Here is a 288358-nt window from a genome sequence, read left to right on the forward strand (position 1 = left end):
CGATTGTTAAGTCGTGTTAAGCCAAATGTTTGGGTTTCTGTTCTCTGTAAGTAATCAAAAAGTAATTAGGAATTAACATGAATGCCTTCAAATGATCACTTTTGGGAGAACTTTAGACTTGGAGTGCAAGTAATATATATTATACAGCTATTTCGGTTTTCGCGATACTCCCCTTTAAGGCATACTAAATCTCTAGAATGCTCCTTTAAGGTGTAATTGATCAGGACGTCGACTCCACCTCAGTGCTGCCAGGACTTAATGTTAATCCAATATATTATCTTAAGTTATTATACCCTGAACAAAACATGTTATTCTAACTTCATACAAATGAAACAGCATCCTTAGATCAAACTGGCAACCCTTGCAAATTTGTAATTATAATGCATTGTAAGCATGTCTTTTGAGACCATAAATGTTGTATGTTTTCCTGTTGGGTTTATTGGTATATATATATATATATATATATATTTCACCACTTTGATTTTAAATCGTAAATACACAATACAAAATTCTTCTTAGATGTTGGTCTCATCTCAAGCTGTTTTATATCTCTTAGCAATTATAATATTATTATTATAAAATGGTTCGACAAAAATTCGACAAAAGTGGTGTATAAAAGCTCGGCAATGTGTTTATTTGTCTAAAGTCGAAGATTTTCCTATCATACAGCTGAATTATTTTCATAGGTAGCACATATCGCTTGTATTTCATGGGCTACAGGATAGGACGGAAGTAAAAAAAATATGTCACTATAATGTTTCTCAACTTGAACAACTTCGTATGAATCTATTGGATATTAGTATCAAGCTGTTACTTAAAGGTATCCGTAGCTTGAGAATAGCATCGTATTCCCTTCTAAGCTAGAAGAAATTTTCCATAATTTCCCCTTTTTTGTCATTGTAACAGAGTGTTTATGTCAATAAACACATAATTTAAAGGCTGATGTGGGAAATTCGAACCAAATTATACAAAGTTTTAACATATAAGTTTACGTATATAAGGTATGTTAGGTTTTTTTGTATTTGGAACGTAACTTCGTAACATTAGGTTCGGATTGTGCATCTTGGAGCGAGAAAAGCATCAAAAGGACCATCATCATAGCGACTACGCTGCCTCGAACGTCATACCGTTTCTACGGATGCCTAGAGCATACATCCTCGTTCCACCCCACTCACACCACACACCAGTGTCAAATACTGGTTATATTGTCAGGTTCACTGAGTATGTTATAATAGGTACTTGCAATGTATATTAATAAGTAGCGCGACCTACACAATATTGTAATATAGGTATAGTTCACAACAAAATTCATACATGGAGACTATATATCGCACCTGATGACAACGATACGCTTTGCAGCATTTGAAGGTCACTAGCGCCATCTTAATATTCACGCAGAACGATGATTCGCGTAAATGGTGCATACGTTATAGTAACGAGGTTTCGACGAAACCTGATCTTATCGTAAAAATATTCACATATAAAAACACTTGATGCACTAGATTAGCTCGAACTTTTGTGTTAAAAGATTCATTAATTGAAATGAATTACAAGTTCACTCAGGTATTTAGCTGCTGCTTAAAAACTGTTCTAACTTTTTGACACAAAAAATCACAGCATGTTCGCAAATTTTGTAAAATGAAATGATCTTACGTTAGGCCCTTAACTAGATATATATGGCACAAATAGGCCAACAGCGGTATATATCGTTCACCATGCTAATAACATTGATTAGACCGAAACGGAAATGGCGCTACAGAAATGTTCAGCCCTGGGGAGCAGGTACTCCGAGTGAGAGGGGCACCGACAATTTAGAGACTCAGGGGCGCCAATAATTAAAGGAGGGGTCCAATACTCATGTACTGTTACTTGTGAAGCATTTGTTCACATGATGGTGGGATGATTAGGGGGTGGTGTGGGAGAACACTATAGTGTCGGAAAGTGGATGGGCATGTCCCTGGGCCAAGTCTGACGAAAATGATGTGATATTTTGTTGAAGAAAATGTTTTACCTAACATGGTCAAGTCGACTTGCAGTGTATATCAGTTTTCATCATTCACTGAACATTTGTCAGGTTGAGGTAAAACATTTTCTTCAACATTTTTATGGCAACAAAAGCTGAAAATCAGTGAAAGATCTTCGAAAAATTGCTGCAGTTTTTAATTTAAAGGTACCTCACAGTAATGAAACAACCATGGCGCCATTATTTCTGTGTATAAGTTGATGATGCAGGTGCTTGAAAACCAGTTTTGATAGAACTTCCCAAAATGCATCTCTCTGCATACTTTCTGACTATTTTCAATTGACGTATCAGATAGTCAAAGTTGTGATATATTAGTTATTATCTAATCGACCATCCATTATTACCAATGTGATATATTAGCTATTATCTAATCGACCATTATTACTCACTGTATAATATCACCTGTCATATGCCTGCAACCTACATACCAATAGGGTCAGCTTGTGACCCTACTGGACTCCTGCTGAGTCTGCCTTGTTTATATTATTATATAATATAAGATATGGATGAGAACAGTTGCTATATGGGTACTGACCAAGGAAGACACGGAATAAATGGTTCATGTATACATTCGTTTCTTGTGTACTTATTTATTCAGGTTAATTACATGCATTCATTCTACTTCTTACAATATACGCGTGCGACATAACATTTGGCGACGAGGATGGGATTTTATTCCTGTTCTGCCTTGGATTACTTTACTGTCTGTGGTTATTTCTTTTCATTTGAGTGTGTCTACCAAGTTGTTTACTTTCTACTGTACACTGCTGTTAACTTTACTTTGTCCTTACTAGTGCTACTGGGATATTTTACGTATTATTACAGTACTGTTATACTTCAAGTTCAAGATGCAGGCTATTCCTCCTCCAATTCAATTTTTACCTACACCCGGTACACCATCCACGCCATGGGCGCAGTGGAAGCAACTGTTTATGAATTATTTACTGGCGTCGGATTTATTAACGGCTACACCTGAACGGAAGCAGGCTCTACTTTTGCATTCTTTGGGCGCAGAGGGTCAGAGAATTTTTTACACGTTACCACAGCCTGTTCCTCCACCTACCACTACCCCTGCTACCCCTACTTCATCTGCTCCCGATACAGCCGATATTTTCGAACAAACCCTACAAATTCTACAAAGCCATTTCCAGCCAATGGTGAACGTTGTCGCAGAACGTTTTCGATTCAGAAAAAGAGCACAACTGCCAGGGGAGTCGGTCGATAATTATATTGCTTCGTTACGCCAGCTGACCAAATACTGTGAATTTAACGTCTTCACGGATGAGATGATCCGTGATCAGCTGGTGGAAAAGACGACGTCTAGTCGCATACAGGAAAGGTTATTACTAGAAAAAGACCTGACCCTGGGGAAAGCGATCGACATTGCCCGCCACGTCGAGAGAGCTGTACGTGAGGCCAGAGAGCTCAACACTACAACGCACCAGGCAGCCGCTGTTCGCGCTGATTTCCGTCGAGCCAACCCCATTCGTGATTCGCAACCTAGGACTCCCCCGCGCCAACCGCCGTCCGCCCAACCAGGACTGTCCAATACCACAAGGACTACACGACATTGCTACCGATGCGGTTCTACGAGCCATATTGCTAATTTTTCTTCATGTCCTGCTGTTGGGAAATCCTGCAAGAAATGCGGTAAAACGGGACATTTTGCCAAGGTATGTCGACAAAGGCAAAATGTTAGTGAAATTCAAACCTACGACAACGAGTACGAGGAGTCGTCACATACTAGTACTATTGCTGATCGAGACACGCCCTCTACAACTACTACTACCTATGCTGAGATTCAAGTCCTGTCCACCGAGGGGACTACACAGACGACACCAAACACGGTAAAACCGAACATATTTTGCGAAGTTTCCGTTAACAACGTACCTGTCACATTACAAGTTGACACGGCTAGTGACATTACAATTTTTAATGCTGCATTATTTGATAAATACTTTGTACGTGATGCATTAACACCCAGTACAATTAAAGTACTTGCATACAATCAGTCTGAAATCAAGGTTTTGGGTTGTTTCAAAGCAAAATTCACTACTAAAGATGCTAAATGTGTTACAGATGTGTATGTTGTCCAAGCAGGTAAATGTTTACTTGGAAAAGACCTTATCCAAGGTTTAGGCCTGATAATTGATGGTGCAAAGCTATCATGTTACTCTACTGAGAACACGCCTTCTGCTACTTCGACTTCTACTACTAACACTCCTACTAACATCCCTAATCCAATTATTGGTAATCCAATTGCATCTAAATTTCAGGATTTGTTTACAGATGATCTTGGGGTTATTAAGGGTTTCCAACATAAGATTAAGCTTAGCGCTGATGCGAAACCAGTGCAGCAATCTTTGCGCCGCATTCCATTTGCCGTTCGTGACATGGTCACTCAGGAGTTAGCAAATTTAGAAGCGCAAGGGGTCATCGAGAAAGTTCATGGCGCCACGGATTGGGTGTCCCCTATCGTGGTTGCGTGGAAGAAAAACGGCAAAATTCGAATTTGCGTAGATCTGCGAAAACTTAATGAGAATATGGTATTGGAAAAACACCCATTACCACATATTGAGGAATTACTTACTGAATTACAAGGAGCTAGCTACTTTTCAAAGCTCGATCTTAAATCAGCATACCATCAGTTACAATTACACGAGGAAAGTCGAGACCTCACTACATTTATTACGCATGCAGGTATTTACAGGTACAAGCGTGTTTGTTTTGGCCTTGCTTCGGCACCATCATGTTTTCAAAAGGTCATGCATTCAATTCTTACTGGCTTACAAGGTGTTCAGTGCTATTTAGATGATGTTGTTGTTTACGGCAAGACGCAAGCCGAGCATGATCAAAATTTGCAACGCGTTCTCACTAAAATACGAGATTCAGGCATGAAACTAAATTCAAAGTGTGAATTTAATGCCACTACAATCCAATTACTGGGACATGTTGTTTCAAAGGAAGGCATTCGCCCTGCGCCTGACCTTGTGAAAGCAATCACAGATGCGCCAGCGCCGCAGTCCGTTGACGAAATTCGGTCATTTTTGGGCTTAGCGGGCTACTATGCTAAGTTCGTCCCTAACTTTGCAATGAAAGTGCAGCCCATTCGGGATATACAGATTTCAAAGAAGCCTTTCGTATGGACGAAAGAGGCAAATGATGCGTTTGAACAAATCAAAGCGTCAATTACTACTGACGGGGACGCACTTGCATTATTTGACCCAACTAGAGAAGTATTTATTACCACGGATGCTTCGAATCGGGGCATTGCCGCAATCATGACTCAGCTTCACACTGGTGAAGAGCGCCTAGTCATGTGCGCGTCACGCAAATTAACAGAGTGTGAACAAAAGTATTCGACCGGGGAAAAAGAGGCTCTTGCATGCCTATGGGCCGTTGAAAAGTGGCACACGTATCTGTGGGGCCGTCGTTTCACACTCCGTACGGACCACAAAGCACTTACTACTTTATTGTGTACATCTGGTACAGGTCATAAACCTCTGCGTATTTCTAGATGGGCAACTAGACTTATGAATTATAATTACTCCGTTGAATACAAACCGGGTAGATTAAACATTGTTGCAGACGCCCTTTCCCGATTGCCCCTCCCTACAACTTCAGATGTTTATCCTAATTACGAAGAGGATACTGAGTCTATCTGCCAACTTACTGTTGCTTGTCAGAGTGTTAGCGAAGTCAAGTTACGTAATGCTATAATGCATGATGATGTTTATACTAAAGTGTCTAAGTATGTTGTGCATGGATGGCCACATGACAAGAGCAAAATTTCGAAAGATTTACTGCCTTACTTTCAAATTCAAACTGAGCTATCTCTACATGGAGATTTCCTATTCAGAGGGGAACGGATGGTTGTACCATCATCCCTTACAAGTGTGTTAATCGACAATGCACACGAGGGCCACCAAGGTGTGGTCCGCACCAAACAAAGAACTAGGCAGCTCTACTGGTGGCCACTGATGGACAAGCAAATTGAAATCATGATTAAGAACTGCACTGTTTGCCAATTACATGATAAGACTGCTCAGGTCAGATCCAGCCCTATGCAGCCTGTACAATTTCCGGCTAAACCCTGGTCAAAGCTGGCAATGGACATTGTTGGACCAAATTACACTATGCCCCAAAACGCCAGATTTGCCATTACCCTTATTGATTACCACAGTAAATGGCCAGAGGTTGGCTTTACTTCCAATGTTACTTCAGCTAGTGTTATTGATTTTCTTAAAACTATTTTCAGCAGAGAAGGGTTTCCTGAGGAAATTGTGACAGACAATGGATCACAATTTGTATCACATGAGTTTAAACAATTTTTGTGTGAACGTAACATAAAGCAAACTAATTCTGCATTATACCACCCTCAGGGAAACGGGGAGATTGAAAGATTTAACAAAGTATTAAATGATTTTGTAATGACTGCTTCACTTCAAGCTACCCCAATACTGAAAGCAATCAGGGAATTCCTGGGAGTTTACAGATCTACTCCACACGCTACTACCGGTGTGGAACCATCCCTTTTACTCCATAATAGACACCTTAAAACAAAATTGGACATCCAGGGAATTACTAAAGGTCCTCTGCCTGTGAAATCAGATTCCATTCGAGATCATGTGCGTGACCAACAAATGAAGAGTAAAGTTCATACAGACCATAGCCGCCATGCTGTCACTCGTACTTTTAAAGTGGGTGACTTTGTCCGTATTCGGAAGCCAGGTCATGTATTAAAGGGCCAAAGTAAATATACACCCCCAATTAAAATAACTAAGGTTGTCGGTCCTAGTACTTATGTAACTTCAGATGGTAGGACATGGAATGTAGATCGTATGACACCTTTTTCAGGGAATGTACCTAGTACTACTGATGACGAAGTGTCTGATCTGTTACATGATGTACAAAGTCCTGCTAGACTAGGTCTACCCTTTAACCAGCCACATGCTCCTCAGTCTGTCATTCCTGAGAGACCTTCCCGGGTTAGACAACCACCTGTGTGGGCAAGGGATTATATGTTTTACAAATAGATATTTTCCTGTCATACTTGTTAATACTTTTCATATACTTTTCATTTTAAAACCAGGGGGAAAATGTGATATATTAGTTATTATCTAATCGACCATCCATTATTACCAATGTGATATATTAGCTATTATCTAATCGACCATTATTACTCACTGTATAATATCACCTGTCATATGCCTGCAACCTACATACCAATAGGGTCAGCTTGTGACCCTACTGGACTCCTGCTGAGTCTGCCTTGTTTATATTATTATATAATATAAGATATGGATGAGAACAGTTGCTATATGGGTACTGACCAAGGAAGACACAGAATAAATGGTTCATGTATACATTCGTTTCTTGTGTACTTATTTATTCAGGTTAATTACATGCATTCATTCTACTTCTTACAATATACGCGTGCGACATAACAAAAGTGGAAACTGATAAAGTATATACATACATGCAAAATTAAGTCAAAATGGAAGAAGAAATGGATAACCTCTCAAAAAATATATAATTTCCCCTACCCCCCCCCCCCCAACCCCAGTAACGATGGAACATGGCACCATCATAGATGTAGGCCTGTAAACGTGTATTGCAGCGTTTTTAGCGATCTGCCACAGTACATCGTTGTCTACTTACAAATAGGCTCTTTCTTCTGTAATGTTATATTTGTTTTCAATTGTAAATATCTCCATATTGTAACTGTCCGATGCCCTTCGGTGATGCATGGTGACTCACATGTGCATACTTTAAGTTGCAATTTCTTGGAAACTTGAAAACGTCGTTATAAACGTGCAGTATATATATGATTCCGTACTGCTACATCTCAGCAGTACATATCGAGCAGTAAGAAACCGGTTGGTGGAACCAATTTGTGTTTAATAGAAACATGATCAAGATTCCGTTGCGTTGTTTTCTATTCTGCACACAGCACACGTATACTCTTGTCTTAGAAGGGACTCACAATTTGTGTATATTTTATTTGCTTTTTATTTTAAGAATTTCTTACAATCTGAGAAATTAATTGGCACTTTATTGCCTAACGTTAAGACTCTACGTAAAATAGCAGTGTATTTTGGCGATATTGGGTGAGCTATTGATTTCAATTTGCTGCAAACGACAAGCCGGAAGTGGCTTCTATGTATAAATTTCTGTAGCATAGTTGCAATCAATGTCTATTCGTAAGTAGCGCCACTAATTTCATTTTTCAATCCTCTGTAAAGGTACAACTCAGTATATTCCGAAAATAGAATTCATACATGGGCTGAAACCACCAATTTGTTATAGGGAGGGAGGCTTAAATGTTATGTTTTCTTAGGGAAGGGATATGAAGGGGAAAACTTTGGTCAAATGGAGGGTGCTTAATCCCTATAGATGCAAAATGATGCTATATTTTGCAATTTTTGAAACAATGTTATCATATATGGTTGTACTGTAAATATATACATGTTTATATATATATATACTAGGATTGTTTTGTAATTATTTATCTGCTAGTAAGGGGGGGGGGGAGAGAGCCTGGCCCCATTGATGCTATTCTTGAGGATTGAACCCCCCTCCCCCACTAGACGTTTTCGTGGTTTCGATATTCTATCATACATGCAACAGGTTGCCCCTTACCAAAGGAAGGTGGCGCGAGACAATACCATAGGTATCTCAGGCTTACTCCTGAGATCGTCGGAGCCAACTCTGGTGAAGGGGACCTTCTATAAATGAAATGGTTCATTCTGAACGGGAGCTATGAAATAGGTCTTTCACTAGGTCTATTTCGGCCTGCAATGTTAATCTAATAACTATTGTTAATGCGTATATAGAGGACTTAAAGATGAGAGTGGCTGGAGGTTGGGTGCGGGGGTGGGGGTGGGGGGGGGGGGGTGGGGTAATCGCCCATGTGTGATACTGTCGTGGATTATACTCGAAACTGAAACTGCTTTTCATTTTCTTTAAGAAAGAACCAATTTTGGTAACCTTGGAAAAGACCAAATCTCCGCAGTATCTAGAAAATTGGAAAACCCATGACGATTGTAAAAAAAAAAGGTTTCAACAGTGTCATAGAAACATCCCACTTGAATATAATTGATGAAATTGAAACTGTGTATAAGTTGTCTTGAAGCTAAACGGCAGACTGTGAAGATTGTGTAATATTTATTTGTATCTTAAATGGATATTATCGTTGCCAAGCAATGTAAAACTTACTTTGGTGATAAAAATTATTTAACGCTGTTCATTCGAAAACTTCGTCTCAATATATTTGTCCATAAATTGAGATGTATAGTTAATTGAATCTAACGTAGTTGCACTGGCTACACTTTGCCTTAGTTCAGAAAGTGGACCACAGTGGGTAGTCATGGATATCATCGTGATTGGTGTACTTGAAAAGCTTTACTGAAGGGATATGATCAAACTAGAAATATGATCAGAGGTGTATCATTGACGCAAAGATGCAGGACGCTACTTCTGCTGGGGAAGGTGGGGGCAACCAGTTATTGACTGGGGTACAGGGAGCCGCCAAGGGACAGAGTCCTGGTGGGAAGAGATCAACCTCAAAATTACATGTCAGAATGAAGTTACACTCACAAAGTTACATGTTAGAAAGGGGAAAGTAGTAGGGAGGGCCCCAGATCGCACCCGTGCAATCCCAAAATTTTTGATGTACCCAGATTCACGTATTAGATGTACCCACTATGATTGCACCCGTGCAATCCTAACTTGTGATATACCCCAATAAGATGTAGCCACTATGATGGCACCCGTGCAATCCCAATTTTTGATGTACCCAGGTTCCCATATTAGATGTACCCACTATGATTGCACCCGTGCAATCCTAACTTGTGATATACCCCCAATATGATGTAGCAACTATAGATCGCACACAGTACAATCCCAATTTGTTATCGACTGAGATTCCATGTAACTTATATGTACACTCCAAAGATCTCACCCGTGGAATCCTACTTTGTAACGGACCCTTATTCCCTATAACAGAGATGTAGCCACCAAAGATCGCACACAGTCCTAGGTCATTCCTGACCATAATTGGATTAATGATTATATATATTTATATATGTATATATGTATTGATCGCCCACCAGTACGGTACCTATATGAGATCGCATTATAGTACAAGCAGGCTTATTTGAAATCATATTCTTGAAAGTTTTCAGCAATGAAACAGGGAAGAAACTCGTAATTCGAGAGGTAAATTAGTATATAGGCCCACAGTTTTGGTATTTTAATAGAATATTATATTTGGATATCCGAATCGCTTAAGACTTTTTCAATATACTATAATATAGCTACTGATATATAAATTTATATATATATATATATATATATATATATATATTCATTTGCCTTTGTCGTTTACCTCCATTACATTAACATAAAGTCTGTTCAAAGTATCTCTTTCGAGATCCGGCTTTAGGAATCACAAATGATTTCGAGTTGGTTAGCATCATGTTTGATCTCTAGAGTAGGGCAAAATATGTCACCAAAAAAAAAAAAAACGTGAAAAAACACCAAAACGTGAAAAAAAAATCAAATCAAAAACAGAACTGGTATTATTCGATACAGGTGACAAACGCCTACAGTGTTATTACGACCTTCCTAACCGGTTTCGAACCTATGGACATACAATCAGTGTCCATAGCCTAGTGGTTAGGGTGTCCGCGTGCGGAGCGGAACACCCGGGTTCGAATCTCGGTGGAGGCTGGAAGTTTTTTTCACTGTTCTTGATTTTCCAACTCATTACGATTTTCATTTATATATATATATATATATATTTATATATGTGAAAACGTAATATATATATATATATATATATATATATATATATATATATATATCCTATAACTCAGTCAACGTGTGGGGTTTTTAACGTTTCATTTCCCCATTATATTCCATTAACCAGCATATTATTTGAATTTTTTTAGTGATATTCCGGTAAGATTAATTGAGGGGAGGAAGAAGGTCTTAATGTTTAAACCGATTGAACGCAATTTGCCATCCTGTTGAACAAAGCCTGCGTGAAATTTCTACGTACAGAATGGTCACTTGAATACCGGTAACGAATAAAGGGGAAAAAAACCCACCTGCATGTTTCCTCTTTAATCCTAGTTACTTTAGTGATAATCTTAGCGCAGGCATTAAAACGACCAGCATACTTATTTTAGGTCGCTGAATTTGTATCTGCATTTGTAATGGTACTCGATAACATGAAAGAGAGAGAGAGAGGGGGGGGGGGGCGTGGGGTAAAGATTTGCGGTATCGCAAACACTTGAGTTATGTGGTGACTATGATGTCTGGTTTCACTCAATTCAATCAAGCATTCTCTGAGGAGAATGTGGCGTTATACTACCCCACAACTAAATTTATCAGCAGTTATGACCGCAAACTTACGTTTGATACCTTATTATCGAAAACAATAGCCTAAATATGCCTACGAATACACCATTTTTTCAAACTACTGTAAGTGTCATGATAGGCCTGACGATCACGTATCGCGTGGTTGGAATTAGGATATGCTAGTTGAAAATGTTTTTCTATGCACATTAAGGAAGCTGGGAAATTGGCAACAGTAGTAGATGTTACTAAACAACAACCATTAAGTCATGGGTCCAGAAATTACACCTGTATATAGGGATCGCCACCATATACATGCTTAAACGGCTTGATTGCATTTGGTATACAGGCCTTGGACTTATCCTCCTGGCAGGATCGAGTCCAGACCTGATCGAGGTAACTGGTTCAACGTCGCGTTCTAACCTATAATATAGTCCTTGTTCTTTTCAAACGTGTTAACAATTTGTTTCCAGTTACTATTCTTTCGTTGTTGATTTACTGAAATTTCATGTTGAAATGCTAATTGATGAACATGGCAAACGCTAATTTGCCAAACCTGTCAAAACTAATGGTTGCAAACGCTATATTCTCGTCAGGTGGAAAGAAAAATGGCACATGCATTTATGTATATCACTTATTATAATTAGACTTATCACTGATAATTATTTACAATGCTGGGCGACCTTCTGAACTTTTCAAACCTGACAAATAGTCCGCTTGGCAGAGAATAGTTTGATGACCTACAAAACTAATTGGTATACCGAGGTGAACAAACTTTTCATTGTGTTCCATGTCAACAAACTTTTCGTTGTGTACTTGGTGACGTCATGATCAGCTGCGACGAAGCTCTCAACCCATTCACTGATTCATCACAAAGATATTGCCTTGTCAGCTTCAGATTCAGCATAGAATGCCTACCAGCTGCAGTACGTACGAACCACAGTCACATCTCAAGTCACCACCAACAACAGCAGACGTCGTGAAGAATCAACGAGAAGTTTCACCAAGAAATATATTTTACTACGTTCAAACAAAGTACGTTGAAGGACTACGGTATTAGGTTTGTTGAGAACAGTTACTTTAAGATAGTAAACTTGGCTTAACTTTAGAAGAAGATGGTCGTGAACAGGGCCCTTCAGACGTTGTCTTATTACGCTAATACTAGGGCTTAGGCCAGGGCATGTGTTAAGGCTAGGCTAAACGCAGGCGCTGCCAACAAATGTGAATTCGTATTAGCCTACTGTAGGCCTAACCATTTCGTTGGGAGCGTACTAAACTAGTACTACTAAGTACTATGACTGAGCGCAGGTAGCCTAAACAGGCGTAGGCTTAAATTATGTTGTGGTTTCTATAAGGGTTGGAGATAAAGCAAAGGTTTGTCTTTGATGACATATACTGTTTTCATTGAAAACTTTTTGATGTACTCAGAAAGTCCTTCAAAATCATTGCATTCCATGTTTAAATTGTTCTGTCTTTGTTTGGTCTAACTCTAACTAACGTCCAGTCCATGCTAGTATAAATACGAACGTTAGTACTTACATCTCCTGTTGTTATATATGGCATGCATGTGATAGCATAGGTACTGTAATAACAGCCTACAACAGAAGTAGACTTCAAACTAACTACTTAGGACTAGTATTTTACTACTTGTAGTACCGTACTAGTAGTAGTAGAAGGCAAGGCTAAGTAGCCAAATTTGACCTGTATAAGATAGTTTGAATAGATTCTAACTTTATTTGAAATTGGGAAAGTGTCACATTTGTTTTCCCAAAACAATACAGCATCCACTTTTTATGACATAACTACTGACTACTAGAACTGGTAATTTTGGATGATCCCAAAATGTAAGCCTTTGTTATATGCTGTTACACTGAAACTGAAAGACCAGGTAATTGCTGTGTTTATCATCATTTTAAATGGAAAGTTTAATCTAGATAAAGTAAGCATTAATGAGAACAACTAAATTTGATACAGGTCTTAGAGAAACAAGGAAATAATATCTGTTTATTGTGTATCACTTTCAATAATATTATTTCATCCATTGACAGGAATTATGCTGTAATATTTTATAAATGCGTGAATGTTGGCTCCATGCTATTGATATTGCTTCAGGCACATGTATATATTCTCTCATACTTGTGGAATGTGATCAAACAGGTTAAATCACAAAGTGATTAATAACAATATATAATGTTAATTCACTAAATTAAAATACTGTAGGTGAGGTTTTTGCATTTTCGTTCTAAAGATAATTTGAGAACGACAAAACAAGGACTGTTTTAGATTGTACTGAAAAAAAACACCCTATTTAATAGTGGAATATTCCCACATTGCGGTAACTTGCAAATATGCCTAAAACACCATGATCATATTTTCTGTGCTTCCTACAAACCGAGCTTATCTGTTATATTTGCAAGGGAGTCGAAAAAAGGTTTTAGGTATCCCATGAGCTGACATGAGTGATACAGGGGTACTCTGTAGTGAACATTCGTATGCATTACATACTATTTCACAATGTACTATGTTTGGGTTTGATCCTGTACTGTTTTGTCAGTGATTGGGTCATACAGTAGACCTAAAGCAGACAGACAAGTTATCCTGATGAATGAACTGAAATTGTTCGTGGAGGTGACAGTCAGGCCTTTGTCTGTCCATATTGTTTAGAAAGGGCCAACCCTTTTGCAGAACTAGGCCCGCTAATCAGCTGTTGTTAACAAAAATTAGAAGATGCACAGTTTCTTTCCCTCCCCCCCCCCAAAAAAAAAATGGGGGAAAAGGGGCAGGATTGGTTAAAAATATAGTGATTAAAAATAGTATAGAAACAATTAGTTTTTAACAGAACCTGATGTTAACATCAGAGAACATAAATTCTACCAGAACTTTGGAAATAAAGTAATGCTCCCAAATGAAAATTGTTGTGTGATTCCTGACATTAGCACTGCAGAACATAATGGTATTCACATTTTATACAACTACAGTTCTTCCTGATAAACAGTGTTCCTTAACCTTAGTACGAACCATATGTTATAATCACAATTTAAAAAAAAAAAACCAAAATCAACATTTGCCAGGACCCCGTAAACGGGAGAGTATGAGATTACTTATAACATACATATTATTTATTTGTTTATTGCACAGGGGTGGAAGGGGGGGTGGGGAAGGGTTGATTCTATGAGTTCTTGATCATCACTGCTTTCATTGATTGTATTTGTAAGAATGAAATGCTCATTTAAACTAGGTTTGCAAACCGGTTTTGAAAGGAAGAAAACAGACATATAATATCACATGAACAGTGAATGAGTTTCCTTGTGTGTATACCAGCATGTCGAAATGAGAAACCAAATTGCTACATCAGGCACGGAACAATTATGTAGATATCCAATATTATAGCCATAACCTCAAACCTGCCATACTGTATATATAACACACAATATTGTGAACTCTAAATTTCAATATTCCCTGACTACTGTACATGACAGTATACAATATACTTCCTTATGAGGTGCATTCAAGATTAATATGTTCGGTTGTTCATATGTGCACATACCTTGTATTTATTTACATAAGACTGATGACGTTCCATCATGTAAAAGTATCAGCAGAAACATCTGTGATATTTTAAGGAAATTCAATTTCAAGGAGCAGCGAGGGAATTTGTTGGATTTTCCAACTTCTAAGTTGTACTTCTGTGTTTATACTGTAGTGTACTTGGCATAAGAAGTGTCTATTTTTGGTTTGTTTTTTTGCAGTTTCTGCTTAGAATGCCACATTTTTAGCTTATTTGTTTCATGAAGACAAAATCAGTTTGATTTAAGTATTGTTCAAAGATGACTAAAAGCCTTTAAAGGAGCAATTCCGAAATTTCAAATGACATTTTAACTTTGAATATCTGGAAAAATTGAAAATAGTTGTAGAAACAATAATCATACCTCAAATTGTCCCCTTTTGGTTAGATTATAAATGACATGTATGAAAGGTTGCCTTACAGTATGACATCCGTTCACCGTAGATGTGTGCTAACTGAGCAGGTTTGAAATCCTTCGCTCATTTTCTGCAAAAATATTGAAGTGTTTTTGTCATTGGACATGGCTACCCTTTCATTGCCTGCAATTAAAGAAAACCCTAGAAAGTAAAAAAATGAACTAAAAATGCATGTAATAAATGCAGGTGTTGCCACTGGCCTATCTGGTTAGTAGTAGCTTATATTGTGCACCTACAGTATGGCATGACATCAAAAATGTGAGGCAAATAAATGGATTATATCAGCAGCTGTATTTTGCCAGAATATCTTAAGAATTGATAGCCATTGATAGCCCAGAGGCTTGTAGTTAACAATCACTTTGTTTCCAACTGTATTTAACCTTCTATCATCTTACCTTCCTGTACGCACATTACGTTCGACAAGCAAATCATATCTCTGTGTACCTAAAACTGGTGTGAAGGCTTACCGATTCGAAAATTTTACTTACTCTGCTGCAAGTCTTTGGAATCAGTTACCAGACCATCTTCAAACTTTTTCTTATCTTTCAACTTGTTGGAGTTTACTGAAGACTCATTTTTTTTACGTTCTGCATTTCATTGTTGATGATTTCCACTTTGTGAAGGGCCATGTGCAATTACTCGCATAGGCGTAGGAGCCCAATTTAATTTGGGGGGGGGGGGCTGTAACGACTTGCCCGAAAAATATAACCAAAATTTTGCACGCGTGCGTTCAATATGTTAATCAGTTATTACATCTCAAGCCAATAAGTTAACATACAATAATTCGCCATGTTATTACCCTTCCATATTGGTTAGAATTATTGGGGAAGTTGTTACAATAATAGTGATAATAATAATAATATCAGGTTAACCATTGAAAAACAAATTGCAAATTATTTTTCTTTTAGTAGGTACGTGAAATATTCTCAGCATATTGCCCGAATTTTCACATAAATATTGGCTTGGGGGGGGGGCTGCAGTCCCCCCGCCTCCTATGGTTACTCTTTTCATGGAGTGGCGCTGTATGAATCCACATTATTATTATTAACCAGTGTATTACCAGCTGGATATGGATTTTGAATTCCATATTGAAATGATACGGCCAAGTTCTAAACAATACCTGCTGTACGTGTACTAGATATTCTTAACGGTGGAGTTGAGGGGTTTTATGTATGATTTGGAAAAATAAGAAAACTAATGAATGAAAGCAAGGAACTCATCCGAAAATGGCGCATAAACATGCTACACTGTAGGCACAGTACAGTTTGTATGCGCAAGATACAGAATCCTTTTACCTCAGCAAAGTTCTTCTTCTTTTGTTGTTTAAATTTAGAGATATCTGCAAAATAATTATTGGTTAATAGCAAACAAGTAAATCATTATATACCTAGAGTACCTACTCAAGCTTTTATTTTGTTTGTCAGGCTTCGTGTGACCTAAGATAATGGTTAGACAAAAATTAACTTGGAAAGAGTTAAAATATTAACTCTGTTGCTAACCACAAAGTTGCCAATTAGGGAAGTTCAGGATCATTCTAGCTCTAACAGGACTTAGCAAGCAGTGGTGGTTGTGACTTGTGTGACTTTAATAAATTAATTACAGATACAGTATGCGGTGCACAGTACATGTACATAGCAGTGAATACAGAAAAACACAGTGATGCAGAAGTTCAAGGCCACTTTATAGTGGAGGTGTTTCGAAGAATGGCAGCATTCGTTGTGACAGTAATGTTTACCAAGGGTGAAAATATAGGGAAGGAAGAGGGTATAGATGCCCCCCCCCCCCCCTCCCGCCCGCACACATGACTTGTCCATTAGCCTTCCTTAGATCTGAGACTAATCTGCTAAGGAAAGTACAATATACAGTACCAGTCATCGTTGAACACATCAGTAAGTGTCCAGCATGCTTGCAGTGTGTCTGTTCTTGTACTCGTTGCACATCTGACATTGATAAGTCCTCTTCTCCTGCAAGATTAAGTACTCCTATTCCTGCTTAGATTCTTGTACTCCTTGGAGTACTACTAGTATACCAAGGAGACTTCAAGCTGTTGTACATGTAATATTACACTTTATGCATTGTCTGGAAATGGCTTAATAACAAGATAAAAAACCTCCAGGAAAGTGACCTGTTAACATTTGGGGTCCTTGCATACTGATGACCTTTGAACTACATGTCGAGCTGATATTCTTTCTCCTACAGTATGTCCGAGGATTCAGCGTGGATATTTTTTACCGTTTGTTTTCGTTACACACAGGTAAATTAGTCTGCTGCCTTTTTGTTATGACTTACAGTGTAACTGACAGCTAATCATTACAGCTCTTCAACTTGTTAATTCATGAAGTGAAAGTTTCCGTTTTGCTCCCCTTCGCAGTATATCTGTCAATAGAAATAAAAGAATCGCTGAGTACTTGCGCGTTATCTTTAGCGAAACAGGAAATCTATGAGCGTGTCGTAGTTTGATCGCTTTTGCGATCTTTCTTTTTCTACCAAAAGTTTGTCTTCTTTTATTAAATTTGCCAATGCAATGAGCTGCTCTTAAACTATATATTAAATATCAGACAATTACTAAATGCAAGCAAGTGAAAACGTATTTACTTCCCTCCTCGCTTACCTGTCTCCCCACAACCTTAGCACCTTGTTCTACCTAGAAAGAACTGGTAACCTTTTGGCACTGGGCGCCCTCTATGACCGGTTCCTCCGGTCAGTGCCCTTTCTTCTCATTCTACCATCCAAAGTGCCAGCATCTTGCATTTTTCTTCTGGTTTCCTGTTTTTTTTCTCTGGTTTTTCCCTGTTTTTCCATGCCCTCCTCCCCTCCCCTCCCACCCCCCACCCCCACCCCCCCCCCCCCATTTAACCAACTCCCACGGTGCCAGCATTCTTCTCCATTTGAATCTGTGGTTCAAAAGTTGCCAAGTACTGTATAGTACGTCTCTATATTTACAGATATTATTACAGTTCATCTGAGAACATTCACCTGATTTCCAGTTGGTGATTTTTTTTGACAGTAGATTCAGTTTCATTTTTACCAAGATTTTCTTGCACGATTCAGAATCATTGCATATTTATTCACTTTTTAAATTTGACTTTGCTGGCTTTGAATTTAAATTGGCTTTACTTACATAGTCATTTCTTTTGTTGATGTTTGCTACACATTCTGTCCTTTAAGAAGATTATAATACAGTATTTGCTCTGTCCAAGATGGATGATTTGCACAGCAATGTCTTTATATCAGAGTGTAGTCTTTGCTTTTGTAATTTGGTGCGGTTTGAAGGGGAGGGGGGGGGGGGGGTGTTCAGCAATGCTTAGCATAGGTTAGGGTGTTTGAATGCAAATATAATTTCCCATTGTACATTTACCTTGCCATACCCTTAGTCATACTGTAGGCAGACTTTAAGTATAAGAGTAAAGTAGGGAAAATCAACAATGTACAGGACTTCTAATTAATTATCTTTAACTTAACTTCTTCAAAAAGAAAGTATATAGTCTTTAAATTTTCTGAAATAAATTTAATAGTTAAAATACTAAACTACTTAATGTGTTAGAAACTACAGTACTTTGAGATATTTTTGTGTGTTAGTTTTGAACCTAATATTCAGCAATTTGAAATTACTATGTAAAGTAAGTACTGTACAGTATACATACTAAGAACTGTATGAATAAAAAGTACAGTACAGAAGCATATTGAGGGTTGGGCTCAGGAGGTATTTTTTACGGTTGCTAGGAACCCATGACATATCTGGTCAACATTTCAGATAACTACTAGAAAATGTTGAAATCATTTGTTGTGTTTATTGTGTACTTCCCAACCCACACCCACACCCACAGACAAAAGTAAGACCTTTAACTTTATATCACACATGTACAGTATGCTTAGTTTTGTATCTGTTTGCGTGAGTCACTCATCCTTATTACCATGTCCCTCTCAAGGCCTCCAATATCAATAGTTGTGGTGTAGGTGTACACAATGCAGTCTATATTTTAACAGTTACCGTGGATACCAAAACCAAAAATTGTGAGTTGTCCTTCCCTATAGGGTTACAGCATATTTAGATATAGTTATCAATTAATTGGACTGAGGTGCAAAAAACAATTCCAAAATGGAAATTTGGCAGTATCTCCAGTACGTTGTGGTCTTGTAAACAGGCATTGAGCCGTATAGTAAGTACAGTGGTGAAATCTATATGTATACCACACAGAAAGCATTGAAATCATTGCAATGTAGGCCATACAGTAAGATATGATGTACAGTACCCTCAAGTTTTCTTACGCACATTAAACCTGACTCGTACTGTACAATAGTTTGAAAACAGTATTTTTGCATTTTCAACAGTTACCATGGACACCAAAACTAAATTGTGAGTTGCCCTTCCTTACATATATCCAGTATTTACTATTTAGATGTAGTTATAAATTAGTTGAACTTTTTGAAAGTGTATGTTAGAAAATAAAGGCCAAAATATAGCGGGTCATTTTGGATGGATCTGTCTTTTTTGATAACCGTGCGTGTACAGTAAGAGTACAGTTTTTAGTTGGCCTAGACTATACCATTGAATTAATGACATTGACAGTCTCGTATTAAGTGCTTTGAACCATAGATGGAATGTTGAGGAAAATCCTGGTAGTAGTTAGGATACCGATATTCATGTTGCAACACTACCGGTTGTGTGAAATTTGCACTACCGCACAACGCTAATTGTTGCATCCTGCATATACAGTATACTGTATGTATTTCCTTCGCTCCTCCTCACTCGTACTTCTCTCCTCACAACAACAACTGCACACCCTTGACCCACCGTGTCTAGAGTGGCCCGGTATTAACTTTGACACTGACCTCTAAGTACTGTTGACCGGTCACCTAGGGTCAACCTACCTTCTCATTCTACCATCCGAAAGTGTCTCCTTGTGTACTCTATAGAGCTGTCAAACTTAGATCTTTGTCTATCTTGGCCATCTGTAACCAGAACTTCCTTATTTTGCGGCTTTAGAAGTCTGCTGTTGTATCGCATGTTATGGAGTAGATTAGAAAGTTACCTCCAAGCGATAAGTATAATTAAATTTCATGTGTTACAGTGTTGGCACCATGCCATTTGGATGATTAAGTCGCAAAACAGATTATAATGCTTGGAAGTCTAGGCTGCTTGCTGTGCAAGTTCCATGTTTCTGAGACCTTAATTCGTAATATCATAATCAGTTAAAATGTACATGTAGTCCAGGGACCAAGTTATCCACAGATCTTGCAACCTGTCAAAATAGGGAGATTAAAACCTTTCCATCACCACGACAGAGAGAATTAGGAAAAACATACAGTATGGCAAATTAGGCAAAATGCAAACCATTTTATCGTTAAAAAGTAAATTACAATATGTTTGTTTGTGGGCAGCAGTAGGATATGTTACCAGCAGGATATTACTGTTATTAATTTTAATTAATTAATTTGTGGGGTGGTATGGTGTGGTATGAACTATACTTTTACAACAATGTTCAGTAACACTCAATCTCTATAATAATTGATATATGTAAGAGCTACATTATAATAATTGTAGCAGTCACTTAAAGTTAGCGTTGAAAACTGCAATGGCGTATTAAAGGGACTTTTAGACCTATACTATACTTACTTACTTCTTATTTCCTGAAAAACTAATTTCTTATTTCCTTAAAACATTTCCTTAAAAACTTATTTCCTGCAAAAAGGAAGGAGGTTTTTGCCACATATTAATACAGGTATAGTAGAATCTGTGCAAGTAGTGTAACCTATTTCTAATGTTCATTTTGAGAAAAAATAAGTAAAAATAGAAATCAAATTTTGCTGGGAAAGTTAACACATAAACTTAGGAGAGAACCTAGGAAACTCTCTGTAAAATCATTGTACCTTGTACCTTTCAAAATGGAGATATGTCCTCAGTTGATTGTACTATTTACAGAAGAAATTTGGCCAATTTGATAAACAAACACATTTGCCAAGGATGTATCTGGCAGGTTGAAACCAGAAGCTTAAAATAGTTTTAGTTTCAACTCTGTAATCCTAAATTAGAAATAAACACTACCTGATTGCCAAATCTTGTACAACCATTAACCATCAGTAATATTGAAAGGTTTGATAAAGTTTTTATTTTGCTCTGAATCTACTGTACTGCATCCTTTGTTTTAACAAAACAGCCCCAATGTTTAAAGTCGGACTTCATAGATCTGTAAATGTCTATGGAGTACACTAAACACAATAGCAAGCAGTGAGAGAGTGTGAAAAGTGATCAGTTCTCAATTGACAGCATACTTGTAAATAAAGCAGTCTAATTTTTAAATGCTTGTGTACAAATTGATGAAAGTAAACCTCAGTCATATGCTCGTAAATACAGAATTATAAGTTATTTTGTCTACACACAGTAAAGGTAAATTTATCGGACAGTGTGCCCAACCACCTCCCAGACCCAACTCCATCTTGACATCAGTTCCAGCCAGTGTTCCTACAGCAAACTGTAATTTTTCTGTCTTTCTTAGACCTAACATCTATAGTTTTGGGTTTTGAACAACAATATAGTCTTTACTTCATACATATTGTACTCGACTTTGCCTTTGAGCAGTACATTGGGCGGCATTTTACATCAACACAGTAACATAGTTACCATAAATGCACTAGCCTGTTATTTTAAGTCCAACAAAAATTGCACCAGAAATTGCTATGTGAGGTGTGACAATGGTGCCCTTCAATGTTTCACAAACAATACTTAATATTAAAACATTAATTCAAAGCAAAGCATTAGTACACTAAATTTTTAGAACACAATTTTGCTGTGTTTGACAACATTGTGGACTGTGCACACAGTTAATAACTCATACATTAGGAGTACAGTGTAGTAGCTTGCCAACCAGTACTGTACAGTATATACTGTAATAACAACATTGATCTCCTAAGTTTTTTTTCTTCTTTTCCATCATTTATTCGTGAGTATTATATATATATGGTACAAATTATATATAAAGTTCTGATATCAACATTGATAAGACATTGTTAAATACAATTATCTTAAGGTCACAAAGGAATTATGATTTTTTGTTTTTTTCTCCTAGTTACTGCACAATGAGGCATATATCCATACTTATTTTTGCCAGAATGATGATTCAAAATTTGGAGCAAACTGACAGCAATTTTGCTTCAATATTGCGTCATCAAACACATTCTACGAATATGATACAGTCAGCTGAAAGAGCCTCACCCCTTATCTTAGAAATCAATATAAAAGAATGACTCATTAATAATATCTGACTGTGTGTGTGTGTTAAACACCCATTACAGTACATACAGGATACTGTGAAGGTCACAAACTTATGTATCATGGATAATATATTTAAATATCGTAGGAGCTACGGTCCTATCTCCCCAAACTGTTTGTTTGTTCGGTTAATGTACATATTAATATTGAATCTCAGTTTAATGTATATGAGTATACTGCAAACAAAGGCCGATTTAGGAGTTTGATTTGTGTTAATACGCCTAGAAGTTCATTTTCAGGATAGTTTATTAAAATTGCTTCATAATTTACATTTGTTTATTGCTGGAATTAATTATAGTCTCGGGTGTCCTCCTTGTATGGATGTGAAATTCCATTTTTCGTTACATCATCCAAATGATTGGCTTTCTGCGATCTGCTTGAAATAGAGTTTTGCTTGGAGTGATCATTCTTCTCATTTACTGTACCAACCTGCCCCTACACTGTAGATCTATCGATGCTAACCAGCCTTTTCGGGCACATATAATATCGCAGTCTGTCATGTTCGGACAGACAGCAATACTTACAGTAGTTTCACACATACCCACACACCCACACCCATGATTCACAGTAAGCACTTGTACAAAATAAGTGTTCTTGGAAAATGTGACATCGTTGTGTACTTTAAGTTAGGTAGATGTATAACAATTGTAAATGGTGAACAACCCTCACCCTGAGATGAACTTGTGAAGGTGATTGCTTTATTTGGTGTGCATTCAATTAAAAATGGACACAGTTCAGTAGATATGCAAGTATATCTTATAGTGAGAAAACAAGTAAATATTGTGGCTTGTAAGTTAAAGGGTACAGTAAACCTGTTGTAAAGAAATGGGCTCTCAGAGAAGAAACTCCTGAGCGATTTAATAGAGAGACATTAACATAGAGACTTGTCAGTTTGCCCCTGGTATGTAAAGTGTATTAATTCACCATTTTTTTTCACTCCTCAAATAAAGTAAGCTGGGGCATATAAGAAACTGATAGGCCATTGTTGGGCTTTGTGATTCTGTAGGGTTACCATAACTTCCTACAGAGATTTGAGAGGCATCTCGTTGATACTGCGTAACACCTTGGGTACTACAATAAAACACAATTACCTTAGTTACCTAGAACAGTGCTTTTGGGCATCGTTACAACTAGCCGAAGAAGTTTATTTGTCAAGTTAAGTCTTAAGTGAAAAAACAAACTTCAAGTAACATAGAAACAAAAGAATGAATTACTTTATTGACAAATAGAAGAACCAAAAAAAAGCATTTAACAGGTGTTTACGAGACCACTGTTGCACAATAGCAGGATGTGGTTAATACATAGAACTAACTGGATGAGGTGGATGAAAAGTACCACTGAGTGCAAATTTGTCACAACCAAATGTTTAGAGAATTCATAACTGATGTACTAAGTTCAATCCATTTTCCATTCAGTAGCTGCCATCAATTGATTGAATTTCTCCATTTTGTGACAAAAATGTACCTTCCAGTACTACAAACTTTAGAAAACGAAACGAAAGTATTAAACGAATAACTTTATTCTTTGTGTTTTCCGATTTCCATTACTTTATTCCGATTCGAACAATGCTCAGCTCAGTCTGTTGTATTGATACAAGAAAGTTTGTCAACCCCTTAGGCTTAGCCAACAGTGATGATGGTTTCAAATTGGTTAAAAGTGTGTTGCACCTTTGCGGGTATTTAAAAAAGATAAGACTATTTGTAGACAACGGAGCACAGTTTAAGAATCCCATTTGTTCAGCACTTAAGATCTGATCGGCCGATAAGACCTCTTTGAAGACACCAGTTTTCCAAATTCCGAATGAGGTGTGTAACGGATCTAATAATAACTAAATTACATTGATTAACCATTAAGGTGCATCTTGATAAGTTTCACCACTCACGTACTACACCACATCTAGAACGGTAGGACGGATGTTGCAACTACGACCGTTGTAATACTAATATCGTGAATAAACCTTTGGAATCTTTTCAATTGGGTGTGGAATTTCAATACTCCAACTGTGTGATTTGTCGGTTAAAGAAATTTATTGAATAAACCCTGCCTCCCCTCCCCCCAAAAAAGAGGCTTAACTATAATCATTTTGAAACAGTATTATTTGTGACACAAATTTCCTCTGAAATGTGATTCAAATTGTGGAACTTTTCATTTCTTTGGCAGCAGATTTCTCTTGGATATACAGTCGAGACACTTTACAGAATCAAATCTACTCTGAGCTAATCGGTAAGGGTTTCATTTTGTTTTTTTCATTTTAATTTTAATTCTTTTGTTGAATTCTTGTTACATTTTATGCCACACTGTTTAATAATTCAATTGTTCATGTTCAGACATATTGTGAAGTCATATCAAGTTAATCATTTCAGATGTAGTCTTTAAAAGCAAACTAAAAAATTTTCACAACTGAGAGGATTCAGTTTCTATGAATTTTCTCTAAATTTTATTGTCTCTCTACGGGGGGGGGGTATGACTTAAGTCCCAAAAGGTTTTCAATGTCGGAGATTGATCCTCTGTCCTCGTGACACAGAGTAAAAACAATTCGTAAGGCGGTGTGGTTTTTCTTGTGATTGAACCACTTGACCAAAACTAAAAATCTTTGGTGTCGGTACCAGTTGTTAACAAAGTTCATCACATGATTCACATCAAATGAAAAAAGATTAATTAGTTATTAGAACCCTTATTAGGCTGTTTTTCTGAAGGTGTGTAATGAAAATCTTGAGTGTTTCAAAATCTGGCGATGAGGCCAACTGCAGGAAGTCACGTCGACCAAGCTATCGTAAGAGTTGGCTGAATCAGTTCTTGAAGGGTCCATTGATCATGTGTTGGTGGGTACTGTACCCTGGTATAGTCTTACCGACCCGCAGAAAGTTCCTACGACCACTTGAACAGTCTCATGTGACAGCCCAAATCACTGGTAATAGTCTTATCAAGTTAAAGATCATTATACACTGAGATGGTGCAATCCTGTCTGAAGGTACTGGTACCCATACTACTGTATAGAGTGGTTATAATATTGTGTGGTTGATGACTAGCTACAGACTTCAAGTATATAGTATATAATAACTCTTCAGTTATCTTGATAGTCACAAGGTTATATGACATGTAGGATTAAAAATATCGATGACGTGCATGTACATACTTACGTATAAGCTTTCCTATTCTTATGTAAGCCATTGAATATGTCTCGTGCAGTTGACTTGAAATCTTTCGCTTTACAAGTGATGGTGCCAGGAGCCCTGTATACTTACTGATTTACATCCCAGTTGAAGATTAGAAATCGGCAGGTCCTGCTTTTAAGCTCTGAACAGATAAATTTAAATGTAGAAAAAGCTGATCAAGTAAAGCAACAATTTTTGGCTAGAATGGGATGTGAAGCAGTGATCAGTGTTCTGTGAATTGTACTTACTGAAAAACTAAAAAAAAAAAAAAAATAACTGTTTATTGCAGACGATATTGTTTGATTCAATTGGAACATTACTGAAGTTGACCTTGTCAATGAAACAATGTTGTCAATGGAACCATACCAAGGACAAAACTAATGAGATCCTTAAATTATATTCATAGTTCATGTTTGGACATTGTTGTGCCTTGCCCTTCCCAACTGTCCCATGTAAACTGCTGTGCTCCCTTCCCCCTCCCCCCCCCCAATGTCTAAGCCATCATAGTGAGTACACTTTTCAGGTTACAGGTCTGACCAGTACTTTGTCAAGACTCTTTAAGTTGTTGGTGCACCCTTCTTAAATTGTTGGTGTCCCTCCAACTTTTATCATGCTTATAATTTGGGCCTGATGATATTTTAGCCTAAAGTTGTCAATGCAGACTGTATGAAGGATATCCATACTGGGACATATTTCAAGAATGATTTCAAATGCACAAAACTTTTCATGTCTCTGCAATTGTCTCTCAGTACTAGATGATGAGTAGATGGTATATTATACAGTACAGTAACAATGAATGCTATTTTTAAAAATGATTGATAGACGGACTATCATTTTGGAAACATTAAACAATTACAGTAAGATGGAAAAAATGGCAACTTTTGAAGATTTTGGCAACTGTCATTATTGTTATTGAACGTAAACATTTGTAAAATTATGTCTTAAAATCAATTTTGATTTTGATTTTCATTATAACTGAGATGTGACTTTCTCTGAATATCTCAAGCACTACTTGAAATAATGTATGAACACTCTGTTAAAAGCATAACAAAAAAAGTGCATCACTGAAGATTGTACACAGTCTTGTGGGAAATTTCAAACATGTTTCAACCCAAAAGATTGCTAACCATGGCCACATATGTACAGTGCAACTACTGTATACAGTATATATTCACTTATGCAAATTATTTCCCTACATCTATGTATACATGTTTCAGAAATTTAGAGAAAGTCATAGCATATATGCTATGACTTTCTCTAAATTTCTGAAACGTATCTACTTAAATTGTTTCGGTGCAGTCGCAAACCATATGTTCTGAACATAGTACAAGTACAGTATGCTTGTAGAGTTTTCAGAAATGTAAAAAATTGTTTCGAACCAAAAAGATCGGTTAAAACCATGGCAACAAATGTACCCTTTACAGTGCTATGCAAATTCTACATACATTCTTAGACGTTTGCTAACGTCTCTCAAACAAACTTGAAATACTATGCAATTTACCAAGTACAGTAGATTGCCCAGACTAGTAATGGGTCTGTAACTGCGGTGTACAAGATATTGTATTGAGCAGTACTAGCACTGTATAGTAGTTGTGCAGAAATGTTAAGGCTTCAAGGACAGGTTACCATGGATACCACAAAATGTACCCTGGTTTGCAATCATTACTTCAACGCTACCTACGTCTTACTTCATCTGTCAAGGTCTCTAACATTATATACTTGAAAAGAAATTTCATCTGTAATTTATACATTTATGCAAATTATAAGTGCAAGTCAGTAGCAATTTATAGATTTTTGCCCATGGATACGCATTGTGTACTGTACATAGAGAAAACTACTGTATGTGCGTATTGTTGCACATCGATGTTAGTTCAACAGAAGGCTTGAAACTAGTTGTTGCCAATTCCATTAACCGGAAGGTACGTAGAATTCAACTTGTAACACTTTTTATTTTATCCCATAGATGCTGTTAACCAGTAGGACATTTTCCTGTGATGCTGTAATTACTTAATTAGTTAATTGTATATATATCCCCTTTTGTTTATGAAACATCATTAACTGGGAGACAAAGCTTAAAGCATTTTAACATGTTTGACATGTATGCTGTACTGCACTCTATTACTACTGTACTGAACTGTCTTACAGTACAGAGTGAAAATGCCTTCTTGAAATCAGAGGTTTTTGAAATACGGCCATCAGATGTAAAGTCTGGATAAAGAACTCTGTGTTACACTGAGAGTGTACAGTACATGGTGGCCAATTGGCTAAGGCATCAGATTTGTGATCCAAGGATTGCTGGTTAGATTCCTGCCTAGTAGTGCCATTACGTTGTGTCCTTGGGCAAGTTGCTTTGTCTCCATTGCCTCTCTCCATGCACCCAGGGGTTAAATGGGTACAGTACCTGTGAGGTACAGTAACTTGTCATTGGGCGTAGTATGTTACTGCAGCCGCCTGGAGGGATTGTCTCTGGGACAGGTTATCATTGACCAGGGGTAATATAAAGTCTGTTAAGGGCTTTGAAACCTTGGTATAAGCCCTACAGTATATATAAATCGAACATTATGATTGTTATTATTGCATGAACATACAGTAAAGAATGTTACAGAGTTGGACCCTTTCTTTTACCTGTATTACTAATGGAATAGCCCATAAATATATATTTAGAAGACATAAAATGTGCTAAGATACTGTACGGTAGATCAGTACTAAGAGAAATGGTCATGTACCTGAACGAACAGGGTCTGGATTTTATAGCTCGGCAAGAAATCAGAATCTCTGAATCCAACCATACCTTACAATCGAAATAAATTAAAACATCGCTAGTCCTTCTCTCAACTCGCAAATTTATTTATTCTCTAGCCCCAAAATAATTGTTGAAATGAGATACAATAATTGGTTTGATTGAAGTGTACATTGTAAAGCACAAAACATTAGTTCAGGGTGTGCTATAGGAGATAAAATGTCTCAAATAACACTTGTAAGTTAAATTCTTCACTGTAGTAACTTGGCATACATAAAGCCTCAAATCACAATATTGGAACTGTAAACCCTTCCATTCCAACATTTACTTTAACCTGCAGCTGTACTGATCATATACCAAGCGTGAAGTAAGTTGAGCCATGCAGGGTTTTGTATGTTTCAGTTTAGTCGCATACTTCTACTTCATACTGTTGTTTTGCAGGGAAATAGAAGCTTCCTTGTCGTTATTCTCGGACTAAGTTCAGTAATTCCTACACTACCTTTTCCTTTATTGGACAGGGTTGCCATGGGTTACTGTGGTAATACATGTATAGTACTCAGAATTTAGTTAATATGTTGTTGATCAAACCTCAGAAAGTTGCTTTAGTATCACAACGACCTCAGACATGTCGCCTTTGTACACTTTTCCTTTCTTATCGACTAAACAAACTCGCTAAACAGTGAAATACTAATAAGGAATGCAGAACTTTAGGGTCTGCATTATCCATTCGACAAGTGATCGACTGAAAATAATCGCTTTTGCAGTTTTTGCTCCAAAAATGAAATCAAGGGGAATGGTTCATCCGTCGGCCTTCATTTGTTGCAACAGCGGGTTGATTGCTGTGTGAAGCTGGTGTTGATAAGTTACTCATCTGGCTATACATGCAGGGTGGCGCCGATACGGTGATCCATATTCTGCTTTCCATAAAATAGTCCGATACGATACCGTACATTCAAAATTGATATCTAGAACGAATATGTTAGTACTGTATATAGCCGAGAACTCGGAAGGGTAATATTACTGCACTATGTCATAGACCTGTGATTGGATGAGAGAAGAGATATACAGATTATGCTAAACTGGTTCCTGGGGATTTCTTTATGCTGTTTATGGCATTGCCAAATTCTGTGCCAAATTCACAGGAAAATTTGCTATACAAGTGCAAATACTGTATGTGTACATACACATGCAGGTATGTGTGTACATATGTGACACCATATAATGTTTTAAGAGAGATACTGTACTTGAGAGCTTGCTATAAAGTCTGATAAGCCGCTAAGTTTGCCGAATTTGAACAAATAATTTATTCCCTGTTTACCACATTCTGTAGTAGAAGTAGTACTATAAAACCTGATATGCAGTATGCTGCATTGTATGGGGACATTGACATTGAAATACAGTCTGCAGCTGTATGTTATTTGACCTTTTCCAACAATACAATTAAAGATGAAGTTAGGTAATACATACATGTATGAACTGAAAAGGCAACTCCTTATGACCCCTGACCCCTCAATAATAGACTGAGATCACATGACTAGCCAGACTACACCCCCTGCCCCCCACCCCCCCCCCCACCCACAAAGCAGTCTATAAAATTGCAGGAAGCATTTTCAGTTCAGACATATACAGGTCGTCTAGAATTGGTGGAATAGATATGTGCTGTGACCAAAAACAGGATAAGGAGGAAATGCTGGAAATCCTTTGAAGTGAAAGCTTCCCTCAAGCATCGATTGGATTAATCTGGTATTAACTGGTACCAAAGACCTTCAGTCCATTGTTTAACAATTCTTCATTGTTATCCTATATAGTTGCAGTGAAGGTGTCCTTGAAGTTTCACGGAAGTGATTCAAGATAATTTCACCAAAGTGCTATTCAGGGAAAATAAAATCCTGTGATCAACCCACTCTGTCCTAAGTTTGTACACTCCCCTAATTAAAAAAATTACTTAATTGATCTCTCATCCTATGCTACAGTACTGTACAGTGAGGAGCTCTTGTTTAATTTACTGCGGCCCATTACACTTGGAAACTGTGGAGGACCTGATCTGACAATATTTGGAATATACTCCCACCCTCCTCCCCATCCCTCCTCCCCATCCCTTGCATTTCAAGAAATCTTGGATCCACCACTGAGTATTTAATCATCTTATTATTTAAAATGCAGTATCTTTGCTCTCAGTGCAAGTTCATCAAGCATACAGTATACATGTCAGGCATATGTTCAGTATATTTACTTCGTTCCCCACTTACCTGTCTCCCCACAACCTATGCACCGCATTCTACCGTGTCTAGAGTGCCCTGGTAATCTTTTAACACTGTACACCCTCACTGGCCCTAATGGCCTTCCTTCATTTTTCTACCCACAAAGTGTCTCACTGTGTTTTTCGGAGTTAGGAAAATTTTCGCGAAATTCGCCCGGAATACCTTGGATTTATACTCTAGAAGTAATTACTTTACTTACATCTTACATACCAAATTGTGTTTTGTGTAGACAGGTCTATCACTGTAAGTCTGTGGATTTCAATTTTAGTCGGCCCAATCAAAATCATCATTCCAATACTCTATTGAAGAACCTTGAAAGTTACTGAACCCTTCGATAGACCACAATGTGCTCGGTGTCAATGCAAGGCTTATACAGGTATTATGCCAAGCTTGCAAAATAACCATAGAATAGAAAACAAAAGGGAAAAGAGCTTAAAAAAACTCTTTCTCTAAAAATTTATCCTCAAACATGTTCAATGTGCTCAACAGATAAGCCTTTAGGATATATATACAGGATTATATAGAGCTTAAAGCAAATGTTGTTTGCTTGCTATTTATTCTCCTTGAAATGCCTGCTATGCATGGCAGGCTGCTCTTTGAACAGTTAAATTGGTATTCATCTGGCAAATGCACAGTATTCTCTGCTTTTACTTTTACTTTTTTTTTTTTTTTTTTTTTTTTTTTTTTTGAACGTCCATGTCAGTACTTTACAGAGTGCAGACCGCATTGAATTTGTAGAAACGTGTCAGTACAGTAAATTCCATCAGGAAGTGAATTATATCCTGCTCGGCTTGTATTTTTATTGGACAGCCCGTATCACTGAACCAACAAATCCGGGATCTGCTACAGTAAACGAGACTCCTTGACTGGCAATTTCATTGTCTCCTTTCACTAGAGTAACTGTACCTACTGTATGTTGTATTGACTGTGCTTCTTCAGTACAGGCATTTGGCATTTATACAATTATTGTGCCTTCCAACAACATTGCCAACATAGTGTCATATAATTAGAATCAAAACGAGGCCAGTGAACTTTTTTTTGGGAGGGAGCCAGATTCCAAAACATATATATATATGTCTTAATATTTGAGTGTTTCTACTATATAAAGACATACTCTATATGGACACAAATTTGTTTGGTATTTCTTCCCTCTCTTTTCAGTTTTATTTTGTTTTTGTTTTGTGCATAGCCAGTGAATTAACAAGCAGACCATACTGTGCAATGATTGCCAATGGATTTACCTACTCGACAATGTTGTATTATGTGTTAAGTATTGTCCTGGGGTTCATTGCTGTGGTCTCTTACATTGGAAGACACACATGGAGCTTACTCTTTGCACACAGTAAGTACATTATATATATATAGGAAGAACTATAAGGGGAATGCTACTTTATAGGTATCCCAATGGTTGTTTTCTTTACATTTTTGTTGTTGTGATTTCTTTGGATGCATGCATGGAAAGAAATGCTGGCCCATATATGTAGGCGTCAGTATTTTTTGGTTGCTTTTGGCCCATAAGTTTTGCGATTGCCATACACTGTTCAGTACTGTGTAAATGACTTGCAAGTACATCAAAAGTACTTTACTGTACATCAGACTACAGAGAATTAAGTGTCCAAATTTGTCGTAAATCTGCATAAATGTTTGCTCAGTCGAAGAAAAAGAAAGTGGCATGGATGTGGTTCGGTATGGATGAAATGCATTTGCATGGTTATCAAGGCATGCCTGCATGCAGACCTATACTGTACTGTATATATGTGTGTGTGTGTTTACTAAGAATCAAGTAAACTGCATGATCAGTACAAAATCCAAAATGCAGTACAAACAAACAGGCCGTGTTTCGATCCTGTAAATAGGGTGGGGATTTTGACCGAAATATCACCTAGATTTAATTTACCAACTGCCACTGCTAGCCTTCTGTACATAGCAGCATAATTTAGACCGTACAGTACAAACATGTTTTCAAATTTCTGTAGCCCGACAAAATTTGCGGTACTAGTGCAAGCAAGACAGTACTGTGTGAACTGTGAAGTGTGCAGTCTGAAACTTGCGGGCGTTCTAACAACTCATGCATGTCCAAAGTTGTGGCTAACAGTTTGCACTGTCACCCAAAAGTTAACTTTTGTATTGTTTTCTGGTATCGTTATTGTTCAATAAATTCCTCTTTGTCTCCAGAAGAATAAAGACCCTGGATTTCTAACCCCTTTTTGTTACCGGATAAAGCTCCTCACCGCGAGCATGTATCGCAATTGCTGTTTCAAACCAAGTATGTACCTCTCTTTTGGAACGAATTTCGTTCTTGTTCGACAGTTCAATAGTTCAATGCTGAACTCGTTCCTGTTTGCCTCACCGTGCCGGCACCGTCTTTCATCCTGTTGAATTTTGTCTTGCTCCCGTTCTGCTTTGCATCCAATCACAGAAGACTACATTTTAATCAAGGAAGACTATATTTCAATCAGTAAAATTGTCATCATTCATTTTTGTCCAATGTGTTCATTTTCTCATGAATTGCTCCTGGAATTAATGGTTACTCTACCTCAGGTGGGTTGAGATAGTGTAGCTTTAGTGCATTTCTTTGTACAGCCAGGTTAAACCTAGTTTCATTTTCAACCGTCCAAGTAACTGCGAAAGATATCGATGATGCTCAACACACAGTTGTATAGATGTATTTCCATGTCATGCCATATAAACCACAGCATCAATAATCATCACATTATCATTAGCTGCTCTATGTCATTACATTTATGGTTGCGCTGCAGAAGCGAGAGTAGTTTATAGGAGCTAGGGGGATGGGAAGAGAGGGAAGTTAAGGATTGAGAGGATAAGGTTCAGAGGGGCTGGGATTTACATATTTACTGTTTATATTTACAATGTACATCTTTACTTCTCTCTTACCTGTCGGCTGTTTTTTTTTTCTGTCGTGGTTGGTTTAATGAATGTTCTTACAAACTCTGAGGGGACTAAATTTTAGGGTCAGACAACCCAGGGTAACCTTGAGGGATGTACCTGTTGGGTATATCAGTTTTGGTCCCAGTCATATGTTCTACATTTGTTACTTAACCAACCAATTCACCAAGTATCAGAGAATAATTTATCGGATATCGCATCGCAAAATGGTATGCAATATGGTGAAATTGCTATGCAAAATAGTCATATTGCTATGAAAATGGTCAAGTTGCTTTGCAAGCGCAAAGATACATAGCGATTCTGTACACCGAAGGCATACATGTAGTATTTTATAGTCCTGAGACAAAGTTAGAACCTTCAAAACCTACTGTAGCTGCAAAATGTGAAAACTAAATTATTCCTTGAGTATATATAGCACACCACTATACTGAATAAGCACTAATACTGTAGGAGGTAAAAGGGGGGGGGGGAGTGGGAAGAAGGCAGAAGGGAAGCTAATAATCTCTAAATCATGAGTGGAAATTGTCTTAAGCATAGACCTGCTGTAAAACTTAAATATCGTCCAAATCTTTCATCGATTTAGTCACTTTTGGTGTTTTTTTTTAAAATACTTTCTGGACTGATGCGATGCCTTAAGTTTCAATACTGCACTGTTGTCCCTGTTCCTATTTATTAATACATACAGTACAGTACATGTGATTGAGACATCTACAAGGAAGAACTTCCTCAAACAGCAGATCGTGGGAAACATTAATCCATTCTGGGAGATATCATCATAGGCGCAGGAGGTGCGGAAGCATTAAACCATTTCCTCAGAAATATTGTCAGTTTCAATACATGGAATTTAACTCAATTAGCAGCAATGACTGGAGGCTGATTTTCAACATCCTTACAGTACCTGTCTTGTTTATATGTTGCGCTTTCATTGCGACATGTATACTTGTTTTTTTGCATTTTGATGTTTCTAATTAGCCAAGCCTTTGTGCGAAAGTTAACTTCCTCCATTTCATATTATGCTGGTCAATAGTTTGTTAAATGTAATTGTACAATGCCTTCATTCGTGAGAAGCATTATCTCTTTAATACCACTTCGCATCAGTATTTTGTTGGTCCTTCATCGATGGTCGTTAACATCACCCTGCAACTTCCATTTCCTGGCATCAAATTACTTTGTCACATTTGTGTTTGCACAAGTACAGAACTGTACAGGGTACATGCATTTTGTACACTTGTATGCATGCAGCTCACAGTACTATAAATGAATGATAATCTGGTAAAAACTGAATGGCAGTGCTTATAGGCTTTTAAAGAACCTGGCTCTTCTGCTTCCTGAGGACTGTTAATCTGGTATTGAACCCCCCACCCCCCTCCCGACTCAAAGTGGGTACCCACCTTAATTTCTGTTAGTATTGCTTGTAAGTTTGTTATACCAGGGAGCTGCTACTCTAACGTTAGAGTAGCAGCTCCCTGGTTATACAGTATGGTCCTCTTTGTGTGAGCACTATTGAGACAGTAAATCAGATTAAGATTAGCAGTTGAAGATCTTGAAATCTGTCTGTTAAACTGTACAGATGAAAAGACCATACATGTGTACAAGTAAATTAGGTGCAAAAGATACTGAGTTTGTATGGACAATACACTGCATGTACAGTACAGTGCAGTACTACCAGTGTGTCTGGCATAGCAAACCAACACCCAGTATAAAATGAAAGGAAATGAAATTATATAAGTAACCTCAGTACAAAAGGTAAACTTTCAATCATATCTGTGTAGACTGTGTTCATCGCAATTCCCGAGCGGATTGAGTTCCATTCTCAGGGGAGGGGGAGCAGTCGTTGTGAGGACGTCAACAGTCAAAAAGTTGAGAAAGTTTACATGCAATTCTGATTCTACAGCAACAATTTGAGTTATTAGACTCTGGATTTGACAGTACGGTACAGAAAATTGTAAAGTATAGTTCTTTTATATTAGTTATATAAATGTTAAAACCTATTAATTTACTTCGTTAGAATGAACTGGTAACCTTTTAACACTGCGTGCCCTGTATGACCGGCTCCTCAGGTCAATAACCTTCCTTATTCTACCATCCCAAGTGTCAACATCGTGTGTTTTATACTGTAGTCCGGTTCTTACTCCTTAAAATACATACAAAAATCCCGGTGACAATTTAATTATGTACTGTAGTTCTAAGACAAAACAATCACAATGTTCTCAAAATCGTCTTTCACGTTGGCACAAAGATTTTCTCTTTTAAAAGGAAGTAGACAGAGTTATGCAGATTATTTTCAGAGTTTATACAGTATGAAGTAACAAATGTTGGTCTAGATGTACAGTATTCATCTGATTGTCATGGAAGTCTGCATTTGATGACATCTTGTTGTGAAATTGTGACTGAAGATAAGCTGTTACAGCCTGGGGGAGGGGATTTTAAGTTAAGGGATTCTCCTTTTCTGGCCAAAAAATATAAAAAGGATTTTAATGGGTATACGTACAGTAGAGTATATACCTGTACATGAAAATGGTTGCAGCACAGTCTGAAGGTACAGTAAAATTAGAACTGTTGTCCGGCTGTTACTAATGGCAACAGTTTTCCTTTCATGTTCTCAAAAATTGCAGTCAAGTAGAACTAGTTAACAGTAGATGGCCAAATCATTGTCAGGAAAGGTCTTCTATATTTATTCATGATAACTTTGTCGAAACTACCTTAAAAATCTGGATATTTTGTCACAATTTTGCAAATCAACATGGACGCTCACGTAAGATAGAAAGAAAAAGGACATGTCCGGGGAAATCCACTGAGACAATTGGTAACCCTACTCTGTACCAGTGTAGTATTCACCCATAAGTGGATATATATCCCTCACTGACCCTCAGTCTATTGACTACAGTAAGCGGACCATGTGTGTGGTTTCAGTCATTTGGCCGTTCGTAGGCCTTATACTTAGCTGTGGAGTCAGCGATTCAGCCTTAATCGGGCATTCCAAAGCATTCCAAAATGTGAATTTCTCGAAAAGCAGAATAGCTACAGTAAGAAACGTTACTGTCACTTAAATTTGTCTTCTTTCTTGAACTATAACATATATCAAGACTAAAATTGTGTCTGAAGCCATCCTGTCAGTATTTTACTTTACCCCTCCCCCACCTCCGACTAACTATACTGTACCTTATAGTGTTTTTCTGAAGTACTGTGAGTATGTCGTTCTTAAATATCAAATCCATCATCATCAAAGTCGTGGACTTTTCTGACAGTTAGCAATTCTTAGTTACTGTACAGTAGCAGACTGAATTTGGGTTATTAAATGTCGGCTGGGTTTTTGCAAATTTTCTTTTTGAGATTTTGTTGTCTTGTGTGTTTAAATGGACTCTCTGTTGGTTTATGCCTGCTTGCTTGTACCTATTTGCCACAGGAAAGCTATATTTTATATGGTACAGTATATACTGCTGCAGTGCAAATCTATACATCTTGTAATGCTGAATGTCTGTATGCATACACTGTACACTTACTGTACTACTTAGCCCTTCATATACATGTACCACTGCACTTTGACTTTCACCTACCTGTCTATTTTCATACCACATGCTGTCCGTGTAGCAATTTTTATGGTTCATATACTCACATATCCTCCTTCCCACCCCTCCCCCCCCCACTGCTTAACACACCCCTCCAAATCCTCATGTGCTATAAATATCATACACTTGTGATTTCACTGATCAGTTTTGTAATCATAAATATCCTGTTGACAATCAGAATTGAAGTGTTTTTATTGTTGTTTTTGTTGGAGCTTTTCTTTTAAATCAAACAAGTTTTTGAAAATATTGTACTTTTCATTTCCATTTTTTCTGATATAGAAGAGTACTGTACCTATTGAAGAATATACAGTCATGTTGAAATAAAACGGGGGGTAGCGTAAGGTGTAAAAATTCTCATATATATGCTAGAAGAACCCCAAAATGGTCACCTTCCACCTACAGATTTACAAATGTTATGCTGTTCGCAAGCTGCAGAGTAAATACAGAAATGTATTTCTCGAGCGTCTAAATGTCAACAGAGTGGAACGCAATCATGAGGAAATGACTGTTTCAAAAATTATCAATTTCCTCCTCAAATGTTGGGAGGCAACAGTTGATTTTTTCGAAGGAAAGAGATTAACAAGCTTTATAATCTGACCATTACAGTATCTGTAATAAACCAGTAAACCACTGTATTAAGGGTAGTGGGAATGATCTCTGGCTCGGTTAAATTATAGAGTCCAGTGTTTGATGACTAATGTACAGTAACTCTATATATACTCCGCATGGCACAAACATTTTTTGTGGCTTTCTTCGTATTAAGGCCTGACCGACTAATCACTTCACTGTATGTCTTAGAAATTATGTATAATTTGAAATATTAATATTTTTGGAAAGATCTATCTAATAAGGAAAAAAAAATTAACTTGCAATATTTGCAAGACATTTCAGATAATATTGATGGTTGATGAATATCTGTATTAAGGTCCAGTATACAGTTTATACTCATCAGTCGATGATTTGTTAGAATGGCAAAAGGTGAATAGAAAACCTAACCAGGGAATCTAAAAAAGTAACACAGGTCTGTCAGCTATACCATACAGGTAACAGGATAACAAAGCATGTACAACAGTCATTGAATCATATTGAATTCTTAAACATAATATTTATATATATCTTTATTTTTTGCAGTGCCTGATATGGATCCCTCAGAATCTTCCACCAAGCTTGCACCTCTTAACCAGAAGAGGGTCATGCTCTGGGCCCCGCCTCGTTCCTTGTCGACAGCTTTCGAACGGTGTCTCAGCACTCTGATGGAAGAGCACAACGTCACCATCTTTCACGAACCCTTCACGACGGCATACCATCTCGGTCCCGAAAGACAGATTGAGGTCCCTATACCACCGCTGAAATTTACCGTGGAGGAATCAAAGTATACTTATTCCTGGGTGAAGAAACAAATCGAACAAGAATTCCGAGACAGTCAGGTTGTGTTCGCTAAGGATCTAGCATATTCTGTCTCTAATAAAATGGAATACCTTCCCGAGGGTTTCCAGCACACCTTCTTAATCCGTCACCCGCAGAAAGTGTTTAAATCATTCCACACGCTCCTCCACAGACCGCTGTTGCGTCTGCTACGCATCAAGCTCTCAGATATCCTCCCCCAGGGTTGGGTCTTCCAAGAGATGTACGAACTCTACGAATACGTAACAGAGACCCTGGGCCAGAACGTCGTCATCATCGATGCCGACGACCTGGTCGAGCATCCCGAGGAGGTCCTGGAAATGTACTGCAAGCACACAGGTATCCCGTACAGTCCCAACATGACCGTCTGGGGCAAAGGGAAAGATGACCTGAAGAGGTGGCACCTTTCCAAGCGGATGCTGTTCGTCAACACGATGGTGGGCCAGTACGACCGAGCCCTGAGTACCAGAGGGCTGGGGAAACCCACACACCATCCTCCCCATCAGGAGGTGGAACTGAGCGGAGAATGTCAACTAGCCATCCAGCAGTCCGTCCCGTATTATCAGAAGCTCTACGAGAAGAGAATGGTTCCGCCGTCCATAAGTGGTAAGAAAGAGGAAGACGAATGCTCGGAGGCGGACGAGGCCGAAGAGAGAGAGCAACTCATAGTCAGCGGAGTTTAATTAGATAAACTCTTGTAACTAATTAATATAGTCAGTGATCCAGTGTGTCCAACTGGTAGCGTTATTACGGCACTGTCTTGGAGATGATGGCATTTATTTTTGAGACAGCTGTACCATTGTTTTTCCAGTTGTGTCACCATAGCCACCACAATGGGAATGTGGAAAAATTCCTTCAGCGAGGCTACGAACTTCCACGAAATGGAAGTACTGCGTCCGTATTCCAAAACTGTCGCGGATATGCTCAAAGTGTGTCGTTAAGTCGGAAAGCAATTCTGGCATGGCTATCAATCTTTGGGGGTCATTAGGTGACCTAGGAGGCTGGCGCTTGTGTACACTCTCTTTGAATAATCCACAACCTTTACTGCTTGCAGGCCTCCAAATTCAGGCTATTTGCTGGCAAAATGCCTGTGGGACTATCTGCCGTTTTGTCAGTAGTTCTTATGGTGGTCCTGGGTCATTGTGTCCCAAGGGTTTCAAACCAATAGTGTGTATAATTTGGGAGTACAGGATGAAGTCCACTACGACATATTCATTACACTCTATAACAGGACTGTTTTTATCGCCTCTCTCTATCTCATATACTGTATATATACAAACAAGTAGCAAAAATTGCGCCATTTCTAAAAAAAGGAATTATAGCAAAGAAAAGGAAAAAAATATATTTTGGAAAGGATAATGCATGGAAAGTGCATTATAACTGTCCAACTGCACCTTAAAAGGTAACACTTGCCTATAGTTAGGATCTGCTAGGTAAAGTTTAGATTCAGCTAGAATGGTTTGACCAATAATCCTCCTAATGCCTTTTTTTTGGGGGGGGGGGGAAGTCATTTGAGGATGAAGAAGCAACAATAGTGGCATTTTTATTTATGCTTTTCTCACAGAAAAAAAACAGGTATATTTAATCTTTTAGCTTGTAGTCTAATACTATAATAAGTGTGGTATTTCATACTTAGTTGAAGACATGAAGGCAGTGACACCTGTTAATGTAGGTTGAGCCTTCACTAAGACATACAATAGTTAGTTTTGGAAATATTAATTTATACTATTTTATGACACGAAAGAAAGGAAACTGTGCAAATATTTGAGGGGTATCGAAGCCTTGTTTATATCTTCTTTGTTACGTGGATAATCTAGGTCTCTCCTGATTTTTGGGGGAAGATAAGGAACGAATCTGCAGCCTTGACAAAAGTTGACTATTCAAGTTCAGATATGAATTCAGGCAGATCAATCGCCGAAAGCAAGCAACTCTGGACCGAATCCCTCATTTTCTGAATTTTCCAAAAATTTTCGGAAATTTTCCGAATCCATCATTTTCATTTGTGCTTGTCTAAGGTACCGTATTGTGCAGAGCGGACCACCTCATTGTGTCTGTGTCAGATGACCTGACCTGACCTGAGACTTCTACATGCATTTCCGACCAATTAGACTTCATTTGCTAGAAATTCTCAGCACTGGTTTATTTCAGAGAGGAATGTTTACTTTCTTTCAGCAGTGTTGTAGTAACTGGCTGACTGCTTCCATTAGGTTGTACAGTACAGGTAGCTCAATATAAACCTGTGCAACCTGGATAAACCTTATCATAGAACAAGATTTTATGCTATAAATGATCGTTTTGTTCTAATTGCTTCAGTTTTTTTAGGGCTTTTTTTATCCTCCTTTCCTGTGAGCTTATGTAACAAAAAAAGCAACAAAGTTTCCTTTTTTTGGGGTGTTTATTTATTGCTGATTTTATACACTGTTATTTACAATGGTAACTATGGCAACATCTCTTACAATTTGTGCTACTGCTATGTGTTCTGTATGACAAACTTGGGTAAAATGTTTCATCTTAGAACCAACTAGTCTTTTCTTTTGCATTTTTTTTTTTTTATTGGAGTGGAATGGGAGAGAGAATGGGGGAGGGGGGGGGGGGTTGGGTTGGGTTGGTTGATCAGGGACTTTTGGTTTATTTATTAGTTTTAGTGTCTTCATTTTTGGCAGTGTAGTGTAGTTGAATGATATTGCACAGAACACTGTATTCCCATATCTGTGCAGTTTATGAGAAACTGTAGTATCTGTACACAGACCATTCCAGTTCAAATGCGAAATTGAGTTATATTGTTTAGGATTTGTACAAAAAAAATATGAAAGTTTCTATGCGGATAGGGTTACATATGCCAAAGATCGATCGAACAGGTTTTTTTCTTATTCCGGTTATAAGGGTATTACTGCTATTTTCCAAAGCATGAACAATTGCTTTCGTGTTCCTTGTGACATTTCCATTATTTTTGCGTTCTTGAAATGATTATGGTGAAGGAAGCTTTAGTGATTTCAAGCAAGAGAGTGGTGGGGTGGGGGTGGGGTGGGGGTTACCTGGCCGGGTGAAAGCAAGTTCGCCGGAAAGGGAAGATGGATTAAACTCAGTATTGAATTGGAAAGCGATGTAGAATTTGTAAGCTAGTTATATGTGACATGTAAAATGCATCATTCCAGCTTCTTGAAATTGAGTTGGAGAGGTATGGATCGTATACAAGCGAGTACATATTTTGGGTATATAAATATTAGTTTACAAGAAATGAAATATTTCAATTCAGATGCGATCGTAAAGTTGCAGTTAATGAACAATCTTCAGGGACCAAGACGGAAAAAGACAAAACAAATATTGAGATGTTGATGATTACAGTAGTGACTTTAAGAAGTCATTCGTTTTCCTCATTTTGTCAGGTTTGTAAAAGTTTTTTTTTGTAAACCATCAGTCTTAACTGGACTCTTTATTTGGAAATCCAACCTGTGAATGCTACTTTAAGTCAATTTTTTTTTAGTCGGAATCATTTCCTTTTTCGTCCTTTTCACTTTGACACTGTCATAGATGTAGTTTAAGCCACCTTGATATTTACTCATTCAGTAAATAGTTTACTTTTGTTAACATCTTGTCTCTCTGGTGTTGGGGGGGGGGGGGAAGGGGGGTATGGTAGATCTTATGTGCATTGATCTATCTATAACATTGCTGACTGCACTATCTAGCTGATATTAGAGGCCTTGAGAGCTTGTGCAAGTATTCTATTTGAAGTTGGCATACTGTGATGAATGTTCATAGATAAGAAGAAAATTAAAGGTGTGTTTATAATTTTGGTTGGCAGTATTTTTGGTTGGTATTTTCATATTAAATGTCACTTTTTGTGGTACCTGTACCAACTACTGATATAACGTTGTATTTATTTATGTGTAGTCTGCAAAGCAAAGAACAAGGAAAGGGGGAGGGGAGGGGGGGGTTGATGCAAAATTCTAAACATTGAGCGATGCTTGTTCGTATTTTGAATGTGTGGTTTGAAATGGAATGAAGCAACAGAACATTCTACTTGGTTAGCCAGCACTATGACATCACGATGAAGCTATGCACTTCATTATTTTGAATTAAAACAATAATTTCATTCATAACATTTACCATTTTTCTACCTTTTTTTTTTCCTTTTTAATTCAGTCCATGTGTCTGTCTGGTAAAAAGTAACCAAGTCATGTTGGTTCAAGATTATTGAAAGAAATGTTTTGTTTCGGTGCTTTTTCTTCTTGATAAATCCTGAAAATTTTGCTTTGAGAAATATATATAACTGGTTCAAGGTAGTTTTGTTGAAAAAGGTGCAATGTTACAGCTTCATTGAATAACTTTGCAATGAGTATGGAAATTTTTCAAGTAAAATTTACAAATTGTTAAGGTTTTTTTGTCGGGTCAAAATGGGTTCTTGAGGTATCCAGCATTAAAATTTATTTTCTTCTTTGTATTTGGTGCTATATGTTCATTAGTTAATAGATTGAAAAGCCATTAGATGCCTATATGTTTTTCACTGCAACTTGTGTAAGATAGTGTTAAAGTTAGAGTTAAGTTAAAGTTAGAGTTAAAAGATAGATTAAATCTTAAACTTTTTTTATACCTAAACGGCGTTCCATAATAATACTAGTTGAATTCTGAAATAATACTACGTGATTACAATATGATGAATTTCATTGGGCATTAGAAAAGAGTTCAAACCGTATTTAGTCCCCATGGAATGATTCAAATAGTATCAAAGATCGTAATGACTTCCATGGAGACAAATGTTAAAAAAGTTTATAGAAATTGAGGAAAGGAAAACAAAAATTGAAAATTGAAATATGATGACGTCAAAACTGACTGATAAATAAATTTTGAGAGAGAAATTAACATGATCCATCTTTGGTTGTAATTTTTAGTATTTTCTCCATTTCTTGTTCTCTTCAACACTTTTTATGAAAAATTGTACAAGTGAATGATAATGCTTGCAAATACAAGCCGGTGCGATACGCGTCCTGTTAGCTGCTTTGGTACGGTAACAGTTAAAAATATACTACAGGGCCACGTCATGATAATGGCACAAATCCAAGTCTGATGTGAGGGGCAGGTAGTAGGGGGTACAGCCCAGGGGTCAATTCGTGGACCTACGGTTTCTGCACACCAGAGATATTCATACGCCCCAGTAATGTATCTTGACTTTATGAAGACTTAAAAACAACCAAAAGTTGGGGTGGGCGAGAGGGGAATTTGACTTTCCAGATATCTGCACCTTTTATTTTACCGAAAATGTTGATTCGTTTACAAATGTTCAGAAATGGTGAAAAAATTAATTTCCACGTGGGGAAATAGGGATTTGACGTTTCTCCATGTTATAGGCTACGTATCATTGCAATGAGAACTTAAACAAGGTCTCAAAAATAGTTTAATAGCGCCACCTAATATTCTAGTGTCTCTCTCTCTATTCATGCCTTCGTTTTTTTCTTATTTCCTGTAAATACTAAACTTACGATTTGAGCATAATCTGCATATATTAGAATGCTTCATTAATCAGTAATAACTGTCTGTTCGCTGTCAAATAACTACAGGAAACCATAGGGCACTTAATTGCTGAATATGATTTTGAATTGGGTCTCTGAATCTGCCAAACGGAGCTTAAGACCTCCTCAACTGTCTTAGACATCAAAATTATTTCGTTTCATGTAGGACTTTGTTATCAACATCCTGGGGGGTTTTATAACACGAATGATGATATATTGTAAGCCAGTGGCGTGCAGAGGATTTCCAAAGATGACCGATTAATTAAGGCAGGATCCTGAACTTTTGTGATAGGTCATAAAAGCTGACTCCTATGGAGGTGGGGGCGGGGGGGTGGAAGTTGGCACCTTTCCCTCCCCCTTTGCGCACGACACTGTCGTAAGCCACAGTGCGTCTAGCTTTATAAGTGACACAAGATAGAGCTTCCGCACCAAAACTAAGCTTAATCTCTACTCACGACAGCAAACCGCTTACATTAATTAAACAATAACCGTGTGATTCTGACGGTGTTACATCCAAAGAAGCTCAACGACTGTTTATTATTGCTGTATTAAGTCTCCTCCAAAACATGCCACAGGAGAAAAAAATCACCAAGAAATCGTTTCCCTGACTTATATTTTACATCAACTTAGCTGTGTAGTAATGAATGGCTTACGGTATAGCATACTCTCAACAATCTTTCCGGATTTTAATTTCTGATGTTCGTGTTCCGGAAACGAAATAGATGGCGCTATTTAAAAACAAACAGCAAAAAAAGAGTTTTATCTCAACTGAAAACATTTGATAGATAACCAACGTAAAGATGTAAAGAAGGGTGTTATTTAAAAACTAAAAAAAAAATCCTTAACCATATCAAAAGTACCTTGACAGCTAAAAGAAAAAGGCAACGTTTCCAAAAAGTAGAAACAGACGAGAGAAAAATATAAAACAATATGGACCGAAAACAGACTGCTGTGGTAAAATTGATAAGAAAATATTCAAAGGATGTTTATTGCTACACTAGTTTACTCATAGTCACCTATCAGTAAATAGGCTACTACTACTACTTCTACTACTACTGCTACTACTTCTACTACTACTACTACTACTACTACTACTACTACTACTACTACTACTACTACTACTACTAATATTACTACTACTGCTACTACTACTACTACCACAACCATATACACTGAAGTACCTTCCCTCTACAACCACGTAGTAAATTTGTAAAATAAACTTTGTTTTACTTCAGGTGAAAATGAACAACTATTACAACAAGCCTTTACATAAGTTTGGGAAGATTTCGGTAAGCGCATATATACTGTTTTGTCGATTTCTAAGATCTGTGGACGGTTTCTTTGATGTCTTGAATCGGTTACGTTACAAAATACTAGAACAGGCAGACAAATTACAATATCTAGTTCATGGAGCCAATTCTGACACCAAAAATGGCATTTTCGTTCAATTGGGAACGATTATGAATACAATTATGTCTGATATATAAAGAGAAGAGCGTTACAGCCCCATTAACATAATTTTGTGAGGAATAGAAAAAGTCGAGATTTTGACCACAATTTAAGAAATGGTTAGTGATATGAATGAAATGGAAAATGATAAAAAATGATAAGCCTTACAAAATTTTCAAGGTACAAATGAAACTTTTCAAATATCTTTTAGGATGCTCATTCTCGTATTCCAAAGCTCATGTATGGATAAACTTCAACATTAAAGAGGAGTTCCTCGGAATTTTGAGCTATATTTAGCGTTATTAATAATAGTAAAACAATCAATGAAATAAAAGAAAAAATGGTATTTTCTTTCAAATGGGAACGATTATGAACACAATTATGTCTGATATATGAAGAAAAGAGCGCCATACCTCATTTATATAATTTTGGGAAGAATAAATAAATTCGCGATTTTGGCCTAAAATTTGAAAAAAATTATAAGGTTATGTATAGCCTTACAAAATTATCAAATTTGAGCAGCATTTTCCTTGCTAAATTGGTAATGAATCGTAAACATTCCTAAGGCCATAAAAGTCCATTTTTACTTCAATGTTGCATCTAAGAAAATGGCCTATAATAGTCCGTATATTAGACCTCATAGTCCAGTCAACTGTATTGATGAGGCCCATATATTAAAGACACTTTTTACCATTGCAAACTATAACATAAAATAAACACAACCTGGACTGTGTTAAACGGTCTTTGGAACATAATAAAATTAATTTGTGTCTAACTTCATTACTTGGCGATACGGTACCGTATGCCACCACAGGAGACCATGTTTCAGCACGCAGTTTGCACAAAGCGCTTTATATTGACACTATATATATATATATATATATATATATATATATATATATATATATATATATATATAAATGAAAATCGTAACGAGTTGGAAAATCAAGAACAGTGAAAAAACTTTCAGCCTCCACCGGGATTCGAACCACGGGCCTTCCGCTCTGTACGCGAACACCCTAACCACTAGGCTATGGACGCTGATTATATATATATATATATATATATATATATATATATATATATATATATATATATATATATATATAAATATATATATATATGTATATATATATATATATATATATATATAAATATATATATATATATATATATATATATATATATATATATATATATATACAGGCAGTATGAATGTTGCGTTTCTATCAGATGAAAATGTAGGTACCGTTTGTACTGTCAGTACGAGTGCTTTGAATCATGAGATGGGAGGCCAGTATATAGTAGTATCAGCGTTAGAAAATTGTCCCAACTGGCTGCTTTCAAACATAAACTCTGACTCGGGCTTACACTTTCCTATAGATGACATTAGTTGGTTGTCTAAGTTAGTTCGGGGGAAAACGACCTTAACTTCAGTTCTTATCTATTAGCTGTTTGAAATTGTCATGCTATTATTGGTTTGTGAACAGTCAGTAGCGGCCCTATATCGGAATAACTGCATCCCTCGTTTTGCGGTCATTTTCTCTACAATCATCCATCAATATTGAAAATCCCAATGTAAGTTATAGTGAAGAGCGCCACCTGCAGGTATTCTAAGGCGCGCCATTTACGTTCCTTGATGTAAATTTCTTTCTTTGACAAAATTGTTATGTTATGCTAATATGTCATCAAAACAGAACTAGTATTGTTCGATACAGGCGACAAACGCCTACAGTGGAATTACGACCTTCCTTAACGGTTTCGAACCTCTGGACATACAATCAGCGTCCATAGCCTAGTGGTTAGGGTGTCCTCATATAAAGGGGGAGGGGTCGAATCCCGGTGGAGGTTGGAAGTTTTTTCACTGTTCTGGATTTCCCAACTTATTACGTTTTCAATTATATATATTCATTTGCCTTTGTTGTTTACTGCCATTTCATTATCATAAAGTCTGTTTAAATTATCTTTTTCGAGATCCGGCTTTAGGAATCACAAATGATTTCGAGTTAGTTAGCGTCATGTTTGATCTCTAGAGTAAGGGCAAATATGTCACCAAAACAGAATTAATATTGTTCGATACAGGTGACTAACACCTACAGTGGAATTACGACCTTCCTTACCGGTTTCGAACCTCTGGACATACAATCAGCGTCCATAGCCTATAGTGGTTAGGGTGTCCGCATATAAAGCGGGAGGCCCGGGTTCGAATCCCGGTGGAGGCTGGAAATTTGTTCACTGTTCTGTATATATATATATATATATATATATATATATATATATATATATATATATATATATATATATATATATATATATATATATATATATATATATATATTGTCTCAAAATTCGATAACGGATATATATTTTGTCAATTCAACATATTTTTAACAACATGGTGAATTTACACTCACGGTTGAAAAGTCATCATTTTGACTACTTTCCAGCACACTGAAAAATTTGATAACAAAGTTGATCTCGTCAATTCAGAAGTTTGCAACAAAACGATGGATCACGTTTTACATCATATAGTCATCATTTCAATATTTTGCAGCCAAAATACAAATTGCTGAAATACATTCTTAACATTCTGACGGCACCTTAACGTTTCCGTAGAAACGGGAAAGCTTTTAAGAACAGCTGCCATATAAAGACATCAAGACAACTTCCAAGAGATGGAAGGGTTGAGCCAGTAAACTAAATTGCGTTCAATGACCATATTAGGAGTAATGACCAGATATTATGATGGAGGTTCTCAAACTAACAATGTGGAGTATTTGTCTCTTTTGCTGACAATAAAAAATTCTTTTAATATTTTGTCAGCTTGTTATGTCAAAATCAAAACGTCCCATACTATCCAGGTGTGTCCTTATCAGAATGATTCACTTCTCAAGTTTCCTGAAATCTTAATCTTTCATAAATATAACAACCGTGTATACTTTACACATGATTGGTTTTTCAATTTAATCTGAGCGTCCAGATATATAGGTTATCTTGATTTCTACAAAGCCTTCAAACTTCCGTAGCATAAATAATGAAATATTATTTGTGACATCGACAATACCATCTTACTGCACTGAACCCGATGATATCACATGCTACCGATTTATCAGATTTGTCAGCACAATCCAGTTTTTAATGTGGTACAAAACTTTATAATTTAAAGTGTAATTACTGTAATCTTTATCAAATAAAACTGTTAGCAAACTGCTTATCCACTAGAGAGCCTGTGTAATAGAATGTGTAAAAGTAAGTTGGCCTGACGTTTCGATCCTAGAAGGATCTTCTTCAGAGGCTAAATGACGTCATTGCTCTCATGGGACCACCAGTATCACATGTTGTTTTCTAGCGCTCTGATTGGAAGAAATCGACATATGTAGAATTAATTTGATATATGTTGAATTACATTGACATATGTCGAATTCAATTGACAAACGTCGGTTTCTCGTGCTCTCATTGGACGACCAGTGTCACATGTTGTTTTCTAGCGCTCTGATTGGAAGAAATCGACTCATGTTGAATCAATTTGATATATGTTGAATTACATTGACATATGTCGAATTCAATTCACATATGTCGGTTTTCGTGCTCTCATTGGACGATCATTGTCACGTGTTATTTTCTTGTGCCCTGTTTGAAAGAATACTGTATCAATATGGACTGATGCAGCTGATTCACACAGACATTAAAGTAGCTACTGTAAATCTTAAAGTTTTGTGCCAGAGTAAATACTGGACTGTGCTGTCAAATCTGATAAATCGGTAGCATGAGCGATTGGGTTTACAGTAAGAACTGAGGATATGTGTAATTCCGAAAAATGCATCAAACTGGATTTGTTGGGATTACACATATCCTCAATTCTTACTGTAATCCTAATAGCACATGCTACCGGTTTATAGCACGATCCATGTTTTACTGTGGTACAAAACTTTAAGATTTACAGTAGTAACTGTGTTCTATGTGTGTATCGGGTACTGAAAAGGTGCACGGCTTACCCATGATTTTAGACATCTCACTCGGCCCTCATGCAACACTGACTTAACTAGTTCTTAGACCAGGGGTGGGCAACCTTTTTGAATGAATGGGCCAGATATAAGAAGTGAAATATTGACTGGGCCGCACCTAACCAACGACCTGCTGTGCATTTCAAACCTTTGATTCCGAGGACTCTCAAGCAATAGGTGTGTGTACTTAATCTGTATTCCCCAAAACATAATGTCAATACAGTACAGTTGATAATTAATGGGGATAATACAGGTGCGTATCCAGGGGGGGCGTTGGGGGCGCGCGCCCCCCGGGTAAGAAAAAGAGGAGAGAAAAAAAAGAGAAGAAAAAAGGAAAAAAGAGGGGAAAAAAGAGGAGGAGGAGAGGAAGGAAGGGAAAAGAAAAAGAAGAAAGAGAGAAAAAGGAGAAAAGGAGGGAGTAAAAGAAAAACGCGAAGACACCGGGGAGAGAAAGAGGAACAGTGACATCATTACAGCGCTGAAGGGTAACCAGTGACGGATCAATGATTTCGTAAAAGTGTGACTCACCCTACCCCTTACACCGACAACTCCATTTTTTGACGTTTCCATTTTCCTCTCTCACTAATGATCTATATATGTACTATATATGGTCTATCATAACGCGTGTGTAGAATTGTGCTATGAAACCAACTGTGGCTGGTCTCGAACTCGACCGTGTCGTCGGGGAACATGACGCATTTTGGGATGGGGGCGACCGCCCGCCCCCCCCCCCATTCAGCATTTTTTTAAATGATATCGCTAAGTAATTTCAAAATAGAAAGTGCTTAGAGGCAACTTACAAGGCCTGGGAAGTGTCATTTCCAGCGATCTGGGAGACATTTTCGGCCAAAATTTGCTTGTACGCTTCGCGCTAACAAATGGTCCTGGGTAGTGCCATTTCCAGCGATCTGGGAGGCATTTTCGGCCAAAATTTTCTTGTACGCTCCGCGCCAACCTATGGTGGCGCTACGCTTAGATGATTTGCCTACAGGCTTCGCCCCTCCCTTGGCAAATTCCTCGCTACGCGCCTGTTCGAATTTGTAACGCAAACAGCAGATATCACATCATATCAGTGAGCATGTAAATGGCGTTCCAGGATGAAAAGCCTCAAAACTGTCCGACTTGCCTGAAAAAATAACCAAAAATTTTCGCGCGCGAAGCGCGCGTTCAATATCATATAAGCAAGCATCGGTTATTACATCGCATGCCATCATGTACCGTACGGTCCGTTCAAATTGCGCAGTATTTCGCGGGATGCTAATGTAAACAACGACATGTCTCATGTAGATGTATAAAAAGCATGGAGGTCCAATTATGTCAAAACTCTCTTTTACATTAGTAATGGCGAATTAGGGGCTGCACCCCCGCCGCACAGTGGCGGAGCGTCCATACGGTCGGGGGGGGGGGGGTGGATGCCCCCCTGACGGACTCAAATGGACTGTTGGCGCCTTTTTCAGCTCTTTACCACTTTTTACTTATTCTAGATTATTAACTTTTTATTGCGCTCTCATCTACTTTTTCTCACATTTTGTTGGTGTAATTTGGCGATGACACCTTATTCTTCGTTTATCTGCAAATTAGCCAGGCCCGGAAAGGGTCATTTCCGGCGATCTAGGGAGTATCTTTATTCAAAAATTTTCTGTACGCTACGCGCCAACCAGTGGTGGCGCTCCGCTTAGATAGTGTCGAAAGCGCTCCTACAGACCATTCTCGCCACTCTTGACCAATACCCCTAGCTCCGCCACTGCCGCCGCGCCTCCTACGCCTATGTGTGTAGTGTTCGGTTTCGGAAATATCTGCTATTTTTCATTTCCTTCAACCAAGTTTTATAATAGCCGTTATAAGAGGTTTTAATGTTTGTACACCAATAAATTAACTGTGTCTGAATTTTCGAAAATTTCTGACCAACATTCTGCATCACACTTCCCTCTACTCGTGCAATTTTGACCGGTCTGTTAGGGGTTGAAGGAAGTTTTTCTATATTGGTTGTCCATAGATGAAATTTTGTACAACATTATGGGTATGTTTTGACGTGAGTTTATTCACGAGAAATGTGAATTTTCAAATTCTCAACAAATATGGGGCTTAAAACCTTGAAAAGTGGGGCTGACGGGTATTGTGGGCCGCGACGTAGAATCACCTACAAAAGCAAAGACCCACAGGAGATGCCATCAGGTCGAACATGATGTGTGCTGGGTTGACAAACTTCAAAAAGGTTATGGATGGAAAAAAAAACTATTAGGAAATACCTGGTTCTCAGGCAAAAAGTGTACATCTGGTTGGTCATTTCAAGCCCGAGAAGTGCCGTTTCCGGTGATCTGGGGGGTTTCAAAACAAGAAATTTTCTTGTACGCTGCGCGCCAACCGATGGTGGCGCTCCGCTTAGATAGTAATTCGCGCCCCCCGGGTTTGAAAATCCTGGATACGCGCCTGTAATAGGCCTACCTCACAGCATCATTAGTGTCGATCAATTCTAAGTAGCTAGCTCGTTTTTTTGTGATGATGTAAAATAGATTGATTTTTTGTTTTCTTGAGACATCTCACGGGCCGCAATAAAATCACTGGCGGGCGGCATGTAGCCAGCGGGCCGTAGGTAGCCCACCCAGTCTTAGACTAAACTTAAATCAAGCATGTTCGATGATAAGAGAAGTTTTACACAAGCAAAACACTGTGAGAACCGACACATGTCAGTACATTAAATGCAACATTTTGTTCTTGCAAAAACTAGGCAAAAAAAACTTTTTTTCTATAATTTTAAGCCAACAGTTTTCAGGTGAAATGAAGAAAGAGAGGTTTGTTAATTGATTACAAATGATACTTTTTTTACCAGTTACGCGTATAATGTAAATAACATAGTAAACGCTTTTACATTAAACCTCTCTCATAGGCCTAAAATACCATTTCGATATGTGTGTGTGGGGAGGGAGGGGGAGGGGAGGGGGATAAACGTCTACGTAATGTGTTACTTTAACATTACATGATAAAGACAGCGCGGATAATAATAGTCCTATAAACAGACATATAGTTTCTTAGCCTTGAACTTTTCACACAAAAAAACTATAATTTCCGTTCTTCTTTGTCTGAATTACAACAGGAACCAAAATGAAAACCCTTGTTTTTTCAATTTTGTCATCAAAGTACAGCTCTTATGTCTCCTGATATAGAACGCTTTTAATTGTTCGTCTGCTTATGTTCTTTTCCGGAAGAATTCAACTTGTTAGAATTTCCTGCAATTTCAAGTGCTCTGTTGTCATTGTTTATAGATTTGACCTCTAGCTCGGGGACCCCCACACGATCGTTTGAAGGAGGGTCTTTAAAAGATGTGCCCATAATAGTTTAACTGTCGGAGTTTAATCCAGCATAACGGGTTATTACTTCCGAGTAGTAATAGATTTGCAAGTTCCCATTGGAAACGTAATGTTTTTAAGCTGTAATCGTTATTTCAAATAATACCAATCTGCGGTCAGAATGATAGAATTGCCTCGGGTAATCCATATATAGAACCAAAGGATGATAAAACTAGTTAAGTAGGCTATAAAACTAGTTAACGAATATTATGTCACGCAGGTTGTGTGTATGTGTATAAGTACATCATAGCAAGCTGCCTTCAAAATGTTTACCTTTGAATAACCAGTTTTATATATTTATTTATTTAATTTATTTTAGTATTTAAAAGAAAGAAATTGTAGCTCGGTGAGGAAAAAATGTATTAAGAATTGTTGTGAAAACAGCTTGTTAAACTTTGAACACGTTATTTGACTGTCGAGCATATTGAGAAGCAACGCTGATAAATTTTCACAACAATACGGTTCCTTAATTCGTCTGTAAATGTAAGGTATAGTATTGTTTACTAGCTATCACATTTCAATGCCAAAGTTATACGCTGACTATATCGATTTTGTGTCGCGATTTTTATTTTACAAATTTAGAGATGATTGGTCGGTTTATATACAAGGTATAAACGAGTTGAACGCCTTTCATGTCTAAGTGCCCGTTTTCCTCCTAACATTTCAATGACAAATTTATTTGCCGATTATTATATGCAAATGCAGACTATATCGGTCCTATGTCCCGATATTTATATGCAAATTAGTTTAAAAACACTGCAAAGCATACCGCTAAATTAAGAAATCAATCAATTAACTCAATAACCGCGTTTAACCGTCCACGTTACATATGGTCTTACAAAGAGCCATTCAATGGAATTCGTTATCGTCAGAAAAGTTCTCCACTTACACAGGGTGAAGTGAAAGTGAATCTTTATGTTTCAACCGGAAGACTGAATTTTATGGAAATCAGGTCATTTTCATTTACCATGCAGTGATACTCGGTCACAAAAACAGTCATTTTTTATTTCTATTTTTTTTCTTCTTTTTTTCTAGAGACTGAGAGTATTTATTTAAACTGATCACGTAAGACAATCTCATTTAATTCAATTTCTTTCTTTTTTTGGTAAGATATTTGAATGTTTTGATAAGTTTTAAGCAGTCTGCCGATTTTTCAGTGAATGATGAAGATAATAAATTGTGCGATCAACAGAGAGATAGAGAGAGGTCCCCTGGGACAATTATACCACCGGGCCCCATTTTCCCATGTCACACCCCACGCCCTCCATATTTTATCGGGAACCCAAGTTAACCCTGGCCCCCGGAGGCGAGATTTTTTTCCCAACGCGGTAAAGGCCATCATTTGCATACCTCGCTTCTCATTGGCTGCAGTCTTGCACTGTTGATGCTGAATTGGGAAGTTCTTGCTTACGCTATGCGTGTGTGTGTATGTACATGAACATACACGTGCACACAGTGGATCGTGATTCGCATACACGTACTGTACGAACTGGCGACTGTCTTGAGACAACGTTGTTAAAAAATTTGTTAAAATGTTTTTCCTTTGCTTTTGCGCGGACTTGTTTGTGTACATTTACATCCATAAGTTCGTAAAACATGATACTACGACCATGGACTGTGAGTGTACACGTCTCATTGTAGATGACTATCCTTCTTTGAAGGTAATGATTACTTAGGTTGCAGGGGCGTATCCAGGGGGGCGCAACAGGCGCGCCCCCCCCATTGGCCGTCACCAAAAAAAAAAGAAGTTTAGCAAAAAAAAAAAAAAAAAAAAATTGATGACGACCTTTATGTGAGATGTCGGTGATCGCTCAACCCCCCCCCCTCCCGTATGCTTTATTTTTTGTTTGCCAAAAAAAGGTTCTGGCGAAGTTCGGCGGCATAATAGTTTTAGAAACATAGATGGTAATTGTGTTTGTATTATCACTATAAACACTAAGTGACATGCCAGCCATACTAAATTGTGCATTTTGTGTCCATATTTACTGGAAATGTTGCTTATTATTAAGGTCGAAGAATGGATCACATATGGCACCATTTTGCATTTCAGCCCTTCTTCGAAAGCAAAAATTGTCCACCCCTCCCCTTATACCCATCGCCCAGGACGGCGAACATTCATGCCTGACGCCCCCATAGTGGAAAATCCTGGATACGCCCCTGGGTTGATGATCCAAAACTGAAAAGCCAATATATCGAATTAAATTTGACGAGGGTGAAGCTTCGAAGTGATGGTGGAACTTGATGTACAGAGTACTGCGATGGCAATGTACGCAGATAAGTACCAGGCATTTGATTGCTTCAAAACTGTTTAAAAACATTGGACAGCTTGACCGTTTCTGGTTGACTATTAACTTGGGATGCTTTTGATCTTTAAACTGATAGACTCTTAATTCTGAGCATAGACATTGATTTGAATTTCAAATTCATGACCCTTTGAAACGGTTTATCATGACCCTTTGGCACGGTTTTCAGATAATATAATACGAAAATCTAGGCCTAGTATTTAGTCAACTCATGCATGTTAGTAGTACCACTGCCACTGTGGATTATAGTTATTGAACACAGAAATTGTCTTACGTTTATATTATATGGTGCTTTTTTTGTATCATTTTCGAACTGTTCCGGTTTTTAAATTTACAGCAACAGAGTTGTGCGATACATAACCACAGATCCTCTACACCCGTGGCATAAGCAGGGACGTAGCTAAGGCCTGATGATTGGGGGGGGGGGTGTAGTGGCTGAAATTCCAACTGGATGGGTTTTGGAGCCAGAAAATTCCGACTTCTGCCTTGTACCCCCCCCCCACCCCGCACTAATCGTCAACGATACGGTCAGTGTCAGTCAGACACCCAATCTTTCGCGACTGCACTTATGTTCCGAACTTTTTTCGATACATTTGTACCTTATGGGGCAAAGTTTTTGCCTATGTTGATGGCACTTTTAAGCTTCCATAGATTAGCATTGGTGTTTTAATTGTATACCATAGAGACAATGTATATCCCAACGACGTAGCCAGGAGTTTGAAAGAGGGGGCACCTTTTGCGATTGATGTGGGGGAGGGGTCTAAGGGTAGGGGGTGTCCCCCTCCCCTTTGAGATATTTTTGAACAATTGAAGGTCCTTAGATGCGATCTGGTGCAATTTGTTGCCAGTTTCATCATTATCATATGATATCATATTATCAGCAGATTTTGTTTTCCTGTTTGAATTCTTTTACATGTTCTTTTACATAATATATCAGAAATACATTTGACGAACTTAACTGATGGACAATATAAACTTTCATATTTTGTAAGACAGCCAGATGTGCAGTGGCCTAAAACAAATATCGTTATCGCCGTGTATTAGCAGTGTAATAACAACAGTTATACATTTTTTTCGACACTGAAAGGGGGAGCAGTCGCTCCCCTGCTCCCCTTAGCTACGTCCCTGTATATCCTGAACTTACTTGAAGCAAGCGAAAAGAAACGACCCACCCAATAGCAAAATTAATACATAAATTATCCGACTTGAAAGCTGGCGAACGTTGTATTTTTTTTAGAGTATTCAAAATCGTACGAAGTTTTGTATGGTGGGGTATAAGGATCGCGAGATACAATTTCTCAATGTGACGAGGAAAACGTGGTAAATATGACTGATTAAAGGTCAATTTTGATCGAAAATTTTATGTCACTCACAAATTACAAGTACATATGAAAATAAAAGTGCGACAGTCAGAAAAATTAGAGTGCGACAGTCGGAAATTCCGAATTGAAGCTGGCGACAGTCGGAAATTCCGACAGTCGGAAATTCCGACTGTCGCACTCAAATTTTCCAACTATCGTAATTTTTACCAAGATTGGGGGGTGAGACACCCCCCACACCCCCCCCCTCTAGCGACGTCCCTGGGCATAAGACACCGACAAATATATTTACTCTACTCAAACGCGTACCATTGTACATTCTGCTGCTAGACTGTGTTCTTTTTTGAGTATGCTAGGCAAAGTGGCCTTGTGAAATGTGGTATGTGATGAGCGATTCAGTGCATCAGCTGCTAGTTGATATTGTAATGAATCTTATGTATACGGACCCCAGCCAATGAGAAGCGAGGTATGCAAATGATGGCCTTTACCGCGCTGGGAAAAAAATCTCGCGCCCCGGAGATGAAGCCCGACCCTGCACCTTTGCCTGAGTATGGAACTTTTCTGAAAAGTGTCTGGGCGACGGAAAATTTCGAGAGAAGAGTCAAATTTAATATTCCTCACTCATTAACCTTCACTTCACTTAATGGTTACAAATCTGGCATAGGGTAGGTGGGGGGGGGGGGTGAGTGTCATAGTGTAATGTATTGCAAAGCGTTTTTTTTTTGGCTGAAATAAATAAAATAGGAAAATTGTTGAAAAGCCTCAAAAAACAACACACCTTATTTAATAAATTTAATATAAAACAATTATTTAAAAAAAAAACAGAATCTTTTTCTAGATAGATATTTATTCAGCCACTGATCTTAAAATTACAATGGAGAATGGGTAAAAACAAGAGCTCAAAAGTAAAAAAGATGTACAAAAATAAACACAGATTCAAAATATAAATGGATACCAGGATGAAAATGTTGCCAAGACATTAAACACATGCACAGTGTTAAAAATACGTCAGAAACCTTAAACTTGGTAAAACAGATAAATAAAATCAAGATGACGAAAGATTGCACAGGAAATGGCAAAAACAGCAAGCTAAGGATGTAGCGTATAACAATCAAAACGAGTATGGTGCGTGTTGTATGTCCTCACAGCGGAAGGATATTAAAGGATTGGTTCAGGTGTTTGACATGTCTATTTTGTATGAAAGAGCACCAAAAGACAAAAAGAACAGTGAAGAAACTACCATGCTCTGTTAGCTTGCTCTATTAAGGAGATATGACACTTTGATGATATCAAAATTTCTTTGAAAACGACTGGTGTAGAAAGACTTACTGTGAGGGTGTGATGTCACATCCTCACTTCCTTAACATTTGTGAATATATTTCTTTATAAATTATTTACAGTTTTTAACACATTTGAAAATAATATAATCAAAAATTCTTCAGCTGTTTAATCTCAAATACTTCCTTTGACAAATATGAGATCTCCTGACATATCTTTTGGTTGAGAGTCATGAAATCGCACAAAATATTTAGAGAAGAAAACAAAGACTTTTTCAGGAATGTGCGGATGTGACATCACAGCTAGTCAGATTTCAGCAGTTTCTACACAATCTGATAAAACTTTACACTTGAATATCTCTTTAACCGAAAAAGATATTTGAACAGTTTTTTCACCATTGTGTTTCTTTTATTGTCCTCTTCCATATAAGATAAACATGTATGACAACTGAACCAATCCTTTAACTACTAACTTAACTATCAATAAGTCTTTTGGAACCCTTGAATATGATCTGTTTACGTTGACCCTTTACACAGCCGGTTCATTGATATAAACGCGTTATAACAAGTACAGTAAACTCTAAGAGGGGAAATCTATACAAAAAATGCAGGTATCAACTAATTCGTGGTTTTCCAGATAAGATCATCGAAAAGTCACATCTGTTTTTCATTCTTCTTGCTCTCTCGATTGGTAATTTATAAGTCGGCTTCAGAATAAGTTCAAAGTACAATGAATATATAGAGTTAATGTAAAAGTCTGTATCAAAAGTGGAGTTATCAATGATCGGGGACACATCGTTATAATATACCATAAACTTGACGCCACCAACAGTTACCGTCCTATATATTCCAAGCCTATGTCTCAGCATAATTTATCATGCACTGTGTACATATTTAGATACTTTTGTCCTTCCGGACGACATATTCTTCAATAGGAATAAATGTAACGTATATACTTTAGTCGGACAGTTTGCTTCAGAGTTAGTAGATAGTCGCTGTCCCCGTTATAGACGTTCAGAATGAAAGGTCACTGAAGGTCAAATGTGGAACGACGCGAAAAATGACCTTTCTTTTGTGTGTGGCTGTGAATACAAGGACAACTGTTGAATAGGTTTGTAATCTTCGTAAGATAAGTATTATCAAATCACCTTCCCACTCACCTTCAAATCACCTTCAAATCATCTTCCCAATGGCGACTGGGAGCCAGTTGGTAAAAGGTCCAGTTGCTGGTATAGTTTGGATGGTTTCTCGGGAGGTTTTTGTATGGGATATGCAACCCACGTGAATTGCACTTTTGATTTTTGTCTCTACATACTTCATTTTACAATGAAGGAAAAACATATTAATCGATGATATAAAAATAAATTCTATAACTCTTATAAGCCTTAATATAGTACTTTCTACACAGCAAAGTTGATCAATCAACAATTCCAGCCTCAAGAATTCTGGTATTTCACGGGGATCCCTCCTGCAGCAAAAGATGACCAATTTGTGCGTCAAATTGTGTATTCTGAAGCATAATGATACCTTACCTACAGGTATGTAACCGTAGCTTTAAACCGCCAGGTTATGATATACTTTTTAAGAAAAAGTCGCCCAGGAGAGAACCCGGGCACGAAAACCAAACTACCGAACGACTGATCCGCTTTCAACCCCAGTCCCCTTGCATAGAGACTGTGACTGTGTGATCATCGTCGGGTGTGCATCAGCATTCCCCTCGAAAGGGAACAGATACTACACATGATCTTAGCCAAAAGGTATATAATCGTAGCTTTAAACCGCAAGGTTATGATATAAATACTCTTAGTTTGTGTGTGTGTATGTGAGTAGTTGTAAAGGTGATTACTTCCTCCCCGTCTGAACGAAATCAGTATCGCCGACTGAACCATTTTCTACTGACTGGCGATGTAAGGTGGGTGGGGGATGTCCCTATCCCCCGCCCCACCCAACAGTTTCTACATATAGGCCTTGAAAGTAACGTTCGACTTACGTAACGTTTATGATTATGGGACAACTCAAACCAACCTGGCTAGGCATATTGGCAATTTTATGTCGTCAAGTCCAGCAACGGTGGGGTAAAATTGGGTTCGTTAACACAACAACATGAAGAATACCAGTCAGTATACCAATTCACTGAAGGTGGCAAAACATCTCCTAAATTATTTCTGGTTAATTACAAGCAGAAGTCTAGTGCAATGAAGCCATCGAAAACCTCAATGCGTTCCGTTCTGGTTAATATATATATATATATATATATATATATATATATATATAATATATATATATATATATATATATATATATATATATATATATATATATATATATATATATATATATATATATATATGTATGTATGTATGTATGTATATGTGGCAAATCAAGGGAACAATGTTCCTTAAATGTCATAAAATCCCTAAAAATTGAAATTACTCTAAACGTTTACTGTATAATTATTATAAAGTTTATTCTTTCTTTAAGTTGCATGGTTCTATTGTTGACTCCTGTTATTCCATCCACATGGTTATATGAATCTATAGTTCTGGTTTTCTAATAGTTTTTCTTAATTAATTTCTCTTTAACAAGTTTCTTCTCTTCCGTACTTGCCCTAATATTATATTTTTAGTCTCCTCTATACTATATTTATTTTTGTTATGATATTATTACACAAATATTTTTATGTTTCAATACCTTTTTTTAGTCACTTTCTTATTCTGTATATAACTATTTGAATTAACCGTTTTTATTTTTGTATCTATAGGTGCAGGAGGAAGGCGAATTGAAGCAGAAGGGTAAGGGTGGGGGAAGGGGATATGGAACAATGGCTGGAGCAGAGTTGGGAACAATGGCAGAAGCTGGAGGAGGAACAATAGTTGAGATGGAATAACAACCGGAAGAGGATCGGAAAAATGGGTCTTATGTGGCCAAGCCGTTTATAACATTTACCTCTCCATTTGTCGAGAACAAACTTAAACACTATTTCTATAACCATGAACAATCTATATATCGCAACTTTCTACCTCTTTAACTATACCTTGTAAATATTGTTGTTATGGAGATGGAATTCTTGGGTGTGAGCCAGTGAAAGTCTGAAAGTTGGTGCTTATGGAGGTCAGGCAGGTTGAAGGAGAGATGCATGGGGGTCAAGATGGGTTAGAAATGTGTGTGTGTGTTTCTACAGTGTATGCTATGTAGACTACTTATGATATTTTGTGAGAAGAAGGGAGTTCACTGTTCACTTTGACTTGGACTTTGAAGGGTGTGGCTGAGTGAAGTGACTGTAAACTGATGGAGACCTGAGAGATTGAGTGAAGGAGTTGGGACTGGAGAAGTGAAGGAATAAAAGTCACAGAACATTATAGATATTCTCCATCTTATCTTTGGAGTTCCACGCTTCCGCAAGAAACTTTGCAGCTTTGTCGGGACTAAACCAATACATCGATCCTCTACTCGACACAATTTCTACTTAGTAGAATTAATTCCACTCACGTCAAATACAAATAGGCTTAAGTGAAATTAATTCCACTTTAAGTAAAATCGTATTTATACTGACGTAAAACTGTATCTTAGTTAAGTCAAGTACAAATTAGATTAAGTAAAATGTAATACTACCTAAGTCAAATCGTATTTCACATCATAAACGTCATATTTTACTTAAGTAAAATAAGTTTGCACTTAAGTTAAACGAAAATTTAGCTTACGTAATATACAGTTTAGCTTAAGTAAGATGTAATTTACTTGTAAAATGTAATGCATATAACCAACACTGAGCCGAAAATATTGTGTTTTATTTAAGCCAAAATGAATACTACTTAAGTGAAATTGAACTTCACTTAAGCTTTAAAGACATTATCGTTACTAGTTAGCTGAAAGTAGAATACAATTTTACTTGAGTAAAATGGAATTAAAGTTAAGTAGAAATGATTCCACTTCAATCAATTGCAATCGTACTTAAGTAAAATACAATTGCACTTAGGTGGAATCTAATTTCATTACACTTACGCTTAATCGCATTTTACTTTACTTTAGTTGTATTAATTCTAAACACTTAAAGGGAGTGAATACTCGCGCAGAAAGAAACGTCTGATGCAGGTAATCTGACCTAGTTTCGAATTTGGTGTAACAGAAGTGTTAGACACCACCATCGATCCCAGAAAATACACATACAGCTTGCTACCGTCGGTAATTAAACACTAGTGTACAGTCAATACATGCAGCTACGGTCATTACCCACAACACAGTGTACATAGGAGCGATGGACATCTCAGGTCCAGATAAAAGATAACAAGGTATCGCGTTTTATTACTGCCTGCATTTTGTAGCGACAAGATAAAGACTTCACTTGCAAGCAACGGAAAGTTAACTTTCTTCAGAGGGCGACACGCGGGTTGGGGCGAGTCTTCAATACCTTTAAGTATAGAACAGAGAGGTAAATGCTAAAACGGCTGCCATAGGGGCAGGCACTAGAGCAGGAACAATAGGTGGAGCAGAAGTTGAAACATGAACTATAAGCTCGGAAGCAGAAAGCGGAACTACATGGGGTGCGAGATCGGGGACTTGGACGGGAAAGGAGCTGGAATCAGGGACAGCGGGGTGGCGGAAGCGGGTCGTCACGGGGGTACTATATGACCCTAACTACATGGAGAGGATAGGCTCGTTGAACGCAATCTGACCTGTAACACAATATTGATATAGGCCCTTTTTGATCTGATGCATTGGTTACCCGCCCCCCCCCCCTCCCTAAAAGCCGCATTGGTTATTCTTAACAAATCCCATTTAATTCCCAAGAATTGCCTATAATAGGATGCTTTCATAATGTAACCTCAAAACCAACAGACACCGCTAGTCAAATATATATCTTTGACCGTGTACTTTCTGAACGACCGGAAAGATATAATAAAGATCATTACAGATATACAGCCTACGTCTATTACATCATTATTGGTTTATACCTGGATGTAACAATGAAAGCATCTGTGCAAATATTTACATGATATAGTCTATGACCATAGCCGTATGGGTCAACAATGTGCAGTGATTCATCATGTATTCAACGCGTGCGGAATAGTTCGCCTGAAACTGGTTGTACTTTTCGTAATTTATCCTTATATGGCAGAGGAATACCAACCATGAGTAGCGAATCATGTCACAAACAATGCAGCTCCTTCAAGAAATCAAAGATCAAAGAACTTTAGACCAACAAAGGTTGTTAGACACGCTCCAAAATCCAACGTCCAGCTCACCACAAGGGGTCATAGGTGGACAGTCAGTTCGGTCACCAATAATGGCCAAGCTCCCTAAAATCCAGTTGCCAACATTTGCGGGTGAAATTCTCAAATGGCCTAATTTTTGGGAGTCTTTTGAGATTAATGTAGACAGCCAACCACAGATGAGTAACAAAAAAAAGCTAGATTATCTCCTTCAACTCTTGACTGGTCCTGCCTACGATAAAATCAAAGGACTTGGCCTAGAAGGAAACAAATATGCAGATGCAGTTGCCATATTGAAGGAGCCGTAAGGTGATAACATGCACCAGAAAGTGCCCTCTGGAACAGCCTCCATTCGATGAAACAAGTGAGAGAGAATATGGGAAATCTAGAAAAGTTTGTTGATGAGACCAATGCTCTCATGCACAGTGGCCTTAAAGAGGCAGGGTGTACCAGATGATGCTCTCAATGCTTATGTACCAGAATTGACAGACAAACTGCCAAGGTCCTTGACCATTGAAATGAACAAGATGAGATTCCTCCAAAACAAACACAAAAAAGAACAGTCCATGCAAGAATTTTTGGACTTCCATTTGCTAACCATAACAACTGGGAATACCAGTAAAAAAAGAGAATCAAAAGAGGAATCTAGTGATCCGATCCAACAACCAACAAACAAACTACCTACTGCAAATTTTGCTCAAGATGCTTCCCAAGTTTACAGACGACCGTGTTTGTGTTGTGGTATTAAAGGCAACCACTGGAGTGATGAATGTCGGAAAGTGACCGACATAAGACAACGGCGTGAGATAGTCCAAAAGGAAGGTCGTTGTTTCAAATGCTTCAATAAAGGCCATCTATTCAAAGATTTCAAAAGAAAGAAGCCATGTTTTCACTGTAAAGATGTGAATCATAATTCAGCATTATGCTTAAAGAAAGAAGTTGAGCAGCCAGCACATCCTAATGTCCAAATTGAAGAAGAAAAAAAACAAAATGAAATCGAAAAGGTGCAGATTGATGGCTACCTAACCGCTAGTCGACAAGAACATGGCATTATCATGGCAGCTTTCAAATATCCAATCACCAATCCAGTGACCAAAGAGAGAAAACATATGCATGTGTTTTCTAGATACAGGGGCAAAAGTATAACCTGTATTAGTGCAGAGGCAGCTGAAAGATTGAATTTGAGATCACAGAAGAAGATAACATCGGAAACCTCAAGATTTAACACAGATCAGGCTGAAACAGTAGTGGCAGGAATGGTGGAATTAGAATTAAATGGTTCAGAGGTTTTAGGCTTGATATCGAGGCCTACAGTGTCCCTAAAATGGCTCCACCAATGGTTGTTGTGCTGGCTGTTGGGAAAATGAAGGGTGTGGCTCAGTGAAGTGACTGCAAACTGATGGAGACCCGAGAGATTGAGTGAAGGAGTTGGGACTGGAGAAGTGAAGGAATAAAAGTCACAGAACATTATAGATATTCTCCATCTATAATCTTTGGAGTTCCACGCTTCCGCAAGAAACTTTGCAGCTTTGTCGGGACTAAACCAATGCATCGATCCTCTACTCGACACCATTTCTACTTAGTAGAATTAATTCCACTCACGTCAAATACAAATAGGCTTAAGTGAAATTAATTCCACTTAAGTAAAATCGTATTTATACTTACGTTAAACTGTATCTTAGTTAAGTAAGGTACAAATTAGATTAAGTAAAATGTAATACTACTTAAGTCAAATTGTATTTCACAGCATAAACGTCATATTTTACTTAAGTAAAATAAGTTTGCACTTAAGTTAAACGAAAATTTAGCTTACGTAATATACAATTTAGCTTAAGTAAGATGTAATTTACTTGTAAAATGTAATGTATATAACAACACTGAGCCGAAAATATTGTGTTTTATTTAAGCCAAAATGAATACTACTTAAGTGAAATTGAACTTAATTCACTTAAGCTTTAAAGACATTATTGTTAGTTAGCTGAAAGTATAATACAATTTTACTTAAGTAAAATGCAATTAAACTGAAGTAGAAATGATTCCACTTCAATCAATTGCAATCGTACTTAAGTAAACTACAATTGCACTTAGGTGGAATCTAATTTCATTACACTTACGCTTAATTGCATTTTACTTTAGTTGTATTAATTCTAAACACTTATAGGGAGTAAATACTCGCGCAGAAAGAAACATCTCATGCCAATAATCTGAACTAGTTTCGAATGAGGTGTAACAGAAGTGTTAGACACCACCATCGATCCCAGAAAATACACACACAGCTTGCTACCGTTGGTAATTAAACACTAGTGTACAGTCGATACAATACCCACAACACAGTGTACATATAGCAGCGATGGACATCTCAGGTCCAGATAAAAGATAACAAGGTATCACGTTTTATTACTGCCTGCATTTTGTAGCTACAAGATAAAGACTTCACTTGCAAGCAACGGAAAGTTAACTTTCTTCAGAGGGCGGCACGCGGTTTGGGGCGAGTCTTCAATGCCTTTGTGAAGAACATAGAGATAAATACTAAAACGGCTTGCCATAGGGGCAGGCGCTAGAGCAGGAACAATAGGTGGAGCAGAAGTTGAAACAGGAACAATAAGCTGGCGCAAGATCGGAAGCAGAAAGCGGAACTGCATGGGTGCGAGATCGGGGACTTGGACAGGAAAGGAACTGGAATCAGGGACAGCGGAGCGGCGGAAGCGGGTCGTCGCGGGGGTACTATATGACCCTAACTACAGGGAGAGAATAGGCTCGTTCGGAATGCACACTGACCTGTTACACAATATTGATATAGGCCCTTTTTGATCTGATGCATTGGTTACCAAAAAAACAAAACATAGCCGCATTCTTAACAAATCCCATTGAATTCACAATAATTACCTATAATATAATGCTGTCATAATATAACCTCAATACCAACAGACACCGCTAGTGAAATATATCTTTGACCGTGTACTTTCAGAACGACCGGAAAGATATAATAAAGATCATTACAGGTCTACAGCCTAGGTCTATTATATCATTATTGGTTTATACCTGCATGTAACAATGAAAGCATCTGTGCAAATATTTACATGATATAGTCTATGACCATAGCCGTATGGGTCAACAATGTGCAGTGATTCATCATGTATTCAACGCGTGCGGAATAGTTCGCCTGAAACTGGTTGTACTTTTCGTAATTTATACTTATATGGCAGAGGAATACCACCATGAGTGGCGAATCATGTTTTAAACATTTATTAAAGTTATTTTAAATTAAAACAGCCATTGGTTGTGCGCCGAGCTTATTCTTTCATCAGCTTTATATCAGGGGTTGTACTGACCAATTTTAAACTTACAGTAAAGAATGACCTCATCATAGCCTTGATGGAAAGTTGCGCCCCTGCCTGAACGGGAGGCCCAATCCACAACCCCCCCCCCCGCCTTGACTATACTCATCCTCTATAACCCCGCACCAACAATTCAAGCTGCATGCAGTGATTCCATACGTATATAGTATTGTTTAATCAGCGACAACATATACATGCGTACACCGCGTGTGTGAGTTGACTGACAGTTTTAACCTTAATTACAAATTAACATTCTAATTAGACAGGAAACAATAGCTTACTTCAGCCTTCTAAAAAATAGGCTTATATCTGCTAATGCGTTCCTGGAACATTTCACCATACAAATATGTTCCATTAGTATAGGCCTTGCAAGTGGTAATAATGTACTTTTGCTTATGTACAGATGCACTTTCCGGCGCCTGTGCCTTCTACAAATTGAAATCCCAGGCTGACAGTTCATATCGTATTTTCAATGATACTGTTATATCATCTGTGGCCTTTGTCATCTAAAATCTTTCACATATCATGATTCCTTTAACAGACCTCAATATTGTTAGTATGTCGGTAAAAGTAGTATGGTTAAATTCAAGTTATACTTTATTGTTGCTTCGTATACTAGATTACTTATCATTATAGCCGAAATTGTAGTTTTCTTGTGCGTGCATAATTACTTCGTAACGTGCATCCCGCATGTGTGTCGATAGTCATGCCCGCGGTCCCTAGGCACAATTATATCACCGACCCTCATACTCATAGCCCCTAATTTCCCTGGGCCCCTTATTGACCCCCGAGGTTTGAGATCGTTGTCCACCTGACCCCCTCTTGTCAGGTCCGACATAGCACCGGACACCTGACTTAATTCTCAAATAAGGTAAAATTTGAAAGGTATAAAATGATATTTCTGTATACTTTTCCAATAAATTGGTCAATAACTCTTTTTTTTCTTCAATTTTCTGTTGTGGATTTATCCAAGGTTACATCCCCCCCCCCACCCATAATTCCTTTTCTTATTTTGAACAAAGTTTATACAACAATTAGTGGACTATAAAACAGTTTAAGAAACAAAAAGCGCAACTTTGTTTAGATTAATGTTTCATTCGTTCTACATTAAGATGAGCAAGTCTGGACTCTTAAAAGTCTTAATGTAATTTTTTTTCTGTTAACCTTCGAAAATGACTAAAAAAAAAAAAAAAAACATCAACAGCGAATAAACATGACAGAAGAAGAAGAAGAAGGAAAATAAAATCGGTATGACACACACAGGTATACACAGACACACAGAAACAACAGACACATACACACACAGACACGCAGACACACAGCAATGTACGTCAGTGGATATATAACATTGCATAAAACTTATGTATTCCATCAAAACAGGTTCAGCAAAAATTGCGGGTATCTCAAAATACATTTCAAACCATCAAGAAATTGACAATATATGTAACAGATAAATATAGATAAAGAACGTTCTGTAATCTATATGATAAATATGATTTGGATACTTTTGTATATGTCATTGAAATTGAGACATTTCAGTTCAAAATATTGGACAGGAAGTGTAATTTAAGAATATATACATATAGATATATTATATATGTATAAAAAATGAATGCCCGTCGAACGTTGAACACACGCAAACATATACGCAGGCACATCGCACTAGTTTATAACAACGTTCAGATGGAGGTCAAATGCTGTATGCGCCATTATGGCGTTCAGTTGTATTGTAGGAAAATAATACTGTTTATTAATTTGATCAGAAGATAAAGTTATTCGTCTTACTTGGATATAAATAAGAAAATTTCATCTGTTACAAGTTAGACAAAAGAAAAGGTAAGCATGATAATTATTTTTCTTACTATTTTCTTTTTAAGATGTGTAAAAGTGAGAGCTATATGGCCTTCTTTTTAAGATTTCATAATTAATTTCAAAATTATTGTCTCCCCAAAAGGTGGATTTAGTTTATCTATATGTAGCCTTCATTTTTAAGATAACGGGAATTCATTCTGTGAAAGTGTGAAAGGATAGTCACTCTTTTGTGGATGAGTGAAATCCACTCTGCAATATACAACAGTGAGGGAGAAATTCATACTTTGAAAGTGTGAAAGGATAATCACTCTTTTGAGAAGGAGTGAAAGCCACTCTGCAATATACAACAGTGAGGGAGAATTCATTCTGTGAAAGTGTGAAAGTATAGTCACTCTTATAAGGAGGAGTGAAATCCACTCTGCAATATACAACAGTGAGGGAGAAGTCATACTTTGAAAGTGTGAAAGTATAGTCACTCTTATAAGGAGGAGTGAAATCCACTCTGCAATCTACAACAGTGAACGGAGAATTCATGCTGTGGAAGTGTGAAGAATTAGTCACTCTTATGAGGAGTGTAAGCCACTCTGAAATATACAACAGTGAGGGAGAATGTATACTTTGAAAGTGTGAAGGATAGTCACTCTTTTGAGGAGTGAAAATTACTTTTATACACCAGTGTCGTCATGTCAGTTTGGCTATTAAAGGGAGCTGTTAGTACTTCTCTCTCTAGAAGAATTAAATTTGCAAGAATTCACTCTGGAGAGAAGACTAAAACCTTTCTTCAAAAGAGTGATTAATTTTTGGACACACTCTAAATGTCAATCTCTCACTGTTTGTATGTAAAGGATTCATTTATGCAAAAACTGAAAGATTCTACAGCTATTCATATTTTCACCTTTAAAATATGTGAATCGTTCAAATACCTCTTTAAGGCTTAATTGACGATGACTCCTGGGTTGCAGTGCAGAACAAGTCATATTTATGTCAAATGAAACACACATGTTCTTTTAACTTTATATAAACAACAGATCATATTTACGCATTGACTTTTGAGTTGTATCTAAAGGACTTTACCTTGTTGTGTGTGTGTGTGGTAGGCCTATAAATATATACTATATTGCCGAGACACTTTTAAATGATAAAAGCTGTTTCAAGTGTTTTTCTGCGACATCAATAGAGTTATATAGCAATACGACTACTAATATTACTAATGGCATTGTCCCTGAATGACCTTCAACATTATGTTACCCTGAACTCATACTTCCAATTGTGTAGTTAATATATTCCTTTTCGTGCAGTCTTTCCGGCTCGAATTCATATTACCAAGTATAGATAGACCTATGTGGTATTTCTAGTTTTCAAAAAGGATAGGCCGGGATTTCTACGAGGATCTCTATACGAGAGTCAAAGAGGATAGGCCGGGATTTCTACGAGGATCTCTATACGAGAGTCAAAGAAACTGGTCGAGGCAAAGAGTCAAAGATAATAAATAGCACACTATATAGCTGGATTGAACAACAATATGCACGACAGGCCGAGTAGGTCCAGCCATAACGGCCCGGAAATAGGATTGTGGGCAGCTTTTCCTTTGCGGACCCAACTGGAATCATCCGCGGGAGAGATTTATCAAGAGGGCAGGCTAGTGAAAATCCCTGGCGTGTATAGGCTATACGTGTTGGATATTTCTGGAGGTCTGTGCTTTAAGTGGTGAGAAATTTACATTTCTTTGGAGTATGCATGTATAATGGCGAGGGTTCGGGGTAGTGAGTGGAGAGGGAAAGGTAACAAATGATTGCTAACCGTTTGTGGGGTCGCTAAATGAATGAAGGGAGTTGGTGTTGAAGAGGGGAGGGGGAGGGGATTGCATGTGATGCAAACAGGATCACATTCATAAAGGTTACATACATGGACATATAACATCCCGCTGTAGGCGTAAATAGGTTAATTTGGGTTAACACGGTTATTTTTTGCACTTTTTCGTCGGGGGAAAAGACTCGAAATTGAAACCTAAGCATTTTAGAGTGTATAAACAACTCATAGAAAAATGGATGCCTTGAGAAGGTTATGAACCGGACATATACTGTCCTTCATGTAGAAACGTTGACCGTTATAAGAGCACTTTCTATTATTTACATTTAAATGATTGCTACTTCCGCTTTATCGGGACAGTATTAAAAGGTCAGATTTGAAATAGTGGGGGCAATTCGCAATGTCACGAATTTGACCATTGTCCATCACAATTATATGAAAAGGAAGCATGTTTGAAGCAATTCGTTAGAATCCAGCTACATATGAATTGGTATAATTTCCAAAAATTCACATGCTTACAGTATCATCTCTCATTGACTTTTCTAGCCTTAAAAATATGACATTCCGGGGTTTGTCTCGGGTTGGAGGGGGAGGAGGGGAAGGCGTATGTATGTGTGTGTGTGTGGGGGGGGGGGTGAGAGAACGAACTAACTACACTTAATGTACTTTCTTTCAAATCGAGAAAAAAATGTTATATTTGTGTGTTTGTGTGGTGTATGTGCGTGTGTGTGGAGGTGAGGTCGAGGTCAGGTTGTGGGGGGGGGGGGGAGTTTCCTGTTTATCAATGTAAAAATGGTAAAAATGTACACTCGATTAGATTAACAGAAAGCAAATTATTTTGTTTAGCTAATTCTATTTCCCCGGCTGGCTTTTATGTTAGGCTAATCATAATTATGTACGCGATGCCGACGGTGTTATGTGAACTTATGTGTAGTGTGTACCATATGCATACATATACATATACGATAAAGTACAACACCAATATATTGTGCTTCATAAAGGCTAGAATATTATACAGGTCCAATATAGGTAACTATAGAACCGTGCAAGAAGTGCACTGAACCGTAAAGTACCCTCTTTGCGGTGACGAAAAGATCTAAACTCTAAATTCATGGGAGGCTCTGAAACGTAGGAAAGAACAATGAGATTGTGACACATAAAATATAAACCAAAAGGCTGGTCCTTTGTTTCCTCGTCACGCAGGCGGGTCTCATATAGAGGCCGATTTGCACAGTTATAACGCAGATATATATATATATGAACCACTCTGTGTATATGCATAACTTATAACGCTGTTTTTTTGTTGCTTTGGGAAACGTTGATTTCAAAATCGGAAGATAACCTTTAGAAGCAGCAATGTTTACAGTTTGTGTGCAATAATGTGAGCAGATATAAAATATATCGTTAGCGAACTATTAGTGACTTATTTGCTATTGAATTTGATTGAAATAACTATAACCACTTCAATAAGAGGAAACAAAGTAAGTTCGTTTATTATTAACTTCATAGTAACTTACATATGTATGTATATATATATATATATATATATATATATATATATATATATATATATATATGTATATATATATGTATATATGTTTATATATATATATATATATATATATATATATATATATATATATATATACCTGTATATACCTGTACATATATTTATATCTATATATTTATATATATGTGTGTGTGTGCGTGTGTGTGTATATGTATGTATGTGTGTACGTACCGTGCTTTAGGCTCTTTTATAAACAAACATTTCAAAGAAAAATTATGCCATGGATAGTAACATATCCACAAACGGACAGTTTATATCAGTCTGGTTTGCAACTATATATGATAAATTGAGATTGCTAACTAGGCAAAAACAATTGGATAATAAGGGCCTATTTAAATAAAATGTAATATTAGGACAAACGTGAGTTGTGTAGGCGTATATATTTCCGTTTATCCTATACAGGCTGAGAGAATTTTTCACAGGGAATTAGAAGTATAGAGTAACAGTTATGTGATTAAGAGTAGAGACAAAACTCAACATACACAGAATCTTTCAACAGATGGATGCAGTGATGCCAAAACAAAATAGGAGAGTAAGTAGCAGATAAGATTGCCACTTCAGACGGGTTTAGTGGTGGGGAGGGAGGAGGGTTGCCATGTAAAGGCGTTTTAGATTGTTAGTACTCATGATTCTAAAAATGGTTAGATAAAAAAAAACCCAGTTTCGATTGAAGAGTGTTTATATTAATCTTCGATCCAGTTATAGCGCAACATTCTTTAAGAATAGTAATAATCGTTCGGAGAGAGTCAATTCTGGTGTTAATTAACTATTTTTTTACTTAAAGAAAAGACACCCAAGATAGAGCCTGGGCTCAGAACCAAACAACCTGATCTAATCTCAGTCGTAGTTGTCTCCCTTGCATTGTGAGTGTGACGTCACATGATATGATATGACGTCAATCCGTGACGATGATACGTCAATTGTGTATCACGAATTCCTTCGAAAGGGAATAGATATACTATACATGAAATATTGAATATGCAATGCAAATGCAGTGTGCACCGCTAAGTATAGGTGATTTTAATGCGCTCTAAGCTACATATATCACAACTATTACTGTACTTAGTATCTCATATAATATCTCTCATAGTAGCTCATCGAGTCTTTCAAACATTCAGAATGAAATTTGTTCCACTTACGGTCACTCCTTTTCGACGAACTTAATACGTAGAATACTACGCAAGTGTTGTTTGCCTAGAACTCAAGAAGACTTTATTCTGCGTTTTATAGAGCCACTTCAAATATTTGAGACTAATAGGAAACGTTATCACGCCCCCAATATGGCCACTCGCAACAGGTTAAACAAACATACACACAGCGAATAAAATTAGCAAACATATCGGTGCCAAGTAAGTAATTAAACATCTGGTTGCTACGTTACTATGCCTTCATTTCAAACGTCCATGATCACTCACTTCAGTTTTCCGGTTATAAAAGTATTCTTGGTTCCAAATTGTTATTTGTGAATTTGACCTATACGATCGTTCCCAAAACACGGCCGTATGTCGTGTCCTTGCGAGAGTGGATACATTCCTTGTCAATTTCATTGCGAACCGGTAAATACCAAGCAACTTGCCCGTGGATGTATCATTTTATTACAATAACGTGTAGTATTTGTTATTGTGAAGTCATTCTTGAAATGTGTCGGTTTTGAAAATATATATATTGAATATATATATATATATATATATATACATATATATATATATATATATATATATATATATATATATATATATATATATATTCAATATATATATTTTCAAAACCGACATATGTATAATATTTGCAATTTGAAGGAGTTTGAAATAGTTGAATTTACTACACGATATTAGATGTGAAAGCGCTTCGACCTATACCAGAGATAAAGGTTGTTTGTTAAAGCCATGTGATGGGAAGTTTACTGTTGTGTGTATAAATGCGCAAGACGTGGATTATAAGCCCACCCAATTTTAAAAGGTATTAATCGAGTATACGGTGGTTTGAATTTAGACTCAACATAAACTGCAATTTACACTGGATTTTACACCACGGACATCACTATATTTATATATATCATTTTATAATTCGTTTTGGAGGACGCGTAGATAGACTCTCACAAGATTGGTGGTAAGTTTGACTAAGTAAACGTTACTGTTAACAATACAGGATGGTGGGGAGGAGGAAGACTGGGAAAGGGGGGGGGGGAGTGGGCTGAAAGGAAAGGTACGCATAATTGAAGATGCTTAATTCCAATATGGCTCGCGAAGAACTTGACTATATTCTGAAGATATGAATTCTTTTAACTCAACCAAAATCATGTTCTTGTCACTACATATAGGCCTTAACAGAGTATATCACCCATTTGGAGTTAAACACCAAGTTAGCTTTTTTGCACACAATCTCCTCTGCTACCCTCTACTATAGCAGAAATTGTCTCTGACGTTTACATTGTTTCTATATGTTATATATACATGAAAACTGTTAGGTGAATGGAACTATGACACTATAACGTTTGGCAAATCCTGCTGCGCGTTGAACCCAAGAACTTTGGAACATCGATAACTCACAAACATAAAACGTGGGATGCAAAGACAGAATGACATAGTGTCATTTACTCAAACATTGTCCAAACTCCTCGCCCTCCTCCTCCCCTCCCCCAAAGAAATATGATCCAAATTTAGAGCCAATATGGAAGTTTCTAATTTGTTATATCAAAAGTACCCTTTATTCGGTTGTCCTTATACGATCCAGCCTATATATATTTCTATATATATATATATATATATATATATATATATAGTATATATAGTAAATGAATTCTATATATATATATATTTATTTATAAATATATATATAGAAATATTAATATAAATATAGGTATATGTATATATATAGAAATAGAATTATAAATATATATATATATATATATATATATATGTATATTAAGGCAGTACATATTTTTTGGGTTAGAACAAAATTTCCCATTACTGTGCTCATGAGTTTTTTATTGTAGCATATTCATGGTTTTACACAATTGATATCAGGAGATTTCCATGTAACAAAATGATAATTGTGCACATATTTATCTCGCTAATGTTTTATCATCAACTACAATTAAATTTACAATATTTGTATACTAATTATACAGTTTTTCTCCTTTTCCAGATCAGCGTGAACAGGAAGTGTTATTACCACCGTTTCCTCATTTCATCGTGAAGATTATACAACCAAGACCGTTTTTGAAACCAATATTTACCAAGGAGCCTGTATAAATACACATCTATATAAAGCCTATACTCTATACAGATACATATACTCTGTGCCCAACCTATACTGTTATAGTGATATACAAACGAAGAGACTTAGGGAACAAGTAACCTATTCGGAATTAACCAGTACAACAAACCTCTAACGTGGAAATCACATTCAAGATAGGTACAGTCAACAAGATCCATTCTAACGCCCATGAACAATATGATAAGACAGCGCAAAAAATGTAGGCGCACATCTTAGTGTACGGTACAGACATTTAATCCTCTGATTATATTTGCTGCATGACGAAACATTGTGAGTAAAGTTCACCAATTACCAAATATGATTAGACAACGCAAAAAAGTATAGGCTTATATGAGAAGCTTAGAAGTATACTGTGCAGACAATTAATCCTCTGATTATATTTGCTGAAGAAACATCGTGAGTAGTAAAGTTCACCATTTACCCCCCAAAAAAACTTGGAAGAGCCGAATCCGTTGTTTTACACTGATAGCTCTTTCGCCAAGTTGACGTGATCTGAAAAATGCATGATAACAGCTACTTGATACTCAGATGCATGGTTGTGCGGCCCTGGATCAATTACTTGCAGAACTTCTCGGTATCGCATTTTGCTTTTTCGGAAATGGATTTACTTGTGGTTTCACGAGGTAATTTGAATTTTGGATTTAGCCTAGAAAATGGATAACAACTATAAACAATTAATTAGAACATATCGAGGGTATTTTTTTTTTTTTTTGTCGTGCAGTTAAATTTGAACAATCGAGAAATAAAACAATGGAGATTGTGAACAGATTTGATTCTTAACAAGTTATAAATCATTTTCAGGTAAACTTGTTTTTAATTACAATCATTTGGAAATACAAAAACGAAAGCAGGACAAGTGAATAAATAGAACGGATAAGAAAGAGAACAGAAAACAGGGCAGATATCAAAATGGATATTCGACAGTTGTTGCGATTTTGTGTACGACGGTTACTGACCGAAAGGAGCGTGGCAGCTCTAGTGATTGTATCTATGGTTTTAGTGGTAACGAACCCTTTACAATGGGATAGTTACAATCGTGGAGAAAATTACCACAGAAATCAACTCAGTAGAACTATCGTGTCTCATACGAAAAGTGACAAACTAGTCGACAGCAGTTTGAATGGAAACAAATTTAACATATTATCGAGGTTTGGAGGAAATGTTTTCCAATGGCGAGGGACAGTTCGTCGATTCGCTTTATTTGAACGACAAATGAACATCACGAAAGAAGAACCCGAAGCGTCAGGTGATGTTTTCATCCCTGAGGATACCACCTCAAATTTGCCTTCGCGAAACGACCTGGTGGTAAAGGACCGCGGTATGCTGTTACCGCACGGGGATGATCCGGGCTGTTACTTCGTTGAGCGACTGGAACGATGGGGGTTGCCCCTCGTGCATTCCATTTTCGCGGATCAAGTCGACAGGAAAGTTATAATCACCGGTGTCAGACGACCGACGAAAGATTATTCTTGGCATTTAGAAAAATTTCGATGCGAATTCTATCCGCCGGGAATGGTCCCACAGGATGCAACCGAACTCACCGGTAACTTTTCTCGATTAATCACCGTTCCGACCGACCCTATGATCAAGGATGAACAAAAGATCGGCGTGCAACCACAGGGTGTATTCATTATTACATGTAGGTTACCTAGGCAACTATACGATGTAGATGTATTCAAATTCAACCTCAGGCGTCTGACGGACGATCAGCCCGATCAGCCAGACGATCAGCCCGATCAATCAGAACTTGCACACACGAACATCACCGTTTGTCGTTCGTTGCCGAAGAAATATTCCACTCATTTTTTATCCATTTGTACCATGCTCAAACACATGGATAAATACGTATCTCATTGGTTGGAATATCACAGACTGTTAGGAGTAGAACGAGCCTACATCTATGATAATGCACAGTATTCAACGTTAGTAACAGCTCCAGGTATCCAACAACATCTTCATAGTGGCTTTTTGACCATCATTCCATGGTCACATTCGTATTCCGAAGATAAAACTTATCTCGAGACCCAAATCGCCAGCGAAAACGATTGCCTTTGGAGGCATCGCCACGACGCTAAGTGGATGATTAAAACGGACGTCGATGAATTTATTCAACCGATGAACCCTGACATGCCTAACAGTTTGGTAGACTACTTAAAACAGCCGTTCTTAGAAGGACTTGCAGGGGTTAGACTTCAGAATTGGTTTTTCTGTCAATTCGATAAAAAAATGTCCAAAAAAGCCAGACGACGGGATGGTGGTAATGGGATGACTGTCTTTCATAGAAACCTGTACAGTGCGCGGGGACCAACGCCCATCAATAAAGGTAGAGATAAAAGTATTGTTCGCCCTGATAGAGTTCACTATTTTAAAATTCATGCAATAAAATGGGGTGGGGATGTTTTATCTTTCGACCCCCAAACAGAGCTGAGAATGGTTCATTACAGAGGTGATAACCCAAGACATCCCTCATTTTGTCCAAAGATTGTACATGAGGATACGAGTATGCTTGAACTGTGGCAAAAACTGACAAATACTTCACATGTACAATAAACGCAAATTTAGAGTTACAGCGTATGCGAGAGAAATCATTGTTTTGTGCTGTAAAGATTATCAGTGGATCAATGGATCACTAATGGCTTTCAATGCCTGTCCGCTCACCACCGGCTTTGTGTGGTAAAGCATCGTTAAGTTGCTGTGTATATATGTATAAGGTGTTAGCTGTTGTAGTTTCACGATGAAACTATAGCATAACACAAGTGTCTGGTCACGTTTAATATATATTTATATATATATATATATATATATATATATATATATATATATATATATATATATATATATATATATCTTCAGACAACTGAAGATCTTGTCTGAAGATCGCTATAACGCGTGAAACTCCGAGTTACAACTACTAGTGTTCCACTAGTCTCATCTAGTATCAACATATATTCCGCTCTGTCCAATGGACATAGAGCACTCTGCGCCAAGATAGACGCCAACCTACTCTATATATATATATATATATATATATATATATATATATATATATATATATATATATATAAAGAAGACCATTAGAGATCCATTGATCACTGACACTAGTTGGATACATAACCGTCTTAGTACTTCACATCAATATTAGAAGAACTTCAATAACAGTAAATGTCAGACGGTATCCACGCCCAACTGTATCTTTCATATAACTTCTATAACCTTCCCGACAGACACCAGATATACCTATAGTGGTCTAACAACTAACAGTTCCTATACTGATAACGAACCATGGGAGTTCTTATAAGTATTTTGCTATTTATTAGTGGAGTTCTGGTATTCAAAATTAGCTCAGAATGTTGTTGTGTGACGAATATTAATTTGGCCATCACGTATATGTACAGCTCGTCATTTGACCTTCTCGTGCCCGCTCGTGTTCGGTTCTCTTTTTGTAACGAGCTAAACTAATATTTTTCTGCAAGAGGTAATGGATCAGTGGTATTAACTACGCATGTAATTGCATTTCCCTATATTCCTGTCCACAAGAATATTAAGCCCCAAAATGGAGAGTTTTTAACTTCCGGACATCCACCTGTCCGGTGAAACTGAATCGACTCTGTCTGTTCCTAAAAGATAGTGCATTTATCCGAATGCGTCGGTCTTGAAAAAAGATATGATACAGGCTGGGTAATTTTTTTTCCTTTTTTGTTGTTGCTCAAATGAGGCTTGTTTTTGGTTAAGATAATCTCATTTGTCGTTATGAATTTGATATCGCGAAATGTCACAATAATTCGATAATCTGTGTTTATTGATAGATGGACAAGTATATAATTTATGGTTGAAAATGGGTTCTTTACTATAGAATTTCGCCCACACCCCATTCCACCCCCGAAAATCGACCCTAACCCTCCCTCCCCACCCCTTCCGAATATTATAGATCGAAGAAATTTTGTAATTATCTTTCCTACACAACTTAAAGTGGATTTTTCACAGGTAGAGACACGTACTGAACTAATAGTAAAATTTATCCCACTGTTTTCCCTCCGTATATACAACAATTTTGGGAGAGCCGTAAAAGACAATTGTTTTTAGCTATACCCTCGTGAGTATACCGATGACCTGCAACATAGACATTTTGTTATTCCGGTCTAGCCCTCCTCCCCCTCCTCCCCCTCCTCCCTGGATTAGTTCCGGGGATCATGATATCCCTGGACTACAGATTTGACCGGCAACCAAGATAAACAGCCCCGTTATACTTGATTCCATGTTTCCTTAACAACTTCCTAACTTCCTGAGTTTTGTTGTGCCTCATTTGCGGATGGAAATAACTGTGTATTTAATTCTATTTAAATATTACCGAAATATATTTGCAATACAGTTCATTTCAATAGTTGTAAATATAAAAGTTAATTTGATATAGCATTTTAATGAGATTTAGTGTCAATTCAATTATATGCATCATTTTTATTCGCGCAAAAGTGCACAAAAAGTGCCCGATTTTTTGGTTTTGCTTTTTACTATAGGTTTCTTAAGTTAATGTATCACAAATGTCTAATACAACGTCATCTATGTGTGTAAATGCCAGTGGTATGCTATCATATGTTACAATCATCGTTCTAAGCTTTATACGTACGAAATTTGGTCAAAACCTTACTGACGTCATCACCAACATTACGAATTTAAGAGACAGCTGCGCGGGTATTCCATTCTTTATTTAAGGTTACTTATTAAGATAACAAATTGAGATATAGATTTAAGCAAGCGCAGAAACTCACAGACAATGGTAAAATATTAACAGAAGATACTAAGAAGTAAATGTATGAAATGATGTGAAACATGTTTGTTTTTAAAGGGGACCGAACTGTCAGATAAAGGATTTTTCATTGTATCCAATTTTTAGTTTAGTAGAAAACTATTCCAGACTGGTGTTTTGTCCCCGGATATTACAAAATAATTGTGAGTTTTAGATTTATTGAAATGTCGATATGTGGTAACATCTTTAGTTTTTAATTCGTCTATATAGAAAGTTTAAAGGAGCAAAAGAAATTTATTATAAATTCATGTCAAATCTGTTTGTCAATTTTTCCACATTTTGTAAAATCTACATATGAAATTTAAATTTTATAGAAACTGCAAAAAAAAATATAATAATTAGTCAATCCCATAACTGTACCATTGGTAAATAACATACAAACACAATGATTAAGTATAGCAGATCGGAACCAGGCGATATTATGTCAGGATTTTACGTACCGTTTTCCGATAGGCTATACCTTAGTAAAGAATGCCTTTATGTCTGTTATATATCATTTTAAATACAGACGAGCAATTGCAAATATATAACTTCGGAATTGGAGGAAGTTTATACAAAGGGTGCGTTTTTGGTTTATTTAGTTGTTGGCGACATAGTTTACCTTAAGATCAATCAACATGGTGCAAACCAACTCGAAATCATTTGTGAACCCTAATACCGTATATATATATATATATATATACATTATGTATATAGTCTCAGGTTCAAAGTATATAATTCTTTCAAGATCCGGGTTTGGGGTTCACAAATGATTTCGAGTTGGTTAGCATCATGGTTAATCTCTAGAGTAAGACAAAATATCCAAACAGAACTAACATTGATCGATACAAAAGCCTATATTGTGTAGACGACCTTACTGGTTTCGAACTTCTGGACAGACAATCAGTGTCTATATGGCGTATACTTGATTAGTGTGTCCATATGTGTGCATATAAAGCAGGAGGCCCGGGTTCGTATCTCGGTGGAGGGTGGAAGTTTTTTCAGTGTTCTGGATTTTCCAACTAATTGTCATTTCATATAGGCATACATACATATATATATATATATATATATATATATATATATATATATATATATATATATTTATAGATATAGATATATATATATATATATATATATATATATATATATATATATATATATATATATATTAAATAGCAATGTTCGTATTGGGATTGTTTACAGTAAAAATTCGCTATTCCATTTGAAAAAGGAGAATCTTCTTTTTCTTTGAAATATTTTAAAGGTGATCTCTATCTTATTCAATTTGTGTATAATTTAGATTGAAATTTGTATATTTTGGAACAATTAAGACTGAAAAACGGAAGCTACTAAACCAATATTGTTTGTGCGTTTTATTTTGTTTAATTACTTATCACAAACAAATGTTTTCGGTTGGTATGGACATATTTAACGTTACCAACTCTTTCGAGTGATACACAGATTTTTGATAATAACAAAACAATTCAGTTCACAGTCAAAGTAATTATTTCAATATTGAATCACGCTTATATGATATTATCCCTCCCCGCCCGATACAGCCAATCTGCTTGGATCTATATATATCTGCTTGGATATATATATATATATATATATATATATATATATATATATATATATATATATATATATATATATATGTATATATATATATATAGGCTATATATATATGCTATATATATATATACATACATATACATACTTACATACATACATATATATATATATATATATATATACATACATATACATACATACATATATATATATATATACATACATATATATATACATACATACATATATATATATATACATACATATATATATATATATATATATATATATATATATATATACATATATATATACATACATATATATACATATATATACATATAAGCCTTCCTTGGAATGACGACCTTTCTTACTGATTTCGAACTCTGGAAAAACAATCAGTGTCCATGGCCTACTTGGTTAATGTATTGGCATATAAAGCAGGAGGCACGGGTTCGAATCCCGGTGGAGGCCGGAGGTTTCCCCACCCCCCCCCCCCCCACAAATTTAATATGTGATACAGCCAATGTGCATCGCAACTGTTATTCTCACTCCTCAACTCACTCCACCCCCACCCCTCCTCTCAAACCCATATTTCATAAGACCCCCTTCTCTACACTACTGACACACGCTGGGTAATTATTTGAAATGCAAACTAAGCTTAACTCGTTACTATCGAGACGTCACGTGGTGACTTTTTGAAAATGTTTACCACATTTCCAACGTCAGTCTTCTTTAATGGTAGCGTTATACCTTTCGAGGATTACAAAAATATTGCCAGCGAGTAATTCGAAACAAATCGGATCACCCAACGTCATGTGACTTTTGCCCCGTTAATTGGTAAAGGGAAACTACTTTTTATTCATCAAAAGTTAATGAAATAACGTTAAATATTAATTTAGTAAGGTCACACAGGGACAACATTTCAAGTTTGTACTTTGCCCACATTACATCTCATTAGTGCAATAACTAACCAGCCATGTTACAATCAATGTTTGCTTTGACTCCTAAGTTTGTTTCATGGTACAATTTGATAAAACATTTTCATGTTTTAGCATTTAGCTTTGGCGAATAGAAAATGCACTAAACGCTCGATATTTTGACAACATGTCAAAATGTATTGGGGGAAACCATGACATTAGCAAAGCTATCCTTACAACCATTTCACAGAGTGATGAAAGCAGTACCTAGGCGAACTTGAAGCAAGCTTAACTTAGTCATGAACTGATTTTGGTCAATGATCAATCTCCATGCGAATTAACTGTGTAAAATGATTCGCTATCTGCACGTGCATTATGTACGGGATTTTTTTTTTAATGTGCGGAGGTCCTTCACGAACTTCACGGGCATTTATGAACAACAGAGTCTATACATCAACCCGCCCGTATGGAAAGCCGTTTTAACATTTAATAAGGAATTTCAGATATCTCGAAATAATTTCAGATATCTCAAAGTAAATTACAGATATCTCAAAGTAAATTACAGATATCTCCAATTTATTTAAGATATTTACAAATAATTGCAGATATCTTAAAGTCAATTTCAGATATCTCGAAAAACGAGATATCTGAAATTGTATTCAAGATAGCTGCAATTCTATTTCAGATATCTGAATAGAATTTCAGATATCCCGAATTCAATTTTAGATATCTGAAATAGAATGGCAGATATCTCGAATTCAATTGCAGATATCTCGAAGTCAATTTTAGATATCTGAACTATAATTTCAGATATCTCAAATTCATTCCACAACTAGTTAATTATATGCATATAATGTATATAGGCCTAATGTTAGCCAGCAAGCAAGCAAGCTAGATTCAATCCCACCCATACGTCGACGCGACGATGGCAGCCCCCTGTACCTTATGTACTGTCACTTTTCCGTAGCTAAGTTTTCGCGCCTTTCTACGAACTTCTGCATATGCATTACAGATATCTGGAACTCAATTTCAGATATCTGGAATTCAATTTCAGATATCTCGAATTAGAATTGCAGATATTTTGAATTCAATTTCAGATATCTGGAATTCAATTTCAGATATCTCGAATTAGAATTGCAGATATTTCGAATTCAATTTCAGATATTTCGAATTCAATTTCAGATATCTCGAATTCAATTTCAGATATCTGAAATAGTATTTCAGATATTTCGAATTCAATTCGGATATCTCGAATTCAATTTCAGATATCTCGAATTCAATTCCAGATATCTGAATTATAATTTCAGATATCTCGAAATCTATTTTAGATATCTCGAATTCAATTTCAGATATCTGAAATAAAATTTCAGATATCTCGAATTAAATTTAAGATATCTCGCATTTAATTTTAGATATCTGAAATAGAATTTTAGATATCTAAATTAAGAAACAATTTAAGATATCTAAAATTCCCATTTTTTAATTTTTTAAATGTTAAAATGGCTTTCCATACGCCCAAGGTGCCAAAAAGCAGCGGGAGAACATCTTTATTGATATGTTATCAATTTCTGAAGATGCATGAATGGGAGTATATGTGGTGCATTCATTGGGTCAGTTGAGGCAATTTTAGACCACCTTAGGCCTACCAGGAGCAGCGAAAATTGTTTACTACTGAGTGAAGTGGTTTGCTTACAAATGACGAAAATGTCAAGTTCTCATAGCAAAACATCTACATGGTCATGATACGGAAAAAAAATGATGGTGCGATGAATGGCCAACTTGTCATCTATCCAGTGACTGGTAGCGTTTAGCTATAGTGATAACTTCTAGTTATAGACTTATAGAAACCACAGTAATTTTTTTGGTTTAGTGTGTTAGTCAATGGGGTATTTAATAGGCGTAAGCAACCTTGAACCTTGAACTACTCCAGGAAGTTGGATCACAGTATATGGGGGTGGGTGTTTTCATCATAACAGATGTTCTTCAAAACCCTTCACTTAGGCTAGTAAAATATTCCTATTGATTTATTCCTGAAAACTGATGCATTTGGTAAGTTTGCTTAGCTCTCAAAGTACTCTGTTCTTTGAATTTCATCAAAATGTATCTTTTTATAAAAATGCCCTTTTCTCTCTCAGTGGATAATGATTGACAAATTATTACAAAAAAAACAAGAAATTTTCAACTGAAATACCCCGATGATGACATCATCCATACCGCTGTTGCCAGATGCAATATTCAAATTTATATCTTTGCGATGCAAAGTGCTATGAGGTGATGGTTTTCGCTTAAAGATTCATAAAATTTTCGACAAACTTCAGCCACCAGAAAGTCCCTATATATGCACTATTATGCAGAATTAATTATCACCACTTACCCTTATCCACTTTCTCAACGTTAGCAATACAAATATTGGGAGCATTTCTCCCTATCCACTCCTCCATCCCAAGTCCTTACCATAAGAAACCTAACTGCCCTCCACCCCAACCTCTCCCCGACCCCCTCCCCATTTCCCCCGTTAGATGATTCTCGAGATAAAAACTTTATAAAACGTATAGAGATCATCAGAGTGACTAAAGGAATTTTTCATTGATATTGAATATAATATTAAAGTAACAATATATAAAAGTAACAGAATAAAAAAATAGTAACAGAATAAAAAAACGTTAATTTTTTATTTAGCTTTGATATGTATTTAGCGAGCAGAAACATATAGACTGTCTGTTTGTCGGTTGAAATTTAGTAATCTACGTATGGGGGTTTAAAGTTTGTATAGGCATATACATTGTCACGAGAGAAATCTAAACTCACTTACGGGTGACTGAACATCTCAAACAGAGCACCTAGTTCAGTCTATAGTTCATTGCCATTTGGATGACATGGTCGGTAGCCTTTAACTTTAGACTCAATGAAAAGATTAGTGGGCGGAAATATAGGCGGAAGTCCAACTATTAGAGAACTGGTCAGTTCTATTTACTAACGGAAAGATAAAGAGTAGGTATTTTTCTGCCATCTAACCTATATGAAGAATACTGCAGGTATAAAAGGATCATCTCTCCTTTCCTTGAACAAACAGAAGAATCCAATCTCTACCCACACATATTTTTTGTATTATTTACAAAAGTAACGTCCTAGGAAACGGATTTATCGAGGGGTCAATGTTCAGTTATCATACTAGAATTTATCTCGCGTTAGTTATTATATCCACAACATTCAACCCGCCGTCTTCTCAACAAATTTACTTAAACCTTAAATCTCCCACCACCCCTTTCCACTTGCTCAATGAGTGAAACAACATAATATACATACACATATGTATATATATAAATTTATATAAATATATATATATAAATATAAATATATATATATATATATATATATATATATATATATATATATATATATATATATATATATATATATATATATATATATATATATATTTATTTATATATATAAAGGCCTCGATTACATTCAAGAACGCAAGGTGGATCAGGATCTTGTTCCCCTGCCCCCCCCCAGGGGAGGTGATAAAAGTGATCCAGAACGCGTTCACATTATGAGCAGACGATGGAAAGTCAAATGACAAAGTCAAATGACAGAGCATTGTTAGTAGTTTATTAAAATAATTAATTAGTTACAGAAGTCGAACAGTTACTATAATTATATCTACAAATCAAGTCATGTACAGCACGCCTGCACTAAGTAGATAACCGGCGATATCGATATACGTGCGTCATCAGTCTTAATTAATCGTATTTGCGGGATCAGGAGTGGGGTTCAACCAACTTAGTTTATACTGAGGGGGGGGGGGGGTAGGGGTGGGGCTGAGATGTTGCTTCGACATTGGGTGGAATCTAAAGGATGGCCGCGTCCCGTTCCCTTTCGAAATCGTACAAATCTAAGAGTGGAGGGTGCTCATAAATCCACAACTCGGTGTTGTGAACTTTGAATACAGCAGCCGAAGATAAAAAGTCCTCAACTATTTGCTTTAAAGGTTTGCCCCATTTTCGTACGTTTATTGTGTGTGATAAGCTCATTCAAAATCGGTTGAAATTTTTCGAAAAGCTCTTTTTGTTTCTAAGATATACACATTTGAAATTTTCATCAAACTGGGAAACTCATTATATATGTTCAAACTATGACGTGGAGTATTGCGCTCATCACAATTTCTTATTTTAGCCCGTTAATAAGTTAATACCCTTAATTACAAGCCCATATATATTATCATCATTAAATAATATCATGTCCCTCTTTTCAAAGAAGACAATAAAATATTTCAACAACAAAAATTGCCTTAGGTCACAAACCTGTGTTCAGTGTCCTTGAAACGAAGGTTGTAAGAACAAAGGAATAACATAACAGAAAATTAGACAGTCATTCCTTTTACATCGTCAATGTGCATACTTAATTAATCTTTATTCATAAATGTAACTAGAATTAATAAAAGACTTTTGAAATGGACAATCTTGGATGGACTTTGATGGGAGTTGCAGCTATTTTCATGATTTCTAATGTTATATTAGAGTGAGTAGGACAATGTTCTTCATAAGACCTTTGTTCAGCAAAGAAAGCTAAACAAACAATATTTTTAATATTGCATGGTGATGAAACATTGGTTGTTTGCATAACCGTATTTATGTAAGGGAATATTATTTGATTTGGAGCAGAAGGAAACATCGGCAGGAGATATGGATTACATATTCTCGATTAATCTTGAACTGAATACACACACATCTCTAACATTAATTTAACTTGACAGTTAATTATGACTGATTTTATGACTGATTGTGAGCGAGTATTCCCGGTAACATGGAAAACACCAGGTTACGCAAGATTGACAAATATCCATCACTCCGTAGTGGAGTTATCGCGGACCTAAGCTAGTGTCGCAAAACTACAAAATGACAAAAATCTGAAAATTGACGTTTTGCCGAGATACAAAAAGTCGTCAAACTGACAAAAATCTGAAAATTGACGTTTTGCCGAGATACAATAACTCATCAAAATAACAAAAATCTGAAAATTGACGTTTTGAATTTTGTCATTTTGACGAGTTTGTTTCTCTTTCATCACCATGTCCCTTCTACGCTTCCGTACAAAACGCATCCACACAAAAAAACAAACAATACTTTAATATTGCATGGTGATGAAACATTGGTTGTTTGCATAACCGTATTTATGTAAGGGAATATTATTTGATTTGGAGCAGAATGAAACATCCGAGATAGTATGCTTTCCTGTGACCAGCAGGAGATATGGCTTATATATTCTCGATTAATCTTTGATTGAATACACACACACATCTCTAACATTAATTAAACTGTTAATGACATTAATTACGACTGATTGCGATCGAGTATTCTTGGTAACATGGAAAACACCAGGTTACGCAAGATTGACAAATATCCATCACTCCGCAGTGGAGATATCACGGACCCAAGCTAGTGTCGCAAAACGCACAAAAACCTGACTACAGGGTCCCAGCAAGGAAACAAAAAAATAAAAATAAATCAATGAAATATACTGCCCAAGATTTTATTTCGAAGAGATTGAAAACAATAAGTTTCAAATGGAATGGTAACAGTGTAATGATCTCGATGGGGGTGTAGGATAGTAACACATGCAGACACAAAGCCAAAGGTGGCTGAAAACTGTTCAAATTTGTGGAAAGGGGGTTGAGTAATTAGGTTTGGTATAACATAATTATTATATTAATAATTCTATAAAGTTAGCGTAAAGTCTAGCATATCATGTTTTCCTTCTTAATTTTTACAACCATGTATGATGTTATCCTGCAATGACTTTGGAATGATCGTTAAAAGGTGATAAAATAAAATATTGATGAAAGTCTTTCTTAGGAAGCAAAAAACAGTACCCTTTTGTATTTCAATGCATCATGGACAATTGTCACCAAATGTTAAATGTTAAACGTGAAAATTATAATATTTTTTGTCCATAGAGATAATTCAATAACTTCAGCCAATGGCTTGTCTCGAGTCAAGAAAATTCACTGTTAGTGACTTTACTTAAACTTAGTGAAACCAGAATGCAAAAATGCATTGTGGTTCCGATGATGTAACATGAGCAGTTTAAATCATGAATCTGACATGATGTATAGTGAGGGTGTACAACATACTTAATCTTAGTAATACAGTGAGAAAGCAGTGTGATGTGATAAACAATAAATTAACATGACACAGGCTGTCCTGAAATGACTATTGACGTTAACAACAGGCTTCTTGTACTAAATGTGATACATAAACATAGTAAATATGACATCTGTCCTTGTTGAAATATTGTGTGAAACATGGTTCTGACAATTTGACCCATAATGACCCCGAATGACCTTTGACCTCCACCAAAAACAATAGGATTCTTGTACTCAATGTTGTACTTCAACACACCAAACATGAATTGGTCCGACCTTCTCTTCTTCAGATATCGTGTTTACAAGCTGGGCGTCACAAACGCACACACACACACAGCTACGCCGTCATGAATGCAAAGGTTACGTTTATCACCGTAACCAAAAAGAAAATAAACCGACTTTTTAAGCTCAGCAGTATACAAAAAGTTTTGGCAGTAATAGACTTTTTTCTTTTTCACAAAAAAGTTTGAACTGTAGAAAAACTATTAATGTGGTTAGGTTAAATCTTTCTGTATAGCACATCTCTCTGCAGATGTTGTCATAACATTTAAAACAGAATACCAATTGGCAAAAAAAGTGAATCGATTAGCTTGTGAAGGAAGTTATCAGAGTCAAGAAATAGTGCTACGACACCTGATCAGAAAGCTGCTTGAAGCTACCCCGAAAGTTTGAATGAGCACGCCTCTCATACAGGTTGCTTCTACAGTACCTCTCTCTTCCTCTTTTAGCTAACTTTATAGTTTCAGTTCAGTCTGGTCACTAGTGAATCAGGATATAAAATTCCATGTTTTCTGAATCGTCCAGAAATCGGCTTCGAGCTGCCGGAAATGTCTTGGTGAAAACATCTGTCTCTTTCTGGTTACTTTTTGCATAACCGACTACTTTTCCCTGTAAAATAGCTTTCTATTGCCACTTCAAGCAGGTCAATAAGAAACATAACATTTGCTTTTCTCTGAAACTGCGCTGGTTCAGGTACCCCTGGAAGCTGACGTAGAGTCTTGATGTACTTTAAAGTCTGTCAATATACCCCAATGATCACTGGCAAACATTCCACACGCCAACCTCTCTTTCCCGATCAGGCTGAAGTTCACCGGTGATAAACTCTTCGTCTTCTGATGGAGGTAGACTCTATCGTAACGTAGCCTTGGTTTCCCCCCGTTCATATTGAGGTTGTCGTTCTGTGACATGTCCCACGTAAATCGGCTCTCAGGAGGTGAGCCTACCGTTTCCCAAACATCCTCAATGTCACTCCTTTCTCGTGCTAAGTCAAATATCTGAAAGACAGAAGAGAATAGAAAACAGACCGATAGACGGATGATAGAGGTATTGAATTTAAGTTTTTTAAATAAATATCTATTCAATGCAGGAAAAGTGAAAAAAAAAACCTTTGCTCCGTACATGAGATGTAACAACATTTAGCTTGTTCATTTCATGTGGATAAGTGGTGCGATAATTCCAACCCCCCCTCCTTCCCCACCCCATGTCTATCCGAACCAATACCATACAAGGCAATGCCATACCATGCTACATCATACCATGTCATACAATACAATGTTATATCACAGTGTAATATCATAAACAAAACCCACACCTTGTCATACCATCAAATCCATACCATACCATACCATACCATACCAAGCCCAAAACATCCCAATACCATATCATATCTAGCAACACCAAATCAAGCCATTGACCATACCATGTAATACCACATCTGACTGTAATGCAAGCTATTAACCATACCAAACCACACCAGATTTAACTAACCAACCTGAGTTATTAACAATTACATATCTACCTATATCGAAACCAAAGCATTAACCATAACATACTATACTGTATCTAACTGTAACACATCAAGTCATTAACCATAACCAAACCACACCCCATTTAACTGTAATGCACAAAGCTATTAACAATACCAAACCAGATTTCAGTAAACCAACATCAATCCATTATCTATACTTAAGAATACCACTTCTTATTATGTCAAACGAAGTGATTTACCATACCAAACAATACCTCATCCAACTAAACCTACCCTAAGGCTAAGTCATCAATCATACCGTATCAAACTATACCAAACCAAGCCACTGCTGATTGGACATTTTACTTTCACACTCACTAATTTTGAATTAAAACTTATTTTCAGAAGTTGACTTCCTTCATGCTTAGTTTGACATAAAATAATCATTTTTTGTTTATTTCAATATATAAAACTCTACTGAGTGGGACCGGCATCAAACCAACCGACTCCTCACACTGAAGCTTCTGCATGACTGCGTACCTCTCTGTCTTTAGCGTTGGTGTCTCCACCAAAGATGGACACAGTGTCAGTACCAGCACCAGTCATGCGGGCAAATATACTCCTCAGCTGGGATTTTCTCTCTTCTGATTGGTTAGCCATACTCTCAATGTGTGATGTCATCAGCTGCAAGGAAATTCCTTGACACTTTGCCTGATGAATTGTAAAGAAAGGAAACCAAATGTAAAACACGAGAAGCGAAGCATTGGCTCACATGAGCCTGCATCATGTAATGCAAGGTACTCATAAAGTATGAATTAGCTGACCAGATTCAATGCATGAAGAAGCATTTTCATTTAGGCCTAAGTAAAAAAAAAATCTCTCAAAGTTCAAACCAGTCAAGATTTGCAGTTAACGATACTGCTTTAAGAATAAAATATTGCGATATTTAAGTACTAAGCAAAGATTCCATATATAGCAGGCTTTCTGGACCGGCTATGACAAAACTACCAAAAAGTATACATTAGCGATCTAAAAGACTTTTAGGCCCATGTCCCAGTAACTCCCCCCCCCCCCCCGCATCAAAATGCATGAAAGCTGACTTGCATTATATGTACTTAAAGCTTTATAAGAGGTTTGTCATATTTAACATAGATTATTGCTAGGAAGCAAAGCAGGACCCAGCAATATAGGCCACAAAAAATAATTTGGTCTGTCTTGGGGACAAAAGTGAATCTGTGACATCCCAACTATACATGTAAATATTGTTAAATTGTTTTATGTGTGCTTGTGATAACTTTCAAATGATATCTCCTCTCAACCTGTAAATCAGATATCTATATATATCAGATATATATATCAGTGTATATATGCTTAACTGGTAAACTGATGTTGCATTTGGGGGGTTATCCATCATTAATATCAAAAAAACGCTTTGCCTGGAATTTGGATAATGGATTAGATTAAAACATTTATTAAGTTAGTTGGAGACAATTCATGTCGTGGCTGCAATTTATCACTACACCGACAACTGACAGAGTTTCTGCGACAATTTCTGATGCATATAATAACTTGTGCAAACACTTTAACAATATATCCCGTACCCACAGTGGAAAAACTTAGTTTTCGATGAATTGATAAATAATACACAACTTTTAGAGGTTTGTATAATTTCATAACTTTGTACATAAATTACACCATGTCAAGGTCTACCTGCTTTGGAAGAAATGAATTCCTGGATATTAAAACTTTCAATATTTGGAATATTATCAAAGTGTTGATATTAGTTTTAGCAACTGGAGATATCTTTGAATTGGATCAAAGGAGTAGAATAAACATCTGGGTGATGTTAGCCCTTAACAAATTTATGGGTTCTTCACCAAGGGAAATCATAGCACAGTTTTTCCGAAGAAAAAAGTATTTGGAAGATGGGTTTTTTGAAGCTGAGACATGAAAGCACTTTGTACCTTGGCAATTATTAAATTCCGAAGCATTTGAGAGTTTGGGAATGGTTCCACTAACACAGTCTCCAGATGAAAAGTTTCCTTCTTCAAGAGTATCGCAGTGAAATAAGCAAACTTGCCTCCGGGGAAGACGTGATAGGAATCGCAGAATCGCTCCTGCAGCATATTCAAAGAAAGTGGAATGACTTCTTGTAGAAATACTACATCTGGTGATTCTCTTCAATAAAACAGAAAAAAAAATACGTGAGAGCAAGCTTTAAGTGATCAAACTGAAGAATTTACAAAAAATAGTAATTTAAGAATGAAGAATTAACACTTTTCAAAATTTCTCAAAATTTAATACAATATTTGTACTTTTTGAATAAAATTGTACATTGCTTAACATGCAAAATCTAAGGAAACATTCACCAGTCTCACATAATAAGAAGATTTAACTTTTGAAGCAATGTTAGAAATGAAAATACAATAGCTTGTTCTAGACCTTTCAAATGTGGGATGGGGGAAGTGAGGAGAGAAGGGTGGGGGGGGGCATTTTTGCCTACAGATTCAGCAACTTTTCAAACTTCATCCACCAGAAACTCCTTTCAAATACTAAATCCTGTTAAAGGATTGCTCACATAATACTATAATACTTTAATGCTATAATTGTTTGTGTTTTTGTTTCACGTTGAACCACAGCGGAGGACTAAAACTGAACACCATTTGTCTTTAACGAACATTAATAAATAGTAAACATGTTACAAGAATAAGAAAAGAATAATTTTCTCTTCCAAGCAAAGTTATGCTGTTAAAACTAACAATTTGATTGCATGGGTTGTGTGGTAATTCAGAGAATCACTGGAAGTACTGAATCTACTGTAGCAACCAATGCAAGAAGTGGTACTGCAATGCCACCTGCACTTATAGTTCTGAATCTACTGTGCAACCAATGCACAAAGTGGTACTGTAATGCAACCTGCACTGATAGCACTTTCTATGGCAATGGTCTGTCACTTAAATGAGGCACCAACCCAACCATTTTGTGGTAAATAAACTTCCCCACACAGCTGAGTAAAATATTATTCCATCTCGGAGATATCTCAAATGATAATGCTCCTTCCTGCAAAAGGAGGAAGATTTGAGCAGTTGAGTCTTTCAATTTGACAAAATCATGTTTCGAGTTTGTTGTATCTTCTGATTCATTTATTACAATGTGTTTTTTGTTGTTTTTGCTTTGTCATGGAAATGAGTTTTGCAATATACGTCAATTAAATATGCTAAATATGGTTCCAAAGAATTACAAAAAGAAAGGAAAAGGCCTACGATCCTAGAGGAACCTCCACAACACAGATTTAAAAAAAAAACACGGCCACTAGACGCAGAATCTTAAACCAAGATATCTCTCAAACGGAGGAATATTTTTTTCTCAGCTCTGTTCATCACACAGACATCCGACATATAATGATGATAGTTGTGTTATCTTTAATTTAGAGGCATTGAAGACTGGCGCACAAAGAAACGTCTGATGCCGGTAATCTGACCTAGTTTCGAATGAGGTGTAACAGAAGTGTTAGACACCACCATCCAACCCAGAAAGTACACACGCAGCTTGCTACCGTCGGTAATTAGACACTAGTGTACATGGAGTCACTACATGCAGCTACGGTCAATACTCTCTGCATTATGTAGCGACACAAACAAAACTTCACTTGCAAGCAACGGAAAGTTAACTTTTGCTCAGAGGTCGACACACGGTTTGGAGCGAGTCTTCAATGCCTTTAAGCAAAGGTAGTGACCTTATTACTTTCTCTGCTCACCAGTATAAGGGGTTCCTTGCATATACAAGAACAATATTAGAAAAACTTGCCTTGGACATTCTGTTTCTTCATTCACAGATTCATTCATTATCAGGAAGTAAAAACAACAAATTAGAATGAATTGTATTTTGAATATATATCATAGAGCAACAGTTATTTCTCTGTACACTTAACAGCTACTTAAGCTATTCATTATGACCATTAATTTTTTAATTTTTTCATATTTTTTTTTTTACCTTTTGAGAGTATTAATAACAGCAACAGTCCTCTCTTTCAGCATTTCCTTTTCCAATCCTTCGATGTTCCAGCTTATTAATTTCAGATGCCGGTCACCTGCTGACCGGGTGTCAGAGATGGGCAGACCTGCGGAACTGATGACAAAGAAAAAACAAAAAAATTGCCTCCCAAGCTGAACTGGACATTGCACAATTTGCTACAATCACCTGGTGGCAGACTTGACCGATAAAATAATAGAGAAGGTGTAACTGTACCTATAGAGACATAATTTGTTACTTCGGTACATCAAAATTGCAACAGGAATGATTGAGAAAACGTCACAGAAGCTTTCTGATTGGATGACGATCAGACACATGTGTGTAAATTTGCCAAGTGAACGGTGGACGACATGTTTTGTGATAAAAATTTGCTAGTTATGAGTGATAAACACCATATGTAAGCTCAAATATATGTCACACTATGTGTAAATTAGGGAATGTGTGGGTACTTTGCCCAGAAGTGTCCATCAGAGATTCCTGAAAGTAACTCTCAGTGATTTCAGAGACTGCAGCTTGTCCAGTTCCGCAGATCTAGATACTGTAGGACCGATATGACCGCACCCTCTGTTGATTTAGGACATGGCTGGACATCCCCATTGAAGGGAATGAGTGAAGTTGGCCTGAAATCCCCCCGTTCAAGGATTTCAAACCTAAGAATCGTGCGACGTATGTTCACTCAAGTCATTAGTACATGTGCGTAGTTCCATACTCTATGAACTATCATTTCTTCCTGGTCACAATGGTGTAAGATTCAGCCTCTAGTAATTTTGACATTAATATGATTAACAAATAACATAACACATTTCTGACAAAGGAGGCTCATATTTGAATAAATCTAGGAGATCTAACATATGAATGATATATTTCAATGAAAGCGGCTACGTGTTATATATAATTTCTATTGGAAAGGCATAGATTTTGGGGTAGGCCTGTACCTATTAAACATCTGCTGTGGGACCAATGCAATGAAACAACTTTATGTAATTCATTTTGGATTCATTGACTTGCTTATTCATTGCTTTATCAAATTAATAAAAATAAACCCCAAAACAAGCTGCACAAATTTAAGAAAAATAAATGGATTATGTTCCAATCATCGCCTCCTGTTTTGTTCTGGACAATACCATTCGAGAATATGGCGGCGTCATGTTTAACAAAAGTAAAAGGTTGGCATACTTAATGGGTCCAGTCGTTTTTTACAAACGTATTTAAATCAAGGTTGGTAAGTGATATATGTTGCCTCTGTGAGTCTTTTTGCATTAAAATCATGGTTTATTATGATTTTTAACTCAATAAATATTAAAGGCATTGAAGACTTGCCCCAAACCGCGTGCCGCCCTGTGAAAAAGTTAACTTTCCGTTGCTTGCAAGTAAAGTTTTTTTCTTATTGCTACAAAATGCAGACAGTAATGAAACGTGATACCTTGTTATCTTTTATCTAGACCTGAGATGTCCATTGCTGCTCTTTACACTGTGTTTATGGATATTGACCTTAGCTGCATGTACTTAGTGACTGTACACTAGTGTCTAATTACCGACGGTAGCAAGCTGTGTGTGTATTTTCTGGGATCGATGGTGGTGTCTAACACTTCTGTTACACCTCAGTCGAAACTAGGTCAGATAACCGGCATGAGACGTTTCTTTGTGCGCGAGTCTTCACACCCTTTAACTTAATGTACAGTTTATACCTCACCTGCTACTCGCAGCCTCTGTTTCCATGGTATCATCCAGGCAGATAACATCCTCATCAGACTCTTCCGCTGCTACTGGTTCTGACTGAACTCTTCTCTCTGGACTGTCTTCATCCTCCAGTATTATGACATCATCTTGACACGACTGGTTAGCAAAGAACATGTTGAGTGCCCTCTGTTGGTAACATAATATCAAACTTTATAGGCAAACAGTTTACATTAAACAGGGTGATGTAATCCAACAAAAATGGGACCGTTTGATGTTCGGAAGGTTAATACAGCTGCCCATGCGTACATATGATAAATGTTTTGTACACATACTCAGAATATATACACATTTGTTCGACTTTTTCATTGTTTGACCCCTGCGAATGGGCTAAAAGTTTGGCTAAAAAAGAACGTAGTGTAAATCATGGTGAAATGTTATTATTTTATTTAATACTGCACGAATAGTACCAAATATGATTTGAAATTCTTATGGTAACTCAAAAGCGCATCTGGCACTTTTATTTAAATAACAAAGCCATAGCAGCAACAATGACAATGTGGCAACCAGGGTTGTCACCACGCCGGGCGGTGCTACCCAGCTCTCAAAATTTCCGCCCGGTACTCAAGGTCAATTTCAGCCTTACCGCCCGGCACAAAGTAGCCTACAGTACCGCCAATTAAGTAACTTGGTAAAGATTAGCGCGATTCAGTGCAAAACGCAGCTTAACTGTAATTAACCCAGCGGATCACAAACTACCCGACTCTAAAAATGGTCTGGTGACAACCCTGGTGGCAACTATTGTCTATGAAGTAAAATCATTTGTGACCAGAAAATTACACTGACAACAAGAACAATTCCCCACGCTTTTAAAGTATATTTAAAAGGAAACATTTGAAAATGTTGAATGTAGATATTAAAATCCCCTCCTCCTCCTTTAAGTTGACAGCTTTACCAATGCAGGGGTTGGCAACATTTTATACTCACCTCAAGGTCATTTCCATTTTCTGTCAGGTAATACTTTGCAAGTTCTTCATCAGTACCTGAAATGGTTGAAAACTCAGCCACAATGTTTGGTTCAGCCATCTCATCTGCAAAGGAAGGAAATGTTTCAGACTATACATCTGTGAAAGATTTACTTTCGTACAATGCATGGTTTAAGTAATCTGCCCAATGAAACTTTTTCATGGACAACAACAAAGAATGAATTTGTAATAAGCTCAAGTTAGGCCTTCATGTACTGTACTGTATGTTTCCTACGGAAGTACTGTACTTCCGTGATACGTCTAGGGGCCTACATTCGTTTCGCGTAACTAGTGTAGTGGGAAATTCCCTTGTTATTGTTGCTCTATGAGCATAATTGAAGAAAAATATCTCATTTGAATTAAGTTACCTACCTTTTAGCAATTTTCCTTCACTATGCGAGATGGCAACTGTGAAAATGAAATTCGAAGACTTATTGGGAGTGCAGTCGAAAGTTTGAACGTTCTCGTTTCAAAATACTGCGCGAGGGTGGTTAAGACTGTTTCGATTACTATCACAGTTCAGATGGACATACATCATATCAACGCGTGTATTCAGGTCAACGTCGACTGTGTCGTTCCGGGGTTCCCCACACGAAATTCGCGTATCGGACCCCTTCCGCCCCCCCCTCCCGTACGCCTCAGTTGCTATTTTGTAGTGGAATATTCGATAAAACTGTATTTTACTACAAAACGAGTTTAAAACGTTATTTATGGTTTAATTTAACTATTACTTCTTTTAAATGAGGAAAACATGCTATAAAGTATCCTATTGAAATTTGCTTCCAGTCAGTGTGCTTACTTGTTTCTGAGATAAAATCAAAATTTGAAGTTGACATATTTTGAACCATGTTAACTTGAAACCAAACAGATGTGATGTCATGCATATTGGCAACTGTGCCATGTTTTTCTTTTCAAAATATTATTCCAAATTTCAACATGAACACACTGCTGTTGTTAGTACATTTTCATCTTTGTGAAAAGAAAAATAGAAAAGCCCCCAAAAATGTTGTCAGTGGGTAACTCTGACATCAAACCTATTTGCTCAACTTTTGCACTGTCAATATCTCAAACAGTATCGTAGCACTGAATTGAAAATAGGTTCTGCCTGCCCCCTCCCCATTAAAAAAGGCACTCTGAAGTCTGTGAAATGCTTCCTAGCTAAAGGTTCAAGTAACTATTATTTAACATTCTAGCATGTTTAGCTTCCAGTTAAAGGGTTGCTAAGGGGGAGGGGAGGACAGAGACTGTCGTAAAGGGGACAATGCAGATCACCTTTGTTAACATATTCCCGATTGTGAGAGGAAGGCAAATTATTCATTGTAAGAACACACAGACAGAGAGAAAATGAAAGAGAAAAGACAGGATCTTGTAACTGTCCATGTGTAATACATCTTGTAATGAAACAAGCCAAAATTTGATACAAGATCAAGATCAAGATCTGGCAGTTATAAAATGCAGACAAAATATATATGCGAGGAAATTAACATTTCCAGTACTGTTTGCACAATGATTTGAACTGAGTCCATCAAGAGTTCCGGAGTACTGAGTGATAAATCAACTATAAATATTAAATATCAATACACACTATAAGTTCTGGGTATTCACTAAATCACAACCCCTATTATATATATATTTTGTATCTATTTCTTTATCAAGATCTTTTAAACCTAGAAATAGCAGCAACTTATCGTGGAATTACAAGTAACATTTATTTTGAAGCATTGTCCTCCTTGAGTAATTTAACTAGCCAATCAGTTCACACAAATAGGTACAGTTTTCTTTAGAATGAGAAGAAGGAATTGAGTATGAAAGATGTACCCACCTACAACTGATCCACAAAAGCAGCACTTAATACCATTCTCCAAATCGTACAAAATTTTCCTTAAAATATATCTTACACCATAATGTCCCCCAAAATTGAATGGTTGCAGTTTAGGTCATTCTTTTCCCCAATTTTAAACCTTTCTCCAATCTTATTGCAATAATCATGACTATTTCATCAAAGAAGTAGGCCTATATCACAAAGTAGCAGGATATGTTCAAACTTGGTCTCGGATTTTTTTTTTTTTCAATTTCTTTTCTACTTTTGATATTTGTAATGACATAATAATGCATACCCAATAATTCACTTTATATGCAAGAAATCATCGAAATTGAAAAGCAATCATATCTCACATCATGCTATTATTAAAGACAAGCACCTCAGTTACAAACTACGCATGACTAATATCCTTAATCACAGAATCAAAAGTAAAGAAAGAATTCTTAACCCGAAAACCAAAAGGAAAGAAAGCCATAAATGTTACTAGGAGACCTATCTAATATGTCGTTAAAAATTTTTATGAATCAAAGTGAAAGAGCACAGTGATTCAAATCAGACAAATTATACAATGCTGACTAGTAAACACGATATTTGGTATAAAGCTGCCCCGTAAATAAGTTCGGTGAGCAGTAATCCCGAGAGTGTGAGAGTATGTTAAAACAAGATGATATTTTCAAACGTCCAATAACTAAAATGGAGAATGATTAAAACAAAAAAGGAAAGATTGATACAAATTGGCGACAGATTCTTATACAAAATTGATACTGTGTTGTGACATTATTAAAATTATTAATATAAACTATATCTTTGAAAGGAATCATTGAGGATTATTCACAAACAGAAAGTCAAGATACAAAGAAGATACCCATATAACCAAAGAGAAAAAGATTGACGGCCATGAAACATATGGACATCTGAAAGAGATAAAAGAAGAAAATGAAGAGGGGTAAAGGCTTGTGATAAAGGTGAGCAATATTAAAGCATTTGAAAAACTTTGAAAACTAATGTAAAGCTGTAATAATAAAATGATAAAGAGAAACTCTATGGTCCAACGCCTGATTAAAAAAAGTTTGTTTCATTTTTCCAGGACGACAAATACTTCCTACTAAAATAACTGAAGTGATGACAATAACTGAAATTATTAAGTCTATTGTGACAGAATCGGTTGACATTCAGCTGATAAATTTCTGGCAAGTCTATGCCTCTATTTAATATCTCCCACTGATATTCAAGGTGCTTGGTTACCCCAATTTTCACCTTGATCTCCTTGGCGAAGTGACGAAGGGATGTTGTGGCATGGGGAAGAGGTCTACAGGGAGCGCTTTGATAACTTTTTATATCACCTTTTATACAAACCTTAGTTGTAACATGATGTTATGGTTTGCAAGTTTTGAAGTAATTTGTTTGCAATCCAACTTTTTTTACTCCACCCTCCAAAATATTTTGAACTACCCTCAAAGAGGGAGAGCGACCCTCTGTTTGACTATTATGGCTTTACCTTCATACTAATGGGACTCCGCAGTTGGTGGCTAGAGGAAGTGCAGCACATGTAGTGCCAATGAGATAGTAGAACCAAAGAGAACAAACAGGGCAAGGAATCCTAGGATACTGCCAGGAGCCCTCTTGCCTGCATCTGTTGAGGAGATCAAGTAAGATACAAATAAGGAGTGTGTCAACAAAATTCTACTCATGAGGGAAAGGACGGTGGGGGAAAAGGAGGGTGGGTGGAAGGACGGTGGGGTGCGGGAAGGGAGGGGATTTGCTGGGGGAAACTTAACTTAAAACAATCATACCAATTTCTAGCATGTAGCTGGTTTTATTGAGTTACAAACCACAAATTCAATCAAATTTGTAATCTTTCTGTTTTTCCAAACTGGTGAAAATAACCTGTAGCTTGCTTCATTAGTTTACGATAGTAGAAAATATTCTATCTTGATTCCCGATTCAATGAAGGGTAGAATGAATGCATCTTTGATATCAAAGATTTGTAAAGGAATGCTTGAGTCTTGGTGTTTGAATTATGACAGACTTTGTCATATATTTAGATATCTGTTATTCTTTCCTAACACAGCACCAACTTATTATTGTATACTCTTTTCCAATTCAATATCAACAAGATGGGAAGCTGAACTGTCCAGTTGCAAAGCAATACACTCGCAAACTCAAGCAGCTGCTCATAAGTCTCTTTCTGAGTCTGATTGCAACTTTTTCCTAACATAATTCGACTATTTTTAAAAAAGAGATTACAATTAACCAAACTAAGACATCCTTCTAGATATTTTTTTCTTCACCAAATGAATGTAAGTTGAATAATTAGTGGATTTGATGCAATCCTCAACAATTGTAATGTCAGCAGGACAACTTACTATTTAAAAGTTTCTACAGAAAAATATGTGTAAAAGCAAACTTTCAAATGTTTCCACTTTTGCTTCCACATTTTGGCAAAAATACTTAACAAAATAAAAAAAATAAAAAATTATGAGTTACTTTGGTATAGGATTTGACTAAAAACTAGCATTTAAATATTTAAAAAAATCAAATTAAAAACCCGCTTTAAAAAATAAGAAGAACAAAGAGCGGGAAGACAGGTTTGGTTTGAAGAGACTTAGCGCAAGTGATTGCAGTATCAGTCCTATTCTCTAACAAAACTATGATCACAACCTTAAGCAGGATTCTATGACTGCTAACGAACAACCCCTAATTAAGACAAAGACAAGTAGGTACAGCCCCGTCTTTGAGATGAATAGCACACTCGAGAGGGCATGGGGGTTAACATCTTGCGGTCCCTGATTCCTTAGCTGAATTTGTGTGAACTATCTATCCTCTTATGAGAGTGCATTATATGTGTGAACTCAAAGAACATTACACCCCCTCCATTCCTAACCTTATTCTCCTTCATCTTACCTCCAGTGTAGTACCCAACTGCATAGATGAGGCGTCCCACACACCAAACAACTCCAGCAATGCTTGATGCTACCTGTAGATCAGAGTGAATTCAAATTTGAAGATTGCATTATTTTCCTTTTTTTCATCTTGTATCAATCAGCATTAATGCCAAAGAACTACTGTAGATGACAGGGTGGTACAGCGGCACATTTGTTTTTCTTTTAGATGAGATGAAGGCAAAACAAACCAAGTTTATGTATGTAGAAAACACCAAAAACACCAACTGAGTGAAGGGGAGGTGGCCTTTAAAATTGTCTAAATCTATGCAACATTGTTTTAATACTTTTAATCCTTACTTTTTCCCATCTGACATGACAGTCTAAATTGATAAGATTCAAATTTGAGTTCAAATGTTAAATTGGAAGCCACCCGACGTGTTAGTTGTGATCCATAAGCCCTTGCGGGTTTCTCCCACATTTGTGGGTGCTTAAGCGTCGTAAAAATAACTTCCGATTTTTATCATTATTTAAAACATAAGAAACCAATTTACACAAAGCAGTTTAAAGCAAGTAATTATTGAATAAACTACGGTAGCATTCCTAAAATGATTTTCTAAAGAGCAGACAGACATGAGAATAAATTGTGTTATGGTTTGTAACATCCTGATCCTTAATCATGTAATAAACTTAAGTTATAAACAGGAAGAGAAACAAACATTCTGTTGTATAGAAAAGACTAAGTGTGAAACTGGGTCCACATGGCAACCAAATTCATTGCCCCTCCTCTCTCCCTGCACCATCAGCTGCCATGGGTTCACATTCAGTTTTGTAAGGCTGATTTAGAAAACTATGTTTTGGTTTCTTACTGCAACTCTTGAATCCAACAATTTTTGGACCAATTGCTGATTACTGAATCTCACAAACATACAGCTTATTAACTGGACTATTTCAGATATATTACAAACCAAAAGTTAACAAATTCAAAAAATTATCAATGACTTTTTCCCCCCTTTTCGTATGTGATTAAGTACCAAGAACGAAAAGGTTACAAAAGTTTTCCCAATCAGATGACATCATTTATTACTACACTACATTTTTTGGTTTTTTGGTTAACAATCGATGAGGATTTCTTAGTTTGATCAAAGAAGAAAAAAAAAGTCTAAACAGCTGTGTTTATCTTTATCTAGCAATCAAATCAGACTAATATAATGACATTGAATACACAACAGTTCTAATATTATGAAATAAGTGTTGAAATGCTCACAGCTTTGTACCAATATTATCGACCCTGCGGATAAGTATTCTGACCAATATTAATACAAAGTTGTAATAATATTTTGAGAAGGGGAAGAGAAAAGCTCAAAGAGTTAAACATACCGGATACTGCAATCCACCGAGAAGCAAGAACACAATAAAGAAGGGAAGGGTCTCCAGCCTGTAGAAGAGGGAGAAAAAATGAGAAAGAAATTAAATCAATTTTAGTCAACTGAAAAATATTTTACCTTGGGCTAGTCTGAATTTGTATTCTTTGTCTGTCTGTCTGTCTAAATGTTTTTTTTTAAATTGGAGGAAATGGAACTTGAATATTAACTTGAAGGTAATGACATGTTTTTGCTATCATTTTTTGGGTTATATTATTTATGTTTTAATAGCTCAGTTATCAGTACTAACTATCAGGCAGTAAGATTTATTAAACTTTGGAATGCTTTGATGCTTAAATTGATAACGTTTCATTGAAAAAACAAAAAACAATTTCTTTCCAAAAAAGTGCATGGAGCAATGAAAGATAAGACAAACTTAAAAATTCTATATAATGTCCAATAAAATAGGATTTACATTGTGCAAAATCTTCCTGATCTCAATGGAGCATGTCTACAACACAGGTACAGATGGTTGCATAATTTATTTCTCCATCGATATCACATCAGAATCTTGGTCACATCTAGATACGTCAATGATAATTCTTCTTTTCTTTGATATTTGATTCAGTGTAACCCTCAAATCACACTGTTTCGAAAAAGAAATATGGGTTCCTTAAATTATGAAAACTCCTTAATCATCGCCATTAATGTTTTATTGCCAATTTGCCATGCTCCCTGTTACTAATTTGTTATTCCTCTGGCATTCATTCCCATTTCGATGCCATCATAATTTACCTGGGAAATATCAATCATATCAATCACAATTTTTAGGTTACAAAAGCTCATGCTTAATCATCATGGAATAATTACACAAGCTTCCATGTACAAAGCATGTACTAATGGAAACCATTTGCAAGCTATTTATGGTAAAATATCTCTTCTAGGTCTCAATTTTGAGGTACCTACCTTCTTTATTATTTTTAGGGGGGTGGGGGGGGGGGGAGTTAGCAAACATTTATGTGTACGTTTCGTCAGCAGAGACTAAAAGTTGCATAAATCTGTATCACTGGATTGTGTTTCCACTTTTGGAATATGAAAAACAGTGAAAATTGTTATGGGGCAAATTCATAAATGATTGCACTCTTTAGGATGGACTAGGGGGGGGGGAGTGAGGGAAGAGGGAGGGGAATAGGTATTCACCTGTAACAGTTTCAGAATTTAGAATTGAAAAGAGGCACATTCCAAAATTTAATTTAACAAATGACACACAACCATCCTGCATTAAGAGTCAATTCATATAAAAGGTATAATATAAACTAAAATATGAATAAACGGCTCTAGGTAGAGAAAGAGAACATACGCATTCTGATGGGCCCGTTGATAACAGTTGAACTGCTTGCTCTTTTCGCTGTACATGGTTGGATACTATAAAAGTGGAGAAAGATTCATAAGTTAGTTTTTAATCTGTAACTTTACTATTAGAAAATACTATTTCTTGCAAGGAGAAGCTAGATCACTATGATATATTATACTGTACCACAGATGTGAATATTATCAAAGAAATACTTATTGCTTGTGTGGTGTTCAGTTGGTACCTGAGAGGCCACTTAAAGGCATTGAAGACTCGCCCCAAACAGTGCTCTGAAAAAGTTAACTTTCCGTTGCTTGCAAGTGAAGGTTTTTTCTTGTCGATACAAATGCAGACAGTAATGAATTGTGATACCTTGTTAACTTTTATCTAGACCTGAGATGTCCATCGCTGCTATGTACACTGTGTTGTGGGTATTGACCATAGTTGTATGTATTGACTATACACTAGGTCAGATTACCAGCATGAGACCTTTCTTTGTGCGCGAGTCTTCACACCCTTTTAAATCAATGTTTTCCACAAAACTTGAAGTTCATAATGTCACAGATGATATTCAGTACTATACACTTTCACAACAATTTGCTATCCAAGATCAAGTTTCAAGTTCTTGAGAAATTTAGTATATAAATACATAAAAGTACTTATTTATAAATAGCAAGTAAAAACAGTTAAGATTTATAAAGGTTAAAATGGTTAAACAGCAAGGACAATATGAACAAATCATAAATCTAACATTGATGAAAGAATTAAAGTAAACTTTGAGGCACAACACCCTGAATAAAATTTGCAGCCCTATAAATGAAAGAAGTTTTAATACATACAGTGCCAAACTTTGGTGTTAGGGCCCTATTTCTCAAATTGTAACTAGTCGATGAAATGAGTTAAGCTCATTATGAAGCAGGTGGTTCTCACCTCTTTGAATTTTTATAAGCAAGCCTTTTTAAAATCTCTCATAGCTGCATTCTTAACTTGGTTAATCAGCATATTAATATCAAGGCTAAGTATCTTGGGACAGTAACACAAGGACGTTCTAATCTTTTCTGATCCTTAACTAATAAGAAATGGTACCACGTAGATTATATGAGGTCCTTTTTCCTTTCTCACTTCTAACTTGAAATATGGCAAAATAAAAGATGTAAACTAGATATGGAATAATAAACCCTCTTTAAAATTCTTGAAACATAACATGTAAAATTAAGTTAATTGTCAATACACACCTCAGCACCTAGTATCATAGTTTTTCTCACTTTGGTGGTAAGTAGGCCCTCATGTTTAAAATTTAGTATTTCAAAAAAACATTTCTTTAGGATTTCTTTGGATTCAGAGGTTATTTTTTTATCACACATGTATGTATGTATGTATGTATGTATGTATGTATGTATGTATGTATGTATGTATGTATGTATGTATGTATGTATGTATGTATGTATGTATGTATGTATGTATGTATATGTGATCTTCCCGCAAGCAGGAACTCGCGAAAGAAGCCATGGAGGCTTGTAGACTCGCAAGCTGACCGAAGCCAATCAACATGGTGACTCATGAGATACAACAGATTCATTATTATTCATATCCATGCTACCTTTCGAAAATACACACTACAAATGTTAACCACAAAATGGGTTTAAGGGAAAGTAGCAAAAAGCTAATTATTGTTGTAAAAGATATAAGAACAAAAGACTGGAGACCAAACTATTAGAAGAAAATTAGGATTACTGGACAGCATGATAGAAGTTAAAACAAAACAGAAAACTCTTAGGATGCTTACAGGCACATCAAATTTCTTGCGGGCATACACAACCATCTCAGCCAGGAAAAAGAACACTATGAAGGTCAAAGGAAGGACGGCAATGACGTAGCCATACTCATCAGGAATCGTAATGGATGCCATATCTGTCTTTGTAACTGTCATTGCTGTTGTCTGAACTGCTAAGATATAAGGAATATATATATTCGACCATTAAATATACAATCATGATAACTGAATACATGGAATTTGTCTATGGGGAAACTCAACTTAAAATATATTTGAGAAGGTATACATAGCCTAGGCATGGTGATATGAATTATTCATACATTCATACAAGATACATTGCAACACAAACATGTATAGATCTATACAATGCTTTTCTATTACTGGTCATACGTAGGCATAACAATGTTTCATTACATAATACTAATGCACTGACTTGCCCCTAGGTACTGTTATTGGGTGGGTGGTCAGGAGAAACTTCGTGAATGTAGTCCGAGACTAGGCCTAGTTCCTACTGTTAAAAGTTAGGCCTAGCCTACTGAGTACTGTAGCCTAACACTAGTGACAGTTATGTACACGAGATCGTCCTCAGTGCCATACTAATTACTATTACTGCCAAAATGGTTGTAACTTTTATCAAAACATCACAAAGACAAAAGTCCTCATTTATTTGCAACAAAACTGCTTAATTCTTGCGCAAACATATGAATTTGCACTTACTCTTCTGTTTTAATGTTCCCCTGACTGTAACCGTGTTGCCTTTGGACGGACAGTATTTCTACGTAGCGCTAACACTTCACTAATCACTAGTGAAAGACAAGGTGAAAACCATGGAGCTTTTAAAAAAAATTGGATGGGCATGAGGCGACCTGCAAAGGTCGCTATATCGCAAGGCTCTTCAGACATGGCCCTGTTCAATGAATAAATTCTGTCGTCCCTCTGAAATACCCAAAGAAAAAAAATGATTTTGTCGCTTCCTCATCACATCCTCATCACTTTGGAAATGTCACATCTATTGACACTTTTAAGAAACATTGAAAACTTATCTTTTTTGGCTTGAGTATGGGCATTAATCTCGGTTTTATTCACATTACTGTACCCACTGATTTGTATGTATATTTTTATTTTTATGTTCTTTATTGTGGTTTATAACCCTGTTACATATCCTTCTTTTACTTTTTATTGCTGTTGTTACTACTTTAAGGTTTTCTTAAGTGTGGTAAATTTATATTCCAGGTATCGGTTCTTTTGTACAGTGCTCTTGAGCATGTTTTATTTCATGATAACAGCACTTAAATATATGGTATTTATTATATACATATATTTTATTATATTGTTTTGCTGCATCAGCGCTTGAAACCATTTGATCTTAGCAGTTTGTTTAGTGATGTTATATGCGATACTGCATCCCATCAAATAACAACAGACATTTTACACGTAACCTAACACAACATGCCTCTCCGACGAGCGTAGTCTAGCTTTTTTAAACTCTTTGGTCAGTGCACCAAATACAGAAGATCCAGACCGCTTCCAGGGACCGTTTGCAACAAAACTGCCTAATCATTGCACCACAAGCTGTCGTGATCGTCAGCTCCAGAATGCTGCAACATTCTAGCGTAATAAAAGATGACTGGGCAAATTTTAGGCTAGAAAAGTCATAGTCTCTCCAAATCTGGAAGCTTCTTTACGTATTTAGTTGATGACGACGTCGCCTCATCAGTGTAGGTCTAAATTGTTCTATCAATTCTAATAACTCAACCGCCGCCGTTGACAGCACTGGCGTGCACAGGGTAAAATGGGGTGTGCAGTGTGTGTGTGTGGGAGGGGGAGGGGTGGGAGAATTCAATGACCCCACGGCAGCATCCCTCATTTGCAAAAACACTTAATTCGCATCTGCCCCTCCCATATGGATTCAGGTCACTACTTAAATCAGTCGGAGGAATTTTTGAATATATACCGTAATTCATCAGCACAATAGAGTGTTTAGATCTACTTACAATTGTAGGCTATATACTTTAATTATAGCCTAAATACGCTCAGAATGTTCCATTTGAAGTTTATATCCTGGGGGAGGAGCACAGACCTTCTCAGAGTCGGCTTCGATTAGCCTTTATAAGTCCTTCATTCGCCTCCGCGCTACCACTAAAGTTCAGCCCATAATTTCATCATTGGGGAGAGTTCGATTCCCCCCCCCTCCCCCACTACCCATCTTTGAAATCCTGTGCACGCTTCTGGTTAAAGCATAAGTTTATTTTCAGACTAAATGTAATTTCTTTCATTAGCTGGACAGACTGCATCAGTTAATATGCTTGTTAAGCAAACATTCATACATCACTGAGTACTAGGCTATGTTTCGGCCCACTGATCGCTTCTCGGCGCTTTGTCAAAGATCATATATGTGATAATATGTATTCAGTACACGGTAGATCGCTTACCGACATTTAATCTGATCATGTGCAATATCTTTTCCATTTCCAACGGATTCGTGACAGAAGCTCGACCATCCACTTTCAGCCCCCCCCCCCCTGACTCCCGTCCCCTCTACCATGTGCTGTGCAGCCGCGTAACGCTTGATCTCTCCCAAACGGCCGAGAAGCAAAATAATTTGTAATGAAACGTGCCAGTTTTCGTCAGCCAGTCACAGGGCGTTAAAGCCCAATGAGTTAATTGTGCGTTGAAGTCAACGGAGACCAACTGACATTCCAGCAAAGGTAACCATTGCTGTCTTCCCTTCTTCATTGTATGTCTCATATTGTTCTTAAGAATGTAAGCCAATTGATCTATAGAACTAATACCATGAGCAACCAGAAGTTGGCGAGCTTCTGTAGAGATGAAAGTCTTACCAAAGAGATGTACCGCGTGGTTAAAAAGTTAAAAGCAAACTGTACGTCCATTTATATGACGACCGAGACAGAGGCGTCTTGTTGTGAGCGAAGGCTCCATATGAAATCGCAAATTGAGATATAAAACAAAATATTGAGTGTTATCAATGTGAGAGAATAAGAATAATAGAAAAAAAAAACGTTTTTTTTTTTACCAGATATATATTTTAATGAAGACAACAAGGCAAGCAAGACTTGTTCAACAAGACAAGATTTCAAAAAAAAAAGATTGGTTTTGCCCTGGATTGGTTGAAGCCAAGTCCCATGTCTGGGGATATGCCCCATGTAGACAAAAGATGGACATGGAGTAGTGCATTGCTACAATTTGGGATATTGAATAAGGTCTACAGGCAAGGTTGTGCTAATAATTACTTTTATTGTTTTGTATGTACACCCCATTACCCTTGGATCCGCGCCTGCAACAAAATTCAACTATCCAATGTCATATATCTTGAAAGACGTAAAATTACATTACCCCCCCCCCTCCCCCAAAGAGAGGGCAAAATTTAATCTTATAAGTGTGATGGCGCTAGTTTTAAACTCTACGCTATTTTTTATAGAAAATGTCAATATGGGATTTAAAGCATCCGTATAGATTCAGTATAAGGAGAATTACGCCTCATCAGGCCACGTATTCAGAGGACGGTGGCTGTACACATTCCGGTCGCAAAGAGTGTCTTAGACCCTCTGGTCATATGTAATGATTCAACTACGCCACCTAAAACGCTTCTGGTCGATTTGACCGACCCTCTTCGCATCCTCACGGGTTCCTTTGCGACATCAAGGGAGACTTGACACGGGATCCTAGGCCACAAAAGCGCCATACCATCACCGGAGCGTTATGAACTCCTTTGTGTCTTGATCCTTAGCACGGCTACATGACATCAACAAGACGTGGGTCTTTCACCAGACTCTACCACATTGTCCACCACATCAGCTGATAAAATACTCGTTTGAATTAATATATAAAGATATTCTTGAGGGGACCTGCGACAGGGAAAATGATTTTTTTTTTACATCCTGACTTGATATAGATTCGATCCCGGAACTTCAGGCCACCATTTTCAGCTGCAGCTCTATCATCTGAGCCACCTGAACAGTTACGTCTAAAGCAGCTTGAATTCATTATAGAGGTTGGAGAAAATCTATTCAATGCAATAAATTGCACTGCTTTTAAACAAAATCGCGCAGTTAATCTTCCTTCGCATTAGTTCAATACATAAGAATACTTAAATATACAATAAGGTTTCTTGCTATTTTTTTTATTACCGTACATTGGAGCAATAAGAAAAATCATATGTTGTATTTTAATGTTCAATGGCCTTACGCTACAATTCAGTTGTCGACTTCAAAGCAGGCAGATCGATAATTCAGGAATTTGATACTGTAGTAGTGAATCTGATTATTATCGTTAAATATTTTTTTTAATTTTCATATTTTTACTTAATGTGAAAGAATACAGAAAGCAGTATGTCAGTATTTGGTTATGTTAAAGCTTTGATATTTTAACAATATTTATGAAATACAAACTCGATAAAATAGAAAAAAGTAAAAGTACTATTACACATATATGTTATGACACGAAAAGGAAGAAAAATTGGTAGATCAGGAATACAGGAAATCTTAGTGCAATGATTGTAGTGGTGATATTCAGTGGCGTGCGCAGTATTTCAAAGCTGTGTGTATGTCGGAGGGGGATTACTGTATCACCCCCTCCCCCCTCTGATTGATTTATATATAGACGATGAACCCTTAATGCAAAATCCAGGGGCGATTCAAGGATTTTATAAAGGAGGGGGGTGTGGCACTGGGGTAATTTTAGCCGACTCCATGTAGGTCTTATTGTGTAGATAAATGATTGACATGACATTTCCAAACGAAGGGCCCCGATGACGTCATTCATTCTGCTTTTGCCAGATGCGCTTACAAATTATCACAATTTTAGAAGGGGGGGGGGGCGGGAATCGTATCTTCTCTATACAAAATGCTTTGAGATGTGGTTTCGCCAAAAGATTTAGAAAACTGCCAGCAGTCATGCTAAGCATTCACTGAACGTTAGACACCAGCAAATAGTTTTTAACCCCGAAGATTGTGAATAAGCCAAGGAGTCTCTCGAGGAACGACTTCCGTCTGCTCCCCAAAGCAATAGCTCTTACTTAGAGTGGAAGTAGGCCTATACGGTACCCTCTTTGATAATAAGAGTAACTTTCAATCATATTAAAATGGATTATCTTGGGCACTTTCAAAGGGTAAAAGAAAAGCCGAATATCAATTTTTATTTCTCAGGTTTTCTTCATCATGTTGAGATAGAATGAGAACCCCTGCCTGTTTTTCAGCCAAGCTTTAACCAATTTTATGACGTTGCTTTCATCCGTATTTACATTTCCCGTATTTCTGCTTCATAGCGAACTAATATATATATATTTTTACACGATTGTACTATTCCATGGATTATCTCTCCCGATATATATATATATATATATATATATATATATATATATATATATATATATATATATATATTTCATTTTGATTTTGAAATATTTACACCATTAACAAGGATGAAGAATCGCTACAACACAGCAAAAACAATACAAAATATGGTGAAAACTGACTTTATGATTAAATTAGATATACCCAAGGGAGCCAACATTTCTCCCAAATTTTCATATTTGTGTCCGAAAAATCAACTTTTGCAGTTTAAAGCAATTTCTTAAATAATGAATGCAATCGTTCACTGAAGGAATGGCCTTTATTTTGTTTTTTTGCAATTGAAAATATAACATAGTATAAAAAAAAAAGAATTAAATTTAGCACCCGAGCAAATTCACCGCCGAACAGTACAACCGAAATATCCAACTTTATATTCAAATAGCATTCCTATAGATTGAATCAAAATAATTCCAAAATTCTTTGGGTAAAATCACAATAAAAGAATAATTGTCTCAGTGTAAATCGGACAGAATGTGCACATGCTCATTCCTCCCAAAATATTGTTTTCATTCATTGTTATAGATTAAGTCACTTCTTCAATATATATATTCATCGATAATTGGTATATTTAATCAATTGATTAAAGTTTAGTTTTACGTTTCTTGTTCCACCCACCAACGCAAATAAACCTCGTCGCCCGTCACAACTTTTGCCTCTATATCTTTAATAGCTTATTTTCTTCTCCTACTCACTTTCCATATTACCATACTAACTATGTTAACCTGTCATTGATTCCTAGTATTGATTAACGTAAAGGCAAGGTATAGTCTTCTGTAAGTTAAAAACAAGTCATTAAACCTCCCATGCAAAATGGAAGGGGGGTGTTGAATAAATTGTCTAAAAACGGCGATAGGAACATCACCGTCAAGAGAAGAAGAAAAATAGAGAAAAGCATTGTACCTTATAACGTCAATTTGTTTTCGTGGAATCAACTGAATTTATTTTTGACCTATAAAACGATCTAATCTTTATTCAGAAATAGAAGCAGTCACTTGACAAATAGGCCTTGTTAAAAAACACTGAAATACCCCCAAGAAACATTTAGCTGACGTCAAATTGACGTAGTGAGGTAATGTACTGACGCGAAGATGTTGACTTACATGGTTCTTTTTTCCCCTGACACGTTCGGTCCCGTATTATAATATATCTGGCGCAGTTCCATGGATGTTAGTCTATTTGACACATCTCTGTTGTGACTGTGATGTTTATTTCAAACAAGGAGCGTTGTTAATATCCTCTCCCATCGCCGATATTGGTGTTATCGATCACATGCATGTTGATAGTATCATGCACGTCCTGTAACACTTAGGGGAATTGTCAATTATATAGCTCTCAGTCACATCCCTGGTACTACAGCCGTTGTAATTCTATGAGTCGCTCGTATTTCTGATATAATACATAATGTTATGTTATGAAGAGTGCACCAAAAGACGGGTAATTCCCACCCTCCCATCCACCCTCCCATCCGCCCCACTCAGCCGCCCCCACCGTCCGCCACCCACTCAGCCACCCACTCAGCCACCCACTCAGCCACCCACTCAGCCACCAACCTCGCCCTCACATTTGTAAATTGTGATTATTTTAAAAAGTTAAAAAGTTAGCATTGTAACGTTAGTTATAAATTTGCACCGTTTCAGTGATTTTATCCACGTCAGGAGGAGGTATATCCCCTTTCTAACCAATGCCTGAACGCCTAATGACTCTCTTTAAGGTCATCGCGATTAAACAGGAAATGAGCACGTGATAACAATTTTGAGTTTGTATTAACTGTACTTCTTCATCATAAATATTGTTTTATAAGGATTTACTTTAGCTTATAAAACGGATATGAAAATAATTTACACATAGAAGAAGTTGGCTTAGACCATATGCAAATGCATATATTTTCCAAGGTTGTAATTACGATTCCAATAAAAGCTAGAGATGAAAAAACAAATATATTTCAATAAAATCTTGTAATTATGTTTAGGAAGTATGAAGCCCTGACGCATTCTCCTATATACTATATCCCGTCGGGTTTTACTTGTTTTTATATTCAGAGTCATTTGGATGTGAGGGGACATATGGGGTGTGTCATGCCATATCGTGGCCCAGGAATTATCACAGTTTGGATATGCTGTCAGATGTATAATTATTACACATTTAATTCCCACGAATGGCGCTAACATTATGTGATACGCGTACCTCTTATAAAGTACCAAAAGTCGCAGGAATCGTTCCCATGGATTTATATTCATGGATGAATATTCTTTAAGATGTTTTTTTTTTCTTCTCGCAATAGGCGGTGGGTTGGTCAACCCGGTCCATGAATTGACAAAACAACAAGAACAACAAGAACAAAATGATCCACAATCCTGTATACTAATCGGTTATGCGGACCTATACTAAAGGTTTCGTTTCGGTCATAGGCTTGAACATCCTAACCGCCTACCCGCTGCACAATGGTCAATCTGGGTTTAGTGAGAACTGGGCTATCTCTGGAACTAGTGTTTCAATAAATCTGTTCTCTCTCTGGCCCTCATAGTTAATGAATTGTTCCACTTGAAAAATTCAATCTGCATAAAAGATGTTAGAGTATATAGTACACTTGTGTTAGTTGAGTAGTACCACCAAACCCAGTTTGGTAAAATTATTCTATAGAACTAGATTGTGCTCTTTAATAAAAGTTTTTGCGTTCCATATACATTTAACTCTTTTAACTTATTATGTATATTATATTATATTATATTATATTATATATATATATATATATATATATATATATATATATATATATATATATATATATATTGTATATCTTGTCTATATGTGATATTATTGCAGCACTTTCTGCTTCTACTGATTATACTTATACGTGTGATATATATATATATATATATATATAAATAATGGAGAGTAATAAAAGTAAAGAAAATGTTTACAATCGTTGACCTTTTCAAAAAATTTGATGGAACTTGGAAAGACAAGTCACAGGGTAAAGAAGAACCTAGTTAACACCTTGGGGGAAATGTCATTTTTTTCAATGAATAATTTAATTGGCTTGAAATTAAATGTATTCTTTATGTATGTATAGGCAGCGAGAGATACAAGAATTTAATCTACACAGACATGATGAAGCGTTAGTTTGTATGTACCCAGGCGATCACGGTGAAAGATGTCAATCATAGAAACATCTGCTATATCTACAATTAAGTTATTGTAAGCTGAAACGTTCCCTTATCGGCCAATTATCAACATATAGACAGGTTTTCGTACGCCATCTTGGAATCAGATTGCGCACGTGTTTGTAACCACGTTAACATTATAGTACGGCGTGCCGTGCATACTGGCTAATGTAGCAAATTTGACGTAATCGGTGGTAAAATAAACCGTGTTTTCCAGCAACCGACAAATGTGAGATGAACGGAATATTGAATATTCATGGGCAATAACTTACTCCTTGTATATGTTAATTCAACATTTTATTCTATTTTTTTTTGTATGTCTGTAAAGCAGTGGCATTTACAGGATTTCATAGGTGGTTGAAGGGTGGGGACAATGGAGTGAGCAAATTTCCCCACACTGATGTAGGTATCAGCATGAGCTGTTATGGGCCAGAGAAGTGGCGTCGCCAGACCTTTTAATCTTGGGGGGCACAGAGAGGGCACATCACTTAATTAGGGGGAACATTGTTTATTTATGAATGCCGTCCTAAGGGAGGGGTCTTTGGGAAGGGGGTTTTACTCAAGGACCCTTAGATGCAATCAGGTGCTATATTTTTCATCTTGAAGTAACTTTATGTTCAAGAATATTCGGGATTAGTTTGTCCGATGTTTATGTTTTTAATTGAGCTGATTCAATTGGCTGATAAAAAAGTTCTACAAAGCATGGAAATTAACACTTTCGCTTTGATAATGTTTTAAAATAAGAGTGTTGAAATTAAAATTTAAATCCATGCATGGTAGTAGTGAAGTTTAAGCACTAGCGGATCACACCGAGGCCTCTGTGACCTTCTTAGTGAGAAAACAACTGGTTATTGTGTTGGTCGGTTGAAAGAAGATTTACTGATGAACATAATACGTTTCGTCCTTTTTTAAAAAAGGTTTTGTTTGAGGATTTTTTGTTTAACACTACAAATCGCATTTGGGAGAGGGGGCACCTTGAGGGGGGGGCACGATTTTTCTGAGAGGGCACGTGCCCCTCCCCCAGGATACCCCTTGGCGACGCCACTGGGCCAGAGGCGAAAGAAAAATTTCAAAAAAGAGGGTTGCAGCACTATTGGGTCGGTCAGGTGAAGCCGGAAAATTAAGTTTATGACGTCAAACGGTGAATTCTGAGGGATATGTACACCATAAATTAAATTTATTTAAGTGCAGCTCTGAAGAGGTTGCATGTTAGGCCACCCAGCCTTTCCTGATAGACAGTCCCGATATAGTAGCGATACAGGGACCCGAACACTTTAGGGGGGGGGGGGTGGGCGTATACTTTTATGTGCAATGATCTTTTTACGGGATTGGTAGCATGCGCCGTATAGAAGGTATATCATATACTTTCTATACTCCTGATAAATGGTATGACTCCAAACCTACCCTCCCGCACCCCACCTCCACATCCACCCCCACCCCAACACCCACCCCCATCTTAAATCTAAACCACGTGTCTGAATTCTTGCGATTTTGAATGGCTGATTCCGTGTGTTTTCTGAATCAACAACATCGATGATGTTTCATGCATCTACCTGCAGACATCTTTACTTGCCAGACTTGCATAAGGAAACCAATCCCACTTGTGGACGTTTCGACGTTCTATCAGTAAATGCAGCTATACGGTTATACTTGTTGCAGCATCCCCTCCCCCCCCCCCCTAGTTCTATCTCATCACCCCTCCTAGTCTTGGTACAATGGACTAAGGGGGAGGGTGATTTTGTTTATCTTAGCATATAACTTAAATGTTATATGGATACCCGAAAGCTAAATTCATATCCATTACCTAATACACCCAGAAACCTCAAATTCACTCAATTGCATGTGTTTGTTTGTCATAAATGGAATTGCCTCCAATTGCAAGTCAACTCCCATCACTTAATATCAAGTACATACATTCTGTCTTTTGTTTTAACTTAACACATTTTTATAAGTATAGCCTGCTCAGTGAAGCTGATACTAATTGTGTCGAATGCTTTTATCACGATCAATTGGGACTAATGTTATATCTTGTTTCTTGGTAAGATCTGTCCGAAGCAATTTTATCAAAAATATCAAGGACTCTATAAAGTTGTTAGAAAGTGTCAGAAGCAATATTGTACGGTTGAAAAAATAAATCACATGAAGAAATATATTGTATAAACATGCATGCGATCAGAAACGCATGGCTAGAATTGTCAGAACTGAAGAAAGCAAATAAATATATAGCATTCTCAGAAAGAGAAGATATCTGCTTAGGTCAACAGTAAGATTTTGAGATTTGTTTTTTTTTTCTTTCTGAATATGTGATGTTTTAAATCATGTGAAAGTCATTATCAGAAGTTCTTTGTTATGCTTAATTATTTTTCAAGCAACGCATTTTTAATAAAAGAACAATTTTATTAGTAATGTAACTCACGATAAAATGAAATTAGTACAGCAGAAAACGTGTCAAATTCGTAATATCCTTCATAGCGAATATGTCTTTAGAATATTCATAGATTACACACACAAAAAAAGTTGTTTGGTTTCAATTACCAAATTTTCAACAATGTATTTCAAGTATATGATTCTATTCTTATCATAACCTGTATAGGAACGTTCACACCACACAAATGAACACGTAAAGTATAGAAACACATAGACATTAACTTGTTGTTATAAATGTCGTATCATATACGTGATAATTAAAACTAATATAAGCACTTATCATATAGCTCCAAACTAATTTGCAAATAGGAATAATGACGAAGTTATTATAGAGATTCCATTTCATTTCATATATTTGTTTTTCCACAACAGTAATTATAGACATTTAAATTATACAGCAACCATGCATGTGAAAGGACGTTTTCTAGGAATCCCGTGGGCCAAACATGTTATAAACACTCCCTGCAGAAAATGTAAGGAAGTGAGAAAACAGGCAAGAATAATAAAAAAAAGTGTGTCCCTCTGGCATGTATACACTGTAACAATAATAGAATAAATAAACACGACAAATTTGCAATGGACATAAAATATGAGTTAAAGACAACTAGATATTGTACTATAGTATAATGTTATTGTATGAAATTTATATATATATATATATATATATATATATACACTACTATACTACTACCACTATACAACTAAGTACGGAAATTTCGGTGTCCCCCTGACCACCTCTCGACAGGCCTGTTATGGTGAAGCAACAAGCTGATACTAAATCCTGGATAAGAGAATGCGTGATTGAGATATATATTTCGGTCTATTATTTCCAAATTAATAAGTACGGCTCAAAATAACGTGAGGGCACCAAGAGGCTACCATATATTTGTTGGTATAGGCCTATTTTGTTGAAAGTTGCGTCTTACGCATATTATCAAATGTATACCTCCTTGCTTTTCAAGCGTTGTAAAATATGTCTTTATAGATCTGTCCAGGTTTGTGAAAAAAGTCGATGTCTTAATTTAATATGTACACTGAAAACTTAAATTGGTTCACCGACTAACATAACGTTAGTCCATCTGGTGCCTCTCCCGACTGACATAGCCTTAGTCAGTTGCTATACCGACTAATGTATTCCTTAGTCAGTTGGAATTCTTAGTCGGTCAGCTTAGTCCGTCAGCTTAGTCGATCAACAATATCTTACTCGGTAAATGTATATTAGTCAGTTACATTAGTTGGTGACATTAGTCGGTCTATACCTACTAATTTGTATGAGCCACCGACTAGTTTATAGCAGGTTTTACATTAGTCAGGATGGTGCCTCTCCCGACTAACCTTTCTTAGTCGGTATCGACTGACCATTTGCACTGACTAGAATCACTGAAAGAATTAAACCCGACTAGTTTCACTGAATAGCATCACTGAAAGAAAAGAGAGCAGAAGAAACACAAATAATGTGTACGTTGGCAGTATTTATTTCTGATAAAACTTCTGATGTCTACAAAGGCTGACTTTCGACAGATAGAGAAGAAATCACTGTAAACAATAATCTGAAAATCTGATTTTATTCCAACAAAGTTAAGACAAGTTAATGGATCAAACATGAATCGCAAAAGTATAGCACTGCACAATAATGCAAAGTTGAATCTTGGGCAAGGGTTCCTCATGACTTTCGTTTTAAAGTGGTACCCCAAATCGACACCAGTTAAGTCTTCACGAACAAAGAGTGTTTCTCTTAACTACAAATGGCCTCCCACTTGTCTTCACGAAGCCAAAATCTGCACCACTATTGACCTGTGAACAGAAAATATGATATACGTGTAAGCACAGATGCAGATATAGCACATGATAACTCACATTATCATAAACATACATTTACATTAAAATTTTATAACATATTGGGAGGTATACTGTACATTTAAATCTAGGTCCCTCAAATTATAAGCCAGGAATAGCAGCTTTACCAAATAATTATTAGCTTTGCACAGCATAACACCAAGTTATTTTTCAAAGCTTAATAATTATGTTAATCATGTTAATAATGATCCCAATAGACCGGGAGCCCAGCGGGTTTGGTTAGCTGGGAAGGTAACCAATTGCCTTGTACATCACAATGTTCACAGTGCATTCCTGTATACGAAACCAGACGACTGGCAAACCGACTGTGGTGAGTGTGGCTGGGAGAGCAATTTTAAAGGTGACTTTAACATTGCTCTCCCAGCCACATCCACCACAGTCGGTTTGCCAGTCGTCAGGTTTCATATACAGGAATGCATTGTGAACATTGTGATGTACCAGGCAATTGGTTACCTTCCCAGCTAACCAAACCCTCTGGACTCCCGCTCTACAGATCAGTGAAAATTTGACCAAACTTATGAAGCTTGCACGTAAATGATATACTAGACGGTTTTTTTTTTAAAACAGGTTATGAAAAGTATCTTTAATATCATTTAAACAGTTGGGTACAATAGTTAAACTCACTCTTCCATCTTTTTTCTCTATGGTACTTGTTCCTTTGCTTTTTGGACTCTTGGATAAACTCTTTTGTTCTGCGAAGGGTACCAATATATCATCTTAAAACATGTCTTTAAGCCATATATAACACAGTTCTCCTCTTCTGTTGTTGCCTCCACACTGGTGTCGTACATCACAGGAAACCTCACCCTTGACTTAGATATTTGGCTTTTCAATTCCTGCTGGAAAAAAGAAACAGCAAAGTATTCATCATTTGAAAAAGAAAAAAAAAAAGTTGTCAACACAAAGTTATGTGAGATTTGCTTCCACTATATATAGTCTCAAAAAACAATCCCAAAGTTTGAAGCAGACTGTATAAAGCTGAAAATTTGAACGAGAGTGTCATCACCATTGCAACCAGAATCAAATGCCCAGAATACAGAGATAATAAAACATTGGCCAAATCTTTGTTTGTTTTTATGATCTTTAAAAATATAAAATTTTAGAAACAGAAATGCACTGAGCCAACTTATTTATAGGCATAATCGTTTTTAGTTGTTATTTTGCTTGCTCACATAACAAGCCTGTTTAGACCTAGGCTAGAGGAGAATCAGTACTTTGTTACACTAAGTTTGTATTTCGGTCGTTTTGATTTAGTCTTACTAGCCTAGTAGTACTAAAGTATATAATGGACCGGCGAAGACTAGAGAATACCCAGAGTTTTAGGAACTGTATTAAACTGTATGATCTGATCTATTATTTACGTCAATGAGTTTCATTCAATCTAGGATCAAAAAGAGAAAACTAATTAATCTTAACCTTTAAACTTTGCTACTAAACAGATATGCTTGAATTACAACTAAATGTCAAAAAAACATCATAATCTACGAATCGATGCATATACATACATAAACAGAATAATTTGAATTCGCGCAAGTGAACCCTGCACTACATTGGACAGAAAAAAAAAACGTGCAATTAGACCAAACTAAACATACTAAATTTTCCGTTACGTCTACATAAAATATCAATACAAATACAACAACTTACTCTTTTGGCAGTTTACTAAAAGCACATGTTATAATAACTTCAGACTATCAAGCTTTCCTGAGAAAAAACGGTTAATACTTCTTACAGTAAACAAGTCGACCGTGAAGGAATGTCGCAATTGTTTCCTGAGCGTGACCGGAAATTAAATACTAAAAAATGATAAATGAAAAGGTTAAATAGAACTGAAGCACGCTTCTGACTGACTGCTCGCAACATATAACACCGTTGACTCGCCAACATAATTTGTTCAGCCTACTGTGACTGTACGTTTGAAGGTCTAGCCTTGCTTATTCAATATCACAAAGCCTACCCATTTAGATTCACATGGGAAATTACAGGAAATCTTTACCAAATGAGTGTAGACTTCAAATAAACTATTGAGACTTATAGTTCCAGCATTTGTTTGGGAATAAATTAGAAGATTATGTGCCACTGTTCAATCTAGCCCAATACACACATAACACATTGTTAATTGGTGTTTAGAATGCACACTGTAGTGTTGAGAATGCACTGCAGTACCCAGTAGAAGCCTATAGGCTACTCACTGTCATTGCACTTGTGTATTGCGAAACGCCAGCGTGACAACGGTAGCGTTACACTAATCATAATACAGTACTAGTGCCAGTGGCCTAACAATTAACTTTAATTTTACCTTCAAGTTAAAGGAATAACAGGTAGGCCGATGATGGCAGTTAATACCTCCATTCTTCTAAAGACCTTCTTGGGTGATTTACGGTTGAAAGTTGCTTAGAGTGATCGTATGAATGAAACTATGCCAAGTCCAGCAAGCTGCCGTTGCCTCTCGGTTTCCAAATTGAAGTGAATCGAACTGGGTTAAAATACATTAGTTCGTCGACACCGACTAAGCTACGATTATGGCGTAAATCGGGTGTCCGTATCGTTCTTAGTCCATGGGTTAAAATACCTTAGTCCATCGCCACCGACTAAGCTGTGATTATATTTTCCTTTGTCAGTGTAAACTGACTAAGAAGCAGCGATGAAACGAAGATTTTTGCTAGTTCGTGTGCATTGACTAACGTTACATACTAATTTAACGTTAGTCCGTGGCAATATTGACTAGTTTATTTTTTCAGTGTATCCAGAGGAAAGTTGAATGAACAAATGTTAATATAGTTATCTAGTCACAAAAATTTGCAGAGGTGTTTGCGGTATAAACAGGTAATTCTAAATAACTATAGGTTTTATTTCCCAGTGGAATTATTGCAGCTTACGAAAACTCTGTCGAAACTTGCTACCTTATTAGATATTTCATAGTGAAATGAACTTTCCATGAGTACTGGTAACACGAAAAGGCGATAAAAACCGACAAGCTATATAAACGAATGAACTTAGAATCCCTGGTATTTCGAATTTACTATTTAGAAGAAATAAACCTCACCAAAGAATATAAAAGTATATAGTTATTAACATATTAACCTTGGTTTGCGTGTAGACATAATTATACACCTAATGTATAGTCTAAACATCCCTCAGAATCCACCATTTCATGTCTAAAATGTTAATTTCTTCTAAGATAGGTACACCTGACACAGTACTACAGGGCCACACACCCACCTTTCTTGTTAAAATTGTCTATCCCCCCTCCCCCTGCTGAAAGCCCACCTGTTCTATAGGAGGCTCATCTGTTTATGTGTGTTTCGACGCTTTAAGAGTGCCTCCCAATGCTAAAATAATGCCCACCCCACCTCCCATGTATACTAGTCAATGAAGTGAATACTGAGCTGGCAAGATGAGTTAATCTAATTGAATCACCTGGTCTGGTTACTTTTAGCTTTAACACTGATTCACGCACACAAGTGATACCAACTTCTTATATGTGATCTTCACAGTACCGTGGTAATGAATTAACTTAATCAACGAACCGAGGTTATCATAGTCTGAGAGTTAATTAGCTTCTCTCTCATATATATATATATATATATATATATATATATATATATATATATATATATATATATATATATATATTCTGTTTTATATATAATATATAGAACAGAACTTGTGAAACGAAGCACATTGACCCAACTCCAAAATCATAGCATTGTTTTAGTTATTGAGATATAAAACGTATCCTATACCTTACAAATACACATAAGTCTTTCAAGTATGCATCTTTCCATGTTAATTAAAAATATAGCAATCTTGGTTCAATCGACTGTTTCTTATTTGGTTGACGCAAAATTGCTGATCATATTATCTGAACAATTACTCGTTTCTTTGAAAATTGCTAGTACTGTATGTATACAATTTGACGGCACCTCAACGTTTCCGTACTTATCCCATTTCTTTCTTTCTTTCCCCTTTTCCCATCACGTCACGTGACGTAGATCTTTGCGAAATCTTATACAGTTCTTGTTTGCAATGTTGACTGCGTGGATGGCAAAAATTAGCCGTGATCTGTTTCATTTTAACTTACATGTATGGCTAAACGAAATTGACTGTGAAGAGTTAATTAAACAGAGATTGTATAGATAATAACCTTATCTATCAGCAAGCGGATACCCCTCTCGTCTGCTGAATTTAGGCCAATCAAATGAATATGTCGTAGATTTCTTAAGTAGACTTGATAAAAAAAGAAGAAGAAGAAGCAAGTTTTCTTTTATTGTTTAACTTCTACCATTTATCATATAGCTACTGCTTGTTTATCTTGTCTTGAATAGGATTATTGATTTGACCTCTGAGAAGCTTTCAAAGTATTATGGAAAATGCGTTTCTTTTGATTCTGACAACACTTAAACGATACAAAGAGCAATTATCAGGATTAAACGTAAGAATTGACTCTAAAGATGGGAGGTCGTTGGGAGGTCATTTACATGTTTCAAGTTTTTAAGTACCGTTCACACTGTATGATGCGACTCGGTACGATAAGACGAGATACATGAAAGGGGAAGGGGGAGTGGGGAGGGGAGGGGGAATAAAATATGTATTCACATTAAACATGCGATAGATGTATGAGATTATTGCATTGGGGAAGGCTAATTATGTTTCATTTACGAGAGACTTTTCAGAGAGATTGAGATTTACCCTACCAAACGGCAACGTCACAAGTATAGGAATAGTCTCTTCAGTATATACTTGTCTCGAAGGGTAAAGTTAATTTTGTGGTTTTCTATGTTATTTAACGCTTAGATATTCGTATTAAGCCTGCATTAGGAACCATTCTGATCACTCATATATTGCAGGTGGGACAGAGGTCCCCAAAAGACATCACTATTGCCCACCCCCCCCCTGCCCCCGCACCTACCAAGGAAAAAGTGATGCACGAACGACCCTAACAACTCCCTGCTTTAACAAGGATGTAGAATGACATGCCGCCACACAATATATCATCATTTATTGAGTCCAAACATCACATTTAAACTTCCTCAATTCCTGGGACTTATTATTTTGGAGGATCAAACCATCTACGGGAAGGTACGAAATGTCAAGAAGAAATGTTCACTTTGCAATTTCATCTAAGCGGGGAGGGGCGGGGGGGGGTGTAGAAAAATGATAGGAAGGGTGTTGTGTTTCTTTGCCGAGTTTTGATCATTTTCAGCAAAATTAGCATCATACTTAGCGCATTGATCATATGGAGTTTGCTCTTTATAAAAGTATGTATGTATGTATACTTATTACAATTATGTGTTTAGTTTTTATCTTTTGGCTTCGGGAGGGAGGTGAGGTGGGTTGGTACGAGATGAGAGGGGCAATTATGACAGCCACATACAAATTCACATTATTGTACAGACATCGTCACAGGTTGCCTTCATAATCAATGTATTCTGATGTTTAAATCTTCCCTTCCCGTGTTTTATCTTTTATCTCCCCAATTGTTTGTGCACGTTTATCCATTAATGCTCACGACCTTCCCATGAACCTACTAAACAGATATCTTCATATGTCAAAATTAACCTTGAAGAGCTAAAACAATAAATACCATGGGAGAAGTACGCACTCGATATATAAAGGAAAACAGCTACATATACAAAATCAGTACCGGTAAATTCAATTTTTGTCCTGTATAATTCTAAATTTCTATCAATTTATTAAAAAAAAATATGAGTGAAAACAAGTACATGGTGCATCCGGAGGATATAGTTTCTTTTCTATCATTTTACTTTCATTTTTTATATTTGTCAAAAAATTGATGAAGACTTTTTGCCTGAAGCAATACAAAATTGATATACACCGCCGGTTAGTTTGTTTCATTGGGTTGCCAGTAGAATTATCATATTTTTTTTATTTTGTCTTTTTCAAATAAAAATATAAATCAATTTGATTGACATTGAAAATGTTCTGACAAAGAAATGTCAAGTGAATGTAACCTTGATTTATTTGTTACAGTTTAAAGGGCTTTAGTCTTTAAATGAGTTAGTTCATTACGTATATATACACGCTGTATATTCAATTAATATAGCAGTGTTTCTAACATGTATACGTTGGTTCCTATATACGGTGCGCAACTTGCTAATAATTGGATTAGCATAAATTTACACCCCCTGACGTCTGTGACGTAATTCATACAGTCTGTGAAACCTTCTTCTTTGTATTATTTGGATGAAATCAGAGAGAAAAGAAAAAAATGCCAATCTGTTTTCGCGGTGCAACATTAGGTTTTAGGTAGATACTATAAGCGTTGTGTAATACTGTTTGTGTGAATGTGAATGACGCCGTATTTCATCAAGTTGGCATGACGAAATGGGTGCTTGCATTAAATAGTAGAATATGTGGAATAGCACATGAAGGGTGACCTGTGGAATCCCCCTCCAGCCCCACCCTCCACCCCAACCCAAGCGTATCGACTTCTTATGATGCATTCTTTGTTTCATGCGTTTTTCACACAATTTACATCTCGTCCCGTGATTGTTGTTGTTGTTGCTTTCCGCCTGTAGTTGCATATCTCGTTCCAAAGTGCTACCTCACTGTATAGTGTATATTATCGGTGTATAAATAAATAATGTATGTTTCGATGATTCAGATGTTAAAATATTATATATAGATTGCATTAATTATACATGTTGGAATAATCTATCTGGATGTTGAAATATTATATACTTCATCAAAGATGACTTGTATAGGAGTCTAATGGATATATAGTATAGTAAATCACCGTGTAAGGCTGCAGTGTTATTGCATTTCAAACTTAACAAGGCGACGCCATTTTTGACTGCCGCAGACTGGTTTTTACCTGACGCTCTCATATATCAAATACTCATTATGGCTCATGGAACGATGAAATATTTGCATTATTCAGTGGATATGAAACTAGCATTTTGAATTAATTTTCAAACAAAATCATTCATTTCTCGACGATACTCAATAAAGGGCTATATAGTATTCTTGTATTGGTCTAGTTCGAATGTATTCATGTTTTTGTTTTAAGAAATGGAGCAAAAGTGGAATATGTTGCAACTCAATTTCTTTCTTTGGATGTTTTATTGCGGATAATATAGGTGTCCGTTAACTGCTGTTGCTAAGTTTAGACAAATTTGCATATTGGAATCGGGACAATATCGTTAATGTGAAGAACTTGTAATTCCACTTTTATAAATAATGAGAAATAAACGATTTCAAAGAATAAGTTCAAATATATATATAAGAGCCGTAGAAGCGTGTTTCTGATTGGGGAAGTCGTCTTGCATGGAGGTGCAAGAGACCGCATTAAGCTTTAACATTTCAAGATCATTCTTGTTCTCTCGTAGCGATTTGAAGCACTCAAATATTTGTTAGAATGAGCAATTACCCTGAAGGAAACGTATTTCTTTTTTCATCTAACTTGATTTGTTTTAGAATTATTGGTAAGGGTAGGAGTAGGGGTGGGGTGGGTTTAGGGGGGCGGGCTAATGAATACATAGCGTAATAGTGCACATGAATTATATAGTGATTGATAAAATTACTAATATCTCAAACTTTCGCCGCCCACACATTTTATATCATTGGTAATTATACATCAGACGCAAAAGATTATTTGGAAAACCTTCATTCTTTTTAACGTCACTACATGTTTTATATGACATACCAACAGGGACTTAGCAACAGGGGTGTCGTGTGTGTCTCACCCCCCCCCCACCCCTCCCGCTCCTCGTCCCCACCTATAATTGGCTTCAATCTTCGATAGTTGGAAAATCGGTGGTCAAAAGCATTACAGTTGGAAATTTATTATCTATGCAACATCTCTCAAAATAATTTAAGCTGATCACACCCTTGATAGGATAATTCTGATTTCTGAGTCAAACATATTAGGCAAATTCTAATTTTAGGCTTCCATTATTACAAGATTTGACGAAATTGGAACTTAAAATTAACTGAAATTTTGTTTCTAACTTCTTCGTATACAACCCATAGTAAAGTTGTAAATACTAGAAACTAACTTGAACATTGTCTGAGTACGGCCAATTGGCATATAATTTAGCACCTTAGCATATTCAGTTTGGTCACCAACAATTCTACTAACTTGCGGTACGGTACCCACCCCCCCCCTCCCCCTCCTTTTAATCACAAGACCCTGCCATGGTAACGTCCCTGCATATACCAATATACCATTTTCAAACAGATTCACATAACGAGTTAGTGCACTGTCCCGTTTGTCATATTCTAATGCCTTGAAATATTTCTCGTTCGCCCCCCCCCTCCACCCCACCCCACCCTCACCCTCTCGTATTACCAATTCAAAGATATTAAGCTGATTACATTTATCAAGATCACTACAAATATCATTCCAGAGGGACACGTAATCAAAGACAAATCAGAAAAAAATGATCACATTTAAGTGTAACGTTGTTTATTGTTCCTCAATTTGAAGTCAACATTCATTGTCTTAAATGACAAAGAAAATGTTTAAATGAAAACTGCTTCTTCAATTTATTTAACGTAACTTATACTTCTCTAACAGTTAACAAAGAATAATATGCTTCTTGTTTTTTGTTGTTTTTAAACTATATCAAGTTGTAAAACAGGAGTATCATTTAACCGGAATGTGTAAAAACTGTTCAATCCTTTCCGTAGACTTGAAATCTGGAGGTCGGTGATTTCGAGTGCCATTCAATATAATAATTTCTTGGATTAATTTTTGGAATTAGATTAAGGCAGATTATCGTCGAGAAGGAAAAAACAATGGACCCGTAAATCACAGTGAGAGAACAAATAAACCATCATTATTCCAAGGTAACTAGTAGGGGGGCCTTGCCGTTTTCATTGCACATTAGCCTATGTATATATTCTTTTTTTTTTTTTTAATTTGTAGCAAGAAAAACAAGCAAAAAAAAAACAAAAAACAAAAAAAAAACACTATCAACATCAATATCGCAATTAACCAGCAGAATACTAAAGACTTTACTACATACGACATCATGACGTTTTTTACTTTGTTTAAAAGTATCTGAAAATTCATCATACTATTTTTAATTTTAGTATTGCAAGAAAAAAATAAAAGTAGCCCACACAGAATCATTTAAGACAAGACCATTGAAATTTCATTACGACATTTCTTAAAAAGAAACAAAAAAGCGTTTATGTTTTTTTTTTCAAAAAGAATGTAATAATACATTTCGACTTTAAATTTGTGAAATTTTCTTTAAATAATTTTTTTTATCACAATCAAGGAGTTTGAAGGTGGAAGGTATAGTCTTCTGTAGTTTCTCGAATAAGGCTTATATATTTTGTTTCTTTGTTCCCCTATTGTTGTACCAGTTTTGTTGTCTTAATCTTGAATTCCTAGGATACGTCTGAGCCATTCTTTCTCCTGCTCGGTCATACCTGACTGTACAGAAAGAGAAAAAGAAAATTTGCATGTATACATATTCATTACTTTATTGGTTGTTGTTCTTGTGAAGTACCCAGTTAGGACCATTTGATTTTGTTGCTATATTGTACTTTCAAGACACGCTTCTCAACACTCAGTATTGACAGTATGAACAGTATGAATATCATTTTTCTATATTTTGGATAAAAGATTAGAAACTGTTTATACTATTAGAACGAGTGCTTTGAAGCATGACGTGGGAGCACAGTATAGAGTGGTATTAGCATTAGAAACCCAAAATGGCGATTGTGACGTCAACAGCAACCTATATGATTAAATTAAATAGCCTTGACGTCGTCATCACATAGAGAAAGCTAATTTGCATGAGCTAATATCCGTTATGATAAAGATAAGAATAAGGTCATAACAATGAAACAGGATTTCGAAAATGTAATTTACTATAGGAGAGCTAATTTAAATGTGAACAATACGCCTCTTAAGTGTGACCACACTAGAGTGAATTTTTTTTGATTGCATCAGGTTTGCAACCAAATATTGTATTAACACCGTATGATCAGATCATGTGCTACTAATTTTTTTTTTTTGGGGGGGGGGGGCGGCGGGAAATTATAGTGAGTTGTGTTAGTGTCACAAAAGGTGTATCAAATTACTGTAGAAGTGTTTTTTTTTTCAAACAACCATCAATACTTCGCCTAGATCTTCTCATAGAAGGAGTACACTAAACAACTAAGAAAATCTTGTTCCGTTTGATGGGAGATATCCTCATTTAAAGGATGTGTCTGGGAGCTGTCACTTTGTGACTCTGTGATGTCATCGTACTACTAGGATATGATTCCTGTCACTTAGTCTCTTTGTTTTATTTTAACAGTGTTGACAATGAAACCAATATCATCATGATGTAATATTAATAGGTAAACAATATTTTTGAGTCAGCATTTGCAAACCCCATCTCCATTACCAAAACTAATAAAAAATTGTAATAAATTGTTTGGACTTGATCAAGTCTTCGGCCTTGTGTGTGAGGGAAATCTGTAATATCTTCAAACTGAGAAACCATTTCACTTAGCAGTTTGGGGGCGCTGTTCATGACAGTTATCTCTACCGATAGACCAATATATTATTATTATTATTATTATTATTATGATAGTTGGGTTTGTGTCTCCTGGCTTTGGAGGGTGAGGTGTGGAGAGAGAGGGGGGGGGGCTGTTCATGACAGTTATCTCTACCACATACACTAGTACTGATGGTTGGGTTTGTGTCTCCTTTAAATCGACACTGTCAGTCGTTTCTTCTGATATGCCGGGGTCTTTCTTAACCGAAATCAACCGGGGTTATTGACCTCATTGCAGAAATTGGTCGAGTAATTTGATTTTTATGTATAATGAGAATTAAGTGGACCATTTCCGTTAATAAAATACAACCAAGTTTATCAATGTACTTCAAAACCCAACTCTATGCACGAGGGAAGATCGAAATGCTTTACACAAATTGTTTCGCAACAGGACAGTGTTCGAAATACGAGAATAATAAGTCTCTGAGTCAATTCTGGTTTATCGAAAGGATTTCATTCTTTTATCACGATTTGTAAATGTTTTTGATATCCTTAGCGATGTCTTGATCCCCGAAGTATAATTGATTTACGAATTAACTACTTCCCACGGGGTACCTTATTTTTAACAGAGAAAAACAAACATTTAATCAGTGATAAATTTTGATGAATAACTTCATTAGAAAACTTCCCACGTATTACGCGCAGATGCTGAATTACCGCAAGCAGTCACTATAAATACATGTAAACCAATATTCACTTCACAGATTCGCTGTAGATACGTGACGAGAGGTAATTTCCGAATGCATTGGTTTCTCATGGAGACCGCTTGAGATTAGTTCGCCACGAACCTATCAATCAAACAGGAAATACCTGTTTGACTATAGTGACATTTAAGTTCCATTTGCTCTAATGCAAAATAAAACTACTATACATTTGCATATATATATATATATATATATATATATATATAACGTATGAGGTAATGTTTAACTATATAGGTAATGTATGTGTAATAGAAAACACACAGAAATCCCATCTACACAAGCATTCATATTGAATGTGACGGAGAAGGGTAAAACATGAGCCAGGAGGCAGTTCTACGTCATGAAACAGTTGATGCTATGGTTTTTTTTTTAATTTTAATGACGTCATACCCACGTAATGAATGTTAACCTCATATTGATTTAAGTGTCAAGTTCATAAACGCATTAAAAAGAGTCGTGATAGGTTGGAGGATACACTTGACGAGAAATGTAATCGATCTTAAATGATTTCCATTTCAAGGGAGAGGAAGAAACTGTAGATTCATATCATGGAATTCTCATTTGTTTGTTTTGGGAAAGGAACAGTTTTACATCCGAGGGGACTTTGTATTTGCTTTGTAATAGAGGCCATGTGTGGGGGATGTTTCCATGGAGTCCTAGTATACCAATATAGTTGGTTTCATAAGTAGACTGATATTATATAGTTCACCAACTCCTCTCTCACTAGAAGTCGCAAGATATGCTATCAGTTACAAAACAATTCCCTGCATGTAATAGCAGAGTCGCGACTTTAAGTGTTCATAATAAATTGCTTATTGTTCCGTGTACGATGATCGGTGTATAGGCTGGGCCATGTACGCGTTCTTGGATTAGACAACAAAATGTGTGTTTACGGGAGTGGGACTCGGGAACGAGGGGATTAGAGTTGTTTTGAAAGGATAATTTAACATAAAGGGCTCGTATAAAAATGAACATTATTAGGGAGCCCCGTGCATGAAGAAACAGGGTCGAAAAGCTGGATACATTCTCTTGGAGGGAACACACAAACCTTCCACTCCTTCCCCACTCCCCTTCTCCCGTTGACTTCAACAGAATGCACACACCACCTAGAACGCATGCACTATACAAAATAGAACAAACCGCTTTCGAAAGTGGCTTGTACCATATGCGTATAAGACCAGAATGCGTAAAATAGTTTAAAGTTATAACAAAGAGGCGATCGAACCTTCGACATTTAAGCGAGCCTTTCCTAACGTGGGAAGGAGTCGTCCATGGTGTTTTCGCTGACACCATAGTCCTAATTGTATAAATATTCGTTCCAATGCCCAGCTCTGAATATCCAATTGTATTAACACAAACACAAAATATCAGCGATATTATGCGTTTATCCATTATTTAAACAAGTGGACGAAATGTAATTCATTGTATACGTATCGCATTGAGATTCAGTTCCATACAGTTAATTATAATAAAAGCAAATGATGTGAACACCCCCACCCCTGAGAAAGGAAAATAGCATGGTGAGAGCTTCCCTTCAAATTGTTTGATTTCCATGGTTCTGTCAAACTTAAGTCTGTTAAGTGAAATTGCTTGTTGTTATTCCCTGATGTCCAATTTTGAAAGAATTGTCCGGAAACAAGATAATTGTGATGGTCATATATAGCGCTCTTTTCTGACACTTACAAAAGCTATGATAATTATTGGTTCAGAATGTGTGATTTCGTTCGTCTAATTGGGTGTAACTGTTTTAACACGTTTCTAAGAGTTACCGTCACATCTATGTGGGTAGAATTTTCAAGCTATCACACTTAATAAACGGGTAGTGCGTACACTATTGTATATATTACTTTTAAAAAAACTTATTTTTTTCAGTTACCTCCTTATTTTTGGTATCGTCCTCTCCATCATCCCACATCCCTTCTGTCTCAATCTCCGTAGGTCCTTCTTCGTTGTTCCCGATGTTATCACCGAAAGACTGGGCGAATAACTCCCCATCAGACGGCAGTGCTCCCTTATCGTTGATGAAAATAAAATTACCCCAAGCATTTGGTCCACCAATTTTGAGGTTCTTTGGTTTGAGACCCAAAGATGGCGCCGATCGTTTGTTTAGTACGTCGTGCCAAAGTTGCCCTTCCATGAAATACCCCTGGTAAGGCCCCGGGAGTGACGGCTCCTCCACGATGCGAGACCGCCGTTGAAGCCGAGGGGTATGATGGCCCCAATCACGGCTCCGGCCTCTAGTTTGCTGGAGATGAGCGACTCGATCGGGAGAGGTACGCGGAAGATCCATCTCCATCCAGCCGAAGGTATCACCGATGTTGTCGTCTACTCCGATATTGTACATGGGATTATTTTCAAACCACATATTAACATCCCCCGCAGGCCCATTGGTAAAGTCCCTCACCAGTGGGGTCATACCATTTGGCCTGCGTGGGGTATTTTGGGCGAGCCTTTGAGCTAATTTGGCGATTTGGTTTCTGATCAGCATCTCACGATCCTGTGACATTGTTGGGGCGTCATCAAAATAACTGTCCAGAATAGATTTTTCATTTCTAGACCGACGAAGAGGAATGTATGTTCGTCCTTTTGAAACAAAGAAAAGAAACAAAATAAAACTACAGTAATTTATGATATTTTCAAAGTTTTCTTGGTTTTCACCCACCCCTCCTGTTGATCACAATTAAACTTTGGCCTCTCACCGGCAAATGGTACCCGAAAGCTTTCTTGCGCTAACAGCGCATATATAAAGACTTATAACGTTAAGTTTGTGGTTCAATTTCAGAAATCGATCTTTTTAAAGAATTTCCCATCTGACCTCAATTGACCTTTGATTTCCGCCAACACAGGTTTATTAAAACTCGATAAAAAAAAAGAGATTCTATCGAAATGGTCTATTGAATTGACCGTTCTTAAGAGTTTATTCGCTATGACGTCACATATACATATGCATACGTCGAAACACAACTAGACATCATACACTCGTGTATATATACGCGCGGGTTTTGACTCCAAGTTGTGTTACTTGACTGATGATATACGGTAAGTGTAACCAAAAGCGATCACTTGTACCCAAATTTCATAAATTTGACAAATTCGCCGGAGATTGATGGCTCGTTTTATCGATGGTTAACATTTCGTAATTTGACAGTTTTTATTAGAAATTACAGAAAAACAAACCTATTTTCAAGTCAAAACTTAATTACACTAAATGTCAACATTTTTACTTCTGAATGGAGCCCTGCAGTGTAATCTTCGAAAGATACATGTTCCTTACTCTATACCAATTGTTAACAAAAACATTGAGAGAATACTCAATTTTCTACAAATTGTCACAATAAGAACATTTGGGTAATGATAATGCATTATTTATTATAGAATATATACATTCGTTCATGTATAACTCATGTTTTGTTTTATGGAAAGCAACATATTCAGTATATTCATTCGACGTGTAGTTTTTTCAGCATTTTCTGTATATGATGTTATAGTACTGAAAATTTCATTCCTACAAGGAATGCTACGTTAATGAATGTGGAAAGGTATACTATAACAGTCTGAAGGCATCAAGAGCTTGTTGAATTGATGTTTGGTATTGTTTTTTATCATACTAATAAATATAAAATAGATTGACTTTGATAATATTAAAGTTTAATATCAAACATAATGAAAGTAGCCTATACATTCCCTTATTTTGCACGGCAGTTATATATAAACATGAAAAACTATGGGGTTTTTTTTCTATGGAAATTTGTATAATATCGAGTAGGTTAATCATCAAGTGATAATGAAAAAAAATATGTTATTGGAAAATTTCCTTGTTTACCAATTTTCTATCGTTTTTTAAACATAACCAAGAGTACCGAGAGTTCTGGAGATAAATTATATATTTCCACCCCTTTTGTTTCTCAATTTTACGACTATATACCATGTGTACTGCAATATGATAAGAAAACGTTACTCTTTATCCCACATATCCCCCAAGGCCCCCCTACTTGACCCCGGGCTTCGGAGGTGTTTCCCCCTAATCAGTCTCCTCTCACCAGGCTTGAGTATATAACTCAGTGACAGGTTGGCATATTAAAAACTATCAAAATTCACACAGTCGTATTAAAAATATGTATACATTTAAGGATGTCTGGATTGAAACAAACCTTTTGCGGCAACTGGAAGTTGTACTTAATGTTTTCGCGGTCGATTATATTACTCAGTCAACAATACATGTCTAGTAACATTCCTACAAAATACCCCAAATGCAGCCTCCCTTTTGCTCGGATGTTTTACCCATTTCATACTTTTGTTTCTTTCCCTAATGATGGAAATGATCATTATTGTTGACAAGGAAATGAAATCAGAGATGATGAAATGTTTTTGAAAGAAGTTTTCATGTTTTTTGTAAAAACAGAGAAACGAGTATTGCTAAGAAGGACATTCAATCTGACTAGCGCCACCAGCTACGACACTCGTTTAAGATTGGATGACGCAGTTTGTGCGAAACGTGACTAACGTCCATTTTGTTTTCTTTATAACTCTTTCAAAACGTTAACTTCATAGATTTCTCATTTAACCTCTCTACGGTTTCTACTCCGATCCTATATACTGTACTAATTTGACAATACATTTAAACCATGTCCCATTCCTGAGGAGTTGCGGCTATAAGCATACAACGTACCAATAATACTAGAAAAGAGAATACATGGTACTTTCGGAAACACGAAGAAGCTGTGAGCGAATAAGCGACCTTTATACGACTTGCTTCTTTACGGGGTTTTAATTTCATGCGCGCACGTTTTTAACGAACCGCGTCACAACATATGAATATACTCACTCCGTTTCCTCATGCCTTCCAATGTCGGCAGGCGTGCCACAAAGTTACGATCGACATCGCTTCGACGGAACCCTCTCTTGCTTGGATACCAGATCTCTTGAGATAGGCTTTGATCCCCGACGTTGATATTGACTTCGTTGCCCGGTAGGTAACTTTCACCGTCGGTGGGGAAAAACGTTGAGAGGACATCTTGAATTTGACCTTTGGTTAAATCAAATTCGTTCTTGTCGTCGAATCCGTCGTCTTCATCCGGTATATCGCGGTAACCGTCATTCTCGTCATCGAATTTGACCATCCACCGTAGATTCGGTTTACCGTCGTTCCACTCCGATTCTCCTATGTCACGTGTGAGGTCATCGTCAAAGCTGAGGTCCCGCTTAATTCGTCTCGACGATCGCTCCTTATGGCCGCCTTCTTTCAAGGCTTCCAGTTGTTTAGCAATGAGGGTTTCACGATCCGTCAAAGCTTTCAATGATTGGCTATCTCCTTTGATTTCGTCTGCCTCCTTCAATATGTTACGAGACAATGCCTCCTCCTCCTCCTCATCACTATCCTCCTCCTCCTGCTTTACAGCATCCTCTTCCTGACCTCTCATAGCTTCTTCTCCATCATTTCGTTCGTCTTCGAGAAGATCATCCAGAACACTTTTGAGAGTTTTAATAGAATGGTAAACCTGATAAAGTTTAACATCTAAGATGAGCTGGTCTAATTCGGACTTGTATGCTTGATATTCTTTGGTGTTCGATAAGCTATCATTACTATCAGTCAACAACAATTGGTCGATATACCAAGATGGCAGAGAGTCGTAATTAGAATAGTAAATGGAATCATCCTCCTCTTCTTCCCCGCCTTCATCCTCTTTGGATTCTCCATCGATGAGGTCATTCACAGTCTCTTCATGAATTTCGTTTTCTTGGTCTTCATCTATCATAGGCACCTCGTTCTCCTTCTCTTTGCTATCTCGCCCCTCGGTTTCCTCTAACATGTTATCCTCAAAGAGAAGTGGCTTGCCATGGACGTCAGAATTGTCATCTATGGAAACAACATAAACAACAACAACAATTTAAGTCATGTATGTATGTTTTGTAGATCCTCCTACAAGCAGGAACTCGCGAAAAAGCCATCATTGACTTATCAAAGCCGCAAGCTGACCAAAGTCAGTCTCTTACATTCATATTTTAACGTCCATGATTATGAATTGTCAATTGTCAACAACTCTGTAACTGGACGACATACATTAATCTTGGAGTGACTCGAACTCGATCGGGACCTTATAATGATTGAAAGGCACCGGCTTTAACCACAGAGCTAATACTCCTAAGTCATAGTCATAGTTCTAGTGAAATGAAACGAAACGAAATGAAATAGATATGTATGTGTCTGCTTTGTGACATAGCGTTCATTTGCTCGTATTTTTTCTCTCTCTCTCCATCGATCTTTCTATCTCTCCCTGTAAGTAATATATAAAGCGCGAACGTTAACATTTCGACCACTTAGCCCCAAGGTTATTTCAACGAAATTGCAATTAAGTTATAATGATGTGTGTTGGTAGTGCTGCCGTATAACCCAAGCAGAGTTAGTTTTCATTACAGTCTTTGATCATATATGATGTGTAATTTATACGAGATGATAATGTAAGCACATTAATAAACATTAATAACATGTAACACGCAACCTGGTATTCTAAAAACCCTTTATCATGAAGGGAATGAAAAGAACTTTCAATGCAAAATGGATCTTTTGTGCATTTCGGCACCTCAAATTTCAATATTGGAATGGAATGGAATATTGTCATTCCTTAACAACGGGTTACTGTGCCAAACCATTTTGTTTTTAACCAATTAGAAAGGGGAAATCACATCTACTATTCAGAAAGGGTCTTCCAATAAAAGCCACTTTTTTAAATTTAAATGTTTCGTTTTCCTTTTTATATAAACATGGCCACCTTTTAGATTATAACAAAATGGCACTTATTAATTACAAAGATAAAACAAAAATATATGATTACTACAATGTGAGACACTTCTTATTTATGAAAATTGACACTTTCAAAACAGCTGGGAAAGTGCTCTATGTAGCACCGCAGGCTGCTACCGCAGGCTGCTCCCCGACCCCCACCCCTCCCCCGCCCGGACCAAATTGAAAACTCCCTTGCGATACAGAAAATAATCCGACATAGTCGTAAGTTTTACTTCTCTGCACATAGTACTGTATGATTATTTCTAAAGGTCACGTTGAAAATAGAATAACACATAAATCTTTTCATCTCCATACTCCTTTCATCAGCCCCGCATGCTCTATGAAACAAGTTCCATTAAACTCCATCACAAAATATGAAATGAAAGACTGCTATATGGTATTAAAGCTCATATATATGCGACATATGAATAATTTGTCATCAAATTTGACAGATTCTCGTTATACACTATATATACAATAATGTTTTAGTCATCGTATAATTAACCTGTAAACAACTTCCAAAGGAAATAGCGACGATATAAAAAAATAAAAAAAACATCATAAAAAACAGGATTTCTGGGTAAGGAATATATAGGCTATATCCTTAAGTCAAAGAATCTATGCGCAAAACAGTTGAACTTAAGTGCCACCATCACGATTTTTGAAAGACCCCCTCTGACTCGGCCCCACTGTACATCAACAAGGACTGAGATATAAAATGATGATAATGATGTTTTTGTTGTTGTTACGGTATTTTACTGTAGTTTAGAGTCCCATGTCTCCAGAAAACAGATCAAACGTTACACACGTGATCTTGAAGATAAAAATGCAAGGTTTACCTTAAACTAAAAAAATAGCAATTCCCATTTCAAGAAAAATCCTGTATTGCGAGCGGATATAAAATCGGCAGATGGTAACAAAACTGATCTGGTTTCTTCTAAAAGCGCCAGTAGCAGTACAGAACTAAAATAATGGTGCATCATTGTTGGTTGTGTGAATTAAGAATGGCAAAGTGGGAAACAACTGAGGTGCGCCGAAGGGTGTTAAACGGATTGGTGGAATGGTGGATTATATAGTCGAGTGGTTGAATGGTGTGGCGAAATGGTGTTGATTGTGAAATTGTGTTGGCAATGGCGTGGTGTTGGGTGTTGGGACGGTTGCAAAATTGAATGGTGTCGGTAGTGAGAGGGGGAGAGATCCTGGGTTAAACCATGTTAGTAAAACCATTTTCGTGAGGTTTTTTGGCGTAAGTACGTCATCAATTTTTAACAGGTTTCTTGATTACACATGAGCAAACTGTCTAGACCCTAGACTCCTAGAGCAACGAGATAACAGAATTTCAGTTCTGTGGAAGGGAATATTTACTTATTTAATAACATATTTCTTGGAATCCATATAACTCCAAAACAAACAAAGCACTATATACACATAACTATTAAGCATGATCTATACAATTTATAATATCTTGTTGATACAAATGTGAATGGGTTTCTCCTGGCTAAAGTGGCAGTGCCCACAGAAATACCTGGGCAAGAAATGAACCAGACTTTTTCTTTCTTACTAAAAAAGCTTTTAATTTCACTTTTAATGGACTATCAACGTATATTTACCTCTTAAATGATACTTCTATAATAATACATAGAAGTGAATTTTTCATGGAATTTTCACAAATGGCCATTTTTTGGAGTACTTAAAGGCAGTCATATCAATACAGGAGTGCATTTTTTTGGGGGGCTCATTTAAAAAAATAAACAACGTTAGATTACACCTTGAAAGAAGTAAAGATAACGAACTAGCGCAATCTAATATACAAAGTAATTTTACTACAGCAATTTTTTTCAAAAGTATGTCACCTCGTAAAGTGCACCATATAGTACCTATCATTTGATGGTTTACTTATACTATACGGTAACGCATTAAAAGAGATATGATCTAAGTCACATATTTGATTGATACATTATGTAAACTAGCTAGTTTAAAGCAGGAAATTAGGAATTTCATGATGAGGGGGGGGGGGGGGGGAGGGCTGTTTGCCAAATCAGGCAATCGATGTGAAGTATCTAGTATTTACGAAAGCTTAAAATTGCCATCAACATAAGAAAACTTTGCCCCAATAAGTCAACATTTTCCAGTCAATTGTTAAGATAAAAAGATAGTATCTTATCAAAAATCAGAAACATGTTGGATTGCTCAGTTGTTTTAACTGAGCAATTGAACATTTTTCTGCTGTCAACTTATGGGGCAAAGTTTTTCTTATGTGGATGGCACTTTTATGCTTTAATAGAGATTTTAATAATCCTCATATATAGTATGTCACCAATACAGAACTAGCATTGTTCGATACAGGTGACAAACGCCTACAGTGGAATTACGAACTTCTTTACCGCTCTCGAACCTCTGGACATACAATCAGCGTCCATGGCCTAGTGGTAGGGTGTCCGCGTACAAAGCGGGAGGCCCGGGTTCGAACCCCGGTGGAGGCTGGAAGTTTTCTTGAACGGTTAACGTCTCGCTATGCGAAGTATAGCCATATGATTTAAAAACCATTCACGCAGTCCATTAAGTTAAGCAGTTGGACTATCCGATTATGTGTGAATATTAATCGGTTTGTGTTAAGTTTACGAACCAACGCAAATCATGACATCTTTAAAACTATACTAGATAATCCAGCACTACTATATGCCCATATTTAAGGATTCTAACTTTCTTCACGACAGACTTTAAGCATGCACTGAGTTCAACCCTACTATAGCATTTATCATACAATCTGTCTCAAGTCTTGTTAAATTTGTCCCCCCCCCCCCCGTCCCCTCTTGAAACAGGAGGTGATTTGAAGAGAAACAAACGTAAATCAAAAAAGCTTTTCATTAATTAACCCAGTTTTAAAGCGATTTTTAAGACTGAAAGATCCACTTGTAGCCAAAGCTAATTACCCTTTCTGATGTTTTCTTTCACCTCTATAGCTTAAATTGAGCATAAACTTTTCCGAGTGAGGCGGTATTTGTAAGCGGCTATATGTTTGTCTCTTTTGCTCTCTTTTCCTTCGTCTCTCCTGTTTGTGCTTTAGAGAGAATGCCGAACGCCCACCCGTGCCAATCAGCGACAAGTTAACGTCTTTAATCTTGTCAATTTGTCCCGGCTTTCCCACTTAAGACCAAGTTTGAAGGAACCTACGTAATCGATCCTATGGGTACGTGGCTTAAAGTGAAATACAGCTGATAGATAATAAACATCTTAACGTTTAGGCCGGGTTCTACTCACGTAGATCTCACGTATATATATATGTATATATATATATATATATATATATATATATATATATATATATATATATATATATATATATATATATATATATATATAAATATATATATATATATATATATATATCTTGATTTTCCAACTCATTACGATTTTCATTTATATATATATATATATATATATATATATGCATGTGTGTGCGTATGCGTATGCGTGTTTGTGTTCGTGTATTTAGGTTATAGGCTATATGTATTTAGGTAGTTGATTCTCTAATGTACTGTTGACGGAAGTAAATATTTTATCCCTAACCTCAAGAAAACATTAGCAAGAACCGCGAAAGCTTGGATGCTAAATGTTCTAATTAATCACGAGTATAGGATTTTTTAATAAGAAAAAGAGGGAAAAAATGAAATAATGAATATGTGTACTTGACGCCATATGCGCATATGTTTTTTGATTCATATAAAATCATACAAAACTACTATGCTGATTCAATTACTGATTCATGGCTTAACATTAATTATAAACATCACCTGATAACTCCTTATTTGGCAATAAATGATCGCCTGTTTAAGTTTCGATTTTCCTAATAAAGACGTAATACATTCTAACCGTGTTCGTTACTCTTGTGTATATCACTAGTAAAAACAACGAACAGAGTTGTTTATGAGTCAAGAGAGTACCCAGAGATATATTAAACATTTTGAGAGATCGGGCGCACGGAGTTTAGCAGGCTGTCAAGGCTGGATGCTATTTATAAGCAACACTCATTTCCATAGAAGTTATTCTTGCCATTATCATTATGATTACAGACACGGAAGTTCAATGTTTACGATTAGAAAAATAAAACAGAGATTAACTATTTGGTAAACATTTTTTACGAGATAGAAGACACCTAACATAAACTGCCTTAATTAGAAAGGAAATTTCTCAACAAAAAGCGGAAAACCCCAAAATAATAATGATCTGATAGAGCATTAAATAATCATTACCAACTACTAACGTTTCTATGGCAACATGAAACGGAACTTCCGGTGACGCTGTGCAACGACGGTTTGTATATAAACTGCATAACATGATCATGATGTTTCGTCACGGACATGCGCAGTTCTGAGGACGAAGAACAGTATCTGTCTTTGACTATTGGATATATGTTTACTATATTCCGCTACAAACAAAGTAGGACAATATATATATTATGGACAATATATATATATGATGCCTTCTTTTCTCATGCTATTTCCTCCTCGCCCCCTTCTCCCCACCCCAAACAGCGCCCCTTAATAAAACTCCCCCACCCACAACAACAACAAAATAGAATATAAAAGACCGGAGGAGAAGACTAGCATCCATGCCTATCCACCCAAGCCGAAAAGGTGTGAGATTATATTTGTTCTTAACGTGTAGCATATTATGCATTTATATGCCAGGGTGTTATAACACACTAACACGTGTTATGTTTTGGGAGCATGCGAGAGCTAGATATGTTAAAGATACAATACAGTAAATCGTAGTGGTATTATATACTTTTTTTTATACATTTTTAAAAAAAAATTTAATTTGATTTTTATATAGCCTAATATAAAATATTTTTTGATTTTTGATTTTTTATATTTTAATATTTTTATATATATTTTTTAACACAGGCCGCAATAAAATGTGCCTCTAGCATAACACGTGTTATCATGTTATAACACAGATGCATTTAAATGCGCAATATATTCAAGTCGAAAACGTTATTGTAACTGTAAGCAACTGTACAATTCGGTTCGGGTGCATGGGCCTATCATAATACTCTGTTGTCGCAATCGCAATCACGTCAATACTGCATGCAATTGTGGGAAATTCCCAGGCTTGACTGCTAACGTTCGCTTCTTCTAATCAGTCCAAATCGCTGCTTCATTATTGTACTTATTTTATCCAAACAAAAGGAAAGGGTTGTCTAGATCCATAACGAGTGCAGGCGAATTCTCCTCTACAACGAGTCCAATAGGATATAGTTCGATATCACATAGTAACTTCGCCCTTTAACATACTGTGGAATATATCCTAGCTATGACTTAGGCCAGGAAATGGCATCGTGTTTGTCCGTTCGAACCCCCCCCCCTCCCCCTTCCCACTCACTCACAACACTTTCTGCTATAACTAGCTCTAACTCTAACATAGAAATCGGAAAGAATCCAATATTATAAATCCAATGTTTTACATTGCCCACTCTTATGTAACTTCTATCTTCGTTTGAAACATATTCTTTTTTATTTTATTGACATTAGTTTATAAAGTGTCTCTAATAACCTCCCCCCCCCCCGCAATTATTTAGTGGGGTCAAGTATCTTTCTCTATAGTGGTTGAAGTGTTTAGCGAAAACGAGGCAGCTTTAAGGCTTCAGGCTATTAATAACAGGGAGCTCTTTGCTAATAGCAAACTATAGGAATCCAACAAGTTTACCAAATTTTTTATTCTTATAATAGAGAAACTGTAAAAATCTCGACCTTTGATTTTTGATTATGGGTTATAATAAATCAGGTCATATTCGCGTTCCATGGGGTATCCTTAAAAAAAAAAGTTCACGGTAAGAGCAAACCTTGAGGCAATAATTCAGACATCTCATGGTATATGTATAACGCATTATCTTTTAGCAGCGTGGAGAACACTTGTTACACTTTTGGAGGAATTCATTATAATTACCGGGTGAGTATATACATTACCTCTCTACAGTGTTCGTGTAAGTCTTACCAAGTAAATTGTCACAAGCCATTTGCTATTTGTTATAACCAGGCTGGTTACAATCTGTTTACTAAGCAGCTTATTCCCGGTTATCATAACTTGTCATTTAGGTCAAAAAGCTAGGCCTAAGCTGTTGTCTTTACAAAATGGCTTTCTTCAATATCGATTGGTCTCTATGTTACCCTTGCCTTCACAGCGGACGTGTATTACTCCATGCACCGTTTCTGAGCTGCATCCGTTACAGTATACTGGTACATATCCACACCTGTCTACGAAGGTTATATGTTACCTTGTTACCCTGTGTTCGCAGCAGGTGCTTAATATACACGGAGTCGGAGAGGGTAGGCCTATTCGTTACAATTCAAAACAAGCTAGCTAATATCAACATGAACTTATTAGGATCATGGTCTCTGTTGCTCCATTGGTTGATATTGGCCTATTTTCCTAACAGATATACCAAAACGTAGATTAATTTGCATATACAAATTCGGGCTGACGTTGTTATTGCCATGAACTGGTGAATGTTCAGTTAGTACCTTTTACAATTATCTCCCTCAGGTGAGTGGCAATAAATACATATAGGCCTATCTTGAGTGTCCCAAAACTTTCGATGTTAGGGAAGTATACTCGCGTATATTTTTTTTATATTTAATCTATAGCATCGGTCAAGTGTGCAGCGTCTTTTGTGACTATCATATTAAGATTTATACCTTTTCGCTTTTACAACTGACATGAAATTAAAATCACTACAATATAGAATACAGCTTTTCCTTACCGAAAAGCAGACCTCAAACATCTCATGCTTCTCCCAAAAATGCTATACTCGTTGCAAAAATTAACAAAACGTCATAGTTCTGATGGGATGTAAGTGTATCAGTATGTAATGGAAGGGTTGCAGATGTATAGCCGAGGGGCGCAACCACCATTTTTTTTTTGTACTGGGAGTTGAGATGTTATGTCAAAGAGAAGAGGATCCTAAGAGAAAGACACCCCCTTCCCTTTGAAAAGTTCTTGGTAAAATGGAGGGTGATTATATAGACTATTAGATCATGCAAAATGGTGCAAGTTTTTGACGATTTTTGAAGTATTGTTGAAGAACTTCAACTGTTCAGGTTGTACCGCACGTACATGTTGTATATATTTATGTATTGCACCATGTATTGCACCATAACATACTGTAAGCTACTGGAAGGGAGGGGTTTGGTAGGAGACCTGTTTCTCTTCTGGAGGATAATGCCACACGGTTGCGAAGCTAAATCTGTCCTGTTTCAAATTTGTAAATACCGTAATTCAACTTCGACAAAATAATGTTGATAATGTCAAATTTCAGACTCTGAGTATGCAATTTTGTATTGGTAGTAAAAGGAAATATGTTCATTTAGAAATTGCAATATGCCAATAAGCTTTTCAACTAATGAACACCAACGCATGTAATTATTACCTCGAAGCGGTTTCCGTTTGGTTTATAGTGATGTTTCTTGTTCTGTTATGCTATCACCGATACACTTTACTTGATCATAAATTCTAGTTTTATAGAAAAAGAAAAAAGAAAAAAGAAAAAACAAGACTGAAAACGAATACGAATCGAGAGACAACGATTTTCAGTATCACAGTTTAGCATCACAGTTCAGAGTGACCTTCAATTATGACAGTTAAGCATCACAGTTCCGCGTGACCTTAAAGTATCACAGTTAAGCATCACAGTTTCGCGTGAGCTTAAAGTATCACACTTTAAGCATTACTTTAGTACCGCACCACAGTTTAGCATCACCAGAAATATGACTAGTCATTTGAAACAGCTTCTCCAGTTTAGTGGGCAGATATTTCAAAGATGTAAATAGAATAACCCAAAATACCGGTTGTGCACATTTGGACAATCAGTCTCGTACTATGTTTTTGTCAACAATTTTATGTTTTTTATTAACAATTTAAGACATTAAAGAACCAGTCACTAAAGGATTCGAGACAAATGATCCTCGACATTTCGTCGCCAGGACTACTTTCAAACATTTTAAAGACTAAAACTGGACAATTTCAAAAATCGTCCCTCCTTAATTATTAGTAGAGTCCCCCATATATTATTAGGCACTCATGACCTTGCGTCACATCAGTTCTTCAATACGTAAAAGTAAATTCTGTTGAAATTTGATTAAATTAAGAGAGATGAAATGATTTAGTTTATAACAATTGGATTATATGAACTCAAAACACTATAGGCTAGTTCTCTTTACCAAGATGATTAAGATTAATAGACGTTTTATTAAGATAACCGTACTAAATGCGATATCGAGTTGTAGTGCGGATCCGTAGCTTCCACTGGCGTTGCTACGAAAGGGAAAGACTTATATCAGCAGAGTTCTATGACGTCACTTTATCCCCTACCCCCCCCCTCCGGCTGTTTTATTTACTTAAGGCGGTTTCAACATTTTTAATCCTATTCATCCAAATTATTTGCTCTAAAGATCTGCTTGTATAAGAATAAATCGTATTTCTATATTCATTAAACTTTTACTTAAAATCCAAATGTTATACAGTATTTCTTCATGTGCGTGTTACATATAGGCCTACACTAACATTTGTGGTGCCCGTTTCAGCTCCCACTGCATGGGACACACCTGCTCCTTTCATGACATAATCAAACATCATATCCGGTCACGACACCAATAAAATCAAGGCTGTGAAAAAGACACTTGGAAAAGACGGTATTATGAAATTGGAACAAGTTTATTATCTAAATGCATGCCAAACAAACCGCCCTCTCGTGTGGATGTACTGTATATAATGTAACGTTACACATCGTGACTTTCACACTAAACAGGGTACCATGCTTACGCATTGTATGGTAACATATCTCATTAGCCTACCGTACTGACACAGTGATTGACTTGTACCGCAATAAACAAAAATAGATAAATAAAAAACCACACACGCACACACACACACATATTGACATAATACTAATTCGGTAGATTGACCTTTACAACGGAGAAAATAAACAGTTTTGATACTTTTTTATCATATTACTTAAACGGTAATATTAAGACACAATATGCACATGCACTAAAACGTTGTTTTATTAAAGTCATTAATATATCATTTTCATCAAACAAGACACTTTTAAGGGTTTTTTTTCTTTCTACGTATTCCTTTAAAGTTTTAAGACTTTTTTCAACTCATTTTCAACTGTTTTAGATAGATACAAAACATATAGAGTTCAAGCCAGACTTTTGATGGGACCCATGCCAACAGTTATGACGGTATTCTTTAAAGATTTAGACATCGTGTATTTCACCTCTGTGTAAAGAAGTTCACATATCATCGGCCTTACACGATAGATTTTGACAAATGGTAACCATATTTGAATATGTAGCATATTTGGGGCCAATGCAGAATACCTGTAAGTGCACTCCTATAATACGGTACTGTCGTTTTACGAAGCGGGAAAAGTTGCCTGAGTATACCTGTCGCTCATTCGGACACTTTTCAAATTGATGCACAATGGTATTACTTACTCTAATGATTTCGAGCAGTAAGGTAAGCAGTTGCTGACAGGTGCACCCGTTTAGTCTTTTGCCTTAAATTTCATAATGTGTTTTTTTCTTTTTGAGGGGGGGGGGGGGGCAACTTGTTATTAGAAGTAATCTTAGAGAGTGCTTTACGGAGTATATATAAAATGAAGTTTACATTTTCAGGAAAGGGTGTGAGCTAAGTAGTTCCTTAACTAGGAATGCACCGGATCCAAATTTTTGGATCCGGCCGGAACCGGATTTTGCCGGATAGTACATGAAATCCGACCGGATAAAATCCGGCCGGAACCGGATTTTTTCATTACACAAAAGAAAATCATTAATAAGAAGTAGAAGTATGAAACAAGGAGCAAATCTTAGGTGAGGTATACGCATATTATAAAGAAGGTGCAATTAAGACCCCATTTATGAGATTGAATATGACTGAAGTGGTGTAATCTACATTCTTTAATAAAATAACTACAATATAATTGTTGACAAGCTTGATACAGTATGTAAATTTGTTTGCTGGAAAAATACTGCATACTACCTACCTTTTTAAGGAATAATTCAGGCCAGATTTTGAAAAAGATCAGGCCGGATTTTGAAAAATATCCGGCCGGAACCGGTACCGGATAATTGCTCACTATCCGGCCGGATAGTCCGGCCGGACCGGATATCCGGTGCATCCCTATCCTTAACTGGTCACAAAGCTTCAAATTAACATGACGTAGCATTTCTCCGATAGTATTAGAATATATAATTGCACAGTGGTTTCTTGCGTGATAATCTCACATGTATTATTATTCACGGTGTCGTCACAAGGTATATAGTAATTGTCACTGCAGTTAGTATCATCAACCTATGCTTCATTTTACCTTTATTATATGATTCTTTTCAAAATAACATTTTTATTTTCATCAACTTACGCTACATTACATTACATAACTTTTACATTACATAACATTAAAGGAGTGTTAGCTCAGTGGTTAACGCCGGTGCCTTCCAATTATAAGATCCCCAGTTCGAGTCACTCCAAGATTAATGTATGCCGTCCAGTTACAGAGTTGTTGACAATTGACGATTCATAATCATGGACGTTAAATATGAATGTAAGAGACTGACTTCGGTCAGCTTGCGGCTTTGAAAAGCTAATGAGGCTTTTACGCGAGTTCCTGTTTGCAGTAGGATCTAAAATACATACATACAAATACACAAACATAACTCAGAAGGCTATACTATACCTGATTAGAACATTTCTGAGGCGGACAAGCCATGCACGAAACAATCAAGTAGAATCTCTCCTTGTTTTTGGTTTCCGTCTATTTAAGCTAGATTAGCCAACAATTCTTATAGTTTTGTTAAGTTACATTAAGCACTCCCCCACCTGTTGAATACAAATATCTTTCTTGACCTTAGTTGACCTCTAACCTCAGCATGAACGCAATATGCATCTAGCTTTCATATATTTCTGACTTATATGTTTTTAATTTGAATTGCGAAATATGAACTGCGATGGTTTCCATGCATATTGGGCGACCCCGGGGATTGCCAAAGAACCCATAGCAGTAAGAGGGCGGCGTATGGATAGGGTTCCACTAGCGTCCTTAGACTATCAAATCCGATATTTAAAGTGCGCTTACACGGAGGGGCGGAAGGGCGGAAGGTACGCCATCAATGTTTCTGCAGGCTCGAGGACCTAGGTCACTTTCAGTCCGCAGATAATAGTGTTATTACTGCCAATTGTGCACACTATTTTGGTGGCCTTTGTAATACTGGACGTATAAGAAAAATACTACACTTAATATATTTAGTATGGATTTTCCTTCCCTGAACTTCAGATACCCCTTCCCATTGAACGTATTTTGCAAACCTCAAACATCACACGCTATGTAAACGGTATAGTGTTGAAGCTTGTATAATTCCTGTAAACCGCGTCCTAACATTCACACGCAGATTTTACTGTACGTTTCGAACACGAAAGTTTGTCTAAATTGTTTGCTTTGAACAAAATATATTTTTAAAAACAGTCATGTTAATTTATAATTCTCAAGTAATTGCCGAACAGGATTTAGGTATATATTTGGTGAATAAAGAATCATATTAGGTCTTAAAAGTTGGTGAGTTTTACAGATATAGTTAACTGTCAATAACAACATGCGTAATATACGGTAATATACAGTTTGAAATGGCCTTCTGGCTACATTCCAAGCGGTTTGATGGAAATGTTAATTATTATTCCAATACATGGCAGTAAATTAATAATAATATGCTTAAACTAATATCACAAAACCACAATTACATTAGCATCCCCCGTCTGAACAACATACTGAATAAATCAACATATAAGAGAACATGGGGATAGCGCTAAAGCTTCAATTAAATGAGCATTTCGGTCTCAACAAGTATATATTGAATAAATTATACTACGTTCAATTAGGTGAACTTAAAGGACCATTTCCATCTCAAAATATACTTAATAAAACGCATACTCGGAGCCTATGATGATATCAGTGTTGACATGCAATAATTAAAGGGGCATTCCAGTCTAGACTATGAATAAATTAACACCAGGGCCAATAATGACATCACTACTGGTAGCGGCAATTAAAGGAGCGTTCCTGGTTGAATACGTCCTAATTAAATCAAACGCAAATTACAGGTCTATAATCATAATAAAGTATTGTACATGATATGAACCTTTAATCGATTTACCAAGGAACAAAATCCGTATCACAGATCGTTCTCTTATTTGTTTGACATTTCTCTGCCCGCCTCCATATTGTTGACATTTATGTAACCTCTACTTTTAATATAATTAATACGGTTTGATTAAATAAAGTCTTTGACAAGATAGATGACTAACCTTTTGTTTTAGATATGTCCTTCCCTGTCGGAGCTGATGAAACGCATAATAGAATCAGGGCAAGAATCGGTAAACAACGCAGGAGAGCCATAGTGTCTACAGTTTGTTGTATATAAGTTCTGTGAGGAAAAGAAAAGAAAGAAAAATAAAGTTAAACATTTTGGGAATAAATTTCCCTCTTTGGGTGCACGATACTAATCGTAGACCTGTTAACTTATCAAGTGGCTTCCGTTTTTGAGGACTTTGACATCTTTTTTCGTTCTGTACAGTGATTGGTCAACGATGTCGTAATTAATTATACCAAGTAGCTTTATGTATCTGTTGCTATGCAATTGGTTTGTGTTATTATTTGAAATTATTGTTCAACTTCTTGATTTGGTTGACGATGTTTAATTGAACGACATCAGAAATTATCATCAGATATTATTGAATTTTGAAATGAACTTCTTCAGCTCTTAACGCAATTTGCTTTTAAGTCAGTGTAGGTTTACCACAGGGTCAGATGGGTCCGGGTCCAGAGCACCCCCCCCCACCCCACCCGATCTAGGGCTCCAAAATTAACAGGCCAAAGCAACAAAGTAAGTAAAAAGGGGGAGGGGAGTGACATATACCCGGAAAAAAATTGGAATAGCTTTAAATATATTTCTGCTGCCTCTTCGTATTTCAATGTATTATTAATAATGTAATTATAAACATCAATCGAAACTAATGTAATCTTACCTACTACGTATTCTATATATATATTGCATACAAACATTAACTGTGCGCCATGGTTACAAAATGTAAACACAACGCCTACCTTGCCATTTCTCTCACTGCAACCACTTTTGAAGCTTATGTATTATGAGAGGCCCAGGGTTATCCAAGAGCTAAATTCGGCATTGAATATAGGTTCTTAATCCAATGATCGTAGCTTGCCTCCATTACGATAAAATTACGCTTAGTAGAATTAGAGAAAAGAATTTAAATTGATTTCGTCATTTTGGAAAGATGAATTGACATTTTTTATTGGTTTGGGAAAACCAGCAGCCTTATACTGGCACTTAAACTGCACTGTACTACTATGAAATATTAGTAGTAGTAGTAAGTTGAGTCTCGTCTATCCGACATGCTCAGTGATTAACCTCCGCCACGTATCACGCACGATCTTGCGCAAGGTTTACTATGAAATATTACCACATTATTATCATCTGATTCTAGAGCGTTCATACCCCAATCCGAAATTGTTTTGGATTCGATGCTTTTGCGAAGGTTTTATGGATTCTGCATCATAGGAATCATACGAAACATTTGCGCTACATTGAATGGATTGTTTTTGTCGGGAAATGTGATATAGCTATGGCTCATGTGCGTACATATGGTCACGGGTGGGCCTGGAGTAAACACCAGATAATACTCATCCATATTTACCAACCAATAAAGTTAAAAACGTATCTCGTCCTCTGTGGATATTTCTGAACCGTGGTTTCATCCTCTTCCCCTAATAAAAATTCTAGCCTAAGATTGTTCATACTCCCCTATCCCCCTCCCCCACCCTTCCTGTCATTAACCGACTACCTGAGCGTACACCATGTCTATTTGCTGTGTAAACTTTGGTTCAATCATTTCTGCTGGATTATATGTCACCAGCTCACTCTCGTTTGATAAATCCTTAAAACGACGATGTAACTTTCCAGTGCCTCGTTCCCTTTCCTCTTTATGTATATTAAAGAAGGATTTTGATTCAATATTGGCAATCTCAACTTCACTGAACATACAATTCTAGGAGTGCATATTAAAACGGCTGGGAAAAAGCTGTGAAACGCCGGGCCCCAGCGTTAAATATCTTGTCGATATAGAATGCTATATTAGAGATGCAATCTTCATGCAGACCTGTTTCCTGATTTTACCAGTTCCAGGCTTTCTTATCATATCTGACATCGTGAGGTCAGCTCGGTTGTTTTGGAAGTTGATTCACATTTTGAGGAGAAACACAAAACTCGTTCTCATCAATTCAATCATTTCAATCCTGGGGAATGAGGAATACAAACGTCTCTGCGAGGGACAGGGAGGGGAGGCTGGGGCTTAAGGCCACGAAATCAGGAGAGTATTGATAAACATTACGGTCCTACAAGTGATGGACATTTGATTTAATTTATAGAAAAACTTGTTTACTCAAGGTTTGCGAGTGAGTGTCTGAACACAACGTAAGGAAAACTAGATAACGGCTACTCATCTCGGTGTTAAAAGCGAAAAGGAGTGACCATAATTTGAATATTTATCGGAAAGGTATTGATAGAAAGATAAAAATTAGCTTCGTGTTTCTTTCCTCACAAAATAAGGTACAAAGTAAGAAAAGCAACAGCTTTGCCGTTATTTGAGAGAGATGCAAACGTAAGTCCAGAATAAGCGTGGTTTGACAAATGTACACTCAAAACGGAAAATAAATTGGGTTGATCGAAAAACCAAAAATGTAATCGTTACACGTGCATGATAAGCTCTCAGTGATAGTAATTACAGAAAGCCTATAATACGAATTTATATATATATATATATATATATATATATATATATATATATATATATATATATATATATATATATATATATACACGTAACCCTGAGACTTTTTGATCTAGAGACGACGTACTTTTACATCAAATTAGAGATTTTTTAAAGCATTGGGTTGAAACCCGACAAACGCATCGCTTTGCGTTCGTGCGTAGGTAAGAGGTAAGATGCAAATCAAAATTCGTTAACCAACCTGTCATGAAATCGGTAAACATAGGATTAGGTTTATTTATTATTATTGTTGTTATTGCATCTCTTGATTAGTTATATGAAAACTGATAACCATCACAAGCTGTAGATCAGAAATTGGAAAAGTGCAAACAAGCTTGTCAAAATTTACCAGTGAATTCCTAAAACGTGGCCTCTACATGTTTCCTTGATCAGATCAACTGGCTTACCTTCATAGTCCAGTGCCTTTCATCAAAGAAAAATCAAAACCAAGGATTTTATATATTTAACGGGGGGGGGGGGAGGGGGGGGACATATGCGATTTATCGGAGAATTCGCACATAACCATGGGTAGTTTGTCATTCTTTGAAAGCAGAAGCAGAAAGCAGAAAATTCTTTAGTGTTTTTTTTTATAATTTGGCTTTCATTGTACTTCAGAAGTCTTTTTGCCAGAAAAACTTAGGAAATAATCCAACTTAATTGGAATTGTTTACTGCCTGGTGAAAAGTGATATGTATTCAAGCGTAATGTAATGGCTCGACCAATCAGGCCTCTTGTATCTGTCGATATGGTTCATTTATTGTGGAAAATTTCTGTGAATGAAAGTACAGAATATGTGTTCGTTTAATACTGCCATAGTGTTGTGTGGTTATACAATAGGGGCCTCAAACGTTGTACTGTTTTCTGGAGTTGTATACTTTCTGCAAAGCATTATGAATAAAAACATAATAATAATAATACTGATAATACTGATATACGTGACTTTAAAATTTCCCTCTGTAATAAAACGACACACTGTTCTGCTTAGAAGGTATTTCAGAAATTCGACTGGAAATTATAAACACATTAGCTTTAACAACAGTGACTTAAGAATAAATAAGAATAAGTGATGTAGCGAGATGCAACATTAATTCATTATATGTGTTCATGTTAACCCGAACAAGATATATACTCCCGTTAGGGTTGAACCTTAACAGGCCTTCTGTGGTGACTCTAGAACCACAAGAAAATACAATAACACTGAGGTAGCCGGTTTAGACACACGTCTATTCAATAGGATAACTGTAAGGCAAGTGTGAGATATATACAAGAATGGATGAAGCCTGGTGACGTATATCACCATAGCGTAGGCTGGGAGGTTCAGCCGTTTGGTGTAATAACAAGCAATTAATATGAAACTATGAATCTACTACACCTTCCACAAGTTTAGATGAGCCGGGGGTTTGGGCGGTTGGGGTGTGTGGCGTGGGTGGGTTCTGGGGCTGGGGGTTGGGGTGGGGTGGGGTGGGGTTGGGTTGGGTTGGGTGAAGGTTGGGGCTGGGGTTGGTTGGAATGAAAGCGGAAAGGGAAAGTAAGGACAAATCCGCTTTTAGAATCAGCTATATCAAGGATGTCTCAACATTGTTACAAATGATCTGTAGTTAGGTCCAGTTTTTTTTGCAAACAATTCCTCCAAAAAATTTTCTTTTCTTTCCTGAAAATAGTCATTGTTGTATTCTTAGGATGTCTTGTTCGGAAAGTTTATTTTGAAATAAACGTTGTACTCTGACAAGTACCATTCGACTATCTCTTAGACAACTGCACGTTATGATTCCAAAGGGTCGCTTATATAGGCTAGCACAGAGCTGAGCCACACAGATAAGTTGAACGAGCCCAAGAATTCCGGCATTCATATCTACAAGTATAAGAAAATGGTCAGTGCTCAACAGACAACTGACAACAGACAACAGACGAGAGGACATCCACCCGCGACCCTGTCAACTCCAACAAACAAATACGTTATTAGTTGCTAGCACAACTTTACTTATAGACGTAATATTATTATGCACCTGTCTTTTGTAGCCTATAAATGTGCCTGAGAATACACCATTCACGTCTAAAATCTGGAGAACCCCCTGGCACCCTTATCCGGGAGTCGATTGGAACGGGCCCAGGGTCACACACGCCCTCTTTTTGTTTGTATAATGTCCTACATCCGTCCTCAACATCAATGTTTTACACTATAAATGCAGACTCCATGGGCATACAGTTACTCTTCATAAATCATGTAAGCGTTTTCATTCTATATAAATCTACATGCACCTTGTCACTTTTGACGGGAAAAAAAACATACTCCCCCTCAAAAATCCTGTATAAAATGACACGAAGTAGTATCATTATTTAATGAGAAAGCTGTACATTTTCCGCTTTTAAAATTCTTTCTTGCTTCCTAATGTTCACTTATACGTCTCATACTTTGATCGATGTCAGGATAAGTGCAGTGTTAAATGGAATCATGACATTTTCGATGATATGGTCTAAAACGGTTTACTATACCTATCGAAACAGATAAGAGTCGGATTTATAAAGATAAATGCCAGTTGGCGTTCCATATAAAACTTAGTTATAAATCTATATAATATTTATCTTCCCTGAAAAATTCATCCTGAGTTCTGAATTTTAAAATCTTAAAATGCATCATCTTTGCAGAATTTCTGAAAGAGAGTATCAAAATACTGTATTCCATCTGTTTCACGGTATTTGGGGAAAAAATTGTCAGTATGTCAGGAAAAAAATTAACATAAGTTATATGCCAGTACACTAAAGTCATTATGTTATGTTTAAAATATCAGTACATGAGAAATAATATCAACATGTTATAGCTCAACGTCAACATGTCAACAATCAAATCAACAATGTGATTCGGTCTGAGAAACGCTTGAATTTTGTGACAAATCGGCGTTCGTTGGTGGTACCATTCGTTTTACAATTTTTCAGATTTGATATCAACATTTTACGATGAAGCACTACCGGCATGTTACAGTAGAACATCAACGTGTCATAGGTAATATTGAATATGTTATATGCTTAAACAAAAAGTACATTTTTCATTTCCTTTTGGTAAAATTGGCAATGCTCAGTTACTTGTGAAACCAATTTACAAAGATTAACCAAACATTTTTGTCAATGAGCTTAAAGTTTCTTGAAGTCTTCGTATGGTCGGTCATCCTTTAAAGCGTATTCCTGTTGAAAGTCTGCAAGATAACATTTCCTTAAAAAAATTGTTTAAGGGATTTCGGTAAAATGACTGAAAATTGAATGATATATTTCTACAATATGACTTAAACAGTAACAGGGCTTGACTTTGAGGACGTGTGCAATCCCCCCTCCCACCCCCCCCCCCCTCTAAATCCTGTTATCATATACATTTATTCGTAACAGTACGAAGAAAGTAAAAAATAGTTAAATGTCTTACGGAAAATTATGCACTTCCCAAAAAATATTTGAATGGTTAATATATATATATATATATATATATATATATATATATATATATATATATATATATATATATATATATATATATATATTGATTATGTTTGGCTAGCTTACCTTTGACGAGTATTATTTCAAGATATTTATTATATGTAACTGATTTTTTTTATTAATAAAAAACCCCATGAAGAGCAAAATATGAATTGGGATCTTTCGATCGGTCGAATTGGTCTATTGGAAAGAATAATAAACCAACCGAGTCCTTTTGCATGTAAAGAAAGATAAACTATGAAATATCTTAAGGATAAAAATAACTAGCCAGTGTTATTATTCATCTCTCATATACTATCGATTGTCGTTTGGTTTCCGACCTTTGTCTTTAATCAAAGGACCATTTCGTCTCTTTGCTATGGTATTGATTTCGATTGAAAATATTTATATTAGTTTTCCGTGATATGAAAAATTTCCTTTCGAATGGAAATACTCTGAAATGAAGTGTAAATGTCGTTGGTATTTGACTTAGCTATGACTGAGAGTACTGTTTGAAAAAAAGCGACAGATGTAATCATGTAAGAAATGAAATACACCGTCACCCCTGCGCCATCTTGTTTTCATTGGTGGTATTTCAGGTGCGGTGTAACGTCATTTTGCGTTTGAGCATATAGCTGCAAAACCCTACGCTGTTTTCCTTGTAGGCTGCCCATGTATAACCTCTCAATGAAAGTGTATTCCTACTGTACTGTGGTTGTGGTTATATATACTGAACACGTTCAAAATTAAAACAGAGTAGTGAGTTGAATGAATTTCAATATTAATCAACCGACAAAGTCCTTTCGTTGTAATTAAGACAGTCTTTAGCTTTGTTAAGATCTACGCCGTGTGCGAAATAGTTAAAGTGTCAAGTTAAATCTGTATAGTTTGGTTTCGTTAGCAGTACAGTATCAACAGTATAGTTACGTCAAAAACGTCCGTTTCGATAAAGTGATTAATTACTATTGATTTATTCATTAATCAGTTGATGAGTTTTTTTCAATTTAATAATCAGCACCAGATCCAAAAGATGTCTATGTGATTGAATTTTTCATTTACTGGTTTGGAATTGTATAAGATTATGCGACTAATAAAACAACATTTAATTCCTGATCAAACATAAAATATTGAATACTAATTTGTGGTTAAGTTTGCACGAGATTAGGATCAAGTGTATGGACACACATATATGTATATATATATATATATATATCTATATATATATATATATATATATATATATATATTTATATATATATATATATATATATATATACATATATATATATATATATATATATATATATATATATATATAACTGAATGATTCATCTACCTACGACAGTATATAAGTGGACAAAACACTGATTTTCGTATCGAAAATGGCATGGCAGTTATGGACGCTGGCATATGAATAGAATATGAACTATCAATGCGTCATCATAAGCAAACTATAAAAATAAAGTCTTTGATTGTTTACTTTTTCCAGATAGTACGCATGTTATTAATAACGTTTGTAAGCTACATAAGATCCGAAGGATATCACTACCAAGTTACATGTGTACATAGTAAACATCATCTGTGTATATATTTGATATATAGCACACATGTTAGACTTTATATAGTGTTCACATGGCCGCCGAATGTAGTCTGCGCACATGGCACCAGTAGATGTAGTATATATGTACATACCGCCACATGAAGTCTGCGCACATGACACCAGTAGATGTAGTATATATATGTACCCGCCACATGTAGTCTGCGCACATGGCACCAGTTAATGTTGTATATATGCACACACCGCCACAAGTAGTCTGCGCACATGGCACCAGTAGATGTAGTATAGATATATATGTACCCGCCACATGTAGTCTGCGCACATGGCACCAGTAAATGTTGTATATATATGCACATGCCGCCACATGTAGTCTGCGCCACACGGCACTATAGTAGATGTATAACCTGTGTCTCTATACAAAATGCAACCAATAGATGAGTGATGTGCACATGTTGACAGTAGATGTAATATGTGCACATGCAGTCATTATAATTTATCTGTGCACATGTTACAAGCATATACTTTCTTATACGTGCGCTTGTCACAGTGGAATTATCGCCACTCGTTTTCTCTGTACTTCAAGGGTATAGAAATTAATTGAAATAGCAACGGTAAGGCGGAAGTACTTCCCCCCCCCCCCCCCCGTACACACTTAATGCTATCCAGCGTTCCGTTAACCAAACTACCAATTCGGCGTTCCTTGATTTCAGTCCTTGCTATTGCTTTCACCGACTATTGAGCAAAATTTGAAACATCTGAATGTATAAAAGATTGATGGCTTAATTACATTTTGCACTTTGTACTTAGAGGATGACCGGGTAAAACAGCTTAAAAATAGCGACCTTTTTCAAAAAAAATACCATATTGGCAAGTTTTTTGTTGTTGTATCTCCATATTAGGCAACGTTTTGATGGCAGTAAGCGATTAACATGATTTATGTGGTGTTTTAAATGTCACAGGGAATGAAGGATGTTTAATGCGTAGATAATTTAAGGGTATGTATAAACCAAATAACCAAATTGCTGCATGGTCATTCTCTGTAATAATGGTTTCGCCATTCTATGCTAAATTTAAGTACACTATAGGCCTACATATACGATTATAGTGAATTTGTACGCGCAGCATACGTCGATACACGTTCAATGTTAGGAGTTTGAAATATATATTTTTCTATGCCACCTAGCAAGTGGATTGGTATCATTTAAAACTAGATTTCGTAATATTTAAAAAAATCTTACATATCACAAAAAAATTGATATATTTATATGTATGGTTATATGGTATTCATATCTATATGTAGCCTATATGATTATATATATATAATAATTTAATATATATATATATATATATATATATATATATATATATATATATATATATATATATATATATATATATATATATATATATATATATATATATATATATTTCAGGGCACACAAGCTGGTATCATTGTTAATTTTTATAATTGATATAATGTTAATAATTTCCTTCCCCTCCATTTACTGATATCTTTCGTTTCAAATAAAAATCAATTTCAAACTTTAATTCAGATTTGCTACAAATTATATCAACGATTTCATTTACGACATAACAAAATAATACCTATTCTCAAAACCAATATTAAGAAACAAACAGAATGAATGGAAAAGAAATTTGCATATCCCGAAATAAATAAAATAAATAAAATAAATAAATAAATAAATAAATAAATAAATAAATAAATAAATAAATAAATAAATAAATAAATAAATAAATAAATAAATAAATAAATAAATAAATAAATAAATAAATAAATAAATAAATAAATAAATAAATAAATAAATAAATAAATAAATAAATAAATAAATAAATAAATAAATAAATAAATAAATAAATAAATAAATAAATAAATAAATAAATAAATAAATAAATAAATAAATAAATAAATAAATAAATAAATAAATAAATAAATAAATAAATAAATAAATAAATAAATAAATAAATAAATAAATAAATAAATAAATAAATAAATAAATAAATAAATAAATAAATAAATAAATAAATAAATAAATAAATAAATAAATAAATAAATAAATAAATAAATAAATAAATAAATAAATAAATAAATAAATAAATAAATAAATAAATAAATAAATAAATAAATAAATAAATAAATAAATAAATAAATAAATAAATCAATCAATCAATCAATCAATCAATAAATCAATAAATCAATAAATCAATAAATCAATAAATCAATAAATAAATCAATAAATCAATAAATCAATAAATCATCTTTATATTTGAGAAAGTAACTGATTTGGTCAGTTATTGAACATGTCATTAAAGAGTGTACTACGGCATTCATTATTTGCTTTGTTAAGCGTGTAATATTGTGTAATATTCTACCTGTAAATAATACCTGAGTTTGTAGTCAAATGCAATAGCATCTGGCAGATTATCATTTAATTTGCAACTGAAGTAGACATAATACTTTGCATGTAAAAGATAAAAGTTGATCGGATGTTTAGCTTCGTCGATATGACCAAACTTAACGTGATCATGGTTAATATCAAAGTTACTCTTCAGGCAAAGGTTATATAGCTCTAACCAGAAGGTTTTAACAAAATCACATTCCCAAAACAAATGCTCTAGTATTTCATTTCTCTTTCTGACAAAATGTACATAACAAGCTATCCTTTACATTGATCTTGAATAAAAACATGTTGGTACTAAGTATTCAATGCAAGAAACGGAACTGAAAGTTATGTATTGTGGTATCTCGTACAGCCAGATAAGGTAACGCAAATACAATGTTACTAATGAGAGTAAATCATTCGTTAAAAATTATCATTTCCATATTTCCATATTTAATCTTGTATAAATTGTTACGACTCAAACTTTTAAAGGAGATTTTGTCCCCCTTCAAAGTGCATCCTTAAACTGAATGACGTCACAAGTTGTACTATACTCATAAAAGCGTAGCCATATACAGTATAAGAGGTACTTACAAACATGTTTCAAGTGTGCAGTATATTGACGTCACACTTTCAATCAATGTGGTGACTACTTTAAGATGTATTTAGGTCAAACATGCACAGTTTGGTTACTTCATTTTGCTTCCCTGTAATTCAACAACGTTGTTCAAGTAAAGTAAACGTACATTGATCAAAATCGATAAGACAATGAAAGATCGGTTGATCGACTATACGCATCCTTGAACTCATTACCCTTGGGTGTATATCTAGAACGACTTGGATGCTAAATAGGGGAACACTATACTATCTGTAGGTTCTGCCTGCATCAGAGATAAGTCTGTTCAAATTAACATTGAAATGGTATTAAAAAAAAACGGGCAGAGTGCAACGTTTTCTAGTTACAGCGTCATTTCAGTTGTAATATCCATATATACACACACACACACACACACGTACTAACATATGTATCTTAATCAAGAACAACACACCAGAAAAAAAAGCCTTAATATATTTGATCATCATTCCCTTAGCGGAAACATAACCTCGTCATTGGCTAACACGTATGTTGTGCGCACGTTATGCGCATACAACATGTATGGTGTGCGCATGTGCACAATCAGTTGTTGTCGTGTCTGTTACACAATTCTAGAACCAATCCCAATAATTATTAATTAATTATTTTTTTAATAATTATTAATGTAGAATGCACCATGCACAAAGTTTATATCCATGCTGTACGGTTTCCACGTTATATACTACCTCGACATACGTCCGGATTATCGACCATCAAACGTTATTAAATGTGACAAGTATATTAATGATGTCATGTTCATGATAAGACGATACAGAAATACTGCAGAATACCGTTATGTTCTTAAATAATGTCCCACCTTTAACCCTAACAATACCTTGAACCCTCTTTGCCTGATTCGATTTATTTTGCGTTCCGAACCCTTTCCAAACTCTCCCTGTGGCAATTAAAGATATAATACACCTTAGAATATCTCATCATGCAGCGGAAACACGACCCAGTAAGTCACAGACCAAATAAGACAATCTGACGCGTAAATTTCGAGAGGTTGACTGACAATGACTCTATACGTCAGGAAACTGATTAATTTCCTTTCATTAACAAGAAAAATCATTTGAATAATGGTCAGTATATTCTAATTTTAGTCACACTTCCGCGAAAGTCGTTTCCTGTTTATTCCTCGTCCATTCGAGATCCTTGTTTTGATTTGTTTCTTTAATTGACATGTCAAAAACAAACTTCTTTCTTCTTATTTATCTTTCTGTCTCTCTCTCCCTCTCTCTCTCTCTAGATATATACACACTTGTCTCTTTGTTCTATTTCTTCGGAGATATATGTGATTAACCAAAACGTATCGTAATTTTAAGCACTGACCTGTGGGGTAATTTTCAACCGATAGGACAAGCTTACTTAATCAAATATATTAGCAGTCTTCAGTACGCTGTGACAGTATATATAGGCTAACATATTGGCACCATAGTACATATAATGAGGTGATTACACCAGAAAGCTGCTATACGCGGGAATGTATAGCTGCGACGCCCTGATTAAAACCTTGCTTACAGCTGTCTGCATATACCTGCTCGACGGATTGCCTGGCTATTAATAAGCTAGGATTCTTGTCAATAATTTAGCGTATATATAAGACGTACGTATGGGTGTCACTTGCAGACTATAAGTATAGTAAGCTCTGCATCGCACTGGCTTATATATGTTTTCTTCTCATTATTCAAGTCAAATGTAATGATTGTAATCACTTATGGAATAGGAACCCCTTAGGCATGTACATGGTATATATATATATATATATATATATATATATATATATATATATATATATATATATATATATATATATATATATATATATATATTTATATATATATTTATATATATATATATATATATGTATATACATATATATATATATATATATATATATATATATATATATATATATATATATATATATATATATATATCATTCCACCTCATATATATCATCCCACCTCTGAGTGTGGAACACATTCCCGCTTGTAAATGTCTGTATAATGAAAAAGTTGCACGCACGGTAAGAGAAGAACTTTTTCCCTAGTTTGGCATGACGAAATATAGGAGCTTTTCCAGGGCTTAGAATGCCATCGGGAATTTCGGCATAGAACGATTCAGAGAGAGGGAGAAAAAAAAGTTTAAAAAAATTCAGATTCATTCCGAATATTGTTTTGGCTTGGTTATCAATTCAAACAGTTTTGAATAATATTGATCGGTGGTAGATTCGCCTGAGAAAGCACCAAATCCTCGCTTGATTTGTTCTCAGAATAATTTGAATTAAACGAGGGAAGTAAGGGAAGAAAAATGAAGAAAGATTTGGATTGTTGATAGATTTTGCTGTTTATCAGATTCGACGATTTATAGCAGAGATAACGAGCGAAGGAGACACGAGCGTAAACTCTTCAACTGGGAATGATTGAGGTACAAATAAAGTACGTTATCCTGTTATTTGTAAGGCAGAGGCACTTTACAGGAGATATCATATCGCTATGAAGTAGTATATATTGTATGTATGTGTAATATGTTGTATGTATGTACGCCAAACTAATTCGTTGTCCATTCAGTATTGACTGGGTTAATTCCCACCTCTGGGAGTGTAAACAGCAGCAGAGAAGCCTAATTCAACTCACTTCAAATCAATCTTAATCAACCAATTTCGAACAAACATTACACAACGGAACCCTTCAAAACTTAACGAAACGCAAAACAACACATGTCCACTCACCTAAATCAACTAATTCAAAACCCAACGCAACGCAACGTAACATAATGTAAGACAGCGCAACACAATCCAGCAAACGGTAACGCAACGCAAACGCAAAGCTATTCAACACAACGTAATTGGATCCACAATATAAATCAGCTCGACCTAATTTAATCGAACGTCTCTCAACGTAACGCAACACAATGAATTGTAATGCAATGTAGTGATATGTAACTAAGACAGCGAAGGACAAAGCTTTTCACATCATATTTTCCCAACTCAACCTTATCCAACTCATACTATCACATCACAATGCAAGGCAACGTAAAACAACGCAAAGTAACGCAAAAATGTGTCTTCTGAAGAATTATAGAACAGCTATCCGGTATACAAACTCATTGTATCATAACATATTAGTTTAAGAGGAGATTCCAATGTAAAAGACATTCAAATCAAAACAACATCCTGAATGAGGAAGGCGGTTTCCATCGCATGTGGATAATTATATAACTATAATTATACTATATAGAAACAGAAGATTTAAGTGACTAGACTGACGCTGAAGGAATTAGAACTACATTACATGTATACATAACCATACTATAGAAACAGAAGATTTAAGTGAGTAAACTGAAGCTGAAGGAATGAGAATCCCATTGCATGTAGATAATAATACTATAGAAACAGAAGATTTAAGTGAGTATATACTGAAGCTGAACGAATGAGAATCCCATTGCATGTAGATAATAATAACATAGAAACAGAAGAATTAAGTGAGTATATATATATATATATATATATATATATATATATATATATATATATATATATATATATATATATATATATATATATATATACATATATATATATATATATATACTGAAGCTGAAGGAATGAGAATCCCATTGCATGTAGATAATAATACTAAAGAAACAGAAGAATTAAGTGAGTATATATATATATATATATATATATATATATATATATATATATATATATATATATATATATATATATATATACTGAAGCTGAAGGAATGAGAATCCCATCGCATGTAGATAATAATAATATAGAAACAGAAGAATTAAGTGAGTATACTGAAGCTGAAGGTGTCAGTCTAATGAACAAGGGAACTTGAATTAATATAACATAACTTGCCCCTTCAGTTATGTCATGAAGTTTCTGAAAATTTGCCATAAAACGTTTCAATTAAGATTTCACCAGAACAACATGAATTGAGACCCGACAGAATATAATTTCAATTCAACTAGAGACCTTGGGCGATCTAAACTGCGATGTCTTATATACGTGCACTCATTTTTTTTTATGAGTTTAATAAAGCTCATTATAAACCCACTCTATTTAATTTAAAATTTATTGCACTAAACAACTAAGGAAAGACAGAAACAGACAAGAATACCAAAAGATGAATTATGAGTAGATATAATAAAGTTTTAATGAATTTTATTCGTCAATTATTAACCACATCATATGCTGTATATAGTAAGTATATCCAATGGAGAGTCGCGTAACAAACATACCGTGTAAGTTTTATACCAAATTTGGATTGTAAATGTGGTAATGAAAATGAAAAGTCCGTGAACACATAATTTGATGTACCAGATGTATATTAAGGAAGCTTCAATGTTAATTGAAGACTCATTGGTTTCACATATTGAGAGCAACATGTTACGTTTGGCTTCTTGTTTACAGTGATTCTGAAACACTCACACATACATAGACATACAGACAGACAGACAGACATACACATATGCCTATGTAAACATATACGCAAATATCAAGGTTTGGTTGAAATCCTGTCACATGAGGTGACGAAGATAATATGACATGTGTGAGTAAATAGTTTGTCATGTTTAAGCGATATGTATAATTAGGTGATGATTCCAGCATATGATGTCTTGAATTAACCTTGTGACAATGTGACCTCGATTTGTACCCAATGTGGATTTAATTCACAAACCTATCAGGATGAAATATTACGTATGTGTTTGCAATAGGGAATAATGTGTGAAGTGCAATGGAGTGTGATAACAGTGCGGTTCTGTGTGACAAAATACAGTTCCCTATTGACAGGAAAATTGATATGAATGATTGATAAATACACTTTCATGTAGAGATTATGTGTGCATGGCAAAATAAAAGGTTTGCCATAGAGAATGGTGTCGGGTCATAGAAAAACAATGAAACATGTATGATTTGCATGTGTGTGAATAAACTATATCTCTATGTGAAGCATTGATCCTCACTGAAGTACAACAGGAAATCACAAAAGGGTTTGCTTCACGTACTGGTATTTCAGTACCAGTATTATGCAGAGCACCGTCTGGTTTGTGAAATGAGTAAAGAGGGGCTACCAAAATATATTATGTATGTTTATGTAACTATATATATAAATATATATATATATATATATATATATATATATATATATATATATATATATATATATATATACATATACATATATATATATATATATATATATATACATATACATATACATATACATATATATATATATATACATATACATATATATATATATATATATATATATATATATACATACATATACATACATATATATATATATATATATATATATATAGACATGTCTGTTGGCGTGTGTTGGAAAGTAAGATATATCCACAAGAGAAAAGGGGGAAAAATGATACTTTCATTTCCAACTTTATTACTTAGAACGTTAAATCAGTTACAAAATATTTCGAGCGTTAGCACAGCTCTTCTTCAGTTGCAGTAATGAAATGGAAGAAACTAGACCTTATTGGGATTTAACTTAGAAGTTAAATCCCAATAAGGTCTAGTTTCTTCCAGAAGAAGAGCTGTGTTAACGCTCGAAATATTTTGTAACTGATTAAACGTTCTAAGTAATAAAGTTGGAAATGAAAGTATCATTTATTGTCCCTTTTCTCTTGTGGATATATATATATATATATATATAAATATATATTATATATATAAATATATATATATATATATATATATATGTGTGTGTGTGCGTGTGTGTGTGTGTGTGTATTTACTTGACTGCTAAGTACAGAAACAAATTCACCAGTGCGAAACTTCAACCTGAAGGATGGGTTGCACCACTATTACGAGCCTTTCACAGCCCATCATGCAAATGCTTGATCTATGCAGGGTTTTTGACAATGTCACAAGAAACGCAGCAAACACATATCAAATCTGAAACAAAGCATAATGCCTGGCAACGTACACTTTCTCTAGGTCACCTACTGTAGCACCAAAGACAGGTGCGAAAATTCAAAGACGTGTTGTACCCTTAAACTTTTTGGATAAGTTGTTGTATGCCAATGATAAGACTTCCTAGACATATCGTGTAATGGTTGGCCTATGTAGATTCAGCCATGTCAAAATAAAAGACTACAGTCCCAGCTAATCACAACTGAAACAAAATCAAAACCTGACAAATCCGTTCAAAGAAAACCGAATCTGAGTTTTATTGCAATTTTAAAGCGATACCCAAGTGCCAAATTTAAACGAGAAATCCAAAATGATAGTGACAAAAGCTATAATATATATATATATATATATATATATATATATATATATATATATATATATATATATATATATATATATAGCCTATATCATAAGATGCTCCAGCTGGATTATTTCCTTTCATTAAGTTATCGAATTAGTTACTTATTTATTTCTTCTCGCTTTTAGTTATAGTTTGGAAACCGCATCCAAAAGTGTTCAGCAATATCATATAACGATTTTTGAGAAAAAATGTATTTTTGAAATTCGTATTTGTGATTACATTTGGTATAAGTAAAAAGTGATTTCCTTTGATGAATGATAGACAATTGTTTGAGATATCATGTAACGAAATATCAATGCTCAAAATAGAATTTTTTTAGAATGTCTGATGCTTTCGTCATTATAAGTTATGGAAACGTTATAGCCCTGTCTTAACAGGAGTGAAAGTCGCTCTCGTCAAAGAGTGAGTTCTTGTCAATTTAGCTCTAGAACCAGTATAAGTATTTTCAATCTATAAGAGATGAATTTGGTAGAATTCACTCTAAGGAAAAGACTGAAATTACACCTCCAATGATTGATCACTGATTTCACTCTCAAAGAGAAAGGGGAGGGGTAGGTTGATGTGGGATTGCGTGCTATTCAAGAATCAATGTCTGAAAGCCTTGATTCCTATACTAGGAAATGTCATTTATTTCAATCATACGCAAGGAGTTGAAACTGTGCCCAGATGAACCCTCTATAATGTATCCAATCGGAAGTGAAAATATTCGTAACTAACAAAATGAGAAAAAAATACAGGACAGAAACCCGTCCCTTACAGCGAACTGTCACCTCAAAGGCATGAAGCGTCCTGACGCAATGACTGGTAAATAACGATGGTATTTAATTATTAACCTTAACTTTCAAAAGGTTCATTGATGGATCTTTTAATACGATTTCAATCTGTCCCTTTAAGAATCGTTCATCTTGATAAGATAACTCTTTCTTTGAAAAACGAACAGGAAACAACAGACAGCATAAAAGGCGAATGCCCGTTTCCTTGTTTTTTTTTTGTGTTTGATTTTGGCAATTATAACACACTGCCAATTACCTGTCAACTGAATAATTCGTCTTCTCAGAGACCTTAGGTGGTGTAAAGTTGTTTCCTTTTATCGTCTGATAATCGTCAGCGTTTATACGTTGAAAGCACCCGACGAGAAGAAATGACCAGTAATACACTCCCTGTTTTAAGATTCTGCAGTGAATCACTCTTGGACGAAACCCTTAGGTCAAAAAATAAAATAAAACACAGTCCATTAAAAGAGTTCATTAGTGATACAGAAAATGGAGGAAATTACGTCGAAACCTATTGTAAAATGCGGTTTAAATAGTCGTTAGGAGTTATTTAGATTTATCGTATATTTAAATGTCTCGTGTTTACCCATCAGCTGACATTTAAAGAGATGGTGGCATGAACTAAATTTTTTTTTTTTAAAAGAGGGATATTTTTCAACATGATAAATGTATCGGTATAGAGCGGCAGTGGAATTTCTTGGAATGGGGGTGTAGGCGGTTTTACACTATCTAACGCAACGTAGTGGCCAAGAACCTGAATAATTTTTAGGGAGGGCCCGAAGAACATGAACTTATAGCATGCTCCTCATGGTGAAACATAATTGCACCTATTAGGTGAATTGAGTATGGGGGCTTGGGATTGGGGGCTTGGGATTTGGGGCACAAACTTAAAGGGGAAGTAAGACATGAGGTCTTGATTTTAAAGTAAAATCAACTCAAAATGTCCCGACAAACTGAAACCATATGTGTGTGCAGTCTGTAACTACAAATTTCAGTATTTAAATGGATTTATTTGTCAACAAAATGGTAGAAAAAATGCAGTCTAATTAATTATTTGTTTTAATTTCTCAATAAAAAGCTCATTGTTTGCATAACAAACGTGCACTTTTTCATTACGGGGTACTTTTCATTAACAAAACCACTTCTTAGTGATGTTTACCGTGCGTTTGAGGTTTTTTTTGCACCTGGTCACAATCTAAATCAACAAGTGTCCATCGTATGTTCTTACATTATTTTTGTTTACAAACAGCTTTATTGACTTTAATATATAAGCTAACATGTGAGAAATAATATATTATGAATTGTATTGAATTGCAATTAACCGAATTTATAACCATTTCTTGATTCAGGACAAAAATATTTATGAGCGGTTTTAGCCACAAAAAAAGTTGAATAATTGTTGGTTTTTGTCAATTATAGTGCGGTCCCGGTTTTCATTTGTCATTATACATTCCCTTTAATTACCTTTAATCTGAGATATTGTAATTCGCTTTTAAGTGTATTCCCTTAATTGGCGATAATATGTAGATAAAAGGAAATTTGAGTCAATTCATGCAAACGTTTAAATGTCACTAGAGTAATTTCAGAAGACATTTATTTAAACGGGGTAAAGAAAAGGGGGGTGGGGGTAACCAACACAATGGAAACACAATGGGAACACATGTTTATTTATATTACCTTATATGAAGGCCTTTCACAACCGTATTCCAGCGAGTTGTATAAATCATACGGTTTGGGATGACGACTTCACCAATGGAATGGAGGGGAGGGCATGGCAAGGGATGGGAGGGGAGGGGGAGGGGAGGGGAGGGGAGAGGGGTGAAGGAGAAGATTAAAATCCAAATAATCGGTTGGGTTAAATATGGAGATTGGATTACTTTTTCTGTTAAGACAGTTCAAGTCTCAGAAAATAAAAAATATGGTCATCCCCTGGATGAGAACCACAAGGATAAAAACACATACATAAAAGTTAGAGCTCGGTCTTCATCAGACCCCACCACGATTTGTATGATCTGATTTTATTATTTGTTGGGGCTATTTTAATAAAATAACTTATCCAGCTCAATTTTTTTTTTTTTTTTGGGGGGGGGGGTATGTTCTTGTTTGTGTGTGAAGAAGTCCAGTTAATTGTATTTCAATTTTAGGACGAATGCTATTCTAACAGACAATTCCTTCGTCAAATTGAGAAAAAAAAATGCATATACGCTTATACATTTAAAACAAAAATGGATCTTTCCCTTCTTTTATTATTATATTTTTGTATTAATCTTTTTTTTTTGTATTATTATTTATTTTTTGTATTAATTTTTTTGTATAATTGTTTTCTCTTTTTCGTTTTATTCAGCTTAATTTATTATTATGATTATCTTTTGTATGTTTCCTTTTAGTAAATGAAGAAGGGGGTATTCATTCAATCTGATTTGTGTCCAGAACCGCAAGTCCTTACTAGTTCGTTGCTTGTATTGATTATATTGTCACCTTTTAGGTGAATACGTAATGAGAAGCAACCAGGCGATACATATAAGGCAGTTGCCGGTATAGGCTAGCATATATGATATAGGAAATATGGACTTTGTGTCTAACATGTGACGTTTTTCACTGTCAAGGATTTCAAATATGGCTTTCGGGGGAAATTTTAATCTTGATACGTCATAGGCCATCGTAAAAAAACGGGCAAAAAATAGTGTTAGTATATGCTTCCTTATAGCCGTTACGGTTCTCAAGAAATTTACCTTCAAAATGTTAATATATCTCTGGAATGTCCCTTTAAGGTATATATATATATATATATATATATATATATATACTGTATATATATATATATACTGTATATATATATATATATATATATATATATATATATATATATTTGAAACTTAGTTTTGTGCCTATAGCTTCCATTTTTAATGAGGAAAAATTTAATATTATAATTATCAACTTCAACAGAAATCGTGGACGTTTTCCCAACGGGAAATCTTACTATACTTGCTGTCAAGGTTGCTCTATCAATTTCAATGTAACATGTCCAACCTGATAGAAATGGTGATAAAAACAACTCAGTTGTGTGTGATAATATATACATTTGCTTTACTCAGCCTCAGAGATTAGGTAGAACAGAAAGAGTCTGTTCCTGGAAACGGATAACGTTAAGTTTTTAAACTATAAGCTGTAACAACAACAAACAAGATTTCCAGTTTCATTTTTGATCTAATTCAAACAGAAATGTGCAATCGTAAAAATCTCTGTAGAAGTGATAATCTTGTAATGCAAATACTTAAAAGTTACACTGTTCCGTATAAACTATCTCATAGAAACGAACAGTAATTTGATTTAAATTCATAGTTTGATATCAAATCAAATTTGTAAATTATTATCGATGGCTATTTTAATTGTCCCTGACCCTGATCCCATATGTGCAAATTATCAGATGACATTGCATGGTCAACGACAGTTCTATACTTTCCATTGCGCATGTGCGAGCCATAGAGCCGCGTCAGGTCACGTGATACAAGCTTGCACACACTAACGACGAATACATACCTTAACTCGTACCTGTAAGCTCAGACTAAGTAGTACGAGTACAAAGCATGAACACGAGTACAAAGCATGAACACGATTACAAAGCATGAACACGAGTACAAAGCATGAACACGAGTACAAAGCATGAACACGAGTACAAAGCATGAATACGAGTACAATAAAGAACACGAGTACAAAGCATGAACACGAGTACAAAGCATGAACACGAGTACAAAGCATAAACACGAGTACAAAACATGAGCACGAGTACAAAGCATGAACACGAGTACAAAGCATGAACACGAGTACAAAGCATGAATACGAGTACAATAAAGAACACGAGTACAAAGCATCAACACGAGTACAAAGCATGAACACGAGTACAAAGCATGAACACGAGTACAAAGCATGAACACGAGTACAAAGCATGAATACGAGTACAAAGCATGAACACGAGTACAAAGCATGAACACGAGTACAAAGCATGAACACGAGTACAAAGCATGAACACGAGTACAAATATAGAATTTTCCTTGGATACAAGTATGAGTACAATATTTGCTTGATTGTTAAAATTCCCCAAGTTTAAGTACATGTCGTACTAGCGTAAGGGTACCAATCAACGAGGGTCGGGTTCAGGGTACGAGAGTTAGGGTACAAATTCACTAGGGTCGAGTACAGGTATACTAGAGTAAGGGTTCAAATCTACTAGGGTCGAGTACTGGTATGAGAGTAAGGGTTCAAATCCACTAGGGTCGAGTACAACACATAAAACTACACTAAAATACGAGTGTCCATGTCTTCCTGTAACAACTTTACGGAGACGGTTTTTCCCCCTAAGTTTCTCGATTTCATTGTGGATACTTTGCTCGACTTCACCGCCTACTTCATTATATCCTAATAAATAAATAAATAAATAACCCTACAAACTGACCACCTTCTGAGGTGAAGTGTGAATGATCGGTGCAGTCAAGTCTTCAAATGATGCATTATTCTTTACTATACCTTAATTAACTTCTTTAGTGCTGTTTCTATTGTGGTTATATATGTGCGTTAACACAAAGACAGATGACAAAGATAGTTCAGATATGATACCACAGTAATAATTCTGAAAATAAAATAATTACTTAATGACATATATTACCTCTCAGCCTAAAGACAATCCACCTCCATCAGAATAATAAATCTATCTTGTCATGTATATGAGCAGTTGATAATGCATTAATAATAAAATCATTCATCAACTCGAAACTGAGTATGAAATGGATCGTTTGGTTGTCATCTCAGATCTTGATTTCGTTGTTCAGTTATTTTTTTTTTCTTTTCCCTTTGGTCTTTTTAGTTTCCCCTCAGGGGTATAATTTGTTGTCATTCAATATAGTATGGTTACGAGGGATGTCGTTTTATTAATTTATGATTATGAATCAATATCATTGTAACGGTATTCTAATAACATATATATATATATATTTGACATATGGTTACTGATGCTAATTTTGAAACGGATGTTGTCAGTTTGGACATGCCGATGTCGTTTTGGGGGTCCTGCGTGTCAATTTCGTAGGTGTAGCCTACTGGAGATTCATCGCATTCAACGTATACAATGATAGATACCCTCGATACATATATGTGTTTATTGGTTATGAAATAATAATTTTACGATTACAATGCTGCTCGTATTTGATAAGAGTAAAATAGGCCTAGCCATGATATCCTAACATGCATTTCCTATGTAGAACATACAGTATCGCATACAAGAGAGTACCAGTCTAAATACAGTTTAGTCCATATCAGTCTCACTTGAAGATTCCCAAATGCGTTTCTTCTGTAATGAAGAGAAGTATGAATTGTTGTCTTAATTTTTTTTTGGTGTGTGTTTGGGGGGGGGGGGGGGGTTGTTGGCGTTGAAGGGGGGATTGAGAGAGCAGTCTTCCTCGTCTTCAAATTTAGGGAAAACTGCCTATTAGGTCAGATGTAGAACTAATATTATAAAATGATGAAAAAAAGGTTAAATATAAAACACTATAGTGATATATATTGTGACAACACATCACATATTTCTTTGATTCTCTATTGGGGCATATTCTATATGCCTATACTGTATATATATTGTCATTACAACTTCAAGTAAGTATTGTGTCGAACACAACTCTGTACAAAAACACAAAAATGTAAGTTACTCTTTTTTTCTTGTTAAGATGACCTAACATACTCAAGTCGACGTTATTCCCTATTTATATATATACGTTCAGTTGAAATCGAAGGTGAATAAGGGAGAATTGTAATACACGGTCATTATTTCTAGTTCAAAGTCAACAACATTTGGGAATGACATCAACAAAACCTAGAATTGGAAAATACATCCATTGGATATTCGCTTTGCCACTTTGCCACAAGTGCTAATTCAGATCGACCTCCCCTCTAATGCAAAGTGATGAAGGATTATATGAGCACGAAGTCAGTAATTGTGACAGCCTGGCATTTACAAGTGTTTCCGAATGAATTCGAATGAGTTTCGACATGTAGCAATTATTCAGCTCACTACTAATTATAGGGGACCGATCTGCCCGTACGTATTTCGACAATTTATGCGCGCGCTACCTCCTATATCTATGCGCAGGTGACGGATTAGGAATGTAAATAAGGTATCTTGGGTTTTAATAGCATGGCGTGACTGAACGCGATTAAGTACCTTAAGTGGCATTTGCACCCTGAATGATCACATTTCGTAAAAAACCGTGATGAACCCGTAGCGGACTTTATTTGGTCTAGCTTTAACTTATCAGCTCAGAAGCTAAATCATTTTTTTCTGGCGTTACCGTAAGGATATACTGCAAGGGAAATAACCAGCTGTTTCTTTCTTATTTTTGTGCAAGAGGAAAGGTAGGAAGGTTAATTTCTTTGGAACGTCTGGGGGTGTGGGTGAGGATGGGTGAGGGCATGGGATACCACACAAACGTATCAGTTCGACTAAATTATATATATATATATATATATATATATATATATATATATATATATATATATATATATATATATATATATATAAATATATATATATATATATATATATATATATATATATATATATATATATATATATATATATATATATATATATATATATATAGCCTATATATAGCCTATATATATACAGATAGATGGATGGATGGATGGATACTTCCATACTTCCATACACTATTACGTGATTACCTTTGTGGTCCCTATTCTTTCTTTGCCTTTTTTTCTTCAACCAAGCAACATCGATTCCTATGGTTCAAGACGAAAAGAAAACAAAGACTAAGCGAAGATATAACTGGCCCAACTTTGCGAAAATGTCATTTTGAGCTGGAGTCGCCTCTTAATTTAAGGGAGAAATTTGAAGATTTTCATTTATTAAGCAATTCCCGAAGCATTTCCCTTCATAAATTTCTCGATTAAGTGGAAACCCCTGCGGCCCAGCCAATGGCATTCACTTACTTGGTAGGTACACTGGGATTATTACGAGCCAAGCATAGCTAGAAAATACTGTGTACAGCTTAAAGTATAAATATTTAGGTAGGAGAAACCTTATATATCCCATAGTCTCAAAAATACTGAGCCTTAAATCTGTAAGAAATCTATGACCGAGGCACGAGAAGGTAAAATGTCATTCCACAATATGATGATTGAAGTGTTTTATTAGATATCGACAAAAGTACATTTGAAATTCCATCGCATATGAAACCCAGGAAGCCCTTTAAGTATTCGTTTACCATATTTGGTATCAGAAGCTATTGAATAACTTGTCTAAAATAAGAGAAAGTAAGAGATGCAATAATATCTTCTTTTCAGTGTGCTTAGTTTGTTATTATTTTAAAATTTTGTAATACTTTTTATAAACATTTTCCATCGAGACCTTTCTTTACATATGGTCGTTAGTTTCCGGCATTTCCCCCAAGAAACCCACGGAATATTTTCCAAGACAAGATTTGAGCTAAAAATGTGCTTTTGGCGCCAGAAATACTACTGGACAAATCTTGAAAACAAAATATTTCTTCATCCAACAGACTATTATTAAAAAGCAACCTATTTGATTAATTCTCTACCTTATGTTCCCTTATTTTTATTTTTATTCTCATAAATGTTCGGCTCATTCCAGCATTCCGATTGTGGATCCCGAGTTTAATATGGTATTGATCATTTTCTAAGGCGAGGGGCCGCAGACTATATGGCGCGACCCAAAAAAGGGTCGCTCATATTTCGGTGGATTTTTCTATAGAAGTCGCAAAATTGTCGAAAAAAAATCAAAACAGATTTCGTGGCTTGCTGACAGAGATCAATACGGTTGTTATTATTATTATTTTTTTAATATTTTTTTTTATCATAAAGTCTTTAGCCCAGGCTAATTTTCATGCATTTCGAACATTGATTATGAGGGGCGGGGGGGGGGGGGTGGGGTCGGATGTGTCGTGTCAGAGTGCTCCTGGAAGCTCCAAGTTTGTGGGGCCTGGCAAAGCTTGCGTACCGCCTTGTTTACACATTGGTACACAATGCGACAATTTCAAATCACAATTTAAATTGCTCAGATTACAGGGACATTCTATGTTGAAGCCATTTATCCCATGAAGAGGATCTGATACCCTTCTCCTCCCCACCCCCCCTCCCCTTCTCTCTCTCTCGCGCACGCGCTCTCCTGCCACCCGCACGTTCAATCAATCATATACGTCAAATAGTACATTCGGAGATATGTTTAGATTATCAATTATGTATATAATTAGGTTCGAACTCAGGTTGTGCTAGTACTTATATTTTAATTTTTGATATTGAAAGGGGGTGTAAATTACCCCCCCCCGACCCCCCCCCCCCCCACCGATGTTACATCATTTTCAGTGATCATGCACTGAAAAACAGTTACAGTTTTGTTCGAAAGCTCTACAAAAACCAAACGTTGGCTGTTTTACTTCCAATCACTCACTCAATTTATTTGTTTGTATCTTATTCGAGATGCCTGATCCATTCTCGAAATGCAGCCTTATAATTTGACAGCTTGGGTGGTGAAGCGACGTCATGATTACGTCACACATCTAAAAGATGAAGAAGCCGGAGAGGATTCAATCTGAGAGGTGAGGGATGGGGCGGGGTAGGGGGGAGGGAGGGAGCGGGCTGATAAAAAACTTCAAGGCCAGTGTCGCATCTGTCTTTGTTTTGATTTGACTTCCCTCAAAACCATAAAAATGGCCAAAATGGGTCCTCTGTACAATATGTACCACAAAATCGAGAATTCCAATGTTCTCCAATATAATGACACATTTCAAATAACAAGTGGGCCTCTCTTTTTTACTTCAAAGGACAACTCATATTTATGTAAGGAAGGGAGGTAAGAAGAGGTGTCCCCTGTGCCCCCTCCCCATCCCGATACCCATGTAGGAGACAAGCAATCTCGACCGGAATTATCAATTCGATAAACCATATCAATAAATAACGCTTCTATACCCAAACGCAGCAACGTAAACAGAAGTGGTTAGAACAATGTTATAACGTATAGTAATGTTTAACATGCATGGCGCGCCATTTGTGTAGCGATCATTAGCGGGCCGTTGTACTTGGCGGTGTAAGTTATGTTACAATGCCATCATAAATTCTAATTTATGTCGTCTAGTTGTCCATTACTTCAATTTTGCAGTGCCAATCGCGAACATGGCCGTGCTAATGAAATTTGAGAGTGTCAACGATAACACTCGATTTTGATAGTGTTTACGCGACAGTATTTTTTATTGGCTGATGCAGTTAATAAGTATTGTAGTGTGTTCGTCAGGTATCATACGGCTGATTAATTCTAGATTGCATAAATTTCATGCTTGATTATTTTTCCTTATATAATTTATTTTCAACGAAATTTCTTTAATTAAGATCGTAAATAAAGAATCTTGATGAACTGAAAATTCTTAAAACGTTAAGTGCGGTAGCACCAAACTTAAAACTCGATTGATCATCTAAGTATAAGCCAATATTATGACTTTTAAAATATTCGAAAATAAATGTGTTATTTTCAATAGGTTATGACAAATATTAATATTCTTAAAGAAAAAAATAGGAACTTTAAACTTATAGTAAAATATTCGAATATGTCATTTCACAAAGCTTTATTTGCAAATTCTGAAAGAATCCAACGTAATAAGTTGAACTTAAGCGCGTACAGAACGAAACATGAATGTATGTGTATGTACGTTTTAACGAACAGACATTCTTCGGATTTCAAGACATTATACTTACCCTGGTGTACCCCTTGTTTCAAATCAAGAGAGATCTCCAACGGCAGAGGGAAACGATGAAACTAAACGAACAAAGGAGAGAATGTCAGTAAATATCTCCGTTCTCACTTGAATGAGCAACAAGAATCCATAAAAACTAATACCTGTTACACAGAAAGCCACAGCATATGTAACAATCCGGAATGGAGAATAAATAAATAAAGGCCTATAGCTTTCTCATGTGTACTAGAGGAAACAAGACGCGACTGCTCCTCTCTAACATTATGAAGCAACTGTTGCAAGCTAAGGATTGCTCGAGCTCGCCTTCGAGAGCTGATGATGCCGTCCGTGATAGAGTAATTTGGATTTGTAAATTCGTTGTCATGGTAACGGATCGTGCAGACGCGCGCAAGAATAATCACTGGTCATTTACGAAGTCGATTGTATTGAAATTTTCGTTTCGTATCTATTTGGCGGTCGGTGATAATTTAGTTTTCTTTCTCTATATAAACACATATCTGTTTCGATTTGTGAAGATGATTTAAAAGCAAAAAATTGAGAACTTGAATCAATGTTATTCAATAAATCAAGTAAAAACCAAACAGGTTGTTTGTATATAGGCACATATAGCGACATTCTGTCATACACGCATTAAGTCAAGTATATGTATATAGATAGATAAATAAATGGATGGATGGATGGTTTGATGGATTGATGAATGGATGGATAGATGGATGGATGGATGGATGGGTGGGTGGGTGGGTGGATGGATGGATGGGTGGGTGGGTGGGTGGGTGGGTGGGTGGATGGATGGATGGATGGATGGATGGATGGATGGATGGATGGATGGATGGATGGATGGATGGATGGATGGATGGATGGATGGATGGATGGATGGATGGATGGATGGATGGATGGATGGATGGATGGATGGATGGATGGATGGATGGATGGATGGATGGATGGATGGATGGATGGATGGATGGATGGATGGATGGATGGATGGATGGATGGATGGATGGATGGATGGATGGATGGATGGATGGATGGATGGATGGATGGATGGATGGATGGATGGATGGATGGATGGATGGATGGATGGATGGATGGATGGATGGATGGATGGATGGATGGATGGATGGATGGATGGATGGATGGATGGATGGATGGATGGATGGATGGATGATTTATTCTCACGCATTCAATGAATTTATACTTGAGTGCATTCAGTAATACCTTATTCTCCTTTGTTTTTTCATCCTTCTTTCAAGACTTCTTTTTCTAGCCTTGAAAAGAATGACGCTCGAAGATATTATCACAACCCTTGGCGGGTTTGGATGCTACCAAAAACGTCTTTTCATCGTTATTTGCGTTATTGAGTTCTTTGTACCGTTCCAACTGTTTTGCCATTTATTCCACACCCTTCCTGTTGACCACTGGTGTAACGATACGACATGGTGGCCAAGATCATGTCCAATCCACTGGAATGTTACACCCTCGGAATGTAGAAGCTTCTTAAAGGGGATCGTAATACCAACGTCCGGTGACCCACCTGTGTACAGCAAATGTACAAAGTACGACTACGAGAACGTCACCGGTGACGTCACTGAGTGGATGACATTGAACACATCGGTGGATGTTATTGCTTGTGACAGAGGATGGGTGTTCGAGGAAGACACTCCACTGACATTATCAAAAGAAGTATGTAAGACCAAACTTTGACACAATAATGTATCTAAGCATAAATAAATAATTTAGGCTAACCTTACGTAAAGGACATATTTAGCGAAATGATGAGCACCAATTAGGGGGGAAAGAGGGTGGAATGGGGTGGGGCGGCCGAATGAATATTTACCAAGTGTTAAGAATGGCCGTTTGTAACCATTTTCAGCACTCCAACTACCCCGATAAGCATACAAGTGTTAAAACTTCATCCCTCATTCATTCATTCATTCATGCATCCATTCATTCGTGCATCCATTCATCCATCCATCCATTCATTCACTCACTCACTCATCCATTCATCCATTCATTCACTCATTCATTCATCCATCCATTATTCATTCATTCCTTCATCCATCCATTTGTTCACTCACTCAATCATTTCATTCATTCGTTCATTCGTTAATTACTTCATTCATTTGTTAATTCGCTCAGTCACTCATTCATTCATTTCGTTTTGTTTCATATTATTTCATATCATTGATTCATTTCATCCATTCATTCGTCCATCCGTTCTTCCATTCATTCCATCCATGCATCCATCCATTCACTCACTCATCCATTCATTCACTCATTCATTCACCCATCCATTGTTCATTCATTCATTCCTTCATCCATCCATTTGTTCACTCACTCACTCAATCATTTCATTCTATCGTTCATTCGTTCATTACTTCATTCATTTGTTAATTCGCTCAGTCACTCATTCATTCATTTCGTTTTGTTTTCATATCATTTCATATCATTGATTCATTTCATCCATTCTTCCATTTATCCATTCATTCGTCCATCCGTTCTTCGATTCATCCATTCACCCATTCGTCCATTCATGTCATTCATCAATTTATCTATCCATTCATCAATCTTACGAACGGTTACCAAAATTAATCTGTTGTATGCATGGACAGAAACTGACGGTAAAACTGCTAACGAATTTTGAAAGAGCAAAGAGAATATGGGCTAATAATGGGATTTGTGAAACAGAGACCCTAGGATTTTACAATTCATGTTGATAAGTGTTCATATCCTGACTGAAGGCAATTATCCATTAGCTCTTTCAACATTCATTTATGATCATAGAAACTGCCACTGAACATTTTGTATCTCATTTATTCCCTTTGTTTTCTGTCTTCTTTGTCATTTAGTTTGAGCTTGTTTGTGATAAGAAAGCCCTCACTAAAGTTGCTCAATCAATCTATTTTGCTGGAATCCTGACCGGGTGTTTACTGTGTAGTTTCATTGGTGATAGGTAAGTTACATTATATCGTTTTTAAAGAGAGCCTAACACAATATATTCAATATTTAATTTAAATCCCGTGTGTATACTCCAATCACGGGCGTCACTAAGGTTCGGCGACTAAAAAATGTTGCCGGGCGAGAGCTGGGAGGGAGCTGGGAGGGAGATGGTAGGGGGTGAAGACGTTTTTATCCGACACAAATCTTGGTCGACGAGAGGAGAATTATGAAAGACAATTTATTAGGAATGAATGGACAATCGTTCAAACAAACCGAAACTTCAACTAAAGAAAACGTAAAGCCGGAGCATGAAAATACCGACATTTAAAATATATATTTGGATAGTGGATATATTACAGTGGCGTAGGAACAATCAACAAGTGATTCGGGTGAACCAACAAAGAACCATTGGGGTCTGGACTCTTTAACAGAAGAAGTTTTGTTTTGTAGACGATATGGTGGCCAATAGATGGAACTATAGATGTGAAACAGCCTTCTATGTTATATTCAAATTTGTAATCTGAACAAACAACAAAATGAAAGAATATCTTTAGTTTTATCGCAATTGTGACTTTTCACTTCAAAAGTGCGAAAATTAGACATATTTTATGAGATTTATGAAACGACAACTTATTCATAGCATTGCTATGGTGTTCCTTTTGGTAACACAAATGATATATCCCAATCAATTAACAGCACCGTGAGTGAGAGAGAAGGCTCAAAAACATACTGTCCTCCCGACCACACTCACTTTGCAATGTGGGGTGTGGTGGGGTGGGCTGGGGTGAATGTCCCCCTTCCCCCTCTAGTCCTGCGACTATCTATGGTGAGTATCATCGCAAGAAATTGTCTCGTTTAAAACTGCAAATATTTATATATACAATTTTTTTCCCCCGTTTCTCCGGATAAATGCAAACTAACTCTTAGCAAACCTATATACAGTTGCAATTTCTATGCACATTTATAATTCATGGTTTAGATGACAAGAGTAAACAGCCTGACATTCTCCATTTATGCAAAACGCACACGCGCTAATGGACTAGTTCCCTCGGTAAAAGTATAGTTAATGGAACTTGAAAGATACTTGTACAGAGGGCTCTAAAAAGGAATGGACTATTTCAAACTGAATATAAAAGCTGGTCACTTATCGGTCTTTCGCCTAAGACCATGTGTATAGTAGTAAATATGTCTGTTCGTTTCATGCGCAGATAAACAGACAGTACACATTGAGCATCGTTCAAATAACTTGTAATCGAGATTATGTTTAGTATATGTACCACTTTTCAAAGGAATAATGTTAATATAACTAACTTGACGTAACATGGTCATGATCACACGGTTACAACGGTCTCAACATGTAAGGGAACTGGGGTTACGAGTGGAATCAAACAGGTTATTAATAGTAGTAATAATAGTAGTAATAATAGGCTAATAGTAGTAGTAGTAGTAATAGCATAGTAGTAGCAGTAGTGGTGGTGGTGGTGGTGATGATGATGATGATGATGATGATGATGATGATGATGATGATGATGATGATGATGATGATGATGATGATGATGATGATGATGATGATGATGATGATGATGATGATGATGATGATGATGATGATGATGATGATGATGATGATGATGATGATGATGATGATGATGATGATGATGATGATGTTGACGACGACGACTATGACGATGATGATGACGATCATCATCATCATAATAATCACATTAATAACATTATTAATAACATTAATAATAACAAAGATTTATAATATGCACATATCCACCCAGAAAAGTGCGCTCAAGGCGCAAAAACCAATGAACTAAAAAATTAATGTAAAGTGTCTATGACAGCTTGTCGAATAAGGTAAGCTTTTAAGATTCCTTTCAAAGGAGGAGACACTCTAAGCCGTCTTGATTTCAAGTGTTAACATATTTCGCGATCTGAAAAAAAGATCTGCACCCCCCCCCCTCCCCAAAAAATGGTTGCTTTTGTATGTGTCTGTGTGTCCAGGCTCTAGCTTTGGTTTTCTTATAAAAAGAAGATATGTGTTATAAGAACAACGTACATTCTTAAAGGTATACTCCTTCGTCTTTTAACTCTACAGGTTTGGACGTTTGACAATATTTTACACCGGAATGCTCGGTGTCGGAGTGATTGGGACTATCATTGCATTCGTGCAATCAATTACATCTTATTTAATCCTGAGATACATCACAGGTTTATTTATTTGGTTTGCTGTCTCCAGTGCCTATATCATACGTGAGTAAAACCAGCATGAACTGTACGAGGGTGGGGTGGGTTTTTTTTTGGGGGGGGTAGTAATGTATGCACCAGACGATAAATTGGACTCCTCTTCCGAGGGGTGATAATGGATCTAGTTTTTGGATCAATCATTTGATACATCGTCACAAAGACAGAGAAACCGGTTGACGACGGACGTGTCTAAATTCGTATGGGACTAAACGAATGTACGGCTGGGCCAATGAATGTTTGAGCGCCTGTGTGACTTGAGCCTTGTCCGACTATTGAAATGTACAAACCGCAGAGCGACTCCGTGACCGAACGACGTACGATTCATCTATCGCATATCAGATTGGCTGTGCGACTTCCAACATACTTTGGGCGGCCATTACCGCCAAAAAAAAAAACGCGAAATCAATGTTTTTGTCAAAAATATTCAAAATTATTGCTAAAAATGAACAATTGTCATTTAAAACGAAATACTTAATATGAAATCAAGATAGAAGGGAGAAACAAACTACGAAAATTAAACAGAAAACAAGTGAAATAAATATTGGACTGCCAATAAACTCCTTTTTATTTATTTATAAGAATGCGTTTTAATTACAAAATGAAGATTCACCAAAATTGACAAAACCATGTAGAACATGGACAAATCAAAACGAATGGTGCCGAATTAAAAAAATAAAAATTGCCGATTCAAAAAGAACAGAGTGTGCTGTGGCGTAGCCAATGGCATTGCGAAGAACGACTGCGGAACTGAACAGGATTGCGCGCGCTCACTAAAGATTGCGCGCTCGCTAAAGATGGGCAGGGAGGTTGTGATTGAACGATATTGCTACTGGACAGCTACGTTAATGGACCATCTGGGCGACTCCTCGAGTGAATAAACATAATATACTACAGACTGAGCAACAGACTGAGGACTTCTGCCAGACACTTGGTCTAATAAAATATCGGAATTGCTCTGCACCTGAACCACGGTGAAGCAGTAGAGGTACTTTTAGCGAACAAAACGTTAGAACATCAGAGCGATTGAGTGAGAGTTGTGCAGTTCGATGAAGCACCTGACACCCTATGATATTTAGTGACCCTGTCAGAATCAAGAAACTGAGCCAGCGAGCGACTGCGTACGTCTCGTCTCGATGCGAATGCGCAACTATAGGTAAAGCGTCCCACAATTTCCGTCAACTGTCGAAGGGAATGACTGAAAGATCAATGGACTCCAAAGTCTGTCAATTTACGGGTCAAAAGACGGCAAAACTGAGCGAGCTGTATGACTGAAAGACTACAAAACATAGCTAAGAACAGAACTTATTAGCGGTGCACCAAGTACGATAGTTCACTGAAAGTAATGCATTACAAATTTAAAACAAAACAAAACATATGTTTGATGCCATGATAAATTGAGGTTTATGTTTGTATTTTCCTTCAGTTATGGAATTTATCGGAACTTCCCATCGTGTCGTTGGAGGTACTATATTGACTGTGCCATTTGGAATTGGCTTTATGGCATTAGCAGGCATAGCTTACGGCATTGGTAATTGGAGAAAATTGCAGTTAGTTGTGTCCCTGCCTTACATCGCTTTTCTAGTGTTTTGGAGGTAGCTATTGTTACTGTTTTTTGTTTGATTTTGTTCTTTTAATATGTATGGTTCATATCCAAATTAGTTGATGTGGCTGATAGTTGTCACATACTGCTATGGTTTCCTTCTTCTTACAATAAAGTATTAAAGTAATAGGGCTCCCCTCTCCCCTCTCCCCTCTCCCTTCTCCCCTCTCCCCTCTCCCCTATCCCCTCTCCCCTCTCCCCTCTTCCCTCTTCCCTCTCCCCTCTCCCCTCTCCCCTCTCCCCTCTCCCCTCTCCCCTCTCCCCTCTCCCCTCTCCCCTCTTCCCTCTCCCCTCTCCCCTCTCCCCTCTCCCCTCTCCCCTCTCCCCTCCCCCTCTCCCCTCTCCACCTCTCCCCTCTTCCCTATCCCCTCTCCCCTCTCCCCTCTCCCCTCTCCCCTCTCCCCTCTCCCCTCTCCCCTCTCCCCTCTCCCCTCTCCCCTCTCCCCTCTCCCCTCTCCCCTCTCCCCTCTCCCCTCTCCCCTCTCCCCTCTCCCCTCTCCCCTCTCCCCTCTCCCCTCTCCCCTCTCCCCTCTCCCCTCTCCCCTCTCCCCTCTCCCCTCTCCCCTCTCCCCTCTCCCCTCTCCCCTCTCCCCTCTCCCCTCTCCCCTCTCCCCTCTCCCCTCTCCCCTCTCCCCTCTTCCCTCTCCCCTCTCCCCTCTCCCCTCTCCCCTCTCCCCTCTCCCCTCTCCCCTCTCCCCTCTCCCCTCTCCCCTCTCCCCTCTCCCCTCTCCCCTCTCCCCTCTCCCTTTCCTGAGCATATTTATAGCATGATATCATATTTGTACATAGGAAATCATTGGAATCGCCACGATGGTTAATGACACAAGAGAGATGGCAGGATGTGCAGAAAGTATTAGACAAACTCGCAAAACTGAACAAAACTGACGAAAACTTGACGGGAAATGAAATAGATGGATTAAAAGAGGTATGACGAAGAGTGTTACATCTACCGATGTTTGTTTGTTTTGTACTAATGAAAAAGAAACCCAGGAAACAATATCTCTAAATTGCAAACACATGAACATTTGTATATTAAAAAATAAACACGTGCGACCTTTAAACTCGTGGAAAACGCATGTCAACACTTTCGTTGTACACAACGTTTTTTATTCTAAAATATTTAAATAAAAGTTACTTAAATTGGAATGCACCCTTACCTCGATCCCGGCCCAACCCCCCCCCCTCCCCTCGCCTTCTTCCTTCTCGCACGCCAGTCGACCATGTGCAGGGAAGAAATGTATAAGATGATCCTACTTGCTGCCCCTTTGTTGTCAAGTTTTCCAAAATTAGTCAATATTAATCGATCTTATACGAAGTTTCTCACTGGTGTTATTATCACCTTTCAATGTTGACTATAATTTAGAGGGAAGTATGTAATATCGAAGGCGTTTTCTTCGTCCAGAGATTAAGCTCTATTATACAACATCTAATTGTATTCTGGTCATTTGATTGGTCAATTGCTTGTTGATTGCATGCAAAATCCGCTTTATTCCATATGAAATAGAACCATGGGTTATACTTTTTTGGTAGCACTTTTTTTCAATGGTAAGAGAGCAGAGAAACCTGTCTGTTCAAAACAATCTGTTGCATGAGTGCATTTTACCCATCTTAATATAATATGTTGTATAAAACAAATAATGAATGGTTTCCATTCGTGCAATAGTGCAAATATTTCATTCGTTGAAAGATAGAATGTTCCATTCAACTCGGCTACGCATCTTTGAATGGAACATTCCATCTTTCAACTCATGAAATAAATGCACTATTGCACTCATAACCATTCATTATTTGTATACTATACATTAAATACGTAACTCAAATTTCCAACTACTTCAACTTTCATTTTCAAGTGAAAGGAACCATAGTAATAGAATACCAATCGTTGTCATCATCATCGTCATCACCATCACCACCATCACCATCACCACCACCATCATCACCGATACCGTAACCTTCACCGTCACCGTCACCGTCATCGTCCCCGTCGTCGTCATCGTCAATGTTATCGTCATCGTCACCGTCGTCGCCACCGTCGTCGTCATCGTCACCGTCGTCGTCATCATCATCGTCGTCGCCGTCATCGTCACCATCATCATCACCATCACTATCGTCATCGTCATCCACTTCAACATCATCAATGGCTTCCTCTTCATCCCAGCAAATATTCTCCTACGTCGCCATTTTCTTTGGCCTCGTTCTGTCCCGTCATTCCACAATCTCTCACCATCTGATCCAGGAGTGGCCTTTGGGAGCTACCCGATCGGATAATCTAAAATGGAGAGGAAAACAAAGGTTGTTATTTTGCATCGCATAGAACGAGGAGCTGTCGAATAGACATACTTTGGTAATGGTCTTTTTTTTTGTCAATCGTTTTCTGTTTCTCCGTAGAGTTTTCACAGTCAGAAAACAACGTCATCCTTGTTGCATGTGCTACGTATCCGAAGGCTGAGGTGGCGCTCATTAATCCTGTTGACTATATGGTGAGTAATTCTTAATAATAATAATAATAATAATAATAATAATAATAATAATAATAATAATAATAATAATAATAATAATAATAATAATAATAATTATAATTATAATACGTAATACTTATATAGCGCCTCCCAGAAATATCGAAGCGCTGTACAATAAAAAATAAGTAACAAGGAACATAAACAGTTAAACCAGGCTAAGAAGTATAATGACAGTTTAAAAACAGCTGAAAAGGTACGTCTTCAAATCTGTCTTAAAACGATTAAGATTAAGTGTTCTACGGATGTTTGTTGGCAAATTGTTCCAGACTTCGGGAGCGGCAGAGCTGAAACACCTGTCTCCGTAGAATTTAGTAATCCACCTGCGAGGACGGCAGAGAAGGGTTTCGGACGACAATCGGAGACAACGTAATGGTGAGTAGGAGGCGATGAGGTCTGTCAGAATTCTTGAGGGTGAAGACCCTGGAATCGATCTAACCCGTGCAGGAGACGGCCTGTATACTATAGAACCCTGTCGACTATGTTCTGTGAATTCATACTATTTTACGATTTTCCTTAAACAAATTCCGACATGCTTGAGGTAAGAAAACTTATCGAACATTTTTCAATTTTGTTTTTGCTGACACAGGTTTATCCACAGTTTCGTTTACTATGGACTGACTTTGAATTCTGCCAATTTTGGAACCAACATATACGTCACATTCTGTTTCTTTGGTCTGTCCGAGATACCAGCCTGCATTCTCTCGTTGGTTCTGATGAAGTTTATCGGGAGGAGATACGCCGTCGTGACGTGCATGATACCAGCTGGCCTGGCATGCATATTCACCACCTTTCTTCGTAAGTTCTGTCAGATACATTTCAAATTAGTTTAACGTCACAATCTCTTAATGGATATTCATCACTTTCTATGTAACAGCAGGTGGTTGTGACGGACCTAGCAACTTCCTGGCAACAGAGAGTACCCACATTGCATTGCGTAGCAAAAATCACGTGACCGGAAGCTGTCGTTAAACTTTCTCTCGACATCCCTTCCCAGCTTGAGGGTCGCAGTTTAGTTCAGTATTTCACAGTTTCATTATTTAATGTATACCGGAAAGAGGTCCGCTCGCGAAAGATGGTCAAAGTTCGAGATAGAAATTATATCATTTTAAATATGAAAGTAACGTGCTACTTTGTTCTGTAGGGTTTTGCCGAATAGATAGTAATTTACGTGTAATTATGGTCTGGTACATTGCAGCTCGGAAACCTTAAATATGCTTAATTTTTTTAAACTATTTTCCTTCAAAAACCCATACGTTACAATGTGTCACGTGTGTATGTTACCAATAAAGCGTCTTTGTTCATGACTTTACGTTCCTGGTATCCGTCGTTATTCTGTGACTAACGGAAATCTCCCTGTTTTGCTATATCAGATGTGCCCACGCTGGGCGGCACTAGGCGGCACTGGGCGGCCCCGCCCAGCACTAAATATGACCGCCCAGCACTGTCTTAAAAATCGTAAATCCCGCCCAGCACTATTTTCATCTAAAATCCCGACATTCCTAACAATATATTCAATATAAATTGGGCCTAGCCTATGCCAAAATCATACAGACTAATAATGCATCAGTTACGCATGCGAGAAACATTACTTACGGCTCTCAATCAGTCCCTTGTAAAATCTCTTTGAAACAAACTAATAACTTCACTAAAAAAAAATTAAAAAATGAAAATTGTTAGCAAAACTAGTACTTGTGTATGTGCTTAAAAAGCTGCACAGGTGCCAGCATTTGGCATCTGAGCACATTCAAAACTTGAAAATTTCGACACCCCCCTCCCCCTTAGACCCCTCCCCCAGGACGGCGATCAGTATACCCGGCACTCAGGAAATCCTGGGCACATCCCTGCTATAATGTAACAACATAAATTCGCAGAGTAGGTCCACTCATGGGAAATGTGTGCCGTATGATGATTCGTTTGTTTCCCACAACGTCATCGGAAGGGGTATGAAGGGGGGGGGGGGGGGGGGAGACGAAGATTTCTCGAAAATTGGACTCCGTGAAGTCAAACGCAACTATAAAGTACACTAACGGCAGTGGAGTGTGAAACTATCAGAAAGTGGATGTGGGGAGAAAAGCGATGTCCACTATTTTGGGAGAATTCTACATTTATGGAACTAAACGTTGGCTCAGATGAGACATACACAATTCAAACAATTGTATCAAAAATCTTTGGACTCTTTTGTCCCAAAATTTGACTTGAACATAATTTCTACTAAAATAAAGCTTATATGTTACTTGATATGAAACCATTTACAATTAAATTATTAAACTTAACATTGAAAACACTCTTCGCAAGACTGTCACAACATTATGCTCTTTCTCTCGACATACAGCTCCTGGAGGATGGATGACCACAGTAGCTGTGCTAGGTAAATTGTGGATATCGTCCTCATTTGGCAGCATCTATCTCTTTACTGTGGAACTGTTTTCAACCAATTTACGGTACGTAAATATCTCACAGAGGGGAATTCCCATCGTTCTAGCCGAGAGCTCTGTCATATCGGCGCTAACGTGCGTGATATACTGCTTACAACAGATCTTTGAATCAAACACGCCGGTGAGATTGTATGCAAATCAACTGGATGTGTGACTCAAAATTCCACTTGCCCAATTTCACAGAAGCAAAAAAAAAAAGGTGAGGGGGGGGGGAGTTAAAGTGCTTAAAACAGTTTGTTTGACTTCGAAATTTCGACAAATGTTCCATTTGATCTCTTCTTTAATAAATACGAACGCTCGCATGGTTAATCAAATCATCCGAGTAACGATATGCCACTGCTGGTGATTCCATGGAGACGATACTAACAACATCCATAAGTTTCGTGGAACTAGAATGGACCTATATGACAGCGCCCTCTATTAAGTTGGTTCGCGATTGGAGGGCCCCCATAGTTTTGTTAGACCAACGCTTCTACCTCATCATCATACTTTCACAACGACGCCGGGCTTCAATGAGATAGCACGATTGATCGATTTCAGGTACCACATCAAAATTGAAGTAGTGCACGTCCGCCTGAAATGGTTGACCATTGCCGGAAAATAGTCATAAGGTGACCTACTGTAGTGATATTTTGGGCATATTTTGAGTCGTCATCATTCTTTTTTATGCTTGGGTGTTAAAGAGGACGAGATAATCTACTCATGGTCTAAAACTCTGGAGGATTGAAGGTGATTTAAGGCATTTTAGAAAATACTAGGTGAAACAAGAAGATTCCGCAGCGAGAGTTAGCAGATGGGTTGGGGAGCACTGCAATAAACTTTGAGCCCTTCTAGCTCAATATTTAAACGGTCATGGTGGCAAATTTTGAATGTGCGTGATAGCCCAAGCCATCGGCTATCATAATGGTGGGTAGGACATGTCAATTAAAACTTCTATCTATGCTATAGCGGCCTTGGAAAGTGATGAGCTTACTGTGTAAGTCAATGGAAGCAATGACTTGTGGTACGACAACCTTCGGTGCATGATGTATGATCCGATGAGGAGAGGATGTCTTTACGTACCGGCATCGATCAATCGTCTATAATCTCATGTAAATCCCTCTGTTCGTCATCTGATGGTTTGGTAGAATCCCAATCAAACTATAAACACCCTCGGTCTCTTATAATTTAGGGTGGTTATCCAGAATGTATTGTATTCCCTATTGAAGTTAAGGAATTATGTGTAGATTCTTCTGTCACGTGATGATTCAACTGGATTTCCAATTAATGAAAATAAAAGTTAACTAGGTAAGCGCTAACAAACATATTGTTTCATCGTTTATACTTTATAAATAACGAGTAAATACAAATTATGATAATTACTTATTGGGACTCAAAGTGAAATTTATGTAAAACAAAAAGGAAATATATGCAGACGAAATTTCAAACTAGATTCGTCATTATTTCTTGACTTATTGGTGAGGGGGTGGGGTGGGGGGGTCGGACATATCTTCTTCTGAAGTTTTATTTGTAGCAAGATTCGTATATATAGGCTTGAAAACTTTGTCAGCCAAACGTGTTCATCGTTTTAAAATTGCAAATCTGCGAAAATCTGAATGCAGTTCTTATTCGGGTTCGTAATATTCGTTACACAACAGGAAATCTTCCCTCACTCTAGATATATATTTGAGGGTTTTTTTTTTTATTTTTTTTTATACGCGATAAACGCTAACGTAATTAAAGCGAATGAGAACAAGTTTGTCAGATTTGAATGGATTTGTTCATTACGGTCTTTTCACTAATTAACTTGAGTAAAATAACTGGATCATTTAATTTTGATTTATTATCATGATATTAATATGTTGTAAAATTGGTGAAAACTAGTAAATCCTCGCAAAATACGGTCTTACTTGTTATTTTTTCTTCAGGGGCATGGCGGTTCGCTAAAGTGACGAATGATGTAAATTAATCAGAGCTGTTTTACTTGTCTTTCAGTTTAAGGATCTTTATATATATATATATATATATATATATATATATATATATATATATATATATATATATATATATATATATATATATATATATATATATATATATATATATATATATATATATATATATACATATATATATGACAAAGATATTCATTTTGTTTCCTTGATAAACGCCACAGTGTGTCTGTACTCGGTGCAAGCTCTTTGAGCGCTCGTATTGGCGGGATCTGTGCACCTTTAATGCTAATACTGACGGGAATTTGGAAACCGTTACCATTAATTGTGTTTGGCGCCCTCAGTTTGGCCGGAGGACTTCTTGCTCTGCTTTTACCAGAGACTAGAGGTGAACCGATGCCTCAAACTGTAGCGGAAGCAGAATCTTTGGGAAGGTAAACAAATTAAAATTACTTCAACGAAAAATGAATATGAAGAAATGTTTTAATATACTGGTCAAAAGTCACTAACAAATTGAAAACAGTGAAAGTCTAGTTTGCTGGTGCACGGGGTTGAAGTTACGCTTGGGATCTCCTTTGGAAATTAACTGTCAATTGAAAGAGAATGACATTCTCCGTGTTATGGTGTTTTGGAGGAGTCATTGATTTTTATTTTCTCCTCAACTTCCCTCCCACTCCCTATATTGTTTTTAATTGTCTCTCAACATAAAAAACAATACTGTTTCCTGTTTCTTTGCAGGACGAAAATTCGTTTACCAACGTCACCAACTGATGAGGATATATAAACAGAAATGGGCATAAAAACCCATTCGTGTTCAAATTCTTGAAGAGGGCGTTTTCATACTTGCGCTCAGTTTTCAGTTTTAAATGCGGAATCTTCCTTTTCTTTGCCACAATCTGGTGTTACCATATATAGAGTGAATACTGAGGTTAAAGAAAGGTAATCCGGGAAGGTTTACCTGGTTCTCTCTTACTTAAGATTGAAAATTGGTGAACTTTAGGAATGAACTTCAGAAGACTTGCGGGTTTCTCCCACATTTGTGGTCGCGTCGTAAAAATAACTGCTGATTATTATTATTATAATTATTATTATTATCATAATTAAATGCAAAACACAAGACATTTCTTTAATATCGTGAGACACAACTTGGGGGCCAAAACAGGACTTAAGAGGTGAGGGTGTGGCCATGAGGTCATTGAAGGTGGCACCCACATAGAAGTGTATAGGGGGTCATCCCCCCCCCCCCCCAGAAAGGTCAATTCTAAGTTATAATCATATCATTTCTTATACTTTGTATAGGAGAGGGTTTATTCTACGCAAATGAAGATTAGAGGGATGACCTCCGACCTCCACCGTGGGAAAACTAGGGTTTTGTCGAATCCACCTTTGGCCTTTCCATATAAGGATAATGCTCCAACCTAAATTAGTTGCTCCCTCTACATTTATAATCCTGTGCACGTCCTATACATGTTATATTCATTTGAGTTTCTTTTTATTGCAATTACAAGTTTGCTATTGTTTCTGCTACGTTTTTCTTACTTTTTTATACTTTTCTCGTTGAGTTTCTCTACTTTTCTACATCTTTTTGTATGTCTACGTCACTGATCACATTACGTAAAATAGTTCTCTGAACAGTCAAATTACCGGCACAATAAAAATATGAAATATGACGAATAAAAATCAAAGACAGTGTGGTTACATACTCACATATTCTACTTTGTTTTTGTTTGTTATTTTGTTGTTGTTGTTGTTATTTTGCAGTTTTGTCTTATTTTACAGGAGAGAAAAATTTGGTTTTAACCCTTAAACGTGTTATGCGAGAAAATTTAGAGTTTCTTTATTTTTCATTTTGTGATTTACCATAGCCTGTATGTAATTTACATATATTTATGATATTATGAAACTTAGTATTCATGTTTTTAGAACATTCAAGAAATTCAAAATTCAATGTCCATTTTTGTTGGTACCTTAGTCTCAACAAGTAGCTCCCTAATAACATACCTAGCTCGATCCCAATCTAGTTGCAGTTTATAAGGTGCAGTTAACATGATCAATAGCGTCACAAACTTTTGAAATTCCATCAACAATCAAATATGGTGTGAATTATTTTGTTTTAAATTAACCTGTTGCATCTGGCGTAAAGTGCCGTTTATACTATAGATTTGTCACCTTATAAGTTACTTAGATCCAACAGGGAGGAATTCATCTGGTAACCATATATACCGATCGTATATGATATAGTAAAACTTTGGGCACATGGCACTTACAGGCTTCCATACTCGTTTGTACCGCTGTCGTAGACTTAGAATAGAAATAGAAATAGAAGAATATGCTGAATCTATTCGACCGAGTTCTGGGTATTACTTTCAATTTTTCACCAAAGATGTCTGAATATGTTTCTGCCCTTTTTTTGTCTCTCTGTCTATCCTGTAACAAGGGATCTAAAGATACGATGATACCAGAACAAAAATCATGCCCCAAAATGTTGCCAAGAATTATGCCCAACTCTGCCCCTTTTAAGCAAAGATCATTGGCATTATTACAAACCAATATACTTTTGGAGACCTCATGCGGTATAGTTACCGATAATGCCTTCATAATTTATCAGACTAATTTCCCCATGAAATTACATACTAAATCGTCAAAGTAATATGTGATCTCGAAGTCCTTGTAGAAGTTCTCATTAGCTAAACCCTACCCATCACTGGATAGCTGACACGTTGGTCATTCTTGATACCTTGAAATATGAAAGCCTCATGTTTTCGTCACTTGTAAACAAACCCTCTTTATTCAGTAGTAAATCATATTCGTACGCTGCTCTTTGCAGGCCTAAAATGGTTTTAAAATTGCCTCACGTGATTCCCAAATCGAAGTCGGCGGCACTTTTCCTGGATGAGTACACTCGGGCGTATTAATATAGACACTATAGCGTATGTATGACACCTTCAGTGCACAGTCTACTGGAATTCTGGTTATAGATGGCGCCATTCGTAAAAAGCAAACACAACCGGTTGTTATAAAATTCGTCGATGACGTCACTAAATTCTCAACACTTTCCCTGGATCGCAACAATTCAAAGAAATTACGCCGTCTCGCATCGTTGTCGCAATTCTGGTTAACTATTAACAGTCATCAGTTTTTGTCTAGCCACTACAAAACATTCGCAAGTGTCTTGCCATGTACCATGAGTAACATTGTATACATAGGTTAATGGAGCGGACACACGCACATACACCCATTTCCCTACGAGCGCAGTCGAGTTCTACATTCAAAGCTATCAGGGTGTTTTTTCTTAGAATTTTGATTACATAAAGTTGGACATGCGTAAAATAAGTCATCGGCAAATTGATTTTGTTTACGTATATTGACATATTCAGTGTACCATACAAGTTCCGCCCGTTTCGCGAGACAATTACGAATTTTTAAACTCGTTGTAAATTGCCCCTTTATATGCAGTATATGAGACGTATCGAGGATTTTGTTGTTTACGTTTATCGATATTCCATCGAGAATATATTTACATACAACAAACGTTTGTATATTAATAGAGCTGACTGTGTCAAAGGAATTATTAAATGTAACTGTCAATACCGATCTTTGTTATTCTGGTCATTACTATACGGTATTGAGCACATGATACAGACAGGGAAGGTAAATAGAAAATATTAAAAAAATAGTAAATATCTCCCAATTGAATCATGGTAACGTCAGTTCCGCCGTATAGGCTAACACTGAAACCTTCTTAGCCTTGTTGAACGTGTGGCAACTACAATCGGGGCTGTTGTAGTATCTTTAATAGCTAGAAGATATGTCGGGAGGAATTTCGGGTGGCATATTGATCATTTATCATTGTCAATTGTTTACAAGAATTGTTTGCGAGTATTCTTTATTTTATGACCTGCTCGCGCGTAGATCTTGCCGCTGTTCCGCTAAAGGAGCCAGTGGTATGGAGGCGGGGAGTTAGGTCAGTGATGATGAAGGTCGCACTGTGTAACTACCATACATGGACATATTTCAGGATATACGTATAAACTACCACAGCCTAAAATAGTTCAAACAGTTTCCCATAGAAAATGGAACCAGGGCGTTTACTTCCACAGGCTCGAGAACCAAAAAAAAAGGAAGTAAAAAGTTCGCGTGTACTTTAAATTACCATGGTTGTGTTCGCTCAATACACATCTCCATCTTTAATGAAGACACTCACAAACGTCTACAAACTTATATGGTGACTTTACAGTCTCGTAAACCAGTCAGACTATTACAAAGTATTTCTCTCGACCGTATGGCATGCAATTTTAATTTTATTCGATATTTGATGATATCAACAATTATTTGGTTATATCTCCGTGTGCAATGTTAGGTTTATAACTAAAGGGAATGGTATGTGTTCATGCATGGGTAGATCCAGGAATTTGAAAAGGAGTGGGCGTGGCCCTGAGATCGTTGAAGCCTACTCTCATGTAGGGGGTCATGGTGGGGGAGGGGCGATACCTTCCCGGAGGAATGAAACTTTTATACGTTAAATGGTGCGATCTGAAGAATCTTTAGACTAATATTTAAATTAGGTTTATTATTAGGTCTACACGTATAAGTTCATTCTAATAGCTGTTATGTTTTTATGTGAGGTTGTAAATGAGGAGAGGTGGGAAAGGGGGATGGGGCGGTTGGGGGGGAGGAGTGTATAGTCAGGTCTGCTATTTTTAAATATACGCGAATGACGTATTACATTACACTAATAAAGTGAAATTGTAAAGGCATTTGCAAGTATTGTAACTATACAGTGACTCACTTCTCTAAATAGACATTGAATATAATATGCTAGATAACTGAGAGCATGGTGTTGCCAGGTGACTCCCTCCTAAGATGACGAATGCATTTTACAGGCTAGAACGCCGTACAGGCATCATCATGTGCTACGATACGAGCCGACCAATCAACGGCTCAAACTTCGACGCGATAGAGAAACTCAATCTTAGATTTTATTGTTTTTCTGTTTGGGCTTTATAACTTACGTAAATGTTTCCTGTTACCGCCAGACAGTGGCGTGTACAGGATTTTGTAAGGTGGGAGGGGGGGGGGGGGAGGCTAAATTCAAACTTCCCCTGACTGAATTATGAAGGGGCCTGAGTGAACCTTTATGGAAGGGCCACTGGCGATTCAAGTATTACCTAAAGGAAGGGGAACAGAGAATGTTTCTTTAACGATTTGCTATATACGTAATAGAAGGCTTTATAGGAACGGATAGGGTAGGTTGAAGATCAAACTTATGGCTGTATTCTCAACATAATGATATCGATCATGCCAGGAAGAAACAATTACTGAAAAGATATGATAATATAAATATAGATTCCAAACGTGATGCATATGATTGTTATAAACCCTTCCCCTCTATACCCAGAAAGTCTCAGAAACGAATCCAGTGACAAGAAACTGACAAGTATATTAAACTTGGAGGATGGGGCCTTTGGCAGCATGACTTGTAAATTAAGTAAACGAGTAAACTGATTCAGGATCTATGGGATCGCAATCCGGAGAGTGGTTTTATAGCCAATAGTCTCCAGAAACCGGTGGCGGGGTGGGGGTGGGGGTGGGGCGTGATGGAGGTGCCGATGCGGGGATCATGGCTGCAATTTTTTTCAAGCGGGTGTGGTGCCGCCATACGCACCAATCTACATGTTATGGCGTCTGGCCTCCCAATTCGCTTAACTAGTATAGCCTTCTGGTCCCCGCATCCTCTTCCATTTCCTCCCCTCTCTACCATTCGCATTCCAGAACTTTCGTGTGGTGATAATAAAATAATTAATTTACACAGAGAGAGGCCCGCATAGGTAAGAATTTATGTCATGCGATATAAATATACGCTGTGAATCAGGCGTTCATAACTGTGTTGATATGCTGCTACATGCATGCTTGGGATTCTCGCCATTTTAGAGAATGTTACAACGTTGTACAACTACGTTATTGTGTAGGCTTGTGTAGCCTGTAGTTTTTGTTACAGTTGGACATTGACTTATTACCTATGGCCTTAACACAAGCAACCCAGAAGGCATCTTTCAATTACTTCGATTCCTAACCGTTAGTTTTCATATTTTTATTTCATCTTCTGGATTTCCCAAAGTAATCTTTGGTTCAGTATTGCGCATAGTCAGGTGCGTCGATCCACACGTAAGGGGAATCCCTGAAATGTTGAAACATTGCACGGCTGCACACAGACTATACACTGTTGCAGCCCTGGTTCAGCTTATTGACTCGTGATCGGCGGATATGTGATGCAACATATCGTAAACAATAAGCGTAAGTTTGGAGCAGCAATAATTATATAAGACGAAAGAGTTTCTGCAGTTTCTGAAGAAGATTAGAACCACTTTCACAGACGTTCACAAGATATTTATCAGTTGAATTTTTCTCTCCGCGTTAAGAGCATACATATACACACAGAAGATATATGTAGCCGTTATTGCAAGCGTTCTGAATTTCCTGAACACATAACACAGCAGTTACGAAAGGAAAACTTGGCAATTTTACTCCTGAATAGCAAGCGGTAAGTGTGTATTTGAATAGGCCTACACCGTATGTGTCTTTGTTTTGAATTGTGCGACCTTGATAACCTTGATTAATTAGTCACACGCTACGGAGGTGTACAAAAACACTGGTATGAGTTTACACTATCATATAGATTGTCTACGTATAGGAAACAGCATATAGGCCTTACTGTGCTATACCTATATATCATATACACGAAAACGAAACGCCACATAGGCCTACGTCGTTTATCGAGCTGACATTATGATATTGTGTGTACCTTTCATATATATATATACGCTGCAAGTGTGTGTGTGTGTAACCCATAACGTCTGTGTTTACTGTTTTGTAAAGATGTTTGGATCTAGACCAGGGCTCCTTCTGTAGCCTACCAGAGTATAGGCTAGATGACTGAGTATTGTTGCATGTATATGAAGGCATTCTATGGAGCCATATACCGAAGGTCATATGCCGATATGTATTAACCCCCCCCCCCCTCACCCACCATCCCCATTGGATTTCCTCTTTCATTAAAACTGCAAACTAAGTTGTGACGTACTATGCAAGTATAAACAGAAGACAAAGCTTTATAAGCTTTATAGCAATCGCTGACTTTTTACCCGTTGTATTCTTAGGTATCGTTTTTTCGGTAGTAATTCGGTAGTGTTTCTTGCTTCACTCCCTCCCCCTCCCCATATCCCTTCCCTCTAGTCTCCCCCATCCCCCTCCCATCGAGTTCCCCATATCCCCCTGCCCCTCCCCCTCTCCCCCCTCGAGTCTCTCCATCTCCCTCCCCTCGAGTTTCCCAACCCCCTCCCTCTCTCATCTCCCTCCCCTCTCCCTCCTCTCTCATCTCCCCATCTCCCTCCCCTCGAGGCTCCCCATATCCCTCCCTCTCTCATCTCCCTCCCCCTCTCCCTCCCCTCGAGTCTCCCATCTCCCTCCCCTCGAGTCTCCCCATCCTCTTTCCTTCGAGTTTCTCCATTTCCCTCCCCTCCCCATATCCCTCCCTCTCTCATCTCCCTCCCCCTCTCCCTCCCCTCGAGTCTCCCCATACCCCTCCCCTCGAGTCTCCCTTACTCCTCCCCTCGAGTCCCCCATCTCCTTACCCTCGAGTGCCTCATCTCCCTACCCTCTCCATCTCCCTACCCTCTCCATCTCCCTCCCCATCCCCCTCCCCATATCCCTCCCTCTCTCATCTCCCTCCCCCTCTCCCTCCACTCGAGTCTTCCCATATCCCTCCCCTTGAGTCTCCCTAACTCCTCCCCTCGAGTCTCCCCCATCTCCTTACACTCGAGTTCCTCATCCCCCTACCCTCTCCATCTCCCTCCACTCCCCTCCCAATCTCCCTCCCCTCGAGAAGTTCTGGATCCGCCTATATGTGATCACATACCAGTGCCGTGAGAAAATGAATAATGATGCTACAGTAGTTACCGTGGGAAGGTGTATTTGTAAGGGTGCTTTTACAATTGACCTGGATCTGATCTCCGGATCTGATCTCCGGATCTGATGTCCTGATCTAATATCAAAATCAGATCCGGATATGTTGTAGTATACCTCACAGTTAACCGGTACATGTATAATATGGTAATGTTACGTTCTTCAATTACCATGAGCTGATTGACAGGAAATAATAAGATGCCAACTTTTTTTCAGAAACATGACACTGAATTTATTGTTTCGTATGTGGAGCATTAGGATGCATGTTCAAAACAGGTCTAATCAATATGGGTTCATTTGTATATACTCAAGACTCTGAAGACCCTGGAGGCCCGGAGTCAGGAAATTCTGAGTTTGAGTGTCACCAGCAATTTTAGGAGGGGGGAGGGGGGGGGGGAAGGACACCAACAGTTTAGGAAGTGCACAGCACTCATGTTCTGTAACTTGTGAAGTTTCTGTGCACATGCATGATGTTGTCACAGATGTGACAGATGTGCACATGGGGGAGGGGGGGGGGGGTGCACGACCCCATGTGCACATGCCTGGCTCTTTGTGTAAACACTGTGTGGAAATATGTTAATGTCTACAGTGTAGTGTATGATACAGCGTTCACTCAAAGACCCTCATACAAGAAAAATATGGGGCAGGCGTTGCAGACTAATTGGTAAAAATAGGTCATTTTACGACCAAGGCAGGTCGATTACGTCATCTCAAGAAACTTTTCCATGATAGCGTGCTATAGTTGCGGTCTATAAGCAGACCTTTAAAATATCAACAATTCTGAACTTTATTAGCCTTTTAAGTTGACTTTTGTGTACTTTTGTGTACTTTTTCTTACACACCTTTTCATTTTGGTATGTTGACGTCATTCGGTGGTATGGTGCATTCCCCTTCTCTGTTTGCCTTTCAAACCTTTTCATTGAAGTACTTCGAATGAAATTTCTCACCACCTCCCTGTTCGCGGTTTCAAAGTAGATAGGAAATCGACAAACAAATGAAATACCGTGGAAAAATATAATTGAAAAAAAAAACCCACCCATCTTGTACAAATATAATTGTGGTCACGTGAATATTTCTATAGGTCACGCGTCACGTCTTCGTGGCTTCATTGCCGATGCAAAGGTATAACAGTTAAACTGCCAGTAATTTCAAGCGTGCGAAAAAGTAAAGAACTTCCCAGGAGGAGAGGGTTGAGGAGGCCGCGTGTGTGTGGGGGGGGGGGGGGTCTTCCGGTCAATGATTCCCTAAGTTCGGAACGTTTTAACATAAAACAATACGATATCCCATAGATGTAAAAATACTAAATTATTGGGATTTTCTTTCTGACGAAATTTGACTTCCTCCTAATTAAAGTTGCGAACAATATACTAAGGACGATCTTTTGAACAATAACATAGGAAGTGACGTCACTTAAACCCCCTCTTTGTTGTCGCGCCCACGCTTGGCATGTGTTGTTTTAACAGCTGCTTTCATGCAAGTGTCAAACGTTTGAAAAGAGTTGGTACGATATATATAACGCTATGACCAGGCTCGACATGACCTAGTTCTGGCAAAATTGTATCTCCGGAACCCTTTTCTAAAGTTGTTTTTCAACTATGAAAATTATAAACAAATCATTTTCCATCCTTTATTTATTTTTTATTTGTTAGGCTATATATATTTTTTTATTTTTCATGAAGTACCGTATATCATAAACAAGAGAATAGACTTAATTTCCATCTCATATTTCCAGTGGTCCCATAAATTGAATAATTGCATTAAGTGGGCCCCAGGGACGTAGCCGCAAGGTATAGTTAGGCTGGCTGTATGATATAGCTGGCTGATACCGGGACGCAAACCAATTATTTGTATCTCACTATCCCCCCCCCCGAGGCCCCTTAGTTCCTCCATAACCCCCCCCCCCCTCCATCGACCCCTACTCGTCAGCCCTCTCCGTGAATGAGGACATTTGTTGAATTGGGCAGTTTTATTCGTGAACTGCCTCAAATATTCCCGACAGAAGCCGACGCTTTATCCGACTGGATTAATCTTGATCATTATATTGGGAGAGTGGTCGTACGCATGCGCCCACTGCCCATCTATCCAATATTATCCGCGTTATGATGCTGTTGAGTTGAGCCGAGTCCCTCCCTGTCTGCAATGGGCCAGCTTATAATACACGCCACTATATGTCCTTCAAAGTATCATGTGACATTTTGCACGAACTATTCAATGGACAAAAATTGTACGCTTTGGTTGTTCCTGCCGGTTTAACCAATATTCCGGTTACTATGCGACAAATAATTGTTAGATATTGCTAGCTAAACGTGACCAAGGAAGTAATTCGTACTTCCATGTTCGGAATGACCTTTCGTTATTTTACTCTAAACCACCTTAATACTATCCGGCATGTCGTTCGTCAATGAGCTAGTGCATGAGTTACAACATGGAGGAGTATTGCGGAATTGGTCAAAAGGTCAATCGGTAACAGCGGGAAACTTTCCGCCTTTTAACACACGTAAGAATGACGTACAACGCCGTTGTCATCATGAAAAATCGGATCTGTACCCTTCTCTTTTTGACGAAAAATACTTGACAAATCTTCTGGCTTTTATTGGACGGACGGGCCATCCTACGAATTTCCACAGATGTTGTGCTAACACATTTACCCTTTCACTGAACATACTCTTCATACACCGGAAGTGATTAAAATTCTGAGAAAGGTTAACTGGAAGTAAAATGCTTTATCAGTCTTTGCGATCTTCACAAAAGATAATAAGATGGAAACCACTTAACTGTTATATTACCTATAGTTCCTTGATCTGGAAATAGGAGAATTAGCCTCCAGCTTGTTATACTGGTGTTATTATTTCACTATTGCTTCCTATACAACAAGAATGAAGTGACCTTGATTACAGCAAATTACTTAGTAAAAGAAACACAAATTTATTGAACGTCATCACATTGTGACTGCAGGTCGTATGTGTAAAGGGAAGAAAAAGGGGAATACGAAATATTGGGGGAAAATAGGTTGTATACAAAATATATAACAAGGACCTTTCTCATTCCATTTGAATGATATCAACAATACTATAGATGAATAATACAATGCTTGAAGAATGATGGTGGTCTGAATAGCAGGAAATGAGTGATGTGTGAAATGTAATCTCATGAATAAGCATTGCTAAGGAAATAAACAAACATACCAAAAAACCTAACCCCATAACTGCCGACTAATAGAAATGTGTTAGACGATGAAATACTGAAGTGACCAGACTTCCGTGTACACCACTTCCCTAAACTAAACGGGTTATTACAAGTTATAGAGCAGGGATTGTCCCAGGGATTTTAAACAGACTTCCCACCAAAGTTAAATATAAGTTATGATAATAATAATAATTATAATAATAATAAAATATTACCTTGTCATTATGAGTATTGAAACTCAAATCTAGCTTGATTGATACTTTCGGGAAACAATTAGGACACGAGAAAAGGTAAATCACAAATTAAAAAAAAAAATAACAAGTATCATAATAATACAGAAAGAAAAAGAAGAAGGATTTTGACCATAAGAATTCATTTCGAAAGAAACAAACTATACCATATTAAACATGCATCATTTCTACGAAATCAGTACACTCATTTCCAGATTTTGTGGATAACTTGATTGCAGGCATGCGTAAGACAGTCATTGAACTCGTTTGAGATATATTCCTCTGTAAGAAAGGCCAACACCTGAAACATGTTTACATCGGGGATGATCTCCCTCTCAAGAGAGAAATGAATCACTTCCCGTCGAAGTATGTCTGCGTTCTAATCAGACTGCGTTCATCTTCGTACGATGGCTTTTGATGAAAGTTCATGACAAACAAATCTCACCCATGTATATTATGTCACCAACGTTTGTTAGTCACAATGTGTAATTAAGTCGAAAACCAAATGAAACAATCATGAACAAAATGTGTTTTTTTTGTGCTGTGAAGGAAAAAAAATCGAACGAATAAATCAATCAATCAATAAAGACGAAGTTCTTCGTTGTATAGATTTCTGCGTTACTTTACTTATTGGCGACTATATATATATATATTTATATATATATATATATATATATATATATATATATATATATATATACATATATATATCATCTTTTCAGTTACATCAAACGAGCGATACTTGCCCTGTCTACTTCATGTTCAAGTCTCACATGTGAAAACGTTCAACTCAAGTTGAGTAGGAAATGAATGTATAACCGCTCTTGGGGAAAGAGTATCTCTACCTCACCTGCGAATGTAATTACTGTCTCATTAGTGGTATACGCTGAAGACAAAGTTAATGAGAAAAATCAGTTTCGATATATATATATATATATATATATATATATATATATACCGTATATATATATATACCGTATTTATATACCGTATATATATATTTCGATTATTTCGATATTTTACGATTTTCATTTATAATTATACATATAATTATATATATATATATATATATATATATATATATATATATATATATATATATATATATATATATATATATATATATATATATATATATATATATATAATAGTCGTTTCGTTTCCTACTAAGTCAGGTTTCTAAGTTAGTGCTGGAGAACATGTTGCTGTTCTTCTTCTTTTTTTAAACCGAATATAAATAGTTAATTTCCTAAGAGACCCCAACAGGAAGCATTCGAAGACAGATTTTGTTTGTTTCAATCGGAGTGAAAGTATCATTTTATTTACTTATTTTATTTTATTATTAGTTTTCTTCCTCTTTTTGGGTGTGTTGTCAATAATTAATATTGCTTGACACTTGCAAGCCACAACGTACGATCATACAATTAAATTTCACTTCATTTGATTTTTCTTCCAAATTTAAAAAAAGAAAAGAAAAAAGTTTCTAGGTAAAGATGATGTAACCGCAACTTTAATGACTTATCTGGAATTCCTGATAAACCTTGCAAGCTCCAGGGAAATTGAGAATATCTCGATTGATTAATATTTAACGACTATAATTGTGTATCCATGTGTTCTTGATATACGCAATCTGATTGCACTGTATAAAAGCTTCAAAGAAGAAATGGTTTTACGGTCTTAAGTTAATAACTTGTAAACGCGCTTCCTGTTTGTCTTCTCTCAAACAGACGAACCGGGCGTTGTTCGTTTAGTTGCGATTGGGAGATTGTAGATACTCGTTAGCAGCCTTGTATAGAAGAGGACGAGGGATAAACTCACCTCCCAGCCCCTCCCCCCCCCCACACACACATACATCAGTCCCGAGTACGATTACAAAGTAAATAAAGGCGAACTCGAGTATATACAACGAAATATCACAGAATACTCAGAGAGCGAATACGGAGTTATTACAAGTCCTATTGTCTTATTGCATATCCCGTTCGTTTGACTTAATTATTTTATTAATTCCGTTTACTTAAGCGATAACGTATTTTGTACTCCCCTCCCTCCCAAAATCCCACCCTTCCCCCTCCCCAACCACTACCCTCACGATTTCCACAATCCCTTCTCAAGTCTCAACCCCATCCCACCCAACCCCCGGTGGCGATGAAAAAAAAAATAGAATGATTGTTTCAGTCAATAGAATTGGGATCACACTTTTCTGATCAAAGGCAATTTATTTTAAGTTTCAAAACATTTTCGACCAATAGGATAAACCAATAGCGTCACGTGACAAGAATGACGCGGAAGATTGTTCGTTGGTGGATATTTTGATCAGGCAAGAAGTACTCGCAAAATTGATAAAAGGCAAATCCAATATGATATGAAAATTGGAAATGATAACTCATAAGCAGGGAGCTCCATGCAATAAGGTACATTGTCTCTTCACATGCTGATAATGTGAACTTTTGTTTACTTTATGTTGGATGTAGGGGAAGGGATGGGAAGGGGGGGTAGGGGTTACATCCATTACGATAAAGATAGACTCGGTAAAAGGATTTTTCTTCTATATAGAGCGTTCAACAAACGTAACGCGTATTGCATATTGTTTAGGTTGTGCAAAAGACAAGGAGATACGTATTTTATTTTATTTTTTTGGGGTGGGGTGGGGTGGGGTGGGTGGGTGGGTGGGGATTATTGCATTTTTGATGTCAAAGACAAAATTCAGTCGAAGTGTCAATTTTGTTTTGTTGCAGTTTGAGCACTCCTTTATTTTTCTACATTCCCAACCGCCCATCCTCTCACCCTGCACACTTGATATAAAACTCTCAGTGCTTTACACTTTCGATTTGAAAGTATATCCGTCAGTTGTTAAAATCTGTTTGAAAAACATATTTTTGAGAACTGAAGGACTTGACCCACTTTTTAACAAATTATATCCATAAACAGTAGTCAATGTAGACATACTGTGGAATATTTTTATTGAAAACAATTCGATCGAATAGTGCTTCCCATAATTGACCACCAAACAATATTTCCGCCGATTCTAGTTTACTCGATTGTTGCTGAACGTGCGTAGGCCGGAATAAATATTTTTTGGGCAATTGTGTCGACCATACGACCACATATGCATACTGAGTCATCATAGGCTATATCTATATTTACATCATATATACATCATATATATATATATACATATATATATATATATATATATATATATATATATACATATACATATATATATATATATATATAAGCATAATATGTACCTAAGGTCGACAGTTTATGGTAAAAAAGTGTACCTTAGGTCAACAGTGTACCTTAGGTCGACACTGAAATGTCGACCTACCATTTTAAGACACTTTTTTATTGTCGCAAATAGCTTTATAATGTTCTCCGTCCTCTAAAACGTTCATTTAAAAGTTTTGGTTAGGGTCGGTTCAGGGTTAGGGTTAGAAAAAAGGGTTAGGGTTAGATTAAATTTAGTGTGTAAGTCAATGTAACTGTCGACCTAAGGTAGGATCCATAGTTATATATATATATATATATATATATATATATATATATATATATATATATATATATATATATATATATATATATACATATATATCAACTCTCTCCAATCAAGCTGTTTACGTGCTCGTGCATGTTATCGAAAGAGTAAACACATGTTTGGGAAAGCAACCATAATGTGAACTTGATTCTGTGGCTATTATAATGATTAACTTTGATTAACTTGATAAAGAATTGGCGCTTAGCATGTGAAAATCCATATGCCGTGGTGCAGTTATAACTTATAGAATTTGGCAACTATTTAGGGCTCTATATATACCGTATAACTGTTATTGGTATTTATAACGGGGGAATTCGTATGTCATTTGACAACTGGCCCCACACCTCAGTGTCGTGCCCAAAGGCAAAGGGTCGACGGAGGGGAAACGATTTAGTCGGGATCTTTTTTATAACATTCAACCGGCGAAGAATTAGACTACTGCTAGTTGGTGTAAACCACAAACAGACAGTAATAAGAGTAGCCATATTTATTATCACTAACTAGCGTTAAGAGCTGATTACAGCCCTAAGTTCAATATGCCTCAGAAGGCACTAATCGACGTCTTATTATTATTTTTTTGCTGGGGCAGGTACCATAGATCTCACCCTGCACCCTCGCCCTTCATTAAAGTCGGCTTTAACAGGGCCACAGCCCTTCTTTGTAAAATCCTCTGACCCTTCCAATATGTGATCATCCCCTACCTATAAATCAGTCATGGTTTATTTAGTTTCATCCCCCCCCCTTCCCCACTAACCTTTGAAATCATATGCACGCAAATGTCTGTCTGCACCCCTTCCCACACACAAACACCGCTCACAACACCCCGGTGTTCACCAGTCCCACACCCATTCCCAAGTCGCCAAGTATCTACATATTCATTATTAGTACATGTACGGTATATATTGTTCTTATGGTCGTTATTGTTGTAGAGGGAGGAAGTAATTCGGAATGAACGGCCAGCTCCCTGTTTTGCCAAGGTTCCTTAAGGATTATGGATATAAAAACACCCACCGCATTCTCCCAAATCGGCTTTCATTGACGTATAAAGTTTCATCATGCATGATGTAAAAAACAAACCGACCATCATGCAGATTTGAATCGTTTCGCGGAATCCCGGATCATGGATTGGCTCAACTCTAGATATTTCGCTAGTAATCGGATATGATCGATAATTTAACAATATTGAACTTCATTGTCTTTACAGAACAATCATCTATCAATATTAACTAACTTGTTTAAAGGATGGCAGTGGCAGCGGGATTTGGAAACACTTCAGTTATTTTCGCAGCCATGAGTCTTAAAGGGGGAGTGGTACCGACCGCTACAGTGCGGAAATTTCAATTTCATAATCTTCTCTCTCACAATCATGATCATGGTGCATGGGTGTCTCCTGTAAGACAGCGCAGAAGGTATGCGTAAACGCATGCGCAACGCGTGCTCAATTGATGTATCAGTGGCATATTTGTAACGCGTTACAGTGTTGCTAGACGACTAGATTGCCAGCAGAAGGTATTTATTAGAAGGGCACGGAATGTGTCTAGGTTTGCCCCTTTGTGGTGAGAGGGGCAATTGTATGAGTATGGGTGCAGTGTATATTACATGAAATAATGAAAGCTTGAACTCAGTTTTCTGTGCAAGGGTTTACGTGCGCGTAGTACCGTCAGCGATCTGACCCCTCCCTCCCCTAACACCCTCCCCTCCCCTAACACCCTTCCCTCCCCCTTCTTACCCCATCTCCAGGCTCCCTTCACTCTCCCTCCTCTTCAATTTCACCTGCCCCGTCCTGCATACCTGCAGGGAATAATATGCAGTAGCGAAACCTGTAGAGAACTATATGTACTTGATCAGGAATGCTGACGATTTTACGGTGAATTGGCAGAGTTGAGAAGTCGTATTGAGTACGTACTCGTACCATATAACTTGTACTCTATAAGTATTACCTCTACTCTTACTGGCCCTCGGGGATTTGTACTCGGCGGAACACTTCTGAATCTACTAGTATAGATACCCTATACTATAATGTGAAACATTAAGTACTCGTACTTTATACGTTGTACCCGTATTAGTACTCATTTAAGGAGTGTTAGTTTAAGGAGTGTTAGTCTAAGGAGTGTTAGTTCAGTGGTTAACGCCGGTCATCAGGTCCCCGGTTCGAGTCACTCCCAGATTAATGTATGTCGTCCAGTTACAGAGTTGTTGAAAATTGACAATTCATAATCATGGACGTTAAATATGAATGTAAGAGACTGACTTCGGTCAGCTTGTGGCTTTGATAAGCCAATGAGGCTTCTTCGCGAGTTCCTGCTTGCAGGTGGATCTAATATACATACACATACAGACATTTACCAGGGACCTATACTGTACTCGTATACTCATGCTGTTTTACTCGTTATGCAATTGACAATTGGTAGCATGATCTCTGTGTTAAATATGTTAGATACGAATCCTTATATGTAAATACTTATCGTTTGAACCCATAAGCTAAGGAGCTTAACAAATATGATAAAATCATATTTTTTTGGTCGCCTCTCCCTTCCTTCACCCACTAGCTTATATAGATTCAACGGCCCAGCCATTGTCATATATAGTAACATCAAAGTTCAAAGTTCCCATTCACCGCATGGTAACAAGTTCAGCGATTTATTAGTTTCGCTCCTTTGTTAAGTAATCTTATATAGGCATACACATCCAGGCATAGAAATAGTTCTTTATATTTATATATTATTTTCTAGTGTGCTGAAGCTTTTTCCTCTTTGTGTACAAGACTTGACCCCAATGATCGATTTTATCGCTTCACTGAGAGCAACTCATTTGCGTAAAAAAAAAAAATTATCAGCAGTGTAATCAAGTATCTAAGCCTATACCAACACTGTATCATTGTCTGCATTATTTGAACAATAACATATAGCCTACGCTTATAAATTTATATGCTAACAATTGCAGTGCGAGAGGCCGGCTGTGTTATGACGAGAAATTAGAGTACAACGGTTTTAACAGGCATGCCTTCAATTTGATGAAACACTCAAGAGTTTGAAAAGGAAATTTGTGTTTGCAGGTATTGGATATATATATCTCAACTTTTATTACGGTATGTAACAATAAGTATGATTTCATATGTATTTCATATTGCATAGTAGGAGTCGAGAAGCAAAAAATTGTATTGACACATCCGTATATGACAGGGCAAAAGTCTGCCTAGGCCCTGTATACGATTCTTTATGTAAAGAACTTGTTGATTATTTTAAAAGCAGTTGGTTGTGTGTATAGGCCTATACCGTAATGAGGGTTCTAGCCACAAGAATACAGACGTGTTGCTTTTTCAGCGCCACAAATTCAAAGTTGAGATATGCTAAATACACGTGTCGCGAGATTCCGTATGTTTCCTACCCCCCCCCCCCGCCCACTCCCGCACAATTATCAGCTTTTCAACAAACCTCCGTATACAGACTTTGCATGCAGATGATGTCTCTGCGTGTATAGGCCTAATCAGTTTTTCCGCCCCCCCCGAAAGAGATATCTTGTCATTACAATCAACTTATTGCACCGGGGAGGTGGGGGTGGGTCGAGGTGGGGTGGGTGGAAGTGGATGGGAGCATATCGTATCAGTTTGCACGGATGACTAATAAATACATCATGGGAATGTAAACAGCTACCGGTATATGCATAGCAGAAAACAAACATGCCACAGAAACCATTCTTATATTCAATTAATGTGAGCTTTGGAATTTCATATATAGCCGTATAGTAACCTTTGGACAAGTAAACACGTCCGTATATAGGTACAATGTTAACTGAACTCTACAGTAAAACATGATCCGACCGTTCCATAAGCTTGTCTACCTGGCAGCATAATCTAAAATAAGAAACTTACTTTGTACTCTCGCACTTCATTGTAATAACAGTAACCTGTATACAGATCAAATGAGCGGCTTCAATTCTTACAGATGTCGTTGATATCAATATTTCTATATATATAACATATATATATATATATATATATATATATATATATATATATATATATATATATATATATATATATATATAATAACTTTCATGTTAACATTAAGTTTCTTCTATTGCTGAGCCAATAACATATAGACCATAACATAGATGCATACAGGATTGTATTACGGAGGCAGTTTTACCTTGGAGCCGTTGAAGTCGACATCCATGGCATAAAGGGATCCTCCCCCCTCTCTCCCCTCCCTCCCTCCCCCTACCTCCCCCTCCCTCCCCCCTCCCTCCCCTCCCTCCTCCAAAAGAGAGAAATAGACGTAAAGTTGTGTATTCTAATGCATATTTAGACTAAATTAGGTCTTAAAGTATGTCTCAATGAAATTTTAAATTTTGTAGAGTTAAAATTGGATCATCGCCTGCTATAAGGTGCGTCAAGAGTGACACCTTATTAACATAACAATGTGATCAGTAATTATTGCCTGATTCCATTCCATCCACAGTAGGCTGTTCGGGGCCCTTTTTGGACTACATTTACTCCTCACTGGAGACTCATATACCACCCCACCCCGTCGTATCCAACGGAACCTTCCCCCTCCCCCCCCCTCCACTAATGTGATCCAAACTAGTGGAGTAGTTGAAGGTTTAGCCCGTCACCAAAATCACATTCAATCAAACCAAATCTCGAGTTAGGAGCAATATATTGAGATTGAGTTTTCAGCAGTGACGGAATATTTTTCTCTTCCATACAAATTTTACATCGCTTCTCCCCAGAAAATCCTTCCCAAAGAAATTTCTGATAACTGTTTAGTTTGCGTGCTAACCAGTAAACTATTACAAAATATAGAGATATCTCTATTGTAGTTTATCTGTCTATAGAACCACGTTTATACCGTTGTATGCATGTAGGACTATTAACTATATAAATATCTAATACATATATATATATATATATATATATATATATATATATATATATATATATATATATATATATATATATATATATATATATATATATATATATATATATATATATATATATATATATATATATATATATATATATATATATGCACTGAGCGCCGCCGGGCAATCGTCAAGACCTGCTCGTTCGATAATTCCTGCAAGTTGTCGTTGATATAAATATAGATTATTGTCTGGTTATTGCCTTAATCCAGGGCAACCTATAACAACATAAGTGCAGTCATGTGAACCCGAAGATGAGTTATCGTCAATGAATAGCATGGTGACGACAGGGAATTTCCCATGCCAGTACCAAGAAATGACGTCTTGCAAAATAAATGATGGACGTTGTAGTATAAATGCACAAAAAAGGCAATCTGAATCATTTCCAGGGCCAGAATATCTGTATATAGAGACAACTTCCTCTTCGAGTGAATCCGCTTCCTTTAGCTAATTATACCATCTGGATTATAAACATCACGTGACTGTGCAGAATCTGATAATAGCTTATATGTGGCAATCTGGTCGATAAAGGGAGGTAATTGTACAGTAAGGAAGTTATTCGAATATTGCAATGACCATAGCCCGGTGATGAGATGGTTTTTCCCAACATTAACTTTCATGTTAACATGATGTCCCTTCTATGGTTGAGAAAATAACATATAGACCATAACCGACACGCCTACAGGACTTTTTATCTTTTATATTTTTTTTTATCTTGGAGCCGTTGAAGTCGACGCCCATTAAGGGACCCCCTCTCTCCCCCTATTACCAGGGGATCACCGCCTGCTATAAGGTGCGTCAAGTATGACACCTTATATTTAACGTAACAATGTGATCAGGAATTATTGCCTAACGCTATTCCATCCACAGTAGGCTGTTCGGGCCCCTTTGTCGACCACATTTTCTCCTCCCTGGGGACTCATATAGCCTGCCCCACGTATATGAGTTGTGAATGTGTTATTCAGGGCATATCATTGTACCGAGGCAGTGGAATGAGATTTTGTGTTTTAATGAAGTTTAAGTGATACGATCCGTTACCTTGTACAAGATCAAATCTATAGCGATGAAGTACTTTTCAAGTTACAACTTACTCGTAGTTCGATACACACTGTTGAGACTTAGTGAATACGTTAATTCTATACACATAATAGGAAAAAGCTTGGATTAGACCTCACATACATCCATGTTAATTTTCCGGTTTGGAAATCTTGTACCATAGTCGGTACTGGTGTTACGGGTATTATGGCTCATGTCGCTAGCCACGGATCACAAAGGCTGCAACCCCCCCCCCCACCCCCTTTCCCCACGAAACCTCACTTTTGTTTGCCATCATCAGTTCACTTTGTCTAATATCTGAAAATCCGGGAATTGGCCCTTGTTACATCATGGACGACAAGATTGGCCTCTTCTTTATAGCAAAAACAGGATATTACTATTTCCGATTGGTTGTTAGTTCTTATCTCCACTCTAATACAGAGTGCTCTGCTAAATGCTTTTGAACTGGTCAAGTATATATAGCTTGAGTTAATGTATCTTAAAGTCTCTTCCTTGAAATAAGATACTGTAGCTTTTACATAGGAAGAGGATCAAATGCAACGGATTAATTAATATATATTTATATATATATATATATATATATATACATATATATATATATATATGTATATATATATATATATATATATATATATATATAGGCCTATATATTTGATGATGATGATATTTGATGATGATGATGATGATGATGATGATGATGATGATGATGATGATGATGATGATGATGATGATGATGATGATGATGATGATGATGATGATGATGATGATGATGATGATGATGATGATGATGATGATGATGATATTTGATGATGATATTTGATGATGATGATGATGATGATGATGATGATGATGATGATGATGATGATGATGATGATGATGATGATGATGATGATGATGATGATGATGATGATGATGATGATGATGATGATGATGATGATGATGATGATGATGATGATGATGATGATGATGATGATGATGATGATGATAAATATATATATATATATATTTATATTTATCATCATCATCAGATAACAGACCAGTTGTCTGATGATCGCTCAACGAGGGAAACTGAGTAACAACTACTAGTGTTCCACTAGTCTCAACTAATTCTCACCATTACTTCACTCTGTCCACCCGGACATAGAGCACTCTGCGCCAAGATAGACGCCAATCAACCAAACGTATTTATATACAAATACTGTGAACGCAGCCGACAATTCCCTCTATTTCGCAATCGCGCCAGTCATTCTGGGCGCGGTGTCTACACGCAGCTGGCGTACATCGATGGTGGCTGCATGCGCTTCGGTGTAAACCCGTACCTGTATGTTAAGTATGGTGGATGTGGTGACTGCATGCCATATGGTGGTTTATTAATCCTGGTTGTACAGAATATGTTAGTATAACTATAGATGTTTTCCTGGAATAATTATGTACAAATGTGCAACAGTGTTCTTACAAACGCCATATATGATTCTCCGATAGATTAATTCATGATTTCCTTCATAAACCAGGAAATGCTGTACGTTTAACCATGGAGTTACCTCCATGGTTAAACGTATAGAGAAGATGTTGAATCATGTAAATACTGAAGAGACTCACTATAGTGCCCTTTGACCGTACAGCTTGCGTCACCTCAGACAATCGCCATCTTTGTGTTATCATTCTTGTTAGGTGATTTAGGTGCTTAATTATGCTCATAATGTGTCAAATTAATCACGTATAGGTTGTTAGAAATATTGCATATGATATGCGGGAATTTCTTTATTGCCTGAAAAACTGTTTGTTGTGTGTGCTAGAATTAAGTGGTAGGCTTCACTATACTATCGCAAATACACAAAGTTGGTACATATATACTTCGTGCACTTACCGCATATATGCAGGGTATACATTATCACACTGTTAATCTCCTTAAAATAAAGAACCTCTATTTGACCCTTTGCGGCAATCATTATCCTCTATAAAGGTAAAGGTGGTAATAACAATTCATGAAATACTAGTACAAAATTAGGAAAGAGTAACCCGATAAAAGAAGAAAACTATGTAAAAAGAGGAATAAAATAGCTAGGAAACTTACGACTTCAAGGTTCTCGTTAATAAACTTCGCACCGTTTTTCACAAACAGCTATAAAATCATGACGTCTTAGCGCATGCGTCCTGACAACCGGTATACTCTACCGTAGAAAGACAACATTTGTTGTTTTTTTAGCAATGTGGGGCCTTAAAAGTCGTTAGGTTTTTCTATTGAGATTCAGTGTTGCATTTGAAAAAAATGTATAGTGATAGTCTGTGTATTTGAATAAGTAGTCAAGCCACTTAAAATTTTTATTGATGAGAACTGGACGTTTTATCTTTTAAGGGCCATTCATCACAATTTATTAGTGGTATTAAAGTAAAAAATGAACTTTCAGTGTTACCAAAATAAATCATGTGCCTTATACGTCATCGCCGAATCTAGATCATGAAATCGAAGTTTTTTTTATACTTTACGCTGAATGGAGCCAAGGTGTGACGTCACAAGCTAAGCATACATATTCAAATACAGAAAAGGACGTGGTTTTAGGACCAGACAAGTGGGAGGGGATCATGGTGTGTCTGTGTTTAACAACTTACTTGACCTTTCCTGTACGTTTTTGTTGTGGTCTTATATCGCAAAGTGTTGACGTTTTTTAATGCCCGACCTTTATTGGGATTTGTTTTGACACGTCAATTGAGCGAAGCCACAAATGAAATTAGAAGGAAGTCAGTTATACAATTATTTAGTTTGTCTAAAGAGGCTATAGGCTACGTTAACATTGAAAAAGTTCTTGGTTGGTTCGCGATACTTTTAATCTGGATAAGCATTTGCACGTCAAAATGTTCTAATTAAATCCTGGAAGTATTAACCATAGGGTATATGGGGTATAGGGTATACCCTAATGCTTAACAGTTGAATTGACCTAAATGAGGTTTCTAAAACTATAGCCAAATAATTATAATCAGTAGCCTATATAAAACTGATAAGTAATCGCCTCCGTCTTCTCCCCCTTCTCTTTGATTTTGCCTAGTTATGTTTGTCGAATTTTTCCTTTCTATTTTGAGTCCACTTTCCTTTATTTTTGTCAATTTTTTGAAATTTTCACAATGACCTCGGTTTCCAGAGCCGCTCCTTTGCTTTCTACTAGGGAGTTGTTCCATAACAACTCCCTATGGAACGCGAAAAGGGAAACCATATTTCGTTGTCTAAACTAAGTTTGTTGTTTTCTAAACTAAAGTTGTTGCTGCTGTTTTACTATGCTGTTGCTCAAACTCACGTTGATGTCTAAAATTCCGTTGTCTGAACTTACGTCGTTGTCTAAACTTACGTTAAACTTAGCGACGAAGTAAGTTTGCCCTTTTCGCGTTCCATATACTGGTGTGTCCTATGTGTGTTTATTCTCTCAGCTGTATGCGGAGAGCGGGTTGTTTCAACAATTCTCTTGGCATTTTCCAAGATCTCTGATAGGTTAAAATCTTCAGCCTATAGAGAGTAGCAGCAATTTTCAAATCACTGAGCTCGAAAAAATAGGTGAGAAGGTGTTCGTCAATTAGGCCCAGTTCAGCCCCACAACAATTGATTCGGTAAACTCAATCTTAGTAACCATTACGTACGCCTTCACGCATCAATGATTTTACTGGCTTACGCATACGGTAAAGCACAGCTAGTGGTATAACTCCCCGACAATCTATATGTTATATATATGTCTATTGTACTTGTTTACGTGCAAGACAGCTGCGTGCTAGCACATTGGTAAAATTTAACGTTGTAACATACTTTCGATCAAGGCTTCTAAAACACTAAAAGAAAGGTAAAGTAAAAACATTAAACATCGAAAGAGGGGTTTTCACTCCTTTGCGAATAAACGCTGGAAATTCGAGGACTGTCTGTTCTTTTAGAGAGGATTCGTTTTTTTTTTTTTGCTTTTTTGGGGGGAGATATTTGAGAACAGCTTCGCCGTGATAATGTTTTCATTGACAGTTCGAAAGGTAGGTTAACAATCGCTGTATGCTCCACTCAATATACAGTGCTTTTTGTAGTGTAAAGGCCGTCTAACCATGGAGGTAAAATTTTACCTCCATGGTCTAACATAATGAAGGATTGTTCTGTAGCCTAGATCTAGCAGTGCTTTACTATTCACCTATAAATATATGGCAAAGATAAACTTAGGCTCCTTGCTCTTTTGGCTAAGATCATGTGTACTAGTGTATGTACGTTGCAGACACATAGTACACAGTTTAGAAATATCCTTAAAACCAGGATCATATATCCAGTATTTATCTCCTATCTATGAGACTCACGATCAGTACTTGACGGTAACATCGTCATAATCACTGAGAATACAGTCTCGATGTACTTTGGTTTCAGGGTGTATCAAGTTGTTTCGATTTTCGTACCCACGAGGCTCTGTCATTTGTGTTTTCCGTAACAAGTATATGACCATGGGTAACCTTTAGTATCTCTACATTGAATAACTGACACTACACAGTTACAAGTTCGTCATAATCATCGCATGTTACGATACAGGGGAGCCCGTCGTATAGGGAGAGGAGGTGGGGGGGGGCGGGGAAGTAAAGGATATGGCTAAAAGAGTATCAGCTCGATGAAATCGAGCGTTTGACTTTTCGTAACATAAACAATCTCCGTCTTGGGTTACGATTCCTAGACATTAACCGACGTGACGAAATAATTGCAAGTTACAAATAAAATATTGCAAGGATCTGGTTAGACTCATGCAAAAGCTGTACATGATAACGAGACACATTCAGAGATTATATGTAAATGGGGGAAATGTTTCGGTGTATCCAACGAACGGCCCAAACTACCCCCTCACCCTAGCCAATCCCTGACACGCGACTTAAAGTTTCCCATAACAAAGGAGTAACGTTTCTTCCCAGTTTCTGGTTATTCCATAGAATGGAACTAGCCAAAAATATGGCCATAACATGTTCTGATGCAAGTAAGACTTCTGTCAATGTGGGAGGGTTTACCAAACACCATATGCTGCTTATGGCATGCCCCTTTATGATACGTTTTGCACGCCACAACCAGAAATATAAGTTGAAATTTCTGGCTTTGGAAGTGGACATATAGAGGCCAATTGACCTTGGGTGAGTTGGGTCCCCTGACTATGAGACCCATAGGCTTTGGGACCCCAATTCATTTGTCTTAATATATCTATAATATATATATATAATATATATATATATATATATATATATACATGTTAGTTATATAGCCATTCTGTTTCTATTGGCAACGGACAGAGCCATAAAGTACTATGCGGGTTTAACTTTGCTGCGTACCGTATATATTATCATATATGTTCCCGCTCAGTGGATCCATCAACATACTACATTTATGAACACACAGTATATTATATAGTTTCCATTCATACCTAAAATTCCCGTTAACGAAGACATACAGTAAAACTGATATTCTGAAAGTTTTGGTAATGAAACAATGATGATAATCAAGTTGAAATGAATGATATAATAATAATAACGAGTTAATGAGTGTATATATTCGAATTAATATACGTGTGTAAAAACAAGCCTTCGATCTTTTTCTGAATATTGCGGACCAAAACTTAAAAGGGGAAACAACTGCATTGAAACAGATAAAGTCGAGTCTATCTTTCCTAGTTTAAGCACTTACTATAATATAACAATTGTGGTTAACAATCGGTAAAGTTTACCACTTGAATAAACCTAAGGCACGCCGTACACGTCACAATTAATGGACAAGACAATTGACGGAAGTGACTGCTCTATATACAGTGGCCGCGAACAGTCGAAATCTGTGTTGTAAAAGATGGTTAGGTAATCATCCAACATTTCGGATTTCCGCTTGCAAACCTCCATCCATTCCATTTACTACGAAAAGCATATCTGAGCCCCAATGTTGTTATTTTATCCTAAGATTTCATTACATTTGGGGAGAAAAAAGTGGGGACGAAATTCATGAAATTACAACAAGTTTTCAAGTTAATAATAGAAAAATTACATAACTTCTCATGCACGTTTCACTGTCGGCCATTGTATGCATATTCAAATAACGTTTAACGTCGAGGTAATTCTCCATAACATGAAACCATATAATAAAATACATTTTACAATTACTACAATTAGTTTTTGAATATTTTAAAATTGTCTGTTGAGGACTGTACGAGACTGTACAACATTTTCCCTTTCTAGTCCTATCCACTGGGTCGTTGCATGAAATATTCACCTGGGCCCATCATTTCAATTATACTTGAATGACATTTTTATAAAATAATTGTTCTATTTGTCTTTAAACGGTAAAATGTAGGTTTTAAGTGGAAACATATACATATTCATAAAAAAGTAAAAATAAAACACTGGCAGTATTTAGTAATGGGCCCAGGTATATATGCTATGTCAAAATAATGGTTACAAAGTTTTTTGTTCGATCATCAACAATCATTATAAAATCTATAATGACTCTGAGATGTCTAAGTTGAGAAATTATGAACGTTACGAACGGATAATCTGGAAAAAGACCTTTCCCCTGAAAAAATGATTGATTTTAATGATTTTTATTGTAGGTTCGATGTTACTATAGTTATAAAAGAAAGTGATAACAAATTGAGGAATATTTGTGCTGACCCTGGGAATTGTTAGAGTTATTGTAAATGAAACGGAAGTCAGGATATATTTCTCTGGTGTTAAGATACATAAGGCCGCAGGCTCAGATGCATGGTTTTCACATATATGGTTATCAAAACATCATACTGAGCTAACACCAGTGTTCACCCAGATCTTTCAAAGAACACTTCAATGAGGAGGGTGTTATCCCCGAAATATGGAAAAAAATGTCAATCGTTAACCCAGATTCATAAAAGAAAATTGGTTTCATGTTTGAATGACTATCGGGGATATCACGTACATCCAATATCATAAAGGCTGAACATGGTGTTGCTTAAAGATAAAGACCAGTTTGTTTACCAAAGCCAAAGAGGTGTATTGATGACGCAATACTTATTGGCATGGTGTCTTGGAGCACCCAGACCCCCCCCCCCCAAACACGTCTGTGAGGTTCTTCGTCATTTGGGTGCTTATATATATATATATATATATATATATATATATATACAGCATCTTTCGTGATCAGGAGGAAAATTGGTGACTCCGAAGTCGCCGCCTCCGATGTCGAACCCAGAGAATTGCATTGTTTCCGAACCGGGAAACCGGTAGGACAGTTCCTGCCTGCGTAGGAGCTGCATATGGCATACATAATGTATATGATGATGTAATCATGAAGTCGGTGGAGGAGAAGTAATATTCTAAAGTTTACAAACGCGCATGACGCCCCTCCTCGTCCCACTCACCCCAGTACTTTAACCCACTCCACCATCCACCCTTGATAACGTTATATATCATTGTTGCATTACCATATTATTGTTTGTTAACAACATTTATTTAATTCACTTTATAATCCATTAAAAACTGACTTCACGAAACACGTCAGCATCGCCTGACACTATAGGTATGGAGAAGTGAGAGGGTTGCCAGTGTGCTTTAGTTACTGAATCTTGGGTCCATTAGGGTGCCCGAGAAAACATTGGATTAAGTATTGTGTGTTCTCAGTTTCAAAATTTTTCCTAATGGGAAAAAGAAAGGGGGACGTAAAGAGTATGGACCAGGTGATGACGTAATAATCATCACCAGGAACGACGAGGCCCTCGACGGCCCTGCGTGTAAGTTGATCGCATGTAAATCAGTATACCGTATTATATACAGTATGACGTGACCATTTATCCACCTTCAATCAACCATATATACATGAAACAGCCACTCAGTGGCGTCGCAAGGGGGTGGACTGGGGGGGGGGGACGTGCCCTCCAAACAAAATCGTGCCCCCCCAAACAAAATCGTGCCCCAGGTGCCCCCAGATGCGATTTGTAGTGTTAAAAAAAATACTCAAACAAAAACTGTATCTGCATCACTTAAAAACATAAATATCGGACAGACTAAGCCCGAAAATTCGTGAACATAAAGTTACTTCAAGTTGCAAACATAGCACCAGATTGCATCTAGGGACCCTTAATTAATCAAAAATTTCTCATACCCCTCACTCCCTCCCCTTAAACCCCTCTCCCAGGACGGCATTCACAAACAAACATTGTGCGCCCTAAGTAAGTGATGTGCCCCCCCCGCCTCCAGTGCCCCCCACCCCAAGACTGAAATGTCTGGCGACGCCGCTGCATCTACTAGGTAATTTTTGCGAGATTTTGTACAATATACATGTCAAGTTCATAATTTGTATATGTCCAATAAAGCACGTAATTAGCTAGAACGATAACGATCGATCAAAAGTAGAACACATCACCAATGGAAATCCTTTTTTTTCAGACGTATTTTCTTCGCACACGATCTACCGTGTAAACCCGGATGTGGGTATGAATTGAACGCCTGATTACAACTATTCACCCATTATTATTATTATATGCACAATCAGTACTTATGAAATTTTAGAGCAAAAAAAAAATTCATCGCCGAAAGAATGCCAGTCATAGGTTTTTCCGGGAAACCAAATGTGACCTCGAAGGATTACGACGTGTTTCCATTTTTTCCCCGTTGATCTCATCCAATTGACTGCTGATGTTAAAACAGTTTACCGGTGATCTATAAATAATCAAAGCTTGTTCTCTTTCGATTTCAGATCAGCTGAAGCGCTCAGAGACTGAAAAGAATAAGAAGGTTTACAGCTCAGACATCTTTTTTATTTAAAACTCTTAACCATCGATACAGAATGTACGGAGGTTAACTTTTGCATCGCTTCTTCAGTAATATACAATTTGTTTCCCCGGTGTCGCAATACCATAAACAATGGAGAGACGTAGTAAAAAGAGCGGAGCGGGAATTAGCGACAGAAGAAAGTTTCACGAGATGGTGAGAAGACGTAAAATGAGCGAGAAGGTGAGATTTTTTATAATTTTTCATCTAAATTTGTAAAATTTTTAAACATATATCGGTGTTTAATTAGAAATTAGTGTATTTTCATATGGCGGGACGGCACACGTACTGATACATTCTTTGGGAAAGTCATGGGTGGCTATATACTTTCTACTAATTGTTTTTTACAAATTTATTTTCATTAAATTATTTTTTACTTATTATTTACAATGTGTAGTATGTAAATTATATCACTGAGGTTGCATCATGTTACAAAATTTGAGTAATTAGTTGGCTATGTGCTTCATTTTTTGTGCCTTTATAATGCATATTTTAGCCTATAGTTTTTATTCATTTTTGCATATTTCGATTTCTTCTGTAGTCATTGTGAATTACCGTACATTGAAATGTTATACGAATTGTAAGATACAATTACCAATAGTCTAACTGGTTACTGTTAGGTTTAAGGTTCGTTCACATATAGGCCTATGTTTCGAAATATAATTTGGGATTTTGTGTATATTTTGGTGACTTCTACATGAAAGTCCTCAGCAAAGTTACAAGATGAGGGATATACAGTCACTCATTCAATTACATTTCCTTGGGGCGGGGGAGGGGGAGTATCTGTTCCCCAGTTTTGTGAAAATCTCAAAGTTGCCCCTTTTCATTAATACGAAGTGTGTACGTGTGTTTTATTTGTTCAGTTTGTAATTAAATTGCCCTCTTGTTATGTAAAATGTACCCTTCAATTAATACAACTAATTAATCGTAATATTACAATATCTGCATAGCTGTCTGACACAGTCGATAATTAGGAAGACGACCGTAAGGAGGGGGGGGGGGGTGGGTCGAGGATTGGAGGGGTTGTGTAGGGATCATGTTATATTCGTTTGATAATATCAGAAACTTTACAAACAGACAAAGTTTAGTCTTCATATGGCATATATCAGTACCAGTAATTAATAAAACTGAGGAATTACAGTATGACACATGATGGACACTGAAAAAAATGCAATGCCGTTTATCAAAGCTATAGTAAGCAGTTGGTGCGAAAATTAAATTTAAAAAAAGGTTTACACACGATAACAATAAAACAAAAATAAGCATAAACATACGTATAGGCTTATACACATCACTATGTCTTTATAACAGGTATTGGTATTGCTACTGTCGATAATTTTGATTGAGCACAGTGTGTAGACACTTTAAAAAGCTTACAGAGAATTATTTGATATCATGAGAGGAAAGTTTGTGCCAAATTTAGTCAAAATAGTTATTAAGCTGTAATTTACCATGTACAGTTTTTTACACGTGATTACATATCAATACATTTCTATAAAACAAAAGAATGATTTGCACGCCGCCAGCCTAGCTCAGCATTTTTCTATACATACATACATAAATATATATATATATATATACATGTATATATATATATATATGATATATAACGTCCATTTATGAGCTGTGCATATACATGACGATAATTAAGCTCTTTTCCTATATAGAGCAGTTGTGAAGGGTTTTAATCGGACTGTGTGAACTGAATTCCAACTTTCACTCTCTGTGTTATTACTGTGTGCTATTTGACCTTCTACTGTATACCTTTGTCGCATAGCTGTACAATTGTTTTTTACACTCCTTCATAAAGTGTTTGGATTATATTGAATGCATTGTCCTACAAGTTATCAGGTTTTAATATAACCCGAACAGTTTCCGAGAAACCTATACCACGACGGGAAAAGATAGACCACAAGGGGAATTCAAGATACGAAACTGAAAATATCTATATTTTTATTGCAATCACTAACTTTCTTTGAAAAAAATGATTGTTTAAGAACATAATCACTGCATTAAAATTTTCGATAAACAAGTGATCGAAACCATTTCTTCCTTCGTAATCGTTTTAAACAAAGTAATGATTAATTGCAAACTTTGTATTATTATCATCATCCGAGATAGAACCACTGGAAATCGTAGGTTAATGTATTCAAGACTAACAGTAGAGATAATATTATGGAATGGATGGGGGAGACATGGGTGCGGGGGGGGGGGAGGAGGAGCCATGCAGGCGGAGGGCAGACATGGGTGCGGGGAGGCATGGGTGCGGGGGGGGGAGGAGCCATACAGGAGGAGGGGTATACTATATGTCGAGTAGCTCTTATATATTCCCAGTTTTCGAGAATAGATTGACCTTTGTTCCATCCTGCCATTTCCAACTGTCCGCATCGTCTGTTTTACACAGACCAAGTAAATGACGCTTTTGGGACATAGCGGAGGGGAGGGGCGGCATGGAGAGGGACATCTAGAGGTGTCTATTAAAAAGTGTGACTCGGTCAGTAATTTTAAACGCCATCCCCGCAGCTTGTTTATGCACACCTCTTATACTTAGTCCAACTCCCTCCAACAGGTTACAAGTGGTTGGCCGATGTCACATTTCGTTGAAATGGGTGATGCTTTGAGTTTGCCCTCTCAAAAATGTGTAATCGACGCAGGTTCCAAGTTTGGTTACATCATGTCGGTTTTACCTCCATGGTTACATCCGCTTTTACAGTACTATTTCCTTCCTATTTGGTATATTATTTGCGAAAGGTGGCAGGGTTCAGACTTGCGCAATCGATTTATATACATAAGGAAGCATATATCCTTTTTTTCTGAGTCAAAAAATAATTGGCATTTAGCCTCTGAAGAAGATCCTGCTAGGATCGAAACGTCGGGCCACCTTACTTTTACACATTCAAAAATAAAAAAAGAAGAAAAAGAGATTAGAATATGAGAAGGATAATAACAAAATCAAAATCAAATTTGATCATATTTTGGTCCTTCTGTAATTCTTGTCATGTCCTTTGTTTGCCTGTACACACATAGAGACACACACACAAAGGTATAGTTCTTACAAACTTTCATCAGTTCCTTCAGACCCATTGTCTCACCATGAAGTTTACCCCCTTTGCAAACCTTTATATTTATATACAAAATCGAAAGCTTTACAGTCACGAAAGCAGCATATTTTGGTAATATGGTAATACTTCATTGTTCGAGGACTAGCCTTATCATCATTGATTGCGCAAACTCGTTTCCCATTCTTTGTTCTTCAATGTCAGGCTTTTGTTCTTTTTCTGAAGTCATGACGTCACAATAGTAACAATTTTGTATAAAAACAAGTCCCATGATTTTTCCCCGTCAGATTGTTTGTTGGGTTGGTTACCTTTCATTGACAAATGCAATTCAAACTCGTCAAAAATGCCTTGAAACCTGTTAGTATAATCAAACCAGTGAACAAACAGGAAGGAAAACAAGTGAAGTGACCATGTAAATACCAGTCATACCGTGTTTTCATCAATACCGAAATTAAGGTTTCATCGATTCTATACAAATATTCCAAACAGCTTTGCAGCCGATGTGTCTGCTGCAATGCATGCATGCAAATATTTCAATATTTTAAGCAGCCTATGTAAATATTGAAATTTAATTCTCAGACCACTGCACGAACGATACCGTAAGGGCAACGTAAAATGTCAAGACATTTGTTCAATGTCAGACAGATTGACTCCTTATGTTGAAGGTAACAGCATTTCACCCAGATAAGTCACAACTTCACAAACTAAATAGTTTGCTCCTATCCTGTAGAAAGCGGCGTAGGATTTGTATTTTCGTATAAAGTTGTTGGCTTTTCACAAGTTTACCACATACAGTGTTCATTCAGCAATATTCAAGACGTGACAAATCCATTCCGTTTACACTGTAATCTTATTTTGAGTAGCGCTCAAATTTGCTCACCCAACCGCTATCATAAATAACCCCAATATGGTTGACTTCTCACCATCGAATAACCTGCAACTAGTACGTGACAGATACTGGACTTCTGACCTTCTTCCCTCCCCTTCCCCTCCCGACCCTTTCCACACTTCTGCCTGTCATCCTTAACAACAGTTGGTACTAACGTCATCGTTTATGTATACCATACCGGCCCGGTCCCTGCACTTCAGCCCCATGACCCTGCCACAGGTAATTCTGCTGGGGAAGCTTCTTCCAAAAAAATTGATAGAAGTTGCAGTTGTGACAACGACGGTAGCGCAGACATGTGGGCTTGTTGTCAGATAACCTATTCTTTCGCTCCATCACCGCTCGGAGGACCATCGGCTGTTCCTGGTGGATATCATGATAAATCCAGAGTTACTTATCAAAACAGCCATGTGCCATTGTAAATATTTGATTTTTCTTTATCTTCTCAACAGGCAAGATACGATTACAGTCGATATCGCCTGTCGTCTGCTACGGCAGATATTAAACAGTCATACGATGTTATAGTCATTGGATCCGGTTACGGGGCTTCCATCGCCGCAAGCAGAGCCGCCAGGTCGGGCAAAACCGTCTGCGTTCTCGAGAAAGGGAAAGAATGGCTACCAGGAGATTTCCCCGAAAATGACGTCGGTGCCCTAACGGAAGTGCAAATGACCATGGAGGGCCGATCTAAACATTTTGGTATGGGAAACTAATTATTATATTTGCTAATTTTAGACCTATTTGACATATCCGTTTATCTCATGCAAAGTGGATATTGCAACATATGGCGGTAGCAGTCATATTGCAATAATTTTGTCGTGATGTCATCTAAAATGCTAGATTTTGCTTACTAAACAATTGTTTTAGTCCATTCCTTCCAAAATGAGCTGGGATCCACAAATCGTAGAAAACAGTTTTCCTTTCATGCATATCAATCAATCTAAGCAGTTTCTCCGAAGATATTTAGGATCATTTTCAAACTATTTTATAATTGCCAATCAAAAAAGAGTCGAAAGTGGAATTTTGATAACAATGAGTCCTTTGATAATTGATTCTAGCAGCAAAGGTTTTTTGAAGTCACTGAAATGACCCGATTCTTATCAATAACAGACGTTTCATTTAAGTTTCCAATTTATCGTCGTTCTCCCTTTTTTAGGAAATTCGACGAATTTGTTTGATGTGGTGGTAGGAAACGAGGTGGCTGTACTTCAAGGATGCGGTCTCGGAGGAGGGTCCTTGATTAACGCAAATGTTGGTCTCGATTGCGACCCACGAGTGCTGGAAGATAAGGTAAGCGCCTCAACTGATGCGTGAAGTATTGTTTCAAGCGACACAATTGCAAACTAACTAGATTTCGAAAACTATAAGAAGGATGGAAGTACGACGGGAATTGAATGGGAACTAAACTTTATGTTTATGTGATATTGTTTCGAAGACTTAAACTCTTGAAAACTAATCTTTTTTTTAGCCTATAAACTCAGTGACACTTGACAATGGGTATAAAGAGGAACAATTCTTTATTTACACCCAGAAATTATGAAAGCCAGTATTAACGGATTGGATGGTAAATTGAATGTAAGAAACTTACAGATAAATTCTTCAAGTGTGTGATATTTTCAAACTTGGCTCATTTATGATGTGCTATGTACTGTAAGAATATTTTTAATAGTGGTTGGTTTTCCCTTACACTTTATTTTGATATGAATGCAATGAAAATGAGCTTTAAAACACACATTTGAAATTCCTTTTGTTTTAAAGGTGTGGCCTTCAGAACTGCGCGAGGACGTGCGCGCATCAAACAGCGGAGACGCAGATAATCCATCAGGTGTTGCTGTCGATCGAAAACGAGTATATGACATGCTGAAACCAGCGACATATCCGGACGAATTTCCAAAGCTGCTTAAAATGGAGGCTATGAAAAATGCAGCTAAGAATATCATACTACCTGATCTCGAGGACCTGGGAGAAGTATTCCAGAAGTAAGTTTTATAAATGATTGTGGAAATTTTGTGACGAAAGTGTCGACGATTACCATTTGAAAAGGAATATCATATTTCTGCTTACTCATGGAGTTTATCAAATTCCTATATAAACCATCCTCTTTCATGCTTTGGTATCTCGAGGGCAATATCTTCACAAATAAAAAGAAATCCGTTCGTCGATAGCAATTTTGTGCCGACGACATTTTTGTATCAAGATTTTAGGAAACGATTCGTTCTGTTAAGATTGGAACAATTCTCCATTGAAACAGACTGTAATGTGACCATACAATGTGACCCTGCATTGTGACCATGCAATAAGACCATTGAATGTATATACATACACCTGAAATCGGAAGATCCGGTTCAGAGAGTCACTTGATACCTACAGGGTGCTGGATCAGCTTCTTTCATTTCCCCTGCTGGTGTAACTTTCCATTTCCTAAATCGACTGTGGGATATGATGCATTTTATCAATGTGGTCGGTAGGTCTAATCTTTATTTAGTACTGATAGAAGCAGAACTGTTAATTACATCATGTACAGAAATATACTTTAAATGACAGTGAAGTTATAAAAAAAGAAGATATTCACGCAATGCTCATTTTTATCCTCCAGAGCGCCACTTTATGTCAACTTTAAGGACAAGTCTCGAAATCACGTAGGTGTTCCACAACCAGCTTGCGTAGGCTGCGGTAATTGCTGCGGTGGATGTAACACTGGTGCTAAAAATTCGTTGAATATGAATTATCTACCAGATGCCAAAGCCCACGGGGCCGAAATCTATACTAAGGTAGGTAATGTTTGTTCAATTTCCAGATCATTTGAAGAAAGGTTTATATCCATGAATTGAATTTAAAAAATATTCTCAGTCATAGTCAGAATAAATGTTCAGTCACAGTGAGTGGCTCAGGTTCACTTTTTCTCTTCATTTTTAGTTACAAAGATAGATAATTACATTCCCCATATCCAAATTCCATATCCATATATTTCATAATGATGTACTGTTTGGTTTTGTGTTCCAGATTGAAGTGAAAAGTTTGAAAAGAGACCACGACATGTGGACGGTGTACTACGTCCAAGGAGAACAAAAAGCGAGTGGCTTTCCAATTAGACAACTTTTTATTCAAGCAAAGAATGTTATTCTTGGTGCTGGATCCCTAGGATCCACTGGAGTTCTCCTCAGATCTCAAGAATCCAGAAATCTTAAATTCTCTCCCAAACTCGGCCAGAGATTCACAACAAATGGGGATTCTTTGAATTTTAGTTACGATGGCGAACAACCGATAAACCCTGCAGGGGTGGAACTAGAGAACCTTCATGACGGTAATAGACCAGGACCGTCCATTGTCGGTCTGATCGATTTGAGGAGAAGACAGGGCGAGGAGTTTGAGGAGGGGATGGTACTGCAGGACGGCACCCCACCCTGCTCTTCCGATACCGCTTACAAGCTTGTGGTTGATTGGTTGGAACACGGCGAACACACTACCAAAGAAAAAATGGGCGAATTGAAAGAATTTACACATCGATTGACAGGTCGAGGTTTTAAGAATACACTGTGCTTTCTCTCAATGAGCCACGATGACGCAACAGGAAAACTTGTTCTCGACAAAAAGACCGGTGATGTTCTACCAGAATACCCAAACATCGGTGGACAGAAAAATTTTCAAAAGGTAAAAAACAACAACAACAAAACGGATTTTTTTGGGGGGGGGGGGTGGGGGAGGGGTAAAGTGGCGAGATTGCGATGCCCAAACCAAGATACATTCCCTAAAATGGGCGTTGATGTTCAGTTTCATAGCTGAAAAATGTTAACGAAAGTTTCATGTTCTTTTCTTGTCAAGCAAAATGTTTCCATTTTGCATCATTTGGCTGTTCATACTTCGAAAGACTTCTTTGTGATGTGCATTTACTGCAATCCTCTCTTACGTCTCCCTACGACTGACGCCTCCCTAATTTACCTTAGCTAATACTCAAAAGTTTTAACAAGTAAGCACTGTGCCTCTATTTGACCTACTTTCATCATTTCATGTCAACATCCTCTCCCTTTGTAAAGGATGTAAAGCCGTGTGCGTATCTCTAATTCAGACTGTAAAAGCAATAGTTTATGTCTATCTTCGAAATAGATTTGCATATCTTACTAAATCTCAAGGCACCAGACAAGTTCTCTTTTTGCGTCAATAAAATGTTTTACAATACCATATCGTATGACTTCAGGCTGATTAATATGTGGAATAAAATCTATCCCCAAAAAATTGATTCTAACAATTATGTATTTATGCTATGTTATGTTCTTACAGATCGGTGAAACCGCCAAGAAAGCAACGGAGGGACTGAAAGGAAAGTTCATCAAAAATCCTTACTGGGGAGGTTTGTTTGCCACCCTCCGAGACGTTAAAGGAGTCATAACTGTTCATCCGCTTGGTGGGTGCGGTATGGGTCAGACAGGAAAAGAGGGCGTGGTCAACCATGCAGGTCAGGTATTTGTGGGGGACACAAGTGAACTTTATCCAGGGCTCTACGTGGTAGATGGATCCATCGTGCCTCGAAGTCTAGGGGTCAATCCAACAATGACGATTTGCGTGCTAGCAGAGCGATGCATGAGACTTATGGCGGAACAAAATGAGTGGAAAATAGACTATGACAGTGTTAAAATGCTTAGTAAGTAATTCAGTATTTAATGTGTACTTAATTTCCAATCTATTGTTTTTATACAATATTTTTCATCGACACAATGACAATGTGATAAAGAAAAAAAACCCCAAAAACATCCAAACCACGTGAACTGAAATTCAAATTATAAATAAAATAATGCTCAATCGTTTTATTATTTTTTATTGCAGAACCAATGTCAATACCTCCCAAAAAGGGCATTCGCTTTACAGAAAAGATGGTCGGTTCCCTGAAGTTGAAGACCGAGAAAGAAGAGACGCCATGTGAGTTTCTTTTAACCATCGAAAGCTCAGACGTTAATCGCATGTTGGACGAGGACGAAGATCATGCCGCAGATGTCTTTGGTACGGTTTCCTGTGACGCAATAGCTTCTTCACCAATGACCGTCAGCGAAGGGAAGTTTCGCTTCTTGAATCGAAGCCAGTCTAGAGTTGAAACGCGAGAGATGGTGTACGAACTGCCAATCAAAACCAGCGAAGGTGAGGAATACTACTTTCGGGGAGTCAAACACGTTCACAAAGATTCTATGTTTGAGATTGGCCTCGAAGACACAACCAACTTGCACGTGAACATGTACAAAAGGCATGGAGGTGTGGATGAAAACGAGAACAGCCAAGAAGACCTGGAATTTATGGGAGATGGACAGTTGCATATTCGTCTTAAAGATTTCATCAAACAAATGTTAACCCTTGAGGTGTTTAATACAGACGTATGGAATGAGAAATTGAAAGTCCTCGCTGCTTTCATCGGACATTTCCTCAAGGCTATGTGGCACGTTTATAGCCCCTTCCGAAAGGTCGTCAAACACAACCCAGACACTTCCCAATATTTCACGAGAGATCTTCGCCTTCCGAAGCCAACGGTCCAAAAACTAGTGACGCCAGACCAGGTTGAGATTGAGGTCACAAGGTTCCAAGGTGGTACCAAGGGACCCATCCTTCTTGTGCACGGCACTGGTGTGTCCTCCAAAATGTTCTACTTCGACACCACTGACACGAATTTTGTTGAGTACCTCGTGGAGCATAAGTACGACGTGTGGACTCTAGATTGGCGTGCATCATGCAAGTTGGAATCCTCGAAGACACAGTGGAATGTTGATCAAGCGGCTGCGCACGATATGCCCACTGCTGTAGGATACATCTTGAAAGCTACTGGACACAAGGATATCCAAGTGCTCGTCCATTGCGCAGGTGCGATTTCATTTTATACCTCCCTCCTGCAGGGGCATCTCAAGGGTAAAATCCGTAGTATCATATCATCACAGACAGGTCCATGTTTGGTTGCAGGAAAGATAAACGATTGGAGATCTTATTTTAATACAGCGAAGTATCTTAAGAAGATTGGTATCGATGGTTTGTCAGCGTACACAGATGTCAACGACGGTCTCTTCAACAAGTTTATCAACGGTATCTCACGGGTGAATGCAGCGGTGATGACCGATGTCACCGAGCATTGTAACAACCCTGTTTGCCACCGCATCAGTTTGACGTACCATCTTCTATGGAATCACGCGAACCTCAACAAGGACACGCACGATAAGCTCCACGAGATCTTTGGTTTTGTCAACTCGACAGTGTTTGAGCATTTTGCGAAGAGTGTGAATGTTGGTCACGTAGTGTCTGCAGATGGCCATGATGTTTACATGCCTGGTCTTGTTGATAAGGAAGGTCGAATGAACTTTGAGTCGTATCGTAGTCAAATGAAGCTTCTGGACATTCCCACTCTCTTTAGTAGTGGACAGGACAATATGTGTTGGGACCCCGAGACTTCTCAGAGGTCGTACGATGTGTGTAAGGAGGCTAACCCTAATCAACATTACGAAAGATCTATCATGGACGGTTACGGCCATTTTGATTGCTTCATTGGTAAGAATGCGCATAAGATGGTCTTTCCCAAATTTCTACAGTTCCTTGAACAATATTCATCGCCTCTTCGAGACGACGATCCGACAGATAGCTCCCATCGCTGCCTACGTAGTTGCGGTAAACATCAACAGCTCAGTTAAAAGGAATCTCATATGATCCAATGACGAAGCATATACGTATTCTATAGGAATGTTTATAAGATACAGCATGTATATTTGTTTTGTTTTTTCTCTATTTAATTTTAATGTACTTTGTTCGCGTCTTTCAAACCACACATGCACCAAATGTGTCATACATCGCTGACTTTGTTAAATATGAGAATACGTTCATTTACAAGGATTGTAGGAAAGTCTTCGAAGTTAAAGGAACAAGAATGCCAAAGAAATGGCAGCTTTTTACATGTGCAATAACGGTAATGCTGACAATGTAGAACGTGAGGTGTGAATATGTATAAACTTATGACGTAAAACTTCTATGCATCTTAGCTATAATACCGCAATAAAGATTAGGTATGTCCTTTGATGTAAATAGGCGATATCTGCCGTGTAAAGTAGAGTATATATATATATATACATACATATATATATATATATATATATATATACACACACATATATACATACATATATACACACATATATATATACACACATACATACATACATTCATATAATATAATATAAGTAAATTGTTTTTAACTCGCAGGATGGTAACATGTATCATATTGTTACATTCCATTGCGTGCAAGTAAACACATTCCTTGTGGTCGATGTTACATAAATAATAACATTTATATAAATATAATTCTGGTAAGAAGTAAATTAAATATTATACAAAGCCTGTGTAAAGAGATTAATGTATGATTGATAATTAAGCTACCTCCCTTCCTTTGTTTCAATCCTTATTCTCCTCGTTTTGCCTTACAATTGGGAAGACGATTGCATTGCAAGAATGAGAATATTCGAAAAAAGAATAAAATCTATCTATACATTATTATACATAATATTTGCTGAACAGTTTATTAAGTTATAATTTCAATTTTCTTACTCTAAATGATATGGCACAAATTCATGCTCAGGATATGAATTCATACGGTGGATATTACTAATTTGATTATCATATGTATACATGACGTGATGAATCAATGATAGGCAGTATGCATATATCAAAATATATTCTTATTGTGGATCCTAGGCAACTTGCAAATATGCTGAATATACAAACATTCTATAGTATATATATATATATATATATATATATATATATATATATATATTATCTTTCTAGAGTATTTCAATCATATATTGATAATATGAAGCAATAAGACATCTGAGCTTTCTTTTTTTTCATAAGTTACATTGTGTCATATCAGAAGTAATTATTTTATCAATTCCCTCAAAGGGGTGGAGTTTCTTTTTACGAATGATATTTTTTTCGCTTCCATTATCTCTATCATCATATTTTGGTTACCTTTCCAAGTAGTTATTGGAAAATTTGCTCTTTTTATTATTTCGATTATTTTAATTAATTTATACCTTTCCATTCATTAATTTGTTGGTCTTTTATTTAATATGTGAATAAGTAAGAAAAGAATCAAGTAACTTTATCTTCAGTATTTATTAATTTTAATTTATATATATGACTTCAATACCGAGAGAGAGAGAGAGAGAGTGCATGCACGGTCCCTTTCTTAGGTAAGAAAAGTGTAAACTGGATTTATTCCTTTCGTTCGCGTAAATAAATGAAAATATGACAAACACTAAAATGTTCTTCGTTAATTGTTTTGCTTCTTTTTTTTATTCTTCGGTCTAAATCAATCGGTAGTTTTTAGAACCTATGAACTGATCATAGACATGTCCAAAACAAGGGACCTTATAATTTCAAACTACTCCACATTACCCCCTCACCTTCACCCTCCCTTTCCCCTCCCTCCCTCCCGGACTCCATCACACTAATCCCTTAAAATTTCTTATAAAGGTGATTGAATCGTTCAGGGGACCTCCCACGTCCCCCCCCCCCCCGGCAACTGTACCAGTCCCACTCACTACACCTTTTCAAATCCTTTGTCCGCCTTTAGTCCTGTCATAAATGGTCCATGACAGTTAGTCAATCAGATGCAATTTAAAACTCCCCCTACCCCCTTCCCCTCCTCTACCTCCACATGCACAACTTTTAAATCCTATTCATTAGTCAGGTTGACATATGTCAAATTCAACTTGACACGCACTGCTTTAAATGCCTGAAATATGCTCCAAAAATGCTGCTACCAATTTGCCAAACTTAAATGACAGATCTCAAAATATTGACCCCCTCTTCAAGGGACATTTTGTCTTGGTTGACCCACGGCATCAATTATCAAAATATAACACTGCTTTCAATGACCAATCTTAAAACATTGTACTCCCTGCTAAGGAGGACACATTGTATGGACCGATCCTTTACCCAATATCTGGTAATAAGTTCGTTCGTTGGGAGACTCGGGGGAGGGGGGGGGGTGGTTGATTGGGAAGTGGAAGAGATAATCCAAATTTTCAGAGGGGCCCTTCTCAAATATCAGTCTGCAAAAAGTGTCGATTTATGCCATGTACTCAAATTAATCCAAACCTATTTTCATAACTTTAATATGCATGGACGTATCACGTATTTTATTTTTTAACAAAATCGAGTTGTATTTTGGCCTATATAATGGGCTAAGAACCGTTCGTTCATGAGCTTAAAATGGATAAGTTTCGAAATGTTCCAAAAATTGGCATGAATACGAATTATTCTTCAGACAATATATATTAGATTATATATCATGAACAGACCAAAAAAAAAAAAGGTTTTCAGGCAAAATTATGGAAACCATAATTTTCTGCAGAATCATCCAACGGCATCATGCAGATGACAGTATAGAAATGTTGTTATTTCCTCCGCTTTTTCGTTCAAGTTTCGTCGAACGCCTGATTATCAAATCATAACGTCCCTCAAGCAGCTAAGAGAGGAGTATATTTGAAATGATCTGTCAAAGTCCCTTAGAGTGAAATTGTTTACGTTTTCATTATGACTTGTAATGTCTCAGCAAATAATTAGTTTTATTTTTTTTTTATTGATTTATCATATATCATTTTTATTTAATAATACCAACGTCTGAAGAACTTGATGTTATTCTTTAGAACATCATTGCTCCCTTCGTCGGGAAAGTATGGCAGCCGATGGGAATGAACCTCGACGCGGTTTGCAAGAAAGCCCACCGTTGTAGGCGTGTTAGCGGATGAAAGTCTTCAATGCGATTTTGCGAAGCGTATAATATAGGTATTAAGATTTTGTTTTAAGGTGCTCGTTAAATACAAAATGTCGTCAAATTGAAGCAGATTCCTAAACAACGTTAATACTCCTTTAATGGAATGGCTATGTTGTAAAACCACTTTTGTTTTTAGTGTTGGTACAAGTTTTTAATGCTATCCAGTATTACGGTAACCTTCCAGAACAACTGATTTCCTTAGCAAAACTAGTTTCATGGTGTACGCTTTATTTCAAGTAATGAAGTTAACATAAGAAAAAGGAATCGAAAGTTTAATTTTTCCAATTTCTCTCTTGCAAGTGATTTACCTAATACTGATTTTGACAAAATAAAACACATGTCCTGACCAAGATATTTTAAGAATTGAATCACAGAAAGTGACTAATTTCTTGCGCTAGTTAACCTTCACTTAAACTTCAAATCAACTTGCATTGTGTGTGTTGTTGTTGCTTCATTTTATTGTTTCAGTCTTATTTTGAATAAAATTCGGACAGAACTGTTGACAAAATTAAAAACTAAAAGAAGAAGCTGATCAGAGTTCATCAAAAGTTTCTCATGCTATTTTGTCTGTTGTTGTAAATGTTGTGCTTTTGTTGAAGTCAACTTGTCAAGTTGAAAACCAAGGCCCACTGTGAGAACGAGTAGGATAAAGTACTCGAGCCTTCAATTTCCCTTCCCAAGGGGCTGCCATATTTGATTAAATCGCACCTTCCCCAAATCTCTGACATTTTCAACCCCATACTTTCTCTCATCCTTAGAATATTAGTGTTATATGACAAAAATGAAATAATTGAAGCCATTTAGGTAAGTCATGTGATTACAGCTGCAGCTCACTTTGCGGCTCTGGGTTCTCAAGCATCCATGATTTAGAACAAGTGAGTTGTTTACAACTCCCAGTTGTTTACAACTCCCAATTTAGACCGAGCGTAGGATACGAATAGAGGGCGATATTTGTTTACTTTTCTTCGCAGTCAATTGACAGTTACGTCAAGACAAACAACATCAAATATTTACGGTATGTTCCAGTTTTACTGTTTATTTCTACAAGAATTACTCCAGCAAACGATAATGTCATTAATTCATGACGAGGTGCCATGGGAAGACTGAGAGGGATTCAGGGTTCATAGTAAGTCACTGTAGACGTAGCTTGGTCTATCTGTTGCGTACTAACTACTATTTACAGATATATCTCAATGGTGCCTGGTTCCGTGTTGGTCGGCGTTACTATCGGGATATCCTACCACGGTTGTCGTAATTTAATTTGAGCCTAAGCTGCACCAGCATGTTGTGGGTGATACTAGTTTCACGAGATTACCGATTGCGTTAGCCGGTTTGACCATGATATTGATGTCGTTCCGTTTTGCAATACCATGCATACCTTTAGTTAGTATGAACTAGTGAATATCAATAGCCCATTTGTTATAATTGAATAAAATGAGTAAGACATCTGTTGTCTATGAAACAAAACACTTCCAGTCCTAACCCAATGGCTAGTGTTGGATTGCACAATCATGATGTAAGTCAAGATAAGTCATAGCATGGTGGTCTCATAATTGATGCACTTAAGGATTTGTTCAAAGATGTCTATCAAGTAAAAGCCCAAACTGTATGCGTTTTTCATATGTTTAGTTCCTCAGAAATGTAATGATCACAAAATATGTATTGTTCTGTGCCTTACGTAACGTATAATTGAGCAGAATTAGTCCACAAAACGTGTGCCATGTCAGGTTCTTTCATACCCCTAAAATGACACATTCGTCAATAAGTTACCTTTAGTGTAGGCCTAAGTAACATCCATTGACTTTGGATGCTGGTTGCCTTGTTCTGAGCCTCTAAGCTCAAACAGGTCAGGTCCCAAAGAGTAGTGGTATCATATTGAGGTAATTTGGTTATTTTTAGAGAGTAAGGTTTCCAAATGCAAAAAAAACATGCAAGACTGTGGCGAGAGTGTTAAAAACCACAATTTGATTAGCATGTACCTGAATGGGTTAAACACATCCAATATATAACTCTGCTTGACTGCAAAAAGTTTCGGTTGCCTGCTGTATTGTTGCTAGTACTTTGAAAGGTGCCTCAAATACGAAGGTGCGTCAATTATGAAGCCTTTTCTATACTTGGGTTTGGTAGTATCATATGCTAGAAAAGCCACAATAGTTCATCTGCTGTGTCCTATCAGTCATGTGATCATTATTATCAGATTTTAGAGTTTTCTAAATGAGTCACCATTACTACCCATTAAAAGAAATTGGGGGAGGGAATAAGTTCAACACTCCACTCACTTCCTACTGTAGGTTGGAAAAACTTTTGAACCATTCAAATTCATTTAAAGGAAATTTTGGGAGGGAATAAGTTCAACACTCCACTCACTTCCTAGGTTGGAAAAACTTTTGAACCATTCAAATTCATGGAAAAAGTCATGATTCATTCACACAAAACATGAGGGGGGGGGGGTAGATTGGTGTGTAAATAAAAGCCATGACATACACCTACTGACATTCAATCGTACAAGCCAAACATTGATTTAAGTCAATAAATGGCAATGTTGCCAAAGTTTTGTTTTATTCTTTATTCACTTCTCAGTATATATTCAAAGATATTTGTAGAGTTTGTAGATAAATTAGAGTTTGTAGAATTGTAGATATGGTTAAGATGAAAACTACAGTAAGTTAGCTTAGTGTACAACTGGTACGAATGACATGATCATCAATTCTTACTTTCGCCCGTAAATATGAACAAAAGAACTTGAAGTTGAAGTGTTAATATTACAAGACACAGTTTTAATCAAAATAACCACCACCTCAGCTCTTACAACTTGACATAAATTTTAGCTTTGACAGTGAAAAAAAAACAGGTTCTTAGCTTGTTGCAGATATTGTTCCATATTGGGTATATACCATGTTTATCATGTAAGGTAAAGATTCTTGGGTTTGATATGTTGCAACTAGTTAACAGTAACACTTGTATACAAATTGTACAAATCAACAAACATACCAGCAAGTTTGAAGTATTCCTAAATCTCTCTATCCCTCCTCCCCCACCCCTCCTCTCCCCCTCCCACCTCCTCCAAACTCTCCCTCTATTGCATACAACTGATTGAGACTAATATTAGGATTTTCTACCTTCTCCTACAGAACTGTCCTGTTTAAGACTGACCTTTGCTAACTATGGCAGATGGTATGCGTTCAACTGTTGCATTAGGGAACAATAATTCACAAGCTGTTTCTATGTTACCAGCAGGGCCCATTAAAACCATGGCAGATCCCCTTGAGGAACTGCCCAAGAGGAGAGGGCTCAGTAGGTAAGTGTAAAACTGCCTTATTTTAACTTCTCTAAATGTTTCTGCAGTACATCCTTCAAATTAGCACACCTTTTGGGAAAGGATGGCATTTGGGCAAACTTTATGTGGTTCGCAAGGTCTTCAAATTACCAGGAGGGAATTTTAAACGAGGGCTTTTGAAAAATGTCGAGAAGTAAATTTTACAAAAGGAAGTGAACAGTGGAGAACTTACTGGGAAAGTGTAAGAAAGCCAAAATCCTCTTTAATTCCCTTCCCTGCCACTTTCTGGGTTACGTGGAACCAAACTGGGGTACGACCCTCGGTTACACAGAATGCAAGTTACTGTGGTTTCTTACTGGCCCCCCCCCCCTGGGTACATAGGGATCACCACCAATTGAGGGCTGGATAGCTCAGTTGGTAGAGCACTGCTGGGCTTGTAAATTACCAGAGATCACTGGTTTGAATCATGTTCTAGCCATAAATTTCTCCGCTTATTTCCGTTGATTATGCAATTGGTTGAGCAAAGCGTTTCTATCAAACCGTGGTAGAAAAACAAAAGGACAATAAGTTTTATGACTCCAGGAAGTTTGCTAAAAACCCTTTTTGTGGTTTTTTTTACTATTTATAAGTAGTGTACTTCAAAATGAAAAGATATATATATTCGAAACAGAAAATGAAAATGGCTACTGGAACACAAAGAAAACATGCAGTGCTTGCCAGCGATTCCGCACTACTCATCTAAAATAATAAACAATATCGGTTTGCAGCCCACATCCGTCCTGGAAGAGACGGAAGAAGAGTTTGTAGCAATTGTTACCCATTAGCAGAATTTAGTTGTCGAGTGGACGCTTTATAGAGAATGGCCTACCTTTCCTCTTTATTATACAGTAGGAAGATCAAAATGACTAAATAACATGCTGTAATAAGTTAAACACTCCACTCACTTCCTTGGTTGGAAGAAACTTATGAACCATTCAAGTTCATGGGAAAGGTCATGTTTCGTTCTCACAAAACATTAAGCTAAAAAAAAAGAAAAAAATCAAAGTGAAACTCAGAGGATTGCTCAGTTGTCCCTTTCAATAATGCAGGAACTTATTCGCTGCTACTAAACTGTTCATATGCTAACAGCAAACATGTCCAGGGGAAATTTGGCTAAGCTGAACTTTTCATCCAAATCTTTGACCTTATGTATGAGCATGTACCACATATTTAATGTAATATATATATATATATATATATTCCATTGTAGTTTTCATTTTACTGAAATATAGCTACCTCTATGCCAGGGTTTCCCTAACTTTATCCCCCCCACAAACCCCCTGTGGATGTCAGAGTTGTCCACAAACCCCAACTTTTCAAGACACGATCTGAGTCATTATTATACTGTACTATACGCATAACAGTGCTTTGTAAAAGATCAAGTTCATAGTGTAATATTGTACTGCCATGCGTACACCAACTTCACCAAATTCATGCGGCCTGTGTTTGTTTCATAATTCAGTCATTTATCACATGCACGGTACGGTACTACTATGGCAACATAATTGAACATATGCATATGGAACACGAAAAAGAGTTTGTCGATAGGTACGACTTTTGTTCATTACAAAATTATGTGATATATCAGATATTAGTCTAGTTATTTATTACTCTAGTTTTGACTTTCAAAAACGTCTCACGAACCCCACTGGGATGGACTCAAGCACCCCCCGGGGGCTCATGCACCCCAGTTAGGTAACCTCTGCTTTATGCTGACAAAACTTACATCCTCCTACTCCTCTTTTCATCATTGGACTTATGATTTTTTCTTCGTCTTTCCATCAACGTCTTTTCAGGCAAATATCCACCAGCCAGCCGAAATTAGTCACGCAATCCAAGGGGAGAGAATCGATTGAGAATATCCTGCATTCACAAGGATTAAGAAGGAATAGCTTGGCCTTAGCGCATGACCTCAAAAGGTAACCGTCAAATCGAAGTGAAACTTTTATTTTATCAAGCAGAGCCCGAGGTTGGTATTCTGATCTGTTTCATTGTCATTGTTTGTTTCTCCATTAAATGTTTTTATTCTCAAAATTACCTCAAAATGTCCAAACAGAATGAACACCTGGTGTATTCTGCACCATAAAGTATTGGAATACTGTACGATAAACCACTTTCCGATTACTGTTTTTGTTAACTTCATCAGTCACAGAGCCCTTTTTGAACTAGATATAGTATTCTCAACGAAAGGTTTTGTAATTAAATCACAAAACAGCACTCATTTGTTACAAAGATGTAAAAGAAATTTTGATGTAGCAAGTTATTCATTTCCCTTGTTTATGTGAGTTTCCAACTTTAACTGAATTTGAAGCTGTAGTACTGTATGTACGTACAAATTAGAGTCAATGCGCTCTTAAGAATCCCGCAAGGCGAAACATGCCTTGTAGGCGAGATACTCGAGCGCTAAATAAACGGACCCTTCATCGGGTTCGACTGGATTTGCCGACAGTATTTCCACAGACATGGAACTTCTGTGCGATTATCCAGTACATACCACCAAATCTGCCTCGCAGATCTGTGTAGAGCTGAGAAACTTTTACAAATTTTGTTGAAAAGGAAATTTTTGGTTCACATTTAAGTCTTACTACAGTATATCATGAGAGAGGTTTCAGTTTTTTTTTTCCACAAAGTACCAATTTTTTTGCAGATAACTACAGGTATAAATCATTATTAGGTACTTAGGTACTGAACTGTAATGGTTTAAATTATTTTGTAACTGTAATCACATGAGTTCACACAGGCTACGGCATGCAAGATTAACACAGATATACCATCTAATATCCCTTATACTATTTTATCTGCACAAGTGTCTATATGCCTAAACTTTACCTACTGTACCAGCAGCTGATGCAACATGTATGTATGTATTTTAGATCCTCCTGCAAGCAGGAACTCACGAAGAAGCCTCATCGGCTTATCAAAGCCGCAAGCTGACCAAAGTCAGTCTCTTACATTCATATTTAACGTCCATGATTATGAGTCGTCAACAACTCTGTAACTGGATGACAAACATTAATCTTGGAGTGACTCGAACCTGGGACCTCATGTTTGGAAGGCACAGGCGTTAACCACTGAGCTAACACTCCTTGACACATATGAGTACAACACATGTGGGTACGACACTGTGAGTCTGGAATGGGTTTGCATGAATTTGGTTTAAATCTAATACTGAAAACATTAATATTGGAATTACAGCTTACTGAACATGTTTCACCATTTTCATCAAATAAGGATGCTCTAATAGGCTAAAGGATCATTTAGAACCATTCCTGCCCCTCCCAGACACCCCAAAAAATTGGTAAAAACAAAATAAGAAATGTTGGTACATCCGTTTAAGGTAGTGATGCTACTATGCTGAATGAATCCCCTTAGTTTTATAACGACAAGCCTCAAAAAAAAAATTTTGACAAGATACTGATGCAATGTAGCATACGCGCCATATGTACATTACATAAATATACCTCTGTTGAGACCGTCCGTTTTTTTCTACCAGGAATCTCAGTGCCAGTAACTTGGCAGCGTTCTCAGATACCAACCTCTCCATCATGAAAGCTGCTCCCGTTCGCAGCTACGACACCCCAGAGTCCGGTAGTGCAATAGCTAAGCGAAGGTTTGAACAAGTCGTCAAACGGTACTTCTTCCAAATGACGGAGGGCTGCGGAAATACCGGCTGCTGGAATTCATTTTGCAAGTCAAGTCCTAGTAAGTGTCATTTTCAAATGAATATTTCATGATTGTAATCTGCTGAAGTATCAAACTTTTTTTGAATCTCCTTATTTTTTCTTTCCAAAAAACGAAACAGATGGAAAATTAAGGAAATGTGAAAGTGCTGGGGAAGGGGGGGGGGTGGCAGTATGTGGAACCTTGTAATGTTATATACAGTACAAAGTGACTACTGTAGTATTAAACTACCTCTAAAAGAACATTTCAACGTAAAATTCAGACAGTGCCCAAGCAGAATTTTTCCATTCTTGTCCTGGTAATTGGTTGAATCCTTAAGTACCATGGCTCACAGAGTGGGTACAAAAAAGTTAACATGCAGTTAACATGTCCTCGTTATCTCGAATGGAATTATTTATGGAAATGTTTAACCACCATTTCAAAGACAGTCCTTTCTCCATGTGGCATGTGTGACAACTTGTGTACCTGCTTCCTCAATTTTCTCTTCTTTTTTTTTGCATCTTTATTTTGCATGTTTTATTTGTTTACCATGTTTGCTGTCTACTTTGCTAATTATATCTTAAAAGAAAAGTATTTATAATCATGTAAATTATGACAAAATGTGCATTTTTTTTTCTCTCGCTCTCTTTACTTACAGATTCTCTAACTGTCTCTCAAAATATGGCTGCAATAGTCAGCATCCAACTGTCCTCTATCCAAAAGTAAGTTAAAAGACAGGATCATTTGTCATTTTTGTCAGGTGATGGATATGCAAGAAGACAGTCAGTGTTGTTAGGTGATGAATATGCAAGAATACAGTCAGTATTGCTAGGTGATGAATATGCAAGTAGACAATCAGTATTGTCAGGTGATGAATATGCAAGAAGAAAGTCAGTATTGTTGAGTGATGAATATGCAAGAGGACAATCAGTGTGGTCAGGTGATGAATATGCAAGAAGAAAGTCAGTATTGTTAGGTGATGAATATGCAAGAAGACAGGCAGTATTGTTAGGTGATGAATATGCAAGAGGACAATCAGTATCGTCAGGTGATGAACATGCAAGAAGAAAGTCAGTATTGTTAGGTGATGAATATGCAAGAGGACAATCAGTATTGTCAGGTGCTTGCTTTGACTGTGTGAACATATTTCTTTCATGCAGCCATGTTTTCATTTAGATTTTGCATTTACTTTAGAAAACAACTGAACAGAGATATTCAAGAGAGTGAAGATAATAAATAGTCAGTAGGCAAGGTGACTTAGCAGTATCAAATGATGAAATGACCTGTATTTACATTTGATCTTACTTAATACCAGTCATAGACGTGCAGGAGGGGTGAGGGGAGAGGGATGGGGTTGCCAGGGGAGGGGGGGATGTCCTAACCAAAGTTTAAGGGCTTTCTGGCAAAGAGGTAGAAAGTCCACCCCTCTGTCTCCTCGACTCCTTCAACAAAAATATATAGGTACATCTGTCTTCATACATTCCCAGCAGGTAGGGATGTGGGGGTGGGGGGGGTGTTTGTGCACCCATCCCCTATTTCAACTCCACACAAATTTATTGAAGTAGTTCATAACACAACCTTGCATGTAGATAATTATCGACCTAATTTATAGCATAAATATGCCTCAGAATGCCCCATTTCGTGTCTATTTTTTTGGTTCTGGGGCTAATGTAATGATACCTGTACTTATAGTGCTCCTCTCTTTACTGATTTCCATAAGCTTAGGAATCAGTTGTACCTTCCTGCCCTTCACTCTCCACCTCCATAACCAAAACAGATTATACTGTACATATACATTCATCCTAAAAGAGCAAACACATGAACAAAAAAACAAATGAAATTAAGAAAAGTAACATCATTGACTTATCAAACAACATATGTGTGACAATGTTTCTCTGGGACTCGTGAAACCTGGAGAAAGTTGTAGAAAAGTCATCAAAGTGTCAAAAAATGGCCAGAAAGAAGTGGCATGGAATTCATACCATGTTGTTTTTCATTTATCAGACTGCATTTTCATCCAAATTATCAGCTCATGTCGATTCAAGACCCAAAACTGACACTTGTATGCCGTCACGGTTATCCTGGAGAAAGTTGTAGAAAAGTCATCAAAGTGTCAAAAAATGGCCAGAAAGAAGTCGCATGGAATTCATACCATGTTGTTTTTCATTTATCAGACCGCATTTCCATCCACAGTTTCAGCTCATGTCGATTCAAGACCCAAAACTGACACTTGTATGCCGTCACAGTTATCCGTGCAACCTCGTCTGAGCTAATCATCGACCGACTGTGCTGGGGATTGGGGCAATGTGGAGAGGGTGGGTACAATGATCTATCAATCGACTCTGCTGTTTTCAGTGACAATCTCTGTCTTTTCTCTCTCTCTCTCTTCAGACATTACTTTTGTTCGTCAGAAACGTTCATCAGCCGTGCCTTACCCTCTACAGTCTTCCAAGCGACGGATTGCAAGAAGAGAAGAGACTTTCTCGAGGCCCTTTACTCGACCTCCCCGTTTGCCTCCCTCTTCACGGAATCCTCGAAACCAAAGGAGCCGTCGGCCCTCTACGAGACCTTTACGAAGGTGGAGAGGGCCGGATCGAAACCGCCCATCGGACCCATCGCGGTGAGCAACAACAAGGGTCCGTCCAATCACCGAAGAGACCTGGCCGCCTCCAGACACTTTGAGTTTCCTCGTTCCTCCAACCTCATCAGGACCGGCAGCATCCAGGACTTGTCATCTAGCGGAGACTCCATAATGTGGCCCGAAATCAGACCCGACTCTGGCCACCGTAGAGGCAGTAGCAATCAGTCCAATCCGGATGAGGTAATGTCCGGGAGAGGTAGCAGAGCCTGGAGCGGCAGTTCTCGGGGAGACCTGGAACTCACCCAGGACAGTCTAGAACTTGACCAAGAAGATGTGCCACTAAGCAGATCACTATTTAGAAGGTAAGCCTCGGATCGTCCAGCCAATTTTGTGTTAATCTTCAGATAATCCCTCAGAAAAAGAAAAGTGGCAATTTTTTTGGAGGGGGGGGAGGAGGAGGGAGGGGGTAATGGCCGCTAGTCCTAGTTTTCCTATCTTGTGATTTTACACTACTGTGTTAGACATCACTTTTTGATCCCAAGGTGTCATCAGAAGAATACCTTATCTTAAAAACAATTATAAGACTGTTTCAGACTAAAAATGGGATTGAAATGTGCAGCAATGCTTGTCCAATTACAGCTGAAAAGAAGATTGGTATCTTTCTGCAGCTTGTCACATGTCAGTAGAGATACGACTTTGGGTCCTTATGCGCGTGATCTATCATGTTCACAGATCTCCAAAGATTTTGTACAGCGCTGTAACATATCTCAATCTCTGTTTATATTTGTGAATAATATGCTTTGGAAAGATCTCGCCTTCAAATAATTTCGAGAAGAATCCCAGGTATGAGTGGCCAGTGTATTCCATTTCGGTACTTGGATACAAGTTTTTTTGACGCTCAATGCTTAAACCCATTTTAGCAGGCGGGATTGAAAACAACCCAAAGTTGCTTTCTGATTTGTTTTTGGTTTTGGTTGACTACCAGACGTGTGTGAAACATTGCCAAACAAACGGTTGCCACATTTCGTTGCTAAAATGTGGCAGTTATGAGCGGTAAAAAACGGTATGTTACTTCGAATATGTCACGCTATGTGTGAATGAGGGAATGCGCAGGTCCTTTGCCCAGAAGTGTCCATCGGAGATTCCTCAAGGGAATTCTCAGTGACTGCAGCTCGTCGAGTTTCGCGGAACTAGAAAGGACCGATAGAACAGCACCCTCTGTTACATTAAGACCTGGCTGGAGATTCCCATTACCAGCTAAGTGCACCTCTTTTAGTATGAAGTACTACTTCATAGTAGTTGTATGTGAATGGTCCTCAAACTAGTATGAAGTCAGTGTTATTGTACAAATGAAAGCAACTCACTGTCATTAGTTTAGTCTCCCTCTTTCACATTTCTTCCTGCTTTCGCATCACGTCCATTTCTCTCTTAATTATTCATTTTACAGGTCAACAAGTAGCAGTCTAGGAGGCAGTGCCAGTGGTTTGAGGTCCTCTTCCAGGCTAAGTTTCGGCAGCGGACACGACCGGGTGTCTTCTCCTCTGTTGGACCCAAACACCCCTCCGTTCACACCCAGCCCGGTCCCTCCTCACACACCTCGCCGCCTCCTGTCTGAACAAGAGGCCCTGGAAGAAACTGACGACCTGAGAGCGTTCGAGAGATCGTTGTCCATGGAGGTAGCCGTCGACGGCGAAACAGAATTCTCTCTCACTCATTTGACCTTGCCGATGCTGAAGGTAAACTGTGTGAAATATTCAAAACCAAACTGCAGAGAAATGGGAGAAAGTTCCCCCTGTGCTCCTTTAACAGAATCAGCCTCAAAGTCAGTACAAATTTCTGTGTATACTCAAAAGTTCTTATATGAGATGTAACACACAGCTCTCAACATTTTTACATTTTCATATTTCTTCTATATCTTTGTTTTATGGGGGGGAGGGTGGGGGGTCTCTTCATATGAAATATTTGTCGACTTAGAGAGAGAGAGAGAGAGAGAGAGAGAGAGTAGGTGATAATGAGAGCTTATTAGGGCAGAGTCCAATACCGTCCAGGAAAGCTATAAGCAAAACATCTCGGCGGAAAATAAAGATGACCTCAAAATCAAAGAAGACAGAACAATATTTTGACTCCAACCTTTTTTTTTTTCAGTGACAAAATCCAATTATTTCTTATAGTTTGCTGCAAATATCTCAAGATGTTTTCACTACATACCATTGTATGGACACTACTGTATAGTATAACACTTGTGTACTCTTAGTAGCTTAATGGGCCTCATGCATATTGGTTAGACGCACAGGGGTCATATTTGGTTTTGCACACTGCTTTTAAGTAGGTCTGCTTCTGACAAGCCTACACTTTAATAAAGTCTTTTATACATGATCATACCACCCCCCCCAACCCCTTATTTTGTGACATTGTAATTATTTGCCTCTCCCTTCTCATATCTTTTCTGTTCCTTCATTTCTGTATACAGAGTGCTGTGGAGCATTATGCCCAATGTGGAGACAACTCCTTCCTTTTAAACACAATCAGAACGGTTTTTACATCTTCGCAATCACTCAATCTGAGTTTCAAGGTAAGTTGAAAAATGGAAGCATCAAGGTTGACTTTAGGCGGGATTTTAGTCTTGATAGTTAGAGTTCAAGAAGAAAGCAAATAAAGTCACTGCTATTATTGTTTCAATACCATAGCCTGTTCTGGATTTCAAGGTATCCACCTTTGAAATAGCTAAATCTCTGGCAAGCTCACTTAAAGGTCTGCTGTATGGACCCCAACTTTAGCACGCTATCATGGAAAGGTTTCTTGAGATTACATAACCCACCGTGTTAGTCGTAAAATGACCTTTTTTTACCAATTAGTCTGCAACGCCTGCTTGTATGAGGGTCTTTGTGTGAACACTGTATGAATAACTACAATGTAGACATGAACATATTTCCACACAGTGGTTACACAAAGAGCCTTATGGTGTTGAAAAGCTATGCAGGCTAAATTGTAAAGCCCGAGGCCGATTTACGACCGTGGTCGATTACGTAATCACAACACTTTCCAAGCTATAATCTATAATCCAATGCTATAATTGGACCCAATAAAGCAGATCTTTATAAAGGCTTAAGTTATGATGACCCCTCAGTGTAGGCATAAATGTTTACGTTAATCCATTGTTTCAGAAATTGAAATTAGTCAACCAAAGCTTTTTCTTTCAACTTCATATGAACAACAAGCACCCTTGGACGACTTTTAACACCGTTTGGTTTTGACAAATTCGTACCAAATTATGAACATGTGATTTGAAACCGTTAAAAGACTTATGCTTTCCCATTCTGAATTTTGTGTTGCATCTGAGGAACCGACCTGATAGTCTGTGTGTTAGACTATCTATCGTTAATCCACTTTAATTAATGAACGTCAGATGTTTAAAGGGTCATTCCTAAAACTTTAAAAGTGGTATAATTTGATTAAAAACCTCGACTGATGTGTTTAAAATAACTATTATAATATAAAAAAAATATGAAAAATGTAAAAAATGTAAAAAATATGAAAAATATAAAAAAAATATAAAAAATATTAAAATATTAAAATAAATTTTGTGCCAAAAGTAATTCTTGAAACCAGTATTTACAGTTTTAGCCAGTTGAACAAAAAAATAAAAATAAAAGAGGTCTTTGCATGGCAGGGATCCTTTAAATAACATAGAACATATTCAATCTTTAAATTAGCTTTTTTGAATTGATTTTGCAATAAACAAAATATTAGTTCTTTAACAATGTATATCAACAAGAAAGAAGGAAAGAAATGTGCTCACAAACTGCTATTAATTCTAATGCCAAACTCTGTGTTGGTTAATCCATAGAAATTAGAGGGTTTGATGTTTGGGCCTAGCTGATCTTCTTCAGAGGTAAACTCAGTACAAGAATGTTTGTCATTAGCTTACTAGAGATGTCTCATTGCAAGTTATTATGTAAAAGTCCAAGTAAAATATAACTGCTTTTGTGTGAAACATTAATGTGGCAAAGATGTTTTAGAATCCGATCAAGTTACAAAATCACCCACTCCTGCAAAATTTCAGCATCGTCTGTACACTTATTTTGTGGGGGGTACTCGAGGATGAAAATGTCTATCGTGACATCAAGGAATTTGATGTTTGTGTCATCCGGGGGTTAGAGACAGAACTGTAAAATAATTACTAGCTGATTGCACCGAATTGGGTGGAGAAGAGAAAAATACTTGATAGCATCTGTGAGGAACGATGTTCTACAGTCACTTGAAAAAAGACTTTTATCAAGTTCGGTGGTGTTTGAAGTGTTGTGACGAAACCAGTGTAGAGCTGTAAAAGTCTTTGGTGGTTGAATAACAGGCTTCATGCTAATCTGTAGAGTTATGAGACACACTTATGACATACCCTAGACTTCATCTTACTCAATCTCAGGTCTGCATAATCCTAGGGGCTCCTTAAAAATTTTGACTGGAAGCGGGGGGGGGGGGGGCTTCTGTATCGAACTGACCTGAGGTCACTAATGACACTTCGAAAACGAACATTTCTTCATCGTTCCTAGAGGTCCATGGATGGAACATTATCCGGACCTAGGCCCTATGTGTTTTCTCTTTGTGGTTTCTAACTTGGGGATGGCCGTATCCAAACCCTTAAAAATATACATGTATGGACCTAAGAGGACTTTTAACCTTTTAATTCTAGTAGAAGGGAGACCGGCTCTGTCTACATAATAGTGTGTTTTCTCTTTGTGGTTTCTAACTTGGGGATGGGAGTATCCAAACCTTAAAAAAATACATGTATGGATCTAAGAGGACTTTTTACCTTTTAATTCTAGTAGAAGGGAGACCGGCTCTGTCTACATAATAGTGTGTTTTCTCTTTGTGGTTTCTAACTTGGGGATGGGAGTATCCAAACCTTAAAAAAATACATGTATGGACCTAAGAGGACTTTTTACCTTTTAATTCTAGTAGAAGGGAGACCGGCTCTGTCTACATAATAGTGTGTTTTCTCTTTGTGGTTTCTAACTTGGGGATGGGTGTATCCAAACCTTAAAAAAAATACATGTATGGACTTAAGAGGACTTTTTACCTTTTCATTCTAGTAGAAGGGAGACCGGCTCTGTCTACATAATAGTGTGTTTTCTCTTTGTGGTTTCTAACTTGGGGATGGGAGTATCCAAACCTTAAAAAAATACATGTATGGACCTAAGAGGACTTTTTACCTTTTCATTCTAGTAGAAGGGAGACCTCTGTCTACAACGTAATGTTAGTTTCAACTGAATTATTTATAGCCATTTCTTTCTATGCAAAATCGTGCAAACAACTGTCAAGGTCAAATATTAAAGTCATGTAACCATTAACCTTGTAAACTGGCAAGTCATTGTTCCACTTAAAACTAAAGACAGAAAGGATGTGACCAAAGCAGCTAGACGAAACGATCAAAGGGGAGTTAAATATTATGTTGCGTGGGATACGGGGGTGTGGAAAGACAATTACCAAAAGAAGAAAAACAACCTACAAAGAAAAAACAGGAGACGTGATAATAATAGAATCTGTGGATGGAAACGTATTCAGAAAATCGTAAACAGAGGTCGTTCACTCTCTTCACTGACAGTAGCAATTGTTTTACAAAATCGATTACAATTTCTTGGGAATCTCACATACTGTAGGTATTGTGTCAGTTGTAAGAAAACGGGTAGCAAAGTAATAATGAGAGGGGGGGCGGGGTTTGGCACTCTTGCAGGGCATTAACATCTGCACAATTTGGGCTTTCAAAAAATACTAAACTATAACTTTTTCTGTGACTCAGCTTTTCTATTTTGGATTTATTTGTTGTGCGTGATATTCTTTGCTTGATCTTATTGAATGTGTGTCAGTGAACCTGTAATAATAGGTTTACGGATAATGGTGATATTTTCATGTGAAATATTTGGCAATCGACCAAACGATAACTCCACCAACCGTCTGTTGCTTGGTGTACAAATTTTAAAATTCAAAAAGTTTTTCACATCGATTCACATATTGCTACAAAATTACAGTAAATTTTCAACAAATTCATGAGTATGATCCCCCAAAAAATTACTACAATTAAGAAAAATTATTTACAGAAAATTAAATTATTTAAAATTTAAAGGGAAAAAAATAGTGTGGTAAAAAACTTTTAGGATAACTATCAAATTATCCACTTATTCCTACTTAAACTGTTGGCAATTTCTAATTTTAATGTTTTCCAAATTATCAAAGTATTTTGTGATATTCTATTTGAAAACAATCAGCCACAATGGTGTAAGTAATGGATAAATTTGTAGGCATAGTTTTCTTTCTTTTTGTTTGGTGTTCACACCCATTTTTGGAAATGGTTATATTTTGTATATGTCCATGAATTTCTCTAGAAAAGGAAAAAAAAAATTCACATTTTTAAACAACTTGTCTGCAATAGTGCCTTCAGTGTGAGTTCCCAACATAAGTTAATATACGCAGATGCTGCTTAATCCAGTGTTGTCATGGTGACGGTTGCATTTTTGCAGGTAACGTTTTTGAATGGTTCATCGCAGCCATCAACAATCTCCGCAAAATTTGCTCACCCGGACATAACAGTAGCATGGCTGCTACAGTCGAACAGAAAAACTGGCTGTCTTTTTGCTCACGGCCTGCCAAATACATAGACTGCTTCTCAACAGCTGATAAAAAATGTGTATTTTATAGAGAGATATTTTTTAGTTTGGAATTTTGTATTACAGTGTAAGTTCATTTTAGGATCACACAAGAGTTACATAAAGGAAAAAAGTTGAGAATTTTTAAACAAAAAGAGTCTTTAACCATGATACCTATTCAACTCAGTCAAGCCCTCAACTTCAAAATCACTATTTTTTCTTTTTTATCGATCTTGTTAACATGAATTACAGGTCGATGATAACAGCGCCCTCAGTCCTTTAGATCTTCCTGCAACGAGGGAAGCATACAGGCTCTTGATGGGGCTACAACCGGCTGATACATTCTCCTCAGTCATGACAAATGCCCTAGAGATCCTTCTCATGAACTTAAAGAGGGAGAACATTAAGGCCGATGAAATAAGTATGGTAGGCCTTTCAATTTTCTTGATGATGATGGTGCTATTCACCTCAAGAAATCTATTTAAAGAACTAATGAAGTTGTGCACTGTTAACATGTGTTGCATCATCAAGTTGCAACCTGCAAAGGAAAGGTTTATTTATTTATTATTCTTCACCAAAACTTACATCACAACTATTATCTAAATCATAACACTGCTCCCCCCCCCCCCACACACACACCCTTGCCCCCATTCCAGCAAGTAAATGGTTATAAATGAATTTACCAACTCAGGGCCGAATATGCCTATGACAATGTAATCTTTAGTTGACTGGTTCAAATCCCTTCATAGCCAATATTTCCTTATTCATTTCAAATCTGTTGTTACTGTCAGTCATTTTTGTGGGGGGGTTTTGTCGGTGGAAATTGGGAATCAAACAGTGAATCATACTCTTAAATAGCAGTTGGTGGTCGAGGCAGCTTTTTAGCAAGATTCTGACAGAAATATCATTATTTAACATTATTTAACGAGGGAATGATTTATCTGGTATAGCATGACAAAAAACTGGAATAGCATATTGGGTAAAGTTTTATATCAATGATCAAAGATATTTAACCAGTAGTTTAGTACAAAAGGCCACACTGTTTTCAATTTGTTTTGTTTTTTGAGATATTGTGAGAGAGAATTTTTTGGGTAATAGAAGACTAGCAAATAAGTTAAAGAAGTTAATATCAATGATCAAAGATATTTAACCAGTTGTTTAGTAAAAAAGGCCACACTATTTTCAAATTTTTTTTATGAGAAATTGTGAGAGTGAATTTTTTTGGTAATAGAAGACTAGCAATTATGTTAAAGAATGTTAGTCTGTTGGTGGAGTGCTGATTTTGACATTAGTAAAGACATCATTGGTGATTATTAGTCTTGCACAATGCTCTCATGAGATTTTTTTTTTTTTTCAAGTTACAAGGCAAATTAGTTTGCAAGTGTCGGTCTTGAAAACTGAACACAGGTTCTTAATATTGGTTAAATATAATAAATTGTGGGAAAATTTATTGTGGACAAAATATATGTAAGACTTTGTTAATCTCTTTTCTGACTTTTATACTTATTGCTTTGTTTTTTCACAGCTTTTTCTATTGATGGAAAACTTCCTCATACAACAAAACCACGACCTACTATTGACCCTGAGCCAGGTCCTTGCCTCAAGTCTTTCAAACGGTGCAAAGAATGCAGTCATCCATTTTTTATCTTCGTACGACACGGACAACTTTTTACGACTGCTCGAAGTATTTAAGAATTGCCTAAACTCATCTTCGAAGCCTAACCAAAGGTAAAAACTTTTTCATGTTTGCTAATACTAGTTGTACCAGAGGTCACTGTCTTAAACTCTCACAAAGTATGATTAATATTCGGAATAACTTTTTTTTCTAATAGGGTTGTGAATGAGTGGAATGGTTTGCCTGAGAAAGTTGTACTTGCAAGTAGTGTGAATGGGTTTCAGAATGCTTTGGACAAGCACTTTAAGCATTGTAATCAGGTCTGAGTGTTTGTGGCTTCTGTTTTTTCTCTCCTATATGGTCTGTGATGGGGACTTGAGTATCCCTCCTGATCCTTTTTTCTACTAAACTAAACTAAACTAGACTAATCAGTTATGGGTGGTGCGCTAAAACTGTTAATGGTCAAGTTGGAAGAAACACATTGCGTTTGATAAGTCAGGCCATCAAAATTTGTAGGCGATATTTCTGATGACTTTCCTACGCAGATTCAACTAGTAAGTGTCAAATTTAATTTGGAAGAGCTAAGCACTTTTTTGGGCTTATAGCACTATGAAACTCCCCTGACCAGGTTATTTTTGCCAGTAATTCCAATACATACAAACTGTGTGTCCCACACATGCAATACTTGATTTATTTTTAAAGGCAAACCTTTGAAGTTGCTAACCTAATGTCATGAACATATCTGATGCTATTTCGGTACACCAAAATTATTTCATTTGATTACCCTTGTATGGCAGCAGTTCTCGAACCTTTAAGCCCACCACCCAGGATTTTCTATGAGTACTGAATCCATGACCCCCCACCAGTCCCCACCCCTCAGAATTGATGCTCAGAATCCATTACAGCTAGCTTGGACTCGGATGATAATTTTTTTTTTAATCAATGATCAATCTCCGTCCGCAAGCCCAGAAACAGTAGACACATTTTGCGACTTGTGGAAAATTTCCACACACACTTTTGCATTGCAACTCCATAGTTTGTGGAACGTACCAAATGGTACCAGCAGATTGTGCTAACATGAAGTCAAAATGTACCTACATAATATATATATATATATTTTTTATATACAGATTTTTTTTCTTTCTTAATTTCTTCAATCAGTGCAAACAGTGACCTTCTTGTGACAGTAGCCACAGCATTGTCTCTTTTCTATGAGGCCAACACTCTTGCGGAGAAAAAACGTGGATCCCCGCTCGCGACCATCGAAGATTTCTACTGCAACGAACTATCTCTGTAAGTTTTTCGCATGCTCGGATCTACAAAAAATTACACAAGGAATTACTACAAGGGAATTACTCAAAAGATGAGTGCAAATTGATCGAGCTTTGAAAATCGTCCTAGCTTTCCCGACTCGGAAATTCCAAAAAGGTTTCAAAATTATTCTTATCAACTTTTAAGACTGAGTGAAAGATAATGAGTAGCCCTGTTAGTGAAATACCTCATAAAGAAAATTCAGAAAGCTACTACACATTGAAGCTCAAACGAGTATCCCATTCTTGGTAAGCGTATGCAGTGGTCTTCTGAACACTGTTGAAATCACTATAATATCAGCAAATGAGAAAAATAGCCACTGTGTGAGCCCCCATCAAAGGTAACATTTCTCAACCTGTAAATTATTCTAATTTACTTTTAAAACTGAGTGAAAGATGATGAGGAGTCATGTTAGTGAAATACCTTGTAAAGAAAGTGTTAGGATCGGCTATTATCACAGATCTAACAAAACTACCCCAATAGCAGTTTTAATAATGTCGGTGCATAGCAAAAAGTACTGGATGGTGACAAAAATTGTGTGAAAATCTGTCTAAATTACTCAGTAAATGTTCGTAGCTATGGCAACGGTTAAAAAATTATGTTTTCTCTCAAAGCTATGAACATTGTGCAAGATATAATTCCAAACTGTTGAAGACAAATGGTTAGGATGTAGTTGTAGTCTTTTCTTAAACAATTTGGTTTATTATTTGGTCTCATTGGATATTACATTTTAAAGTTTGTTTAGTTGGTCACTAACAGCCATCCTTTTGTTTTGGTCTCTCAGAAATTTAGACTACCACGAACATTACAAGAACTGGCAGAGCGAGGATGACGCTGGTTGCTCGAATACATCGGAGAAGTCTATCCTGCGATTTCCCTTCCTGCTGGATCCAATCGTAAGTTGATCCTTGATCCGGAACATAAGACAGAGAAAATACAATTTGTGCAGCGATTTGGCCAATTTCTCAATGCAATATCAGACATACTTTAGAGACTGACCAAATTTAAAATCATTGAGCTATGAAATTAAAATTGATTACATCAGTATTAAAAACGCTTAACAAATACAGTTAAGCAAATTTAAAGACAGTTGGTGGGAATTTCATGGTACTAAAAGTATGTATTATTATAACTCTTCCCCAGCAGTATGACTGTACTATTAAATACTGTAGTACAATCTTCTCTTGGGGCTGTATATGCGCTTGCACAAACTCTTGCAATGGTATGTGAGATTCGTGATCATATCACAATATGAATGTAAACAAATCTGCTGTGAGTCTTGTGGCAAAATTGAACCGGGTATTTTGCAATCAAATTGTGTGTTTGGCCTAGGCTTTTCTGTTGATGGTGTTAAATTTGTTTTTCTTAAATGTTTGAAAAGTAACTGGTGTGCATGTTTTGGGGGATGGGAAGGAAGGATGTGGTTGGGGTGGACTGGTGAGGCAGAGCAGAGAACAATTGTACTACGAGTCTTGTGACAATAAAAGGAAGTTTGTTGCATTCAAAGTGTGTTAGGCCTAGTAGGCTATGTGTTCAATTGTGTTTTCAACTTACAAAATGTGTCTATGGTGGGGGGGGGGAAGGAAGGATGTGATTTGATAAGTGTGATGATTTGGGATGAATGAGTGGGGGGAGGGTTGAGGAATGAGTGGGGTGGAGGCTGCAAAGATCTGTTATCAATATATTGCAACTGGTTGATACTGTACAATACCTAAACCCATATTTGTTTGAAAGATGTTTATGTTGGAAACAAACCAGTTGATGGCTTTGAAGATTCCAATAACATGTTCTTTTGCGATGAGAAGGCCTTTTTGTTACACACACAAACTGTTTAGAATGCCCTCACAATTTAATTTGACCTAAACATAATGAGTGCAATAGTTTCAACTTGACTATAACTGTTAGAGATCTGTTAAATAAAATATTGTCACTATGTAATAATTCTCAAGTGTGCTTGTGTTCAGTGAAGGATGTTTTTCGTTGGAAACACAAGCAACTGTTTGAAAGATTCCAGTAACACATTTGCTTTCAATAGGAACAAAAAGAATGTACTAGAGTGCCCACGCAATTTGATTTCAACAAAATGTACTGAGCACAATATTTCAACTGTACCATGACAATTGTTGAACTTTACCAGAGTCATATTACTTTCTTAAAGCAGTTACTTGCATTCAGTAGTATAAACCCTGCAGTAATTTTACCAAAGTATTAATTATATGCTTGAATGTCTTTATTATTATCAGTTAATGTCTCAGACGACTGTGCTGCTGCATTAGATGTGTTAATCATAAATGTATAGTCTCAGAGTTTTTATAGAGCAGGAAATTTAGTAACAAATTTCTTTCTTGATTGTACGAATGACGTTTGAAGATTTTAAGACAGCAAGTCGTGTTTGCAGCGAAACTTCTCGGGCGATCTGTTACATTCAAACAGAAACTATATTCACTGGTTTGTCAGAATAATGTCAGAAACAGATATGTAAAAATCTTGATAAGCCAAATATCAACACATAGATTAGACCTACCACACTTTTCAAAGCAGATATGTTTAGCCTAGCCTAGTGTGCAGACAAGAATCTGTTAAAGTTTATTAACTATCAAGGCCACTGGTTATAACTACCACCAGCTAGTGAGGATTGGTTCTGGTTGTCCAAACAACTTTGTCCGTCATAGCTGAACCAATGAATGGGGTGCCTTTATCTCTCTCTATAATTGAGGAAGAGGTCAGGTGATTAGCTGCAATCTCGTCCAGCTGCTGTGGACCATTACGTGGGTGCTTCTGGGAGCAGGAATGGGTGGAAGTACAACATACATTTTCTGAACAGTCATCGAATAGTGAATACTTAACTGAAACTAAACTAAAATAAACTAGACGAAACAAATGAGACTAAACAAGACTAGATTAAAATTAACTTAACTAATCAATAAACACCTTTTGATTTAGACAGTAACCTTCTCCAGTTTTCACAAAGATAACGGCACTTTAAACTTGGGTGAGCTCAGATTCGAGCGGGGGGGGGGGGGGGTGGGGTGAAAGGAAAAGAATATAGTTATGACCTACAAAGCTCTAGGTATAATAGATTTAAATTAACTAGACTAATCAATAAACACCTTTTGGTTTAGATGGTTAACTCCATTTTCACAAAGATCATGGCACTTTAAACTTGGGTGAGCTTAGAGGAGGGGGGTGTAGAATAAAGTTACGACCTGCAAAGCTCTAGGGTTTTCAAACCTAACAAGCTGCAGTTTAATAAATTGTGAAATCAAATTATTTTGGGGCTTCAAAAGTGGTCTGCTGCTTAAAGTTTTGCCACAGACACCATTGTGTTTACCCATTCATCGTTCTAGGTTTATTGGATATTCAATTCATTGAGTTCTACCAGAGGCTCGGCCTTGGATATGGATATTCAAAGGGATCATTGAACTGGTAAAGTAGGGCAGTGTATCCAGGTGTTTTTAGAATCGTAAAGCCAAATTTCACAGGTGTGTTGGCGCACATAATACGATTTCAAAAGACAATCAATTATGAAGTATTATAATGTGTTTTTTAAGAGTCTTAAAGAATGTCAGGTATGCAAGTCATTACAATTACAAAAACAACACTACCATTACTGTAATACTTGTATCAATCTAAACACTGTTTATGATTTTAATTTGCAGTCTGCAAAGGTAAAAATACCACTTCTTTTATTGCAGAAAAATGTGTCTCCAATATTTTGTGGGACAGCTGGTATCTGATGTGAAAAATGTCTAACATTATTTAAATTTTAATTGGAGGCTTGCTAATTTTCTTACTACTTATTAAAATGTAACTTGACTTTCCTGAATTTTATTTTAATTAAGGAATACCTAATTATGAAAGTTAAAACAGATATTTCATTTGTTTGTGTGTTTGCGTGTGTGTGTGTGTTCTTTTTTGGCCTGTTTCCCATCTTTTTTTATCATTTTATTTCATGGCCACTTCAAAGTATGCCAAGAATATATCATGATGTAATAGTCTACCTTAAAAATAGATTTGAAAACACCGAGGGTATAATACGGTTTATTCCAAGTCCCAAATGGGAACCTTATTGGAATCCAACAAAACAACCAATTGTGCTTTCAATATAAACAGAACTAAGTTTATAGCGGTATCTCATGATTTAAAGCAAATATTACAACAAATTCAGCAAGGTCTAAAAGAACTGGTTAGGACCTTGGGGGGGGGGGGGGGTCATAAGGGTGTAGAATCAAGGTAGAACAGTTTACCCCCAGACATAGTACATTTCCCATCAAAATTCGTCGCCGTTTGTGTGTTTTACCAGAAATGTTTCGTTATCTTTCAGACCAAAGTTCGAGTCTTACACTTGGACGCAGTGATGCAGATGAGAAAAGAGTACCAAGCAGCAATTATTCAACAAGCTGTAAGTTGGTTAGCCTAATCATCCTGTTCTTTTTTCCCTTTTCAGATATCATAATTAGCTAAACTAGCAACATTTTCAACCCTATGATTATATAAAGAGAAATTCAGGATGCATACAGTGAGACAGACAGTAAGAGTAAAAAAAATATATAAGAATTTTTTTTTTTTTAAATATCCCACATCTCTAAAGTAATAACCCCATCTCACTTACAGTAGCTTGTTCCTAACTCTATATATTGCTAATACCTGAAGATGACTAAATATTGTCCGGTAAACCGTTCTTTGTGCCCTTTCAATTAAAGTCGCCATGTTTTTTTTTTCAGGAAAACTGGCAACACCACAATGTTATTGTTGCCCCTCCACCCCCCCCACCACCCCCCTCTTCCTCCCTGCCTCCATTTTGACGGCAAGTCTTTTTACTGATACGGTACATTTATAAGAAGGCAGACATTTTGAGGGCCTCTCAGTGTGTCGGTGGTTTTATGTTTCGAGAAAATTATGTACTTACCATAACACTTGTCACCGGAATGTGGTGTTCTCAACTTTTCGTGCAGCAAATTAATCACAAATTTAGGACACCATCTAAGTTTTTATAATGAGAGTTTGACTTAAAAATACAATTTTCACTCACATTCTATTTTTGTCCTCTTCATATTTTGACTCTATTCAGACTGTAGATCAAGCCATGAAACACTTGAAGGATAACCTACCGGCTACGCTGCAAGAGAACCTGAAAGCAGCAGTGTGTCCTTATCTGGTCTTGGAGATCAAACGTGAGACGCTGATACAGGACGCTCTGGCTCAGATTCAGACCAAGCAGAAAGACCTGAAGAAACCACTCAAGATCAAGTTTGTCGGCGGGGGCGAACAGGTACGGCGGTGATTGAGCGGGCGGGATCTTAGAAGTTTTTAAACTTTTCCCCCAAATTAGACCTGGAAGTCAAATGACGGTCACTAATGAGCATGAGTTTAACGAGCAAATCTACCGCCATTCCTCAAATTGAACACTTGGAATTAATGGGAATAAGTTAGTGGGGATAGATGCCAGAGGAAACTACTTTTTTTGAAATTTAATCGGGCCGTGTTACTTCTTCAGGGGGTGGTAGGCTATGACCCACTCCATGACATTCTGTATGAATTTGGTTTCTTGCCCTCCTATTTACACAAATTCACTTTAAACTGCATTTTTAATTGAGTTTGTGTGCCCTTCCCTTACACAAATGAAGTTGACAGTGCATATGCTAGTGTTAAAAGATTGCAGCTGAAGTGTTAAGCACTAATTTGTCACCTCCTTCTTCATTTCACCCTTTTTCAAACTCCATTTTTCTTTTTTTCTTCAAACTTGCTGACTTGGACCATAGACTATGTTTTCAAATGATAAAATCAATGCAGGATACTGTATGTGTTTTTTTTTGCATGAATCTGGAAGACGTAAAGTGAGACCTTTAAAGTAGGACTGAAGCAGTTTTGGAAACTTTTTAACTTTATTTTAGTTTCATAGATTCCTCCGGCTATTTTATGTTTACTTTGATGTGTTTGTCTGTCTATGAATATAGCTTGCTCTGTTTTTGCCTACAACAGTGTTTTATTCTTTCACCTACAGGGCTTGGACATGGGCGGACTTCAGAAAGAGTTTTTTCACCTCATTGTGGATTCTATCTTTGACCCAAACAGAGGCATGTTCACTTATTCCGAGGAAACAAGACTAGTTTGGTTCAATGGTACGTTGACTCACCACCCCCCACCCCCTTCCCTCCTCTACCTACCATCCCTTACAAAAGGGTCATCTCTCCTAGCCAGCTGGGGCCATGCCAGCCACACATGATCATTGAACCCTTTCTTACAGACTTCATTCCTTTGGAAAATCCTGAAATTGGTAAAGTTAATGTTGATACTAGCAAATTGGCTGGGTTACATTAATATGTTCATGTTTCACCTCTAACTAAGTTTATTCAAGTTACTTTAACAATGTTCAGCGCAAATTTTATGTCAAAATATTCTTTTCATGAAAATGTGTGGAATGTCGAGATGAAACGGTCATATTTGCTCTGAAAATGCATCAGGCACGTATAAGAAACATTAAAATCACAATCTAATCCAGTTTATACAGGTTAGCAGAATTGACGTTCAGGTTTAGCTGATTTGATGGTCAGGTTTAGCAGAATTAACGGTCAGGTTTAGCAGAATTGACGTTCATGTTTAGCAGAAATAGATAGTTGGCATGATAATGACATATACTGTACGATTACTAGCATGAAACAGCGAATGGAAGTAAACTCACAGTCAGAGTGCTGACTTTGTGCATACAAGATTACGCATACATTACATAGATCCATCAAATTAAATACGGATTCCACTGATTTGCATTTATTTGCATTCAGTGACTGACATCAAAGATTTCATGGGATGCAGATATATTCCTCTCTCTACATTAACATGAAACAAATCTGACTTTGTCAAAATCTGAATGATGATGTCGGTCACTGAACGACGGGTAGTTTATAAAAGCCAAGAACATCCTTGTTCTTTCGACTCGATAAAGACAATTGTAATTTTCTGTCAGATAAAAAAAACGGAAACCAAATTATCGAATCAAGGCTACATGATGCTTTGTTTTTATACCGGAAAGTGTTGAAACGAGGAACAGACACTGCAGCTTGCCTCTAACCTTGGGTCCCGCAGATGTTTTGACGGATTTGTCCGTTGGCTATTGTTAGGGAGTGATACTTTGTCAATGTGCCTCCTTTATTGTTGCAAATGTTGACTTGTTTAAAACATCATCGGACACGAGTCACTAAAGGAGTGCATACATGTATGTCATGGGTGGAACTCTGCTAGCTTTGAATGAAACGGAGCACAAAATGTAAAAAGCATTTTGTGGTGTCTGAAATGTGACATCTGCCTTTGTGTAAATGTGTGTGATCCTAAAGTATGCAGTATGCCTGTTTTTTATGTGTCGTGAACACAGTAAGGAATTCTGTAGCTTTATGCCACTAATTTTGGGGGTTTCTCACTGGTAAGGGGTCTCTCATATTTCTTAGAGTCATCAAAATATGATTAAGGAGGAGTGGCATCATGAATTCAGTGTTGCGTAGGTACAAACCAGCCTTCAATCCGTATAAATCCAGTGAACAGTTTGAAACGGTTGTAGCTATCGGATTCATAGTTATTCCAAGAAGTAATGCTTAGTTAATGAATGTAATACTTGTTTCAGTAGATCTCGCATTGTGTTAAGATACAAGAAAACCTTGTTGTTTTGGTGAAGGCCAAGGGTCACCACAAATCAACATACATTAAAAAGATTATGTTAACTCCCGTAGTACCACCGGGTTTGTTCAAACTATTACAGCCTATGTGCGATATCAGACAGTTTGCCTAGATCCCTAGTGAACAGGGTAGCCGCTCCCTCCTAGTTAAAATGGAGGTCAAAATGTCACATGAGGTCAACACTTTTCAAAACGATTGAACAATATTTATAATACATCGAAAAATTTGCTTCATACCAATTTTTTTTCCTATTTTACTACTATTACAGTTTGGACAGGAATCTGTTTCTTGGTTCATGTTTTTTGCTTTTTCTCTCTCTCTCTTTCACATCTCTTTTACCTATTTCGTTGTTTTGTTTTTCTCATCACAGGGGCATCCCTTGAGTTAGACAAGGAATTTGAGTTGGTGGGGACTCTCCTCGGCCTGGCCATCTACAACGGAGTCATCCTGGACGTCCAGTTTCCCAGGGTCCTCTACAAGAACTTACACAACGAAACAGTCAGCTGTCAAGACCTCGCTGAAATTGAGCCTGCTTTGGCCAAGAGTCTGCAGGTAAGCCCGTTTTTTTTTTTCTTCGATAAAAAAAAATAAATACAGCTTACTGCTACCGTTGGACACCTAGGTGTTTTAGACAGGTTGTTTTGTTAATATTGTAAGGGGGGTGAAGGGGAGGATGATACTCAATACCAAATGCAGTTATTTGTAATGCAAACATATTATACCAATTAAATGTATTCATGGTATTGCGCCACACTACTTGGGTGAACTTGATCAAAGTTATACCCCAACTCGCCGTCTGCGCTCTAGCACCCAATCATAGCTCTCTATGCACCCCCTGTGTCCACTAAATCTTATGGCGAGCGATCTTTCCAGTATACCTCAACCCTCCTTTGGAATAAACTCCCACTCAACATAAAGAATGTCGTTTCTGATGTTCCAAACTGTTTTGAAGACACACCTGTTTTCATTGTTATAATTGTTATGTTTACTCTTATTGTATATTGTGTACATATCTTTCACTTTCTTTTGTACAGCGCGGCGAGACTTTATTGTAAGTTGCGCTTTATAAGAACGGTTTATTATGGATGTCATGGTTCTTTGGTTTTGTTATTTGTAAAAAAAATTCCAATTGAAGTGACCCCAAATTCAGTAATATGTAGATATTTGCCATCATTTGAGTATCAGTAAACGATTCAAGTAGCTTACAGTTGTTTTGTTTCTTGTATGAAAACATCCATCTTAACTATTTGTCTACTTCTAAAACAAGATATTATTTTATGTTGTGTTGGTGTGTGTGTGTGCATATTGTATCTAATTGCTTTGAAATTTATTGACTAATTAAGAACTTCATAATTTGTTTTTGTTTTGGAAGAGAAGAGATATATGTAATTTACAGGGGTTTAAGACTCTGTGCACTATAACTTTGATACACTTTGGAGCTCGTGTAGGAATTGTATAAAGCAACCTCCTAGCTATGTGATACCCTGAGGTGTAAAATAATTTCCATGATATATATTGAATAAGAACAACCCTTGCAAGAGAGCAGAAGAATAGTTTAGAAATACAGAGCAACTTTTATCGGGTTTCACATAGCAAAATTGGCCAAACCTGCCACACAAATGTGATACTTTAGTGCATAAATCCTGCTAAGTGTTCACAGGATTCATGTACCATATTCTGTTGGTGTAGGTCAAGGGACATGTGAAGTCAAAAAGAGGTTAAACCTTACAAAACTTCAAAGATGTATATAGTAGTTTTTGGAATTGTAGTATTTTAGGAGTGAACAAACAGTTAAAACCTGCTACGGGGGGGGGGTTACTGACCGCTAATAATAATTCCCCCAAAAATTCCTGGCTATTTCCAATAGGCTGCTTAAAGACAAACATTTCCCAAATTTTGATCAGATGTTTATATGAGAACAGTGCATTTTAAGGTTATTGCCCCACAGCAAACAAAACTGCCTTTATACATACACATGTGATAGTAATGAATTGACTCAATTTGTGTGAATGGAGGGAAAAAATTGTCTGAAAAAAAAAGAAAAAAAAACGGGTGCAAGAGAAGTCAAACAATTATCACCGACTTCTTTTGTCTCGGACAAGTTCACCTTGATCTCACAGAAAAGAAGTCCCAGTTTGTTTGTGTTCAAAGCACTGGCAATTGAGGTGTAGTGTACTTTAGCAGTCAGTGGCCTTTCATGTGAACTTGGGTGCTATTTCTAGGCTTTGTTGCCCCTATGGAGGGGGGGTAGGGGACAAGAGGCAGGGGAAGGAGGGGGCATGTAGGGGAGAAGAGCAAGGGGGAGGAGAGGAAGGGGAGGAGAGGAAGTGGGAGGAGGGGGCAGGTAGGGGAGAAGAGGAAGAGGAAGGGGGAGGAGGGGGCAGGTAGGGGAGAAGAGGAAGAGGAAGGGGGAGGAGGGGGCAGGTAGGGGAAAAGAGGAAGGGACAGGCAGGAGTGGTAGGGACAGGAGGAGAAGAGTGGGAGGGGGAGGTTGAGGAGAGGAAGGGATAGGAAGGGCAAAGAGTGAGGAACAGGAAGATGAGGAGGAAGGGCAGGAGTAGTGGGGAGGGTAGGGGCAGGAGATGGGAGGGTAGAGGGGCAGGGATTGCAGGAAGGAAATTTATTTTTATTTTTTTTGCTTTTGAGGTTTTTTTTCTTTTTCTTTTTCAAACAATTGGTGTAAAATATAATAATGCAGTAACAATAAGAAACTGTGAAAGGAATAGATTTATAGGTTTAAATGCATGTTATGTTTTTTTTTTAATTGGGTAAAGGAAGCTAAAACAGATGTGAACATAGTTTTGTCTTGTATTGTAACTTTGTGAGGTTAAAGGGTTGTATGTGTTCAGGTGGCAAGCTTTGATTGCTCTGAGGGACACCAATGGGTAATTTCAAAGCATATGCGTTCCCTAGATCTTAAACCGATCGAAACAGGGCAGATACAAGTCACTCCCCTTTCCTTATGAGGTTGCTTCCAATAACCGTGTGAATATGATACGATGTACTGTTCGAGGATGTGGTTTGTTTGATATGCTCTTTCATATGCCTTTTGTGAACTGTATTTTGCAAAAAATATCTCACCAAATTCACTTCAAAGTTTCTTTTGGAGCAATTTATCCTCCACAAATTCTCTGAAGATTTTTAACCTTTAGCCCAAAGTTAAAACTGTCGCAACTAGCAGACTCACATGTAAGTGTCAACAATATTAATTGATATTAACTTTTTATTCTCAAAGAAGCGGTCGGCTCCTCGGCTACCAATTTGGTGGTCAGTCTAGGTTAAGAGTTGGCAGCAAATTACGTTAAGGAAAGATAACATTCTGGAAGCATAGATCTCTTAGTTTGAGGGGCGGGGGGGGGGGTGGGTAAGAGGGGTAAAAATGGTATTAATGGCTTGGCCAAGATGTCACTTTGTTACAATTCAATGTAAAATGAAGCATTAAGTTAGATAAGAAATTACGTTTTTAAAGGAGACACAACAGTGGACATCATTTTGTATTGAAGAAATCATATGTGCATGAGACAGGTGGCAAAGCCAAGGGACACAAGATCCCCCTACCCTCCCCTCCCTAGTTTTGTCATACAAATTAAAAGTTCCCCATTTCATTAATAAGAAGCATTCCATTTTGTAAATGTAAAGCACCCTTCTGTTATTTGAAATGTACCCTCTTGTATAAAAATAAAAAATTTACTTCAAAGAGCCATTTTTGTTCAAAAAACATTTTGAAGCGATTCTCCCCCGTCACAAGTGACATTTCTCCCTGTCCTTTCAAAGTTTGCCCTTCTCCCTCCCCCCATGTCCCCCCCCCCACCCACTCACTGATTGAACTCTCTTGGTTGTGCGGTTTTCAAAGTACTGTCAGGAAGACGAAAAATCAGCAAAAGAATCGCGCTGGTTGGACAGTCGTGATCTAATGAATATGCATACATATTACACGTTGTTCATAAGGCCTATAACAATATTTACTGTACATACCTGCTGTTGTTACGTGACTGTTGGTACAGACTGTTTGGTTTCAGAAGTCGTTGACACTGATTAAGAAATGGAACACAATTTTTCTCAGATTAGCTGTCACCTGTAATTAATAACACACGGATGACTGCATCTAACTGGTGCAAGATATTTTTTCCATACCGGGGAATAATCGTGACAATAGAATGGGACCATTGTCCTCAAAAAGCCACAGCATTTGTGACTTCTTTCAATCTCTCCGGCTTTGTTTCGGATGATCAAAGGGACTCGGGGAATTTATCAGCGATTGATAGGTTAAAGCAAGCAAGCAACAACCTGTTGAATTGTTCCGCCGCCGTGTCAATGACATATTCTGTGCTTCCAAAAGGTTTACGAAAGGTTACAAAAATTGCCAAATCATGGCTTTTGTGAAGTTTACTTTAGGACAACTTTTTTTTGTACGGGTGGTCTACATTGGTCAACAATTGTGTATGATTTCACACCAAAGAGAGATGAGCAAAGGGTGTTTTCAAAATATTTGTTAAAAGGATGAATTTTTAAATAGTTTATATTGATCTTCGGATAAAAAGCTTGCTTTGCACAAGAAAATATGTTTTCTCGTTACAGAAAGTGACTCTATGCTAAAGAAGCAGATCTAGACTGTTTTACTAGGATCACAGTTTGATTCAACGATCCTTAAAAATCATATTTCGGTGATTGATGTTGATTCAAGGTTGACAAATTTCTACACATTCTTCCATGTTTGATGTCAAAACTTTCATCCTACTCTTGCGTTTATGTTATAGATTTGATATGTTTTTTTGTTTTTTTTAAAAAGCTGCTATGGACCATACCGAATAATGTCGTGGTGGTGATTGAGCCAAGAATCATATTTTTTTGTACATAAAATTTTCAGTCACATCACATCACAATATCCACAGAAGTAGAATAATGTGAAATTTTGGTGAAATTTTATTAAAGAGAACCTTGAAGCACAATGAAGCAAACATTCCAAGTGTTTCACAAAATTTCAATGATAAAATCCATAGAAAGATTCGTAAAAGGAATGAGGAAAATAAAGGTTTTTTTTTATTCTTTTTTGAGGAAATGACTAACCATGGGAGCATCACAGACCAGACATGGGATTACACTTCCTAGAGTAAGGAAGCACTGAGACAGTCATTGAAATCAGTTACATTCGATCAAACATATTTCAAAGTTACAAATTGGGGATATTGAGATGGGGGCTTATCAACTCATAGTGTGGAATTGTATATGTATCAGTTTCTAACACGAAATACTTGATTTTCGGTGCCGTTTGTCCAAAATTGTTGATACTGCTCAGATTAAAAGCATCTGGGCAGTGTTGCTTCTTTAGACTGGTCAGTGACTTGATTTAGCAGCCCTGCTTAGAAGGTCAAGCTTCACAAATAATCCAGCACATGTGTAAACAGGTTGTTACACTATACATTTAGCTAGCCTAGTACATGTAAACATATATTACACGTCATGAGACATATCGAAAATCGTGAACTGCCGTATATTCCGTTGAGACATTAAGACTTAAATGAGGTAGGAGATTGGTGTCTGCTAAGTAGACACCGATAAACACATCAGGAATTATGGGTGTTTCAAAAAAAAATATGAAAACAGACAAAAACAATATTTTTCATGAAATGTACAAAAAAAAAAAAAAATTATCGATTTTTGCTCAATGCCCCCTTTTGACTCATAACAATATGAACAGGAATGTGTCCAGGATGGTGGGTAAACTGGGTAACCGTTTTAGTTCACAGAGTGGATGGTTCTTTCGCAGTACTCTGTTCTGGGTTTTTTTTTTTCATGAAACTTACATAAACAACAGCGTTGTTTTATGATGGTTAAGAAGTATCGTTCGGTGTATGCAAACAATGTAGCCAAGGAATTTGACAAAGTCATTGGGATATTTTGGTCTTTGTGAAGTCTTTATCAGGATGGTTCATTCACAGCTTGCATTGTCAAGCGGCAAAATATCTCACTTTTTATTGCCTTTTTTCTTTGTTCTTTCATTCTTTCATTTGTGTTGTTGTGATCAGTGCTTTTGTGCAAAAAGCACTAAAAAGTTAACAATTCAAGAAGTTCATTGAAAACAACTCACCTGTAGATTGATTTCATCTTGGGGTCTCACATTAACATACTTTCTTTGGTTAATAAGCAACGTAAAGATGTACAATAATCTTAATGGGATACTAGGTTCTGAACTGAGGTTTTCATTGCCTAACAAAAATCTCCAGGATATTATATTTTTCTGTTATCTTTAGATCAACACCATATCCATCATGTGAAGCATTTTTGTGAGGCAAAAACATATATTTATATATACAGTTTATTAAATTAAGTGATTTTAGTTTGTTAATGCATCTGGCAACAGTAGAGGTTAAGGAGGTTGTCATGGGACAAGAATGTTTTACACTCGTTTTCTCAATATAATGTTTGATTCAAGTAATCAAAGCTTGTTCGTATGTGGTAGATGGATAGATGGATATATGGATATATGGATGGATGGATGGATGGATGGATGGATGGATGGATGGATGGATGGATGGATGGATGGATGGATGGATGGATGGATGGATGGATGGATGGATGGATGGATGGATGGATGGATGGATGGATGGATGGATGGATGGATGGATGGATGGATGGATGGATGGATGGATGGATGGATGGATGGATGGATGGATGGATGGATGGATGGATGGATGGATGGATGGATGGATGGATGGATGGATGGATGGATGGATGGATGGATGGATGGATGGATGGATGGATGGATGGATGGATGGATGGATGGATGGATGGATGGATGGATGGATGGATGGATGGATGGATGGATGGATGGATGGATGGATGGATGGATGGATGGATGGATGGATGGATGGATGGATGGATGGATGGATGGATGGATGGATGGATGGATGGATGGATGGATGGATGGATGGATGGATGGATGGATGGATGGATGGATGGATGGATGGATGGATGGATGGATGGATGGATGGATGGATGGATGGATGGATGGATGGATGGATGGATGGATGGATGGATGGATGGATGGATGGATGGATGGATGGATGGATGGATGGATGGATGGATGGATGGATGGATGGATGGATGGATGGATGGATGGATGGATGGATGGATGGATGGATGGATGGATGGATGGATGGATGGATGGATGGATGGATGGATGGATGGATGGATGGATGGATGGATGGATGGATGGATGGATGGATGGATGGATGGATGGATGGATGGATGGATGGATGGATGGATGGATGGATGGATGGATGGATGGATGGATGGATGGATGGATGGATGGATCGATAGAAGGTATGATGTGCAACAAGGCCCATAAACAGTGTTTGATGGAGGTCATCTAAGGTCAAATTTAGATGCCAAAACCCGAAAATTGTTAAGTTGATATTTCAAATAAAAAGGGAACGTTGACAAAATGTCATACCTCGGGCATTCCACTGTCTCATAATGAAAAGAGGGTCTTGTTGCTTTATGCCCCCCCCTTCCCACCCTTTACCGCCCGGGAATTAGGTCGCAGATAAAAATTATTCCTCTGTAGCTAAATGATAATGCCAGATCTTCCAGTTATAGATTTTACAGTACTTACCTAATTATGCATAATAAATGTCAATATTCATATATGTAGATGAGAAAGACATGAGTGTATAGATCTCTGGGTGATTTTTCATTTGTCCAGAATTGAAAAATTCCCCCAAGCAGAGTTGCTTGATTTATCAAAGGAAAATATTTTTACTTAATGCAGGAACTTTTAAATTGTGAGGACGACGTCGAAGATGTCTTCTGCCAGACTTTCCAGATCTCTCACACGTCGATGGGAGAGACGGTTACGATCGACCTGAAACCGATGGGATCTGAAATCCCCGTCACAAACAAGAACCGCGGAGAGTACGTGGACCTCTACGTCAAGTTTCTGCTGGTCGATGCCATCCAAAGGCAGTTTCAGGTAAGTGTCTGTACTTCTCCACGTCTGTTGTGGGTGTCTGCTAGCTTCAAACGAGTTACTCAGGAAGATGACTAAAGACAGTGGCACTGATGCAAGTAAAAAATGTCTGCTAGCTTCAATCTAAGTACTAGGACAATGACTGAAGATGGTGGCACTCATACACGTCGAAAATGTAAAACGTAATAAACGTCGAAAATGTCTGCTAGCTTCAAACTAGGTACTGGGATGATGACTAAAGACGTCGGCACTAATACATGTCAAAAATGTCTGCTCGCTTCAAAGGAGGTACTTAGGACAATGACTAAAGCCGGTGGCGCTAATACACATCGAAAATGTCTGCTAGCTTCAGACTAGGTACTAGGACAATGACTTCAGATGGTGGCGCTAATACACGTCAAAATGTCTGCTAGCTTCAAACTAGGTACTAGGACGATGAATAAAGACGGTGGCACGGATACACGTGAAAAATGTCTGCTAGCTTCAAACTAGGTACTAGGACGATGAATAAAGACGGTGGCACTGATACACGTGAAAAATGTCTGCTAGCTTCAAACTAAGTACTAGGACGATGACCAAAGACGTTGGCACTGATACACGTCGAAAATGTCTACTAGCTTCAAACTAGGTACTAGGACGATGATTAAAGACGGTGGCGCTGATACAAGTTGAAAATGTCTGCTAGCTTCAAACTAGGTACTAGGACGATGACTAAAGACGTTGGCACTGATACACGTGAAAAATGTCTGCTAGCTTCAAACTAAGTACTAGGATGATGACTAAAGACGGTGGCACTGATACACGTCGAAAATGTCTGCTAGCTTCAAACTAGGTACTAGGACGATGACTAAAGACGGTGGCACTGATACACGTCGAAAATGTCTGCTAGCTTCAAACTAGGTACTAGGACGATGACTAAAGACGGTGGCACTGATACACGTCGAAAATGTCTGCTAGCTTCAAACTAGGTACTAGGACGATGACTAAAGACGGTGGCACTGATACACATGAAAAATGTCTGCTAGCTTCAAACTAAGTACTAGGACGATGATTAAAGACGGTGGCGCTGATACAAGTTGAAAATGTCTGCTAGCTTCAAACTAGGTACTTGGACGATGACTCAAGACAGTGGCACTAACACACATTGAAATTTTGCAGACGGCGCTACACGAATGCAGGAATTTTTAGAGTAAACCCTTTTCAGAGTTAATCCTTGAATCAGAGCGAGTCACCGCTCTGTCGCAATGAACAAGAAGGTTCGAACAAAAGTTAGCATTCTTCTTGTTGGTTTAAGAAACATTTCAGACGCATATTTGCATATCTGAAAGGTGATTGAAACAAGCTGAGAGCTGGGATGAAACTGAGATGCTGCCTTGATCATGATCCTGTAATGTCCCTGCCACCCCCTGTATACTTTGTGAAGAATATTATATATTAAGAAAGATGTAATTTAAAGGAAATGAGTGGTAAGGCCCATTATAAAACTCTGACTTAATAAGTCCTGGAGCGTAAGAAAAGGACGAGCATTTCAAATAGTTCTTACTTCATTTATCATTATTGTAAGTTTGCTTCTGGAAGTTTGACGTCATTTGACGTTGAATTTATTTTTCCCATCTCATGACCCGCCTTTTTTTCTGCCTAGTATTTTGTTTTTCATTATTTGTGTGTTTGAACTCTGTTCTAGTTGCTTGGTGCAAAAAAAAAAGGTCGACGTTATATCGGCCAAGTAGTGCCATTCCAACCTACAGTATATTGTTTATTTAAAAAACTTAATTTTGTATTTGATGAAGTTTATTTTTGTTTGCCAGATTTTGTTTGCCCATTCACCTGTAAAGTACAAACCCAGGTAGATTTTGAGGACTTGTATGAACCCATAGTTTGTTGACAATGTGGCTCTCGCATACTATTGTTAGGTTTTGTGCAATCTGCATTTTTGAAGGTCAAATGATTCTCCCAGACACTTAAAAAGAATTTTCCAGCAAAATTTCTCCTGGAAAATAATTGCCAAATGATTCATAAAAGTCATTGACATACTGTGGAAATCAATTATTGAATATTTTTACTAAGAGATTGTCCGATGAGTTTCTTTATGGGAACTTGAAGGTCATTCGGTAACTTTGTTAGGTCATGCGAATTTAGAAGTCTTATAAAAAGTTTCAAAATAAAATAAAACTGTTAGCAAACTGCTTATCCACTAGAGAGCCTGTGTAGGAGAATGTGTAAAAGTAAGTTGGCCTGATGTTTCGATCCTAGCAGGATCTTCTTCAAAGGCTATTACTTGTCATTTAGCCTTTGAAGAAGATCCTGCTAGGATCGAAACATCAGGCCAACTTACTTTTACACAAAATGTTTCAGTCAGAGAAAAATTTATGCTTTGAGAGTGGCACTGTGACAGCTAAATCCATGTTAAAGCTCGAAAGGAAGCACTCGAGCTTTTATCCGACTTTTAAGTACATCAACGAAGAAAACATGCACGAGGCACATTTCTTGTCCCCAATCAATACGAAATCAACGAGAAATGAAAATTTGCGAGGAGATTAGTGCCACATCAATCAGGAAAAGAGATTGCCTGAAAAAAATAAAGAAAGAAAAACACCTGGGAGACTCGAGGGTAAAACCAGGAGAGTTGGCAGGACTGCTAATCTGTGGCAAAACAATGAGCTAGTGTGTTTTAAAGGCATTGAAGCCTCACCCCAAACCATGTGCCGCGCTTTGAAAAAGTTAACTTTCCGTTGCTTGCAAGTCAAGTTTTTTTCTTGTCGCTACAAAATGCAGACTGTAATGAAACCTTGATACCTTGTTATCTTTTATCTAGACCTGAGATGTCTATCGCTGCTATTTACACTGTGCTGTGGGTATTGACCGTAGCTGTATGTATTGACTGTACACTAGTGTCTAATTACAGACGGCAGCAAGCTTTGTGTGTATTTTCTGGGATCGATGGTGGTGTCTAACACTTCAGTTACACCTCATTCGAAACTAGTTCAGATTACCGTCATCAGACATTTCTTTGTGCGCGAGTCTTCACTCCCTTTAAGTCCATGCTTTCCCCCAAAAACTTTAGGCACTGCACATCTTCTGACAATTATATATTAGAGTGCAGCTCGGTGACACAAAGACGAGAAACAAAAGCAAAAAGCAAGAAAATACAACAACAAGGTCGCAAGTTCACAACCATATTAAAAGGTAGATAACAATAATGGCATTAAAAGAAAAATAGGCTTCTGTATTGATATTTCTGCTTTTTATTGCCTTGTTTGTGCGAATAACAATCCCAGCCGTGTATGGTATCAACAAGAATATTAATAGTACTCGTGATAATACCATTATCAACTGATCTGTTTTTAATATTTTTTTCTAAATTGTTTTCAATTGTCGATTTGGAGCCTCTTGACTGAGTGTTAATGAACTCTTGCTCAAAGCACCACCGGGGGCGTGTACATCACGTTCTTTTACAAAGTTGTACAAAGAGTTTAAAAATTCACACGTGGCCTATTATGAGATATTATATTTAAAGTTTGGTTTACGCTGGTTATATCACATTCTTTTACAAAGTTTTACAAAGAGTTCAAACTCCTATAGTGCTGTTTTAAACACACCTGGCCTAGTACGAGATATCCTATTTATAGTTTGGTTTACGCTGTTTACAACTACAGTAGTTCTTTTACAAAGTTTAATATCATATCGTTAACTGTATTATTGCGAGCAATTCAAGATTTGCTGTTATGTTATTCCTTTGTTCTGACAATCTTTGTTTCAAGGACACTGTACATAGGTTTGTGGCCTACGGCGACTTTTGGAAATATCTTATCGTCTTCTTTGAAGAAAGAGGAACTTCATATCATTCAAATTGATATACATGTGCTTGTAATTTAGGAGTTAACTTATTAATGCCTAAAATAAGGCCTAAACTCCACGTCATAGTTTGGCACATATTTAATGTCAAAAAATTCCCCAATTTTTTTGGGGGGAAATGAATTTCTGGAATTTTCCTGGAAGGCAAAAGTAAAAGTACACAATGATGGTTCAGTATCTAGTTCAAAGTTTAGCATCAGTCCTTTGTGTTTCAGGCCTCGAAATTCAGACTATTTAAGGGCTAAGTGTCAGCCGATCTTCCCATTTGCTACTTAGCAAAACTAAAACACTGTCATTTATCTGTCAGTGCAAAAATAATGTTGCATGCTTTTGTACTTAAAGGGTGTGAAGACTCGCGCAAAAATAAACATCTAATGCCAGTAATCTGACCTAGTTTCGAATGACGTGTAACAGAAGTGTTAGACACCACCATGGATCCCAGAAAATACACACCCAGCTTGCTACCATCGGTAATTAGACACATGTTAGTGTACAGTCAGTACATACAGCTGCAGTCAATACCCACAGCACAGTGTACAAACAATACAGCGATGGACATCTCAGGTCCAGCTAAAGATAACAAGGTACCACGTTTCATTACTGTCTGCATTTTGTAGCGACACTTGCAAGCAACGGAAAGTTAACTTTTTCAGATGGCAGCTGGTGGTTTGGGGCGAGTGTTCAATGCCTTTAAATCAAGGAAAATGCAAAGTGGCAATTTTTTATTTTTTTTATAGCAAGTGGCTAAATTTGTTGGCCAGGTTTAATATTGATTTCCAAACCTTTTTAAAGAATTATTTTTGGTTTGTATCCTATGAGCAACGTTTTGCGTTTTGTCGCCGTCTTCCCACCCTGTTGACATGTCCATCGAGTTTTTTACATGTATTCATCACAAAACAGCAAACAGAGATATTAGCCAAGTTTTTTTCTCCTGCCAAGAGCATTAATTGGCAAGTAATTAAGGACTTCTGCAGATAATGAGTAGAGTGTCTCCCGACAAATTCCTCATTTAAAATTAATCGCATCAACTATTTTGAATTCAACCAATCAGCGAATAGCTAACATGTTAATTTATGAAATAAAATAGATTCATTCACAGCAATCCGAAAAAAAGTTGTCTCGTTATCACAGCCATACACAATGTACACAAATAAACAGCATGCAGCATGGTGTTGTAGTACATATTGGTGTACTGGGTTGCTTACGCCACCGGCAAAGTGAAAATTAATTACCTCAATATTCAACGATGCTCATAGAATTAAAATATTCATATTATGGGCGGGGTTTATTGAGATCCTAACAGAAAATATCTTCAAGAAAAAGCAACGTTCAAAGTTGTAATTTTTTTTAACTTTTATCACACCATTTGGAGAAAGATTGGAATAGATAAGCCAGTTATGTATGTCGTTATGGCATCGTGGGTCAATGAGGTTGAGAAAATCATAGGAAAGGAAGCAAAAAGCTGCATTAATAGCTGTTGGGGAAAATTGAGAATTTCTCACTGTATGAAAATTGCTTGATTTTTGTTTGTCTATTTTGTCATAGGCATTTGCAAAGGGTTTCCATTCGGTATGTGGAGGAAGAGCTCTTGGACTGTTCCACTCTGTGGAAACACAGCTGCTTGTCTGCGGGAGGAAAGAACTGGACTTTGCTACGTTAGAAGAGAGTGTGACCTATGAGGATGGATACCACAGGTGAGGTCAAAGTTGACAGGGACATAAGGGTGAAACAGGGGAGGAGTAGGGCATGAATTACTAGGGCTAGAGTCGCTAGGTCCTTGGTACAAATATTGCATCCGATGGCTGTGACAAAAACTAGCACCTCTTGCATCCTCCTCCTCAACTTCCAACACTTCAAATGGTTGCTTGCTGCTCTTGCGTTTCGGAAGGAATTGCACACCCCGGTTCCAAACCAGTTCACTCCCCTGGCTTTGAAACAGTCAGCCATCACTGTGAAGTACAGTCTTTTGACGGACGTGGAAGGGATTGAAAAGATGTGGAAATGGAATGGATTCATTTCCATGCATGAAAGTTGATAACGATAAAAGGATTTAAGTGGATTAGATCAGACTACTTCTGGGCCCCAGTTTGTGTTGACCAGGTAGCATATATGTTGTTTGGTTAAGATATATATGTACCATTTAGAATAACTTTCCAACCTGTGCTGCTAGTACAAATGAAATACACATACTAATATTTCTTGGTTTAATTTTCTTATTGTGTTTAAATATTTAAGTAATACGAAATATATCATATATTTTCAAAAAAAATCCATGGGGAAAACGTACACCAATTTGAGACTGTTGCTCCGTAAATTTTCCTCCTAAAAAAAATCCGCGTTAACCAAACGGCAAAAAACTAGTACTTTCTGAAATACTAAATAATTAAAAATAAATTTGTACAGTTTAGTAACCAGCACAAAGGCTAGGAAGAGTCTGGAATAGTATGATATTTCTTCTCCACAGACTACAATTTTTCATTTTTATCGAATGGTTTTAAACTTGAATGCCATAGATTGACACTCTTTAAAGATGGTTTTTCAATATTAATTTTTTCTTGCTGTATCTGGAATATTATGGCTCATTTCCTTGTCCCCCTCTCAATTTTCCTTATTTTATTTTATTTTTTCGCAGAGAGCACAAAACTATCAAAAACTTCTGGACGGTGGTGAGAGAGATGACCAACGAACAGAAGAAACAGCTGCTCCACTTCATCACAGGAAGTGCGAGGGTAGGTCAAAGGTTAATCATATGTTAGTTTATACAAGTCATATTGTATTGATTATGCAAAATTAAGATGTTACTTTATTTTTTTATTTTATATACTTTTTATACTAAAAATGATGCGGAAAAGTATTAGGATTTCAGGCTCGAGATATAAGCTTGGGAAAGTCCCTGGTATGAGGTACAAATCAAATGGGCGCAATGGTCTCAAAATAGGCAGCAAACAATATATTAAACCATATTTCAAGTTTTCAGATTGCATATGCAAAGAGTGGTATCCTTCTTTGATAAACAAGAAATTAGTCACAACTGTCACTTTATTAGTTTTATTATTTAAATTAAATGCCCCTCTTCCCATTCAGCCCCTCCTCCTCTCTCTGCACACTAATCCCCTCCCCTCCACTCACTCCTTCAACAATTTCTTCCTGAAAGAGCTCCTCTGAAGACCAAACAATAACCAGAGTATATTACAAAGTAAAGAACATTTGAATCAGGGTGGCCATCTTCTCATTTCAAACATTCTCAAATGACCAATAAATAATCTTATCTACTGAATTTCATTCTTTTCCTTTCTTTCTTTCTTTCTTTCCTTCCTTTTTCGTTTCTTCTTTTTTTTCTTCAATTTTACTCGCTCCTTTATAATTTCTTTGTGGGTGTGTAAATGAAGTCGAGGTAACAAAATTATTTTCATTTTTTTTCACTTTTCCATCGTTACTAACTCAGGTCCCTCTACGGGGTTGGTCCAGCCTACCCATCGTCATCCAGAAGAACGGTGCGGACTCCGCCCAGCTCCCGACCGCCATGACCTGCTTCAACCGACTCCTCCTCCCAGACTACGCAACGGTCGAACGCCTTCGTCAAAGGTTGTTTCTGGCAGTCCAGTTCAGCAAGGGATTTGGCCTGACTTGATCATGTTTTCTTCCCCCCCCCCATCCCACCACCACCCCCATCCCACCCCACCACCCCCATGTGGGGGTTGTGGATGTACTATGCAGCATACCTCGTTAATCAGACCTACCAGAACCCAAAGTGAGTAAGTGGGATTGTGGGCAAGGGTCAGAGAGGCATGGGGCGGGGGGGGGCTGAAGATAGGTATTTTGAACAAGGCCTTTTAGTGTTATATTATCAGCAATAGTGGCGGCTTAACATGGCGATCTTATAGCCTGCTGACAGGACATAAGATGATGACGAAAAGGGTTGCCACGGAAACCTAAAATAAAATAAATTAGGTTCTCATTTATAAAAGGTCAGAATTTTGAGAATGATATCACTGTAACTCTCACTACAGTATAGTGAAAGATTCACTTGCTTTTTAACTTCAAGTCAGTTCAATTCAGCAACTTAAGTTCAAATCAGCAAAATAGATGATTTTCTGACAAGAAACAGGTGCCTTGTTGAGGTTTTTTTGCCATTTTAGATTAAGATTAATTGTATGGTTTTAATTAAAGAAAAAAATTTGTAAAATTTTGATGTACTAAATTATATTTTGTTTGATTATATTTTAATTGGGGCAGTTGAAGGTGTATTGTGTGCTAATTGAGTGGTCCCTGCAGCCCCAAGATTGTAATATTTAGTTGAGTGAGCGCTTTGCATAGCTTTGGTTTTAATAAACAAAATAGGCACTGGAGTGTAGAAACAATAGACAAACGTTAAAACTAGCGTAGAAAAGGTTAATTTGGAATATGAACAGATAGGTGTAAGAAACGGTAATGTTGAGGAAAAAATTCTCTACGTGGTCCACTGTGGAATCGTCCGTTGTGGTCCGGGTTTCCACGGATACCATTAATAACAGAAGGGTATAACCTTGGATTGGTCGATCGAACCAGAACGAAACACAGACCAGCGCTGCTCAGAATATAGACTCGCAAGTTTAACAACCGTGACAATCTTTAAAGAGAAGCAAAAACGAAAGAGAAAAATTGAGAAAAGTTCTCAATGTGACAAAATATTTCAATCCTCCGTTTGGAATACTCTCAGCCATTGCAATATGCAAATGAGAATATTCAAAAATCACCTTGGAACACAATACAACGTTGGATGTTGAATAGGTGTTGCTCTTACTGACTTCTTTCCTCTCCCTTAACACTCATCACCCCTCCCCCCCCCACCCCACCCCATCCATGCTCAACACTAACTTCAGTTACTGTTGTACAAGTTCATTCTTGGTTGATAATTTCTACACTTTTAGTTTTACCCTATCATCTCGTTGCCATGGCGATAATGTACTTGAAAGCCAATCATGTGTAAACACTACATATCAATCATTGATAACTTGTATTTTTTTTTTTTCAGTTCTTACAGTAATAACATTTACCAGCCTTGCAAGAGTAAACATAAAAAAAACCAGCCCGGCTGTTGTCAATCATTAGGATTGTTCAATTTTGCCTTGATTCAGTTACAGAAATGTTCACAAAAAAATGTAACTTATTGTCATATGTGTTGGTGCAATCAATTTTCTGTGACAGAATGGAAATAAAATTGATTTTTTTTTTTTATGGTCTGAGAAACTCAGCATTATACATTAGTTAGGAAGAAACATATGGATGGTTTTTAGTCATTGTAACTTCTTTTTTTCTGGCCAATTTACACTTTTCTTTTTTTAGCTTCACCTTCTCCATTTATAATGCTCAAGTTTGGTTCAAATGCCAATTTGGTCTTGCGTATTTTAACATTTTATGAACCTTTCATGATGACATTTTCACAGTATCGTTTTTTAATTTTCAGGAAACTTTCTTCAATCTCACAAGTGCAAAGTTGTTTGGCCAAGTAATAGTGAGCCAATTAGCATTGAAACCATCTTATTTGGCTACTGTTTTCTCCCCACTTGGACAGTTTATAATGTAACATTTCAGGTCGAGTTTTATAGATTTTTTGTATTTAAATCTTAAATATATACTTAATGGCATAGCATTGTAGTTTGGTTGTTTACTATCCAAACTTAACTAAACTAAACTTAACTAAAGTAAGTAAAACTCACCTAAACTGAACATAGGTTAAACTAACCTAAAGTTTCCTACACTGAACTAGAAATACATTAAACTGAATTACACTGAACTAAACTCACCTCTACTAAGGGTACCTAAAACTAAACTTACCCTCATCTAAAGTTACCTAAACTACACTAAACATACTTGACCTACTGTAAACTGCAGTTTGAACTGAACTAACCTCAAACTTACCTAAGCCACACTTATTACAGTACATAAAACTAACCTTAACTATAGGCAGGGGGGGTAGGAAGCTTCCAAAAAGTGGGGGGGCACAACATCAGAGGGGCACTTTCTCATTCCACAACCACCACTCGTAATGCTATAAACCGATACACACCGGCCATATCACTTAAATATATATAATGTGTTAATGTTCTATCAATACTATTTATTGAGATTGTTTATTGTTAACCATGCTACAAAAAGATATGGGATGCCATTTAAAAATAGCATGAACAATTAAAAATAAATAATTTAAATAAAATATTAAATTTAACAAAAGCTTAAGATTTCCAAAAGACAGTTCCTCATCAAAGGGGCACATTTTATTGCCAGTAGGGCACATTTGCTATTATGGAAAAAAGTTGGAGGCATGTGCCCTTCCCCCGGCTCCTACCCCCTGACTATATATGCTCACTGTGAAGTGTTAATTGGGTGACAGGTAAAACAAACCAGATTTGTGAATAAATTTCTTAGTTTGGTTCAGTTCTAGTTTTACGTTTAATGCAGCTGAAGAAAGGTTTTGGTCAAACTGGCTGCTCTGAGTTTTATTGTCCTTATTTAACAGAATTTCAAGTTGACAGCTGAATTTTCTATTTGATTTGCTAGAAGATATCTGTTACTGTATCATACTCAACTATTTATATGAAATATAAAAAAAAAATACCTTGTAAACATAATTTGTTACCATAGTGCGTGAGAAATCACATTAAAAATCCAAGGGAAATCGCGACACCTTGCGCGCGAAATTCGTGAAAAATGTAAGGTACCCTGGAAAACATGAATCTGTTGCACCAGATATTATGCAAGAACTCATGTAAAAACAATGGAATGTAGCATTAAATTTGTGGTACAGAATTTTCTTTATTGGACTAACCAGTTAAATGAATACTTTATTAAATTAGGAACATTTAACCCATTGAAGCCACATAAATCTGTTAGTTAGAATGACCGGTTGTCATTGTGTGAATATTTAAATATTTGGATTTATAAATTAATGAATTGACTTGAATATTACAAGTCTTGGTCTAAGCTGAAACCCCAGCGCAAAATGAAGTTGTTTAAAGCACTGAAATACATCTTGAATTTCCATATAAAAACCCAACATTTAAAAGAAAAATTTGGTTTTAATAGGAAATAGGAGTTAAAAAGCTTCTTTAACCTTTGACCTGAAATATTTGAATATCTGCTACATCCAAATAGCAATTGCAGTGAAGGAGGAATTTACTTTCCTTCTTCTTCTTCCTCTTCTGCTCAGCTGGTAATGTTTGTATGATAACTATACAACATGATTAATGTATTCATGATCGCATAAGTCTTGGAAAAACCTGCTTAAAAGATTCGAAATTCAGATATACACCGTTGTGCAATCTGTCACAGGGGTTGTATTCTCCCCTGGCTTCAGATGCTGTAAAAATGTTAAAAGTTATTTGATGGTGATGAGATTTCTCATTTTTACATTTTTTTTCCTTTCTTTCTGACAATAATGATTTTGTTACATGATTGATAGACACGAAGTATGAATTAAGGTTGTACTGGATTCGATGGAAAGGTTACCTTATCCCAGAGATGGGATTCCTCATATTGTCTGCTCTTGTATAGCATTGGGGAATGTTGAAGGAACGGTTCCTCTAACCACACGATCCCCAAACCCCCACCCCCCTCCCACCCCCCCTCGTAAATCTAAGAAGGATTGGCGTGTGTAGAATAAAGTGCCTTAGACTCAAAGTAAATTGTCATTTTAATGGTGTCTATAACCTCAGTCAGCTGCACCCAATCCCCCACCTCTTATGTTACCCTCTTTTGACCTACCTTCCTTCAGTTTAAAATTGCTACCAGGAAATGTACAATTTCGAAATCGTGGAAGAAAAACAAAGTTTGTAAAATGATATGCCACTTCAAATTAGCAAACTAAACCAGTAACAATTTTAATTTGAATTATTTGTTATCAGAGGTTTCAAATTTTATGGTTTTTATAGCTAAATTTCATTTTTGAAGAAAAAAACGAACTTAATTTACAGGTGATTATTAGGGTAGCAATCTGACCTCATTCTTACTTTTTTTTGGAAGTGTGACTTATTCTTTATATAGAAGAAGAAAATTTTGTATAATATATAAGCTTTTATGATGAGTCAAAAAATATAAAAAAATCTTTGTGTAATTTATTACAAGAAAAAAAAAACCACAGATGTATTTAGAATTATAGGATCTTATGTACAGTCACTTGTTATAATATTGTATCAAATAAAATATTTGTAATTATCCAATATTATTATTATTTATGTCGATATCAGTACATTGTGATAATTGTTTGAAACAATGCATCTGTTTCTTTCTTTTATCTGTTTAGAATTTTTTTTATAAAAATGTTTTTGTTTTGTTTCGTTGCTTCAAGTGCTAATAAATAAGAAGTGTGAAGATTGGATTTGGTTTGAATATATAATCCTCTCTTTCCCCCTCACCTTCCTCCCCCCCCCCCCTTCCTTTCCAAATTACTTAGAAGTTGCAGTAATGAGACATTTCAGGTGGAAGACAATCTTTCACTTCTTGGAAAGACTAAAATAGTTCACACTGGGTGGTGCAACAAATCCAGTCTCAATATCTTGTTTCTTAACCGTAGATATGGTTGTATGAAGGTAAATAAAGTTTTCAGTTCAATTCTTGTGCTAAATGTAAGGTCACTCTTCTGTTGCCAGATACATTATAAAGAAACGAAGAGAAAATCACCAAATTTGCCATTTCTTTGTGATAAAATACATGCCATCGGGATGCTGGTTTCAGCAAAACATTTACAGTGCAGTTTTGAAACACAAACCAACAACTTTGCACTGGAATCTCCTTTTAAAGGGATCATAAAAAAGGTGGAATTAAAACATATCTAAGACAGGAGCGATACAAGACCAATTGACCCAATGCAATAGTTCAATAATGAGGATTCGATTACCGACCCCCTGGGGGTCCACATCCCCTGGGGTCCACATCCCCTGGGGGTCCACATCCCCTGGGGGTCCACATCCCCTGGGGGTCCACATCCCCTGGGGGTCCACATCCCCTCGAAATCTTGGTGATATAGAAATGATCATGTTATACAACTAGGAGACACTACGGAGAAACTAATTGTATTTTGAAAACTATGATATGATATCTGAAAAAATTAAGTAAGTAAGGGTAGACTATTTGGACTATTGCGGGAACTTGCTTACACCTCTACCCCCTCCTCTCCATCCTACCCCTCTAGCTATCGACTCGTAGCTCTTGGTAAATCTACCTTTTGCTAATAAGGAGAGTATTGTTAATAACTGAATTAAACAAGGCAATGCCTTTTGCAATGGTGATATATCGCAGCTGAAGAATTAATTAGTTAGACTTCTGTTTTTATTTATATCCCTGAAATGACGTTTCTGTGTTATGTTATATCTATATAGAGATGTTAGAGCGTTTGATTTTAAGTTGAGGTATCCTTGTTAACAAAGGTTCTGTTGCGAGTGTATTTATCATTTTTGTTTTAAGTTCACCGTCAAGTTTTACTCATATGCTTTTATTTAATTTGTACTAGCAAACATGTTTCATTACTAAATACATCGAATAACCTTCATTTCTGCATGTCGATTTGCTTTCTTGTGTATTTCTTGTGTCAAGAAAGATAAAACATGTTCATTCGTTCGAATTTTCAGTGTATGATTATTCAACGTGCCTTTCAGTTTCACGATTTCCACTGTAAAATGAAACTTTTAAGGAAAGTATAATGCAAATGTTATGAAGTACCGGAAGGGTTTTCTTCATCTGATATGTATATATGACATGAAACTCTAGATATGGTGTTGGGTGGGCGGTGTGTGTGGGGGAGGGGGGTGAGGGAGGGAATAGAGCGTCTATAACTTTCACCTTGTTTTTCAGTCCTATAATATTTCAATCATCATTTTGCACTTTCTTTTGATTTGTTCAGTTTTTGTTGTTGTTGCTATAAACGCCAATAGGCTAACACACTGATACACCCCTCCTGTAGGACACGCATTTGTTTCAACCTCATGTGAGGAAATTGTCACCCTCTTCCCACACCCATCTATGCCCCCCCCCCTTCCCCGTACCCATCCTGATGACGCCATTGCTATGCAATCAAGTGCATCATGCATACGCTAACATTCAAGTACACGACTTCCTCCACACCTTATTTGTTTCCTCTGTCATGAATAATGACTGACTGACGTCATCCTTCATACGCCAATTGATTCATACGTTCCACAATCTTTTACAACGCTTCATTTAATTCATGAAATAAATTGGATTATTCCAAACACCCCACTCCCTCCCCCTCTTTATCACTCTCAACCAGACAAGTTTTCCTGTGAAAAAAAAAAATTGTTCTATTGCAAGCAGATTAGGGGAATTACTGTATCTATATTTAAATAGAGGTATTCGTGGGTCAGTCCACTCCACTGAAAATTATAGCGAACCGTGAGTTAACTACGGCTTCGGCCATTGTTAGTATGGCGAGGACCCAGAAAACATACAACCCCAACTAACCCCATCCCATTCCACCCACCCCACCCCCATTGTAGAAAAATTAGATGTCATATAGGCTACATGTTACTACGCACTGGTTTCAACGGAATTAGCGTTATATGAGCACAATTCGTTTCCTTTTTGGTATTGAGATCACAATAGTCCAGTGATTTTTCATATTAGGCCAAATAGTAGACAACCCGAAAAAATACAAATCATCACTTCAAATAACATTTGACACTTAACCTTATTTCTTTTCTTAACAGTACAAACGTGGTTGTGACGTCACAGATCCCCTTTGTCCAGACAGATTATTTTCTAGGGCCAATATCGCTTGGTCCTGCTCCCCAAAAAACCTTCCTAGCTATTGTATTGTTTAGTATTGTTACTTACAACGGAGCATTAGAGAAGTCTTTCTAAGTATAACTAACTAAATGAAGAGAATTATCGGTTGCAAAAGCCTATTAAGTTATCCATAGTATTGAGACGCACACCCACCTTTACTTCAACTTAATTTCTTTATACTGATAAGCTGTTAACAAGTCAACTTCCGGCATAACGACTAGCTCGAAACAATAGAAGTTTGAATCAATGTAAGGAATTTGGAATCACAAGATCCTCTTCCCGCTTGGCGTGCTTGGAAGTCTTATAGCAACACCTTATATACTTTTCGGCAAATAGTCATATGTACAGTGTCTCTATGCGGGGTATGTGTTCCATCTATATTGGATATATATTGAAGTAGAGTGAATCTGATCAGGTCACATCCATGTTTTGTCCTCTTAAATCATTTTGGGGCTTAATTTAGGTAAGTATTAAGTGTCATATTTTCTCAACATGTAAATCAGATATGTATATCATTTGGTGATATGTTTTGTTTTTTTTTGTATTTGCGGGTTATTTATCCTTAATATGAAAAACCTCTGGAGGTGGTTACATATATCAGTACATTGCCCCCAAATATGCTTGACAGTCAAATATTGGTCAGTCATGGTCAAATTGCCCTCTTAGTACCCTCTTAGTATTTTCGTCACTCCCCCCCCCCCCCCCCGCTCACACCCCTCCCTCGTTTCCTAATTTAAAACTCCTCGATGTCTGGAATAAGTTAGAATTCAGAACCCCATGCACGGTATATACCTCTTTCAAAACTTTTTAAACAATTTTTAGCTCGCTAACAATCTAGGGCCAATGTCAATGATAAATATGCTAAATGTCCTAACCGGGAATTAGATGAGGAGTTAATATTCCAAAAATAGCGAGAGTTGTATGATTGATTTGAGGCAAGCTGTTTTTATCACACTTACACTCAATGGATCGTTATATCAGGAAGTTGTTATGGAATATGATATCTTACACAGATAGCTCTAAACTAAAAATAGCCGTTGGTTTGGTGGCCGATAGGCCGGTAACCCCAATCTGTGACTGAGAACGACCTTTCCCCCGTTGTTTTGTCCATTTAACAGACTGATATAGCTCGTGCGCTACAGTTGACCGAATCTTTAGTGTAACTGCCCAGTGGACGTGAAATTTACTCTGATTTTGTTAAACTACACGATTGAACGCACAGAAATATACACTCAGTATATTTATACATAACTCAGTGTGTTGACCTATGGGACGACCCGCAGAATTGATCCACTTAAGTTCAGTTCAGTTCAGTTCTCTTCTGTTCAGTTTTATTCTATCTTTTTTTTCTGTTTTTTTCCTTCTAGAGTGGTTTGGAAAATATGGGTTTGAATATCTGTTCGCGGAGAGAGACGGAGTGGGAGGGGGGGGGGGGGGGAGGGAGCTGGGAGGTGAAGTATGATAATATTAATTACCGTTGGGTATCTGTTTAAATTGTTACGAACTCATTTGGTCAGTTTGTTGTTGATTTCAAACGGTTAATTATCTTTATTTCGTTCATTTGGGGATTAGTCAAACGGTTATTATAACATTGCGCGGGTTGATCCAGAGTGGGAGATCAAGAAGGAGGGATCCCCCTCCTTTCCCCCTCCCCTCACACACAATTCGTAAGTTTTCGTAGTTATTAAATTTAACTAATTTTAAGGATTGTTAGATCAGTGGTTAACGCCTGTGCCTTCCAATCATAAGGTCCCCAGTTCGAGTCACTCCAAGCTTAATGTATGTCATCCAGTTACAGAGTTGTTAACAATTAACAATTCATAATCATGGACGTTAAATATGAATCTAAGAGACTGACTTCGGTCAGCTTGCGGTTTTTTTTTATTATATTTTTTTTTAAATTATTATAGTCATCTTTAATGAGGGTAGTCCTGCTCAGTGCAGAAGCACTGCTTTCCAGAAGCCCCAATACAAAATACATATACAATATAATGCAGTAGAAAAACGGTAAACATCCAAAAACACAAAAAGGACGGCAAAAAGATAGGCAAACAAATATCAGACATCTAAACAAAAGATATAAGTTTTCATATAGCGTTTAAAAATTTGATAAGCCAATGAGGCTTCTTCGCGAGTTCCTGCTTGCAGGAGGATCTAAAGTGCATACATACATACAACTATAATCTAAATACAGTAGCGTACACAGGAAAATACATTAGCACGCTGCTGTCCGCGGCAATTCCTTAGTTTTCACTTTTCACCGATGTTCTCTGATGCACTATTTTGGTAGTACGTTGGTGTCAAGTGTGATATTTGCCTCCTCTACATTTCCCCCTAGCCCACTCCAACCCCCCCCCCCCTCCCCGGAGAAGTCGTGGATCCGCCCGCCTCTGCCTTGATATATATTAGTTTGATCTGTTTATAGCTCCATGGTTTGATTGAGGTGTTTCCAGTTATATGTGAAATATTACATGACGTGGACAAAATTATGTCAAGTTTCAGTCCAACGAAAGATGTAACTTAAACAACCAAGTTCAATACCACTGCGTACAGATGCTTTTTATCACAACAAACCAGTATATAAGCAATCTTCACCATCTTCGTTCATCTCTGCCGGTACACTGGGGAATGATACGACTCTGGTGGCAAGAATATATATGTCATACCAGTTCGCCCACTTATCGATCAGGCCATTCCCTTCCAACTTTGAAAGTTTGACAAACCTTTTTCCATCTTTAATAAGAAGAGATAGGTCTTTTGCCTAATTCCAGGTGCGTTCCGTTTGTTTGGGTAGATTTGAATGGTGACAGGTTGGATCATAGAAGGTTAGGCTGGGATCGGAGGGCGGTATTTAGTGGTGTCGATAGGGGATGAGTTGAGGTCAGGAATACGTACACAAGAAATTCTGAGGTTAATCCACGAAGCTTGCGATAAGGATGTTAACGAGAGGAGAAGGTGAAACGGTCACCTTGTCAGTACATTACCCGCCCAGTATTATGTAGGGCGTACATATATAGTGATATTAACGCAATACCGTGTTAATTCATATTAAAAGTAGAATCACATGTTGGCTTTAGTCGATCCCTAACGACTCATTGCTTTCGATTTTACGTATTTGCAAGATTCGGGAAATTGCCTATATGAACGCATGAAAGCCTGATTATATAATTAAAAGGAAGATCGGGTCAGACTAGTGTTCTTAACACAGAATCCAAATCAGATAAACCTGGGCGTTCTAAAGTATGGATTATGTTGACTATAGTGTACATTGTGGTGGGTCGGCGAAGCTAAAATACAAAATTGGGGGGGGGGGGGGAGGATGATGCTCGGCGGATCCAGGGTTTTTTGAGAAGCCTTTGTGGCCATGGGATCGTTTAAACCGAATCCCATGAAGGGTGGGGCTTCTGGAGGTACTCCCCTGGGGAAACATTAGGTGAAAAGGTGGATTATAGACTGGGGACATACTTAGGCAATAAGTAAGGCCAATAATATTATCGATGTGTACACCCAAGGTTTTGCTAATAACTAACTTAGTGGAAGTTCAGGAATCTGTTAAATACAAACAATACGTATATGGCAATACCATTGTCCGAAACTGCTATGTGCGTATGTAACCATTGCAATTAGGGTTGTATATATCAATGGCCAATCAGAATCGCGTATATGTGTGACGTTCATTCATGACGTCAGGTTTGTAGATTCGTTTATGATTTACATCCAGTTTGGAGGAAGAGCAGGCTGTCTTTCCATGTCTTTCTATGTAGTTTTACCGGTCTCCTATAGGCTGGCATGCATGAATGACATTCAAAGCGAAATTAAAACTAAACTTATATCAATATTTCAACTTGGCATTTGTTTTCAACCTCCCACTCGAGAACGTTACGTGTAGGCCTAATTTAAAATTCATTTGGTGAAACAAAAGCTACGTAGGGGGTTTTATGTTGCTCAATTGAAATTTGATGTCGAGTTATTACTTTTGGATAGGTAAAGTAAAGTTGAAAAAAAATGAAAATCAGCGACGTTGATGTCAAACCTTCATGCCCTATCATAAAAGTTCACCAGAATCTAAACCGTTTATATACATATATCCGGCATTCATGATACCAGAATATCCAATCAGTATTTAGGTTATATCTATACTACCTTCCTTCCTTGCTTCCTTTCCTCTCACCAGTGTCTTTCCTTCACTTGTTTCAACAACCAAACAAAAAAATTATTTACTTATTTTGAAACAATACGGCGCCATTCGCTGCGATGATAGAATTATAGTTGGGTATTTTTACCAGGTTTTGTAGGTTAGGAGCAATAATTGACCCCGCTTCGTCCGTATGTTGCATGCATGGTTAGTCTACTTAATCTCGTATCGGTTTTAATTTGACTCTCTAAGCAAGCTTACACTCCTCGTCAAATATAAACGCAACCCGCAAATTATTCTTGAATTTATACTTACACATCTCAAACTGTAGTTTGGACTACGAGGAATATATAGCAAGTATACCTCCGTGGAGTTTGTCCGACAGCCACACAATCACTGGTAGCGTTTTGAACAGTGGCGTAGGAAGGTACTTTTGAGTGGGGGGCTGAAGACTGAGGGCCGGCCTGGGGGAGGGTTTAAGGAATTTTTTTGAATTTTTTTGCATTTCCAGGTGGCCTCAGATGCAATTTGTTGCAATATAGCATACTTCAACCCACCCACTCCATTTTGTATATAATTTTGCATTTTCACCTGGCCTTAGATGCAATTTGGTGCTCCAAATGAGATTTTGTTCTCATTTGGAAATGAAAAAGGGGTTTTCTGACTTGCGAAGCGGGGGGGGGGGGGGCGGAATGATACTTCCGCCCCTCCATATTTTTCACTGGGGGGCTGGCGCCCCCCCAGCCCCCCGGTTCCTACGCCCTTGGTTTTGAAAGACTCTACTTCACGGAGTAAGCGGTTGGGATTGGGGGGAGGGGAGGGGAGGGGGTATAGGAGCGGCCCTGAAATGAAGGGAATAGGTTAAAGAGGGACTGCAGACCAGGGACACGAGATCAATTTGAGCGCCCGAGAGAATGTGAAGAGGACCCAGGAAAATTAGTTTTTTTTCATAATATTGCATGTCTTCTCATTGCCATATAATATACTCAGGGAAACATAGAGTGCCAGGCAAATAGGGGGAATCTGGTGACATAATGGTTTCGGTTCTCGACGCCTCTTGGAGGGATGGCGGAGGGCGGGGGCGGTGGAAG

General features: G+C 37.0%; 9 protein-coding genes and 1 long non-coding RNA gene across 47 annotated transcripts; 6 read left to right on the top strand and 4 right to left on the bottom strand.

Annotated features, from left to right (window-relative positions):
* Positions 1-12263: 12263 nt before the first annotated feature.
* Positions 12264-43529, top strand: LOC139962530 (uncharacterized). Of its 24 annotated transcripts, none has more exons than XM_071962586.1 (5): positions 12264-12421; positions 24801-24860; positions 31983-32135; positions 32969-33059; positions 38401-43529. In XM_071962586.1, the coding sequence occupies exons 4-5, from the start codon at positions 33032-33034 to the stop codon at positions 39354-39356; spliced, it is 984 nt and encodes a 327-aa protein (XP_071818687.1). In that variant the 5' UTR covers positions 12264-12421; positions 24801-24860; positions 31983-32135; positions 32969-33031; the 3' UTR covers positions 39357-43529. The 24 variants fall into 24 exon arrangements, with proteins under 24 accessions (XP_071818687.1, XP_071818683.1, XP_071818678.1 ...); XM_071962602.1 differs by lacking the exon at positions 32969-33059 and adding an exon at positions 19700-19724 and having other exon boundaries at positions 12298-12421; positions 24798-24860; XM_071962603.1 differs by lacking the exon at positions 32969-33059 and adding an exon at positions 19700-19724 and having other exon boundaries at positions 12298-12421.
* Positions 43530-63189: 19660 nt separating this feature from the next.
* On the top strand, positions 63190-66097 carry LOC139962936 (uncharacterized). Its single transcript, XM_071963352.1, has 2 exons — positions 63190-65177; positions 65758-66097. The coding sequence occupies exon 1, from the start codon at positions 63491-63493 to the stop codon at positions 64454-64456; it is 966 nt and encodes a 321-aa protein (XP_071819453.1). The 5' UTR covers positions 63190-63490; the 3' UTR covers positions 64457-65177; positions 65758-66097.
* A 3347-nt stretch (positions 66098-69444) lies between these two features.
* On the top strand, positions 69445-79949 carry LOC139962790 (uncharacterized). Of its 3 annotated transcripts, none has more exons than XM_071963118.1 (2): positions 69445-69946; positions 74766-79949. In XM_071963118.1, the coding sequence occupies exon 2, from the start codon at positions 75807-75809 to the stop codon at positions 77445-77447; it is 1641 nt and encodes a 546-aa protein (XP_071819219.1). In that variant the 5' UTR covers positions 69445-69946; positions 74766-75806; the 3' UTR covers positions 77448-79949. The 3 variants fall into 3 exon arrangements, with proteins under 3 accessions (XP_071819219.1, XP_071819218.1, XP_071819220.1); XM_071963117.1 differs by lacking the exon at positions 69445-69946 and adding an exon at positions 70827-71529; XM_071963119.1 differs by lacking the exon at positions 69445-69946 and adding an exon at positions 73377-73727.
* Positions 79950-86217: 6268 nt separating this feature from the next.
* LOC139962731 (tyrosyl-DNA phosphodiesterase 2-like) lies at positions 86218-97374 on the bottom strand. The gene is made up of 7 exons (XM_071962979.1): positions 97180-97374; positions 96770-96873; positions 95799-95971; positions 94067-94201; positions 92038-92251; positions 90614-90784; positions 86218-89600 (listed from the first exon to the last, which is right to left on the bottom strand). Exons 2-7 carry the CDS (start codon positions 96866-96868, stop codon positions 89295-89297), a joined length of 1098 nt encoding a protein of 365 aa, XP_071819080.1. The 5' UTR covers positions 96869-96873; positions 97180-97374; the 3' UTR covers positions 86218-89294.
* Positions 97375-98171: 797 nt separating this feature from the next.
* LOC139962732 (glutathione S-transferase 3, mitochondrial-like) lies at positions 98172-106872 on the bottom strand. 2 transcript variants are annotated; one of them, XM_071962981.1, is made up of 7 exons: positions 106718-106872; positions 106013-106173; positions 104236-104300; positions 102892-102949; positions 101534-101606; positions 100128-100262; positions 98172-99543 (listed from the first exon to the last, which is right to left on the bottom strand). In XM_071962981.1, the coding sequence occupies exons 2-6, from the start codon at positions 106154-106156 to the stop codon at positions 100159-100161; spliced, it is 444 nt and encodes a 147-aa protein (XP_071819082.1). In that variant the 5' UTR covers positions 106157-106173; positions 106718-106872; the 3' UTR covers positions 98172-99543; positions 100128-100158. The 2 variants fall into 2 exon arrangements, with proteins under 2 accessions (XP_071819082.1, XP_071819081.1); XM_071962980.1 differs by having other exon boundaries at positions 106013-106170; positions 106718-106871.
* Positions 106873-108546: 1674 nt separating this feature from the next.
* On the top strand, positions 108547-192024 carry LOC139962812 (organic cation transporter protein-like). Of its 7 annotated transcripts, XM_071963162.1 has the most exons (12): positions 142652-142783; positions 143016-143070; positions 177902-178331; positions 179498-179601; positions 181690-181844; positions 183262-183430; positions 184228-184363; positions 185827-185918; positions 186544-186752; positions 188290-188398; positions 190548-190757; positions 191062-192024. In XM_071963162.1, the coding sequence occupies exons 3-12, from the start codon at positions 177927-177929 to the stop codon at positions 191105-191107; spliced, it is 1635 nt and encodes a 544-aa protein (XP_071819263.1). In that variant the 5' UTR covers positions 142652-142783; positions 143016-143070; positions 177902-177926; the 3' UTR covers positions 191108-192024. The 7 variants fall into 7 exon arrangements, with proteins under 7 accessions (XP_071819262.1, XP_071819260.1, XP_071819263.1 ...); XM_071963161.1 differs by lacking the exons at positions 142652-142783; positions 143016-143070 and adding an exon at positions 108547-108708; XM_071963159.1 differs by lacking the exon at positions 143016-143070 and having other exon boundaries at positions 142630-142783.
* On the bottom strand, positions 117999-121562 carry LOC139962766 (uncharacterized). 2 transcript variants are annotated; one of them, XR_011791357.1, is made up of 3 exons: positions 121331-121562; positions 119445-121296; positions 117999-118757 (listed from the first exon to the last, which is right to left on the bottom strand). It is a non-coding gene; the product is annotated as an uncharacterized lncRNA (long non-coding RNA). The 2 variants fall into 2 exon arrangements; XR_011791356.1 differs by having other exon boundaries at positions 119445-119659; positions 120468-121562.
* LOC139962811 (uncharacterized) lies at positions 127230-176933 on the bottom strand. 2 transcript variants are annotated; one of them, XM_071963157.1, is made up of 6 exons: positions 176653-176933; positions 173611-173667; positions 149192-149310; positions 134873-135904; positions 131924-132630; positions 127230-128229 (listed from the first exon to the last, which is right to left on the bottom strand). In XM_071963157.1, exons 3-6 carry the CDS (start codon positions 149280-149282, stop codon positions 128170-128172), a joined length of 1890 nt encoding a protein of 629 aa, XP_071819258.1. In that variant the 5' UTR covers positions 149283-149310; positions 173611-173667; positions 176653-176933; the 3' UTR covers positions 127230-128169. The 2 variants fall into 2 exon arrangements, with proteins under 2 accessions (XP_071819258.1, XP_071819257.1); XM_071963156.1 differs by lacking the exon at positions 173611-173667.
* A 4518-nt stretch (positions 192025-196542) lies between the features above and the next one.
* LOC139962574 (uncharacterized) lies at positions 196543-232211 on the top strand. Of its 3 annotated transcripts, none has more exons than XM_071962690.1 (9): positions 196543-196864; positions 219920-220176; positions 224391-224637; positions 225095-225228; positions 225697-225917; positions 226535-226709; positions 226942-227589; positions 228217-228577; positions 228760-232211. In XM_071962690.1, the coding sequence occupies exons 2-9, from the start codon at positions 220087-220089 to the stop codon at positions 230592-230594; spliced, it is 3711 nt and encodes a 1236-aa protein (XP_071818791.1). In that variant the 5' UTR covers positions 196543-196864; positions 219920-220086; the 3' UTR covers positions 230595-232211. The 3 variants fall into 3 exon arrangements, with proteins under 3 accessions (XP_071818791.1, XP_071818794.1, XP_071818792.1); XM_071962693.1 differs by lacking the exon at positions 196543-196864 and adding an exon at positions 208313-208327; XM_071962691.1 differs by lacking the exon at positions 196543-196864 and adding an exon at positions 214980-215223.
* A 2467-nt stretch (positions 232212-234678) lies between these two features.
* Positions 234679-281879, top strand: LOC139962645 (probable E3 ubiquitin-protein ligase HECTD2). 2 transcript variants are annotated; one of them, XM_071962804.1, is made up of 20 exons: positions 234679-234752; positions 236869-237035; positions 238850-238972; positions 240547-240755; positions 241372-241435; positions 243105-243656; positions 244742-245030; positions 245765-245866; positions 250188-250361; positions 251461-251663; positions 252712-252843; positions 253646-253757; positions 257186-257263; positions 257933-258133; positions 258866-258983; positions 260900-261081; positions 268301-268501; positions 273899-274047; positions 274986-275082; positions 275799-281879. In XM_071962804.1, the coding sequence occupies exons 2-20, from the start codon at positions 236902-236904 to the stop codon at positions 275982-275984; spliced, it is 3306 nt and encodes a 1101-aa protein (XP_071818905.1). In that variant the 5' UTR covers positions 234679-234752; positions 236869-236901; the 3' UTR covers positions 275985-281879. The 2 variants fall into 2 exon arrangements, with proteins under 2 accessions (XP_071818905.1, XP_071818904.1); XM_071962803.1 differs by having other exon boundaries at positions 234685-234863.
* Positions 281880-288358: the final 6479 nt, after the last annotated feature.

This window comes from Apostichopus japonicus, chromosome 21 (assembly GCF_037975245.1).
Source record: "Apostichopus japonicus isolate 1M-3 chromosome 21, ASM3797524v1, whole genome shotgun sequence".
Lineage (NCBI taxonomy): Eukaryota > Metazoa > Echinodermata > Holothuroidea > Aspidochirotida > Stichopodidae > Apostichopus > Apostichopus japonicus.

Excerpts from the sequence above, each read along its gene's own strand:
- LOC139962530 (XM_071962582.1), top strand. The coding sequence starts at position 32,015 with ATGATTGCCAATGGATTTACCTACTCGACAATGTTGTATTATGTGTTA. Across the intron at positions 32,136-38,400 it reads GAGCTTACTCTTTGCACACA|TGCCTGATATGGATCCCTCA; the intron begins GTAAGTACATTA and ends TATTTTTTGCAG.
- LOC139962811 (XM_071963156.1), bottom strand. The coding sequence starts at position 149,282 with ATGGCTCTCCTGCGTTGTTTACCGATTCTTGCCCTGATTCTATTATGC. Across the intron at positions 132,631-134,872 it reads GGAAGGCATGAGGAAACGGA|GACGAACATACATTCCTCTT; the intron begins GTGAGTATATTC and ends TTGTTTCAAAAG. Across the intron at positions 128,230-131,923 it reads ACGATACCAAAAATAAGGAG|TCAGGTATGACCGAGCAGGA; the intron begins GTAACTGAAAAA and ends CTTTCTGTACAG.
- LOC139962732 (XM_071962981.1), bottom strand. The coding sequence starts at position 106,156 with ATGACAGTTACAAAGACAGATATGGCATCCATTACGATTCCTGATGAG. Across the intron at positions 102,950-104,235 it reads CAACGGGCCCATCAGAATGC|GCTGGAGACCCTTCCCTTCT; the intron begins GTATGTTCTCTT and ends CCTCTTCTACAG. Across the intron at positions 100,263-101,533 it reads AGTTGGGTACTACACTGGAG|ATGCAGGCAAGAGGGCTCCT; the intron begins GTAAGATGAAGG and ends TCTCCTCAACAG.
- LOC139962574 (XM_071962690.1), top strand. The coding sequence starts at position 220,087 with ATGGAGAGACGTAGTAAAAAGAGCGGAGCGGGAATTAGCGACAGAAGA. Across the intron at positions 224,638-225,094 it reads GGGCCGATCTAAACATTTTG|GAAATTCGACGAATTTGTTT; the intron begins GTATGGGAAACT and ends TCCCTTTTTTAG. Across the intron at positions 228,578-228,759 it reads TGACAGTGTTAAAATGCTTA|AACCAATGTCAATACCTCCC; the intron begins GTAAGTAATTCA and ends TTTTTATTGCAG.
- LOC139962645 (XM_071962804.1), top strand. The coding sequence starts at position 236,902 with ATGGCAGATGGTATGCGTTCAACTGTTGCATTAGGGAACAATAATTCA. Across the intron at positions 238,973-240,546 it reads TTAGCGCATGACCTCAAAAG|GAATCTCAGTGCCAGTAACT; the intron begins GTAACCGTCAAA and ends TTTTTCTACCAG. Across the intron at positions 268,502-273,898 it reads CCATCCAAAGGCAGTTTCAG|GCATTTGCAAAGGGTTTCCA; the intron begins GTAAGTGTCTGT and ends ATTTTGTCATAG.
- LOC139962790 (XM_071963118.1), top strand. The coding sequence starts at position 75,807 with ATGGATATTCGACAGTTGTTGCGATTTTGTGTACGACGGTTACTGACC.
- LOC139962936 (XM_071963352.1), top strand. The coding sequence starts at position 63,491 with ATGAGACCAATGCTCTCATGCACAGTGGCCTTAAAGAGGCAGGGTGTA.
- LOC139962812 (XM_071963158.1), top strand. The coding sequence starts at position 175,471 with ATGAAGAAGCCGGAGAGGATTCAATCTGAGAG. Across the intron at positions 175,503-177,901 it reads GAGAGGATTCAATCTGAGAG|ACTTCTTTTTCTAGCCTTGA; the intron begins GTGAGGGATGGG and ends CCTTCTTTCAAG. Across the intron at positions 185,919-186,543 it reads TTAATCCTGTTGACTATATG|GTTTATCCACAGTTTCGTTT; the intron begins GTGAGTAATTCT and ends TTGCTGACACAG.
- LOC139962731 (XM_071962979.1), bottom strand. The coding sequence starts at position 96,868 with ATGGCTGAACCAAACATTGTGGCTGAGTTTTCAACCATTTCAGGTACT. Across the intron at positions 94,202-95,798 it reads ACAGAGGCTGCGAGTAGCAG|TTCCGCAGGTCTGCCCATCT; the intron begins GTGAGGTATAAA and ends CTTTGTCATCAG. Across the intron at positions 89,601-90,613 it reads CCAACGCTAAAGACAGAGAG|ATATTTGACTTAGCACGAGA; the intron begins GTACGCAGTCAT and ends TCTGTCTTTCAG.